Genomic DNA, 288358 nt, shown 5'->3' with positions numbered 1-288358 from the left:
CAGCTCAATAGCAATGAAATACTTGGCATACGTTGGTGGGAAAGAGTATCTAAGCAACACTGACTGAGGAACTCGAGGACCAAATACATTCATAGAGAAGTTTTGAGCATAGCACAGGAAGGAGCCTGGCCTCTGTCTGACTGGTGCTGGCACACCCAAGCCCCTGTGGTATTGATTCTCAGTCTAAAGGTGAGGTGGCATTTGGCCTTGCATCTATGGTAAACATGTTTCAGACCTAGTCAAGAGAGATAGAGGCCTTTTTATGAACATCTCCATCTGACGTAGTCCTAATAGCTACAATCATTTTTCTCTTAAACAACTGACTGCTTAGGTCAGCCATGAACCTGAGCAGAGCCCTGTTTATTTGATGCTTGAAAGCCCAGAATCCTCTCGCTATCCATGCTGCAAGGTTAGGATGGCAAACACTTTTGGTTAAAACTGTTCTACCTAGAACCAGTGTCACTGACTGTCCAAGATGGGCTTCCATCAAGTCACTAGGCTGCCTCAAGCAGGGGGCGGACAGCTTCCTGTTCATACATGTAGATTTCACAAGTATTTAGCACCAGATTATTATCACTGACCTCTTCTCTATTGGTAGAATTTAAGTGAGATCGATGCTATCTGACTAAGTCAACACCTCTTTCATGGAGACCAGGAAGTCATTTCTGTGGGGGAAGTGGTGGTGGTGGAGTGAGTGCCCCTGACCCAAGCCCTAAGGTGCATTTCCACCTTCCCTGCCAAGCCCATCTTGAGGTAGAAACTGTCAAACATGGCAGAAACCCCAAATGAAATAAACTCAAAAAGCAGGAACTAGAGAAATGGCTCAGCACTGCCTGCTCCTTCAGAGGACCTGCCTGGGTTAAGTTCCCAGCATACAGGTGGCTGATAACTGTCTATAACTCCAGTCCCAGGGAATATAACGCTCTCTTTTGGCCTCCTCGGGCACTGGGCTTATATGCAGGTAAAACATTTATGCACAAAAGAAAATGAAAAATAAAATAAAAAATAATAATTTTTAAGAATTAAAGAGATACATGCCAAATCAAACTGTAGGTAAAAACTGTTAGTGGCTGTCCAGCATGGTTGAGAATTAGGTAACAGCATTCCATATTACCTATAGGGTGCTATGATTGTTCAGTCATGTCTGCCACAGACCCACTGGTAGTCTGGAAGGAAAAAAGAGCTGGCAGACAGGGAATTCATACACTCACACACACACCACCTTGCCGTGGATTCTGAAACATTCCTGTGGAAGTCTAGAACCCAGAGTCTGTAAAGGGTGTAAATATTCATGAAAACAATTAGCTGGTTCGCAGTGAGCTGAGGAGCCTGGCCACACTTACTGCTTTTCAGGGTTGTCAGCGCTGCAGGCCTCCGCATGGCCGTTGCAAACACACCGCCCACCGACACTGATGTCCTTTATGCTGTAGTAATACTGCAGGCCAGAAAACAGAAGCGTCAGCTTCCAGGAGCCACACCACCATGTGCTCTTCCCAACCTCTGACCCGCAGAGGGTGACACGAGCAAGAAACAAACCTTGATTTTTCTTAAGCCTCAACATTTGGGGGCTGTCGATTACAGCAAGAATTACCCCATGTGCACCAATATCAGACTCACTATAACCATTTACCAGATATAACAACTTTTCTTTTATTTGGAGTTGAACCCAGGTTTCTACTATTGATCTAGATTAATAGCTAAATTGCCCAGGCTGGTCTTAGCCAGACTCATTTTGCAGGCTAATCAGACCTTGTGTGTGTGCAATTCTGCATCAGTTTCTCTAGCAGCTGGGATTATTTTTCTGCAAATAGCTGTACCTATTTTATACAGGAACCACACCTCTGCCTAAGTATCGCTGACTGGGAAAGGCTCTTGGAAGAATTTAACTTATTCAACAAGAAAACAAGCAACATTAGCCAGACGATTAGGCACTTTGGACTCACCCGACGCGTGACGGTGGGGTCTCGCTCTGCCTTGGATATAAGATGCCCGAGGAGGGTGTTGGTTCGCAGAAACCGCAAGCGGATGTTTGTTGCCTTCGTAAACTCCCTCAGGGTGTCAGAGAAAGCAAAATGTTTTGCACCTGGACGACCATTTATCAAGGATACAACAATCTATATAAAAAAAAAAAGAAAAAGAAAGAAGGAAGGAAGAAAAAAGAAAAAAAGGGCAAAGTCCTTTGCTCAAAATGTAGCAATGAAACACTAAAAGTAACATACACCCCAGAGTGCCTGATTCTCAAAAAAGCCCCAGATGTGCCAGGGTAGTCTAGCATCTAGTTTATAAGTCAGAACAGTGTTGTTAGTTCTTAGTTCTACATTTAAACCTAGTCTCTGTGAAGCTGTTACTTTCTTACACCTCTGTTCTGTCAGGTGGCTGTGGAGGTGAACTATGAAATGTTGGAGAGCATCGTTATGTCCATAAACACAGTGATAGGATTCTGTTGAGTTGCAGCAAGAAAACAAGACTGACGTAATCAACAGAGCAGTGGTCCTCAACCTTCTTAATGCTGCAGCCCTTTAATACAGTTCCTCATGTTGTGGTGACCCCACCCAAAGAATTATTTTCATTGCTACTTTGTAACTGTAATTTTGTACATACAAAAGGAAGCATAAGGAAAGTATCTGATGTACAGCCCCTATGAAAGGGTCATTCAACCCAGAGGGGGTCTCAGCCCACAGGTTGAGAACTACTTATCTAAATGATGTTGAAAACGTGGACAAGAACAATGGCTAAGGATTTCATGGCTCTGCTGATGAGAGCCCAGCCTTGATGCTTTGAAACATAAGCTGCTCACCAGCTGATGGTACTGAATAGAGCTACTTGAGTGAGATCTCACGCACCTTAAGAGAGTTGATTTGAAAGTCTGTTTATATTTCTGTATTCACAGTTTCCTTGGAGTTCTACCCTGACTGTCCCCACCTCTGTCCACTTCCACATGGACTTAGCACTGTTGCCTAACCCCACCCCCAACCCCTGCAACCCTCCCCAACAGCCTTGGAAATAGTGCACCAAGAGGTGGGAGGGATAGGTCTCACTTTCCAGTGACCCAACCACCTTCTAAGTCTGTCACGAGAATTCTGAGACCTCTGGACCTTGGATCCCAAACCCTAACTTCCTGGGGAGAACCCAGGGCCCTAAACACAACTTCCAACTCAACTTATTCTTGAGTCTTTGGTGTTACAGACTCCCAAAGCTGTTTACCTCGCCATTTTCCAGAGGTACGATTCTAGAATACTCTGTGACGCATAGCACCTGGTCATCCCGGGTGACAGCCATATTTGCTTCTTGCCCAAACTGTTGTAGACAATCTCCTCTAGAATCTAGAAAGGAAATAATGGGACATTATCAAATGACACATCGCTTTCTCCTAGGTCACTTCCAATGCCTTGTGTTTCCCTAAGAGAGATGAAGAGAAAGACCAAGAACTCTTCTGTGTCTGGGTGAAAGCTAAGGATGAAGTTATTTCGTGAAAGAGAAGTACCTGCTGTTTCAGTTCAAGCGCCCTCCAAGAACCACAGCTGAAGATACATTGTTAACTCTCCCTGTCTCAAGTGGACAATGTTACCATGTAAGGTAAAGTGCTGCCCACCTTGATTCATCATGTGGTCCAGAGTCACTTACAATACTTCAATAGCAAAGATTACAGGTTCAAAATCAGTAACATGGAGCCCAGCATTCACGAGGACAGGAGTTTTGTTCCTAACTCCTCATAAAAGGAGAAGAACATAAGTCACAACTCACTTATAAGGCACCTCCCACCAGTTGGAACAAAATTATTATGAATGGAGTTGCAACCCCCCATTCTGCATGTGGGAGCCTTAGAATTGGCACATACATGACTGACTGAGAAACTGGGCTGTTTTGATAACAGCTTAGGACCGAGCCCTACCTAGTCACACTGAGACACCTTTTTTTTTTTTGAGAAAACTCAATCCGTGGCCTTAGACAGTTTCAGATAATCAAAGCCCCTCGTAGCACGGAAGACAAGATTACTTACGAGCAAAATACTGCCAGGGCGAGTAGGTGTTTCCAAAGTCTACGGATCGTTCCAGGACCCAAAGATCAGGGCGGGGAGAGTTCGCAAACTTGATTAAGATATAAGCCACATGGAAGAGCTAAAAAAACAAGAGAGATACAATTTATCTGCACTGAGAGTATAGCTCAGTGGTAGAGCACTTGCCCAGCATGCAAAAGGCCCTGGGTTCAATCCCCAGGACCACCAAAATAGGAAAGATTAAAGTCACTTTGTCTGTGGCTTTGACTATTTCTATAAGACATTGGTTTCCAAGGCTACAAGATGCAGAGTCTACTTCTGCCTGCATGGTGGACATCTCTGCCCAGGAGTGGCTTTTCTAGCTCATTATTGTCAAAATCTCTAAGTACATGTGGTCATCACCATTGGTACGTCTTAACCATATCTAATTCCTGAATATCAACCAGTCCGCACGGCCTTATAGCATATATACATATATATATATATATATATATATATATATATACATACACACACACACACACACACACATACATATATATATATATATATGTGTGTGTGTGTGTGTGTGTGTGTGTGTGTGTGTGTGTGTGTGTGCGTCAGAAGCCTGGTAGCAAGTACTGAGAATGACGTGCTAAGTCCTCTGTGGACAAAGAACCAGTGGGACAGCTCAGAACTTCTCTTAGGAGTGCCAGAGCCTGTGGCTCCAGGTATGGGAAAGATCAGAGCTGCAGACTGAGACCTACGCAGCTGTTGTAGAATGGCGCCCCTCCTTCCCGGTGCCACCTTCACGGCCTCCTCATTTCCTGGCTGCTCTCCTGTGACCAATGTTCCTGATTATTCTCATCCTTTGCCTATGACCAGAATGACACAAACACAGAAGGAAATGAAGCTGGGCTCTGGCTCTCTTCACCTCTGATCCTTAAACTCCAACGTATAGCCCGAGAACAGCCAGTGTTTCTTGTAGTTTATTCCCCTCTCCCCGTCCTCAAAAAGTATCTGCTTTGCAACTTGAGTTCTACAGTCCTACAGTCAGGTCACCAAACTGGTGATTCTGGGTCCAAAATTTCAGCCAAGGATCAAGAAACGTTGGGGTGGAAGCTATCATATCATTCTTGTCTGTAGTCCCTGGCAATGCAGTATGACAAGTACCTACAGCAGGTTAGATAGTAGAAGCCATCTGTACATAATGTAGGAAGGTGTGCGTAAGTTACAGTCAAGTGCAGCATTCTCCTCAAGGGACTTGCATCCCTGAGGGATACAGAGGACAGAGGGAAACAAGTGCAACCACTCCAGGGATGCTGAGAGATAACAGCAGAACACAGGCTTACATAAATCCTCTGTCATGCTAAGGAACAAAGACGGCCCCTGTTCTCCAACCCCCTGGCCCCACTGCATCCCAAGGAACAGATCCCTAGTGGCTTTCTGAGCAGGCTACCCCTGCCATTAGCTTGGCCACTGGAACCAGCAGGATAATGGACTTATCTACTCAGAGAGAAGAGAAGACCGAGACCCTGTGGGGTCCTCGTTCCTGGAAAAAGTACTGAGAGAGAAGACCTTGGGCCATATCAAGACACATGCAAGGCCTTGGCTCAGTCTCTGGGACCAAAATGCAGGTAAGGACAACAACCGTAAGAGTTTGAAGCACTTTCCACATAGAATAGCAGAAAGCATATGTGTATATATGTCTGTGTATGTGTGTATGTGAGTTCAAGTCTGAGGAATAGTATCTAATATTAATATTTCAAACTCTAAATTAGAAGCCCAAACGTTCATACAAAATCTTTTCATATTTTTGATCTCCAAATTCCTTTATACTTTAAAAAAAATTATAGTAGACCCTCAAAATCTTTTACATGGATTCATATATCAACCTATACCATATTAACAATTAAAGTTGAGAAATTTAAGGCATATATGTGATCACTTATTTAAAGTAGGAATCCCACTCCATAGGAAGCTCTGAGTGAGGCCCCGGATGGAGATGTGCTGGTGACGTAGGCGAGGCCTAAACCTCAGACCCACGGGCAGAGAGCAACCCTACCCCGCCTCACGCCCCTCCCGGAGGCTCAGAGAGGAATGACAAATCCCTCATCTGGAATCGAAGTGGGGTTGTGGATCGTGCGTAGAAACGCCCACCATAGCTTTCTTCCCCAGTGTACTTAGGGCTTGAAGACTTCTTCCCCACAGAGACTGCTCCTACCTGGAGTAGCCACACCTGCCTCCTTAGTCCAGCCTTACCACCATTTATCTGTGTGCAACGACCCCACATCTCTGTCCTACTCCACACAATGAGCATGCCGACCTTCAGGGTGCTGCCGTTTCTCCACCTGAGGAGCAGCTCGATCCCAGCTTTTCTGTGTCTTCTTCACTCCCTCACCTGCTCCATCAGGTCCCCACAGAGGTGCCGAAGACAAATGCTGTATGGTTACAAGAAACTAACTTTTCTAGCAAGAACATTGGCGGTGCTCTGTTTCTGCAAATACCCTTTAACAGATTGGAAAACAAATGGATTTTCATATCTCCCTCTGCATTCAATCTCTACTGACATGTTTTGGTTTGGGTGAAATACTTGAAAAAGATCTTACCCCAGTTAGATCCTCAATGGTAAAAATGAGGTCCTCAGGGTATATGGACCTCCTGAAAGGACCAGTGCTCAGGGGTACCCCCATAGGCTCTCACCCGACTCTGAGAGACACCACTCCTTATAGAGTCTCCCTTTCATGGTAAGAGGCCCTTTTACTATTTCTCCAAGGGAAGGAAGATCGTCATAGCAGGAACTAAAAGCCCCAAGTCCCAACTTGATCTGTCTCCTCCACCTTGTGCTTTACAGTTTGGGAAATAATATTTACCTGGGCTGTGCATATAACCCAACTGTCTACCACTGCTTAGGGGAAAACCCTGCCTGATTCAGAACCCTGGAACTACAAGGTGGTCTGAAAACCATACAGCAACAGCTAAAGGTTTTCAAAAGAAACACCATTATCGTACAGTGAAGGGATTTAGGGAAATTCAATTACTCCTGACTGGAAAGCTGTAACAAATATAGGTCCTCCCAACTGCTCATACACCTGTCTCAGTAAAACAGAAAGTAAACCATGCTTGGGTATGAGAGAAAGATAGATATAAGTGAAGTGCTTTGAATACAAGAATCAAACATGCTTTCTCTCTCCCACCAAGCTCTCAGCGATAGTTCCTACAAATCGCCAATACATTAGAATTAGTGACCACTGCCTCCTAAGCTCAGCTTCATCTCCAAGGTAACGCCTTTCTTCTGTAACACTGCAGTTACAGAAAGTCCTCCGTCAGAGCTGGGGATGGCACTCGGGTGTAGGAAGCCATGGCTTCAAGCTCCAGTGCCACGTAACCAGGAGGCAGAAGCTCAAGGTCATCCTTGGCTACATGAAGTTTGAAGCCAGCCTGGGCTACACAAGACACACCGGGGTCGGGGGAGGAGATGGGCACGGGAAGGAGAGAGACATCTCCGTAAGCAGATAGGGTACCCACTGGCTTGTTCCGGGACCTTATTACCTGGATCTAACTTAACGAGCATACTAAGTCTATCCACCACCATTTAACACCAAGCAGACAGGAGATTCCACTTTAAAAATTGTCCCTTCTGTCTTTGTTTGGGGACCTGATTCTGAGGTTCCTTAATGCACATGTGCAAGCGTCCTGGTGACAGGTAGGCTCTCAGTCCACGGGCCTGGCTTGGTGGGTCTACCACCAACACTGTGAAAGCCTGCTGTCCACACGTGCACAGTGCTGCAGCTAACCTGCAGGTCCCCTCTGACATACACACCTGCAACTGCTGTCGCCCAGCAGTGAGTGGTCTCTGGGTGCTCACAAACTGCCTCGGGCATAGTAAGCCAGGAGAAAAGGTCTGCGTCCTCCAGATTGATCATACCATAAGCTTTCTGTTAAACAGCTACCTCTCTTATTCCCTGGCACTTGATCTCCCACCACTGAAACTACTTCAAAGCACACAGGTCAGCCTTGAGACTCATGGATAGAAGCAGACAGCACAGGCAGAGAGGCCGGGGAGCCGGGGGCAAAGGGCATTGTCCAGCAAGTATTTGATGGGCAAAGATAAGGGCTGGGAGGGAAATGGCAAAATTAGAGACTTGTAATCTCCTCTCAAATGCTTTTGCAACGAAGTAAAGCTGGCTGGGCTCTGTCTACTTATGGAGATCCACGATAGCCTTTTAAGCAATGCTCTGGTAAAGCAGACAAGAGAATGGAAAGGCCTGTAGACGTCAAAGGATTGCAAGGTGAGTGGATGAGGTAAGGCAGAAGCTGAACCTTGTCTTTCTCAAAGCCACTGAAATTACAGCTTGCCTCAGTCAGTCACTAACTCAACTCCTGGACTGAATATTTGCTGTGAATGAATAGAATCTGCCACGGACAGAATAATACATGGATATATGAATGAAGGCATGTATTAACCAATTAAAAGAAAAGCTATGTTACTGCTGCTGGGTTCAGGAGGCAGACACTGGCAAGCAAACAGCCACAAAGTGAGCCTCAAGAGCAGCGTACTTGGATACTTATTTAATGAGTGAATGCACTGATTTAATGAGTGAATTTAATGAGCATATTGTTCCATGAAGAAGCATGTTAATAACGACTTTCCCTGACGCTTTACTTTGAACAGTCTGCAAACCTACAGAAGATTTCAAAAAACGGTGCGAGGGCTGCTCATCCGTCCTTCACTTAGGTTTATGAGTCGTTCATATTTCACACATACATACACACACACACACATGTGCACGTAACATGTACACACACACGCACACGCACAGACATACACGCATAGGAGTCTGATTCCTTGAAAGTAACAGACTTCATGACGCTTGCTGCTAAATACTTCAGCGTGTATCTGCCCAAAACATGGACATTTTCATAAACTTATCATTTCCAGGATTATTCAAGCTTCTTTTTTGCTGCAGTGATAAAATGTCTACAGAACTTCGCCGTACCCCGACCTCCCGCTGCCATGGTTTTGTCTTTCTCAACAGTGACATTTCAGATATTCTGGAACATTCTCTGGTCTGGCCTCTCTCTCATGTTTGGTCGAGTTCTAAGGATGCAGATTCTCAGCTTCTTACTGGGTCCCAGGAGAAATTGCTTTCTTGGAAGGAGGTAAGGTAGATCATTCCAGAAACTGTCCAGACAGGATCCAGAAAGTGGTAAGTAACCTCTAACCCTAGCATCTCTTTTTGAGAGGACCCCACTGTACTGCTGATGACTGCAGGCCACCAGAGGCTTCCTAGGTGTTTTGGTAAAACCTCTTACAAGTCCTCTTCTACCTTTCATTCCACAATGCCAACCTGCCCAGCATAGAGAAACAGCTCTAAGGTTCCTGCACTAAGGTTCTAAGCAATGCAGATTTGAATTAGCAGGACGACAAAATTTGGGTAGAAGCTAGAAGAAGAGAAAAGTTAAGATTCTGTAACATCCTGGTTGGACAACATGGCAATGGGAACTAACTTGTACTTAGAATAAATAAGTCTAGTAGACTGGTCCACATTACAGTGACCACAGACAAGGAGGGCACGGTTTGAATGTTTCATAAAGACATGATGTTTGAGAAGATAGGTATGTATATCCCAACTTGAATATAGTATAGTGTATATGTATCCATGCACATATATATGACTATATATACATGTATTTGGAAATGTGTGTATTTTATGTGTCAGTTTGAATTTGAAAAATACCACAAAAACCTAAGAAATCAAAATCCTAAACCAAATTTAGTGTAAATATTGGGACTTGGTCTCCTGTACCGCACTCCCACGGTCTCCACTCCAGAGGAGACAAGCACACTCCAGCTGTTCTGATTAAAGAACAAATCTGTTCCAGTAAAAAGGAAAGCCATGGGGTTCAGAGCGGGCAGCAGCTCAGTGACAACATGCCTGTCTGTCACGCTCCGAGTTTAGTTCCCACTACTAGCACACGCACAAAACAAAGCTGAAGAAAGGGGTCCCTGGGCGCGGTGGCACACGCCTGCAGATCCAGCTCTGAAGGCAAAGGCAGGAGCAGCACTGAAGGCTGGAGACCAGCCAGTAATGGAGATGGACCATGACTCGGTAAAACAACTAGGAAGGCTTGGGTCGCCAAGAAGAAAATAATCAGCAAGAAGAAAAGGGAAGCCTTACATCTAAACTTTATACTGGGGAGCTGAGGAGACAGCTCAGAATGCCTACTGCACAAGGATGAGGACCTAAATTCAGAGCCCCAGTACCCATGTAAGAGTCGTACATGTGTGTGCAGATCAACAGCCCGAGAGCTGGGTGAAGGGAGGGCAGAGACAGAAGGATCCTAGAGCTCTCATCAGTCAGTCAGTGAGCTCAGGGTGCAGTGAGAGCTAACTTTCTATTTATCGCCAGTACCCATGTAAGAGTCAGGCATGGCCACAAGCATCATTAGCCAAGAGAGAAAAAGGAGGGTGCCCAGAGCACTCCAGCTGGCCAGACTAGCCAATCAGTGTGCTCAGAGTTCACGGAGAGATCTTGCCTCAAAAGATGAAGTAGAGAAAAACGGTAGCGAAAAACACGCAACATTGCCCAATGTACTCCATGAGTGTGTACACGTACATGTGTGCATACACACATGAGCATACACACATACAGACACTCTCACACACATACACACACATGAGCATACACATATACAGACACAAGCACACACACCATGAGCATACACATATACAAACACAAACACACACACCAGGAGCAGACACACACACATATACACACACATGAGCATACACACATACAGACACTCACACACACACATACACACACATGAACATACACACATACAGACACACACCATGAGCATACACATATACAAACACAAACACACACACCATGAGCAGACACACACACATATACACACACATGAGCGTACACACATACAGACACTCACACACACACACATACACACACATGAGCATACACACATACAGACACACACACATACACACACACGAGCATACACATATACGCACACCATGGGCATACACACATACACACACATGTAAGCATACAAACATACACTCTCACACACATACACACACAGATGAACATACACACATACAGACACTCTCACATACATACACACACATGAACATACACACGTACAGACACAAACACACATGAGCATATACACATACATACAGAAAGAAAAAAATATTTCATACTGACAAATTTTTAAAACATGGGGGTAACTGACAGCTTAAAACAGGATTTCCAGTCCTTATGAATTTAGTCATTATTCCCGTAAAGTGTAAACTTGAGCCCAAATTGCTATTGAGAACATTTTGCACCAACCAACATTTGCAGGTAGATTTGATAGTGATCCTGAGTTGGATGAAGACCCATAAAACCTAGTTCAGTGGTTTGAATGGGAAATGCCTCCACAGGCTCATGTAGTTAAACACTGTTTCCTGTTGGTGGCGCTGTTTTACAAGATTGTAGAACTTTTCTCAGGTGCAGCCTCACTGCAGAAGGTTCATCACAGGAACCTTTGAGAGTTTACACTGCTGCTGAACTTCTGGTTTGCTCTTGGTTTCTATTTGTGGTTAGAGATGTGCTGTTTCAGCTTTCTTCTCTGGAACTCAAAATAAACATTTCCCTAAGTCGCTTTTGGTCATGGTACACTACCACAGCAACCAAACATTACTAGCACACACAGGATCTCTGAGCCCCATCCTATAGTATGCCCTGGGCTTTATCCTACCCTCTAGCAACTTTCACCTGTCAGGTAGGATTGTGTCTGGAGCCTGACAGCACTTATGAAGCCCCATTTGTTCATGCTTGCCTTCTGTTTTGCTAATTTACAAAGATGTCAGTACAACATTTGACAAAGTCACTGAGCTAAGCTCCTGAGAACGCATCTAACAAACCATGACAAAGGGAAATGGCATTGGCTTGTTTACCAAGGCAAAGAGACCCACCTGCCTTTAATTGCTACAGTCAATTCTCCAAATCCTTCTCTAATTGTCTAATTTTATTCTTTATTGGGTAGTAACAAATTTAATTAGTAATAGGATACAAAATGGTACCATAATAAATGAATGCAGCTTTGACTCAGTAGGACTTGCAGCAGTAGCAATGCTAGCAACAGGGTTTTTTGTAGTGCTGAGGGTTAAAGACAGGACTTCATATAAGCACCCTCCCACTGGGCCACACCACCAGCCTACAATTCAGAACTATTGAATTAAGCTAATACACATCCATCACCCCAAATGCTAACCATTTATTCTTCCTATCCAACTGAGACAATCCATTCTCTAGCAATGTCTCCCTCTTCCCCACTCTGCACCTCTGGCTGCTGCCTTTCTCCTCCCATTATATAAGGGATGAATGGGTCACTTACTCAAGAGTGGTGTGGTCACTGTGAATAGGTGTGCCCTCAGGGAGCCTCAATAAGCAAAGGAGATGAACGGTCTGGAGATGGCTCCAGTGCTTCAGAGCTTTCTTGAGTGTATTTCTAGAGGGCATAATTGTGGCCCTGGGGGCTAGCTCAGCATTTTCAGTTTCATTGGCCAGCATGTTTATTTTGAGAACCAGCTGTCACCTGAAGTCTGACTTCAAACCAGCCAGCTAGAGATCAAATATTCTTAGAGCATCCTGTGACCTTTACTGTCTTTACTTCTTGAATATGAACCCCAAGAGAGTAGTGGTTTAGTCTCAAATGCGATAAAGGAGACTCATTTAGTTCATTTATTTTGGGGGCTCCATTCTTATTTAGTCCAGGATGGCCTTGAACTCCTAATCCTCTTGCCTCTACCTCCCAAGTGCTACGATTACAGGTGTATGCCGCAAGATGTCCTAATGCTCATCACAATGGCAAGCCATAATAGCATTCGCCATCTCTGAGAAAGACTGCAGCCAAGGTCTGGGATTAGGAGGCTGTCCTCCGGGAGTGTGGGCTCCACACAGGCTCTTTCAGCCACTGCCAGAGTCTAGCCAGGGAGGGGCCATTTTCCAGGCATTTGTCTTTCCTCTGTTTGACTTTGAGAAGTTGATTGTCCTTCCTGCCACCTGAATGTTTCTGTGAACAGATGGTGGCTCCTACTTTAAGTGCTTCATCTGCCACTTTTCCCAGCTCCCCTGCGGGGAAGGAAGGAAGGCAGCTGGACCTGGGCCTCAGGCTCACTGCACGAAGGTCTCCCTCTAAGACTTTGCATCTAGAGCAAGGAACACAAAAGGGTAGAGGCACTAAACGATCCAAAGATTCTTTACAGAAGGAGGGCAGAGAGCAGCACTGTCTGGCTTCTGGGGACAAGGCCTGATCCCAGCAGAAGCTTACAGAGCCCAGTATCCAGACCCAGACTAAGTAAGTGATCAGGACAAGTGGCAGCAAACAGCTTCCAGCCTCAGCAGTGATCTTGAAGATGGACTCTGGCCTTCCTGCCTCAGAGGTGCTGGCTGTGCAGCTTCCTGGGTCCTGACCCTTTTGGTTTTGCAGCATCCTGGGAATCTCTGCTTCTTCCACTCTTGAAAGCTATCTTTTCTCTCTCGCCAGTAACATCAAACACACACACACACACACACACACACACACACACACACCACACACGCACACACCACACACACACATGTGCACATACACACACACACGCACACGTGCACATACATACATGCATATGGCCCCCCTACATCTTCTCTTACACAAATCTGATTTCAGTACCATCTGCACAGCAGCCTTGCTTCCCTCTGGACCAGGGAGGGAGAACCTGCCTTTCCAAAGCTCCTCTCCTGCTATGCTTCAGTCTCAGTCTCTTGGCCTCCTCCTAGATCCATACATTAGCTTTCAAATGGGTCTACCATTTCAAAAGAGAAAACCTCTCCTTCCACCCATTCACACTCCTTTCCCCACCCGTCCGTCCTATCCCAGTCAGGAAGCTTCAGATGGCCACGGACCAGTTCAATCCCCTTCTCTCTCTGTCTCCCGCCATGTCACTTCCATAGTACAGCATGGCAACCACTCCTTCCTCCAGCCAACTTCTCATATAAACTTTATAGCTGTGTGCCCAGTGTCTACTGATAGCTCACTCTGCCTTGTTGAGAGTAGAGCAGGGAGGTCCTTGTGCCCACGGATGTCCAGAGAAACCAGGAATATTAAGCACATTAGTCTTCCGATGGGAAAGATGAAAACCCTGTCCTTCCATCCAGAGAGCTAAGAGTTGGAAGTGGTTAACAGCCCGGTCATCTGTGTGATCCATTGGACCAGGCCGTATCCAGCTCCCACAACCAGGACGGGAGGTAGGTAGTAATCTAAATGACTCAGAGCTGGAGGCTCCCCTAAGCTTCCACAAGCAGGACCAGAGATGAAAAATAGCCCAAATGGCCTTTATGTCATCTGAATGACCGAGACCAAGCCAGACCCTTAGGCCCTTACACTAGTACAGGCGGCATATCTGTAGAACCCCTCTTCTGGAGGAAATGAAGCCCTGAGTTGAGTTTCAGAGTGAGTGTGCCTCCTCGTACGAAGAGAAAAGCGTCACTCCAGAAAGCTTTTCTCCAAGTTATGCTGGACTTAAACACATCAGGGATAACCACTTGTTCTTAGACTCCCTGAAGTGTGACCCAGCCTGTCTGCACCTTGTGCTTCAAAACGTGCTGTGCGAAATTCAAAAAAAGTCACAAAACAATTAAATATTCACCTGGAGAATGTGGGGTGTGTTGGGTTATCCTGCCTCCCCACCCCCGAACTGCAGCAGAAGCATTAGGTACCTAGAGTCTTAAGCCAGGACGCAGGCTGCTTTTATTTGGGTGAGGGCAATGGTGGTAGGCAGCCAGGACTTAGGGATCGTTTTTTATGCCAAATAAACACGATCAAAATACAGTGGAAGCCACTTCCACTGTATTAAGGAGATCCCAGGGGACAGCTGAACAGTACCTGTGTCCTGGATGCTCCCACCTGGCTGTCCTGGAGTTTGTAAGGCCTTCTTCATGGCAGGACAATGTGTTGGAAAAGTGTAAGGAAGCTCTGGGGTAGGAAAGGTCATAGCAAAATGGGAGGCAGAAGAAGTGGGGCTATGCCCAGCTGAGCCTTGGTCAGAAATTGAGTTTTGTTGCCTGGAATCCAGCTGTGAGACTTTCTACTTAGGAAGGAGACCAGAGAGTAGAAAGGAGCCAAAGAGGTGGGCAGGGTAGCTAGGCAGACCCACCACATAGGATGTGGGAGAGATGGGGAACTGGAGCCAGCAGCCGGGGATAATTAGCTCCAGGCACCCCAGTGGGTGTAGGAGCAGCTTTTAATCTCCCTGCTCATTGGCTGAGAAAGGGGCTGAGGGGGAAGAAACCTTGTCTGTCCAGCAAGCAGCATAGAGCAAACCCAACTCAGCCCCATTACCCAGGGAGTGAGCTCTGCATCTGAGGAAGGGTAAACATTAACGAGTAGCTAGGCATTCTGCAAAAGAGTCTGGGGCTATTGTGAGCTATTGGACCCCAAAATTTCATCGCCCCAGACATCCACACTAGGGCCTACCTCCTCACTCTTCTTGGGTCAAACTCAGCCCTCTGACTATCTTCTCATGGGTGCCGTGTTTGTTGCTGTACCCCAAACACTCTAGGCAAGAAAGGATTTCTCCTAAAACTCAATGTTGGTGTATGCCACCCCCTTGCAAGCATAGCATATAAGGCTCTCAGAGTTACCGCAGGGCCCCTGTGCTTTTGAGGCTTAGAGGAAAGTCGTTATTCAGGAGATGCCTACTTAGAAAATGAAATACCAGTTCTAAAGACTTGGTATAACTTTTGGCGTAGGACATTTATACTTGAATATGTTTTATAGCCAGGCAACACTATACTTAATAGTAGAATATGGGAATGTGGAAATGTCATCTCGCTGATGGCCACACAAATGTCAACCCTGGAAACTTCAAACCCATGAATTAAGAGTCCTATGGATGAACATGGATGGGGTCTTAATAATGTTACCCAGGCAACACCAGACTAGACACAATAGCACATTTACACGCATCCAAAGCAATGCATTGGACAACATTCCATGGTTTAAAGAAAGTGTGTCATATGTGCAGAGACTGTTGAATTGGGAACCAGACTCTGTGACCTCTGAAGAAATTGATCTGTAAGGACCACTTTATCTCTCTTTGGTTATGAATAGATTCAAAAAAGAACTGGGAAGGTGGGACAAAAATGTTTCTTTTATTTCTGATGAGGCTAAAGGTAGAGAGGGTGGGAGTTGTGGCTGTTGGTAGAGTCCTCAGATAGCCCCTGGCTGTGAAGGGTGTGCTCGCCAGGGGCAGGTTATGGATACTTACCATCTCTTCAGACACAGACTTTCTCCTGCTGCTTCTAGAATAGAATTATTTTAGAGAAAAATACCTGGGAAGCAGTTCGAAAGCTACCAAAAAAAGAATCAACTTAAAGAGAAATGTGCTGGTGGGTTAGCTCAGTGGGCGAGGGTACCAGCCACCAAGGCTGCAGCCTTAGTTTGCTCCCTGGAACCTCCGTGGTGTAGAAAAAGAACTTACACAAGGCATCTCACGCATAGTCACACTTACATACCAAATACATACTAATACATACTAACCAGCACTTCTAAGCCTTCCTAACACTGGACCTGTCCATGAAATTATTTCGCTGCTACTTCATAACTGCAATCGTGCTACTGCTATGAATCATAATATAAATATCTGCTACACAGGAGATCTGATATGTGACCCCCCGCCAAAAGGGTTGTAACCCACAGGCTGCGAACCACTGCTAAGCACGCAACTAACTCCATTTTTAAAAAGAAAAAGAGAAAGCTGAATGGATGTGGCTTCTTTACCCCCTGAAGACTGTAAAAGGAAACGTTTGACCTGGCACATTCCTCACAAAGACATTCCACTCAGTGTTGGCTTCTCTGTGGCAACCCACTTGGACAGAAGCAAGCCAACGACAAGCTCCAGTCAGCCAACAGCTCAAGTGTTACCCTGCATTCACACCGTGTTTCCTAAGGTAACTCAGAAACGCTCCCTGCTGCTGCTCACGCAGTATTTCTACACGAAGACCTGACCAAGCAAAACAGCAAGTGCACTTTACAAATGCATCAACAGACCTGTTTGTTAAGGGGAGCCATCAGTGTGAAGACACCAGGATTCCCTACCCAGGGCTTGAAGGTGCTGATGATGTAGTGGCCAGAACAAAGCTGGGGTCAGGGCCTTTCTTGGGGAGCACTGAGAAGGTGAGCAGTGGGAGCGAGTGGGATGAACAGTCAGAATGCCTTGTCCTCATTACTTTGTGTAGATCCCTGGGGACCAGGACCCTAGAGGCTGGGCAGAGGGACCTGTGGATGCTGCAAAGAAGGGAACTGTGTCTACAACTAAGACTTGCTAACTTGGAAGTTGGAACTCTTATGCTGCAGTCATAGTAACCAATAAGGATAAACTGGGCAGCCCAGGCGAGAAGCCAGACCAACCTATTCCAAATGTGCTTGGCTCTCTGTGTCCATGGCTCCACGTCTGCAGATTCAATCAGCCATTATTAAAGCTATCAAATCTTGGGGGAACGGAGCCTCTGTACTGAGCATGTACAAACAATAGAGCTGTGTATTCAACTTTTATAAAGCCGTGCTGGGCGTTACAGAGCCAGTCCCCAGAACGAACATGCATAGGTTACATGCACCCACACACACACTCCTATGCTCGCCGTTCTACTCTGCCTCCCTCACACCCTTTGCAGAGCCGCAGTCTGGATTTCAGCTGGCCAAACCCTCCTGGGTCTGACCATTTACATACATCCCTAACCAGGACAAGCAGGGAGTCCCCCAGCTCTGGCTCCTCTTGCTCTCCCCATCCATGTCTCTGGGAGCTCCATACATAGTGGTAGCAGTTGATGAGAGGATGGTGTGAGCCTGCTTAGCATGGAGGACTGTGAGAGACAAGGGGACATGGTGGTGGTGGTGGGGGGGGGGATATGAATGCTCTAGCTGGCTGCATTGTACTGCTGCAGGTCAACCAGGAGCTGCACCATCTCTTTACAGTACCACATGTATACACTCAGCAGCTTGGCTCCCACTCTGTGGCATCATTTAAATGGCGTGTGAATGGCCCTTTATTGTACATTGAGATTGTCTCCAGTTTTTACTATCACAAACACTGCTAGAATAAATATGCTAGATCAAACACTTTAGTATTTATCTCAATTATTTCTTCAGCTAAATCCCTAAAAGTGGCCATTCTGTGCCAAGGATGATAAGCCTTTTAAAGACTTGTTTGGGAAGACGCTCCGTCTGCACCGAGTCCCCGAACTGTGGGGTGAGCTGTGTTTATAGCCATTCTGCTCATTTGAGGAGGTAAGCTCCTTACCTATATTGCCTAGTGCTTTACACTGCTCAGAGAGCACTCACATATACACACAGGACTCGAGCCATCGGCAGTGAGTCCTCCCTTCTCCAGGAGCATCACTAGCCCCCTAGACACCCTGACCCCAGCCAGCTCCAGCTTTATGCCTAAGGGCAACCTCCAGGCACTCCCACACACCCAACATTAGCACAGTAGACTACATCCTAAAACCAAGGTAACTTTCCTTCTCTAATCCCAGCCCTGGGGAGGCTGAGACAAAGAAGATTGGGAGTTCAAGGCCAGCCTGAGCTACACTGTGAGTTCTAGGTCAGCCTAGGTATGACCCCATCTCAAAAGGAGGTAAGGTAAGCTCGAAAGGTGACTCAGTGGCAACAGCAACTTGGCTCCAATCCTAATGAGCTGAATTTGGTCAACAGAATCATGTGGTAGTAGGACAGGACTGACCCACGATTGTTTTCTGACTGCCACACACACCTACACACACACACACACACACACACCTATACACACACACACACCTACACACACACACACCCCTACACACCTACACACATACCTATACACACACACCTACACACACACACCCCTACACACCTACACACATACCTATACACACACACCTACACACACACCCCTACACACCTACACACATACCTATACACACACACCTACACACACACACACCCCTACACACCTACACACATACCTATACACACACACCTACACACACACCTACACACACACACCTACACACACACATGCACGCGCTCATCAAAAAAGCAAAAATATAATTTAAAATATGTTTAAAGAGGAGAGGCAGTAAGGGGAGGGAAGGAGTGAAAGAAGGAAGGAGGTGGGGAGGGGAGAAGACAATAACTTCTTCATAGGAGAGGGCAGGACCACGCTGCAGAAACGGAAGGAAAGCAGGCCAAAGGTCATACGGGCCACAGAGGGATATAGAACTAATTCTTTTGCTAGTTTCAATTGCATTGTTGCTTTGGTTTTTCTGTTGCCATGATTTAAAAAAGAAACAATAAAAATGTAACTATTAGGGAAAGCATAAAATCTGTTAACCAGAGCTCTAGGCTTCAGTATGGCCATTCTGTGTGGAAATTCAGTGAGTTTTGCTACTGGGCAAGTGTTTAAGTGGCTTCCTTAAGCCTGCTGAATATTTTTACTTATGAGTTAGTTAGAATGAAGTGATTTTATTTGAAAAAGTAAATGTGAAAAGCCTGCATTTCCTTCCTTGCTGACCACCTCCCCCAACATACACAGTTGTATATACGTGTGTGCCTTCTCGATTACACAGAAGTAGGATTTGCTCTTTTAATGGCACAGGGAATGCAGTTTTCCTTGGGTTTTCTCTTCTCTGTGTGAACTGTAATCGTAGCATTTGCAGCCTTGTAAGATGTGGGCTGACTCCGTGGCCAAGGGGCCTTCCCTCCTGGTGCCACGCCCTGGACTGCAGGCTTCCCAGGTACTACTGCACCCTAGCTTTCACCTTTCCTCAGCAGAAAAGTCCTGACTTCACAATGGCCTTGTCCTCGAAGGGACCAAATGCAGACCCCTAACTGTGGGTAACCAGGACCTTCTGGGAAGTCACCAAGGAGATCACAGTGGCCTCCAGTGACCACTTTATCACTTCAGCTTCTCTGTGTAGGACTGAGAGAATTCCAGAAGGAAGTGCTTCATTCCGGAGTATTGCTGCTTCTTCTTCCTAGCCCAGCCTTTATCGGTGCTGCCTACTCACAGCCTCTGAGCGTTTGGACAGAAAACATATTTAGTCCATTTTCTGTTGTATCTTATTTTTGTAGTGCTAGTTATAGGAACCACTGTGGTGGTTTGAATGGGAATGGTCCTATAGACCGTTTAGTTGCTTGGCCGATGGTGAGTGGCACTGTTAAGAGGTTGGATGGCGGGAGTGTGTCACTGCGGGGGCGGGCTTTGGGGTCTCATGCTCAAATGATATCCAGTGTGGCTCACGGTCTCTTCAGTTGCCTTTAGATCAAGATGTAAAACGCTCAGCTCCTCTCCATGGCCTATATGCGGCCATGACGATAATGGGCTGAACCTCTGAAACTAAGCCAACCCCAGTTAAATGTTTTCTTTATAAGAGTTGCAGTGGTCATGGTGCCTATTCACAACAATAAAAACCCTAAGACAGAGACCTTTTCAATCAAGTAATCTGTGACTGTAGAAAGACACGTCATCAAGTAGAAAATAGATAAAGAAGTGTTGGAGTTTATAGTTGTGTGGAAAGCATCTAGACGCCGAAGGGCTCCTAAGTCTTGGCAGAAAATTGCCCTTTATTCTGAAAACAGTGGCTAGAAAATGCTACTCAAGGTGTGCCTGATGGTGAGCTCCGGTCTCTACTTCCCGCTGGAAGCCATGAGGATCTGGTAGGTGGACTCTAGAAAGATGGCCGAGTTCTCATCTCACCATTTGGGATTCTGACCTTTAGCCAACTGCAAAATCGGGTGAGCCGAGGGCAGAAGCAGTGGGCGATCAGTTAAGAGACTGGTGAACTCACTGTGGAAAGATATCAAGAGTCAATTCAAGATAGCACAGCAACGTCGGAAAGAAGCCAGACCCCAGGGACCATAAGCAGCGAGCCGTGACTGAGGATACAACTCTTTGCCTTCTGTGCACAGCGCTCGGGCTCCAACCCCCACCACACCTGTAAACCAGCACTCAGAAGGTGGAGGCAGCTGGATTCAAACTCATTCTCGGCTGCATAAACAGCTCCAGCCTCCTCAGCCTGGGAGGAAGGCACCGGGGTGTACTACATGGCAGTAAGTGGTGGGGTGTTTGCCTAGCACATCTGAGGTCCTACACTCCATTCTGAGGACCAAAGAACGGCAGTATTTACAAGTGTGGATGAGGAAAGAGAATAGAGAAAGCTGGGGCACTGACAGCCGTGCTGGGACACTGGACCTCAGAAGCTGCCATTGGTCGTATTTGCTCTTCTCTGTGGCAGAAATGCCCCCTCTGTGGGCAATTTCATAGCATATTTATCAACAGCAAGGTGTTCCAAATATGATCTATGCTTTCTAATTTTGTTTGAGCTACACAATTGTTAAAAGATGTCGCAAAGACCCAGCATCCTTAGTGGAACCAACCCTCCAATTGCAGAGCAAAATCGGGCCTCCCCTTCCCGTGTCCAGAGATTCAACTCGCAGCAACCTGCTTTTTCTACTGTTTCTGCACCGAGAAAGTGACACCTGATCCAGAGTCACCTTCATTCACTCTGTGCAAACTCAGTAAAGGTTTATTGAGCATCTGTTCTAGGCTAAACATTGGGCAAGATGCTAGGCCAGGAAAGAACACAGTGGAGCGATGGCATAGTCCCTGGCTTCCTGAAGCCATATTTTGGACAGTTTATAAGGAACCCAGAAAGATGAGGTGGAAACAGAGGCCATCCATCTTCAGGTGATGCAGGGTCCAGCTTGGCTTCTTCAGACTGACCTCATCTGTCAAAATATCTGAGGCAATCTCAATTCTCAAATCTTCAAGCTGAAGAGAGACTCATAAGTTAACCCAGGCTTCCCTCTCCCACAACAGACTCCAGACTGACAAAGAATGGTTTGGATTCATTCACCCAAGTCTCACAAAAGTTGAGAAGGACAAAAGAAAAGAATCCTAGATGCTATGTCTATGTTGATCCACTCTCCCTCTCTTGGGCCCTGTACCCACATTGAACCTTTGTGGTTTGTGCTGCTCAAAGAACAGGACCCGGGACTTGGCTTTCCTTAGAAGTTATAATACTATTTCTTTGTTCTTTTGGAAAATACTTTTAATTCTTTGAAAATTTTATACAGTGTATTTTGGCCATTTCATCTGCTCTCCACCAACTCCTCCAAAATCAACCCTCCCTTCACTGTCTGCATAACTTTGTGCCCTCTTTTAAAAAAAAAAATCAAGTCTAATTAATGCTGCCTGTATACTCTAGAGCCTGGGGCCATCTACTTGAAGCACAGTTGCTTTACTCTTAAAAAAAGAAAAATAGACTCTCCATCTCTAAGTATCAATCAACTGTCAATAGCTCTCCTCAGCTGGAGGTGGGACCCCTCTTAATCTTAGCTTCTTAGATAACTTCGGTAGGGACAGGGTGCACATGTGGAGACCAAAGACTGGCACTGGGTGTCTTCCTGTACCACTTTACTGCTTTGTGTGGTGGTTTGAATGTGCTTGACCCAGGGAGTAGCACTTTAGGAGGTGTGGCCTTGTTGGAGGAAATGTGTCACTGTGGGGGTGGGCTTTGAGTCCCTTCTCCTAGCCTTGTGGGTGTCATTCTGCTCCTGGCTTCCACTGGATAAAGATATAGAACTCTCAGCTCCTCCTGCACCATGCCTGCCTGGATGCTGCCATGCTCCTACCTTGATGATAGTGGACTGAACCTCTGAACCTGTAAGCCAGCCCCAATTAAATGTTGGCCTTACAAGAGTTGCCTTGCCCATGGTGTCTACTCACAGCAGTAAAAACCACACTAAGACAGCTTGAGACAAGATCCTTTATTGAAACAGAAGCCTGCTGTTTTCACTAGGCTGGCAAGCCAGTATAGCTGTGCCTGATTGCAGTTTCGTTGTTTGTTTTGTTTTGTTTTGTTTTAATTTGAGTTCTGAATATTAAAACGCAGGCTTCCACTTGCCCACTAAGCCACTTCCCAGACCCACATCCTTTGCCTGTTTTTAAATGTGATCACATTGTCTTGTGTGCACATTTGGAAAAGGTTCAGGGCCTTGGGCCCCCTTTATTCCGAATCAGTTTGTGTCCTCTCTAAAGTATGAGACGAAGACTTGGATAGACATTTTATTTATGAGTTGGTCTCAAGAATCACACTGAGAGGAAAGCTAATATCTCATGTGCTATGATGCTTTGTATATGCTCGGCCCAAGGAGTGGCACTACTGGGAGGTGTGGGCTTGTTGGAGTGGGTGTGTCACTGTGGGCGTGGGCTTAAGACCCTCATCCTATCTGCCTGGAAGTCAGTCTTCTACTAGCAGATAAAGATGTAGAACTCTCAGCTCTGCTTATGCCATGCCTCCCTGGACGGTGCCATATTCTGGTCTTGATGATAATGGACTGAACCTCTGAACCTGTACGCCAGCCCCAATTAAATGCTGCCCTCGTAGGAATTGCCTTCATCATAGTGTCTGTTCACAGCAATGGAAACCCTAAGACAAAGTTTTAGTACTAATGGGTAGAGAAATGCTTTAAATGCCTTCCTCAAGTGAATTTCCAGAAAACAAGGACATCTTGCTCCCTGTGGTTTCTAGACACTCTCTCCCCAGCGAAGAGTCAACTGTTGACGACGTCCAAGCTCCCTTTGTTTCAGGGGCATGGAGGACCAACGCCTCATGTCTTCTACATATTTCCTTTGACCTAACCTAGAGGAGGGTACAGGCAAGTGAGTGTCAGGAGTTCATGGAGAAAGCCCATGTGTAGAACCCCAAGACTCTACCTTCCTATTTCTCACAGACATGTCCACCAGGGTGTCCAGAAGAAGCAAGTGTCCCTGAGCCCCCAAGACTCTGCTTGTAATAGCCCAACACCACATTTCACTTTAAACTTTAAAACAAACTGACCGTAGTTGGCCAGACAACACAAAGCTTCCCGTAAGATACAGCCCAAAACCTATGATTAACACACAATGGGACAGACTTGTGGAACCCCAGGAAACACCACAATACAGAACTGCCCAGGAAGTGTCAGCTTGGGAGGACAAAGCTGCCCTTCACAATCAGACCTGCAAATACTGACTTAAAAAAACAAAACAAACAAACAAAAAACACAGTTAAAAAAAAAACAGCAACCAATGGGGAGAATGAGTTGGATATAATCCAGATATATTCTATGAACAGATGCCAATATAAAATTGTCAAGAGAATTTAAAATATTGTTTAAACAAAAACATACACACATGGTGGTGGGGGAAGAATGGATGACCAATTAGTCCAGAGGGAGACAAAGAAATCAGCGTTGACCTAAAACATAAGCTGTCAAACTGTGTTGGTTTGTATATGCTTGGCCCAGGAAGTGGCACTATTAGGAGGTGTAGCCTGTTGGAGGTGTGTCACTGTGGGTGTGGGCTTTAAGACCCTCACCCTAGCTGCCTGGAATTCAGTCTTTCACTAGCAGCCTCAGATGAAGATGTAGAACTCTGAGCTCCTCCTGCACCATGCCTGCCTGGATGCTGCCATGCTCCTGCCTTAATGATAATGGACTGCACCTCTGAACCTGTAAGCCAGCCTCAATTAAATGTTGTATTTTGTAAGACTTGCCTTGGTCATGGTGTCTGTTCACAGCAGCAAAATCCTAACTAAGACACAAACCAACCTTAGTTCATCTCCGTCAAACTTCACAAGTTAAGAGAAAGCCATTTGGCTGTGATAAGCCAGTGGTCGTTTTATTTTCCAATCACACATCAGAACTCACACTGCCCTAGTGCTAAGATATTAACATGACCTTTAAATTGTGGAATCCAGCCTCTTGATGGCACTTTGATGGCTAAGAAAACATCGTATCAATGGGGCATAAAATAGGACTCATACAGCACACACTTCCTGAAACACCATATTGCTCCAACATAAAGGAGAAAGGAAAAATGTTCAGCTTGATATAATTTGTTACTTTTCCATATCTTAGGCTTTTCCAAGAATTGCCTCCATTTACAAATGAGGAAACTGAGGCACAGAGCAGCTCAGTGTGCTGTAAAGTGCCACACAGCAGGAGAGCAGGACATGAAGCACAGGCCAGAGAAGGCTGACTATAGGCCACGCAGCTCCCACAGTACAGAGCTGCTCCTGGCCAACCAAAAGTTAGGTGGACGTGCAGCCTTCATGGAACATGCACTCCATGACTGGCATCGGCCTGACACCTGCAAACTTCTAACTTGTTGCTATGTTGTTTTCTTAACTGTCTTAATTAGGGTTTCTTTAGTACATCAAAGGGGAGCTTTAAAAGGCAGGTCTTTTTAAAAGGGCCTTTTAAAAAGCCGTAGGTACAACAGGTATGATTATGTCGGTGAGAATCATTTTGATAGGTTAAAATTCCTCCTTAGAGAAAGCCTCAGGTAAAAAGTGAAATAAATAAAGTGGGGCATGGAGCCCATGGAAGGACATTAGCACAGTGTGGATAAAGCCCCAAATTCAATTCCCAGGGCCACAAAAAACATGGCTGCACTGGCATCTGGATGGTTTGTACTTGCACTGACGTGTGGATGGTTTGCACTGGTGTGTGGATGGTTCTCACTAACGTGTGGATGGCTTACATTGATGTGTGGATGGTTTGCGTTTGCATGTGGATGATTTGCACTGACGTGTGGATGGTTTTCCACCAGTGTGTGGATGGTTTGCACTGATCTGTGGATGGCTTGCACTGAGGTGTGGATGGTTTGCACTAGGGTTTGGATGGTTTGTACTTGTACTGCTGTGTGGATGGCTTACACTGGCATTTGGAAGATTTGTACTTGCACTGGAGAGTGGATGGCTTGCACTGGTGTGTGGATGGTTTTGCACTGGCGTGTGGATGGCTTGCATTGGTATGTGGATGGCTTGAACTGGTGTGTGGATGCCTTGCACTGACATGTGGATGACTTGCACTAGTATGTGCTTGTACTGGTGTGTGGATGGTTTGCACTGATGTGTGGATGGCTTGCACTAACAGGTAGATGCTTGCACTGTCGTGTGGATGGCGTGCACTGGTGTGTGGATGGCTTGACTGGTGTGTGGATGGCTTGCACTGGTGTGTGGATGGCTTGCACTGGAGTGTGGATGGCGTGCACTGGTGTGTGGATGGCTTGACTGGTGTGTGGATGGCTTGCACTGGTGTGTGGATGGCTTGCACTGGAGTGTGGATGGCTTGCACTAACAGGTAGATGCTTGCACTGTCGTGTGGATGGCGTGCACTGGTGTGTGGATGGCTTGACTGGTGTGTGGATGGCTTGCACTGGTGCATGGATGCTTGCACTGGGGTGTGGATAGTTTGCACTGGCCTGTGGATGGCTTCCACTGGTGTGTGGATGGCTTGCCTGGCATGTGGATGTTTTCACTGGAGTGTGGATGTTTTGCACTGGTGTGTGGATGGCTTGCACTCGAGTGTCAATGACTCACACTGGTGTTTGCATGGCTTGCACTGCTGTGTGGCTGTAGCCCTAGCTTTGGGAGGCTAAGGCAGTTGGATTGGGGTCTAGGCTCTCTGGACCATATAATCAGATGTTTCCTAAATACACAGTGCACAAACTCTGGTCACTGCTGATGGAACCTGAGTAAATGCTTCAGGAAAGCTAATTCACAACTGAGTCAGGGTCACGGCTTTTGGACCCATGATGGATCTGTCCGTGACTAAATCACATGCAAACCAATGGTGAGATACTGTCAGGAGAGGCCCCACCCCGCTTACCACAACACAGAATGCGGAGGCCCTTCTACCATAAAACTAAGCCCAACCTGAATGAAGATAACATTTCAGAAACCTCAGGAAAATACCTTCCGATTTTCAGGGCGCAGTATACATCTTTAGTTACTTCTAGCAGTATTTCTTGGGTGAGCTGTGCACACAACAGGAACAAGAGCACGTTGACTAGCACATCGTCGCTGTTAGTTTTTTGCACGAGTGTTGATGAGACCTGACAGATTCGCACACCACAGCAGCTGTTCTCCTTACTCTCGCTGCTGGCTGCACAGGAGCCTGCTACTGAGAGCTGCTTTTCTTCGCACGCGGCGTAGCTGTTTTAGACCTATTAGTGGTCATGCTGCAGTTGTCTCCAGATGCCCCGGCCCCAGGTGGCAGCTAAGGTAATTCCTCTCTCTCTCTAGATCTGTCTATCTGGCCTTTTCACACAAGCTGGGGCACAGGACACATGGCCTCTTATTGGCTTCCTTCACACACTGGGTGTTTTCTGGAGTTGCCTATGTGGCTTTCATCGGGATCTCATAACTTTTAGAGTTGGATAACAGCCCACTTGGTGACGAGATGCATCTGGCTCCCTCATTCACCGGCTGGTAGAGCTTCTAGCTGCTTCCACCTTTGAGCTATTATGAGCAGTGGTGCAGTCACGACAGATGAGCAACGTTTCTGTGGACACACATACTCATTTCTCTTGGACACAAATTACAAGTGAGACATCTGAGCCCTATGGTAACTGTGTGCTGAATTTGTGAAGTTTCCAAAGCGGCAACACCATTTTGCATTTCTAAAAACAGTGTCTATGGGTTCGACTCGTTAACACTGCTACTATCAAAGTCTTTATTATAACCATCTAAGTCAGTATAAAGTGATGTCTTATTACAGTGATAGTTATGTTTTTAGATTTACTTTATTTTTAACTATGTGGGAGGAGGTATGTGCATGTGAGCACCAGTGCCCACGGAGGCTAGAAAAGAGCTGCAGATCCCCTAAGCTGAGAACTGCTCTGGAGGAGCAATTCATGTTCCTAACTGCCACCCCATCTCTGCTGCTGCCACCCATCTCTCCTATGGACACCCCATTTCTCCTGATGACCCTCCATTTCTCCTGCTAACACCCATCTCTCATGTGGACACCCCATCTCTTGCAGACACCTTGTCTCCCCTGCTGACACCTCATCTGTCCTGCTGACACCCATCTCTCCTGTGAACACTCCATCTCCTGCGGACACCCTGTGTCCCCTGCTAACACCCCATCTCTCCTGCTGACACCCCATCTCCCTTGCCAATACCCCACCTCCCCTGACCTTTATCATGTTTTGATTTGGATTTCCCTGATGACTGATGATGCTGAGAGGCTGTTTTTGCAGACTTTCTGACCATTTTATATCGTGTTTTATGGAGTGGCATCTACTATATTCAGTCCTTTTGCCTGTTAGTTACTGGACTCATGCTGCTGTCCTGAAATCATCCTAATGTCTCAGTCTTTCTTGGTCTTTAGGACACCACATCTCGCATTTGACTTCCTCCATCACCTGTGGCCCAGGCTAGGCTTCTTGATGGATTCCCCCCTTTGCTGTAGCTCCGCAGTGTTGGTGAGTGGCAGACTCAGTCCTTGGGTCTATTCTCTCCTGATTTTCATCCACTTTGGTAATTGAACACTGTCTAAATGCTCGTGATTCCTTACCATTTTCTCAGACAAAGGTTTGGGAGAAAGCACTCTGTGCCCCCAAATGCCCAATGCTTTGGACCCGTTACTAACTGGGCAACAAGAAACTCACTCTGCTCCCCACATCAGTGGCACCAAGCAGGAGGCATTGATACCCAGCGAACGAAGCCAACTGGTGCAGCACTGCACAACTCTGAAAACCGACTACGACTAGAACCATGGCTCACAAGGGCACATGGGGCCTACACCACAGTGAAGATGCTCAGCTAAATAAGGTTTAGGGGAGCCCAGTGTAGTCTCTTAACATAATTATCCAAAGACCTAGAATACGGCAGAAAGTCCCCACCGCACCAGGGAAGGATCGTAACCGGGAAAGACGACAATGAATGACATAGCAGAATGATCTCAGAAATTGCTTCAGGCGATAGTCATAGACCATTCCAATAAGTGAACATAAATACTCTGGACATAAAACCCCCAAGAATAAACAAAACATACAACAAAGAACAAGTACCAGGGAAGTGAAAACACAGGAGGCGAAACCTGAGAGATAACAGAGACAAACACAAAATAATCTGTGGGCTTGAAGACAGAACAGTGGAGATCGCCTCATCTGGAACAAATAGAGAAGAAGCCAACTGGAAAATAAGAATGAACATGTCGCCAGAGATTGGGGAATAGAGGTGAGGAGGTAGGAATAGAAAGGGGAAAGGTGAGCCTTTGGAGGCTTTAGAGGCAGCTCGGTGGTTAGAACTGCTCTCTGCTCTTCCAGGGGACCCAAGTTTAGTTCCTAGCACACATGTCCTGTGGCTCATAACAACCTGTAACTCCAGCTCCTGAGTGGGAGGGGGTCTGATCTCTGCAGACACAAGCATATATGTGGTAAACACACCAACACACACACACACACACACACACACACACACACACACACACACACACCTTTTTAAAGCTAACATTAGTTATCAGAATTCCAGAAGGAAACATGCTGAGAACTGCTCAATGAAACAATGGCTTGAACTATCCAGAGCTAAGAAAAATAATGTATAAAAAATAAAAAAATAAATAAAATATATCCAGAGCTGATGAAAAGCACAAACCAACAGCAGCTGCGGGGTAGGGGCCAAAACTAAATAAATCCATATTCAATGTCTACTCCTCGCCGAGACAGCATTCCAAACAGCATGCAGTCTTCCAGTTGACATCCGAGTCAACAGTGGTGCTCATAATCCTAAGACATCATCCCCGAATCCTCTAGCTAATTCTACTTGCAGCCCACAGTGAAATCATGGCGGCTCTGTCATCTAAGCATAGCTAGTGTCCAATCGCTCACCACCATGGCGACTAACAGCATCTTTCTCATGGGTTACGGTAACTCTCTCCCATCCAGCTCCTTTTACAAACTCTACAGAGCTCTCCAAAGTGACTTTAAGGTACGTATCTGATCCTGGTCTCGCTTTCCAGCCAAAGCCATTGCTAAGGCTTGGGCATGTTTGCTCTTCCCTGACCTCTGGCCCCACTGCCACCTCCTCCTGGTTCAGTCTCCCTCCATGCAGCTCCAGGTTCTCACACAAGTTTATCGGCTGTGTAGCGCTGTTCCTTTTGTCTGGGTGACAGACAACTACACACATGACAAAGTCCTTCGCATGCTTCAAGGCTCTGCTCCTGCCACGCATTCTCAATAAACTCTGTTCTGAACCAAAGAAAGGCTGCCAACTACAGTCCAGCTGTCTCTGAACCTCACAAAGCCCTTAATCTGCTCTGCTCTTTCAGGCCTCTGCTACTCATTTCAGCTCCAAGCACACTACCTGAACTTACTGTGTATTATTTAGTGATATATCCCCAGTGCCTACTGGAGTGCAATAAATACGTGTTAAAGGAATAGTATGAGCTCCCCCTCTTTAAAAGGTAGAATAAGTCAGGCATGGTGGCACTCCACAGGCAGAGGCAGGTGGATTTCTGTGAGTTTAAGGCCAGCCTGGTCTACAAAGCAAGTTTCAGGACAGCCAGGACTATTGCACAGAGAAACTCTGTCTTGAAAAACAACTAAACTAAACTGTAGAAAAGGCTGTATTCATTTTCTTCTTGGGCATAACAAAGTACCTTAAGTTTAATGCCTTGAAATAACACGTTTATTATCAAACTACCACTTAGGAGTCAGCATGGCTGGGCCAAGTTCTCTGCTCAAGATGGAAAGTGCAATCAAGCTGTTGGCTGGCTCAGCTCTTTGAGGGTTGTTGGCTGGAGGCTGCCCTCAGCTTCCAGAGCCTACTTTCAAATCCTTGCCCCTGGCTGTCTCCAGGCAAGTTCACAACCGGACAGCTTTCGCCTTCCTGGCTAGTAGGAAAGTCTCTCATAGTCAAATGTCTTCTCTCAGAAGGGGCAGTCCCATTGGAAACTCCTCTCATCAGAGAAAACCTCCCCATTTGAATCTAGCAGCTTTATAGGACCATAAATGCATTCATAGAAATCACTGTTTGTCATCCAATGGAGTCACATCTATAATAGTCATGATGTCGCCTTTCTCAGGGGCCAGGAGATTGACCATATGTATGTAGCAAAGGCAGCCATCTTAGGGCCTTCATAGCTTACACAGAAGAATAGACCTAAGCTTGCCTCCCTGTGACCAGTTGGCCAAATAAGGCCCCAAATTATGGTATTCAATATCCCATGAATCAGGATTTCCAGGAAAATGAATGCAACAAAAATATAATTACCACACCCATATGTTTGACAGCCCTATTCACAATAGCTCAAAGCTGGAAGTGAGCCAAGTGTCCATCAATAGAAACACACAAAGGTGGATAAAAATACACGGAATTCTATCCATTTGGCCTGGGAGAGGGGGAAATATTGACATATAGTACAAACTTAGGTTAATGGTCATAAGTTAGCCATAAAAAGGCAAATATTATATGATTCACTTACATGACATCTCTACAGACATTGGTCCCAGAAAATAGCACAGTGGACGCCCAGAGTGAGGGAGACAAGGGAATAGGTGTGGAGATGAAGACTCTGGAAGGTGGTGATGGTGTTTGCACAACAATCTATCAAATGCCACTGAACAACACACCTCAGATGGCGAGCACAATACATCTTATATTTGCATTATGCCACAATTAAAATAACAATAAAGAACATTCTTACAATGCCACTATTCACAATTATAGATTTGTGAGGGTTCATGTATGTGTTTGCATGTAGGTATATGGGTGAGGGTGTGTACACGCATATGTGCTCTTGTGTGTGGAGGTCAGAGGTCAACACTGGAGCTGTTCCTTAATCACTCTCTATCTTATATTTTGAGACCATATCTCTCGCTGGATCTGGAGCTGGCTGAGCAGGCAGGCTGGCCAGAAAACCCCAGGGATTCTCTGCTTTTACCTCCACAGCACTGGGATTACAGCCACCATTCCTGGCTTCTTAATGTAGATTCTAGGGGACTAAACTCAAGTCCTCACATTTGTGCAGCAAGTACTTAACCAACTGAGCCAAGACAAGGCTGAGGATCTGCCTGTGACTTATGCTGGCCTGGGCCTTACAGGGAGCAAATCTACGTCGTGGACTGAAAACAATGAATGGATTAAACTAAAGTTTGTGTTTGACTGTCAGAAGTCATGGAAACAGAGATCCAAACCAATACCGTCGGTCCAACCAAAAGCAGCACTCACCTGACCCAGATCCAAGGTGAGGTTGACTTTGTTGTACTGTGTGCCGGAGGAGAGAGGCGGGCTCTGCCACCACCGTTCAGACCCATCAATCGCGTGGATGGCCGGATGTGCCTTCCTGGAATCCTCAGAATTACAGTAGTCGCAGAACTGGCCCTGGTGAGAAGAAAAGGTCTTCTAAATCTTTTCAAGGAATGTTTTAGCAGAAGAAACAGCCCAAGCAGGCCACCCTGTGTTAGTTAGAGATGGCTGTTGCACTCCTGCCTGGCAATGCCGTCACAGAAGCCACTCTCCACTTAGTCTGAAGCCAGGTCCGCTGTTTGTAGTCAGGTTACTGTTTTCTTTTATGTCTGATTTCCTCAACCTACACAACTCTTTACAAAGAACCTTCCAAATCGGGGATGCAAGGATATTTTCTCCTTCACACACTCACTGAAGTCTTCGTAGTCCATTCTCTCCCATGATCCCAGTAGAGACACACATGCACAAATGAACACGGAGAAAGCCATAGCATACAACAGGTGCCTCTGCAGAATACAGAATGCTGTCGCAGCCTAAGGCTGAGCACACAGTCCACAGTGGAAAAGACGACACTTGCGCTGCTGTGAGAGTGGTCTCACGACACTTGCGCTGCTGTGAGAGTGGTCTCTTGTAAACAGTCTATAGCTTCAAACAAGAGAGTGTTCCAAATAGAACCACCAACCTGAGGCAAAAATGAGGGCCAGTCCGTCTACACTGACTGAAGTACTGAGATAAGACACCATAGATCAACGGGAGGGCAGGGCTGGCTGGAGGGCGGCAGCGAGAAGCAGTTACAGCAGTCGGCAATCTGTAGTCTGTTTCCCAGGGGGCGCCTGGTGTTCCAGTGGCCAACCCCTAACTTGACAGGCTGATTGTTTTGATTCTGGTTTTGTTCTCCTTCATTCTTTTCAACACAAAAGACCAACCCTGTTGGTCTTCCCTGTGTTTGGATAATATGTTAACTTGGTCAAAGGTCTATGGTTCCCCACCAGGGATGGACCGCATAGACTCACAAAGGAAGTTATCCTGGAGTCTAAGTAGCATGAAGGAGGAGAGGGGAAGGGAGCAAAACTGCACTCACCACCTCTTCAGAGGTACGCTGCAGCCAATGGGTGGTGATTCTGCCATTTTCAATGACTCTCAAGGTAAACTCAGCCCTGGTGTGTCACCAGATGTCCTTGTGTACAACAGGGGTCTTTGGTGGCTTACAGCTGCACCGTCCTGTGTGCTGAGTCATGTGTTTAGATGTTTATCTTCTAATATTAAATACATTTCTAGAACTCGCCTTGGGGATATGAGGCTAGAGATTGTGTGTGGCTTGCTCTGCAGCCTGTCACTTCAGACTACACATATACGGTGCGCGTGCATGCGCAGGCCACAGAACAACCCTAGGCAATTGGTTTTCTCTACCTTTATGTAGATTCCAGGAATCAAACTCAGGCTGCCAGACCTGAGCAGTAAAGTCCCTCCTCATGGGGAAGAATTTCTACTGTCGATTTAAGCCTCCACATTTTGGAGTATTATCATCATCACCATCACCACCGCCACCACCATCATCACCATCATCATATCATCATATCATCATATATCATCATCATCGTCATCATCATCACATCATCATCATCATCGTCATCATCATCATCATCATCATCATCATCACATCATCATCATCGTCGTCGTCATCAGGATTAGTAATTGAACAGGAAACAGAATATCCCTGAATTTCCAAACATATACCAAACCCTTCCACAGCATCAAAAGAAGTGCAAATAGTTCAACAGGAAAAGGGGCAGAAATGGGAACAGGACTCTCCCAGAAGAAATGCTTGGTAATAGGTCAACACCAGTAGCAGTTCTAGCAGGCTGCAAGCAACAGTACGTCACACACACTCAGCCTACCCAGCCTTAAAACGTGGTGACAATAAGCACTAAAGGGTATCCTGAGAGTGTGAGTTACTGAGCGTGTGAGGAGTGAGTAAGGGTGTGAACTGGATCAAGCCTTGGGCAGCTGCTTTGGTATCGCTACTACAGTAAGTTCACACTTAGAACAGAGCAGGCAGTGCAGCCCCTGAGCTCATAACTCGGGAGGAACAGCTCGCTCGTATCCCATGACATCGCATGCCAGGATCTGCACTGTAGCCTGTTCACACGAGCAAACTCCTGAGACTAACCTAACTGCTCGGATACAGGGAAGCAGGACATTCAAGAGTGGTGTGGTCACATCATGGGTGGCTGTATAAACCACGAAACGGACATGTCCAACGAGACGTCTGCATATCGAAATACAACATTCTTAGGGGGATATGTACGGATGTAACAAAACGCTTTTTCCAATAAGCCACTGGGAATGGGGACCCAGGCCTGTAATCCGGGGCTCCGGAGGCTGTGGCACAAGCATCGTGAGTTTGAGGCCACCCTGGGCTGCCCAATGAGACCCTGACTCAAGAAGGAGAACAAAACAGAAAGAAGGAAATGAGGGAAACGAGTAATAGTAAAGAACTCAGGATGGTGGTTTCCTGGAGATGGGAGATGTGGAAATGGGGGCCCATGCTGCCACATGGGTTACTGTTTAGGCTCTACCTTTGGTTTTGGTAGCAAGTTCATGCATGTTGACTGTGCTATTAAACTATCGTACACACAGTGTGGGGAGAGCCACACACATAAATACAATATAATTAATCCCTGTTTTAAAGGAAAGGAGAAGGACTGTTCAGATAAGTAGCCATGTAGTACAATGCTTCGGCCTAGGAGGCCCACGGGAGATAAACCCACAGTCACGAAATGCTGCTTCAGCAGTGGCGTCTCCCTCCTCAGGATGGCAATCCAGTTTCTGCTAGTGCCCAACACTCTCGGTGGTTGTCTGAGGCTAAATAGCCTCTAGTAGGTCATGCTCTACAATGAATTCATGAAACAACCACTAACGATCCTGATTCCAGCAGTACCCCCAACAGAACTTTGGGTGTTTTTTTGTTTTTGTTTTTTGTTTTTTGTTTGTTTGATTCCTTTGCTCAATTTATTTAAATTGCCCAAAAATCTAAACCATTGGAAGCTGGAGTAAGATCAGAGAGATAAGACTAATGGTTAGATCTGCCTTTGAAAGAAGTTGCTGAGAGACCGGAGAAGTCATTTGATCACCACACTTCCCTAGACAACACTAGAAGCAAGATGACACGAACATGTGTGAGACTTGAAGCACAGAGCCACAACATACTGGCTTGGTATCCACAGCACTCCAGGGTTTGTAACAAAGCACATGAACCCCGAATGTGGGAAAACGAAGGGAACAAGAGTTGCAGGGCCTTCCCTGAAGCCACACAGCCTGGACATGCTGGGAACAGGGTCTGCACAGAGCTCTGGAGATGTCGCACACAGTCCAAGACTGTGCACTCCTTCCCTGACTGAACCATCTGCAGCTCCATCAAAGAAGTCTGTCTCCGAGCTGGATGGAATGTGGGGCGGTGCTGAAGAGCAATTAAGCTGTTTTCCAAGTACCTGCCACCACCAGATGTGCACAGAGAGGAGACCTGCCTGGCAGCATTTACACGTTCACCCTCATATCAGGCACAGAAAGCCTGGCAAGAAGAACATGTAACCACACTCATCCATCAACAGCCCGTCACGTGCCGTGCACACACACTGCCAGGGCTCTACTCCAACCCATCATTCTCCAAGACTCTGGAAGCTCCAGTGTCTCTAGGGCCCAAACCTAAGATAAGTGGAGAATATTTTGCAGTGAGACGATTCCAAGTCTAGCACTGCCCCCTCTGCAAAGACCCTGTTCCCTTTGAGAGGCACCAGAGCACACAGGAGTGGTTACGATTGTTAAGGCAAGCACTTAGGCTCATTTTCCTGAATGTTTGCATAGTGTGGAGAGAGTACATGATACTGTGGCTCTGCACGATTCACACACAGCACCCGGGGCTGGGATATTACCTCCCAGCTATGCCAGGCTCCTGGATATAGAGATTTGAATAACAGTGAAAACAAGGGACTCACAGTTGGTTCTAAATACTTAAGGAAAACTTTAAAAAAAATAAACAAGTACATGCAAAAATATAATTCAAAAGCTTTGTGCATGTAGTCCCAATTCCAGGCAAGGTGGAGGCGTGGCTTCTTCTAGGTCATTTCAGAGGTCTTTATTTTGGAGTAAAACAGGTATGTCAGCGAGCTTTCTTATAGCTGTGACAAAATACCAGAGAAAAATCATCGTCGCTCGCCATTTTGGTGGTCTTAGTCCATGGTCACCTGGTCCCAACTCTTTGGGCCTGAGACGAGGAGGAGTGGAGCATGTGAATGCAAGAGTGCAAGCTGATCACCTCTTGGTAACCAGGAAGCCAAGAGGCATGGCAGGGAGAGAGAAATGGCTGGGAACGAGATGAATCCTTATGAATGTGATTGACAACTTGACTGGTTCTGTCTCCTAGGCAACAAGACTCTGGGTGTGTCTGCGATGGAGTTGCAGACTGTTATTGGGGTGGTGTTTGTAGTTCACATGGATTGTCACCTGTGCTAGAGTGGGCCTTCAGTGACACAGCTTCCCTGGTCATGTAAGTGACTCCTTCCTTACCCATACTCTTACAACTCCAGCAAACTCATTGGTTCATTACCATAAACTTTAGGAATATGACTGCTTGGTCTGTTATCAGTTCCTGTCTGAAGTGAACAGACAGTTGTGTCTCGTCTCCTCAGGAAATCATATTCTCTAACTGTTCCATGAGCCAGGCTCTTAGACTGGATTAAAAAGGAGAAAGCAAGCTGAGGGCCAGCACTCATCTCTCTGCACTTCATGTTTGCCACCATGCTTTCTCTCCTCACCATGATGTTGTACCCTCAAACTAAAGCAAAAGTAAACCCTCCTTCACCCTCTCCAGACTTTGTTTGTTCGTTTGTTTGTTTGTTTGTTTGGTATTTTGTAACTGCACCAAGAAAAGCAACTAGTACAATCTGTTCCTAAGAGCACAACCCTAAGAACCTGTCCGTCAGTGTCAGCAGAGTCCTAAACCAGGAACATTACCTCTGTATAGCGCACCATGACCTACTCATCTCCCTAGAATCCATCGGCTGGCAGCAAACCTCTATCTCATGCCTTCAGAGGGATTTTAGATCTAACCACAGCAGGTGGGGGTTCACATCCAGACCCTCGCAATACTGTGGCACGTTAACGGGCTTGCTTAGCCCCTATAAGTTTTGCTTCCCTTTTATTTAAGCGTGTTAGTCCTGCCAATCTTGTGCTGTGCTTATCAGAGTTAGATGTGGTTCTGTACACGAAGCACTTGCTAGGTATATGAGCACACCACCATGGGAACCAACTGAGTGCTCATTGAAAATGCAGACTCAAGCGTCCTGCATGGGCCTTACAGAACCAACATCTCAGGTGAGAGCAAAGACCAGAATTGTTCAAATGCACCGCCAATCATTTTTCTGCTAATGAGTCTGAAAAGCACAGCAGTAACATGACTGATGCACAGGTACACTAGGGACATCTGACAGCCGTGGTCACAGAGCCACTGCATTGGTAATGGTAAGGCAGTAGGAAGCATCTATAAGCCAGGTGGACTTGGGCTTTATGTGGACATAGTTTGCATTCCTAGATAAAAGTGGAAAGTAGAGACAGTCACTGAGTAGTCGAGATACAAAGAGAAGGAACCGTCTGTTCAAGTCGGGGAGCCAAACGAGGAAGGGTTGGCTCAGGCTGGGAGAAGGGGGGAAAAGAGAAGACAACAGGATACAGGATGTCTGGGGTTGATACCTCGCAGTCTGCCATGGGGGGGGGCATATATTTGGGATGAGGCACCAGCTAACTGGCATTAGATTTCCTGACTGAGCGTCCTTAGGGGTCTATGCCGAGATGCTCTGCCCGTCCTCCCTCTCAGCCTCCTTGGAGTTTTTGCAGCATACACCCTCCCTGCTTCCCCATGCTCTCTCTCTTCCCAGTGCATGAACCCATTTAACTTGCTCTGGTCCTAATCTATAACCTCCCTGCTGCTGTGCTGAGCCCACTATGCCTGTCTTCCCTCCTACAGCTATGGAGAAGCCATCTGTGTTCCACATGCCGCATCCCATCTCTATGGCCGGTTCACAACCTTTACATAAACACCTGTACCTCCCTCGCCCCTCTCTCCAGCGGTGACTCACTTGCTATTTCTTCATTGGCTTAGAAGCTACTGCTGCCCCAGGGCCTTTACACATGCTATTCTTTCTCCAAGAAACACACTGAATGCAACATCAGACTCCTTTCAGGGAGATTTCCCCTCGTAAGGAGTACATATGTTGCACTCTCTTACATATCTGTGACCTATTCAATCACTAACCACTTAGATTTCTAAGAATTATGATAATTCTTGGATTGTAAATGCCCTGAGGTCATTGGGTACCTGACACAAGGCAAGCATTCGTTCTCCATTGACATAATTAATAAGTTAAGTGACATGCACTGCCAGTACATGTTAATTTGTAGTTTAGTGATAGTTTCCATTTGGGATGGACTAGATCTTACAGATGTCCAGTTGCTAAGGTCACCTATTAGAGTGTATGGTCTAACTACTTTGGACCTGCTTTTTCTGCCACTGTGCAAACCTTCCTGTCCCACCTCTTGGGCCTCCCCAGAGGCCTCTCCTTTCCTCCCCTCCCCTCCCCTCCCCCTCCCCTCCTTTCCCTCCTCTCCTCTTTTCTCCTCTCCTCTCCTCTCCTCTCCTCTCTACTGGCTGCTCTGGCCAGGAAGTGCCTCTCACACTCACCCCAGATCTCCCTGGTCCCCATGACCTCTCAGGTGCTAACTTCCTGTTGTGGTTTAAATGGCTCCCACGGGCTCATAGAGCGTAACAAGGTGTGGCCTTGTTAGGGGAAGTATGTCACTGGAGGTGGGCTTTGAGGTTTCAGATACTCAAGTCAGGCCCAGCGTCTCATTCTCTTCCTTCTGCTTAAGGATCCAGATGTAGAACTCTCAGTTTCTCCATCACCACACCTGCCTGCATGCTGTCATGCTTCCCTCCATGATGCTAATGGACTGACCCTCTGAACTGTAAGCCAGCCCCAATTAAATGGTTTTCTTTATAAGAGTTGCCACGGTCTTGGTGATCTCTTCACGGTAATGGAAGCCCAAAACTAAGACATTTTCCTTACTTATTAAGGCCAAATCAGAATGGAAAGAGAAACAAACAAAAACACAGTTGGTTATTTCCTGGTTACAACACACCTTTTCTGTTTAGTTCTTTTTTTATTCAAAAAAGGTTTCCTGGGCCTGTGCACTTGCTGCCCCAAACCTGGGTCCTTCTTTGTTATCGCTCGGCTGGAAGCCTGGACTGGATCTGCCTGGTAGGCTACTTGCTGGGCTGGACCTCCAACCCTTGGCCTTGGGGACAGTCAGACTCCTCCCTGCTCCACCTCCAGTTTCTACTCCAATCTTATAAAATACTCCTTTTTGATTTACGTTCCCATTGTCTCCAGTCCCTCAATGCTCCCACTCATCCTGCTTCAGGTTCAACATTCATCAAATCCTTCCAAAGACCAGGAACAATACAAACGCACACAAAGCCAGATGAAGCGTTGGGAAGTCTTGGAGAACTTACACAAGTCTCACTCGGGATAATGTTCAAAATACATCCCATCCCGAGTTCCTGGGAAAAGTAGAATGCATTCCCACTGCAAGGCCTCTGCTGCCCCTTTACCTAGAACTTACTCCCTCACCTCACGCCTGACTCCCCTTTGTGCCCTGGGTTTCTGCCATCGGCCTTTAAGTGGATTCCTCTGCCCTCAGCTCAGCGATGACCTGCGGTAATTCTGTTCACTCACTGGTTACCATCTCCCCAGAGTATGTTAGTCCAGCGGCCATCTCTGCCTTCTTCTGCAATGTCTTACCTGACCTTTATGGTCATCCCACACGTCTGGTTCTCAGAAGTTGTCGATAAATATTTATTAAATATGGAAGCAAATGAATAGTGCATATAAATGCATCCATGAGCATTACCGCCAGATAGTACCGATCTTTGTAGTACAGGCGTCACCTCAAAAGACATCATCAGCTCTTGTCCACCTTCAGGTGTTAAGGTGCTCAGTCAGGACAATGAAGCTAACCATTGTGACTATCTAAATCCCATGACTATGTGGGCAAGAGGCTAAAACAGAAAGAGGGTTCTGGTGCCTGTAATTCCAATGCTCCTCCATGGAGTAGCACCAGGCCAAGGTCAGGAGGCAGGAGGAGTTGCCCACTGGCAAAGACACTCCCAAAAGGCTTCTTATGGCCCACGGGGGAAGCAGAAGAAAGTAGGAACAGAAACTAAGAAGTCGGTTTGGCAAAAAATCGGCAGCAACAACAAAACCTAAAGAGGGGGGCGACTCACCTCAGACATTTGTCGCCCACATTGGGTCCCAAACATCACAGCCAGAGAGCGAGGCCTGAGGAACTCACCCCAACAACACTCCCAGCCTCCAGAGCCATGGAAAACCAAATTGCATTGTTTCAGGTTCGGGTCTGTGGACTCCTTTTGGCAGCCTCAGCAAACTCGTTTAATCCTGCACAAAGGAAGTCTTCACAGAGGTGTGTGTGAGGGGTGTGTGAGGTGTGTGTGAGGTGTGTGTGAGGGGTGTGTGAGGGGTGTGTGTGAGGGGTGTGTGAGGGGTGTGTGTGAGGGGTGTGTGAGGTGTGTGTGAGGTGTGTGTGAGGTGTGTGTGAGGTGTGTGTGGGGTGTGTGGGGGGTGTGGGGGGTGTGGGGGGGTGTGGGGTGTGTGTGTGAGGTGTGTGAGGGGTGTGTGAGGTGTGTGGGGGTGTGTGTGAAGGGTGTGTGTGAGGTGTGTGTGAGGTGTGTGTGAGGTGTGTGTGAGGTATGTGTGAGGTGTGTGAGGGGTGTGTGAGGGGTGTGTGTGAGGTGTGTGTGGGGTGTGTGTGGGGTGGGTGTGAGGTGTGTGTGGGGTGTGTGTGGGGTGGGTGTGAGGTATGTGTGGGGTGTGTGTAGGGTGTGGGGGGGTGGGTGTGAGGTGTGTGTGGGTGTGTGGGGGTGTGTGTGGGGTGTGTGTGGGGTGGGGGGTGTATGAGGTGTGTGTGAGGTGTGTGTGAGGTGTGTGAGGTGTATGAGGTGTGTGTGAGGTGTGTGTGAGGTGTGTGTGAGGTATGTGAGGTGTATGAGGTGTGTGTGAGGTATGTGAGGTGTGTGTGAGGTGTGTGTGAGGTGTGTGTGAGGTGTGTGTGAGGTGCTTCAGCCAGACAATCTCCAGACAGAGGCCTAGGCTGGTGCACAGCTGCTTTTGTGAACTAGTCCAAACTAGTCCAAGTAGGCCAGTCTGGCGAGCACCTCATCTATGAGAAAGACTCCTAATATGGATGATACTTAGCATCTATTCAGCCACGATCCTTCCTCGCTCTGTGTAAGAAGCACATCTGTAGTAGTCTGATTACAAACATCTAAAAACAAACAAACAAAAATAGTGGCCTTCGTTCCACCCCCGGGGCCTCTTTAGCACCCTGTCCCCATCTTCCACTCTCCCCTAAAGGCAAAAGCCTTGCTTCCCAGTCAAAAAAATACCACAGGCGTGGTTTGAAGCTGCAGTAGCTATATAGAAAGCACTCACAGGCTGGCTTAGAACAGCAACGGAACACACTCAAGATGTTACAGAGCTGTGTTGCCCCTGAACCTGTAGGGAGAGATTCCTTCTGTGCCTCCTCCAGCTTCCAGAAACCCAGCCCTAGACATCCATCTCCACTGATGTATCAGGAGCCTCTCTCTGCTTTGAAGCCCAACACCAAGGCCACACCAGCAACATCACCATCTTCCAGAGAGGGGGTGTGAGAATCCAGAAGGCCTGGCGGTGTTCCCTCATCTCAGGTTCCTACTGCTCCCTTCTGCGTGCGGCCTCGGAGCCACACTGAGGTGGAAGGCTAACGGATGGAGGGGTCCATTTCTGCAGTGTGAGGAAGTCATCACCTCTGCTAGGATGAGACTGCAGTGGGGTGTTTGCTTAGGGGCCACACCCGTGCTCTACAAGCGGACCCAGCAAACCCACTCGCTCATCAAACTAGACTGGGGAGGAGTCATTTAGTCTGTCATTGGTGCCCTCCAGGGAAAGTTCACGAAACATCTGCCTTCCAAACACACACACACACACACACACACAGAGCTTGTTGAAACTTGGTGCTGTTCTGGCAGGAAACTTGTAGGCTGGCATTGCCTTTTGACCACTGCACCTAAGACAAGCTGCCACAAGAAAGACTGTTGGAAGCAGGAAGAAACAGTCCCACCCTCGGGGAACCTGGAGCTAGCATAGAAGGAGATTTGAATAGAAGCGGCTCCGAGGTGCTGTGGAATCAGCTGGAGGGTGCAAAGCTCAGCTGAGCACCAAGGAAAGCATGATCACCGGCACAGTGGTGCACAGCACAGTGGGCAACTCGCAGACTCTCCACCCTTAGTCACTGGGGTTTGAACCTTGGCTTTACCGCATACTTGTTGTGTGCTCTTAGACATGTGGCTTAACTTCTCTGTGCTCCAGAATCCTTTTGGGTAGGATGCACATGTCCAGCAAGGCTCCTTCATAGATTTCAATAAATGGCTATGGTGATTAAGGGGTCAACAGAAAGATAAGAGGGGCGGCTCAACAGATAGAGGTGCTACCTGTGCAAACATGGCAGCCTAAGTCCCACCACAGAACTCACGTAAAGGTGGAAGGAGAGAACTCTGTTCTATAGTGTCACATTAGGAGTGTGTGTGCGTGTGTGTGTGTGTGTTTTGCTGGCTTACACGCATAGCTAAATGCTTACCACACATTCTCAGTCACACACACACACACGCACACACACACGCACACACACATGAGGTGCATTCAGCCAGTGCCTGGCATCACTAAATACTGCACCAGAGTGTGTTACATTACAGTCTTGCATTACGTAGGCCCTGACTATCAGCCTACGCCTTCCCATCTGCCCTTTACCTGATGCCATCGTATGAACTTTGCACAGTGAGATGATGGCATCACAGAACCAGCTTCTTCCTCGCTTTGAATGGTGAACACAGTCGGTTGCTGAAAACCCTCGTCTCTAACTAGCACCCGTTCATTAATTGCATGTGTGTTTTCCGATCACATGACCCTCACCGAGAGATTATAATGTTACAGGCTGAAAACTAGGGCAGGCAGGACTCAATGAGCTGGCTTCCCCTAGGCAGTTCCCACCCTGTTGGCAAGAGAATTCTAGTTCTAACCCGTGCCCTGGATGCCCTTTCTTGCAAAGCAGGCAAAGGCTGTCTGCAGATGCAGCCCTGCCCTAGTAGATTCCGGCTTCTCCATCGTCGTCTTCAGCCAGGAGTTTGCACACACAGGCAGGCAGGCCCCTTTTAGTTAGACCTTGATTTAAACTACTCAGGGACCACCTACTAAATCCTTTCCTCAGTGGGCAAATGGACCCAGAAATACCTACATGACAACCAGAAACAACTCGTCAGCTGGAAAAAGATATTATTGCCACTTAAATTAGCTTTAAAAATTAATTCTTCAAATGTCATTTTATCATATGCAAAATATGTCCTTCAGATTTTAGATACAAGCTGTATCTGAACTAGTTGTTACCTTGTTCCAAGGCAACAAATGTTACACTGCTGTGTTGTAGAAGGGGCAGAAGCATTTGCTGTTGGGAATGAGTCAGTGAACCAAGTCTTTCCAGCACATAAAGTGGTGTACATTCTGACAGCAAAAGATGGCTCTGTGAGTAGAGGTGATTGTCACCAAATCTGACCATCTTGAGTTTAATTCCCAGGACTCACATGGTGGAAGACGGTAACTGACTCCCACAATTGGTCCTGTTACCTCCAGCATGAAAATACATACATGTACATGCATGCAAGCCCACAAAACACACACACCGACACACACACACACACACACAGAGACACACATAGACACACAGACACAGAGAGACACACACACAGACACACACACAGACACAAACACACACTCATACACAGACACACACACATATACACACAGAGACACAGACACACACATACACAGAGACACACACACAGAGACACACACAGACACACACACATGCACAGACACACACACAGACGCACACACACAGAGACACAGACACACACACATACACAGAGACACACACAGACACAGACACACACACACAGTAATATAAAAAGAATTTTAATAAACCTTTTATGTGACTTCTATGACAAACAAGCCTGCCGTCAGGAAGTCTTACCTAAGAACAGTCTCTGCACCTCATGAAACACTTCTACATCTTTGAACGTTATTGACAAAAGGTCAGACTAGAGCTGAGAAGCTGCCTTCTCAGCTCAGAGAGTTTACTACGTACTAGTGAAGACCCGACTGCAAATCCCCAGCACCCACTGGTGTGCTGGGCATGGCCATGTGCTGAGGGGAGACAGGAGGGTCAGTGATGCCTGCTGGTGCCAGCCTAGCATCAGACTCAGGGAGAGACCCTGACTCCAAGGAATATGGAGGAGAGTGACAAAGAAAGACAGCAGAGGTCACATCTGACCTCCTCAGGCTCCTGTAATATAAGTGTGCATACACCACAAACAACACATACACACACAGAAACACACACTTACAGACACACATACACACATATATACACCACACACACAGACTTATACATGCATACTTATACACACATACCACACACACACATATATACACCACACGGAGACATACATATATATATGCATACATAACACACATGCAGACACAAAAACACACATGCCACATACACACAGACACATACAACACATACACACATAGACACATACCACATACACACACAGACACATACTCATATAAGCACACATGCCACACAGACATACGCAATCACATACACACACAAACATACCACACACATGGACATACCACACAGACACAAACATGTACATACCGCACACACATTCACATACCCCATACATACTCACACACACCACACACATCACACACACATGCACACTCATATACACACAGCACAAAGAAAGATACAGATACACACTCACATACACACACTTATAAACAAACCACACAGACACATACACACCACACACACATACACACACACATCACACACTCTCACACCACACACACATAATACACATTCATATCCACACACTTGCAAACACACCACACAGAGACACATACCACACACACACATATGTGCACCACACACACACACACACACACACACACACACACAAATATGAGCTACTATTATGAATGCTGTTTTATATTAAGTGACACAGGTTTTCTGAGGTCAGGAGCTGGTGCAGTTAGAATAAACTCACATTTGAACTGCTCTGTCACCTGCTTCTAAATGACAGAGGAGATGACATCACACCCATCAAAGCAGTTCCCTGCAGTTTCAAGAAAACTGGATCTTACAAGGACGAACCATCTAAGGATAGCTTTGTGTCTGGAGTCTTTTTTCAGGCTCAGAATGCAGAATAATTAACCATTTAATAATTGTGGATGAATGGATGAGTTAGTTAAAGTCGAAATCCAGCCCTTGGTATCCAAATGTCACATTCGATACAACCTGCAAGACTCAGTTGATTCCAGGGCTACCCTCCCTGAAGCATGTGATACCAGAGGAGTCATCAGAAACAAGGAAGTGGGGGGCTCCCAGGATCTGCTCCTGCCCCCACTGAATTAATAAGCAATTGCTAACGTCAGCTTTTTCAGAACTCCTATCGGTTCAAAACCCCACAGCAACCTATGCATAACTGGAATTTGAAGCTAAGTTATTTATATGATACGACCTAAAGGATTGTAATAGATACATTTTATAGAATTTAAATTACACTTCGCTAAAACTGTGGGAAAGGACTCATGTTTCAAAAATTGAAAAAAGATAAGTAGTTTTCATGTGTGGAGTAGAGACATCAGACAGAGCGCCAACTGTAGACCTCACTTTTCCAAACCTACTTTTAATGCTGGTTCTTAGATGCTTTTCCCTCCCTTCTAGCCCCCCACCCAGCAGAGGTAGTGGGAAAGAAAGGTTATCAGGATACAAACAGTGGGCCTGTTTGGAAATGGTTCTTTGGAGCAAATTCCATCTACGTTGTCAGAAAGTCAGCAGTTCAGTTCACAGGTCAGCAGCAGCAGCTTGCTCCACTGGCAGACACTTCACAAATAAAGCAAAGAAGCATTGCGAAGCCAGCTACGCAAGCTAAGCCTGTCGCTGTCCATCAAGTCCAATTTATACTCCCTGCAAACATCGCCTGTCCTCCCAAAGCATCATGTGAGTCTGTCTTAGCAAAACTCCCCATGAGTGTGCACCGCTGACATCACCCTGCCAATCAGCCCAAGTCCACAGAAGAGGCAAGAAGACTCCAGTCCACCACCAGAAGGTCTTTGGTTCGTTTTTTTCTCTATGGTGTCAAATGTGACAAATGGAGTTCAGCTACCCTATGTAAGGCGAACCAATACATGCTTGCCATTAGCAAAGAGTCCTTTGTCACATGACCTCTCTCATGCTTGCTTTAGCAAAACATCCCTTCGCCTGTGTCTGCTTCAGGAAAGCACTCCTTCACATGTTTGCCTTAGCAAACACCACCAGACACAACTGACTTTCCAAAGAAACCATAAGCTTCCACTTCAATTGACATTTTGAAACAGTAGTAGACGCCATAGTACAAGTGAGGGGCTGCAATGAGTGGTATCTTCTCTGTGACCCAAAGATTCACTAATCCCATCTCTCAACAGTAATTCAGAGCATGAAGGCAAGCTTCTCATTCAAGGACTGGGCCCTTGTAGCTTAGGCAACTCCCAAGGTGCATTAGCTCCATGAGATTTGCTCAGGAACAAGGTGAAATGGCTATGGCCTGGTGTGGGAGCATGTGTCTCCACTGGTTGGGTCCGTCAGGTCAACTCACGGAGGGAAAACACTTCTGTGTCCCTTCCCTGTGTGCACTTGTACATGGGCTTTCACTGCTGAAACTCGACTAGTTCGACAAGCACGGGCAGATATTAGGGAAATTCTTTTTAAATAAAGATGGGCTGGGGAGCCGCTGCCCTTCCAGAGCACTGGGGCTCAATTCCTAGTGCCCCCCATGGTGGCTCATGATCATCTGGAAATCCAGATTCAGAGAATCTGATGCTCACTCTGGCCTCTGTGAGCACAGGCATATATGTGGTACACATACATATATGCAGGCAAAACACTCATATAAAAAATAAATTAATTAAAGCTATCAGTCACCTTTAAATGTATAGGTCATTTGTCCGAATTGTCAAAGTAATTTTATCATTGTTACAAGAAGGTCATAGTAAATGTCTTAAATTTTCCAGCCCTCACTTAAGGATTTTATATGAATGAAAGGAAAGGCCCTGTTAACAAATGATTCTCTTTCACAATAGTTCTATAAACAGAAGCTTGTGTGACTCAGTTTCCTGTTTATGGCCGTTGGCACCAAGTTACACACGCAGCTGAAACTCGGTTGTGGTTGTAGCAAAGAGCGAGCACCGCCACTCTTACCCATGCCCATGTGTGCAAGCGCGTGTCTCTGTCATCCACATCAACACAAGCGCTCTGTGGGAGGCACACTGGGATGCAGGGAAGGATAACAGGCAAGTAGACCTGTCACTGTGCAAATTCAGGATGTTTGACACATCTGTGCACACCATCCCTGACATTGTAGTGTTTATGCCAAGTTAGCCTAAAACTCTCAGGTCACATTTTCTTCAGAATCTTATAAAAGTTTTATTATTTTTTAATCATGTGTAGGATGTATGGCTGCATGTGGGTATATGGACAGGAGTATAGATGCCCACAGTGTCTATCGCCATTACCCACCTGGAGCTGGTTTGAACTTGGGTCCTCTGGAAAAATATCAAGTGTGCTTAACGGCTGAGCTATCTTGGCCCCTGCACTTGAGGCCATATTTTCAATTTCAATTCCCATGTTGTCATTGCTGTTGTCCAGTATGTAACATCCCCAGGTTTCACAGGTAAGGGACCATGCAAAGCCAATACACCTGTCAGGTTAACTGCTGACATCCTTTAACGCCGTCCCCATCAAATGGTCAATGGCTTCTAAGTTGTACTGCAGGTTTCATGGTAAAGCATGGACAGGACCCTTGGATCAAAGAAATCTCTCAAAACAAAAATTCAGACATCTGAGTAACAGCGAGAATCTGAACCCTTCTTTATGGGATCTTCAGGGCGAGGAAGAACAAAATGAATCTCTGACACAAACACTACTCAGAATCATAACTCACCCTGCCTTTTGACCGGGGCTACCGTTAAAATACCAGCCTTGTTGTTATAGATGCACTACCAAAAATTAGCCACTACCATGGGACCAGGTTCTATTTTTAGACATGGCCTTTGCTCACTTCTGCAACTTTAATTTTTACAGAGCCTTTTGGCATGAAATTCTAAATCTTGGCTGGCTTCACAAACTTATTTTTAGAAAGTTCAAGAAACAGAGCTGTTAGTTAACCCCTCTCCTTCCAATCTCCAGCTGTGCTTAAGAAGGGTCAGTGCAGCATCATTCAGATACAAACAACAGATTGGTCATAATTTCCCAGTCCTTCTCCACTTTCTCCACCTGTGTGCAGCCGCCTCTCATGATCTGAAAGACAAATCCATATGAATTTCTGCCCACACTGGGGAAACGTGACCAGTAGTCCAACCTCTAGAGCTCAGCTTTTTCTCCCTTCTCCAAATATGCTTCTCTCCTATCACAAGTAATCTACATTCCTGGGTCCCTCAACTGTTGGAGCAGAAGGCAACTTCAGTTCACTTTTTTCTTTGAGGAGGAAACTACCAAGTACAGCTTATCACTAAACTGAGGAGTCTTTATGAAGTCATGCCCTGGTCTAGAGCCACAGGCTGCTGAGTGAACTTGAGAAGCCACTTCCTACTTTCTGGGAGTCATAGCCCATGCACATTAGCCTGTCCTACAAACCCGGGAAAAGTATCTTTTCTGGGCAGCCACACAACAGGGCCAAGTGGCCCATCACTAACAGTGCCACTTGGAGAGCATGTGGTGGCTCTCTGTGGGCAAATCTGGGGAGAACCACAGTTAAGGATCTCTGTGGTGAATTTTTCACTTCATGCCTGCTCTACCCAAAACTAGAACAATTCTCTCCAATGCTGGCGTGGCAAGCAATCTAGTGTCCTTAAGAATTAAATATTCAAGCTACAGTAGACAGTTATTTTAAAGTGAAAAACTCAGTTTTGCTACTATTTAATATACAGATTGTCATAGGGGCCTTCACCCAGTCCCCAAGTCAGATGATCACTTGCTTTTAATAGTTTTGAGTGTCTGAGAGAGAAGGTGGGTTACCAGCCTAGTATGTGACCATGACACACAACCTGGCCAAATAAAATATGGATTCTCCTCCCTTAAATAGCAAAGAAAATGCAACCCCAGATTGGAATGAGAAGTGAACATGAGCGTATGTCTCCTAACGATGCAGAGCTCACAGTTATCTCATGCTGAAGCATTGAAAATGATTCAAGGGGACGAGTCAAGATGGCGGATCCAAAGAGGCAGACAGCACTTTCCCATTATCTCTCAACAGTTCTGAATCAAAACAGCCGGAAGTCAGCCTCTCACCAAAACTGGTGACTGAAGGACACACCGAAGGGTAAACAGAGGGACACTGAGAGACCCAGAGACTGCTTACGGGACAGAGGGCACAGCGATGCACAGCCCAGTGGCCTGACTGCCTGTGGGGGGACACAGGGACAGAAAGAGAGCAAGGGAAGGCATCCTGGAAAACCCATACAGAAAGAAACAGAAAAGGAAGTCTATAGCTTATTTAGAGATTGCATAATGGCCCTCAAGAACCCCTCTGCTTGTCTCGGTGTAAAAGCAGATGCAGTAACAAGAGCCATTTTCAAGCTGTGGCTTTAGGAAATATTAGTTCCTATGATGGTTAGCTCTCAAATGTCAACTCGATATAACCTAGAATCATATGGGAAGACAGTCTCAATGAGGCATCATCTAGACCTAGTTGGCCTCTAGGCATGTCTGTGGGGTTATCTTGATTGTGGTAACTGAGGTGGGAAGACCTAGCCCACTATGGGCAGCACCATTCCCTAGGACCCATCCTGACTAGTATAATAGTGAAGAAGATGAGCTGAGTAGAAAGCAGGCATGCACTTGTTCTTTCTCTGCTCTGGACTCTGGAATGTGGCTAGCTGCTTCAAATTCCTGCCTGACTTCCCCACAATGATGAACTGTACTCTAATAAGGATTAGGAAAAAAATCAAATAGCATAAAAGCAATAAAATGAAAGAATTTAGCACACACATTTTCATCCTAACTCTGATTATAAATAGTCTTAATTATCAAATTAAAAGACATAGACCTCTGAGTGGACTAACAAAAGTGATCCAATCATTTTCTAAAAAATTATTAAATTCATTTGTATATGTAGAGAGAGGTACACATGCTACAGTGCATACATGAAAGTCAGAAGTCAACTAGTGAAAGTTAGTTCTGTCTTATACCATGTAGTACCAGGGATCAAACTCAGGGTGCCAGTCTTGACAGCAAGTGCTTTTAGCACTGAGCCATTGCACTAATCCAAGGTCCAACTCTTTGCTGCCTGCAGAAAACATAGCAGCAAAGATACATACAGACAGAGTAAAAGGACAGGAAATGATATCCAAGCGACCAGTGTGCAGAAGCAAGTAGCTGCCACTATAGTTATATCCATCAAAGCAGATGTCAGACAATAATAGAAGAGGCAAAGTTACCCCATATACCAGAGAGTCATGGTCATTATAAACGTATAGGCACCCAATGTTGGTGTGTCCAATTCATAAAATAAACGTCACTAGGGCTGGAGAGATGGCTCAGCGGTTAAGAGCACCCGACTGCTCTTCCAGAGGTCATGAGTTCAATTCCCAGCAACCACATGGTGGCTCACAACCATCTGTAAAGAGATCCGATGCCCTCTTCTGGTGTATCTGAAGACAGCTACAGTGTACTTATATATAATAAATAAATAAATCTTAAAAAAAAATAAATAAATGTCACTAGACACAACAGGCACGGTCATAGTGATAATGGCTGGGAGCCACCATGTGGGTTCTGGGGACAAACCCAGGTCCTCTGGAAGACCAGTAAGTGCTTAACAGCTAGGCCATCTCTCTAACCCCCAAGAAGGATTTTTTAAAAACTTAAACATATAAATAATGAGACCAGTTCGATACCATGTCTCTCAACAGAGAGAAGGTGAGGATCAAGAATATGCACTGCTGGATCTTACAATAGCCTCAGCAAAGAACCAGCATCAACAATCTTCACTCTATCCCATCAAGCAGGGAAGGGAAGCACTCTTCTAGTGTCCACTATAAAACCACTTCCACTCTGATACCTAAGTCAAATAAGGACGACAGTTGACCAAAGAAAACTGTCAACCAATGCTCTTGGTGAACATGTATGCAAAAAAAAAAAAGAGTTCAACAAAATATTTGCAGAATAAATCCAGCAGTCACTTAATAAAACCACACACCATGACAAGGTCGGTTGCATTCTAGGGATGCAAGGATGGCGTGACAAACGCCAAGTGGCGACAAAGCACAGCCCCGGATAGAATTAATAACAACAATGCACACGATGATCTAGACAGAGGCATGAAATCGCCTGACAAAAATCAACTTCCGAAGGAAGTACACAGAAGCCTCGTGACGCAACATAATACATGCTATCTAACATTACCTTGAGGCAGCATCAGACTGCAGGGGAAAACTCAAATCATTTGTCTAAGGTCAGGACGAAGACAAGGATGTCCACTGTTAACGCTTTTACTCAATGAAGTACTTAATAAACAAACAAGTAAATAAATAAATGGTCTGCCGATGAAAGAGGAAGAGGTCGAATTATTTCTATTTTCAAATGACAAGATCCTACACTTAGAAGAGTCTATCAAAAACTTTCTGGACCTGACAAACAAATTTAGCAAAGGAACGGTATTAAGAAAATCAACATATAAAACTCAGTAGCTCTTTATATCTCAACAATGAACAGACTGAGAAATCAATCAGGAAAGTAACCTCATTCACAGATGCCTACAAAGTCCCTTGGGATAAACATAGCCAGAGAGGTGACAGAGCTTTGCAATGAAGCTATGCAACTCCAAGGAAAGAAACCAAAGGGGGCACCAGAAGACGGAGAGAACCCCGTGCTAGTGGGTGAGCAGAACAAATACTATTTTCTCTGCTGCCATAAACCATCTAGTGATTCAGCGTGATCCCTATCAAAATCCCACGGACATCTTTTCACAGAACTAGAAATAACTGTATATGAAAGCACTCATGCACACAGACATACACACACACACACACACACACACGAACACACACGAACACACACGAACACACACACACCCCTCTGAATAGCCATAGCAATACAATTTTTTAAAGAAAGCAATGCTGGAGATACCACAACACCTCACTTCAAATTATACGACAGAGCCATGGTAATCAAAACCTATTGAACCATCGCCAAAACAGAAACAGACTAATGGAATAAAATAAAGGATCCCCAAACAAACCCGGGCAACCACAGCCAGGTTTCAACATGGATGCCGAAGAGACCAATTAGCCACTGTGACACGCTGTGCTGGGAAGGCTGGATGCTGGCGCGTAGGCGCCCGTGAGTAGCTCCTAGCTCTCACCTGGATAAACGTCAAAACAGAGTGACTCAAAGACCCTCCTGGGAAGCCGGAGACCTTGGGACTGATGCAGGAAATCAGGGGGAAGCACATAAGACGCAGGGATAAACCACGACGTTCTAAATGAGCCTCAGTGGGCCAGACAGTAAGAGCTTGGCATGGTGATGGGATTGTGTACAATTAAAAAGCTTCTACACATCCCAGACAACAGTCAATTGAGCGAAGGGACATATACGGAATGGAAGAAAAATTCCACCAGCAATTCAACCAGTACAGGATTACTATCCAGGATATATAAATAATCAAACGCCCAAACTAATAGACAAACTGAGGAGATACTCTCCCCCCAAATGACAAGTAACCAATAAATAGATTTTTAAAAAGTGTTTGACAACCTTTGTCTGAAAATGCAAATCAAACTCACTGAGACTCCATCCCATCCCAGTCAACCTGGGTACTATGGGAACAGGATAGGCTGGTGAGGACTCCTAGAATGGGAAGTTCTTGTTGAGAATAGAAACCACTGTGACCACTGTGGCAACTGGAATGGAGGTAAATAAAAAATAAAAAAATAAAAATAAAATAAAAGTCAGGAGTAAATAAACCTACTACATAGTGCAACCGCACCATAAGCCCAGGGTGATACTCAAGGGAGAAACACTAGCGTACGACAGGAAGCCCTGCATGTCTATCTATGTTGGTGTTCACGTACTTACAATAGCCAGGGTGTGGAATGTCCTAGGTGTCCACCAACACCTAGGTGATGAATGGGTGAAGAAAGTGTGGCAAATATTCTCAGCGGAGAATCAGTTCTCAACCTCTGGGTCGTGACCCCTTTGGGGATTGAACAACTCTTTCATAGGGTCACCTAAGACCTCAGAAAACACAGATATTTACAAAACGAGTCCTAACAGTAGCAACATTACTTATGAGGCAGCAACAAAAATGATTTTATGATTAGAGGTCACCACAACATGAGGAACTGATTAAGGGGTCATGGCATTAGGAAGGTTGAGAACCACTGCAAGAGAGTGTTATTTGACCACAGTGGTGTGGGGCAGGAGAGCTGGTTCTGCCCCTCAGCAGCCACCACATGGCTCTGCTCAGCTGATGGCTTCTGGTGTGATGTTGGTGGAGAAAGACGCATCCTTCCTGGTAGGTTGGCCGCTAGGAATCTGACCGGACTCTAATGAGTATATGGACACCACAAAATGAACTTGTTGTTTCCTTTTGGGGGCAGGGTAACAAGGGAGGATGGACATAGGGAGACTGGAAGGTGAGTATGATTAGGGTGCATGATGGGAGATTCCATAATAATAATAATAATAATAATAATAATAATAATAATAATAATAATATGGTGATGGTGGTGGTGGTGGTAATACAAAGCTCATATTATCCAAAAGATAATGGATAGGACTGGAGACTATCCAAATAAACAAAACGGGCCAGACTAAGAAAGAAAATCTCCCACATTCTCCCTCGTGCATGATTCTAAATTTTAAGAAAAGTCAGGAAAGTAGAAGGTGAACTATTCAGAAAGGGGGTTGGGGGAGGGGAGGGAAAGGAAGGGAAGGGAGGGGAAGGGAAGGGAAGGGAAGGGAAGAAAGGTGCTCACATATGAATGTGATTTGCAGGAGTGAAAATTAAAGCCCATTGTCTTGATAATTAATACACAACAGTAAAATGCTTTTTGAAAGAATTACATGGATTTTCCCCAAACATCCCAAACTTGCTGACTCTCTGGGATGACATCTGGGTGCAGCAGGGATCTGGTGGACATGAACTGCTTTACAGACCAATAAAGGCAGGCCCTCTATTTTATCAACATAGGCGTCTTATGTCAATGGTGTGTGGGAAAGTCAACACTTTTCTAAGGAATTGCATGCCTCACGGAGGTAAAAGCATTCTGATAGACAATGTTTGGCAATGGATGCCTTTCTTGTGGCAAAGCCAGAAATTCATTAACTTTAGAAGTCTTATATTTTCATTTACTTAAATGTAAAACAAGTTTTTCTAATGTATTTTAATTTTTTTCCGAAAGAAAACTGCCAGTGCTTTTTGAACAGATTGTCTGAAACATTAAAATGTGGTTTTCCCTGGTAGAAAACCTTGGCAATAGCATGTAAGAGGAGCCATGACCAGCCAAGTTTTTACTGGGGTTGGGGTTGGGAAGCGCAGGCCTGAGTGAATTCTGAGTGTGTGATTTAGTGAGTGTAGACAGCAAGAAGCCTGTCACGCACCCACTTGCTAGGGCTCCTCTGTCTGCCACCATTGGAATTTTTTGTGTGAAAAACTTGCTTTAACCTGTAGGACAGTGCTATTCGGCGCACACACAAACACAATGGTAACTGGTCAGGACATTGCTCACATACAGAGAACTACAAAGAAGAGGAGAAAGGGAAGAAAGCAGCCAAAAGTGGGGATGAAAAAAAAGCAAGGAGTCAGCAGAGAGGATAGTGGAGCTACAAGGACAGCGTGGTCATGACCTTGAACTTGACATGGAGCCTAGGCCAACCTCGAATTCTCAATCCTCCTGCCCTAGGCTTGCCAGTGCTGAAACACCAGGGGAGGACCACCATGCCTTTGCAACCCAGACCGCTGATTTTCTGTTTGTGTTTAGTACCAGGAAGGCCTAGGGCCTCCTGCACACTAGGCAAGCACCTACCACTGGACTATAACCACTGAGCCCACTGGAAACCAACTGGAATCATTGAGCAACAATACCAAACTAAATGTGTCAGAACGAATTCCATAGTTATATTTCGTGTACACGCATAATAACAGATAATTAAAGCAAACCTATGTGCAACCCATTGGAGACAATTACAAGTATCCTCGTGGTGGCTGTCTTTTTAGTTCCCTTTTTGCATGTTTATACTATATGATAAAAATTGTTTTATCATTGATTTATCTTCTCAATTTTCTTTCCATGGAATGAAATGTGCACAGTATGTTAACATGTTCACATGCATATATAATTTGTAAATAAATTTGCATCTACCACATAGCAGTTCCTTTATGTCATTTATGGTGGTGCCAGTCAAGACTGTCTAACACACTAACCCAGACACTTTAAGCTCCAAAATTACTCCCACTTCCTGTAATACTTCCTCTCCTCAGCGGGACTTCCAGGAGAAAGGATAGCTTGGAGTAGAGAATTTGGACTTAGGACTGGACTTCAAACGCTCACATCCATCCTAGGATCAAGTGTTGTTTCTTGGCCTTCTCCTTTGAGGCCTCCCAGCCCACGCTGAGGCCCGGATGTGAGGGCTGGCACACCAGCAGGTACTGATTAAGTTGGAGCAACCGCGCACCCTCTTTCCTGCCAGGTGTTCACTGCCGGTGTTCCTGCCCACTGAAAGTCTCACTGGCCCCCAGAACTGCTTGTTGGCCCATCAGGTGAATCTTTTTGCTGACAGTGAAGAGGTACCAGGGATATAACCAGAAATACTACCGAAGTCTCCTAGGCATAAGGTTGCAAATATGAAAAGTCTGGCAGACAGCCGCCACTGAAGCCCACGGTCTGTCCTGGGATAGCCAGGTGCCGTCGGGGATGGAAATTTTGCTATGAAGCCTCGGACTTCCTCTTCTGCAAGCTGGAAACTGATCACAACTTTCACTCGCCCTCACCTTGCCTACCCCATCCACCTACAGTAGCATGTGGCCAGGTCAGTGCTGTCATAGGCTCATACACGGAGCACTGCGCCCAGGTCACAGGGTCTCTCTCCAGTCAGTCTGGCCTTGGGACAGCTCGGCCCCATTCACTTGAGGTCATTAGGTCTAGTTGGGAAAAGAAGATCCGTCCTTTGGCCTCAGTGACTGGCCCATGTAGAGAACTAGTCACCACTCTCAAACCAATCACCCTCTATCTGTGGGGGACTGACCGTACCTGGATGGTGTGGCCGCTGCCCGGTGCAGTGGGGCCGCCCACCAATTTGCAGAAAAGCTCAGGCCGGGGCCTTGAGACATCCAGGCCCCGCTCCCCGCAGGTGGCGGTGGCCCAGATCTTCGCTGCCTGGGCCAGGTTGAAGTAGGGTGGGTGCAGACTGAGCCGGGCGGCCGGAGGGTCCTGAGCCACCACGCTCCAGCAGGGCGACATCCTCAGCAGCAGCAGCAATAGCACGAGCAGCGGTGGTGAAGATCGCGGTGCCCAGCCCAGAGCCACCGCCATCCCGGGGCGCTGGCTCTCCTGCTTGTGCCCCGGATGGCACCACGGAGCAGGAGGCTGCCACTCTCTGCGCGCCCGAGCAGCCTCAGGAGTAGGCGGCGCCCTGGGCCGCGCCCCTCTGTCCACGCGCTGAGGCCGACGCGTGGGCGCGGCTCCGCGTTGCGGAACCTGCGGCTGCGCTGGCAACGGCCGGGTCAGGAAATGTCAGGCATAGATATTGCGAGCTGCAAACTTTCCAGGCTTCCCAAATCCAGGAGACCGGGTGTTCCTCCGACTGTCCTAAGAGCCAGATCAGAAATCAAACCGGTGTGTGCTCTCCAAATACTGAGGTCTCCAGTTTCTGAGAGGCTTGCAGGAAACTGCCACTGCCTGTAGAACTTTCGTCAAAGACATTTACAGTTCCCAGTCGAGCATTGATCTGTGGGCCCATTCTTCTATCTTGCCGGTACAGCTACTGGCTGAGTCTGGAATTAAAGGATCTCGCTGAGTTAGCAGTGGTGGAAAGTACATATCCAAACCACAACCCGGTGATGCTCGCTGTGGTTCGCAGGGAAGGTACCTCGCGTGAAATCCTTTAGATGTCCAGGTACTACTACTCCCTTAAGGCTGAGACTTGGACACTCCCCAACACTGGATTCACGACAGGCCCTCTAAGGTATTAGAGGAGGTGCTATTGATGGGGAAGCCAGCATGCTCGAGGGTGCCAAGTGTCCCAGGACTGAAGCTAGAGAAGGAGGGAAAGAGGCAAGATGTGAGAAACACCACTGCCTGGATACAGGGATGAGAACACTTGAGCTTGCACACTTGAGAGGTGCTGTGGTGTGAACATCCCTGAACCTCCCCACAACAGATTCATAGGCTGAAACCCTACAGTCAACCGTGAAGTTTTTAGTTAAAGAAGGATTTTTTTTTTTTTTTTAGTTTTTTGCAGTATGCTTTCGCTTTGAGTCATCCCACTTGCACAGATTTATATCCAGGGAATAATCAGATAAATATATCGAGGGGGTAGTGCTGGTGAATGTGACCAGTACCTTTGTAATCGAGCCCCAAAGGCATGGTGGCACACACCCGCAACCCAGCACTACGGAAGGCTGAGGCAGGTGGATCGGGTGTCAAAGGTCAGACTGGGCTGACAAAACCCCATCTCAAACCAAAATGAATAAAGAAACGAACGAAAAATAAGAGATCAGAGTGTGCTGGCTGGTTCTTGCCTCTATAAGGGTACAATGAAGACTGTCTAAACCAGGAAGCAGCCACACCGGAAACATGCCACCTTGTTCTGGTTTCACGCAATTTCGTGTTTACTCTGTTGTAAAAACTCAAATGAACCCCGCACGCCTTTAGTCCCAGCACTCCGCAGGCAGAGGCAGGAGGATCTCTGAGTTCCAGGCCAGCCTGGTCTACAGAGCGAGTTCCAGGACAGCCAGGGCTACACAGTGAAACCCTGTGTTGAAAAAATCAAAAACAAAACAAACAAAAAACCCACTACACCAACAACAAAAACACAAAAGCTCAAAAGGACTGAGCTGAAGGCGAGAGAGTTCACTGATATAAAGTATATATATTATATATAATGGTTAGCAGATCCCCACTGGAATAGTTATGTGACCTATTTAATCTTCTGTTTGTTCTGGAGGCAGGGAAAGGCATTCATGGACCTAATATAAAAGAGAGGCCATAAGAACTGATTGAAAATGTGCATGTCAGACAGCGTCTTAACCAGCAGAAAACACATGCGTGTGGGAGAAAATGGGTTCCGTAAGTGACAAGTGACTAATGCCTTTAATAAACAACTCTCACAAAAAAAAAAACACAGGAAAGGCTAACATCAGGGCTAAGAGAGCCAATTTAATAAAAAGAAAATGTAAAAGCAAATAGACATAGCTAGTTTAGAATTCTGCTCTTCCTGGGAACCAAGATGCAAACACCAACCAGTAAGGCCTATCTCTCGCTTGTCAACCGATTAAGATCATTGAGTGTAAAGCTGAGGGTTGGAGAGAATTCATGAAATCAACACACTCTTGGTAAAGTGAAAAAATCTTACATTACAGGGGAGGAATTTCTGCAGTGCTCAGCAAATGACTCCAATATATAATTTGCCTGTAGTTCCTCTACATTTTATAGTCCTGGGATTTACAGCCCTGCAATTCTCTGGGACATGGCAAACATTTGACCTAATGGTTCCTTGAAGCTATTTAGTTTGTTTTGTTTATGTTTATAAGCCTCTCAATGTTATTAGGCCATAAGAACAACCGTATAGAATATATTTTGACATATATTTGCAATATCTAACAAAAAGGAAATGATATGAAAATGCACAAAGTCAATCCTGTCTCCAGCACTAGTAAAATGAAATTATAAAAAGTTCTTTTATGATAGCATCAAAGAGAATAGAAGCCCTAGGGAAAAAGTAAATTAAAAAGTTCAACATTTGTCCTATAAAAACTGATATCTTCCAAGATATTTCAGGGGATCTTAATACAGATGGACCTTGACTAACAAGGAAGCAACATCCTATAAACTCATCACAAGGTGGCAATAAGTCACAAATGTACTTAGACCATGTGACCTACTGAGCAGCACAGCTTAGCAAATGGAGTGAAGAGCTGGGTCTCACCTACATGGGTGTGTGGGTAACTGGAGTCAGGGGCTGCTAGTGCTGTTAGTGCCCAACAGCAAACATCTTACTACAGATCAGTAGCTCAGGAAAGGGTTTGTAACTCAAAACATGGTTTGGGCTGAATTTGTATTGTTTTCGTATGGTCAGTAAATTGGAGGGAGGAGAAGTAAGACAAATGTTCTAGTCTGCTTTCTCTTCCTGGAATAAACACCATGACCAAAAGCAACGTGGAAAGGAAAGGGTTTTTTTCATCCTATAGGTAACAGCCCATCATTTGACTGAAGCCAGGAATATGGAGGGAGGAACAGGAAGACCAGACCTGGGGGAACATTTCTTATTGGCTTGCTAGCAAGCTCACATTCATAAGCTTTTAGTACAGTTCAGGCCCGCCTGCTGAGGGAAGGCACTGCCCACTGTGCGCTGAGCCTACCTACATCAGTTAGTGAGAAAATGCCCAATACACACATACACACAGGCCAATGATTGAAGCAATTCTTCAGTTAACATTTTCTCTTCCAACGTGTGTCCCGGTGATAACCAAAATTGGCATCACACCAAGACATCATCCATCAATTTGGGGAATATCTGTGAATGTGAAGTTCTATATTTATGGGTTGGCATATAAAATATTAAGATGTGATTGTTCACACAGCAGTCTACAGACTGAACCACAATCCCTATCAAAATTTCCGTTTTCCTTCTCTCTCTCTCTCTCTCTCTCTCTCTCTCTCTCTCTCTCTCCCTCTCCCTCTCCCTCTCCCTCCCCTCCCCTCCGCCTCCCTCCTCCCCCTCCCCCTCCTTCCTTCTCTCTCTCTCTCTCTCTCTCTCTCTCTCTCTCTCTCTCTCTCTCACCTTTTTTCAGAAACTGACATGAGAATCCTAAAATTCTTATGAAACTTCAGGGGACCTATTAGGTCATAGGAATCCTGAAAACAACGAAGTATGAGCTTCGCTTTTTTACTTCAGAATTTAAAACAAGGTGACTGTAACCAAGGCAACAGGTAGGGGAACATGGAGATCAACTGAACATAATTGAGTCCATAAACAAACCTTTAAGTCATGAGCACTTGGTTTTCAACAGGACACCAAGGCTGTCGCATGAGAAAAGAGTCCTGTGAATAATGGGTGCTTGTCCAGTTGGATATCCACCTGGGAGAGCCAAGATGAACTCCTACCTCATACTATACACAAAAATTAACTCAAAAGACATAAAAGCCACAACTCTGAAACTGAGAGGAAATATGAGGAAAACAACTTCTTAGATATGTCAGAGGTGATTCAGGCCCTTCTGAGTCCTTCAGAACTCAGATGCAAATGAAGCTGGGTACTATTGTTCTCAAGCATTTCCCTGGTCAAGAACCTAGACATGAAGGAGACTGACTCCCTGCGTCTAATCAAACTAGTTAACGCTCCTTGAATGTTAGCGTTTGGGCAACAGTGTAGCATAGCAGATGCTCTGTAAGTGAAGCCTGGGGTTTTCTCTTCTTTGCCTTCTTCTACACTTCCACACTATGGAACAGGAGCTTAAACTGCTACTTGCTAATGGTTTGATTCCTGAAGGAACGGGTTGTGAAAATTACCTCCTTCCTTCATCAAACACAATGGCAGCACTGCTAAGCAGCAGGGAGAAGAATATAAACAAAGCAGCAACACCGAGCACATACCTGTGGCCTCCAGAAGGCAAATGTAACAATGAAACCATAATGAACAGATGCTGCTATCCTAGCGCTAAGCTACATCACAAACCCGAAGGTGGAAAGCAGGTCTTCTTAAAATATAAAAGCAGTGTAGCTGAGCATAGTGGTCTAGGCTGGCAATCCCAGCACTTCTGAGGATCGTTGACATCAAGGGCAGGCTGGCTACATGTTGAAATTATGTCTCAAAACAACAAAGTACTACAGACACACGGACCAGTGAAACAGACACCATACCGGAAATAAGCCCACACAGCTGTAGCTAATCTTTGACAACAGGGTTAAAAGCATACTTCGGGTAAAAGGCAGTCTGTTCAAAAACTAGCGCATAGCGAACTGGATATCTATGTGTGAAAGAATGAAACTAGATCCATCGCCCTCACCCTGCTCTAAATCCGATTTGAAATGCATCAGACCAATGAAAGCCAAAGTTTTGGCCATACAGAAAGAAAACAGACAATGCATGGTGAGCACAGTCCCAGGGAGAGCTTTTCCAATGCCTTCTAATAGCAGAGGGGAAGGCCCAAGAACAGAAAAATGGGCTTGCATGAAATGACAGCTCCTGAGCCTGGAGACGTAGCTCAGTGGCAAAATGTTTGCCCCAATACTCAAGGCTTTAAGCTGGATCCCTACTGATGCAAACCATGCCGTCAAAGGAGAAAGATACTTCATGATCACCAAAAAAGCTTCTACCCAGTAACTGTATGAGAGAAAAATCTTGTTGGTTATACATCAATATGAGATTGATATCCCGAATCTATAAAGAACTCTAAAAGCAAAATAGCTGAAAGAATGCTATTGAGTTAATAAATGGACAAATAGTCAGGCCTCAAAGGAGGAAATACAAATGGCTAACACTTGACAAGATTCTCAACATCTTTAGCTGTCAGGGAATGCAAATTACAAAGTCTGAGACTCCATCTCAGCCCAGCCAGAATGGCTATGGTCCAGATAACAGGGCTTAGGAGAGGCTCAGCCGGTAAAGTCCATGCCTTTGCAAGTGTGAGGCCTGAGTTTGACCCTCCCGGAACCCATGTAAAACAAGGCAGGCATCATGGTGTGCACTTAGAATTCTAGCACTGGGAGGTGGAAACAGGCTGATCCTGAGGCTTTCGGGCTAGCAGATAGTGGAGCCTTGTGAATTCCCGGGGTTAAGGAGAGTGATTCCTGAGGAACAGCACTTGGGGTTGACCTCCGACCTGACACCCGCCTCCACCCCGACACATGCAGAATGGAACCACAAGGAATGTTGGTAAAGATGTAGAAAAAGATGAAACTGATGCTGCTCGTGGAAATGTAAGCTGATACAGTCACAATGAAAGTCAGTTGCCCTGTGATTGAACTCCAAAGGAGTCTGAGATGTATATCACAAGGATACCAGTGCGCCCTTAGTCACTGCTGCACCACTCGTTGTAACCAGCCTTGATAGCCATTACTGGATGGCAAAGAACTGTGTGCATTTACACAGCCCGATCTTATTTAGTTGTGGAAGTGAGTGTGTTGGGCCAGGAAACCCAAAAAGACCACCAACGTGCCAATACCGACTCAAGCTCATTAGGGTCTCTTTATTTAAGCTCGAGCTTGGACTCCCAGCAACAGGAAGGTGGAGCCCTGAGCCTAGTTTTAGACAAGCATTTATAGAGGCAAGAAGCAGGTATCTAGCCTGGGACACATCTGACTAGAGGGCCGTTATGACCTCTAACATAATTGGCTGGTGTTGGGAGCTAAACCACAAACCTAACTTTTACACTTTTCCTGATTGGTGGTTGTTAGGAAGTGAAGTATCGGGGGCAGGCTTGTGACCTGGAGGTGCAGATTTGTGGAGGAATAACCTGGAAACTGGTGCTGGACACAGGTGTTGCTGGGGGGTAACCTGGAAACTGGTGCTAGGTTAGTTACCTTGAGTTCAACCTTAGGTCAGGCTCTCTAAGATCAAGTCTGAACCGAAGAGAGTCTCTCCAATGAAGTTATGTCAGTCTCTATGTTAAAAACAACTAAGAATCAGAAGGATCACGTTCTCTCTCAGCTACAGGACTACCTTTCAGCTTATACGTATTAATGCATCTGAGGGTGTGAACGGCGACTATAGAAGCAGAGGAAGGGTCTAAACGGGGAACAGAGTCAAGGACAAGAGAGGGTAAAGGAATGTATGTGTCACAAAAACATACCGTGTGGAGTAAGGGGGTAGGGAGGATTTGGAAAGCAACAGAGGGATCGAGAATGAGATATAATGACACATCTGCATGAAAAGCCACATACATTTCTCTGTACACAAACCAAACAATGTTTTTTAAAGTAGAAAACTTTGCTCTTCTCCTATAACCTATTTCAAGAGAATTTCACCAAATGAAGTTCTCAGCAAACACTCCTCTAAGTTACTGCAGACCTACGTAACTGTAAATGCAGACTTTTCACTGGTGGGAAATGATTGCTTCTCTATGCCGAACCAAAACCCTTACAGATCAAACAAAGAAGGTGAGTGAAAAGCCCTTGGCGTTGTTACTGGCCATTTTGAAAGCCAAGGACTTCCCTCGGGTACTGGACATCAGAAAACACAGATCCAGCATTCCTCTTTTGTCTGTATATATAGAAGGTCAAAGTCAGGAGACTTATTTGAGTCCTCATAACCATAAAGCATCCCAGAATCCAGCCATGGGGTCTCCCTCTGCTCCCTTTCAAGTGTGGGCATCCCTGCTCCAGGGCACTGGACCTAAGGGTGCTTTATGGAGCAGAGATCCTCATTTGACCTGTGACCTGTGACAGACCAGAGCCTTCCGAGCCCATAATCCTCAGTGCTAAGCACACGAAGTAGAATTCTAGGCCTGGTTGCCCCAGTGTTTTCTCTCACTTCAGGCAGAACCCAGCTTCGGTTGGAACCTTGACAATGGTGCCTCTCGTTAGGGCACTCCCTGGTAGTTAGTTCTGCCAAAAGTCCTGTGAAGAATTCACATTCCTATCCCATGACTTTCCTTCCAGCCCATGCTTTGCACACTCCAGTTCAGCTTTTATTCAAAATATGTGCTTGGGCAGAAGAGGTAATTTTATACATTTGCTATTTGGAGGGTTCATTTTTTTTCCACTCTTGGTGTGTGTTACTGCGAGCTGCAGTTCTGAGATGAAAGAAAGCCTACACCTATGTAACAGTGCCATTTCTTTACAACGGCACCTTCTTCTTATCAGCCTAGAGCTACCCTGCTAGGCAAGTGGGTGGAAGCCATTACTTTCATTATGTAGATGGGTGAAAATCAGGACATCTTGCTAGGGCTTTCTGGGGCGTTTAAGGAATGGGGCACACCTCCTCTTGACAAGAAGTCGCTAATTAATCCGCCAAAGATTTTAAGTGAAATTAGTAAATAGCTTCTAAAATTATCTTGTTACAGCCCTTTCCTATTTCCCGTCACCCTAGGCTTTAGGGTTTGAATGCTCCTGAGGAGTTTATATGGCCGACAGAGTGAAAACATTCATATCTCACACTCAGCCATCCTGTACCAACTCATTTCTGGGTGCCAAATGCATCATTTCCAGGACAGGAGTTTTGATGAGAATCTTTCAAACAGGCCCAAATAAAGAGAGAGTTTGCACTTGAAGAGCCTCCAGATCTCCCGTGTTTAAAGGTTTGGTCCGTGGCTGGACATTTAACTAGTTCACTAAATCACGGGCCCCGTGAAGGGAAGTGAGGATCGCATTGTTGCCTCTCTGTGAGCCGGGCTCTCGGAATGTATGTTGTCCCTGTGTTGTTCCTTCTTCTGCCGAGCGTGACCTGGACCGTGGGGCTTCAGCCACTGAGACCCCATGGCTGGATTCTGGATCCTCTTGTCCTCCAGAGGACCTCCCCTTTGGAACTCTTACCAAGTCGTAAGTCCTCCTGTGACGGAGTGCAGTCTTCTTGGATGCCACAGATCCCCGCAAGCCCTCAGAGGGCAGCCCCTATGTGAGAGAGCATTTGGGGGGCTCTGGGATCCTCACTCTTTCAGAACTTTAACCACAGAACATCTTCCCGCCCCCCCCCAAAAGCCACCAGTGTGGATGGGGAGTTAGTGCATCGTGGATAACCCAGACACACGAAATCTTACCTTTTTCCTAACCCCCAACGCGAATTTACCAGAATCACCTACTATCACTGTAGGCTTTGTTCTTACAAGTTATAAAGAATCAGAAGTGACAGAACACTTTGGGGAATGTGGAATTTTACTCCCAGACTCTTCTGGGAAACTGGAAAAATCTCAGAATCCCATGTTTATGTTTTAATGTTTCACATATAGTGCATGTGGGAAAAGAAAATTGAGTTTTTCTTTTATTATTATCTTTTTTTTTTTTTTTTTACTTCTCTGGCCTTGCCTGGGTAAGTATCTAGGGAAAAGGAAAATTTGATCTCTTGAGTCTCATGCCCTGTATTTGCTCTTGTCTAACTGTTCTATTAATTCCATTCCAAGTTTAAAAAACACAAAAACTTATTGGTGCTTTCTGCCAAGGCATCAAGAAGAGCGCCAAAAAGGGCAATTCCCCAAACTTCTCTAACTGCTTCTTTGCAACTTCTCCAAGGCAAACCCAGCACTGGGGCAATCTTGGAGTCCTGCTTTGCCTCTGAAGAGGCTCCTTTGAAGCCTCACCTTGGCTGTATCACGTCTTACCATGGATCTAAGCTTCTATTTCGTATCTTTTGGGATTTTTTTTTTTTTTTGTTGTTGGTCTGCCAAGAAAGTACTGCTCTGTTGCATTTCCATTGGGCAAGGAGGTGAGTTTGAATCAAAATGTTTGTTTAAATCATTATCAGCTTTGAAACTCCACTAAGACAGTGAGCAAGATACTACACAACCATCAGAGAAGCTGGTTTTCGTAGTTCTGGTGACAGCCATGGCCTTCGAGAGCGAGCCAGGCTGTGCCTGTCTGTGGCCATCCATGCAACCGTTACAGTGAGAAACCTGCAAGACCTAACTGTGAACGTGTCAGCAACTTGGTATCCCTTTGCCACCCAGCTACGTGGCCACTTTTCTCATAGCCAGTTGTATATTGTAGGTTACAAAATATTGGCCGCCAGCAACTTGGACCTTATTTTTATTGGTCTTTCTCCCTGGGATGTTAAAAACACACTGGTCTAAGTGACCTCAGTAAACGGCCTTCCAGCCTCAGAAGGCAGCGTGGGAACAGCACAAGCACTGAAACCATTTGTCAATGGTTGGGTAGTACTTGTTAAATCATATCTAATTTAAATCGTTCCTATTCACCAGCCTGTATATATGACAAGTGTATGACCCCTTTAAAAGCATGAAGCCAAGTCCCCCTGAGCCCAAGTCCCTCGGCTCAGCATGAGTAATTAAACCCAAGTTTAAACAACTCAAACGAAATGACACGGTTGCTTAAGTGAACTCTGTTTCGCCTACCTCACCATAGCGCCTACTAATTTAGCTGTCTCTACACAGAGACACAGTGTAAGGAGGCTTTAAAAATACAAATTTGATAGAAGTAAACCCGTGACTCACTCATTATGAAGAACAAATGTGTCATTAGGTTATTTCGGGTGACACCCACACCCTCCATTTAGTACTACACGCCATAGTCCCTGAAGCTGCGTGTCTTCAAAATTACTAACGAAAGCAAGACCCTGAGCTCAGTCCCTGCCACTGAAATTAAAATGTCCTCTAGCTAGGACACTTTTGCAGCTCAATCTTATACTGAGGAGGCCTTGGCAAGGAGCGTGAACGATAGTTGTAGATGTTTCCCCCTTCCTTCCTCCCTGTGACTGGAAGGAACCTTCCCTTTAATACAGCCCCTCATGTTGTGGTGACCCCCAACTGTAAATGTATTTCATTGCTACTGTTATGAATCATAATGTAAATATGTGATCCAGGTGAAAGGGTTGTTCACCCCCACAGGGGTCGTAACCCACAGGTTGAGAACCACTGCCTTGGCACTTCAGTCTTGGGACAATCGTGCTTCTGACTTTCCTCTGCCGTGTGCCCTAGCCTGTGTCTGTTTGTATTCTAGTGCTAATTGGTTCCCCCAAATCAGTTGGCACAAGAGGGTCTGCAGGTAGCTTCCGGGACCCTGCCCCCAGTTAACTTTGATTGGTAAAGATACTGCAGCCAATAGCTTGGGAGGGGAGAGAGTTTTCCCAGGCTTGTGACCTCGGGAAAGGAGGAAGGAGATGTGGACAGGAGAGAGGAGCTGAGCTGCCGTGTAAGGGGGCCAAGGATGTTGCTCACTTGGGTCCAGAACAGCCAAGATGGAGTATAGAAATTAGTAATAACTTGGAGTTATCGACGGGAGGTAGATTCTAACAGCGTGGAGGTTAGGCAGCCACCCGACTATGGTGCTGTTCAGGGCATATTAAAATATAAAGACTGTGTGTGTGTGTGTGTGTGTGTGTGTGTGTGTGTGTGTGTGTGTCTTTCGTTCAGGAACACAAAGCGTTAAAGCAGGAAGCAACCCTGTGCTGGGATTTATTATCAAATATACAGTTGCCTCAGACCTGTGTGGTTTTAGGCAGCCATTCAGTCCCTGTGTGCTTCAGGTGTCGTTCCTGAAATAGACAGTGAGATCAGGGGCATTGTGCAGGTTAGGTGACCTGATGTCTGTGGTCACAGTCATGTCCCCCCACATGGCCTTTGGTCCATCCTGTCATGTATAATAAGGCCCACAGGCCATAGAGTTACAAGTGTACGTTATAGTGTGAGCCCTACCCTGCCTCCCAAGTATCCTAGCATCTTTTCCCATAACTTAGGGACGTTACATGTCCTCTTTATGTCATTTCTTCAAACCGTGTGCTTGCTGTGAGTGTGAGTGAAGACAGCGTGGTAAGTGCATAGTGACACGATGGAGTCTTATTCAGCCACCAAAAGAAGAATTGAACAACATGGATGGGGCTGGAAAACATTATTTAAGTGAAATAAATAAGACACCGCCTTCAGCTTTATAAATGCAATTATTAAAATGTCAAATACACAGAATTGTAAGACAGTGGTTGGTGGTTATCAGGGGTGGGGAGATGTTGGTCAAAGGTTGTAAACACGGGGTTATAAGTAGGTTCAAGTTCTTGAGTTCAAAAGTGCAATATGAGTAGTCATAAATGCATTCATTGGTTTCACTGCAGTGACCATTACACAGTGCATACAGATGACTGAGGACAGGCATCATGCCGTGTGTCTGTGATCCTAGTCCTCCAGAGGCTAACCATGAGTTCCAGGCCAACCTGAGCTACATAGCAAGATCCTCCCTCAAAATGCAAACAATCGAAGTTGTAGGAGAGAAACTCTGAAACAATACGCTTCTTGTGAAGGTGGTAAGGCAGGCAGGCAGGCAGACAGACAGACAGACGCATGCACGCACACACACACACACACACACACACACACACACACACACTCCTAACCAGGCATGGTGTTACACGTGCAGAGAGCCAGAATTTGGGAGGCAGAAGCTGCAGCATGGTTACAAGAAGTCCCCCTGATTATATGTGGTATGTTTGAGGCTAACCATTGCTATAGCTTGAGACTTAATCTCAAAACTAAAAGAAATGGAGTACCTCATTTTCCTCCAGTGAAAGCTAGCCTACCACATGCAGCTCTTGAGATCCATCTGACCCTTGTGTCTGAATGTCCATCCAGAAGCCGGCTTCAAACCCCAGTTTCTCAGAACCAGAGTTTTCCTTGCTCTTCCGTGTCTTTGGGTCTCCTTTATGAGACATCACCTCCGCTACCCATCGGTTTTCACCTTGCCAGAGTCTCAGAGCACCAGAGGCCCTAAGGAGAGCTCCTTATCCTCACCTTTTGTGGCCAGGTGGTCTGCTGTGACCACTCCATACTGACTGTCCCAGGCTCCTTCGGGACGCTGAAACAGCTTATCCACTTTCTACTCAGAGCTCCCAGTTTCATTGCTAATTCTGGAGGATCATGACTCGTCCCTGGTGTGGCCACATGTCTGACTTCTGAGTCACCCTCAGAGCCCCAGCACTGACAGGACTTGCCTATGGAGCATTAAGGCATGAGTTCATCCTGAGATTGACACACCATGGTCATGCGACCCAACCGAAGACCAATGTGATAAGCTGTTTTGACTAGAGCTGTCAATCAACCGATCATGGCTTTTCTATGAGCTTTGCTAATGTTGCTCATCCAATGAGATCTCTTGGATTTCTCACCCAGATACTCCCACTAGTTGTTTAAGGTCGCCTCCTCAGCCAGAGAATCCCACATTCTCACAAAAGACGTTAAAAATCACTTGCACCCCCTAAATGGCTGTGCCTGAGTTTAGCTCAGCCTGCATTTCTTTGAGAAGGAATAGTTGGTGTTGGGGATGGCTGTGCTGTCTTAAATGAGGCTAAACTCTGCTGTTCTGCTTAAGAATTCCAGAGCCATTTTGTCCTAACAACAGTGTCCTTTGCCTTACAGAAACTTTGCAATTTTATGAGGTTCCATTTGTTGATTCTTGATCTTAGAGCATAAGCCATTGGTGTTCTGTTCAGAAAATTTTCCCCAGTGCCCATGTGTGTGTGGGTCTTCCCCACTTACTCTTCTATTAGTTTGAGTGTATCTGGTTTTATGTGGAGGTTCTTGATCAACTTTGACTTGAGAGTTGCACAGGAGATAAGAATGAATCAATTTGCATTCTTCTACATGCTGACCTCCAGTTAAAGAGCATTGTTGGTGGAAAATGCTATCTTTTTTCCATTGGATGGTTTTAGCTCCTTTGTCAAAGATCAAGTGACCATAGGTGTGTGGTTTCATTTCTAGGTCATCAATTTTATTCCATTGATCTACCTGCCTGTTTCTGTACCAATACCATGCAGTTTTTATCACAATTGCTCTGTAATACTGCTTGAGGTCAGGGATGGTGATTCCCCAGAAGTTCTTTTATTGTCAAGAATAGTTTTTGCTATCCTGAGATTTTTGTTATTCCAAATGAATTTGCAAATTGCTCTTTCTAACTCTATAAAGAATTGAGTTGAAATTTTGATGGGGATTGCATTGAATGTATAGATTGCTTTCGGAAACATGATCATTTTACTATATTAATCCTGCCAATCCATGAGCATAGGAGATCTTTGCATCTTCTGAGATCTCCAATTCTTTCTTCAGAGGCTTGAAGTTCTTGTCGTAAAGATGTTTCACTTGCTTGGTTAGAATCACATCAAGGTATTTTATAGGACAAAATGGCAACCAACAGATTGGGAAAAGATCTTTATCAGTTCTACATCTGATAGAGGGCTAATATCTAATATCTACAAAGAATACAAGAAGTTAGACTCCAGAGAACCAAATAATCCTATTTTAAAAAATGGGGGACAGATAGGCTGGAGAGTTGGCTCAGTGGTTAAGAGTACTGACTGCTCTTCCAGAGGTCCTGAGTTCAATTCCCAGCAACCACATGGTGGCTCACAACCATTTGTACTGGGATCTGATGGCCTGATGGTATGTCTGAAGACAGATACAGTGTAATCATATATATATATGTACATATATATACATATGTATATATATATACATATAAAATCTTTTTTAAAATGGGGTACTGAGGAATGCCGAATGGCTGAGAAACACCTAAAGAAATGTTCAACATCCTTAGTCATCAGGGAAATGCAAATCAGAACTTCCCTGAGATTCCACCACACACCAGTCAGAACGGCTAAGATCAAAAACTCAGGTGACAGCAGATGGTGGCAAGGATGTGGAGAAATAGGGACACTCTTCCATTGTTGGTGGGATTGCAAGCTGGTACTGCCACTCTAGAAATTAGTCTGTGGTTCCTCAGAAAATTGGACATTGTACTACCTGAGGACCCTGCTATACCACTCCTGGGCATATACCCAAAAGATGCTCCAACATATAACAAGGACACATACTCCACTATGTTCATAGCAGCCTTATTTATAATAGCCAGAAGCTGGAAAGAACACAGGTGCCCTTCAACAGAGGAATGGATACAGAAAATGTGGTACATCTACACAATGGAGTACTACTCAGCTATTAAAAAAAATTACTTCATGAAATTCTCAGGCAAATGGATAGAATTAGAAAGTATCATCTTGAGTGAGGTAACCCAGTAACAAAAGAACACACATGATATGCACTCACTGGTAAGTGGATACTAGCCCAAAAGCTTGGAATACCCAATGCACAGACCACATGAAGGTCAAGAAGAAGGAAGACCAAAATGTGGATGTTTCAGTCCTTTTTAGAAGGGGGAACAAAATACTCACGGGAGGAAATACAGAGACAAAGAGTGGAGCAGGGACTGCAGGAAAATTCATCTGGAGACTGTCTCACTAGGGGATCTATCCCACATGCAGCCACCAAACCCAGACACTATTGTGAGGCAAAGAAGTGCTTGCTGACAGGAGCCTGAGATGGATGCCTTCTGAGAGGCTCTGCCAGAGCCTTACTGATACAGATGAGGATGCTTGCAGTTAACTATAGGACTGAGCACAGGGACCCCAATGGAGGAGTTAGAGAAAGGACTGAAGGAGCTAAAGGGGTTTGCAACCCCATAGGAAGAACAACAGTATCAACCAACCAGATCCCCTAGAGCTCCCAGGGACTAAACCACCAACCAATGAGTATACATGGAGAGACCCATGGCTTCAGCCACATATGTAGCAGAGGATGGCATCGTCTGGCATTAATAGGGGTAGAAGCCCTTGGTCCTGTGAAGGCTCATTTCCCCAGTGTAGGGGAATGCTAGGGTGTTGAGGTACAAGTGGGTGAATGGGAGGGGGAGCATCTTCATAGAAGCAGGGGCAGGGGGATGGGAGGGGGAGAACTGGGAAAGGGGATAACATTTGAAATGTAAATACATAAAATATCCTATAAAAAAGAATTCCAGAGCCCACCCTCACCCACCCCCCTACACACACACACACTCATACAAAGACGGAGTCCTGGCCCCTTAGCAATTCCAGCCCTCTCTTCCTGTTCCACGGTGGTTAGTACTCTTGAAATCTGAAGGTAAAGGGTTCTACCCTTGTGAGGCCCTGACAGCTGTTTCCCAAGCAGGAGCTGTCGAGTGGAAATAGCATGATATTCTTCCTTGCTTGCCCACCCAGTGACCTCACAAGTTAGTAGTCACATGATTTAGATTCCTAAAGGAGAGAAGGACCTGAGAACAAGGGGCTGCAAACCTCACTAGAGAAAAGTACACCAAGAGCTCTGGTTCTATAATTGAGACGTTTGTGGATTTGTGGGTAACCTGTGAACTCAGTTAATCCATTCAAAAAGTACTCGGTGAGCGCCTACCATGTACAGAGAGCCGGATTTAGCATTGGAGCAGCAAAGAGAGTGACTCACCGAAGTCCCCATAACCTTAAACTGCCATCTTGCCTCTGCCAAGTGTGTTCAACCTCTATCATGTTCATACTTGAGGGCTGTTGAGATGACTCAATGACCATGCCTGATGACTTGAGTTTGCTCCCTGGGACCCATAAGGTCGGTCCTGAGAGGACTGGAAATTGTTCTTTGATCTCTTCGTGTATGCCTTGGTACCTAAGTGATGCTCCAAATACACAATAAATAAACAATAATAATAAGAAAGTTTAAGTTCATAATTTTTTTTAAAAAAATCAGTGTTTTAAGCAAGTTTACAGTTTTGTTTATATTTGTAGAAATCCTCAGCCACATGCAGCTCCATGCAGCTCCGTGCAGCTCTGTGCAGCTCATGGGTTTCAGGTTAGGTGTGGTCTGGCTGTAGGAGGCCCCCCAAGGCCATCACTGACAGAATGAATCTCCTCGTCACGTGCGTCACACTCTCTCTACAGCATAGTTGGTGCATTATTGTATAATTATCAAGCAAAGGTCCCCGAAGGTAATACCAATGAGAATATTAAATCCTGCACTCCTATCATAAGATGAAATATATTTTCCCATAAAATTAAATTTAAATCCTCTTCTTGCTCCCATGTAAAGCTGTGAGAGAAATTCCGTAGCATGGGGTCTCCCAGTCCTGTGTCCCACAGACCAGACCTCGGCATCCCTTAAGTCATGTTTGTCGAACTCGAGATTAAGCAAAACAAATACTAACTTCTTAAATAACTTAAAACTAAGTTTGCTGTGCATGTCTGCTAGATTTTTGCCTCTTATGGGTTTGGCAACATGGTAAAATTCAGGGACTGAGATTTTCTGGAGAATACTCAGGGTCCTAGTGCATTACAAAGTAACGCCATTCTGTTCCGTGGAGACTTGGAGGCTTCAGTGGAATGCGGAAGGCAGCCTCACTTGAGAGGCACTGTAGGCACATCCATAGTAAATGCTTTCATTCCCAAGGGCCAGATTAGAGATAGGGTGCTTTCCAGCTTTTAACCTGGATTCTGATTAAACAAGAGTTAAAAGGCAAGCAAGCTAAGAGCTAGACAATAGTTCCAAATGTCTGGATGAAAATCAAACACTCCAGGCACAATCCAGCCGTCTCACAGGAACTCAAGGCTCCTCTGGCTGGCATCTACCCCGCTGCTCACTCTTCTGGGTCACAGCGTTCATAGAATCTGGCTGTGTGGGACCCATGAGTCAATACCTCACATTTTAAACTCCAAGGCATGTGACAAAGCAGGGAGTAGCATTAATTCTCGCCACTAAAGTGAATTAAATTGAGCATTGACTTACATCAAAGTTAATAGAATAATACAAATCACTAGACTATATCAAAATGCAAAGAGCTTAGGAGCTTCGGTAGTTAGGGAATGGCTGAGCCATCTATGAAGCCCTCCTATGAAAACGTAGTTTTCTTTTTCTGGGGCGGGGGGAATGCCAATCTGGTAGGATTCTCATAGATAGTCCTACCAGAACTAGCACTTCATAAAACTGAGAACCTTGTCTGATATCGACATTCTGACATCCTACTCAAAACAAGAGAAACTGCTTCAACAAGCAACCAAGGGTTTATAAAACTGTTATTAACTAACAAAAATAGTTATCCCAACAAAATTTTTAACAAAAGCACTCTCAGTAATATAGTAGAGGGTCGGGGGATGGTTCAGGAAGCATCAGCCATACAAGCATGGGGACCCAAATTTAGAGTCCCAGCCCCTACACGAAGCTGGATGTGACATCTGTACTCTCAGCACAGGTTCATGGGAATCAGGCAGATCTCTGAAGTTCACTGCTAGCCAGACAACAAGCTCCAAGATCAGTGAGAGACCCTGTCTCAAAAATAAGGTGGAGAGAAATTGCGGAAGGTACCAGACCTCAACCTCTAGTATCCACATTGTGTGCACACATCTACACAAACACTAAAACACACCCCTCCCCGTGCACACAAAACCCATCAATTATATGATAAAAGGAAAAGATTGTCAAAGAAGAAAATCTATTAAGAGACTGATTTAGTAATCAGAGGGGAAATAGCTAAATCAGAAGTGGTATTTCCACTAGACAAAAATTATGATTAAAAGGCCCTACAAAGTATCATTTTCATCAGACTAAGGATGGGTGGGGATAGTAAATCATTGTCCCTTCATGCATATATTAATTTATTGATTGACATTGTTGGCATAATAATTATAACATCAATAATAATTACATCAGGCAGAATGTAAGCTATGCACTTCATATGCAATTTATTAATCATTATAACAGGCCAAAACGCAATAGCATTCCCCCATTTTACAGAGAGGGAAACTAAATTTAAAGAGAGTGAATATTGGCTTTAATCCTGAAGTTACTGATTATTCACCCAATTTTCACCCCTGCCAGCAGCCTTGTCATGTAATGTTGACCTGGGAAAATGTCAGTTTCACACTGCCCTATCTCAAGGCTTGCTGAATATTGGGAAACCCACAAGGAGAGAGGATCGAAACTCAGCACCTCCACATAGCATGTGGTAGGGTGAGTTCTGGAAATCGACAACTTTTATTCTGATGAAAGCTGCCCATCTAAGTGCCATCCATACATTTGGGACATGCTCGAGGACACTTCACAACAAGTCCTGCTTCCTCCCCTGTCCTCAGCTCTGTGTGAGTTGAGCCAGTGGGTTCTGTAGTAGCTGCTGTTCAGTTAAGAAAAACAACATTCTTGAAATGCTCCAACGCTGTCTGTTCAGCTAGCCTATGGAGTTTGATGCTGCTGGTGTTTGGTGGGTCTGGTGTTTGGTGATAATGTCTGGGAATGGTGTTTGTTGGTGGGGTGTGATGGTGGTGTATTGTGGTGGTGTATTGTGGTGGTGGTGTTTGGGAGTAATGTTTATTGGTGTTGTGTCGTGGTAGTGTTTGGTGGTGGTGTTGGTGTTTGGAGGTGGTGTTTGGTGGTGGTGGTGTTTGGTGGTGGTGGTGGTGGTGGTGTTTGGTGGTGGTGGTGTTTGGTGGTGGTGGTGGTGGTGGTGGTGTTTGGTGGTGGTGTTTGGTGGTGGTGGTGGTGTTTGGTGGTGGTGGTGGTGGTGTTTGGTGGTGGTGTTTGGTGGTGGTGGTGGTGGTGGTGGTGTTTGGTGGTGGTGTTTGGCGGTGGTGGTGGTGGTGGTGGTGTTTGGTGGTGGTGGTGGTGGTGGTGGTGGTGTTTGGTGGTGGTGGTGGTGGTGTTTGGTGGTGGTGGTGTTTGGAGGTGGTGTTTGGTGGTGGTAGTGTTTGGTGGTGGTGGTGGTGGTGGTGGTGTTTGGTGGTGGTGTTTGGTGGTGGTGGTGGTGTTTGGTGGTGGTGGTGGTGGTGGTGGTGTTTGGTGGTGGTGGTGGTGGTGGTGGTGGTGTTTGGTGGTGGTGTTTGGTGGTGGTGTTTGGTGGTGGTGGTGGTGGTGGTGGTGGTGTTTGGTGGTGGTGTTTGGTGGTGGTGGTGTTTGGTGGTGGTGTTTGGTGGTGGTGGTGTATGGTGGTGGTGTTTGTTGGTGGTGGTGTTTGGTGGTGATGGTGTTTGGTGGTGGTGTATGGTGGTGGTGGTGGATGGTGGTAGTGGTGTTTGGTGGTAATGGTGTTTGGTGGTGGTGGTGTTTGGTGGTGGTGGTGTTTGGTGGTGGTGGTGTTTGGTGATAATGGTGTTTGTTGGTGGTGGTGTTTGGTGGTGATGGTGTTTGGTGGTGGTGGTGTTTGGTGGTGGTGGTGTATGGTGGTGGTGGTGGATGGTGGTAGTGGTGTTTGGTGGTAATGGTGTTTGGTGGTGGTGGTGTTTGGTGGTGGTGGTGTTTGGTGGTGGTGGTGTTTGGTGATAATGGTGTTTGTTGGTGGTGGTGTTTGGTGGTGATGGTGTTTGGTGGTGGTGGTGTTTGGTGGTGGTGGTGTTTGGTGGTGGTGTTTGGTGGTGGTGATGGTGTTTGGTGGTGGTGGTGGTGGTGTTTGGTGGTGGTGGTGTTTGGTGGTGGTGGTGTTTGGTGGTGGTGGTGGTGGTGTTTGGTGGTGGTGGTGTTTGGTGGTGGTGGTGGTGTTTGGTGGTGGTGGTGTTTGTTGGTAATGGTGTTTGTTGGTGGTGGTGTTTGGTGGTGATGGTGTTTGGTGGTGGTGGTGTTTGGTGGTGGTGGTGTATGGTGGTGGTGGACGGTGGTAGTGGTGTTTGGTGGTAATGGTGTTTGGTGGTGGTGGAGGTGGTGGTGGTGGTGGTGTTTGGTGGTGGTGGTGTTTGGTGGTGGTGGTGGTGATGGTGGTGTTTGGCGGTGGTGGTGTTTGGTGGTGGTAGAGTGTAGTGGTGGTGTATGGTATGTATTCTAGGATATAGGTATGCTTCCACATCCTCTGATTCTTCCCTCTCAGGATGTTCAGATGCTGCTTCTCACCAGTCTGGAGCAGGTGGGGTTCTATAGGATCCTGGTCCAGCCAGGAGTGAGTGCCAGAGTAGGAGGCAGAGTCGGCCTTCACTGAGGATCTTAGCATTACAGCTAATTATTACTATTACTAGTAGCAGTAGCAGTAGCAGCAGCAGCAGCAGCAGCAGCAGCAGCAGCAGCAGCAGCAGCAGCAGCAGCAGCAGTATTCATTTTACATCCCTCTCACTGCCCATCTCCTGGTCACCCCTTCTCCTCTGAGTGCGTGGGACCCTCTTGGGTATCCACCAACCCTGACACTTCAAGTCTCTGCAAAGCTAGGCACTTCCTCTCCCACTGAGGCCAGACAAGGCAGTCCAGCTAGAAGAACATATCCCATGCACAGGCAACAGATTTTGGGATAGCCCCTGTTCCAGTTGTTCAGGACTCACATACAGGCCAAGCTGCACATCTGCTACAGATGTGCATGGACGCCTAGGTCCAGCCCATGTATGCTCTTTGGTTGGTGGTACAGACTCTGAGAACCTCAAGGGTCCAGGTTGGTTGACTCTGCTGATCTTCCTGTGAAGTTTGTATTCTGTTGGGGCTCACAATCCTTCCTCCTATTCTTCCATAGAGTATGGATCTGTCTGAGTCAGCTGCTGGGTGGAACCTCTCAAAGGACAACATGCTCCTGTCTCTAAGCATAGCAGAGTTTCATTAATAGTGTTAGAGACTGGTGCTTGCCCATGGGATGGGTCTCAGGTTGGGCCTGTTACTGGCTGGCCATTCCCTCAGTCTCTGCTCCCTCCCTTGTGCCTGCATCTCTTGTAAACAGGATAAATTTTGGGTTGAAGTTTTGTGGGTAGATTGGTGTCTCTATTGCTCCACTAGGGTTCTGCCTGGCTATGGGAGGTGGCCTCCTCAGGTCCCATATCCTCAATAGCTGTGAGTCACAGCTAAGGTCACGCCCATTGATTCTTGAGTGCCTCCCTTATCCCAAGTCTCTGAGATTCCCCCTCACCTTCTCACCCCTGTCGGTTGCAGATTTCTATTCATTTTCATGGCCATCTATCCTGTCCTTCCCCACACCTGATCCTGAACCCCCCCATTCCCCCCCTCCATCTGCCTCTCCTGACTAGTTTATTCCTCCTTCTAAGTGAGACTCAAGCTTGCTCAATTGGGCCTTCCTTCTTGTTTGGCTTCTTTGGGTCTGTGGAGTTAGCATGGTACCTATATTTTATGGCTAATATCCACTTATAAGTGAGTATATGCCATAGATATCATTCTGGGACTGGGTTACCTCACTCAGGACGATATTCTCAAGTTCCATCCATTTGTCTGCAAAATTCATGATGTCTTTGTTTTTAATAGCTGAATAGCATTCCATTGTGTAGATGTACCACATTTTCTTCATCCACTCTTCAGTTGAGGGACATCTAGGTTGTTTCTGGTTTCTGACTATTATGAATACAGCTGCAGTGAGCATAGTTGAGCAAATGTCTTTGTGGGATGTTGGAGCATCTTTTCGGTATATGCCCAGGTGTGGTATAACTGGGTCTTGAGGTAGAACTATTGGGAAACTATCAAATTGATTTTCAAAGTGGTTGTATAAGTTTGCACTCCCACCAGCAATGGAGAAGTATTTTCCTTGCTACACATCCTCACCAGCATGTGTTATCTCTTGAGTTTTCATTTCTTAATCATTCTGATGTGTGGAAGAGTTGTTTTGACTTGCACCTCCCTGATGACTAAGGATTTTGAACATTTCTTTAAGTGCTTCTTGGCCATTTGAGATTCCTCTGTTGGAAATTCTGGTTAGCTTTTTACCCCATCTTTAATTGGGTTATTCGGTTTGTTGGTGTCTGACTTTTTGGGTTCTTCACATATTTTCTTGATTAGACCTCTGCTTGTGCGCTTTTCCCAATCTGTAGGCTGCTGTGTTGTCCTATTGACAGTGCCCTGTGCCTTACAGATGCTTTGCAGTTTCATGAGGTCTATTTATCAACCGTTGCTCAATTGTTGATGCTCATGGTAAGGAACAGGGCAGCGTGCAGTCAGACTTGGTCCTAGAGGAGCTGAGAGTTCTCCTTCTTAATCCGTAGGCAGCAGAAGGAGATTACACCACACTGGGTGTAACTTGAACATAAAAGACCTCAAAGCACTCCTCTACAGCGACGCACTCCCTCCAATACTCCAACAAGGCCACACCTCCTAATTGGGCCACTCCCTGTGGCCGAGCATTCACACATGAGTCTATGGTGTCTAGCAAACCACCAGACCTGGGGAGGCCAACCTCTTTCTGTTTGTTGATTGATGAAGCCCATCATTACAGGGAACCATCAGCATTGCTCAAAAGTCCACTTGTTTAAATGTTAGTCTTATCTAAGATAGACTTTTACAGAAACATCTAAAATTTTGTCTAACCAAATAGTCGGATTACCAAACCAAGCTGACATGTAAAATCCACCACCAAAGCCTACTAATCCAGATTTGCTCTTTCTTATGTCTGCATTTAGATCGAAAGGCATTCAGAGGTATAGCAGCCCTGCACCCAAGTCGCAGGAGCACAATGTTAGCTACCTTTGTTCTGTGACACCTCCCAAAGGACATAGGTTTTAGTTATTAAAGAAAATTAAAATTTCTAAATTATTTTAAGCATCTCATTAAGACTCAGGTTACACTCTGGAGTATAAAAGTTATTTTTACTTGAGCATTTAAAACCCTGTAGTCATTTCTGTTTGAAGTAAAACTTGAAGCAAGTGGATCTAGTACACAGGCCTACACTTGAGATATTTGTCAAGTTTCAGAAAGAAGCTATTATAGTCCGGGTTCCCTGGCAAGCAGACTCTGGGTCATACTTTAACATGCAAGTCATTTATTAGGGAGTACTTTTTCTCTTCATGCTATAGAAAGGGTGTGAAGATAGGAGAAGGCACAGAGGAAAGCTAAAGAAAAATGTAAGGCCAGTGACAGCCTCACATGGTCCCAGAGGGATAACTGTGACCAGAATGACCCTAAAAAGTTGGCTGAATAGAGACACTGTGGTGGCTAATCCTGGTTGTCAACTAGGAAGAGAGGGACCCTCAACTACAGAATTGCCTCTACCAGATTGGCTGGTGGCCACGTCTATGGGACATTGTCTTGGTTGCTATTTGATATGAAGGGCCCCACTGTGGGATGATGTCATCACTCAGGTGTAGGCAGGTGCAAGAAAGAACAAAACTTGTCATTGGACAAGAAGGAAGGATAGGCAGGAGAAAAGTTTGAGGGAAGAGGAGGAGACTGGAATGGAAAGGGCAGGAAACTGGAGGAGGCTGGAAGAGAAGTGGCAGAGAGAACATGGATGCTGACGTTAAGATTCCTCTCTGTGTATTTACAGATTGTCATGAATATTCTTAAGGGATGGATGTGTACATGGCTTTGCATGTTTAGGTGGGCAATTATATCTTATCAATTGGATCAGAGGTTATTGTGCTGTGTGTTCTTTCTTGCGGAGAATTTTGGCCCTGGCCTTTTCCTGTTAAATCTTCCTGTTCCCTGGAGATCATGAGGTGAACAACTTGGTTTCATCAAGTCTTACCTGCCATGTTCTTCCTCTCCATGGCCCAGGAAAAATGGAGCCAGCCAACCAGGGACTTCTAATTCTGAAACAATGAACCAAAACAACACTCTGGTGTGTAACTCCAGCCTCCGTTCTCCTGATCATCAGGGTCAACATGGAGACTCCCAATATTTTCTTTTCTGGTCCTAATTTACTTGATGTTCTGTAAACTTATACATTTATAGTCATCTCTCTCTTTGGGAAGTTTTCTTCTGTGATTCTGTTGAAGATATTTTCTAGTTCTTTTAACTGGGAATCCTCTCCCTCTTCTATTTCTGTTATTCTTGGGTTTGGTCTTTTCTGAATGTTTTCTATTAGAAACACTTTAGATTTTGCATTTTCTTTGACCAATGCACCAATTTCTTCTATTGTATCTTCTCTACATGAGATTCTTTCTTCCATCTCTTGTATTCTGTTCGTGATGCTTGCATCTGTAGTTCCTCTTCTCTTTCCCAGGTTTTCTATCTCCAGGATTGCCTCTGTTTGTGTTTTCTTTATTGTTTCTATTTCCATTTTCAAGTCTTGAACAATTTTATTTATTTCCTTCCCCTGTTTGATCGTATTTTCCTGTATTTCCTTTCTGGATTTATTTATTTTCTCTTTAAAGTTCTCTATCATCTTCATATGATGAGATTTAAGTCATAGTCTTGCTCTTCGAGTGTGTTAGGATTTTGAAGGCTTTCTGTAGTAGGAGAGCTGGGTTCTTGTGGTCCTATACTACACTGGACTTTGTTGATTGTGTGTTTTTGCACTTGCCTTTAGCCATCTGGTTGTCTCTGCTGTTGGCTGGCCTGGCAGTACCTGGGAGTAGCAGGCCTCTAGGGTTGGTTATTCTGGGTGGCAGCAGGCCTCATGGGAGGTAGGCAGAGCTGTGGGCTGGGGAATAGAGTGCAGATCCATAATTGCAGGTAGAGGTGTGAACTGGAAGACAGAGCTCAGAATGAATTTGCTGGGGGTGGGGCAACAGGTGGGGGATTGAAAGTGTCTCCCCTAGTTGTCCTGGGTGGCAGCAGGCTTCCCAAGAGGCAGGAAGAGCTGTGGGTTTAATATATCCAATTTTAGACATAACCCCTTAAAGGAAGATGTTGGAAGAGTGTTTAATGGCAGAGGAAAACATGCCCACTATCATGCTTATTAAATGGTGGGACCCATGTGACTCTTATGTTGCTACACTACTAGAAAAAACTCCGGGTCAATTTTTCAAATGGCAGCTCAGAATATTACAAGCCACCCTCTGCAATGTGGCAGTTTGAATCCAAGTTTATGTATCATATATAACCAACCTTGAGAATTTTCATTGAAGGGATGATCAAAAGTAATGGCAGAAATTCCTGTGTGGCCTCCGGTTCTAATGATCAGCACCCTGATATCAATTCTTTCTCCCTGAGGACACTGTTGGAAAGGCAGCCTCAGATTTCCAACCCCTGATGCAGCCACTTAAGCATGGGTGTGGACTCCATCACTTGACAATTGTGTTCCCCTCAACTCTCTTCTAGAACTACTGCCTGAAGGCTGCCAGCTGCTGCGAGACAACCGGGATCTCTCCTTTGTGTATCCATTCATGTCGTGCTACTTTGATGTGACTCTCAAAGACTTTGCCAAGTACCTTCTCTGTGAGGAGAGGGAAACACACTGAAAAACTGGTGAGGCTTCAGCACCAACTAGGTGTCCCAATCTCCCTCCGGGATATGAAGAATCCACGCTATGATGACCACATTGAAAAAGTGTCTAACCCACACTTGGGAAAATATGTAAATCAGTCACATGGAGCTGAACACGGGGGCAATTGACAGACCCCCACTTGCATGACTTCATCTAGACTCCTTACTAAGTGAAATCCATCAAAGAGCTCCGAGGTCATGTAACCAACTTGCCAAAGATTGGTGCCCCCAAATCTGTCATGGTGGAATGCACCCCCTGAGACACCCTGGGACACAGTGATAATGAGAGCAAAGCTGACATCCCCAGAGCCATGGAGTTTCTTCACTGGTTTTCTGTAAGCAGCACATTCTATATTTGTGCCATACCTTCAAGTAGACAGATTTGGGGCAGATTAAAAAAGAAGGAGAAAGGGTGTGGGGCCTGCGAAGTTATCCCACCTGACTGCCACCTCTCATGGGAATAGCTGCCTGTTTCAGACTCAGTGAGTTCCCTGTGCTATGCTTAAGTTTGTACAGTGTGTGGCACCTGTCAGAAGTTGAAGTGTGGTTGCAGCAATCCCAGGTGTGTCATATCCACTTAGGACCATCTCTTCCTGAACATATTTCCGAATCAAGGAAAGGACTCAGAAGTACATCCACATAGACACACACCAACACCACCCAGAACACCTTCCCTCGAGTCTCAGAAATCAGAATCTGTCCCATGTCCTCAAGTAAACCCTGCATGTGTACAAGGTTACAAGGCCAGAGAAAGCTTTGGACAGAAAAAGAGGCACGGACCCTGCCTTTGTTCATTTTCTGTTGCTATAACAAAATACCCAAGGCCGAGCAATTTATAAAGAGCTGAGGTTTATTTGCTTCACAGTTCCGGAAAGTCCAAGCGCATGGTGCTTCCAACTGCACAAAATCTTATGGTAAAGACCTTCAGCTCCGCCATACCATGTATAGGTGTCTGATGTGTAGCCTGCCCCTCCTGTCACACACCAGAGTCCCTCCACTTAAAAACAATTCCATCCCAGAGGTGGGTTCCTTAAGGTTCATTAAGTTTTAAAACTCTCCAAGAAGGAGGGGTGAGGTTCATGAGACTCTGAATGGTAAACAAACCCCTGACAAAACCAAAGCTAACAAGATTCGCAAGGCCTCTCTCCAAGGCTCTAAAAATAGCACAGGACTTCTGGGGGCCAGAAAGGAAGCGGACTTACATGGATAAGAAAGGTGGCCAAGCATGGACTCCCTCCCATGTCAGCCTCAGCATGGGTCCTCACTAAAGTCTGGGGTGGGGTTGCCCTATGGTGGCCTGGCAGTTCTCTCTGGGAACTGTTTTATGAGGATGAACACAGCCAGGTATGTGGGCTGGAACAGGAAGAATCCCATCGGCAAGGTGCATGGGTTGCCTGCGAGTCACATTCTTTCCAGGGACTGACAAAGGACCCATCAGCACCCTGGCCAGAGGCTGCCGGGAAGAATGTCAACAGGAGGCCTGTGGTGCTGGAAGGGAAAAGGTCCTTACAGCCAAACAGGAGTAATTAATCTCCCATCAGCAAAGGCGCTCCATTTCAGGCCCTGACGGTCCTCTCTAAGGGATGACCTAAGACCTTCACTACCCAGGACTTTTTTAAGGAGACCAGCTGGTGCTTAGGTTCCAGAACTAAATGCCTGTTCTGCATTTCTCCACGGGTCCGTCCAAACCGTGCCGGCGCGGCCTCTCCTGTTTTACACAATACTGCAACATAGCAACTTGAAAGTGTGTTTGTCTCTCCAGATATACAAGACAGAGGGGAAAGTTTGAGCCGTTCTTAATTTAGAAAAATAAAATAAAATGTCATCAATGCAAAATCGGTCAAAAATCTGAAACTTTGAATTGTTTGGAGAAAAATACCAGACAGAGGTAGAACTTTCTGAAAAAGACTCTATTAGTGCAAGAACTAACAGCAAGAATGGACAAATAGAAGTTTCCAAGAGAATAAATGTCTCCGTTTTCAGAATTCAATTTTCAAAATTTTATTTGTACTTGTATTTTTAACGAGTTTAAAATGGAATGTTCATCACAAATGCCATTGAGAAGAGGGAGAAATGCACAAGTCAAAAGAGAATGAATGAATGAATGAGTGAATGAGTGAACAAATGGATGGATGGATGAGTGAATAAGTGAATGGATGAGTGAGTGAATGGATGGATGAATGAGTGAATGGATGGATGAATGAATGAGTGAGTGAATGGATGGATGAGTGAATGGATGGATGAATGAGTGAATGAATGAGTGAATGGATGGATGAATGAGTGAATGGATAGATGGATGAATGAATGAGTGAGTGAACGAATGAATGAGTGAATGAGTGAGCCACAGTGTTATAGGGGAAGACAGACACCTTTACCTTTACATTGGAATCTTCTTTTTCTAACTTTTCTACATTAATTTTTTTTTTAATTTTAAAAGTGACCTTCCCACTGCTAATTACCCCAAGAGGCAATGGTCTGCGTGACAAAGTGGGCAGGTGTGCAGCATATGGACAGGAAAGGAATGTTATTAAAATAGAATAAAATAAAATAGTGTCTTTCTACTCCAGAAAGGACACTCACTACTCATGCAATCAAAAGGTTTCTTTCAAGAACATTGCCACCGGGCTGGGGATTTAGCTCAGTGGTAGAGCGCTTACCTAGGAAGCGCAAGGCCCTGGGTTCGGTCCCCAGCTCCGAAAAAAAAGAACCAAAAAAAAAAAAAAAAGAACATTGCCACCAACAGTACCAAAAGGGGGAGGGGGGACACCCACAGAGTCTTGTGGGGGGAGAGAAAAAGAAGGAGAAAATGAACATAAAAATAGCCATTTGGAAGAGTGGTGGAACGGGGCATCAATCCTTCCTAAAGTCCCATTTTAAAATACCACAGACGGGGTTGGGGATTTAGCTCAGTGGTAGAGCGTTTGCCTAGGAAGCGCAAGGCCCTGGGTTCGGTCCCCAGCTCCGAAAAAAAGAACCAAAAAAAAAAAAAATTACCACAGACATTTGTTCTGTAATGAAGGCTGAGTATCAGCAATACAGACAAGGTTCCTCTTGGTTGTGTCCGAGGACTAACGTGTGGCTACGACTGAGGAGATTGTGTGTGAGGGGCTAGCACAGCGTGAAGGAAATTTGGAAAGTGTGTGTGTAGGGCAGGTGTCTGAGTGTGGATATACGTGAGGAGACGGCATATGACCAGAGTGTGGAGAACGTCCTGTGTAGCAGCTGTGTTGGTGTGCATGGGAGGGCATCTTGGGTGCAGACTCTGCATGGAGAACCTGTGTGAATGGTGTGAGGCACGAGTGTGGAGGATGACATTATGCAACGTGGAGAACTTTTGTGCGTGAGAAGCTGTGTCTGTGAAGAACTCTCTGAAACCTATGTGAAGTGTGACGCTTGTGTGAAGGGGATCCCGTGTGAGCGTGGACACTGGTGTGGGAGACAGTGTGGACATTGTCCTGGGTGCTTATGCGCACAGTGTGTACACGTTTTGTGGGGAGGGGGGTTAAGGGGTTAGGATGTCCGAGTGGAGTGCACGCTGGGTGCAAAGTGTGGAGAATTCTGTGTGAAATGTGACATTGGTGTGGACGGTATCCTAGGCGTGGAGCGTGGAGAACTCTGCGTGGAAGCTGTCTGTAGAGCGTGGCATTGGTGTGTAGAGTCTTCTGGACGCTGAGTCTAGAGAACTCTGTACGTGGAAGCCGTCTGAGGAGCGTGACGTGAGTGTGGAGAGTGGAAGTGCACGCGGAGCTCCGGGCTGTTCTGTGTGCCCGCCGGCTGAGGCGAGTCAGAGAGGGCAGGCGGGGGGGGGGGGGGGGGGGGGTGCGAGCGCCAGCCTGGCCGCCCCTGCGCGTACCCGGGCGCCGCCCTGTCTGTCAGCGACCGCGGGAGCGCGCGGGGCCGCCCCTCTGCGGCGGGCGGGCGGGCAGGCCGAGATTGCGGGGACCGGCGGGCGGTGTCGCCGCGGACATGTGCAGGATGTCCTTCAAGGTGAGCGGCACAGCGCGGGCCGGGAGGGCAGGCTTGGGCGGCTCCACCCCGCGCTTCGCTGCGGCTTTCCGAGCTTTCCGCCAGGTCGTGTGAGCCCCGAGGGGCGGCCGGGACTGTCGCCTTAGTAACAGGCCGCGGCCGGGGAGAAGCGGGTGGAGGTCAGGGCTGCCCTGCAGCATCCCCAGGCAAGCAGGCAAGCCTTCAGGATCCTCCCTCACCTACTGCCTCCTCAGAGCTCTCCATCTACAGGGCGGAAGTACTTTTGATCATCAGGCTTCCGTGGCCAAGGGACTCCTGTCTTTTTAAAGAGTTCACTCATTAAAGTCGTTCCATTTAATCCCCACACTCAGGATGAAAGTTGGATTCATTGATTTGCCCTGGCTGGAAGGTTTTTAATAAAAACAATAGTCAAGTGGATTGAATATTTAAAATGTTTAGTGTTGAACCAGTCTTCAGGGAGGCCTTTGAAATGATACTCTAATGTGCCCTCCTCCTCCTCCCCCTTCTCCTCCTCCTCCCCCTCCTCCCCCCTCCTCCTCCTCCTTTACTTTCTTCTCTATATTTCTCTCTCTCTTAACAATCCTCTCATCATTTGTAGCTATAAAGCTATGGTGTTAAAATCCCTGTGCATCAAACTCCAAAGCCCAGCCTCTTCATTTGAGCAGAGGAATGACTGAATGAGATGTGCATGTCAGAGAGACACTGGCTCCCGCTGGAGAAGAGGCAGGGTAGGGAGACCATGACAGCAGAAGGATGTTATGGTTAGTTAGTGGGTCCGGAGGTCCAGATGGAGGAGTTGGGGTGTATGTAATATAGTCAATAGATTGTGTGAAATCCTTGGAGAATTAATAAGAACATAATTGAAATTTTAAAAAATTGAAAGAAATGGATTTGGGTCAGAGTATAGGCAAGGAGAATGGAAGGAATCAGACTACTAACTTAAGATTTGTCTCAGGTGGCAGAACTTAGTAACTGATGTTACTCGTGAGTAGGCAAGGCAAGAGAGACAGTGGTGAAATGTTTGGTCAGAATACAGCTTGAGCACAAATGGGAGTCTGTGCTGATGAGACAGATATCCGCAGTGGGAATTTAGCCAACGGAGATGAGATTTTGCAATGATCAGAATTATGTACAAGCTGAACTCAGGGCCGTTACCCTGTGAAGATCAAAATTTAAAATGAGGAACCGGGAATGCAGCTCAATGGTTCAATGGCTTGTTCAGGCTGTAACTTCAGTGCTCAGGGTGGGAGGCCAAAGGCAGTAGAGTCCAGCAGCTCACTGGCTAGAGCGTCTCTCCTTGAGAGACCCTGTCTATGAAGAAGTGGGAGAGCAGTAGAAGACATGTGGCATTGATCTATGACCTCTGAAACACACACACTAAGCACGCTGTGTGAACACACGTCTTTTGGGGACCAAACTTAGCTTGTGAGCAGACATGCACCACACATACACACATACCACACATTAGATGACAATGACAATGGCGATGACGGTGGTGATGATTTAGAATGAGCAGAATAAGAGAATCCCGATTCTCAGAAAACTGAGAACGAACAACCAGAGATGGGTGAGAAACAGCAGAAACATGTGTCATTAATCAAGCCAAGGCTCTTGTCTTTCAGTAAAAATGAGGAAGACCTTAGAGTTAAATGCCACCAGGAATGTGAAGTAAGAGTGGGAAGGACCACTAGATCTCATAACAAAGCAGCCACTGGTGGCTTGCCGAGCAAGATCGCATAGCTCGCAAAGGGAAAAGTAGATGGAGCCCACAAGTACAGGAAACTCTCTATTTGCTTTACGATGGTAGAAACATGAGCATCCTTAAATGATAACAGGCAAATCCAGATGTCAGCAGGGCTTGAGGATGTCACTAACCATCAGGGACATGAAAATCAAAACCACATTGCAACCCTGTTTACCACCACTAGGATGACTAATTAGCAAATGTGTTAGTGAGGATGTGCAGAAGTTGGGACCTTTGTACATTGCTGAGAGGGATGTAATATGATGTGTCATGTTTACTTCATTTTCCCATTTTTTTGTATGTGTGCCCGTATCGTGTTTGCTTGTTTGCCTTGGAGGGGTGGGGGGCATGTGTCTGGGTGTGAGTGCAGATGTGTACTGGTGTACGTGGAAGCCCAAGGTCAATGTCAAAAGTCATACCTGATTGCATTGTCCTCTTATCCAATAAGCAAAACCTCTCACGTAGACACGACTCTCATTAGTCTTACTAGCCAGCTTGCTGGGGGACCCCCCTTTCCGAGGCCATAACTGTGTGTGGACAGTCATTCCTCACACCTGCAGAGCAAGCACTTTGACTTCTGAGTCATCTTCCCTGCTCAAATGTGATTTCAAAAAAAGTCTGGTCTGTCTTCTAAAACTTTAAAACGTGGAATCACCACATGATCCAGTGATTTCACTCCTAGATACGTACCCGGTGGGAGTAAAAATCTGTCCACTCAAAGACCAGGTATACCCAGTCATAGCAATGGTGCTTGTAATAGCCAAAACTGGAACCACTGCAGATGTCCATCGACTGATGGTACAGTTTGTGTTGTAAATGACAGACTGGGAGGTTTAAACAACAGACATGTTTTTGCTTAAGTTCTAAGAGACGGGGAAGTCTGGGATCAAGGTGCTGGAGTGCTGGCTGAGATGTGTTCAGTGAGATCTTGTCCTTGCTTGCAGCTTGTCACTCACTCCCTGATGCCTCACGGGACAGCTCTGGTGTCTCTCCTCTTGATTTTCATGCTGTGTAGGGAAGGGTGCACGCATGCTCATGTAGAGTTCAGAGGACAGCCTGCAGTTGGAGCTCTCTCCTTCCACCTTGTGGGTCCTGGGGCCAAGCTCAGGTTATTAGACTTGGCAGGCACCTTTATCTGCTGGCCATCTGGCTGGCCTTCTTCCTTGTCTTAAAAGGTCAGTATAAATCCTCCCTTGAGTTATTTCTATCAGGTGACACCAAATGTAACTGCACAACGCAGATGTTCAATCAAAAGAAGTGAGCTGTTAACGCATGCTGCAATGTAGGAAACTTGGACGCAGGGTAAGCGGAAGAAGCCAGACATACTGTGTGCTTGTGCGTAAATGAAATGTCTAGAATAGGTGAGCCCATAGAGACCCAAGTAGATTAGTGGTTGTAAGGGATAGGAGCAGGGAGGAATACTGCTGTGTAAATGGGTATGATGTTTCCTTGTGGAGAGCGATCAAAGGTTCTGGAATGGATAGTAGTGATGGCTGTGTAACCAACCCCCCCAAAAAAATACTAATGCATTCTTGAGAGGATCATATAGTATGCGAATTGTGTTTTAATCAGAATGGAAGTAAAAGATCACTGCAACGCGGTGATCTCTGCAAGAGACAGAGATGGAGCTGCCAACAGTTCTCAACCTGTGGGTTGTGACCCCTTGGACAAACCTCTGTCTCCGAAACTATTTGCATTATGATTCATGAGAATAGTAAAATTACAGTTATGAAGTAGCAACGAAATAATGTTATGGTTGGTTGTCTGCCCAGCATGAGGAGCTGTAGTAAAGGGTTGCAGCATTAGGAAGGTTGAGAGCTCTCGAGGGATGAAAAATGGGGCCTCTTCCAGGGGGACTAAAGGAAGGGGGAAGTTAAAGCCCAGTTGGAAGGAATCTGAGCATGGCATGACGTTTTCTAAAATAAGTTGTTCTGGACTTGGGGTAAGTGAGAAGGAAACTTCTGGGCTGGGGCGGTGGCTTGTCTTACAAGCATGGGGACCTGAGTTCTATCCCTGAGGGTGGCTGGCCAGTCAGCCAGGTGTCCTGGAGAGCTGCTGGCCAATGAAAGGCTCTGCCTCAAAGAAAAGGATGGATGGCACCTAAGAAATAACAGCCAGGACACACACGCACGAGCACACACACACACATGCATGCAAACACACGCATGCATACACATGTACAGGCATGCACATATGCATGCATGCACACACACACACACATACACACACATGCACACACACATACACACACATACACACACACATACACACACACACACACACACACACACACACACACACTCACACACACGCAGAAGCTGCCTGGCAGATTAGGTGGCAGCTACTGGGTGAGGTGAGGTAGAGGATTATACGTGGGCTGGAGATCCTGTATATCCTCTCCAGCATCCAGCCTGACCTAGACCATTACAGAAAACCAGGCTGTATTATGTATTATGTATTGTACGATTAATGAAAACAGAGGTCATGAATTTGAAAGAGAACAAAGAGCAAGGAGGGGGTGGTGTGGGAGGAAAGGAAACGAGGAAATTACGTGGGAATATTATAATCTCAAAAAAAAGAAATAAATTTTTAAAAGCAGATGCTAGAGTCTTTTTTTTTTTTTTGATGTAAAAGCACGGGGTAGCTTTATTAATGAGATCCCGGGTCTTAGCGGGATCCCGGGTCGACACGTATCTCACACAGGAGACAGAGGAATCGACCCCGAAACTCAAAAGTCGGGGGTTTATATAGGGAAAGCTAGGGGGTTTGGCACGGTTACACACGATTGGCTAATTTCTGGCGCGGCTATAAGTGATTGGCTCATTTAAACATGGCAGTGAGATTACAGCACAGCAGGAGAGTACGTATTGACTGGAGCATACAGGATTTTAGGAGCTAGGGGCGTATCAGGGTTTGAAGGACATCTGGTTAAGGTGTGACTCTGAGTAAGCTGGGGGAGGTGCCCTTCTGCCAGATGGTTTGAGTCAGTCCTGATAACTCGGGCTGGTTCCTGCATTCCTTTTCTTTATCTTTATGGTCTGTTAGTCCTAGCGGCAGGGCAGGGCTGCCTGGACTTGCTTTTCACAGTGTTTAGTCCTGAGTCTGAATTTTCTTTTAACTTCATATTTTTAAACCTTAAATCTGTATAATTTTCCTTTCATTCCCCTCTTCTTCTACTAAGTAATTCTAATCTTAGAATTTTGATATCAAGTCTCGTATTTGGTCTCACCAGTTGTCCTAACTGACTGGTACTGTTGTCTCAGAACCATCAACCGCACAGCACCCACTTGATTTTTAACAAAAGCAATTAACCTGTTTGTCACGCAGGGTCCAAAAACTAAAACCAAGAAAATTACTAGTAATGGCCCAGCTATATAGCAGAAAGTAGGGTAGTCATCCAGGAAGACCGAGTGAACCAAGACTCAAACCAACATTGTTGAGCGTCTCTATCTTTTTGTAGGAGTCAAACCTATTAACTAGTTTCTTTAACACACATGGACCTATAATCAGAAGCAGAAGCAAAACTAAGAAGGGTCCCATAAGGGAAGATATCAGAGTAGTCATCCAAGGAGATCTACTAAACCAGCTCTTGATCCATCCCTGATGTGCTTCTCTGTCTCTCTGTCTTTTGTCTAACCTTTCTCTAAGTTTATTCATGGAGTCTTTAATTACTCCTGAATGGTCTACATAGAAGCAACATTCTTCTTTCAGTGTAGCACACAGACTCCTTTAAGGAATATCAGGTCTAATCTTCTCCTATTCTGAAGGACTAGCTCTGAGAGGGAGGTTAGGTATTCTTGGAGGTCAGCTAAAAAGTCTTTCACTCTTTTTATATCTGAGTCAATGGCAGTTCTGAATTCTCTATAAGCCTTGCATTGCAGGGCAAGGGCAGATGTCTTTGTGCTGCCCTTGTAGCACCTAGATAGCCTTAAGTAATTCTCAACTCTTTTTTTTTTCTTTACTAAGTCTTTAGCATCAGGATTCCAATCTGGACACTATCTAAGCCTACACACCAAGGTCATGACTAGCTTTTAGAACTTCTAAACTCATACAGACTGTGATCCCTGAGGCACAGTCCCAAGAAGTGTTAGGAGTACTAACATATGCAATGTTACATCATTTGTAATGGAAATCAAACCTATCCCACACCTATCTTGATAGAACCCAGGACAAACATGACTGAATTTCCCTCTAGGTCCCAGCTCTCAGCCCCAACAGCTAGTACACGGCTGGTGAGGGCTGAGAATTGACAGCTGTCAGGGTGGTCAGCAGCACCAGGTACAGTCCTTTCCAGCGAGGCTCGAATGTCTGGGCTCAGTGTAGCTGCAGTCTCCGACCTGGAACTCAGGGGTCTCCGGGGCATAGGCTGCTGTCAGCTGTGAGCAGATTTCTTTCTGTATCACCTGTAGGTCTTTTAGCCTAGCACACAAATCATTATTACTATGGCACTATGACATGTTGGTTCAGTAACATCATCTAATACAGTCAGGGGGGCTGAGGCCCCATATAAGATCTCAAAGGGGGTAAGGCTGAATCTGGAAGGGGTATTTCTTGCTCTGAAGAGAGCAAGAGGGAAGGAGTGTCACCCAGTCTGCGCCAGTCTCCATGGTCAATTTAATTTGGTCAGGGTCTCTTTTAAAATTTTATTTATTTACTCTACCTGTCCTGAACTTTGAGGTCTATAAATACAATGTAATTTCCAATCGACCTCTAAATACTTGGCCCTGTATTGTCATCTCTGCCCCCGTTTTACCGGGATCAGGAGACTCTATGACGTCACTTAAGATACAGAGTTGGGAAGTGGCTCAGACGCCAAACTAGCTCCTCCCTGTCCCAGATCACCTGCTCTATCTATCCAACCATCCTCTGCCTCTCAGACAATCAAGCCCTGCAGGGAGTGAAACGTTTATAGCTTTTTACTAATCTCATTGTCTAGCATCTTGGAAACTAGTCTAAACAGCCTAACCAGAGAGGAAAACCACCCTAAAGAGAGAAAGAGGCCCTGGCCCCAAAGCTCGCTCTGACCATAGACATTTGCTGTTTACAGGTGGTTTCTCCAGGTATTCATGGTTCAAGTGAAGCAGCAAAGTCACTCAATAAAATGTTATTCCTGTGTGTGTGTATGTGTGTGTGTGTGTGCCTGTGTGTATGCCTGTGCCTGTGTGTGTGCCTGTATGTGTGTGTGCCTGTGTGTGTGCCTGTGCCTGTGTATGTGCCTTTATGTGTGTGTGTGCCTGTGTATATGTGTGTGTACCTGTATGTGTGTGCATGCCTGTATATGTGTGTGTACCTGTTTGTGTGTATGTGTGTGTGTGTCTGTGTGTGCAGTGTGTGTGCCTGTGTGTGTGTGCCTGTGTGTGTGTGCCTGTGTGTGTGTGTGTGGGTGTGTGGTGTGTGTGTGCCTGTGTGCGTGCCTGTGTGTTCTCATTTTAGGAAAAGCCTGCAGGTACTCCATGATGGCTCTGAAGCATCCACTCAGTTCTCCCGCCCCTGCTTCACCTTGGCCTTGTGCAATCTCTATTAGAAGGGCATTATCTCATGATCTGTTATTCATACCAAACCTGCCTGCTATGGCTTCCCTAGGGTAGCAGCAACTGCAACAACTTAGTCACAACATGGGGCAGATGTAGGAGGCTCTGGTGTGAGCACTGTGGCACAGGTTAGCTTGAACTCTCAGGAGAGTCAAATATATGCCTTCAGGGAAGGCAAATGATTAGCCTGGGATCTGAGCCCCCCCCCAAACCCCGGAGGGAGCCAGGAAACTATTCAAAGCATGTTCGTAATCTGCCTATCACTCTCCACCTCGCCTCTCCATCAGGTTGGCACCGCACTCTGGCTTGTCTGCACTGAAAGGCCTCAAATGAAACCCTTGCACCAGTGGACGTTGTCATCGTCTGTCATCACTGCATGCTCACTGCGTGTGGCTCTCTTGAGGAGCTAGGATAACAGTGCTGTCCTTTTACCTTAGGGAAGCACTGTGTTTAATACAATTTGGTGCCCAGGCCTTTATTCAAGACCTACTACTCCCTCAAGAAATAACCACGGGAAATTATAAACCCTTTATATTCTGTTTTCCTATACATGTTTACGATAAGTTTTAAAACTAGACATAGTGGGGTTGGGGATTTAGCTCAGTGGTAGAGTGCTTGCCTAGGAAGCGCAAGGCCCTGGGTTCGGTCCCCAGCTCCGAAAAAAAAGAAGCAAAAAAACTAGACATAGTAAAGATTAGTGACAAAAATTAATACCGTAGAACAATTACAATGGAATACTGTAATAAAATTCACTACTTTGCTTTTTGGGTGCTGTGGCCAAGTAAAGTAAGAGCCGCCCAGACACAGCACAGTCAGAATCACCAGTGAGGTGGCTAAGTAAACCGAGAGAGGGTGGGAGTGTCTGGCACATGCACTGGACAAAGGAATGAGTGCATCCCAGGCAGGAAAGAGAGTGCGGACTTCGGCTCACTACTGAAAACACTTAACACTTAGGGGTTGCTTGTATCTGGAACTTTCCATGGAATATCTTCATACCAGAGTTGACTGTGGGGTAACTATAACCGCAGACGATCAAATCACAGCTAAGAGGGACAACCACATGGCTGCTAGCCTTCACTTAGTAATAGATTGTAGGGTTATGTGGGGGTCCCGTGTCTGCTCCACCACAGGGCTCAGTTCCTTTCTGTAGAGAAGCCACGGGTGGGGAAGCATGAGATACGGTCAGAGCTGGCTGGGAGGGGTGTGGGGGTGTGGGTAGCGGTGTGGGTGGGAGTGTGGGAGGTGAGATGGTGGGGGTGGTGGGTGGGAGAGTGGGGTTTCCCCGGCTGAAAGGAGGTCGCAGCTGTGGGGTTCCCAGGCTCTTGGGCATCCAGGTGCCCACTGGATGCTGCAAGAATTGCTGAGAACGGAGTGGGGACCTGTGGGGCTGGATCTAGCCCAGGGCCAAGGGGAAAGAAGGGGAACTCTGGCTGGTCCCATGGGGAGAGTCCTTGGCTTCTGTGGTGGGCTTTAGCTTGGTGATGGCCGTGGCTGGGAGTACAGGGAAGTCTTCTACGGGAGATTAGATGGTAGCTCTGTGAGTGAAGAGCGTCCCTGTGGCTCCCCATGGCAGATTCCGATGAAAAGAGGCAGTCCATGGCTTTAAGACATGTATTGTCATGGCGGAAAGTGGATGAGTAAAACCATCCCCACTTCTCAGAGTGGGCCTGAGATTAAATACCTTTTGAGGGGTGCCTGGGAAGGAAAGTTCATTGGCTAAGCCTCCAGGCCTTTGGGTACCTCGTTATAATGGAGATCTGTCTTGTGCCTACGTCATGTCCTCTACCTGTGGAGGGGCTTAGGGCATTGCCCTTACGTGACTGATGGTCACAAATCTGTGGAAGGCTGTGGGCCAGTGACCAGCCTGGTTTCCTGGGAGTCAGGCGAAACACCTATCATCCCTTGAGGGTCACGGGGTTTCAAGCCTTAGCTCAACCGGGAACCAGAATGCCTTTTACAGTCCCAGAATAGATGATTTGAGAAATGGTCTTAGATGGTTCTAAGATGGACACTAAGACAGCTAGTGTCATTCATCAATATAATCCTAGGAGACTGTCATGGTATAAACAGCTTGTCATTGATCAAAATGTTATTCGGCATGTGCCTGTATTTAAAAGATATTTTTAAATGGGCTTTTGCAGTCAGAGTGATGTCTTTACACATTCCCCAAATCATTTTATTAGATAATGTGAATACCATAAAATGTCCTGAGAGCAGCAGCATTCTGTCATAGTACTAAAACTTGGAATATAATTTGTTTTATTACTTTAACTTCATAAAGAAAATGAGCACTATTAGCATTTATGGTATAGTAGTGTTGCATACCTTTCCTGCATATGTTCATCCCACATTGGAGACTGAGGACAAACCAAAGAAAGAGTTCTACCCAGGTCTAGTGTAGTGAACCAATGAATTACGGGGATTACTTATAAGAGCATGAGTGACTGAATAGCAGCTTCATCCTTGAAAAGCCCACCCCAGTATGGGCAACAGTCCTAGAAAGCTGCCTCCCTGGAGCTCCCTGAACAGCAGGACTGGCAGGGGCTCAGCTGGCGAGAGAGCTTCTTCTCCTCAGCAATTAGTATACCTTGAAACCTTGGGGAAGAAGTCATGTGAATCTTGTAAGTTTTAGGAACTTCCTGAGATCTTTAAGTTTGTTTACTTCTTGAGCCTTCTGAGTTTTCTTCCAAGAGTGTTTCAGTTCAGAAGAAAAAAAACAGTAGTACCTATTTATTAGTCTACTTCAATATCTCTTTCCCTCCCCCCCCAACTTGAAGGCATGTATTTTGATCTCTATCTAAAGCAAAAGGAGACAATGACTCCCATGAGCCCAAGTACTTTGGACTCAGATACAAAATAGCATTCTCTGCCCAAAGACCCTAGTTCTCACCCAGCACTTCTGGCAAGTTCCAGTTGAAGGGGGAAAAAATTAGGTGGAAAGAAAGTAAATTGCCTACCCCAATAGCTGGAATTGGCTAGAAAATGTTGTGAACACAAAGAAGGTACCACTAATCTCCTTCTGGGGGTAAGGAAAGGAAGCGATTTTGCTTCACATACAAGGAAAGAGTTATTCTGAATGTTCTGGAAAGGAAATGGCATCTGGGCAGAACTTTGTCCTTCTAGGATGGGAAAAATTCATTTCAAGTTTAAAGGAAACTGTGAACAAAGAACCAACAGAGGCAGGAAGGCAAGACTTTAGGGGAGGTAAGGCGTCGGTTGTGCTGTGTCAGAGCATTGCTCTGCAGACAACTTTGGGCTCAGAGGTCTACAGTAACTAAAATCCCTCTCACAGCCTGGAATTCCACAGCCTCATATATGCAGAGGAGGGCAGCCTTACAGATGATCGTCCTGGAAACCCCTTCCTCAGAACACTGTTATGTGTGTACATGGAAGCAGCCATGATCTCTGACTTCTATTTTAAGATCCTGTTTCTTTCCGATCTTGCAGAAGGAAACTCCGCTTGCCAACGCTGCATTCTGGGCAGCAAAGAGGGGAAACCTGGCCCTGCTGAGACTGCTGTTAAACAGTGGCCGTGTGGACGTGGATTGCAGAGACAGTGTATGGAGGGTGTGGTACCTGCATGCCCAGAGCACGCCTTTGCACTCCTCAGGCATGAGCTCCTTCACTCGCTTGTGCACTTGTTCTTGTGTTTGCTTGTGTTCACCTTTTCCAAGAATCCTAAGGTACAGGATTCTAAAAACCTAAAAACATAATGAGGAAGAGAACAGAAGGCCTCTGACGTTGTGAATGAGACTTCCATTAAGATGCAGTTTGGCGAGTTCCAAGAATAAAAGGGCTGTTTACTACACAACTGTCAAAAAGAAAAGGCTGAGGATAATTCAGAGCACATGTGGGCTCCCATGACTGTAGGAGTTGTGGTTTTAATACATGATACAAAAACTGAGAAATTGAAGCCTCTACCAGCCTTCTGTCCTTTCATTTTGGAAAAAGGGAAGACACCCTTTTTCCAAAAAGTGGTGAGCTAGAAGGGGAAATAAAACAGGGGCCACTACCAAGGTCACATCCCACCAAAAGTCCCTTCCCTTCCCCAGCTACCAGCCAGCAAGTCTCTGTGTTTAGCAAGACTTCACCACATCCCTGGGGACAAGGAGGTCCTCAAATAAGGAGATGGTTTTGTAGTTTGAAACAAAATGTTCTCAAGGAGACTTACCGTTCTCCTTGAGGCAGGGTATGTCATCTTCAGCTCTGACAACAAATTTGCAAGTGAAACCCACAAACAGTCCAAGAAAGAAATGGAAGGATTTGCCCCAGTTTGCTCACTGGGTTATCAGGGACATCCAGATCCATTCCTGTCTCTTCCTCTGTCTGCTCCTGGGTCCAGAATCTGAATCACAAGCAATGCCCCAGAAGCCTCCCTCCCTCTGTCCTTCGGTTTGACTAATAAAGCATCCACTGGAAGCCAAAGGTGGAGGAGAGTGGAGCGGTGGAGGCAAGTGGAAAGGTGGAGAGGCCAACGGGCTCCCCGGTCAGCCTGGCACTGGCTCTCACACTTGTAGGACCTATTTATTACATTACTTTTGTACTTTGTGCCTGGCCAGTCACAGAGCCCCAGAACTACACTGCCAGACCACTTCTTGTTGAATAGTTCCTTTATTAAATTCCCTCAGATTATCCCAATGTGAATATACTTACTATCTGTTCTATATCAGAACCCAGACTTACAGAGGACTCCGGGCATCTGTGAACCGTCATTCTGGTCTCAATGGACCAATTCCTGCCCCACACTGACCAGAATAATGGGGTAGAGGACTAGTTGCTGCCTGTGGTCTTTGCCTCTGACCATGCTGGTGACTGCTTTTCCTCTTTTTCTTTTCTTTCTTTTTTTTTTTTAAGTCATTCCTGTTCAGACACTCCTGTGACACCCTCTGAGTTCCAGCTGAAAGTCACCCTGCTGTGCTCACAGACCCACCTTTCCCGGTACCTGCAGTCAGATTCAGAATAGACGTTTGACTACTAAATGAATATGTTTGTAAATTATCCCTCTTAGATTAATTAGATAAATTAGCCCCTCTAGTGAGATGGCTCAGCAGGTAAGAGTGCTTGCCACCCAAGCCTGATTGTAAGGCTGAGTTTGATTCCGGGTGCCCATAGAAGGCAGAAGGGAAGGACTGACTCCAGGAAGTTGTCATCTGACCTCCACATGTGTGCTCCACGATGTTCTCCCCACAGTACATGCACACCATACACATAGAGCAACAACAATAAATGAGATAAATTGTAAAATGAATGTAGTAGTTACTTAATCAGAAGGTTTCTGGGAAAACATTAAGATAACATTTGGAGCACGTGTGAAGGATGCTGCTTCAGACCGCTTGCTGCTTTGAGAGGCCAGTCAGTGCTTCGGGGGACAAAGACACGTGTCTCCCCGAAGACACTGCAAGCCTTTGTTCCTCTTGGGATGTCCTGGCTAGGCGTCTGCTCTCTTGGGACACCTGGGCCTGGAATCTGCATCCCAGGATTGCTCTGGTGGTGACTGACCGGGGGCTGTCACTACTATTTAACCAAGATTTTAACCTAGCTTACAAGATTCTTGCAATCTTTCTTTAAACTTATTAATGTGTTTATTTTGCTGTCTTTTGGTTTGAGCTTTACTTCTTTTACATGCATTTATACATACTTTGTCCAAAGCAAATCAGTCTTGAAATATACTTTTTAACTTCAGTCAATAAAATAAAATACTCTCAACATTTCAGGATCCAAAAATCAGTTAAGCGTCTATGTTTTAAATATAAGGGAAATGTACATTGTATTATGATACCTTTTAATGCTCCTCTATGGAACCAATCTTTGTTTCAATTGATCATGGTATGGAATTAAACATTATCTATAAAGGCATATTTTTATTATTTATTTTATTCATCTTTTCTTTAAAACAGATCAGACTAAAGCTTTTTTCTTCTCTTTTAAAGATCAATTTTATTTTTAAGGTTATTTTCCTGTTTTGGGTTGTTGTTTTGTTTTGTTTAGTTTTTTGAGATGTCTTTTCTGCACAGCCCTGGTTGTTCTAAACTCCTCCTGTTGATCAGGTTGACCTTGAACTCACAGATATCTACCTGCCTCTGTCTCCACCACGGCTATTTTTCCTTCCATGTACATGACAGCAAATACCCTTGAAGGCCAGAAAAATGGTGGGGTCACGTCCCCTGAAGCTATAGAAACATGGGTCTTCTGTAATAGCAATATACTTTCTTTAAACACTGGGTCATCTCACCAGCCTCTTTTTCCTCTTTTAAATATCCAAAGTACATACTTGGTACTTTCTTCGGCTCATGGTTGACTTTTTTTTTTTTTTTGAGAGCTGTGTGACCTGTGAGATATTTTTTCTTACATCTCATGTAAAAGGGTGCATTTATAGCCTGTTTACACAAATTGGCTCTAACCTGAGAGTCTACTTGACGTGTTATAATAAAGTACTTTGGACTGGGTATTTTATTATACCCAGCAGGAATGTGTTGGTCATAACATGTAGACTGGGAAATCAAGACCAAGGTGCTTGCGGGTTTGGTGTCCACTCTTCATAACTCCTGAGCTCCTCACAGGTACACTAATCCCACTTGGAAGGCAAGTCCCTCATGTCTTAACCACTTTCTATAAGGCCTCTCTCTTAACACCACTTATGATTTCCCTTCCTCAGCCTCCCTACCTGGCTTCAACAAAAAGCAAGAAAACAATTTAAGATGCTTTTAGATTCAAATGCATCTTCTGGACACTGCATTCCTGTGCTCACTGTATCAGTGGTGACCTGCACAGACCTGCACAAAATCAAGCCCACAGAGCCATTCAGCAGGCTGCAGTGCTTGGGTTCAGTGAGTGACAGCACAAGGGATGGCAGAGGGCAGGGGCCCGCAGAGGATGTGTGTGGGGAAGGGAAATGGGACTCTGAAGGGAGAGAGGGAAAGGTCTGGGTGGAAATGATCAACTTACGTTGCAAATGTATAAGACAAAAATAAAACAATTTTCAAAACCATAGAGTAACATAGAGTACTCTAACATCCTGCAGTGGTCTGGATCAGGGATCATTCAGTATGAGTCATAAAATGAGAATGTCGTACCTCTGCTGGCTGAAATGCAACAGTGATGTTTTCCTTGGACAGGTTCTGAAGCTGATGCATGGAAGTGAATTTGTATCCTTCAAATTCCAACCTTGGCCACCTACCCATTTGCTTGCTCCCATCCAATCCCCATCATCACTCACTAGTGATGATGCCATTTGTCACCTGGGCATCTTTTGCGTGAAGCTAAGCATCTCTGCGGTCCCTCTTGGACTCCCTTTCTGCCACGAGGGCATAACTGTTCATCTCTCTCCTCCATGTAGCATGGCACCACACTTCTCATGGTTGCCTCCTATGCTGGCCACATAGACTGTGTGAGGGAGCTGGTTCTGCAGGGAGCAGACATCAACCTCCAGAGAGAGGTAAGTCAGGCTATGCCTGTGGATTAAACATATCTGGGATAAGAGATCTTTGAACTTTACGGTAATAAATTGCTTCTGAGGACAGAAGTCGCAGTTGCTTTGTTCCTATACCAGAGCCCATTGCAGAGTTTGTTTTTTTATTTGTTTGTTTTTATTTGTTTGTTTATAGCCTAAAATAAGCTCTGGGAATGTACCACTGTCAGCTGTATTCATCTGTTTGTGCTGCTATAACAGAATAACTGATGCTGGATATTTTTTTTTTTAAGTAGAGGTTCATTTAACCTATAATTTTGAGGACTGAATATCTAGATTCAGGAGATGCATATGCACCATGTACAGTAGAGACAAGGCACAACGCACTCTTACTTTTTTACAACCCATGCTTGTGAGAACTAACACACTCTAAGAGTTCAGCATGAACACATTCACAGACGTACCCAATGACCTTTGCTCTGTCGCCTATGTCTTAAAGGACCCAAGCCTCAGTATCCCCACACTAGACACTCAGCTCCTAGCACTGACTCTTTGGAAGACACATTCAGACCATATCTGATCCATACCAGGCACCACCCTTATTACCTCCCTTAAACAGTCATACATTTTTGTCTCCGGCATGAATGAGTACTTTTTTTATTCAGTGAATAAATGAATGAAACTTAGAAAAGTTTTTGAGACACAGACTCATTATGTAGCCTATGAGAGCCTTGAACTCATGATTCCCCTTCCTCAGCCTCCCCACCTGGCTTTAACAAAAAGCACTTGCGGTGAGATGCCATGGAATTTATAGGAATTTCCCAGATGTCTTGTATTTTTTTTTTTTGTCTGCCACCTATTCATGAAGATTAAATGAACAGTTTGTAAATGAAACCACATTTACAAAGCTGTTTTCCACCTGGCCACGTATTAAGTAAGTTCTCCAAAAAAGTCCTGAAGGGTGACATTGAAGTAAAATGTGAGCCTCACACAATGTGAGCTCTCATCACAAGCGCGAACCTGGGGGCATGGTCACACCAGAGTCCAGTCGGGGTACTTGAAGCAACAAGATGGCTGGGGCATTTTAACACAGTCATATCTGAGGAGACCATCTATGTTCCCAAGCTGACACAGGACCTGGTCTTACAAAGCTTTGCAGACAAGTGTCCCTGGACACTTGAACCTGGGTATCCTAGGGACAGCTCCTAACCATAGTGGGCTCTTGATCTTGCTTCGTCTGCCCTGATCCAGCAATCTGCCTTACCTCCAATAATCCCTCATCTACCTCTAAGCCTTATGGGCCCTGTCTGTAGACCAGGAAAGAACACCCCACAGGCTGCGGTCCTCAGCCTCGGTGGGGCTGGACTATTGAGACAGCAGTGTGAAGACCTCACAACCGGTCTTCTCACAGTGTTTGGGGCAGTCTGCATAACTAGGTCATTGTTTCAGACCATCTTTTCGCATCAGCAGCTGAAATAAAATTCCCATTTAGAAGAATATTTTAAAATTACCCTCACCTTTTCCTCTCTCTACAGTCCTTGTCTACTGTAACTTTAAAATGAAAAGCAGATTTTCTCTAAGAAAAAAAAAAAAAAACAATTCGGCCCAGATCTGCTTATTGAAAAATCTGATCCCAAAGCATGGGTCCACGGTGTACCGAAACCTTCCTGAGAAAAGCAGAGGAAGAGAAACTGTGGGTTTCTAGCTAGTGTGTGGCTTTGTGGTTTTATATTTATTCATTCATTTAGTGGCTCAACCAAGCCAGCAGATGGAAACCTTTGTGACCTGAGAACAATAGCCCTTGGGGACTTCACATGCAGTCCAGACACAAACTGTGTCTCACATGAGGATGTTACAGAAGCTTCAGCAGTCCCTCCGGTTTTCCCAGCCTGTGCCAGCCTCGGGCAGTGCAAAGACCAAACCAAAGGGAGGCCCCAAAGTATTGCCTGCATCAGGAATCTTTGAAACACTGTGTCCCACTGTTAATCCATTTGAAACATTGTGTCCCACTGTTAATCCATTTGCAGCATCAGAACAGTTCCTTAGAACATGCCTAACCTTGTTTTCTTAAATACATAGAGCTTGCTAGAGAGACCAGCTGGAGGCCAACGGTTCTGAACAGCAAACACCGTAGACACCCAGGAACCGTGCCTGATGGAGACCACCAGGAAGTTAGCCTGAAGCACTGGGCTTCAGGAGAGAAAGAGTGTTCACTGAAGACTGATTTCACATTTCAGAGTAAAGTTTAAATCCTACTAGGTAGGGATTACTATATTCATGTTCATGACTGATCTATATAAAAATTAGCTCAAATCACAGTGATAGTCATTTTTTAGTTAATGTATCAAAAACGACCGAAAAATAAGTATTTTTTCTTAATAAAGAAAACACCAGAAAGAATCCTGGGTGTTTTCTAGATTTCTTTTTTGGAAGCAAGTCTTGGACTCTGCCCAGGTTTCTTCATCAAAACCTCTTTACACATGTTCTAGAAGTTAGCAGCCTTCAGAGAGCAGTGCACGGGGCACTGCAGATTCACATCTGTGAGAATTACGGGAGGGAACCACCCATGGCTCCAGGCAGGCTCTGGCAGTGGCCAGGTGGTGTTACACAGCTGGAGATAGAGGATTAACTCTGCAAAGGTGTTAGCTCTCTGTGGGCATTGTTTCCCCATCCCACATGCTCCTGCCTTAGAATGATCTGTACGGTCCACAGGACCTGCTGTCTACCCTTAGCCCCTCATGCCGGAGTCAGAATCTATTACCATAGGTTCCAGGTGAGCTGTGGAAACAGGGGGTTCTCACAGTGCCTGGAGAAGTGTCTTGATTTCACCCAAAGCTCAGACTGTGGAAGTCATGGGCTGTGTCCTCCTTCCTCCTCCTCCTCCTTTCTGTAATCCCTCAGTGTATCATTATGACATTCACTCCCTGTCTCGTCCCCTCCCATCCCTGCTGCTGACTCCCTTTTCCCAGCTAGCTCCCATAATGACCATCTTCATATAAATGACAGACATTGCCCACTGCTGAGCAAGGATAATTTAATTCACGTGACCCTATGATTCGGCACCAGTCTTTGAGTGGGCTTATAAAAGTCACTTTGAAGTGCTGCCTTCATTGGGGTTTTACTGCTGTGAAGAGACACCATGACCAAGGCAACTCTTATAAAGGACAATATTTAATTAGAGCTGGCTTACAGGTTCAGAGGTTCAGTCCATTATCATCAAGATGGGAGCATGGCGGTGTCCAGGTGGACATGATGCAGGAAGAACTGAGAGTTCTACATCTTCTTCTGAAGGCTAGCAGGAGAAGGCTGGCTTCCATGGAGCTAGGATGAGGGTCTTAAAACACACACTCACGGTGATACACTTCCAACAAGGTCATACCTCCAAATAGTGCTGCTCCGTGGGCCAAGCATATACAAACCATCACACAGGGTAAAAATACTATGTTTGGGATGGCTGAAAATGTGAATTTAGACAGTTACTGATTAATATTTCCACTTTTGAGAAATATTTTATACCCACTTCTGCTCTGACCTCCAGTTAGATAATTTATAGGAGAATTATTTCCATTCCTTTCCTTTCTTTTCTTTTCTTTTTTTTTTCTCCTCATTAATTGCTTTCTACTCTGGAGACTAAGTTCTGGAACCACAGTTCTCCAGAATTCTTCCATGTTTTGATTTATAATTTTCCCAAACACCGTTCCGAGTGTATTTGTTGCCTATGCCCATTATAGATCATCATGAACTGAACAGCTTAAAAACAACAGGAATGGGGGTTGGGGATTTAGCTCAGTGGTAGAGCGCTTGCCTAGCAAGCGCAAGGCCCTGGGTTCGGTCCCCAGCTCCAAAAAAAAAAAGAAAAAAGAAAAGAAAAAAAAAGCAGGAATTCATTACCTTGAAGATATGGAGGCCGGAAATCTATTTTCAGACTGTAGGCAGGCCTTATTCCCCTGCAGGCACATCTGAGCCACACGTACCCCAGGATAACCTCTCCCATGCATGGATTCTGTAGATGATGGTGTTGAGGTATCAAGGGTGGACATGCCTGCTAGAGCCCACAGGGTGGCTGTCTTTCTCTGCCGCCTTGAGAGATGGTGCTACCACATTCCATGGCTGTGGCTACAGCTCTCCATCACTGCGTCCGAGGTCTCTTTGCCTCTCCTGTCAAATATTCTCGGTCATCAGTCTTCTTTTAACTATTTTACTGGAATAAATATACATGAAGTTTACTGTCTAAACCATTTTCATCTTAACCACTTTTAAATGCATAGATAGGGTGGTGTGCACTCAATTTCAGGGCTGCGTGCGCAACCACTGGGCGGCCATCTTGCTCAGTAACTCTTGCTGAGAGTCTGTGCTCACTACACAATGACTCTCTCTTCCTCCCTCCCCAGCTGCTAGCAACTGGCTCCCTACTGTCGGTAGCCATGAGTCTGAGTTCTTCAGACACCATCGTAGAAGCTAGCAGTGTTTGTCCTTGTGGAACAGGCTGATGTCAAGCAACTAATCTTTTATGTTCCATCCATTTACATTTCACACCCCTGTGGTATGTCTTTCTTTCCTTCCTTTTAAAGCTAAATAATCAAAACAATCTTCCATTGTAGACAATGCCACTTACTCCTCCATTTATCTGCAGGAAGACATTTCCACTGTGGTGTTTCGTTGTTTTGTTTTGGCTTGGTTTGAATTTCTGAGATAGGGCATGCTATTGTAGCCAAGGCTGGCCTCCAACTTTCACTCCTGCTGCTTCAGCCTCCTGCCTCCTGGGGCTAGAGATGTACCTCAGTGGAAAGGGTACTGGCTGCTCTTCCACAGGACCCCGGTTCAATTCCCAGCACCCACATGGCAGCTCACAATGGTCCGTAACTCCAATTTCAGAATATGTACTATTCTGCCTTCCATAAACACTGTACACATGTGGTGCACGGACAGATGCGCAGACAAAACACCACACATACAAATAAAAAGTTTTTAAAAAGAAAGAAAATTACAGCAAATCAAATGTGGCCCTCTTGGAGCTAGGAAGCATCTGTTTTATTTGAAAATTAATTTTGCTAGATGTCTTTTTAAAGCAATCCTCTCCCCGCCTCTCTCTCTCTCTCTCTCTCTCTCTCTCTCTCTCTCTCTGTCTCTCAGTCAGGTACAACTGCCCTGTTCTTCGCTGCCCAACAAGGCCACAATGACGTTGTGAGATTTCTCTTTGGCTTCGGAGCATCCACGGAATGTCGGACTAAAGTAAGAGAATCTGGGTCTTGAGTTGAATCACAAACATTGGGGACCTCGGAGGTCTTGAGTCCACACCCCGTTGGGGACCTCCGACAATCATGCCATTCATTTTCACCTTATCTGTCACACAGACGTGTGCTTCTCCTGCTGGAAGATTCAGAAGCCTACGGGAGTGGCTTTCCTGGGGTTTTTGTAGTGGTTCAGGGTTAGTCAGTCTTTGAGTCCTTCTGAGCTTTGCGCTGGGAGAGTTTCAAGGGCAATGCCTGAAGTTCTCCCCTGCACCATCCAATTTCTCTTCAGGGATGCCAAGCTTGGTGTCTCCAACCAGGTGTTTAACCAGGACACTAACCAGGATGTTCACTGGGTGTCTCTCTAGCAGTCCCTATTTCTGTGTTCTACTCTGTCTGCGTTCCTTCCAATGCAGTGATGGGAGTTACCAGAGGGATGGCCTGGTCCTAGCCAGCCTGGGTACTCTGAGATGGCATCTGGCAGGCAGCCTGCACTCATGGGCTATCCTCGGAAAGACATGAAGTCAGACTGTAGGGCTCAGAGTCAGGCAGCTCTGGGCAGGGACTATGGTTCTTCCTTTAAAGCGGTTTTCATCCTCACTTTTCATGTTCAGATAAGAAAGCATGGTTCAAAACAGGATGAGTGCTGTGTTTACATGATTTTTTTCATGGTTTATGACAGGAAATTTTGAGCTGATATAAGATTCTTGTCACTTTCAGCTCATTTTAGGTCTATTTGTTATATTAATTCCTGGACTTTATTCCATGAACTTTAGCCCATGTTAAAAAATCTTAGATTTTCTTAATTGATTTTATATAATAATTAGATGCCAAGGGAGTTCCCACTGGGTCTTTCCCTAATGAAACACTATCAAATGGTCCAGATGTTACATAGAGTTCCACCTTTTCAAAAACCCATTAGTACATTTGTGTGCATTCCTTAAAACATACTGGATATGATATAATATAGTACAGTATAGAATAGCATAATATAACATAATACAAAGCACACATAAGTTTACTAATTATCTTTTTCATTGTAAAACTGAAATAGCAGGGCCCGGGCTGCTCAGTGGAGTAGAATGCTTGCTGCATAAGCACGAAGACCAAAGTTCACATCCACTCATGGAAGCCAGGGGCCATGGCATGCTTTGTTCATAACTTTTTCTGAGGGTGAGGGGCAGGAGAGATATGAGGATCCTGAAGGCAGCCATTGTAGTTAAAATGATAGGCTCCTTTAAAGGGGGAACAAGAATACCCTTGGGAGGGAATAGGGAGGCAAAGTTTAGAACAGAAGCAGAAGGAACACCCATTCAGAGCCTGCCCCACATGTGGCCCATACATATACAGCCACCAAACTAGATAAGATGGATGAAGCAAAGAAGTGCAGACCGACAGGAGCCGGATGTAGATCTCTCCTGAGAGACACAGCCAGAATACAGCAAATACATAGGCGAATGCCAGCAGCAAACCACTGAACTGAGAACGGGATCCCCATTGAAGGGATCAGAGAAAGGACTGAAAGAATTTGAAGCGGCTTGAGACCCCATATGAACAACAATGCCAAGCAACCAGAGTTTCCAGGGACTAAGCCACTACCTAAAGACTATACATGGACTGACCCTGGACGCTGACCTCATAGGTAGCAATGAATAGCCTAGTAAGAGCACCAGTGGAAGGGGAAGCCCTGGGTCCTGCCAAGACTGAACCCCCCCAGTGAACGTGATTGTTGGAGGGAGGGCGGTAAAGGGGGAGGATGGGGAGGGGAACAGCCGTATAGAAGGGGAGGGGAGGGATTAGGGGGATGTTGGCCTGGAAACAAATACCCAAGTTAATAAAGATGGAGGGAAAAAATTATAAGCTCCAGGTTCAGTAACAGACTGTCTCAAAGACTACAGTGAGGCAACAATAGAGGGTGATGTCCTGGTATTGACCTCTGGCCTCCACATGGGTGAGTCGGTGTACAAGCTGTGCTATCCAAACAAGCACATGCACATGTGTGTGTACACACACACACACACACACACACACACACATCGTGTACATCACAACTAAGGTAGCAAGTGCACTGAACTTCAACCTCAACACCGTAGAACTAAATCAGCCTCCTTCTTGCTTAATTTATGACTGAATCAAAGCCTTTATGCAAGCAGCTGCTTGTGTTCCCACAGCTCCATAGAGCACAGAGCCCGGGATGAGTAAGTCTGTGACTCCAGGAGGTCAACTGCAGGGGTCTTAAGAGCTTTCCATGGGAAGAAAGGACTATCAGGAGGTTGTGAGTTTTAATGTGAATCTGCCACCAAAACTGACTAGGTTTTAATAATCACCTTCTTGTTATTAAGTTATGGAATTTGTAGCCTGAGGATGTTTTTAATAAAAGAGACTGGTCCTTCTGTCATGGCCAGTATATTTATTATTCTCTTACCTCATCGGGCAGAGAGAGCAGAAAGTTGACAGGACAGAGCCTCAAAAGGGCAATAGTGATTACCGCAGTTGAGCAAGGTCTTGCAACTACCAGCCTCAGCCTCTCCTCTCCATTCCCCACTCTTCAAAGCTGGCTCAGCCTTTTTCCTTACCACAAAGTCCCCTTCCCCCACCCCTTCCTCCCTCCCTCCCTCCCTCCCCCCTCCCTCAGCGTGCATTCTCGAGCTCCTGCCATACATGTGATGTCACTTTGACTATGAACACAGAGCTTTGTGGCAGAGATTTTACAGGTAAGGCTACCTGTCACTTGCCTGTCACACCCACTCAACTAGTTCAAGGCTTGTTTTCCAGGCCTCATCAGTATCTTCTGAACCAGACCCTCTAAAGGTAGAATTTGCTTTGAATTAAAAAAAAAATCACTCCAACAAACAACAAAAAGAAACCTAAGCCCAAATTAGAAGCTACACTATCGCTGGGGATTTAGCTCAGTGGTAGAGCACTTACCTAGGAAGCGCAAGGCCCTGGGTTCGGTCCCCAGCTCCGAAAAAAAGAACCCAAAAAAAAAAAAAAAGAAGCTACACTATCATATTCATAATTAATATTTTCAGTTGTTACGTGTCATTGAATTACTCATAATTAGCTTAAATCTCCCCATCCCAGTTCACAGCACCGAACACCAAACATAAATCCAAGGTGGGAAGAGATGCTTACTAGTAGGCAGTCTTGCCTAGTGCTCGAGGAAGCCATCGATGGCTCGGTGAGTGAGGGGCGCAGTGTGCTTGGCATCAGTGCTTGGTCTGATTTCAACCGCAAGGATAAAAGTGGGGTTGGCGGAACAAAGGGGTGCCCCATTCCACATTAGAGCACGATTACTTTACGGTGCTCTGCTTAGTCTTAGGGCCCGTGCTTTAAAAGAGACCCAGACAAACTGGCACATGTTCAAAGGGAAACCCTGAGCCAGACAGTGAGACGTCATCATCTGCTCTTTTAATGGGGGCATAACCTGTCCCATGAAAACTATGGCTGTAGATGGGTAAGCACCCTTAACTCAGTGGCTTATAGCCAAAGAGCTCCAAAGCAGAAGCCGATGTTTGCCAAAGGGGCCTCTGGGCAGAAGCCGTGCTTCTGAGACAGAGCCGCCATACTTGGACGTGCACTGCACTTCCCCTATTGAGAGGCGAATGGATGATGTCTCCTTTGGTACAGGCAGGTTTGTGGTGATAATAACTGGTGAGATGGCTTCATTATGTCCCTGGCAGGTTATCCAAGTGTACAGCATGCTCATGTCCTCAAGATGGTCATAAGGAAAAGGTGAGAGCTGGATGGATGCCTCCATCGCTAAGAGCACTTGCTGCTCTTCAGAGGGCCAGAGGTTAGTGTCCAGCACCCATGCTCGGTGCCTCACAGCCTCCTGGAACTGTGGGAATCCAACACTCTCTTCTGACCTCTGTGGGCACCCCCACGTACACATGGCATATACACTCGCAGAGAGACAAAGACATACATGTACAAACAAGGAATAAAATAAGTCTTTTAAAAAAATAAAGACAAGGAAAAGGACGGAAGGAAAATGAGTTTATTATCTCTGGGACTATTCTCTTCCAATTCTATGTGGAAAATGTTCTTGATAAAATACACATTGTGCCATATCTAATGTATATGTCCTTTCCTTCCATAGGATGGGGGCACTGCCCTGTTGGCTGCTAGTCAATATGGGCACATGCCAGTGGTGGAGACCTTGCTGAAACACGGAGCCAACATCCATGACCAACTTTATGTGAGTGTTTCGAGAGGGCCCAAGCTTATCCCTTGAACACAGCTAACATTTGATCTAAATTCCAGTGTCAGAAACCACAGCTTAAAGTATGTCTTAAAGCGCTAAAAGAAAGTGCACATCTTTTTTGAATATGTATTTTTATTATTTTAATTATACCTATGGGGGTGTGTACATGAATCCAAATGCCACAGAGGTCAGAGGTGTCAGATCCCCTGGATCTGGGGTTACAGGCACTTACTTGTAAGCCGCTTGATCTGGGTGCTGGGAATCAAACTCAGGTCCTCAGGAAGAGCAGTATGTGCTCTTAATCACTGAGCTGTCTCCCCAGCCCTACATAGTGGGGTTTTCACTGGAGAAATCAGCTGACGGATGAGCTCTCCTTGTCATAGAAACCATGTATTTCCTACCTCTGTTCTCCCTTTTAAATCTGTTGTACATCTACAAACATTCCATGCATGCTGTCAAACTGCCCCAGAGTCCTCTGGTGCGTGCTCACTCACACATGACAAGCCATGTGGTCCAGCCTATGCCATGTGGTCCAGCCTATGCATTTTCCCCTCCTGTTGTAAAAATAGTGGTGTGGCTCGGTACCAAGAAAGCAAGTCAGTCAAGAGAACTGATAGGTAAAAAACATGGAGCTGTGATCATGAGGTAGGACTGGGAAGGGCTCCGTCGCCACTGTGAATCCATTCGCAGCTAATTGGCAATTAGTACATAGCCCAAGGGCCCTTTTAATTGTCACTGAAATTCCATAGGCTTTGCAACAAGTGTTATTATCCTGGTCTTGTAAGAAAAGTCAAATATGGGAGATAAGGTGACTTGGCAGTCCCACCTTGGAAGGGAGGGAGGGAGGGAGGGAGGGAGTCCTGCTTCCAATTATCCAGGAACTAGATTTTAGGCCATTCCTCAAGTAGCTGTGAGCCCTTAGGCCAAAGGCACTAGGTTTGCATAGCCACCTATTGGGTTGTGTAGGTGTGCGGGTTTCCATTTGAATGTCCTTTCCAGAGCTTACCACACTAACTCTGACAGATCACAGGCCTCTTTGAAGTCCATAGCAACTAACCCTACCCTCTGGCACTTCAAAGTCTGTAAGGCTCTGAGCCTGCAGTAAGACTCTAAGATCCTTGAAGTACCTCTCCCCTGGCTGCCTAGACACCCCCTCAGAGTAGCAGAGTCAGTCTCTGTGTTCACAGCTGCAGTGTGAGGAGGTCCTGTGTGTGTTCTGAGAAACACGGGCAGGGCTGAGTGGTGGCTCTGTAGGTAGGACGGTTGCTGTGAAACTTGAGTACCTGAGCTTGGATCCCCAGCACACACATACAAAGCTGGGATCTGCGGTGTGCACTTGTAATCCCAGTACTGGGAAAGTGGAGGGGACAGGAGGATTCTGGGGCTTGCTGGCCAGACCATCTACCCAAATTAATGGTGAGTTGTGGGTCCAGTGAGACCCTATGTGCCAGGGGTAAGCACACTTGAGGACAGCACCTACTGACCTCAAGCATATACACTTGAGTGCCCATGCATGCACACTTGTATCCACACGTGTGCACTCACGTGAACACATACTTATACCACACACACACAAAGAAAAGAAAGAAAAACAAATGCATCTCTAAAGCTTTGGCTGTCTCTTGGTTGATCTACACAAGTAAAGAATAGCTGAGAGTCTAGATTATGTGTGGGTGTGAGGGCCCAGAGATTTTGGAGAAGAAAGCTAATTTTTGTTTTCACAGCATGACCCACAGTTAGCAGTATGAATCAAGGGTGGATATAAAGTTTGCACTCGGGGTTGGGGATTTAGCTCAGTGGTAGAGCGCTTGCCTAGGAAGCGCAAGGCCCTGGGTTCGGTCCCAGCTCCGAAAAAAAAAAAAAAAGTTTGCACTCACTAGACAATTATCCTTCTAGAATGCTCTCAGAAATAAAGACTTCAGCAGAGTCCCCAGTCACAGTAGATCCTCCTCAATTAATCCGTGAATTAAGAAAGTGGCATGTGCTGTAAATTCCTGATTACTTTCAGTAAAGTGGAATATTTCTATAAAATATTCCATAAATAATATAAATATTTCTATAAAAACAATTGACCTGGTATATACTTTTGATCCCTGTACTAAGGGAAGCAGAGACAGGTGGATCTCTGTGAGTCTACCTAGTGAGTTCCAGGCCAGCCAGGGCTGCAGAGTGGAAACCCTGTATCAAAAAATAAAATAAAACAAAACAGGATAGGATAGGGTAGGGTAGAGGAACTAAACTTTGAGACAGTGAGAGACTCAACCTGAATTCTATCTCAGAAAAGTCTACAGGGTTAGTGGCAGCTAAGAGTGTGGGGAATGTTCTGTGCTGATACATTAAGAAGCAGCTAAAATTTGTAACCACAATCAAACATCTGCCTAAAGGTGTGTTCCGGCTACTTTGTTTCAAGGATTGTTTCCAGCATAGTCTGGTAGCTTAGCAGACACCCTGCGCAAATCCAGTGTCCTCCAGTAGGGTATCCAATGCCTACTTCTGGTCTCTGAGGGTGTGACATACCTGCTGGACTTGCACAGAAAATGTTTGGGGTTTCAGCTTACCATTAGCATTCTCAGAACAAGGTGTTACCACTAGCTAAGCGTTAACTCCATGGGGGCACATCCAGCTTGTCTGCGATGGAGTAGAAACAACAGAGCTTGCTATGCATGCACATATTCTGAAGTGAGCAACTAGACAAATACAACCTGAATTTGCTGAATAATCTTGCTGAAATAAGAAAAACCTATTTCGGAGAAAGAAGACAAAAGAAGCCCCCAGCCTCAACATAGAAAGGACAGCAAGACTGGAATCCTTGCGTTGAGCTCTGTGCAGATTGCCCTTTGTGTTTATAGGTGTCATGGCATCTGCTGGGCTGGCAAGGAGCAGCAAGGAAAGAGCCTTTTGAAGACAGTTTTTCTCAAATCTTTTTTTTGTCATGCTAGGCTAGGTTACCACTGAACTACCAAACCCCTTAATACACAGAGACACTGCATGTTGAGGGGACATAGATAAAGGAGCAAGAAAATCGACAAGGAAACAATATTAACTCCCAGTTCGTAAAGTCACAGAAAGTGGAGTCTGGGGAGATGGCTCAGAAGTACTCGCTTCCAGACATGAAGACCTGAAGTTGATGCCCAGAACTCATGCTAAAAAATAATTAGTTTAAAAAAACAAGCAAACAAACAAAAACTTGGCTCCTGCCAGAAAGATGAAGAGATAGCTCGGCAGTGGAAATCATGTGTTGCTTTTTAAACCTTTCAATCGAAGGACCCAAGTACTGTTCTGAGCACGCACATGGTGGCTCACAACCACCTGTAACTTGAATTTTAGGGTATCCGATGTCTACTTCTGGTCTCTGGGGGTGTAAGACTCAAAGGGAGCCTTAGCTACCGGGAGACCCCTAAATGAGACTCGAGAATGGAGTTCGATGCAAAAGCAAGAGGTTTATTTTGCAGCACACTGGGGTCATCCTGCACCCAGAGGAGAGGCAACCCTTTCTCTCTCTTTCATAAGCTTTTTATACAATTTTTGAGGGCAGATTATAGCCACAGCAACTAGACACATAATGATTGGTGGTTCTGGTGACCTTTACATTAATTGACTGGGAAGGGAGGGGGACTCAGGGACCCTCCCTAAGGCCCGGTGGGAAGTTCCTAGTTGGGGCTCTCTCAAAGGTACCAGGCATGCATGTCATGCACACATGTAGGTATAGACAAAACATTCATACACATATAATAAAATAAACCTTTAAAAAATGTTTTGAAAATCTGGATGTGATGGCTCATGCATGCAATCTCAGCCCTGGGATACAAAAACAGGCAGATCCCTCAGGATCCATGGCCAGGCAGGCTAATCCACTTGGTGGCTCAGGCCAGTGAGAGGCCCTATAGCAATAAAGTGGACAGAACCTTCCTGAGGAAAGACACTGGAAGTTGTTCTCTGCCTCTGGTTCTCTGGGGTGTGTGTGTGCAAGTGAGCACACATATCTCTCTCTCTCTCTCCCTGTCTCTCTTCCTCTCTCTTCCTCTCTCTTCCCCCCCCACTCTCTCTCTCTCACACACACACACACACACACACTTCTGTATAATTTGTTTACCTAATAGCTATTACTTGGCAAAAGAATAGAAACAGAAAAAAAGAATGCAAATGAGGAACGTTTGTCATGAACTTTTACTTTTCTTCTGAAATAAACATGAAAGCTGAATCTAAACCCCTGTTATCTCAGGATGGAGCCACTGCCCTCTTCCTGGCTGCCCAAGGTGGTTACTTGGATGTCATCCGACTTCTGCTGTCTTCAGGAGCAAAAGTCAACCAGCCAAGGCAGGTAATGTCCTTTGGAGCGAAAGGCTGGGAATGGCAGGGATTCTAAGCAGCACAGGCCTGGAACAGCCGTCACCATGGGCAGTCTTCAATCCTGCCTCAGTAATGAGACATTAACTTTGATTAAGACGTCTCCTAGTCTGTGCTTTGAGGTCATCTGGGTGTCTCTGAACTCAAACTGACATCACGGGTCAGTACTTTGAAAAACATAAGTATTCGGTGTCTGAGGTCAAGTGCATACTCTGCCACCTTTTCTTCAAATAATTTATGACTGTGCTGAAATAAAGAGAGTTGGCTGACCTGCGACATAGGTAAACAGAGGCAAGTCCTACCTGGTCTCTCTCCTGATGTGCTGCCATAGCTCCCGTCTAACACTTTCCCAGAAACCCAAGAGGAACCTTGAAATCAGGAAAATATAAGTGGGTTCTATACCTTCATCGCTCACAATCACACTGCCATCGGGGTTTCATTTGCCAGTATCTGATATCTGGCAATCAATCAGCTGATACTTAAGTTCAGGAATTCAACACTGGGGCATTTTATATATGATAAATGTGAGGTAGCATAACTCACTTTTCTGCAGGAGCCATCTGTGCTCTGATTAATTCATTGCATTTGAGGTTAGGAAGGCTTTGCTCTGAGGGTTGCTGTTGTTGTCTTTTAGAAAAGTCAAAGTTTCCTAAGCAGGGTTCTGTTTTAACTGACCTGGTGTGGACCCTCAGGCTGGTCTGTGTTCCTGGCCAAAAGCTTCTTGGGTCTTCATTAACCTAAGTGTATAAGGAATGAGAATGGAGTCTGGGTATAGTAGGCTTGCTGTCAGCAATCTAGACTTCTACACCAGCACTGCCAGTGGCTGCGGTTCAGTTGTTGGGGATTGGTTTTGTCTTTGAGACAAGGTCTCACTCAGTTGCCTAGGCTTGCCTCACACTCATATGCGGGGGTTGCAAGCATGCACCACCACACCTGCTTCGCTCTGTGAAGTTTTAAGTTTAATTAAGTGTGTTATTTGTGAGCGTGTGTGCTACAGAATACATTGGAAACCTTTGATGGTCTGCTCTTCTCCACCTTGGATTCTAGGGGTTGACTTCAGGTCATCAGGCTTGTGCCGTAAGTGCCTTTGCCCACCCAGCCATCTTGTGGGCCCAGCTGTGTAATTCTGACAAGCAAACCAAGGTCCCTGGGCCTTCACCTGTACATCAGGAGGCTGGGAAGGATGTGCCTGACAATCCCCTCGCACTCGCAGAGCATCAGTATCTCTAGAGCAGTCATCATTACACCAGGGTTAGCTACAAGTGGAAACTTGCATTTTAGACTTTTAAAGATTCCCTTAGCTTTAGATGGCTCTAGAAATACAGGTTAGAAAAGGTTGGGGCTGGGGATTTAGCTCAGTGGTAGAGCGCTTACCTAGGAAGCGCAAGGCCCTGGGTTCGGTCCCCAGCTCCGAAAAAAAGAACCAAAAAAAAAAAAAAAAAGAAAAAAAAGAAAAGGTCGCACATCAAGGATGAAGAGCTGGCTTCAGTAAAGCAAGCATGACCTGTACTGAGGAACTACACCCGTAGGGAACTCTTGGCACACACACTCACACACACACACACACACACACACACACACACACCCTCAGCCACACACACACTCACCCACACACTCACACACACACTCACACACACTCACACACACACCCTCACACACATACTCACACACACACACTCACACACATACACACACACTCACACACACATACCCTCAGACACACACACACTCACACTCTCACACACACACACACACCCTCAGCCACACACACACATACTCACCCACACACCCTCACACACACACTCACACACACTCACACACTCACACACACACACTCACACACACTCACACACACCATCACACACACTCTCACCCCACACTCACACACACCCTCAGCCACACACACACATACTCACCCACACACCCTCACACACACACTCACACACACTCACACACACACTCACACACACTCACACACTCACACACACACTCACACACACACCCTCACCCACACACACAATCACAAACCCACACCCACACACCCACACACACCTCTATACAAGAACACATACACACACAAAGAAAAAGAAAAACATTGCACATCAGGCCTGCTGAGGCTGTCGTTTGGAAGTCGGAGTTTAGTATTTCATTAGCCCTTCTTATTTTGATTCAGAAGCTTCCTTCTGTCATATTGAATGACAGGAGTTGGTGGGCTTGGAGTGGCATGGATTCGATGTGGAGGTCCTATGACCAAAAGTTCCCTGTGACCTTGGAAGCCAGAGATTATTAAGATTGCCAGGTTTCTTTCATTATACTTTTGCAAAATAATTTGTCACTTTAACCGGTCTGTTTGTAAAATATATTTTATTATTCCATTCCTACTGTCTTCTTTGCTTAAAAACAACCCCCAAGTTGATATGAATTGATATTTCAAAGGCTGCATGGGTGCATGTGCACTTGGGCGTGAACTGAGTCACCTGCTGTCATTGAAACCAGGAAGTTATTAAGTAGGGCAGCAAGGCAGCAGTAACCACAACACACCAGCTGTTTGCATTCCTCAAGAGTGAGGCTCACCTGGATGGCCGGTGGGTAACCTGGCCCAGGAGGTCAAGGACCCTCCCTGTGGTGAAAAAACCAGGGACACACCCTTCCAAAGACCGTTTCTAACAACGCTTTGGAACGGCGAGAGCCCAGGTCTGAAAAGATTGTTATTCAGGAAACCTGTTTTATAAAAACAGGAATTACTTAAGGTGAGGGAGCAATGAAAAGTTTCCTCTTTGTTGTAAGCAAGCTGTGGTGTTCTCGGCTCAGCAGTACGTGCCAGGAGCCTACGGCTCTCTAGTTAGAGACTCACTTATTTAGGTCAGTCATTCCACGTCTGCCATCTCTGAAGATAGGGCCTCTGCTGACTTCAGTCTAGGAAAACAAATATCACAAACAGGACAAAAGGCAGCAAGCATGGCTGGCTGGGTTATGAGTTATTCAGAGGTTTAAAGTTCTCGTTAAAATGGCTTACACAGGGTACAACGTTACAAGCTAGGTGTCTGGAGCTGGTGTCTTGTTCTGAAATCCCCAATAGCTCGTTAAGTCTTTATCAGAAAATTCCTGAATTTGTGGAGTATGGAGTAAGGACAAGGATGTGTGCCTGTTCTTAATGTTTCCATAAATTTGATGTGTGTGTGTGTGTGTGTGTGTGTGTGTGTGTGTGTGTGTGTACAGCTGTAATGAGTACAGAAGCCAGAGGTCAATCTCAGGTGTCCTTCCTCAGGAGCCACCCACCTTCTCTTTTGAGACAGAGTCTCTCCCTGGAGCCTGGAACTTTCTATTAGAGGATCTGGTCAGTGAGTCACAGGGATTCCCTCCTTTCCCTCCCCAGCTCTGGGGTTAGAAGCACATGACACCACACCCAGCTTTTATGCAATGCTGAAGTTCAAACTCAGGCTATCATACTAGTCCACATACGTGCACACTTGCACACATACCCATTCTGACCTCTATGACACCCATCTTCGCACACACACACACACACACACAGAGCACATAACACACACCACACAAAACACACACATACACAATACACACCTCACACAAGACACAACACACATACTACACAACACACAACCATACGCTATACAACACACAATATACATAACACACATGTACAATACACACACAACACACATATACAGCACACACATGCACACACAAATCACATACACCACACATATACAATATATAACACACACAACACACATACACCATTCTGCGGAGTCCTTCCATTAACATCTTTGACAAGACGCTAATGGAGTAGCTGAGAATCCCTCCTATGACATTTGATGTGATGTCATGGAGTCAGCACTATAGAAAGAATGGCTTCTCCTAATAACTTTCCCTCCTGAGAACTAAACAGACCTTTTTAGTGCTTTGTGCTGAGGAACTGTGATCACAGAGCAAGCCACAGTCAGAACAGTGTCAGCTTGAGATGTTCCTTCCTGCTCCATAGGTCAAGAGTTGCAGGGATCATGGAAGTCCATGGTCACCTGGGAAACTCGTTTGTGTTTCTTCCTCCACACGTCCTTCTCAAGGAGAACATTTTTAATCAGTGGTGAATATGTCCACTTAGCCATTGTTCTCTTAACCACATACTTGACATACTTCTCCCAGCTCAACTCACCCACATCACCAAAGCAGTATTTTCTTGAGCAGCCAAGCCTGGCCTTGTTTTCCCAGCATTAGGCTGACTCTGATTCACTTGTCTACCTAGGCCTCCTCCTTTGCTTGTCGGTATTTCTACAGCATTTGATAGAAAGACCAGCTAGTGAGTGTATGCCTTAATGCAGTGGTTCTCAACCTGTGTCTCACAGCCCCTCTGGGGAGAGATCAAACAACCTTTTCACAGAGGATACCTAAGACCATTGGCAAACACAGATGTTTATATTACAATTCCTAACAGTAGGGCTGGAGAGTTGGCTCAGCGGTTAAGAGCACTGAATGCTCTTCCAGAGGTCCTGAGTTCAAATCCCAGCAACCACACGGTGACTCACAGCCATCTGTAATGAGATCTGATGCCCTTTTCTGGTGTGTCTGAAGACAGCTACGGTGTACTTAATAAATAAATAAATCTTTAAAACAAAGACACAAACCCTTTATATTTAAAAAAAAAACACGGGGCTGGGGATTTAGCTCAGTGGTAGAGTGCTTGCCTAGGAAGCACAAGGCCCTGGGTTCGGTCCCCAGCTCCGAAAAAAAGACCAAAAAAAAAAAAAAAACACAATTTATAACAGTAGCAAAATTTCAGTTATGAAGTAGCAATGAAAATAATTTCTGCTTGGGGGCGGGGAGTCACCAGAACCTAAGAAACTGTATTAAGGGGTCTCAGCATTAGGAAGGTTGAGAACCACTGTCCCAACAGAAGCCTTCATCTGGACACAGAATTGCTGGAACCCAGAAAGTAGCTATTCTCTCGGGTTCCAAGCTTGGGGGCATGTGTGAAGAGGGGGAGACAAGAGCTTCCAGACTGGTATAGGATTCCAAGCACGTGGATACTGGAGCAGAGCCCAGAAGAACACTGGTGGAGGGCACTGGCCATCTTAGTCCCTCTGAACACGGTGGGCACTTGGAAAAGCCTGTTGACTACCAGAAAATACATTGTGACTTGGGCAAAGCACCAGGGAGGTCTGGAGGTCTGTGGCCCCCAATGGCCCATGACTGGAAACTAGAAGGGAGATGGAGAGTGGCTGTGGAGCCAGCTCAAGTCTTCAGGCAGAGGTGCTGAAGTCAAAAGGCTACACAGGGAGTGAGAGTCTAGTTTTACATGATAGCGATTCCCTTTCCCTGGGCCTCAGCTGCTTTTCATCTGTAAACTCAAGATAGCAATGGTGACATCCCTCCAGAATTGCTATGAAAATGATATAAAATATTCCCAGTAAGTGTTTTATCACAGTGCCTGTGGGTTGGACTAACACTGGTAGCAAAGTTGTCTTGTTACCGTAGTTACTTCTGTCTGAAACTGGCCACCCCTCTAATAACAGAATTGGTCCCCGAGACTATGAGGGTGAAAACCTACAGAGGAAAATGGTCATGCCTACGGACTGGAATGCCATAGAAGCAGGGAGAACAGAGCATTTCGTGTATGTGTTCAGATCCTTGGGAACCGAGTGGGTTGCTGTCTTTTTCTAAGCAGGTTTTAGAAACCTCTTTAAGATTATAGATTGGTCTCTAACATGAATGGTGTATATAACCCTCCACCTGTAAAATGTATTAGATGTAGCCCAAACAGCAATAGATTTGGTAGGAAATGCAAAAGCTACCCTATTAGCTATCTGGTTGGCCCTTGAGTTTGTTCTGTAATTATCAGCCAGTGTTAAAACCTTCAGGTACAGGCAACACATCATGATTTATTGGGTTGATGTCTTATGCAGCCCTCGTACTTCCTGCTCTTTCCTTGGCCTCCAGTCCCCACGTGCCTATCATCTGTTTGTCCTCTTCCCTGTGATTACGGCCTAAGTCTAAATCTTCTTTCACTGGGCGTGGACACAATGCTAAACGTCAGCCACTGCCTCTGACTTTTCTTTCATTTTTCTTCTTTAAACCTCCATATGCACATGTACATGAGCCCTCATGTGTATTATAAGCATACACCTGCCCATTCTCACACACACACACACACACACAGAGAGAGAGAGAGAGAGAGAGAGAGAGAGAGAGAGAGAGAGTGGAGTGCATAACTTCCACTTCACACTGATTTGTTCCACTTAAAACATTTTTAAACACTTTTTTTTTGTCTAGAAGTAGTCACAAGTATTTAAATATCTTTTTGCCCATTCCAATTCACTCCAAAAAAGAGAAACAAATTGACTTGTATTCCACCATTTTTATCATGAAAAGGAAGGCACTGGGAGTGGTGATACCTTTAATCCCAGCACTCAAGAGGCAGGAGCAAGTGGACCTCTGTGAGCTCATAGCAAGGTCCAGGACAGACAAAGAGAGGACTTTCTTAGTCACCTAGACAGCAAATGGTTGGACTTGACAGTATGATCGGACACATACTCTCTGGGTTTCCATGTCAAATCTGGAGAAGTGGTCATTAGTACTGAGATACACGAGAGACCCCACATGTCCTTAGCCAGTCGGTAGGGCCTGGCTACTCCCTATCCAGTTTTGGTACGGGGTCTCCAGGAGACTTGGTAAATGAAATCCAGAGGAAGAGCTCCAGAAACCGGAAGTCTAAGTCAAGGGTTTGCGCTGTTCATGGTAAACAGTGCTCAGCTCCAGCAGCCTTTTCTAAGCATCTGGGATCGTCGTGTTCACCGCCTTTGCATGTGCTTGGTCCCCAGTAGTGTCTGCAAGGTCACTCGTTTCCAGAAGATACTGAGGCTGAGGGGCACAGTCTCACAAGCTAGAAATGCTGACTGGGTGTTTGCTGCTGTTCTTTCCAGTCAAGGCAATAGATCCGAGCATTGCCGTGACTGTTATAAATTGACAGTGGTGATAATTGTTCTCAATGGGAATGTCTCAGCGCTTTTCTATGGGCAATTTTACTAAAAAAACAACCTTTGACAAGCACACTCACAAGGCAGCCCATCTCCCTTCCCTGGCTGCCCTCTGGTGGAGACATCCACAAAGGACAAAACAGACCCAGAGCAGGCAGGAACTCAGACCTCATCTGTTGTCTCTGGGGATCCTGTCTAGAACCATATGCCAAGCCACCCTCACTCTGCGTGATACACCACACCTGTCCATGACACTGAAATGCATGTGTGTCCTGCTACCTGGCAAAATCCTGGTCTTCCTTCAAGACCCAACTGAGCTATGACCCCATCTATGAGCTTGACCAAAGTTGGTCCCTTCTCCTAGGCCATGGGCACACTTCTCATTCACTCTCACGTGCAATTGTACAGAAATCTCAACCTTATCTCTTCCTCTAGACTTTCCTTTGAAAACAGAGACAAAATGAATTTGAGAAATCAAAGGAAAATTGTGGAAGTTCTTTTATAAATAATAAGCAACATTTTAGTTTGTACTTTTAATGTGTGTTTTTAATACAAATTGCGCCTTGTTAATGATAACATCCACCCTCAAGAGTGGATCCAGGGGCTGGAGAGATGGCTCAGCAGTTAAGAACACTGACTACTCTTTCAGAGGTCCTGAGTTCAAATCCCAGCAACCACATGGTGGCTCACAACCATTCGATCAATGCCCTCTTCTGGTGTGTCTGAAGATAGCGACAGTGTACCTACATACATGAAATAAGTAAATATATATATATATATATATATATATATATATATATATTTAAAGAGTATATCCAGGAGACCAAGAGCAGTGTAAAGGAAGCATGAAGCAGGCTCAGTGTCTTTAGCTCTCTGTTCTTTGTTTGAGGTCCTCCTTCCCCACCTCTACCAAGACATAGACATCAACATTCTCTTTACCTCAGATCCTCCTGGCCTTTCAGTTTGCTGTTTTCAACTACCCAGCTCGAAAGTCCACCCTCTGATCTTTGCCAGAATGGCAATCTACGGAGACTGTGTTCCAACATCCGCTGGTATGCTTGGATTGAAACTCCTCCTCCCTACGACAGAAGATGTGACTTAGTTTATCGTTGTATCATCTCACTCTTTTGTCCTCATTACCATCGGTAGATGGTAATCCAGAGTCTCGGGATATATTACCATGATGGCTTCAGTTTTTCCAGTTCTGGATCCTCCACCCTCTTCCTGCTCTTCTTTCCAAAAGGGAACTCATTCTCAGAGACCAGGCTACCAGTCAGGTGTGGGGGAGGGGGCGCCTTTCTGAATCCGTGTGGCCTTTCTGGTCCTCGAGATTCCCCGTGGACCCGGCGTATAGGGATGTAAGTAACAGAGTGCTTGCTTACACGCAGGAAGCCTTGGGTTCAATATAGTGCTGCATAACATAGTATGGTGGTGTAATTCCAGCACTCCCTAGGTAGAGGCAGGGGATGCGAGGATTCTAGTCATCCTCTGGTCATCGGCTATATATTGGGTTTGCATCCAATCTAAAGTACTTGAGATTCTGTCTCTAAAGAGAAGTGGGGAAAGACTGCTTGTATAAGACAAGTTAGGCATGAACGGTGTGAGGTCGCCCAGGCACGAACGCCATCCCGTGGTCCCAGGTTCACCGCTCAGCCTCGTCTCTACCCCTATTGGGTACGCAGATCAGCTGGAGAGTGGATCTTTCGGACTCAGAGATCTGGTGTTCCGAGTGCGTAGATGGTAGATGTGTGACTGGACCCCTGTTACATCGGCCACCTTCTTTTCCCCACAGGATGGCACCGCGCCGCTGTGGATCGCATCCCAGATGGGTCACAGCGAGGTGGTGCGCGTGATGCTGCTGCGGGGAGCTGACCGTGATGCCGCTCGCAACGTGAGTAGACAGCGCCCCCCACCTCCCACCTGCAGACTGGTCTTCCAACTCTGCTCTTGAGCAGGAAAACAAAGTTCAACTGAGCAGAAAGTTTGCAGGTGTGGTCAGCTTCTCCCTCCTCCATCTGATACGATTTCTGGAGGAGCTGGGAAGGGGTACGGATTACTTAACCTAGGGCATGAAAGGAACATGCAGGACCTATGAAGTGGATTCAGGCAGAGCCCCTGGTGCACCTCGCTGCTCTCGCTGCTGCAAATCCCTGGGCATCATCCCTCAGGCATCTGCCCTTAACCCTGCCGGCTTGTACCAGGCTGCCCTGAGGAGGGAGATTCGACGGATACTAGGTTATGAGCCAGGTGGCTCCTTGTGTCTGACATCTGTCCTTGGCACCTTTACAAAGGTGCCTATGAAGCCTAAGCTCAGGAAGGGGAAATATGAAGGCGCTGTTCCTGTTCCTGTCACCTCTGAGATCAGAAAACTCCCCTATCACACCCTTCTCCTTCCCATTCCAGCGGCTCCTCTCCTGGCTGACTGAAGACAGCTCAGAAGCCGGCCTCCCAGCACCGCCATTGATATGTTAAAGCAAACAGGAAACTGATGATTTAGAAAGTCTCTTTTGAGCCAAATAATTAATAATCACTAAAGATGGATTTTTTTTTAAAGTTATCTATGCATTTTCTAAAAGAGTAATCAAATTGGTAGCCTATTCTTCCCGGGTTACCACCACCATACACAGGCAAATAAATACGCTAGGCAGGTGAAGTCAAGACAGAATACGGTTCCAAGGCTGTAACAATAGCACACATAAATTATTAAAGACAGGTAAACAATCTCTGCTGAGTCATGAAGAGCAGAGGAGGCCTTTTGGGTCAATCAATAGCTTACATATGGTCCTGAAGTCACCCTGTCCCTGACAGTGTTCTCCAGGCCTAGAGGTATGTCTGACTTAGCAGATAGCAGTCCCCCACTGTGGATGGTGCCCTCATGCAGAATCACTGCCCCTGTGCTTTAATCTGCCCTAGACTGAGACATGCTGATTTGTCAACTGACCTTAGTCCTCAGCCAGCACAAACATGTTAACAATAGTCCCTGTGTCCCCTCTGCTTCAGGATGGCACGACAGCATTGCTGAAGGCGGCCAACAAAGGGTATAACGATGTCATCAAGGAGCTCCTCAAATTCTCCCCTACTCTCGGTATTTTGAAGGTACGACCTAAAAAGAAGTTATGCCATTCTGTCAAAATAAGATAGAGACTAGACAAGACATACTGGAACTGAGAGAGAACTGGGTTGTCATCAGATGGGGGTCCATGGGTCCAGGTGGAATGGGGAGATGGTAAATAGAACAGTCTCCTCATACCTAGTCTTCCTGGAACAAATAGTATAGTTGACGATAAAGACAGGAAAGTGCACTATTGATATCGCTTGGAAGATTTGGGACATCAAAGGATACCCCGTGTCTCCATCATCCTCAGGAGAGACCCGCTCTGCTTGGTTAATTTAAGTATTAAATTAGCCACAAACATCTGGGAACCTCAGTAAACGTGTATCCGGAGACTAGAACTGCTTCGTTAGGTTTGAGTCATTTTGGATGGAAGTATTTCTGTGCTGCTGTGTACCCAGCACAGAGTCAGCAACTGCCCCCGTGAGTCACCAGGCGCACTGGCTCTGTGAACCTGCAGTTCCTGTTGCAGCAGGCCAGTTCTGCCATCCCCAGGTATCCAGAGAAGCTGACAGCAAACAAATGTGGCTGCCATCCATAGTGGTAATTCATGGGTAATATTGATAACATTTTATATCTGGGTGTGTGCAATATAAAATGTGCAAAATAGTCTTCGCCTTCGGGACATAAGAGAAAAGTGGCAGTGGGTTAAGCTAACCCACGGACAGCCAGCCGATTGTTGATTTGAAGCATTTACCCTGCTTTGTTAAATAGAGGGCACTGATTCTCTTCTAAGTTGACACTGTGGCATGGCTGTGCCCTTGGGATACATCAGGACATACAAACCTTTTCCCTGGGATGACAGTGTATTATATCCACGCTGGAAACATTCCTTCGTTTCCACTTTTAGACCCCCTTCTTGCTAACATCTAATAAAGATCTGCTGGGCTCAGTATCGGTCCCCACCCCTAATTGTGCTGATGAGACTTTAGGAAGTACGGGGAAGACACCGGGAGTAAGACTGTGCTGCTCTTGTCACTCACACAGTGTGATGAAAGCCAGGCAAAGCCACTGAGGGCTGGGCTCAGCTCCTGACACATGCTCTCATTCTCTCTTAGAACGGGACCTCGGCTCTCCACGCAGCAGTGCTCAGTGGGAATGTTAAAACAGTTGCCCTGCTCCTGGAAGCAGGGGCAGATCCAGCCTTGAGAAACAAGGTACTCACTCAACCTGTCCTGTAATCGCATGGGCATCTGTGTAAAGACCCCACCTCCTCACAAGGCGAGACAAGCATCTCGCAGACGCCTGCCTCGATTTTCATAGTTAACACACAATAAGGGCACGCCGGGTTACAGTTACGAGTCATTCCTAGCCAGCACATTTAGACCCAGAGAATTGTGCTAAAACCCTTATTACCCATTTACTCATATGAAATGTGCAGACGTTGGGGGTGGAGACGTAGCTCAATTGGCAGAGTGCGTGCATAACATGTAGGATCCCCCTGTCAGACATAAACCAGTAGTGGTAGTTCATAGTTTTAAGGCCAGTACTCAGGAGCCGGGGGCAAGGGATCAGAAGCTTACAATGGTGTGGCCTCCTGCTAGAGAGAAGGCGGTGGTCATTGGTGTTAGTAAGTATATACTCTAGGAATGTCAGTGTCCTGGAAGCCTACAGCCTTCCTGTCAGTCCCACCACACACACACACACACACACACACACACACACACACACACACACACACACACACCGCACTGAGGGAGGTGGGGTAGGGGAATTACATCTTATGATTTACTAATGTATGCTTAGCGACTTGATCAGGGGAACGTGCTATCAGTAGGATCGCATATCACCTCTTACATCACCAATCCATGTTTTTAATTATCCTAAATCCTTAGAATTGAACCAAATTTGGAAGTCAGAGAATTTTTAATCACAGTAGAAAGGTTTGTCCTTGTATGTCCTCTTACTTGATGTCTGTCTTGTGTGCAGACTGGAAAGTTAAAGAGAAGCCCATTGTTGTATTCGGACTGCCGTCACTGTGATAAAAATTAGTCATATAGGGAAGGAAGGGTTTATTTCAGCTCACAGCTCACAATTCCAGGTTACAGTTCACCATAGCTCAGAAGTCAAGACAGCAGGACTTTAAAGCATCCAGTGGCATCACACCCACAGTTGAGAACACATAACAATGAGTGCATTCGTATGTCACGTTCAGATCCTCTTCTTACTCAGTCCAGGTCCCAAGCCCAGAGAATGCCACTGCCCACTGTGGCATGGGTCTTTCCACCACAGTTAATCCAATTAAAGAGAAGTCTGTGACAGGCATGCCCACGGTCCAGCAGGATTTAGCAATCTTTCACTGAAACTCTCTTCATAGGTGATTCTAGGTTTGTAAGGTTGGCAATTGGAACTAGCCATGGAGGGCAGAGAGCATGTCATGTGCTCCCTTTGCCTGTACGCCAGTGCTGAGGGGGGTGGGGCAGGTGTCTTAGTCAGGGTTTCTATTCCTGCACAAACATCAGGACCAAGGAGCAACTGGGGAGGAAAGGGTTTATTCAGCTTACTTCCATGTGCTGTTCATCACCAAAGGAAGTCAGGACTGGAACTCAAACAGGTCAGGAAGCAGGAGCTGATGCAGAGGCCATGGAGGGATGTTACTTACTGGCTTGCTCAGCTTGCTCTCTTATAGAACCCAGGACCACCAGCCCAGGGATGGCATCACCCACAATAGGTCCTCCCGCCTTGAACACTAATTGAGAAAATGCCTTATAGCTGCATCTCATGAAGGCATTTCTGAAATTGAGGCTCCTTTCTCTGTGAAAGCTCCAGCTTGTGTCAAGTTGACACACAAAACCAGCCAGTACAGCAGGATTGCTGGGGTTTGCTGTACCCCCAGCACTGAGGGGGGTGGGGCAGGATTGCTGGGGTTTGCTGTACCGCCCCCAGCACTGAGTGGGGTGGGGCAGGATTGCTGGGGTTTGCTGTACCCTCAGCACTGAGTGGGGTGGGGCAGGATTGCTGGGGTTTGCTGTACCCCCAGCACTGAGTGGGGTGGGGCAGGATTGCTGGGGTTTGCTGTCTGCCAGCTTAGCTCCCATCTCAGGGAGAGGCTCTGCCTTAAATCAGTAAGACAAAAAGGGATAAAGGAGGGCTCCTTTCTCTGACCTCCATGTACATACCAGTGCATGTATCAGTGCATACAGCACACACACACACACACACACACACACACACACACACACACACACACACACACAGTACGCACACACATGAAGCCCGTTAAGAAGGGCCAAAGGAATAATATGCAAGGCCAAGGCCCCCGTCTTCATTGTACCCAGCACACAGAAGGACCATTTCCCCATTCCTGGGGAAATGAACTGCTTGCAGAAAGCTTTTCTGTTATCATTTCTGCCTATCTTTCCCCTGATAGCTAAGTTTATTTTCCTGAGATGGCCTGGCTGGGTGATAAGCCAGCTGAAGTCACAATTGCCTTTCTTTGGAATCTTATCTCCAGACTCAGACCCGGAACTCTTGGAGAAATCAAACCTTGCTGGTGAGCTATCCATGACTAAGACTAGGAACACCGTTAATGCCTTGGTACAGAAACAGAAAACGTGCACGTCCTGCCTTGTCCCTTAGTGGACTAGCTTCTGAGGGATGGTCATGGGTAGTTTCCGGGGCACAGAATGCTGAGCTTTCATCCTCCCTAGAGGAACTGAACTTAGGTATGGAGGCTCATACTGCAGAAAGCCTTAGAGTCCTGGGACCTCATCTGCCCACCAGACCCAAGAGAAGTTGGTGGTGGTGGTAATAATGTTGTTGTTGATGATGGTGGTGATGTCTCTAATCACAGCTTCAGAAGCAAGGTAACTAGAGCAGCAACCTAGAATTCTTGAAAGAGATTTTTTTTCTGGTTTTTCTTTAGTTTAGTTTTTTTATTTTTGTTGTTGTTGTTGTTGTTGTTGGTGGTGGTGGTGGTAGTAGTATTGTTGTTGGTGGTGGTAGTGGTGTTGGTGGTGGTGGTGCTGGTGGTTGTGGTGGTGGTGGTAGTGGTGTTGGTGGTGGTGGTGGTAGTGGTGTTGGTGTTGGTGGTGGTGGTGGTAGTGGTGTTGGTGTTGGTGGTGGTGGTGGTGGTTTCCTACATCCAGGGATGCCCTTGAATACCTGATCCTCCTGTCTTTACCCCCTAAGTCCTAGGATCACAGACATACAACAGCTCTCAATTATTCATGCAACAAATCTCTATTGACTACCTACTGGATACTGTGTACTGTGCTCTACCTTGGGGACATAATTTACAGTTTCTGCTTTCGTTGGGCTGAGGATTCCGAGCAGGAATAGGGCAAGGAAGGAGACACAGTACAGAATGGTATGAGCTAAGCGCAGGGACACGGGAGACCTGCCCAAGCTTCCCAGGGCGAGCGATGGTTAAACTGGTTGCTTTATACCCTTTGCTATTTTTTTTTTTTGCTAGATGGCAGTGAAAAGAGTAAATTTATTAAAATTTGACTCTTAATACATGCTTTGTATATTTCTGTGAAACGGTGAAAAGTAAGTCCAGTCACCATGCACAGGAGCTCAGCTGTCTCAAGAAAGACTCTTGTGCAGATGCTGGAATTGCAGGGGGAAGTGGCCACTTTTTAAATCAATCATCATTTTTATTTGAGTTATTTATTTTGTGCATATGTGTGACACCCATGTGTCACAGTGTGTGTGGAGATCAGAGGCCACTCTTGGCTACTGTGTGGGGCCCAGCGATTGGGCAGGGGATTGAATTCAATGGGTAAGGCCTGAACCCAAGTTCTACCTGCTGAGCCACTCCCTGGCCCCAGTTTTATTTGGAAGAACAACACTTGGGCTTAATAGCTTGTCAGTCCAGAGAGTCTTTTCTGATGAATTAATAGTAATTTTACTAAACGTGACTTTTTGATACAACAACAACAACAAAAAAAAAAAAAACCAAAAAAACAACTTGCCAATATTTGTGCAGCCTACATGGCTTAGTAAGCTAATGTGTTCCTAATGTTGTATCTAATGCTAAAACCTGTAGATTTCCATGCAACGAAGTACAAAGTGGTTCATGATATGCTTCCAGATCCCATGTTAATTCGAAACTATGTCTTAATTTGACATGGTGGCACAGGCCTGTAATCTCAGCACTCAGAAAACTAAGGAATTCTGTCCCATCCTGGACTATGTAGCAAAAAAAAAAAAAAAAAAAAAACCAACCCACATATACAGGAAGAGAGAGAGGAAGAGAGGAGAAAAGGGGAAAGGAAAGGAGGAGAGGGGAAGAGGGGAGTTTGACCCTAGTCCTGGAGAGCCTGAAAAATGTGTACTCATCCTCAGATAAGGAACTGACAACAGTTCAGAGGATGAAGCCACCGAAGTCCAACCTGGGAAGCAAAGAGTGTGAGCTCAGGTTAGCTAGGAGCACAGCAAAGGGTTGCTTACAGGTTAGTTAGGAGCACAGGGGAGCTCAGGTTAGCTAGGAGCATGGCGAAGGGTTGCTTACAGTTTAGTTAGGAGCATGGCGAAGGGTTGCTTACAGGTTAGTTAGGAACACGGGTGAAGGGCTGCTTACAGGTTAGTTAGGAGCACGGAGGAGCTCAGGTTAGTTAGGAGCATGGGTGAAGGGCTGCTTACAGGTTAGTTAGGAGCACGGGAGAGCTCAGGTTAGCTAGGAGCATGGGTGAAGGGCTGCTTACAGGTTAGTTAGGAGCACGGGGGAGCTCAGGTTAGCTTGGAGCACGGGTGAAGGGCTGCTTACAGGTTAGTTAGGAGCACGGGAGAGCTCAGGTTAGCTAGGAGCATGGGTGAAGGGCTGCTTACAGGTTAGTTAAGAGCACGGGGGAGCTCAGGTTAGTTAGGAGCACAGGTCAAGGGCTGCTTACAGGTTAGTTAGGAGCACGGGGGAGCTCACATTAGTTAGGAGCACGGGTGAAGGGTTGCCTATAGGAGCAGAGAAGGCTCCAAGGCAGCTGTATTATTACCACCCCACGCCAGCATGGGGTGAAGGCTCATGAAAGCCAGCGTCCTGGAGCTCTCTGCTTGACTTGCAGGCAGCTCTGCAGATTGGAGAGTCCCTCCTGTCAGTAGTCCTGGTGTTTAAACAGCCTTGGTGGGGGTGGTGAGTTTGTCCTGTAAGCTTCAGGACCAAGACTGTGCTTACTTCCCCAGTTTAAGGAGCTTCCTTTTAGAAAGAAGTTCATAGTCTCAGGATGGCAACTGCTACACAATAGGGAGCTGGGGAGAAAGGGAAGGGCAGGGAGGGAGAGATGGAGAGCTGAGGGGAGGGGAGGAGAAGAAAAGGAAGCAGCTCTTGAAAGCCTTGGTGCCTCATCAAAGAAGGCTGCCTGCAGGCAGGGACCTGTGTAGACACTAGGTCCTCCTCTCCCAGGTACCAATCTGTGGCCACCAAAGACATCGCCACAGCTTTCGCGAGGAGCTATATATTAATATATTTAATAAATTATATATTTAATAAATATTATTTAAATATATTTAATATATCAAATATTAAATATATTTAATATAATAAATATTAAATAAATATATTTAATATATTTAATAAATTATATATTTAAAAGAAGCATTTATTTATTTTATGTATGTGAGCGCACTGTAGCTGTCTTGAGACACACCAGAAGAGGGCATCGGATCTCATCACAGATGGCTGTGAGCCACCATGTGGTTCCTGGGAATTGAACTCAGGACCCCTGTGAAGAGCAGTCAGTGCTCTTAACAGCTGAGCCATCTCTCCAGCCCCCAGAGTATATTTTGTATGGCCAAACTTAGTGGATTTATTATTTTTCATTGACAAAGAAATACATTTTTTCAGATTTCATCTCTAAGTTAAAAACATATTTGAGTGCTCCATAATATTTAAGAGTGCACAGCGGTCCTGAAATCGTGGAAGTTCAAGAATTACTCCCCTTATAACACACCTGTGGGAGGAGCTAGCTCCCTCGGTGGCTTGCTGTGGGAGGAGCTAGCTCCCTCGGTGCCTCAAGCCGTGCCTCCGTGGGCAGCACAGTGATCAGTTCGGTGGTGATTTGCGGGGCCCTGTGGGAAGCTGCAGCCACAGACACTATTCCTTCCTGGGTACTCTGCATGCTGCCTGACTCTGCTCTCCCGTCAGACCACGCCTGCCTTACTGCAACATGCCCCTCCTTACATCTGGAAACTAGAACAGTTGCTTTTATTGAGTCGGAGAATAAAGAGCAAAGCTCAGAGCAGGGAGGAGGGTGAACAAAGTACAGAGAGTACTTCCGGAATAAACTCTAGTCACACGACAGGTGATGTGGTTTTCAACAATGTGTTCTGTGTTTCATAAAGAACTAAAAGATGTTTGAAGCATCCCCAACAGAGTAACAGTGAATATTTAGGGAAGTGGAGATGCCAAGCCTCCGGATTCATCCATTACACTTTATATCTCTAAATCAGTTACCACACTGTACCCTATAATCTGAACAAATGAAAATAATAAATGTGGGGCCAGCGAGACGGCTCAGCAGGCAAAGGTGCTTGCCAACGAGCCTGATGACCTAGTTCAAGGTCTGGACCCAATGTGGTAGGTCAGAACTGACTCCTTCCCGTAAATTAGAAAATGTGTCTCAAAAATAATAAAAAGTTGGAATGTGGGCAGAACAAAATCCTGTCCTGAGTGCTCCCTGCTGTACAAATCACCTAATATAATAAACTACATATTGTTTACAATTCACTGAACAGCTATTAGATGTAACCTGCTGGACGTGGTGCTGAGAAGCAGTGATTTACAAGACAAAGGCCCTGCCCTCTCTGAGCCTCCAGGACAGTAAAGATCTGGCTAAATATAAAGCCATCTCAAGCTGAGAGAACAGCAAGTGCTACTCTCATTAGGAGACCCAACGCCTGGAGTGGCCCACCCCCTTTGAGTCCCCAGAATTACACCAGTGGGGGACTTCCCTAATGGCCATCTCATCTTTTTTCAGGCCAATGAGCTGCCAGCAGAACTAACCAAGAATGAACATATACTGCACCTCCTGAGGCAGAAAGAAGGACCTGGGAAGAATGAACTCGGATCCGTCTTAGATAGATAGGAGCTTGGGCCACAGTGTCCAGAAAGAAATGGTTCCTAACCACGTTGGAAATGAAGAACAAATGTGTGCCCTGTGGGATTGCACATTGTGCGCTAACCCAGGAAGGGCTCAGGGTCCACCTCCCTTTATTTACAGTGGGTTTCTCGCACTGCCCTGTAACTTGGCCCTCAGGGACGTGGATAGTCACAGATTCCACAGAAACTTTACAAGTATGCTATGGTGAGTCCCTAAGTTCAGTTCCAGGTTGGACATGGTTTTAGTGCTAAAAAAGGAAACAAAAGCTTCATTCTTTAAGAGTCAGAGGCCATCCTTTCAATGAATCAGTGCATATTTACTTTGTGCTTAGTGTGGCTCTGCTAAAATACAATGCCTCCCTAATAGTTGCATTTGTCCATTCACTCACTGTATTTTCTACCACTCAAGGATCAGTTGTGATTGTTGTGAACCAGTGGCTACATAAGCATCCGCTATTTAAGATCCACTTCTGACATTCCACTATGTGCTATGCAAAGATGGGCCGTTAACATACAAAAAAGATAAACCGCTTGATGGTAGAACCTCCTCTTTTTCCTAACGTGTAAAGTCACTGTCACACATTGTCAGTGTGTGAAGACGCCAGTGGGAAATTGAAAACCCCAACAGCTGCAAACCACAAGTCTCTTTGAGTGTTGACTCCGGTTGCATGATCTGGAGTCCAATTCCCAAGGCACAAGTGAGGGCACAGTACATTGGGGAATATGGAGTTTCCCACAGCCCAGTCTCTGACACTGACTGTGTGCTCACTGGGTGAACTGGGTATGCGTGAGTACTGCTGCTGTCACTGTTACTTCTGGGGACTATCCGTAGCAAAGGCAGTTGTTATTATTCACCGGTGCTCATTTATGCATGCTCATGGGTGAACTGGTTCCAACAAAGAACCACAAGTTCACCAAACTGTTTGAGGAGGGTCTAAAGTCGATGCTCAATGCACTTTCAATGGTGTCTAACTGCCTCTGTCGGTGCCTAACTGCATATACAGAAATCAAGCACTCTTCTATAACGCACCATATGAAACACTAACAGCCCTTCTCACGCTTAAACACGTAGCCACTGTTCTTGCTCATACTGTGCTCCAGGTTCCAACCCATGGTCCCTATGTAAAGTCATAAAGTCATTAAGATGGAGAGAAAAGTATTCCTAAGAAGGTTTTACTTAACTAACATGCAGTGGGATGAGAAACACTACCTATAAGTGTGTAGATGCCAAAATGGAACTTTTGAAATCAGAAGACGGCCTCTTAAAAATTGTTTATGATAACTGCAATCAGACTGATAAGCACTGCTAACAAGGCCAGTGTCAAACTGCACACAGCCCTCAGAGAAGGATGAAGTCTGATGGGCTCTGCAGAAATCCCCAGTCTAATTTCAATAACTGTTTGAAAGCTGTGCGTTGCCACAACACCAGACACAAATATTTTAGTAACTGAAGATCAGTGCCAGTATCCCCATTGGCAGCCTTTTACTCAGCAAAGTTATGCAAATACACATTTCCTCCATGGGAATTTTGAAATGCTACATTCCCCTTGAAGGAGAAATTAAAGTGGACTTAAATGTTTTGCAATTTCCCCCTTTATTTAGCCCTACACCAGAACCAGTTGTTTATCACAGGTCTGAAAGAAAACAGTATTGCAAATACCACCACCACCAACAACAACAGCAGCAACAACAACAACCAAAAAAAGCCAAAAGATAGTATCAGAAATGTCATGTTTTTCACTAAAACCTCTTGATATTGACTTGTTCCTCCTATGAACCATTTTAGGGCCATGAAATCAGTTCAGTATCTTTAGCAATACCTAATAAAGACCTTTGTACTGTGTGAAACAGAAGTCTGGATTAGCTCGTGATCTAGAGGCAATGATGATGCTATCCACGACAGGCAAGTTGGTTTAGAAGCTACCAAAGACTGAACAAGATGTCTGTTGTTTCAGAAACCGTGTTTCCATTTGCACACATGTAAAGGACTCTTTACCTTAGACTCGTTGGCAATCCAGTCAGCCTTTATCCAAAGGCTTAACATGAGCAGTTCCTCAAACAATCTGTTTAGCTGAACTACAAAAGTTTGCCACTAAATCTGTCTGTTTGACAACTCATTCCATGTTATACTTAAAATAAAGTTAATACAACCCCCAGGTTGCCTTTGTTGCCTTTTTATTAGCAGGTGTCATTTCTGTGGCTTTTAAAGCCTCTTTTCATATTTATTGTTTGTGGGCACTGCGGTACTCTTGAAAGTCAGAAAACAATACAGGGGCTTCTCTCTTCCACCGCAGTTTCTGGGAATGGAACTTGGGTCCTCAAGCTTGGCAGAAGGTGTCTTTACCGCTGAGCTATTTCACTGGCCCCTGTGTGATTTGGAATAGAATAAAATTTCAGAGTGAGTAATTCAACTCTATTGATAAACAGGCTGGAGTTTAGGATCCCAAACTTAGAGCTTCACGTCACTAAAGAATTAATCAACTATTGTTTCATTTGCTACAAGTACCTGAGCAATTCCCAAGGTTTTCCACCGAGACAAAACTTCCTGGGGTAGCCTGGGGTAGCCACTAAAGACATTCAAGAGAAGCTCCCAGCTTTTGCTGTTATTGCTGGGGCCACTCCTGGCCCCTCAGCGCTTTGCAAACTTTCCCTTGTGAAATAGCTGACCAGTTTGCAGAACCTGGGGACCAGTTTTATAGCAGAGACATTAGGAATCCACAGAAGACCACCGTGGTGGCTCTGGATTCCCTCTGTCCCACCCTCCATGACAAGAAGCTGCATGCCATCTTACCCTGATGTGGGAGGAATGGCGAGGAGGGAGGGAAGAATAACCCAAATACAGGCTGCTCGGAGGGATGGGGATGCTGCAAACTTGACACGGGCCTGCATTTGACGGAAGACACTGAGTTCCTCACTGCTTAGCAAGGTGGTCATGGTGCAGGAACTGGCCGAATGCCCTAAGTGGTTCCTGGGAGAGGGCCTGGGTCACAGGTTAATAAAAAGCAGATGTTTGTTACAGGATACTTGGGTGGTAAGGACTTGGTGTAGACAATCTCACTTGCCTACTGACATATGCAGTCAGCGCTGTAGAAACTGATGGGAGTTTGGAAGACAGAACCTGGGCTCTGGCAGCCCAGACTCAGCCATCCATCTTCAAGGAGCCAACTAAAGAAGCAAGGGATAGTGAAAAAGTAAGAGAGGAAGAGTCCCTGTGATCCCCTCCGCTGCCCCAGCACATTTGGGGAGTACTGGCATGAGGCTGAGGTTTAAATAGAGACCAAGAGACTAAGGTCAGTCAGCTCCTGCCCACCACTGCCTGAGCTCCAGTCTGTACTGATAAGTGCTTGGGCAATTAGAGTTGTGTGAATCACTTCCTGGACAGGAGTTTCTCCTCTGTCTGGCATCAGAGCTGCTCCCAGTATGAGGTTCTGAGGAAATTCCAGTTTGTCTGGGACCATTGTGTTAATAGTTTGTTCACCAAAGTGGGAGATACAAGCTTCTCTCTTAAGAACGTCTTCCAATCCTGCCCTGATAGTGGCGGATGTCATACAGGAAGAGCTGCAATGGGCAGCTGAGCTTCTGGAGATGACCCACTGTTTCGTTTTGTTTGTGTTTGTGTTCGTGGTCTTTGTTTGTTTGTTTGTTTGTTTTGCTCAGCTGTGATGGGTGCGCCCTGGAGAGGCACGGCCCCAGGGCTTCGTCCCAGGGATGCTTCTGGCTACTACCTCTGCCTTCCCATGTTTGTCATTGCTGTATTCATCATATATCTGGCCTGGTGTGATTAGCCACAGGGAGACACTCGCTGCCTGTAGCCTGGTGTGATTACCTCCTGGGTGATAGCCCACTTTGCTGGACAAGTTTCCTGTGGATCAATATGAAGATGGATTTTCATAAAATAATATTGTTTAGATGGTTTGATAATTTTATGAAACTCCTGATTTGATTTAAATAGTTTAGGTAGTTGATAGAAAGTTTAAGATGGTTTAGGTTGTTTTCCCAGAAAGATATAATAAAGTTAGAATCAAGACCAGAATGAGCTCCCTCCTTGTAGAATAGGAAACAAAGGCTGCATAGGTGAGGAAGGAGCAGAGATCCTCATGTTTTACAAGCATAGAACTGTGCCAGTGAGAAACACAGGCTTGGAGCAGTTAATGATCAAAGAAAGCATTTCATTCTAGGTTGGGTCTGAGTTCCTAGATCTTGTGATCTAGGGATGTAGCCACAAGTTTCAGTGTTCGCCATGAGAAGACGGGATTATGAATAAAGAGTAAATAACTCTATTACAAATATAAGAATGGAGAATGGATGATTGATCAATTTAGCTGAAGAAGATTTCAGAAATAAGACATAAGATAGATGATGTTCTATTTCTTGGTAAATACAAATCATTGTCAGCGAAGCATCAGAAAAAAATTTGCTACTTTAGACTGGCTTCATAAACTTCGTTAATCAATAACAAAAGAATTATTGCTTTGGGCATACGCTGAACTTGTGGAGAGAAAGATAGATGGGAAATGTTTAGTTTCGAAAGAAGAATACATAATCAATAATCCTGTTGTAATTTCCTTTTGTGTAATGACTTTAATCTGTTTTTGAAGAATATGTTTCAAAGAGTATGTAACTTATGGCTATGAGGTAATCTTTTTCTTACATAGAGAACCTTGTCTTAGATGGTATAAAACAGCTAAGAGAAAAAATAAAGTTGTTGGAGTCAACTCTTTGGAGTCTGCTCCATCAATCAAACCTGTATCTGTGTATATGTGAGTATGTGTGAAGTTTGTTGGAGCCTGCTCATTGGTGATTTGTTCTGTCTATCCATAAAGTGCATGTAAAGTTGGTTGGAGCTTTTCTTCACCCACCCAAAGTGTGAAAATGTGTGTGTGTGTGTGTGTGTGTGTGTGTGTGTGTGTGTGTGTGTGTGTGTTTGATTTTCCCCCCTTTTTGCTGGCCTCAGAGAATTAAGTTTTATTCCCTCAGAAGTCTACTGAGTGACCACTCACTGACTCCACACTCTGCCCTCCTCCGTTTACCTGTGGTATGGAAGCTGGCTTTCGCAGGATAGTTACATCATCAGCGTATTACGACTGAGAGCATTTACATAATGGGAGAATTTTCTTACCATGATTTTCCATGTCGGTTTCACACACCGGCTCATGTCCTTCTGTCTGCTTACACCTCAACATATTGTCAAACACAGCAAAAGTAAAGAGGTACATGGTTCTGAGTTTAGAGTGTGGTCTGCTGCGGTACAACTCATGTTGGGGTTAATTCCTCAACAGAACAGTATTGAATTGCTGGGACCCTTTAGGAGATAGGGACTACTATGAGGTGACTGGTCCGTGACAACCCTCATGAAGGGTTTAGTGTTGGTCTCACGTGTGGGTTGGATCTCCATGGACTAGATTAATTTTCAAGAAAAAAAGTTGTTGGAGAGAAGGTGCCTCCTTCCCAGGAAGAAAGCTTCCCCTCTTGTAAGCTCTTCATCACATATTGAGAAACACTTACATGCGTTCCCTCTATGTGATGCCGCCTGCCATGTTTGGTAGAACTGGAAAGCTCGCACCATGACTTACACAGGCAAGAATGCCAATCTTGGATTTTGAGCTTCCAAACAGTGACCTCCTTTCTTTATAAAATCCAGCATAGGCTGGTCTCAAACTTGGATGACCCTGAGTTCCTAATCTTCCTGAGATTAGTGCTGGTGTTACAAACATAAACCATGATGCCCACATACCATGAACATGCTTGACCATATCTATGCTCAACATACATCCTCAATTCTTTGAAGTTCTGCAATAAGACTTCTTCTATTTTTAGATTTTAAAATATTGTTATATATGTTTTAGTATTTCGCCAACAGAAAGGTATCTGCATCACATGCATGACTGGTGTACGCAGAGACCAGAAGAAGTTGTTGGATCCCCTGAGACTGGAATTAGCCATGCTGATGCTGGTAGCTGAACCAATGTACTCTGCAAGAACAAGTGCTCTTAACTGCCAGGCCATCTCTGTAGCCACTGCTTCTTCAATATGACTTTTAAAACATTCCACTTAAAACGGCTTATAGCTACAACACGTGACTTCGGTGTCAGAAGCTATGACTGACTTAGAAATGGGGCATTGCAGCTCAGACAGTTTTTACTCACCCCATTATGGGTACTGAAGTCTGTTTAAACCGGTCATGGGCTATGGTGTACTCCACTCAGATAGGACACTCTCAGTGTTGGGAAAGCTCACAATTTAGCGGTTGGACTTGCAAACGGATGCAACGAAGTTCCACCACTCACACAACACATTTTCCTTTGATTAGGGTGGAAGCAAGCACAAGGAGAGGTTTAGTCGCCTGGAACTGGACTTAGTTTGTGTTATGGGCATGTGCACACACACACACACACACACACACACACACACACACACACACACCTCTTAATAAAAGCATTTGGCGGGGCTGGGGATTTAGCTCAGTGGTAGAGCGCTTGCCTAGCAACCGCAAGGCCCTGGGTTCGGTCCCCAGCTCCGAAAAAAAGAAAAATGAAAAAAAAAAAAAAGAAAGAAAAAGCATTTGGCATGATTCTAGTATCATTCATCTGATGATTGATCAAGTTAGTGGCATGTTAGAGGGTGCAGGAGCCTAATTATGGTAACCACTAGAAATAATATTGGAAAGCCAAGAAGGGTAGAGCCATCTTAGTCATAGACACCAGTCAAAGTTTGTTGGAGAAATTTTGTCTATTTCTCTATGTGCATCATCAGTATGATCGTCAATAGTATGAGAGAAAACAGATATTAGAACAATACACTTCGGTAAATTGCTAACAGCTTCTAAGATTGTGCTTATATAATAGGTAGTCAATAGTTGCTCTGCTTTGTAGAAGCTTTGTTCTCAGTTCTCCCATTTCGTGGTTAATTTCTGCTCATTTTTTTTTTTTGCTGTAATATTAGTAGTTTTTAAATTACACTGACTATTTTTAGAAACATCTGTTTGTAGTTCAACAACAACTCCTGCAGCAGGTAACAGAGAGGCCATGGTGGCAAAGGAATCATGGCAATTCTCAGAAAAAGTTCTTGTAACTCTGTTCACCGATTGTAGAGATTTGTTGAGTAAAAGGGGTGTAATGTGTCCTAGCCCAGATAAACTCTTATACACAGCAGGGTGTTTAGAATAAGTATCATGCTCACAGAAAAAGTCTATCCTAAGGACAACTGTTTACTGATGGGGAGGGTGGGGTGACAAGTGGAATTACACTAAGAAAGAACCTTAGTGCAATCAAAACATAGATGGTAGAGAAAAAAAGACATTGTTAATGAGAACATTAGTCACAGCTTTGAAAACATCAGTGGGGGCATGGTCCATTTTGTCCCTTGTTATCCTTGTGTAACTTGCATATGAAACCTCGATTTCATACAAATTTCTTTTTAAGAGCCCAGGAATAGAAGGATCTCCTCTGACATAGAAGAAGTTCTCTTCTTGGGTTTTTAGTGCTAGATGGGGCCAGAGTTCAACTCCATGTTATGAGTTATAGACAGGGTTCCTCTAGGAATGTTAAGCTTAATCACTTTTCCTTCTTATTTTAACACATCTATAATTTCTGCTCTCAGAACCTTTTAAAGAATATTTTATTATGTTGAAGTCTGCATTATTATGTCTGGATTGGTCAGTTAGATCAGTCCATCCCAATGCTGTTCAGTCCCCTTCTTTTGTCTAAACTATGACCCTATTACATAAAAACAATCTTTTGCATGGCAAGACAATATCAGAGTGTTGCCTATGAGAGTGGTGACTTTTATTTCCCCTGTCAGGATACATTTAGGTTCTGTTTGCCTGGGTTGAAAATAAGACAGTAAAACTGTTAGCCACAGGACAATCACGGTCCTATGATTGACAGCAAGAGCATAATATTTAGTGTTATGTTAGACAGTTAAAACTTAGAAAGTTTTTATGGACAGGAAACCGGGAAGGGGAATAACATTTGAAATGTAAGTAAAGAAATATATCTAATAAAAAATAAAAAAAAAGAACTCTGTGAAAACACTAACTGTGGAAGGAAATGAATAAAGAAAACCTAAACAGAGGGAAAAAACTTAGAAGGTTTGATTTTTGGTGGTCTTTTTCAGTTACTTTCCTCTTCTGTGGCTTTCTCGGGTGCCTGCCTTCTTGAGATGTAAGTGATGAGTCCAGGCAGGAACACCAGCAATCTGGATAATCAAGATGTAAGGTCCTGGGGTTGGGGATTTAGCTCAGTGGTAGAGCGCTTGCCTAGGAAGCGCAAGGCCCTGGGTTCGGTCCCCAGCTCCGAAAAAAAAAGAACCAAAAAAAAAAAAAAAAAAAAGATGTAAGGTCCTTTCCATCTAGGTCCAAGATGGTCAGTCTTGAAGTTGCTGACCAATACAGCTGTGGCTGAAATGGGTGGTCAGGAGGGTGAAACCCAACAGGTTGAGAATCCTGGACATGAGGGAAACCTTATCCAAGGTTAATTGCAATCCTTTTAAGGATTAAGAGATTGGAGCAATCCGATAACAGCCGAGCTTGTACCCGAGGGGTCATGGGAGGTGGTTGCCCATGTAGTATTTTGTTATAGAGTGAACTTTTCTTGGTAAGGGGTACAGTAAACCCCGAGAAGGGCTTGATGAATGGGGTCAACACAGTTACCACCAGTCTCAAGAGTACATTTAGCTAAAATCACCTTTAAAGTTCTAGTCATCCTCTCTACTGTCCCTGAGCTGAGGATGATTCAACAAAGTGTAGTCATAGATGGGTTACTCAGGGTCATCGTCCAGCAGCAGGACTGATGGGAAAGCATTTATCAAAGGTCAGTCTGCTCTTAGCTAACAGGAGGGCTGAACACCGAGAGTCATTTGACACCCATCAGTTGTTGACTTCTCTTAGCAGGGTTTCCACAGAGAGAGTGTGGACCTGTTCCTGTTAAAGTTGGGTCCCCTGTGAGCTTGTCAGCTTCTTCTACAAGGATTTTGGTAGCTGCAATGGCTCTTGAGATGGGGGCATCTCAGGGCTGCAGGGTCTGGTCTCTTTGAAACATAAGCTATTGGCCTTTTCTGGGGACACAGAGTCTGAGTAAGGACTCCCTTTCTTTTTGGACATAAAAATGAAAGGGCTTGGAGACATCGGGGAGAGCTTGAGCTGGGGCCTCTGTAAGGTTCTCTTTTAAGTTCAAAAAGGAATGTTCATGTTCCTCAGTCCATTCCCTTAGAGTGTTACCCCAGCCATAGCAGAGTACAAGGGTTGGCAATTTCAGCAAACTCAGGTATCCAAAGATGATGATACCCAACAGCTCCCAGAAACTCTCCCACTCATCTCCTAGTGGTTGGAGCTAGAATGTGCATTACAGCCACCATGTGGGCCTGGAACAGCAGTCTTTCCCCTTCCTCAGTTCATATCCCAAAGCAAGTAACTTGGAATGGGAAAACTTGAGCTTTTTTTTTTTTTTAACTCTGTAGCCTAACTGGGCTAGAGTTTCCAAAAGGCCTCTGGTGGCTCTCAATCAGTTCTCATTGTTAGTGACCAATAGTAAATCATCCATGTACTGAAGCAAGCTCACCTCACAGTACTTAGTGAAGAAGAGACCTAAATACTGGTTGAATGCTTCATCAAAGAAGCACTTTAGAAACCTTGTGACAGTCTGGCCCCGGTGAGTTGTCCTGATGTCCCAGTTCAGGGTTGACCAATTCAAATGACCAAGCATCCTGGTTCCCTACTCTCCTAATGCCTCTGAGACAGATGTTTACAGCAAGTCAGCAGGCTGAAGCCCTCAAGCCAGTATTCTACCCAAAAGTGCTGCACTCTGGAGTCTGTTCTCTACACCCTTCTTCACGGCCTAACCCAGGTACAGCTGAAACTACCAACTCCAAACTACTACACAGTACTCATTTCTCTCTGTTCTGTTGGTTTAAGTAAATACAACTTACCTCTAACATATTTGGAAAAACACTTAAGCCTCAAGGTCCCCAATAATTTGGAGTACTGACCTAGCTCCACCCTGACACTTCCAACAGAAGTAACGCTTTATTAATGAGAGGTCTCCGTGAGCTGCTGTGAGAACCTTCGCACACACAACACTGATAGCCAGTCACTGTCCACGTGGTTTACTCTTCAGGCCGTCCTTTGCCATCAGTCAGCTTTAACTAGGCAGAGTCCAGCAGGAAAGTGCATGGTGCCCCAGACCCACCATCTCTTAGGCTGCTATTGTTTCCTTTCCTTTACTGAAAGGTTGCACTGAGCCAGGCTTTACCCATGACAGGCCAGCAACATGAACACCTTTATTGTGCTGTTTGGCAGGCTTCTTCTGAGCCAGCATCTTCCTCATCAGGTACAGAAGGGTTCCATGGAGAAAAGCTAATGGCATACAGGTCTTCCATCGTCAGCTGGTCAAACAGACGAGCAGTGCACACTTTAACACTGTCAACCACTTTACATAGTGTCTTTTTCATACAGTACTGCAGCCTCTGGGTTTAGGGGGCTTGTTGTGTAGATTGTGTAGAAGACTCTCCTCGCATACATTAACACCTGCCATATATGAGTATGGTTCCGCCTCCACTTTGCAGGTGGGGATGTCAAACAGCAAGAGTGGATGGTTGCCATCTGGATAGTCACCAGGAATATACACCGTAAACTTGAATACGCCCTCCTGATACGGTCCGGGCCCTATGATTATTACTCCAAACCACACTAATGCCGAGCGATAAGATGGCTATACGTAGATTCCTAGCAGCTTCTGCTTCACTACCAATGTAAATTCTGCAAGAAGCGAACATTCCAGGTAGAAGGGTCTGTAAGGGTGTGGGTGCCATTTGCTGACTGCACTGCTGGGGCAGGTGATGTAAGCTTCGCTATGGGCAGAACATTTTTGGGAATAAAAGGAGCTGGTTTTGGGGTGCACTTCGTGGAGGACTGGTTTTCACATCTCCTGCTAATGTCTTCACCTTCAGTTCTTTTGCACCCAGAGTCCGCAGACATGCTCCACAAAGGATTCGTAACATGTACTACAAGCAAAGAACTTCAGTGCTGTGCCATCAAACTCTTCTGTCTTCAGCATTCACGCTGCTATGTGGTCCAGGTTAGTCAGGAATTCAGGATACAGCCCAGATTGGCCTCAAACTCCTAATCTTCCTACCTCTGCCTTAAACTGTGGAGGAATACAGGTAACAGGCATTTCTATCCTGAGGAGGTGCAAGGCTGGCACCTGGCCCAGAAGGTAGTTGGAGGCCGGTGGGCCCGTGAGTCTGAAGCTGAGGTCGAGAGCCTGGGGCTTCATGGCAGCCCCTCACACAGTGACGGGACCCAGCATGGACAGACCCCCATTGTACATTTCAGAAGGACTTACCTAACAGTCAGAAGGACATTAGCCAAACACAGAGGTGGGTGATACAGTTAGGGAGCCTGAAACAATTTGACTATGGACCTGCAACTTTCAAGTGCTCCATAAACACAGAAGTTTGTTTTTTAAACTATTTATTGATTCTTTGTGAGTTTCACATCGTGTACCCCAGTCCTGCTCATCTCCCCGTCCCCTCATATCTGCCCTTCGTCCTTGCAACCTCCCTCCACACTGAATAAAACACACACAAACACACAACAACAACAGCAAAGCCTAGAAAACATCTCACCGTGGAAGCTGTGGTGTCAGAGTGGGTCCACAGTGTAACCCCTCGGTCCACACAGCTTCACTTGCACATGTTCCTTGCAACAAGTCATTGGTCTAGTTCTGAGAGCGCTGGCTTCTGTGACTCCATCAACATTGGATCCTCATGGGGCCTCCTCCCTGTTTTCCTGTTGTTGTCCTGTGTCATGGAGATCCTGCAGTATTGGATCAGCAGGACTGGCCCCTTCACACGTCCCAACCATTCAAGGATGATATAGATTTTGCGAGGGCCGACTCAGAGCACTGGATCTGGGCCTGGCTGGTAGCTGAGCTGGTCAGTGCACTGGCTTTCCTTACCTGCACCACCAGGATGAACTCCCCAGCGACGCCACCCAATGCCACCATCAAAAGGAGGCAGGGTCAGCCCTCATGCCCTTGGGCCCAGCTCACCCACACCTACAGAGCCAACTTCACTGTGCTGCCCAGGGACAGCTCTCCCAAGAGCTACAGCCATGGAGGACGAAGGGGTAGCTCTCCTACTCTCCTGCCCTCTGGACCAGCTCTCCAGAAAACACAAAAGTTTTTTATCTGTCAATCAGCCTTGCAGAGTGTTTTACATGGGTGAAGTTTCTTTCTGGGAACTTCTTTTGTTCATGCCTTTCTCCTTCTTCATAAGGAAAATGATCAATAGCTTTTAGACATTTGTAATGCAGTACCAAGAGGAGACAGAGCGTACCAGAAGAGTCAAGGATTTGCAAATCTAGGCAAGTTCGGGAATATAAGGACATCTAGGAAAGAAAAAGTGGTGGTGGTATTGTGAGAGCAAAAAGCTTCTGTTTTGGGACTCAACCATATTAAAATAATTTCCACCAAGAGAAAAAAGTCTTAAGAAAAGAAAATACAGAATAGTGATTTCCGTCATGGTGGAATTATAAGTAATTTTTAAAAATTTAAGTGATTTTTAAAAAATTCTTACTAAATCTGTGCATTTTCTATTTCTACCATAAGCATAGGTTCACTGCTATACGCGTCGCGGCCGGTAGGTGGTGTAGTTTTGCGCTTTCTCAAACCTGATTTGTTAGCAGTAAACAGATCCTGTATCTGAAGCGCCCCCACAGTGCGCTATCAGATCACAACAAGGTCAGGCCACCGCTGGTCACTGCCTGGGGCCTTGGCTAGAAAACACTCCAACACCGATCCCTTTTAGGTAACTGGGTTTGGGAGCAGTTGATCAGAGTACTTATTGGAGCCTAAACAAACAGAGATTAAAATGTCCGAGTGATCCGAGGAACGGGTTCTTAATTATGAAAATTGCCTCAAAATACTTCGTGCTAAAACCTTCTCGCCTAACCTCTCCAACCCAGCAGGAAAAAAAAAGGAGGGGAACAGTAAGTTAAAACACGAAAGTCGAACGTTGTTGGAATGAGTCCAGAATATTCATCCCAGGTGGATTTTAAAAGTGCAGCTTCCCAGGTGTGAAAGATGCCAGCACCGCACCAAGGGGTGCGCAGGAACAGCGCGGCACAAAAGAGCGGAAGGAACTACTTCCCGGGGAGGTCGCCTGCCTGCTTGGCTTTGGCTGGGGGTCCTAATACCTGCATCTAAGACACGCCCACACGGGGCGGGGCTACGCAGACCACCGAGAAGGGGCGGGTGAGCAGGTCGGTAGAGGGCGCTGGCAGACGTGGCTCGCCAAAGGGATCGGCCCAGCTATGCGCTCTAATCCCCGCCCCTGAGCATTCAGTCCCGCCCCCGGGAGAGTCTGAGAGGCAGCAGCCCTGACAGCGCCTCCGTTCTTCCTGCCTTGCGCGCGCAGCCCGCCTGCTCCTACCCTCTCCTTGGTCAGGCGCCGGTCCCGAAACCACTCGGCCAGTGCTGTGGCGCTCGGGTCGCGGTGCACTGCGAGCCGTACCGAGAGCTGTAGCCCCGCGCGGCGACAGCATGGGCGCGCACCACCCGGCCCTCGGCCTCCTGCTGCTGCTGCTGCTGTGCCCTGCGCAGGTGAGCGGCTTCCAAAGACCCCGGCGGGCTGGGCGGGACGCGGCGGGGCAGTGCGGCGGCTCCGGAGACCCCCGGCGCGGGAGCTGCGGGCGTGGGGAAGTTGGTCTTCCGGTGAAGCTCTGGAGGTCGCCTTCTCTGCTCCTATGTCTGTCCACGCTCACGCTGTGCTGTGTTCTGGGAGAGGGTGACAGCTGGGGCCTCTGTTTGGCTAGCTTTGAGCTATTCCAGCGGTGGTCACCTGATTGAGGATGTGGAATTGGAGGGACAATGAGCTTAGATAGGGACTTTGCTGGTTGTTAGCCATTTTAACAAAACAGATTCTACATGCACACGAACTCTTAAGTTTTCTTAGCTCCGACTGTATTATTGCTCCATGTCTCCAGATGATGGAGGTGGGGGAGAACAAAACTCGGGTACCAAATTGAAGCAGTCTTCAGTACTTTAAAGAATGCGGGTTGCCTCTTACCACGTTCATTTTAATGTTTCAGGAAACTGAGGCTCACAAATCCAGTTGTTTAATTTCCCGTTCCCACAATTAGCCAGGGGCAGGATGACACTTGGCACAGCTACTCACTTCCTTCCTCTGGCTTTTCCTTGCTGTGGCCAACTTGGGTATGGGTGTGTCACTACTGTTTGTGTGTCTACAGTTTTCTCATTGGAAAGTGGGTGTGTGTTTGGGGGATGCCTACGGAGGGGTGCTAATTAACCCCCTTAGTCATGAGAATGACTCAGTCAGTGGAAACCCTGCCCTTGTGGCCACTAACGCCCCTCTAATGGACTCGGGTTATGACAGTGTCATGAATTAGAAGTCAGAGCAGATGAAGGGGTTCCCTGGTCTAGGAAGCTTACCCTTTGCTCTTTAAATCTGGCTTAAACTTATCTCTGCTTCTCTTTTACCTCAAGGCAACCTTCAGAATAGATATGCAATGATCTCCCCTTCTAAAGCGTTTGAAGGGGGTTGGGGATTTAGCTCAGTGGTAGAGCGCTTGCCTAGCAAGCGCAAGGCCCTGGGTTCGGTCCCCAGCTCCGGAAAAAAAAAAGAAAGAAAAAGAAAAGTATACTAAAGCGTTTGAAGTAGACCAGAGCTGATTCTCTTGCAAAATGCCTGAATGTCTTCCCACGTCGTAATTAAAGCACGCCCATTGTTTTACTGTGCTATCTAGAGGCTCGGGGCAGCTGAACAGGTGGGGGTGGGGCATGTGGTTTTGGAACCAGCAGTCATGGCTGCAGCTGGTCAGGTTTCAATCTGCGCACCAACCAGTAAAGCTAAGTTTGGAGATTAGAGGCAGCTGTCCTTTGGAAGATCAAAAATGCCTTAGGAGAGATTTTTGGTTTTCTTAAAATTTTCTACTTACAGGTGACGGACTAGTATTGCCAAGTTGAATGTTCTGTTTCTCTGTTTCGTTTTGGCTCTTTTGTGTGTCTTGCAGTAGGACACAGGTTCTGGCTGTCACTATGTTGCCCAGGTGTCCCTGAGTCCTGCTTCAGCCCCCAAAGTGCTGGAATTACGGGTATGAGCCAGTGCACCCAGCTCAGACAGCTTGTTTTTAATAGCCGTGTTTGCAGTCATCATGGTGTGCATGCCTCTAATCGGAGCCCTGGGGAGGCAGAGTCAGGGGGATCACTTAAGTTTGAGGCCAACTTGTTCTGCCTAGCAAGTCCTAAGCCAGTCAGGTCATAGACCCTGTGTACACTAAACCGCCCACCTGTGTCCATCCAAGTAATGCGTGGCAGTTTGGGGAAATAGTCCTGTCTTTCCTGGGTGTCTTTGTCCCCCCCCCCCCCCCCCCCCCTTGAGGAGGAACTTGGAATTTGTTGAGGTCAGAACTCATTAAACACTTTTTCAGAGGTAATCTGGCATGGGTTAATCTTTTGGCCTCAGGGGAGTGGAGTGGGTACCTGTAATCTTTTCCAGCCTTGGTCCACCAGTCGGAATGATAGCGGAAGATTTGATAACAGATTATTAACTGAAAAGGGAAGGGGATCTTTTTTTCTTTTTCTTTTTCTTTTTCACAAGTGGGTAAAGAGTAAAGGGACTTGCTGAATAGAACTTTGTATTTCTCCCATTTATATTACCCAGAACAAAGAGTCCCTCTGTGGAGAGAGGCATAGGCACCCTGTCCTGGGCAGTCCAGCTCACCCCACTGTTAGTGTAAGACTCAAAGTGAGCCTTAGTTACCACCCCCAAATGAGACTTGAGAACGTGAGTTTGATGCAAAAGCCAGCATGCTGGGGTCATCCTGCACCCAGAGGAGAGGCGACCCCTTCTCTTTCTTTCATAAACTTTTTATACAATTTTTGACGGCAGATTATAGCAGCAGCAACGAGGCATGTAATGATTGGTGGTCCTGGTGAGCTTTACATTAATTGGCTGGGCCGGGACTGGGACTCAGGGACCTTCTCTATCTCCAGGTAGGAATTTCCAAATCAGGACTCTCTCATTAGAGATGCAATGCTTCAAACATGGCTCTTCACCTACTGGGAAGTCTGGACTACCCCATCAGGGGTCCTTTCACCCTGTCACCTGTGACTCTGCAAGCAAATCAGACCATTTGATATCAAAACCACACCAGGTCTTGGCCAGACAGCTGGAGATTTATTGGTGTCACCGTGCTGGTCCCCAGCCAGGATACCTTCCCACTCAAGTTCTTGGTTGTTGCTTAAACTTCTGCAATGGCATTTTCTGTTAACAAGAGTCTTTGAACTCAGACGCCGGGGTGTGGGCTGTGTTGGGGTGTATTTAGAGGAACTCTCTGCATCTCTCTGCACTGCAACTCCAGTTTCCCCTGTATAGAGTCAGAGTAACTGTGCCTGCTTTGCAAGGTGTTTGTAAACGTCGTTTGCTTGCCTTGTAACTGAGTCTCCTTGAGAGCAAGAACTATATATCTCCCAATGGGGCCAGGACTCTTGATGTGTGGCTCTTTTTAAACACTAAGTCTTCTGGCCCCAAGGTGGATCTTGAAGGGGGGACTTAAAAGTTAGTTGGGATCACAATGTATTTGCGGTTGATTCTGGCAATGACAGTGATTGACTGACCAGCCAGGCTTTCTTCTGGCTTACGTCTGTGCGTGTAGTTGGGGAGGTGGTGGTGGTGGTGGTGGTGGTGGTGGTGGTGGTGGTGGTGGTAGTGGGGTGTGTGTGTGTGTGTGTGTGTGTGTGTGTGTGTGTGTGTGTATGTATGCCTCAGTCATTCTTCTGTTCTTTTGAGTCAGGTCTCTCACTAGTCAGCAAGCCCTAGAGCTCCATCCTCCTGTGTCTGCCTCCTTGACTCTGGGATTCTAAGTGTATACCACCGTGCCTGATTTTCGATGTCGGTGCTGTGGTTCAGACTCTGATCCTCGTGCTTATTTGGTAAGCACTCATTCACCAGCTGAGCTGCCTCCCGCAACGTCCAGCCTGTGTCTCTCTATTTTAGTCTTTAAAGGTAATCTGGTTTTAAGAAATAAGCACCTTCTGAGGTCTGTTGCTGCTGCCTGAAGCCACATTGGTGTCCCAGAGGCCACGTTGATGTGGCCTGTTCTGCCCCTGGAGACTGCTGATGCCAGAGCATTATAGCCGACCACGGTCCATGCTCCCGCTGACTGTAAAGTGTAAGGAAGCTGCTTCTGCAGTGATGTCAGTGACTGTAAACACAGTTGTGAAAGACGCCCAGTAGAAGACTCCTGTGACAACCTCTACCCCACCTCCCAAAATAACAATCTAGACAGGCAGCCATTGGAGAGAACTCTAAAATCTGTGTTAAGGATGCTAGGATGCAAGTATAACTCTCCCCAGGCCATGGCTTCTGCCAGGGGTGCTTTTAAGGAATGGCTTATCTTTCTTTAAGGGCAGCAGATGGGCAGCACACACTGGGATTGTGACCGTGGTCCTTCTTTTCTTTTTTGGGGGAGTGGGGAAATGGAATCATAAAGACAGGTTTGGAAGGACAGGGAAGTAAGAGTGATCAGAGTACATGATAAGAAATTCCCAAATAATCAATAAAGATAATTATGTTAGTAAAAAATAAGTACTTGTTTTTAAAATCTCTCGATGCAGTGAATGAGCTTCTGGAAGGATTTGGGATACACCTGGACACTTCCTTTCTCCTTGATCTCTTTTAGTCTCCTGAGGTTGTGAGATACAGTGACCTAAGGCACTGTGTAGGATGCAGAGATCGGAAGACCTAAAACCTTGGGATAAAGAGCTGTGCAGTGTTAGCTGCTGCCCGTGTCTCGTGCACACATGATGGTAGCAGAGTGGGTGAGAATGACAATATGGTGAGACATAATAAATATAAGGACAGATTGTCACATTTTTGAGCTAAGCTCTGAGGGTGAATTGTGTGACCGGTGAGGTGACCAAGGGGAATCTGGGAAGATGGAGACCAGCCATAGAAATGCTCAATCGTTGAGACGAAAACACTCCTTCCCCCAATTTAGTCATATCCTTATATTGAATTATACTGTATCCTATAAACACATAGAAATATTTATCAATAAAAATTATTTGTAGCAAGGCAGCAAATACGTTTTCAGTACAAGCCTGACGACCCGCTGTGAAAGGGGAGAAGCAACTCTTAGAAATTGTCTCCTGACTCCCACATGTGCTAGGCTGCACGCTTGCACACAGTATAATAAGAAATTAAATGCTAGAAAGTAATCTGTTTGCTAACAAACTGTTCCTTGCATTTACTGTAATAACAGTGAACTTCAGTATGAAACTGTCTTTGTAATATCCTTAGGATGGCAGGGATTGGTTTCCTTCTTGAGTCACACTTGCTGTGTAAACAAAGCTAGCCTCTAACTGGGAGGTTCTCCCCTCAGCCTAGGGAGAGCTGGCATTGTAGGTATTGTGTAGCCATACCTACTAGCAGGATCACAGATGATTAAAGACAAAAAGGTAGCTACATTGTTTTTGCAGAGTGTGTCATTGTGATCATGCAGCTAACCAAATTTAATGGATCTTTGTCTGCACACTAGAAGAGAGCATTGGATCCCATAGGACTATAGACATGGACAGTTCTGAGCCTCAGTGTGGGTTCTGAGAATTGAACTCCCGAATGGGCAGCCAGGGCTCTTAGCCACTGAGCCATCTCCCCAGCCCCATATTGTCTTTATCTCAAGGTCACATAGTTAGTAAATGGTAGACCAGAAGCCTGAACTGCTCTCTTCTGATTTCTGCCCTCTATTCAAGTTCAAATGTTGCTACCTGGTCCCTAAAATGGCTGCCCAGCAATTATTCCATTTGGCTAGTAAGGCTTCTCATTTGACACCTGGTCCTATCTCCACTGTGGCTTGGTAATCCAGGGGATTGATTAGTCTGCTGACCATGGCCCTCTGCAGGTACACGCCAACACTCACCTCAAGGTTTTGTTGTAGAGCTATGGCTTTGGGGAGGTTCTTCTGACGCTGTGCATGCTGAAGCTCATAAATGTCTAACAGTAACTAGTAGTGTGGCCTTGAGTGAGTTACTTATACTACAAGGTAAAGGGTTTTCTCACTGCAAGGTAAAGAGTTATCCGCGAAATGAATAGCTGGAGTGGTTGAGCCCATCTCACTCAGAAATATTTGACTTAAACACCTATATAAAGGAAGTCTGTTGTGCACACAAATTTGTCGTTGGGGGGTGTGTATCTGTGTGCGTGCGCTTGTCAAACTGGCTTTTTTTTTTTTTCCTATTTTTTCGGAGCTGGGGACCGAACCCAGGGCCTTGTGCTTGCTAGGCAAGCGCTCTACCACTGAGCTAAATCCCCAACCCCCAAACTGGCTTCAAAATAGAACCAGAGGCTTCTACCCTAGAAGTCAGATCAAACTAAGCCTCTACCTTCATGTATGTTTAATCTGTCTCCCAAAATCCAAAGGAGCAGCAGGCAGTGTAATCTCTGGGCAGGATTCCTTCCAGCCCATCCTGCCTTGTTCTGACTGGACAGGCCTGTATTCATGCTCCCTAGAGAGGCAGCAGGTAGTAGCATTAACCAGGGTTCCACAGGCCTCTCCTGTTGGAGCTGTAGCTGTGTCTCCAGGTCCCTCTATTTCCGTTACCCACAATGCAGAAGAAGTGGCAATGCCAACTATAGCATGTTTGGGCTCAGTCACGGAGCTGCTGGACTGCCAGTCACACCTGACAGCCACCTAGAGCTGTGAGTGACATCTGTAGTTTGTGGAACATTGCAGTTGGTGGGGGCAGCCTGCCTTCTGTGGCCTCCTCTGCTGAGGCTGTCAGTACCCAAACTGGGCTGGAGTTTGAACTGTGCAGGCACTCCGGGCTTGTGGGAAGAGACAGAAGATGGGCTGGTGGACATTCATCTTGTTTTTCAGAACTGTGTCACCTAGGAGCTCTGCCATGGACTGTCGTTTCTGAGCCTTTCTTCCCGTACCTGTAAATTCTCACGTTCTGTGATGATGGAATGTTAGAAACTAATGAGGTGAATGAGAAATGACACAGCGTGTGCCTGGCACACCATTGGCTTCCTTCTGGATTTATGGGTTTAGACCTTGGTAGGATTCACTAGAGGTTACCAGGAGGATATGTTGCTGTTTGGAATGTCTTCTGTGTAGTGTGGGAACCCTCACTTCATCTGTTTTTATGGACAGTAGAGAGGAGCTCAGATTATAGGTTCTGGTAGATGGCTGAGGGGTTAATTTTTCTTAAATCTTCCTGTACTGACCCTGTAACTGTTGAAAGCACCTTTCTGACTCAGTGAGATTTCTAGTAATTAAATCCCACCTGACCTGTCTTTTCGAAAGTAGAGCCTCCCTAGCCTTGTAACTACTAGGCCTGGGCTGAAGCCAGGTCCTGAGTTCTCATCTCTGAGCTCATGAAACCAGTGAGATTCCCTCAACTCACTGTGAGTCTTGCTGGTTTCTGAACCGATGAAGGTCGGATGCCTTGCTCAGGGTATTTCGAAGGAAGACTTAACACCTGGGCCCAGCTGTTGAGGTCTTAATGAGGGCATCGAGACAAACACAAGAAAATATTCTTTCAGACCTCATAAATTTTTTACTTGATCCTAGAGCGACAACCAGCAAACTGTGGCCTAGCCCACACGTTTGGGACATGCACACCTGCTTACTTCTTGTTATGGCTGCATTTGAACTTTTACAGGTATAGGGTTGAGTATCTGCCACAGAGACCTGAAGTCTTAAAAGCTTTCATTATTTAATGTTTGGCCCTCAGAGGCAGAATTTATCAGTTCCTAGCCCTAGTGGATCCACCGGGGAGCTCTCAGGGTGTGACTAAAACAGGTCACCATGGCAAGCAAGAGACGTGGCCTCCGTGACTGTGAGGAAGGGTTGGTCTCCTGTGCCGAGCCCGCTGCTGCTGCTCTGTGAATGCAGCTCACCTACTTGGGAAACCTCACACCAGACCAGTGTGGAAGGAGCCAGTCAGGGTGCAGCTTATGAGGAAATGAGTCTTGGGAGGGGCACTTAAGCAAAGATCATTAGAGATGTGGATGATACTAGAGTCTGGAAGAAACAATGCGGCTTGGTTTTCTGTGACTGGAGTTTGGCCTTAAGGTCTTAGATAAAAATAGTAGAGGGTAGTTAAGAGCCAAGGAACGCTCTGTGGAAGGGAGTTGACACCATACAAGTGTATGGTTCTGCATATGTGACCGTTGGTTTTTTACTCGTGGGGGAAGTTAGAGAGCTAGGAAGATCTGGGTGTGATAAATTATACTGGTTCAATCTGAAAAACGGGTAGGGTAAAGATCTAAGAGAGGCCTTTTGGTTTAAAGTCAGTATGGTGTGCAAACTCTGGATATCTGTGATTAGGCATGTGTTGATTTGCAATTAAAGAAAACTCTACAGTCTAAAATATTTTAGAAATGGACAAAAATGTAATAATTAATGTTGTCTTTTCCTTAAGAGTGTCACTGTAAGAATAGAACCTGTAAAGAGTAACTAGTGTGTCTGTCGGCTTGACTGTGCCAACAGAGTTCATTGCTGGAGCTCCCTCCTAACATTGCTGGAGCTCCCTCTGAACACTCACACCCCCGCAACAGCGTCGACGATTAAGCCATGAGTGTTCTGTCTGGGCAGATTGATCGGTGCACCTTGTGGAAGTGAGGAGATCTTAATAAATGGTGAGGCGGTCCTTTCCTGTCTGAGTTCTGCCCCTCTGCTTTCTTTCCACCACAAAGTGTGGGGGCAAGAACATCAGATGAAGTCCCTCCAGCCCCACACCTGTGAGCCAGAGAACTTTCTGCTTATTATTAATCACTAGTCTCAGGTGTCCTGACATAGCAACATCTCACTGCCTAAGTCAGCAGGATGTACGGTGAGGGATTTGGCTGTGTGGCGTGGCACTAGGATTTGTGGTCCTTGGTCCTGTTTGACCCCACAGTGGCGACAGGGATCTGAAGCTCTTGACAACTGAGCTTTCATTTTGTCTGGTGAGGGACATACGACACAGTGTGCGGTGGCCTCGGTATCTCACTTGTGCAGCCCTCGCTCCTATCCCTCTCTAGAACACAGCTTGCTGTGGTTAGGCTCACTTTGTGGTGACGACCCCAAACACGGGTGAGTTTCATTTTAATACTGCACATAATGCTTCCTTTCCTAAGAGAATGTTTCTGAGTTTAAAACCGGGGAATGTTTGCCGTCTGGTTTCCTTTCGGCTGGATTGGGTTGGGTTGGTGACAGTCTGTAGCCTGGGTTGACCTTGTGGTTTGAATGTGCTTGACCCATGAGAAGTGGCACTCGTGGGTGGTGTGGCCTTGTTGGAGGAAGTAAAGGGCTTTGAGGTGTCTCGTCTCCTCCTGCCTGCCTGCCTTTGGATCCAGATGTAGAACCCTCAGCTCCTCAAGCACCTTCATGCTGTCACACTTCCCACCATGATGATAATGCACTGAACATCTGAACTGTAAGCCACCCCAGTGAGGTGATGTCCTGTATAGGAGTTGCCTTGGTCATGGTGTCTCTTCATGTGATGAAACCCCAGCTAAGACAGCCTCCAGTCACAATCCAGGCGCAGGGCTTAGGGGTGTGTGTTACCACGCTTATCTTATACTCAGGGTTCTCGTATCACAGTGCAGGCAGCTTTAAGTTCGGATGTCGGGTTCTTTGTCTAAAAGGGAAGTATATGGCTCACGTGAGTTCCACTTGCCCCCAGAGCATGGTTGCGCCAGTGTGGCAATGACTTCATGACACATCCATCCTCTTTGTCAGAGAAGCCCTGACCGCCCACTGCCCGTGCTGATTTTGAGATTGTGGATCCTGACTCTGAGGCGCCAGTGAGACCCTCCATAGGTTGCAGAGCTGAGCATGGCCCAGCCCTGTCTCTCTTAAGTCTGTGGTCCCTTGGCTATATGTAGGTGCGGTCTAGCTCTGCCGTGACTCAGTCCTCCAGATGAGGCACTTTACCTGCTCATCTGGATCACACGAGTCACAGGTCTTTTCTGGGTGGCGATTGTGACAGTAGGGACACTCTTAGCAAGAGCCCATAAACTAAGAGTGGGAGATGTGCTATGTCCTTATGGGACTAGAACATCTGGCAGGAGCTCTGGAGGGACACATCAGCAGGTACCTCAAGGGAGGTGGAGACCGGGGAATGGCTTTAGCCATAGGTAGTAAAGAAGGCAGGGACAAGTGGACGCAGATGGGTCTCTTAGGGGACAGAAGAGAAGAGCCAGGCCGCAGTGTGTCAGGCCGCACCTGGAAACTGCAGACTGCAGAGATGGCTGAGTGAGGGAGCCCTACCAGGGGAAGCTGTGGAGGCACTGAGAAAGCTTAGTGTCCCCTTGAGCACTAGCCCTGGCAGGCAGAGAGCAGACATGTGCAGAGATTGTCTGAAGCAGGGGCATCTGGGAAATTAGTGTCCATGGGCAAGTGCAGATACCAAGAACAGGGAAGTTAGCATGCTGATAAGAAAGAGACCAGATGGTAAGGCTCCCTGAACAGGCTCGGGGAGGAATCTAGCTCTCCCTGCTGTAGATATGAAGAGGGGCTGGGGACATTTAAGGTGGAAAATAAAGCCTCTCACCTCAGCTCTCCTAGGTGAGGTGCATGGGCAGGCCCGAGGTGGGAGTGAGCAGATACAGCACCTGAGATGGCTCTAATTGTAGCCTAATTATCTTTTATGGAGAGTCAGTGCCTGGAGCCAAAAGCTTCAGTTTCCACCCTGGCTTAGCCAGTGCCCTCGTGACCTTGGATGCATTAGTGGGGTACCTGAGAGATACCTGTCTGGCTGAGTTGACACATGAGGCCTGTGAACCATTGAGTACTCTTAGGAGCACTTGGGCCACTCTGGCTAGGACCACTGAAGACTTGTGAACTGACTGCCTTTGAACGGCCAGGAAACCCCAAATATTTTCTGTTCTACTTAAAAAGGTTAAGCAACTTCTCAGAGTGTAGTGGGCTCAAGTTACTGACTTCAGTATTGACTTCTTGGGATCAAAGAGCTCTGACCTTTCCTTCCTTTCAAAGGGGCAGAAACACTTGGCTTTACCATCGGTGACAGCAGCTTAGAAGGAGGTCTTTGTGGAACCACATGAGGTCATGTTCTCTGGCCTTTTGGCTGGGTTTCTGTTGTTTGTTTGGGTTCTGTTGTTGGGGCCTTGGGTTTGGAGCTGATGCTTGCCCTGGACCAGTATAGATTTAATCAAAGTCAAAGAACTGCTGTTGATCTGGGACCACTTAACTGGCACCATCAGAGGCTCAACGATGTGTTTATAAGAAGATAAAGGCGGGGAGGATATGTTCTATGGAGGTGTGGGGAAGGGGTGCCTTGGGCCCTTGCTGAAGCACCCCTCCCCCCTGAGGGACCAGCCGCAAGATGCCATAGTATAGGATAGTTTATTCAGGGCATGGGGAGGGGAGTAAGAGGTTAATAAAGCTCAGCTATCAAAAACAATGACTTTATGAAATTCATAGGCAAATGGATGGAACTGGAAAATATCATCCTGAGTGAGGTAACCCAATCACAGAAAAACACACATGGTATGCACTCACTGATAAGTGGATATTAGCTCAAATGCTCGAATTACCCTAGATGCACAGAACACATGAAACTCAGAAAGGATGACCAAAATGCGGATGCTTCACTCCTTCTTTAAAAGGGGAACAAGAATAACCTTGGGAGGGAATAGGGAGGCAAAGTTTAGAACAGAGGCAGAAGGAACACCCATTCAGAGCCTGCCCCACATGTGGCCCATACATATACAGCCACCCAATTAGACAAGATGGATGAAGCAAAGAAGTGCAGGCCGACAGGAGCCGGATGTAGATCTCTCCTGAGAGACACAGCCAGAATACAGCAAATACAGAGGCGAATACCAGCAGCAAACCACTGAACTGAGAATAGGACCCCCGTTGAAGGAATCAGAGAAAGGACTGAAAGAGTTTGAAGGGGCTCGAGACCCCATATGAACAACAATGCCAACCAACCAGAGCTTCCAGGGACTAAGCCACTACCTAAAGACTATACATGGACTGACCATGGACTATGACCTCATAGGTAGCAATGAATATCCTAGTAAGAGCACCAGTGGAAGGCGAAGCCCTTGGTCCTGCCAAGACTAAACCCCCAGTGAATGGGATTGTTGGGGGGAGGGCGATAATGGGGGGAGGATGGGGAGGGGAACACCCATAGAGAAGGGGAGAGGGAGGGGTAAGGGGGATGTTGGCCTGGAAACCGGGAAAGGGAATAACAATCGAAATGTAAATAAGAAATACTCAAGTTAATAAAGATGGAGAGAAAGAAAAAGAGGTTAATAAAGGTAGAGAAAGGCACGGGGTAGAGGGTGGGGGGAGGTAGAGGCCAGCCATGAGCATGTGGAGCGAGGTGGATAAAGAAATGGGGAGAGAGCAAGAGCAGGAGGGAAAGAGCAGGAATGAGAGAGGAGCAGGAGAGGGTGAGGAGGGGGCAAGCAGCCCTTTCATAGTGAGTCAGGCACCTGGCTGTTGCCAGGTAACTGTGGGGTGGAGCTTAAGACAGTCAGTCACCTCATTTTATCTATCTCACCCTTTGTTGTGGTCAGCGCCATCTGGTCACACTATTGGAATGCCCAGCTCAGAACCTGCTGGCCATGGCCTATGGAACTCCCTCAGTTTGACCTTGTTCAAATAAACTAACTGGCCTCTGGAATTTTCCTTTGAATTCTGTTGTGAGACTGGCCTGGCAGCTGGTAGAGTTCTGAAGGAGGAGTGAAGGCTCCCTATGTTTAAATTGTACTTAACTGTCTGTTAGCATTCTGAGTGCTGCCCCACAGTTACCTGGCAACAGCCAGGTATGCCTGACGCTATAAAGGGGGCTGCTTGCCCCCTCCTCGCTCTTGCTCTCTTACCTTCTTGCCCCTTTGTCCCTTCCCTCCCCATTCCCCTCACCCTTCTCTCCACATGCTCATGGCCCACCTCTATTTCTCTGTCCCTCTCTCTCTCCCTTCTCTCTCCTTCCCTCTCCCTCTCCTTCTCTTTCTCTGCCCCTGTTATCCTCTTAACTCCCCTCCCCATGCCCTGAATAAACTGTATCCTCTACTATACTGTCCTGTGGCTGGTCCCTCAAGGGGAAGGGACGTCTCAGCATGGGCCCGCTGAGGCACCCCTTTTACCCATACTTCACCACACCTCCATAGGACATATCCCCTCCTTTTATAAACACATCAGTCAGCTCCACCCGCGCCTCTAATCAGCTTTGACCTTTTAAAACTTGAGTTACATCAGTGTGCACTGGCCTGCTGAAAGGCCAGAGTGCAGTTCTCTGCTAGAGTTGCTGGGTTTAGTTTAAAATATCAATACTTCCCCATTTGGATAATTCCTCTCCTAAACATAGAGCTTGCAGTGAGTCCAGAAGGGGGTGGGGCTGTAGGCCTGTAGCCAGCATAGAAGCAGCTTGTTGCTCTTGACCTGCACAGTTAGACCCTGTCCCCTGCCTCAAAATAACACACGCACACGCACAGGCACATGCACACACACACACAGAGGCATAGATGCAGGCAGACACTTGTGTCTCATGCAGTTTGGGAGCGTCTGTTTTTGTTTCTGCTGTTTTGAACCCAGGGCTTTTCGAATGTTGAACAACTGGTCTACCACTAGCTCCGCCCCCTGTCTGTTAAGGCGGGGCTCCAAGTTGCCCCGGACGGTCTCACAGTCTGCTTTTCTCTCCTCCTTCCAGTTTCACCCCTCCTGTGTGGTAGAGGAGGTTTGCGGCATGCACCACTAAATCCAGCAACCTGTAATGTTTATTTTACTACCCAAAGGATGGATTTGAAACAAGTCACATTGATTCTGGATCCCTCAACAGTCGCGCGCCCTGGTCTAGTTTATGATTGTCCCACGGTCTCCCCTCCCACCATGTTTTATATTCTGGACCTGCATCTTGGTGAGAACTAAAGAACACTGACTTAGGTCTGGAGAGATGGCTCAGAGGTTAAGAGCACTGACTGTTCTTCCAGAGGTCCTGAGTTCAAATCCCAGCAACCACATGGTGGCTCACAACCATCTGCAGTGAGATCCGATGCCTTCTTCTGGTGTCATGAAGACAGCTGCAGTGTACTCACATATATAAAATAAATCAATCAATTAATAATTCTTTAAAAAAAAAAAAAGAACACTGACTTAGCTGCCTGCCGGTGTGGACTGGCCCTCTTGTCCCTGTTCAGTGTGTTTAAGGCTTGGCACAGGTATCTTAGGATCCAGCTTGCTCCTTGGTTTATGTTTGTGTTTCCTAAGCCAGTGTCCCTGGGCTGCTGGGTCATCTGTGCCGAGTCAGTTGTGAAGCATAGTATGGCTACCTCTGGGCAGCACCCTTGACAGGGTGGTGACTCACAGGAACCCTTCCTTCTCTAGTTCCAGGCAGCCTTGTGACTGTCACGTGGGGAATATGAGCAGCTCTTGAGACATTTTCATAAGAAATGCTAGGTTGACGTTGCCTTGCTGACGGTCCTTAAATTTAGCACGTGCATTCCTTGACGGTCACATTGTCTATTCTTGTGCCTCCTTTTAGGTAAGGTTAGTAATATTTATGGGTTTTGTTCTCTGATTACTTATGAAGTACCAATAGTATTAACCTAAACATATGGAGAAATTTCCTTTTGGTTGTTTAATATTTTTTTGTGCAGTTCCCCCAAAAACAGCGTCTTAATGATCACTGACTTGCCAAGTACAATATTGCTTTTACCTAACTTGCTGGAACCGGACCCTCTCTTAAGTGGGAAATCTGGTTCCGGTAAATAGTTTCCATTCCTGGACCACTGACCCATCTGGGGTTTTAGGCCTGGGTGCTTTTTAAAAGATGTGTGTGTGTGTGTGTGTGAGAGAGAGAGAGAAAGAGAGAGAGAGAGAGGGGGGGGGGGGGGAAGAGAGGGAAGAGAGGGAGAGAGAGAGTGTGTGTGTTATGTAGGTGTCAGACACCAGTAGCTGGGTTACAGGCGAGTGCATTTTGTTTTTGAGACAGTTTTTTGTTTTTTGTTTTTTTTACTGGCTAGTGCAAATCTGTTGTAACTGTGCAGCCCAGGCTGGCCTTGAACTCATGCTTTTTCTGTCTCAGCCTCACGAGTGCTGGGATTGCTGACATAAGACACACACACACACACACACACACACACACCAGGCTTGCTCCATCTTTATTAACCTTTCTTGACAGGTTTAGCAAGAACCTTTGTTACTTTATTCGCTAGGTAGCGTGAAAGGTTGGTTGCCTGAGCACCTTCTCTTGCTAAGATCTGTTTTCCGTGTTCCCGTAGGTGTTCTCACAGTCCTGTGTCTGGTACGGAGAGTGTGGAGTCGCCTTTGGAGATAAGAGGTACAACTGTGAATATTCGGGCCCACCAAAACCCCTCCCAAAGGACGGCTATGACTTAGTGCAGGTAAGTGTGCCGCTCTGAGAGTGCCAAGCATATGCCGTGCCTTACATGACGGTACCAGGATGCCGGAGGTGAGAGTAAAGGCTTACAACTTTAGAGGTGTGTGTGTGTGTGTGTGTGTGTGTGTGTGTGTGTGTGTGTGTGCGCACACCTTTATAAACAGGAGGTCAGTTGGGTCTCCTGGGTTGTGAACCACCGTGTGGGTGGCGGGAACTGAACATGATTTCTCCACAGATCAGTCCTCACTGCTGAACCATTGCCTCAGCTCTTCGGGCTTAAATCTTAACCTAGACTCCAACCTGAACCCCATAACAGAGCTGATAAAAGGCTCCTGGCCTAATCCTCCAGGTGCTGACTCTGTGTCTCCCGGAATTTCCCAGTATGGAGTCTCTGTTTAGAGGTGACCTTGGTCCCCAGATGTTGTCACTTCTGCAGAATGCATTAGCAGTTAGCTTTGTTGTTGTTCCTAGATTTCAAGACTTTGCTTCCTCTTAGACTCTGCCACTGAAAAGCTGGCGGTCTCTTCCTCTTTTAGTGATTTCTCTGATCCCCGCGAGCCTGCGATTCCTGGCTGCCTCCCAGGATGCTGCTTTCCGTTAGTGTGATTCTTGGGGCTGTTAGAAAAAGAAATACTGGGAAAAATCAAGCTGAAAAGGCTGGCTTTGGGGCTTCAGTAGCCCAGTGAGGGTGTCAGTAACCCAGTGTGGCGCGCCAGGTTGCTTCAACATCCTGTGCCTTTCTTCAGAGTCACGTACAGGTCTTGACTGTCCCAGGAGTGATGAGTGGGTATAGTGTTGTGGCTGAGCTCGAATAGGCTGACTTAGGAAGCCAGGCAGTAAAGGAAAAATATAGAGTTCTCTCTGCTACTTCTTGTGAGTCCCCACTTCCTTTCCGGGGGTAGGGGAGTGTTCTGAGGCAGGGCTTCTCTCCATAGCCTTGGCTATCCTGGAAGTCTGTGTAGACTACAGTGGTCCTAAACTCAGAGATCGGGCCTGCCTCAGCCTCCGGAGTGCTGGGATTAAGGACGTGCCCCACCACCGCCTGGCTGAGTCCCCACTTTCCGAATGGCAGACTTCATGCGACTCAGATATAACCTCCGTGCCTGAGAATAATGGGTGAAGCACTCACGTCCCGGAAGCGACTGAGCTTGTCTCGTAACCGCTCTCTCCTCACAGGAACTCTGTCCAGGATTCTTCTTCGGCAATGTCAGTCTTTGCTGTGACGTTCAGCAGCTTCAGACACTGAAGAACAACCTGCAGCTGCCCCTGCAGTTTCTGTCCAGGTAGGCTGACCACCAGCAAACAGTGGGTCACTCTGGTGTATTCTTGTAGACCAGGTTTGGCTCTGTTGTACTCTGAGAAGGTACTCGTGTGTTAGAAGGCAAGAGGAAGTCACATGACCAACTCCTAGTTGCTTCCAGAGTGAAGACTTGGTTTCCTTTGAGGTCTCCTGGGCGGCAAAGAGAATTGCACAGTGGCCTAGGGCCTCTCAGACCAGAGCCTCTGTGCACTTGGTGAGGAGTGGCCCCTGCTGTGCTGCTCAGAGCCCAGGTCCTCCATCTGTGTGGTTCCCTCAGTCCTTCTCACTCCTTCATTCTTTTCTAAGTATTTATTATAGTTGCTTATATGCGTACGCAGTGTGCACGTAACAAATGGGAATCAGTTATTTGCTTCCTGTGAGTGTATGCACCATTGTGTACACACCGTGTGCGTATGCACATGGAAATCAGAGGACAAGTTGGGGGTCGGTTCTCTCCTTCCACCATGTAGGTCCAAGGATCAAACTCAGGTCGTCGGCTCTTAGATCTGTCTGTGCTGAATTGCTGTGATAGCATTAGTTCCTAGATGCTACACTTATTCTGGCATAGTTGCCAGTGCAAAACGATTGTATAACGGATGTTCTTTAAGCCTATCTAGCAGTTTTCAAATGTGCAAAGAACAAGTCAGTGGTTTTCTTCAGAGCAGCAGATTTTGGTGTCTGTAAATTATCCAGACTTTAGCACACTCGTAAAGGTGGATGAGGAAGGAGGTGAAGAGGGAAGACGCCCTCTCTAGCTATCAATCACTGTAGGCAGCAGGCCCCTTCCCTGCCTCTGAGAAGTGGGCAGTGCCGAGTGGGAAGCCATTGCTAAGTCGTGCTTTCAGCTGTCACAGGGTGTAGTAATGGGCCAAGAGCTAAGGATCTACTCAGGCCGCCCTAGGCTCCTGGCACTGGTCAGATCACATTTATTTACAACTCACTCTAAATGACGGATTATGGATATAAACATTTACCATAGCTAGCCCCCTTCCCATGTTAGCAGTGGGTAAAGCTCGAGTTATAATAGCAAGAGAAGCTCCTGTTTCTAGAACTCCACGGAGCAGTGAGGTAATGTGGACCAAAGAGAGCGAGAACCCTTTTGCCACATGCACAAGTCAACATTAGGAGCTTAAACTTTGAACCCAAAGGACAGCTGTCAGCTATGGTCTTCATGGACACCTGTGTGTTGCTGCAATGCACAGAGAAAGCACTGCTGTGGCCGCTCTGCTTTTTACCTTTTCCTGTGATCCAAGGCTTCACGGGTGACGGCTCTTCAATCTTCAGGACTCTCAGGGGAGTCGAGTCCTCCTGTGTTCCAGGAGCGGCTAGCCTTATCTGGCTCTCAGGTGGAAGCTGATGTATAAATCCTGTAATAGTCCTTATCACATGAACACACACACACACACCTACCCCTTATTCTCTTAATCAGAACTGTGACGGTTTTGGGAATAAAGTTAGAAATCTCTAGTTACAAAGCCCAGAATTCAGAAAAGCTTTCGTGTTTTTTTTTTAATTATTTCTGAATAAATTAAATGTAATATTAGCACAGTTTTAAAAGCTATTTCTTTATGTTACAATAAGGTTTTAAGAATTTATGAGTCTAAGGATTAGAAAGGTGGCTCAATGGTTAAGAATGCTGATCTTCCAGAGGACCTGGGTTCAATTCCATATTCACTGTGGTCTATAACTGCAGTTCTGTAGCTGTATATGTCTGACGCCCTCACACAGACATACACGCAAGTAAAACATCGATGCACATAAAATAAAAAGAAAATCAAAAGAATGTGTGGATCTGGGAGAGGTAGGATTAAACATCTTCTGAGTCTGCTATGTTTTCATGGTAACTCATCTCTTTTCAGTGAATTTTGAATACTATTGAAGGTGAATTTGTAGCTATTTCACCTTTTATGTTTACTGATATACATAAAATCATAAAATATAATTTACTTTTTCTTTAGGTGTCCGTCATGTTTTTATAACCTGATGACCCTGTTTTGTGAGCTAACATGTAGCCCGCACCAGAGTCAGTTTCTGAATGTGACAGCAACTGAAGATTATTTCGACCCTGAGACTCGGGAAAATAAAACAAATGTAAAGGAATTAGAGTACTACGTCGGACGGAGCTTTGCGAATGGTGAGTGGGCAGAGCTACTCTTCCTTGTGATGAGCTGGGTCAGGGCTCTGGGTTGGTGTGCACCTCTGTTATCCTAGCCGCTGTGTACAGAGTCACAGTCTCAGGACATTCGGTGGTCATTGTTTGCCTGTATCTGGGATTTGTGCTACAACAATTAAAATTGTCTCTTTAAAGTATCTGTTTTAAATTCTTCTAACGTGGGGGCTGGAGTGGTCGCTCAGTAGTTACGTGTATTCACTGCTCTATCAGAGGACTCTAGTTCAGGTCTCAGCACCCACGCCTGGTGGTTTATAACACAGTTGTAACCTTGTTAACTTAAAGGGGGTCTGTTACCTCTGCTCTCTGGAGGCACCTGCCCTCCATACAGAGACCCACATACAGACCCACACTCAAATGAAACTACCTGCAATCCTCAGCCCAGGAACCAAAGCCCCGCCCACCTCTGTTCTCCCCGGTAATTGGCTGTCAGCCACTTTTATCTAACCAATCAGAGAACACAGGCGAGCATAGTTTACACAACATCATTTGGTGTGGGCGAGATCGTCCTCAAGACTGCAACCAGATCTTAGGGGCCAGGATTTAATACACGGCAGCACCAGGCCAACCCCTAACAAACAGCCAACTTAAAAAGTAACTCAGCCAGCTACGGTCACACACACCTTTACTGTTAGCATTTGAAGGTCAGTCTGAAGTTCATTCATTGTATCTCCAAACAACTAAAAACAAACAGAATCTTTAAATCACTTCATTGGAAATAAGTTCCATTCGCAAAAGGAACACACATGGCAGAATCTTCCAGAAGATATGATGCAGCAGCCCAAGGAGGGAGAGTGTCCCGGCCAGCGCTGGCCCTGCGTGGAACCAATATCAAGCTATGTATTCATCTGTGTTTCAGTATGTTTACTAAAAGTTGTACAGAGTAAAAATACTTGGAAATTTGTACAAATAAACAGAGTTTTTTTTTTTAAATGACTTTAAGGTAAAATATTTCTTGACAAGAAAATAAAGGCAGAAACCAAAAGCGGTTAGAGTCCAGAACAATCCACAGAATACAGACACACCGGTGTATCTTTCCCTGTGCCGCATCAGATTGGCACAGAGTAAGTTTGCCGGCTCCGGCTCTTTGTAAGGGCATGAAGCAATAGTGAGTCAATAGACTGACTGCCCCTTATGACTGCTGTAAATGTTTGAAACCGTCCGAAAAACGATTTCGCAATGCCTGGTGCAGCTGAAGATGAGTACGCCACTATCTCAAATATTCAGTGTCTCCTTTCACCGAACATACTCGGGCGGAGAGACCCAGAGACCATGAGCACTTGTGGGCAGGGAGCCTGTACAGGAGCCATGAATGTGGGTATGTGTGTGGGGGTGTATCTCTACAACCCCCGGCACACAAACTGTGAACACATACCAGCAGGGAGACCTATGGAGACCATGTACATGTGCATGGCAAAGAAGACTCCACACACAGAAACCATGAGGGTGTGTGAGCAGGGAGACCCAGCTGAGGTCACTGTAGAAGAGTGCTAACGGCTAGAGGAGGAGAGCAGGACCAGGACTGGGGGTGTTTACGCCGCTGATCAGCTGTGAACAGTTACCTGAGCGTACAGGGAACTGACCAAACTTTACAAAAGTAAAGTGTCAGTTCAAAAATGGCCAGGAAGTCTGAACACACACTTCACCAAAGAATGTATGAAAATGTATGGAAAAGTACACAAGGACGGAGGAGTTAAATCAAAGTAACTGCAGGAGATGCTGGGGATAGGGGACCCGGGAGCTCCATCCATCAGAGAGAATCTTTTTTAAAGATTTATTTATATTTATATATTATATTTTATATATTGTATTTATATGTATACACTGCATCTGTCTTTGGACATAACAGATGGTTGTGAGCCACCATGTGGTTGCTAGGATTTGAACTCAGGACCTCTGGAAGAGCAGTCAGTGCTCTTAACCACTGAGCCATCTCTCCAGACCCCTGAGAGAATCTTCCTTCAGCAGCAGATTGACAGTACTTTGGTGGTCTTGTGAGACTGTCACGTGGTCCAGCATGCCTCAGGTGGATATATTGTGGGATGCGTAGTTACATCCCCAGCATTCAGTAAAGATTTTATTTGGGAGTTTTTTTGTGTGTGGGTTGTGGGTTTTGTTGTTTTTTGAGACAGCCTCAGAATTGGCTCCAAACTCAGTATATCACAAAGGTTGAACTCCTTGAACTCCTGATACTATCTCCACCTTCCACATGCTAGAATCAAAGGTATGCACTCACAAGCCCGACTCACAGTCGTTTTGTGATTTTGTGTTTTTAAAGGTAGAACTTCAGTATGGCTTTTTGGCTCGGGCGTTTTAAAACAGCACGCAGAATATGAGCTACATTGTAGTACTTTCTTGTTCTTACGTACATACAATATACTTTGTTCATGTTTGTGTCCTTACTTCAAAACCCTATTAAGCTCCATGGCACATCTGGAAACAAAGGAAAGCATGGAGCCTCACGTAATCCTCATACACTAGGAACTGAGGCAGGAGCATTGAGGGCTCCAAACAGCACCTCAGTGCTCACACAGTCAAGAGTGTCCTTTCCAGACAGGCTAGAGGCCAAGTGGAATCGATCCCAACCCCTGTCACACTGGCCGATCTGCCTGTCTAGGGTGGGTAAAACAGCGACTGCAGCTGTCTCCTTGGAGTTCAGGGGAAGATGACCCCAGGAAGTCTGTCCCAAGTAGGGACCCACAAGTCATAACTAAGTTGACTCATGTGTGATCCCTTTAAGTCCTCAGTCTTCCCACTTCCTGGTCTCCACTGCAGAGTGGCTGAAATGAGGTTCTTTCTCCTGACCCTAACTGAGGGCCTCTTTATAATGTGGGTAGGATTTCTGGAAGTTGTTGGGAGAACAGTTGGTCCTGGTTCCCTTTCCTGTTCTGCGTCTCCTTCCCTCCCTGCCTTGCAGCGCCCCAGGTTCTAACCTGCTGACTCCTGTGTGCCAGCACAGAGGCCTTCAGTAGGATCCGAGTGGTGAATTCGAGCAAGCATAACATCTCCGTCTTTCCCTTGGGATTGCTCTTCTAGCAATGTACAATGCCTGCCGAGATGTGGAGGCGCCTTCCAGTAATGAGAAGGCCTTAGGACTCCTGTGCGGAAGGGATGCCCGTGCCTGCAATGCCACCAACTGGATTGAGTACATGTTCAACAAAGACAACGGGCAAGCACCGTTTACCATCATCCCCGTATTTTCAGGTGTGGACGGCAGCTGAAGCTGAGTTTATTATTTTGCTTTAAAACTCAAGAATGGGGATTGGGGATTTAGTTCAGTGGTAGAGCACTTGCCTAGCAAGTGCAAGGCCCTGGGTTCGGTCCTCAGCTCTGGAAAAAACAAAAAAAAAACCAAAAACTCAAGAATCAGGGCTGGAGAGATGGCTCAGTGGTTAAGAACACTGACTGCTCTTCCAGAGGTGCTGAGTTCAATTCCCAGCAACCACATGGTGGCTCACAACCATCTGAGATCTCATGCCCTCTTCTGGTGTGTCTGAAAACAGCTATAGTGTACTTATATATAATAAATAAATTAAAAAAAAACTCAAGAATCATAATCAGCTATAGAAACATAAATTCAGAGAGAGAAGTTGGACATTTGTCCTACCTGGTTTAACTTGGGAGGAGGGCTGGGTGAGAAAGGAATCGCTCTTAGGAATCGATAACGTTACTAAAACACTGAACTGTGTGCGTGCATGTGTGTGTTCTAAAAGCTGAGTCGTGTCTACCCTGGTGTTAGGCCAGCCGTTCAGAATGGAAGCCAGACACGTTGAGGATCCACCTTACATGGTTGGTGGAAGATCAGGGCCCACGCTGTACACAGAATTGTTGGCATCAGAACAGATCAGGGATGGGGAACTTAGCTGAGAGTGCTTGCCTGCGAGCCTTCAGGCTTGCACTGCGCAAAACCAGGTACACACACCTGCACTCAAGAGGTACAGGGGGACGAGTCAGAAGCCCAGTTACACGCAGCTATGAATATTCTAGGCCAGCTTGGCCTGTGTAAGACACTCTCAGTACCTCCCCACCCCCAAACCCTAAGAGACAGCACCAAAGCCTAATGCGTGCTTACCCAGCAGTGCTCTGTCCTTGGTGTTCAGCTGCACCCCACTGTACCCTGTGTGCTCTCCATGGGGTTTAAATGTAAGCAGGTGCAAAACTTGGAACGGATTCTCGTGAGGTCCTGATTCAGCATGATTTCTTCTTGTAGATCTTTCGGTTCTTGGAATGGAACCCATGAGGAATGCCACCAAAGGCTGCAACGAGTCTGTAGATGAGGTCACAGGGCCATGTAGCTGCCAGGACTGCTCTGCCGTCTGCGGTCCCAAACCCCAGCCCCCACCGCCCCCTGTGCCCTGGAGGATCTTAGGCTTGGACGCCATGTATGTCATCATGTGGGTCGCCTACATGGCGTTCCTGGTCCTGTTCTTTGGAGGACTGCTGGCAGTGTGGTGCCACAGGTAAGCTAGCTGGCTGCCTGGTTCGTTTCCTTCAAGACGAGAAGAGCAAAGTTGCCTCCCTCACCAGTAGCTTTAAACCAGACAGGAAGTAAGTTTCTTAGGGACACCATTCCCTGGATGGCTTTTGCCCTGCAGCTGGTAAGTCAGGTTTTGTTTATATATTTAACCACTTTAAATTATACTGATTTATTCAAAATGGTGTGTGATTTAAAGCACCTGTCTGTGACACAGGCAGTCTGTGTAAACCATGTCTGATCAAAATCTAGTTACATGTGGTACTGCAGTCCTGTATTCATGTCTTGTTTTAAGGCAGTATGTATTTGTATGTGTTCGTATGTGTACATGCATGTGCACACAAAGGCCAGTTTAGATCAGTTGTCCTCCATTTTGACTGCTAACACTGTTCCTCATCAGGCTCACCCCTGCTGTCCACTAATGGGTCCTTTAAATTGTGCCGTTTGCCCCAGGGTGGTTGTGAGCTGGGGGTGCTCCTCCCCCCGCTCTGTCCCTTGTCATTTGCTAAGAGGACCCTTCCTCTGCTCAGTCAGCAGTGTGCTTTTACATTTACTCGTTCTGTGGGCTGTATACTGGGGCATTGGAGTTCCTTCCCATTGGCTCCTGTGTTCTTTGTGCTCCCTCTCAGCTCACTGGATACTTCCCTACCCTAGGCCTGGCATCATCCTGCTCAAGCAGTTTCTGGTCCCTTTCGTTAGACAATGGCATCGAGGGGCCATGGTCTGGGCACTGGGGTGCTCATTGCCATTGGAAATATGTTTTCAAAGGATCTAAAGGTGACTTGTGTGGATTCCAATATGAAGTTACCTATCGGTGCTTTGTCGTTTTAATACCTTCCTCAACCTTTCCAAGGCTGGTGGCCCAGACAGGGACGGACAGCAAGGAACAGGGGACAGGGCGAGGAAGCGAGCTGCTCTCTAGCACTGCACAAAGTCTGCTGACATGACACCACGTCTGTGCTTCTGTTTCAGAAGGCGGTACTTTGTGTCCGAGTACACCCCCATTGACAGCAACATTGCCTTTTCCTCGAATAGCAGTGACAAAGGTAGGCTTGCTTGTGTAGGTCGGGGGATCAACTGTGTGGCCTGAGAGCCTGTGTGAGGCAGTACGTTGCTGAGGGAACCCCATAGTGAAGGAAGACAGCCAGACGAAGCCCTGGCCTTCTGGCAGTGACTAGGCATCGGTGTGGAACCTTGGAACTAAGTAATTAATAGCAGTGATGTAATTATGAGCTGAGGGAGGAGCCATAGGAGCCCTGAGGGCAGAGTTGAGTGAAATGAAGTCACCATGGGGTCTATCCTGAGCTGCCAAGGAGAGGAAGGTGGGCAGAGGCTGTGAGGCCTTGAAGGATAGCAGGCATAAGGACTAGATTCCCCGCACCCAGTGTTTCGGGTAATACTTTCCCTGTCCGAGGCTCTGGGAATGGCTAGTAACCGCCTCTCCTTTCCTCTACCCCAGGGGAAGCCTCGTGCTGCGACCCACTTGGTGTAGCGTTTGATGACTGTCTGAGGCGCATGTTCACAAAGTGGGGGGCTTTCTGTGTCCGGAATCCCACCTGCATCATTTTCTTCTCGTTGGTCTTCATTGCTGCGTGCTCTTCTGGCCTGGTGTTTGTCCAGGTCACCACCAATCCCGTGGAGCTCTGGTCAGCCCCTCACAGTCAGGCCCGCTTGGAAAAGGAGTACTTTGACAAGCACTTTGGGCCTTTCTTTCGTACGGAGCAGCTTATTATCCAGGCCCCCAACTCCAGCGTCCATATCTACGAGCCGTACCCTTCCGGAGCCGATGTGCCCTTCGGGCCTCCATTGAACAAAGAGATTCTGCACCAGGTAAGCTGCCGTTTCCCGACATTGTTCAAGGAAACGGGAGTATTTGTCCTGTTTATTTCCGTTGATAACCAACCTGACCCAAAGCCACACAGGGGAAGAACGCCCTATATGGCTTAAAGTTTCAGAACACACAGTATGTCACTAAGGAACCTTTCAGTGGGAATGAAAGGTGGGCACTTCTTGCTTCTCCACACAGCATTAGCCCCAGTGAGTTCCAAGGGACTCGCATCATGGCCGAGCAAGTCCAGCAGGGACTGTGGAGGGTGGTACTTGTTGTCAGGCAGGCTTATGCTCAGATAGCTTCTTTACTATAAAGTTTAGGATGACCTGCCTAGGGAGTGGTGCTGCCCTGAGCCATTCTCTGCCAATTAATGATTAAAGATTGTCCCCAGCCCATATGCCCATAGGCCAGTCTGACCGAGGCAATTTTTCAATTGAAATTTTCTTCCCAGGTCATATTCTCTATCAGAAAATAGGCATGCATGCTGTCAAGAAGACCAGAAATTTGCTCCAAAACTGGAGACTTGTGGGTGGACACCGGAATAGGGTGAAGGATGGTTTTGTGTCTCTTACTGAGATCTGTTATGGTAATATGTCCTTCCCTGACCCTGCGAACCAGTTCTTCATCCCGGTTTTCTGTAAGGGGCCTTCGGCTCTCACCATACTGTTGAGTAATCTTCCCCAGTCCTGGGAAGTATATCCTCAGAACGTCTTTATCATCTGAGCTCTTAGGGCAGTGCTGGTTAGCGAGGAGCTGAGGAATCATGACACCTTTCTGGGGTCTGCTTACTTTCCAAATCTTTCAGGTTCTGGACTTACAGATCGCCATTGAAAGTATCACTGCGTCCTATAACAATGAAACCGTGACACTTCAGGACATCTGTGTGGCCCCCCTCTCTCCATACAACAAGAACTGCACCATTATGAGTGTGTTAAATTACTTCCAGAACAGCCATGCGGTGCTGGACAACCAAGTAGGCGATGACTTCTTTGTCTATGCCGATTACCACACGCACTTTCTGTACTGTGTGAGGTGAGTGGTGCAGCCGTTCATATGCCCTTCAGTGTTTGAGAACATCTGTGGCTCACTTTCTTCATACAACTGGAGACCCAGTAGGTGGAGTCAGATGTGTATTGAGAAGCTCACGTCCTAATGAAGGGTGACCAACAATTAGTAAATACATCGTATGAGTTGCTTCATAGTAGGAGCACCTGGGGAAACACTGATAATTTAGTACAAAGATCACAATGTGTATTTACCCTATGATCGCATTAAGCAATATTACCCTGTGTGGCCTTCTCCTGTATCTCATCTGCCATCGAGAGAAGGGGTTGCATGGTGTGTGACTGCATGTCATGCTGTATGACATGAAGTGGTTGGACGTTGTATGTTATGTGACTGCATGTCATGCTGTATGATGTGAAGGGGTTGCATGGTATGTGACTGCATGTCATGCTGTATGACATGATGGAGTTGGGGTGTTGCATGTTATGTGACTGCATGTCATGCTGTATGATGTGAAGGGGTTGCATGGTATGTGACTGCATGTCATGCTGTATGACATGATGGGGTTGGGGTGTTGCATGTTATGTGACTGCATGTCATGCTGTATGTCGTGAAGGGGTTGCATGGTACGTGACTGCCTGTCATGTTGTATGTCGTGAAGGGGTTGCATGGTACGTGACTGCATGTCATGCTGTATGACGTGAAGGGGTTGCATGGTATGTGACTGCATGTCATGCTGTATGACATGAAGTGGTTGGAAGTTGCATGTTATGTGACTGCATGTCATGCTGTATGACGTGAAGGGGTTGCATGGTATGTGACTGCATGTCATGCTGTATGACATGAAGTGGTTGGACGTTGCATGTTATGTGACTGCATGTCATGCTGTATGACATGATGGGGTTGGGGTGTTGCATGGTATGTAACTGCATGTCATGCTGTATGACATGATGGGGTTGGGGTGTTGCATGTTATGTGACTGCATGTCATGCTGTATGTCGTGAAGGGGTTGCATGGTACGTGACTGCATGTCATGTTGTATGTCGTGAAGGGGTTGCATGGTACGTGACTGCATGTCATGCTGTATGACGTGAAGGGGTTGCATGGTATGTGACTGCATGTCATGCTGTATGACATGAAGTGGTTGGACGTTGCATGTTATGTGACTGCATGTCATGCTGTATGATGTGAAGGGGTTGCATGGTATGTGACTGCATGTCATGTTGTATGTCGTGAAGGGGTTGCATGGTATGTGGCTGTATGACGTGATGGGGTTGAGGGTTGTATGGTATGTGACTGCATGTCATGTTGTATGTCGTGAAGGGGTTGGGGGTTGCATGGTACGTGACTGCATGTCATGTTGTATGTCGTGAAGGGGTTGCATGGTATGTGGCTGTATGACATGATGGGGTTGGGGGTTGTATGGTATGTGACTGCATGTCATGTTGTATGACATGGTGTCACATCAGGTGGAGATTGGCCCGCGAGGAGGACACTAAGGCTAAGCAGAAAAGGCTTGGGTTGTTGATGCTTTAGCTTGGAGAACTGTACCAGGGAAGGAAAGGAGGAAGCCTATGGCTGTGAGAGGACTGGGTCCATCCAGGCAGCATGAGCAGCAAATGCAGAGGCCCTAGGCGAGGAGCTGTCTCCATTGTTCACATGTACCAGGTGCCTCTCAGCCTTAACGGGTGGTCCATCCTTCTTTCTGAGTCAGGAGCCCATGGTGCTGCTTACTCTTCAAACAGAACTTTCTGTCTCTGTGGCTAATTAATTAGTTCACTCTGCGCCTCCCTTTTTGATATGCTTAGACGCATCACTAACGATGAACGTGAATGTGCTGCCAGTGAGGTGGGGGTGCTTGTGTACTTCACATCAAGAATGAAATCTTGATGGACATTGGCAGAATGCAGACCACCAAAGCCTTTCAGAGTTGGTCAGTATTTCGATATTACAATAATCAATAGAGCATTTATTCTCATAAATACATGGTATAATAGGACAGAGGTCTGTTTGGGGCAATTGGAAATTGTTGGAAATTCTGACTTAATCCCAAGCCATGGCTCCTTTAACAAATCTTATGAAACTTTTCAAGCATTAGTTTTGAAAACCAAGCCACTCTAACACAATATAGTCCAAATACATACTATTATAATTTGATACATGCTGAGGAATGATCTGGGTGGAAATACTGAAGAAGAGCAAAAAACTGTGCTCAGTAAAACACCACAGTCTGTAACACTCAGCAGTCTTGGATCAGGCTGCGTCTGTTGGTCTGTTTGCTGTGCTAAGTACACACGTGTCCAGAACCCGGGCTGCATTGAAGTCACGCAGTGAGACGTGAGGCGAGGTGTGAGGAAACACTACCACAAACACCTTGGATTCTTTATGCATTTGGGGGTTTTTTTTTAAATAACTTTGATTGTTGAAATTTTACAAGCTTTTATTGTTGACAGTTGGGGTTTCATCTAATTCTTCCTTAGGGAGCCAGGCAGGTCTCATGGTGGCCGGCTGCCCCTGTACCCTTTATCCCTGTGTCACTGGCCTCACGGGGGTGGTAGTCACTCCTGGCTGGTGCCCAGTGACTTGATTTCCTAGAGGTGCATGACATCTGCGTTACTAAGGAACCAGAGTGTACTCAGATTGCAGATACGCCATCCAAGTGATGAGATTTTCTGAACTTCCGGCAGGGCTCCCGCCTCCTTGAATGATACGAGTTTGCTCCACGGCCCTTGCCTGGGCACATTTGGAGGACCTGTGTTCCCGTGGCTTGTGTTGGGCGGCTATGATGGTAAGAAGTTCCTGGACCACAGTGCTATGCTGGCTCTGTCCTTAGCCAAGCAAGGGTGTTTACTAAATTCAGAAAATGGGTAGTCTTGTTTTCCTGTCCATCGAGTCCCCACAATAATATCTCCTTTAGCTTTGGATTTGAATTTTACCCTGGATTTAAAAGTGAGCCAGATGTGGAGGTCCATAGCTGATAAACTCTTGGCATTCAGGAGGGATGAGCAGGAGGATCATGAGTTTGCTACTTGTTTAGGCTGCATAGCGTCTCGAAAAAGCAAGCAAACAAGCCAGTCAGGACAGTGACCACTCATCACAGACAGGTCACGTGCTGCATCCTGTGGCACTTCGTTGAGCACAGGTCTTTCTGGGTGAAGGTTGTAACACCTCCAGCATCTGCAATCGTTGCCAGCCAAACAGGTTTTTCTCCTGGTCTAAAGAGGCCGGCCAGCTTTGGTTCCCTCACTCCCTGGCAGGGAAGAAGTTGTGATCTGTATCTGAGAGCTGTTCTGCCTGCCGTATAAAAAAACTCTTTCTTGCTGGGTAGTGGCAGCCTGCACCTTGGGAGGCAGAGGCAGGTGGATCTCTGAGTTCTAGGCCAGCCTGGTCCGCAGAGCAGGTTTTAAGTTAGCCAGGGCTATAGAGAGAGAGACCATGTTTGCGTGTAGGGAGTCCTTTCTTATGAGGGGAAAGGGATGATGTCAGTACCTGGCCTTCCCACAGGGAAAATGGATCTGGGTTTTTATTCCTTCTACCAGAATAAACTCCGGGAGATCAAAGATGAGTGTGTGAAAAGCAAAACTGTTAAAGAATTGGAAGAAAGCATAGGGATTTTTAAAAATGATTTTTTTAAACGGAGTATGCAGTCATAGGCAACAAAGTGCAAAAACTACAGAAGCAAAGATTGAATTTCACTAAGAATTTTAAAGTCATGTGTGAGAGAGATTATATAGTTTGTTTGAAGGCAAGAGGAAAATTCACTTCTTGTATTCTTCTGGCTACAGGGAGCTATTTTTTCTTGATAAAATTTGTTTGCTTACCTTTCAAAAAAGTTAAAAGTAAACGGCAAGCACGCGTGCGCACGCACACACACAAACACACACAAACACACACACACACACACACACACACACACACACAACCTATCGCTACTCATAACAGACAACACTCCACTATTAATAAAAAGATCTGTATGGTAAGGAAGGGGATCAAGTTTAAAGTACTTGAAAGTTAAAAGCAGCAACATAGTGGCGTGGGCGTGGGTGTGGGTGTCAGGCTTACATGGCAGGTGGGAGCAGGGTGCCTGTTTGTATGTACAGAGGCCAGAGGAGGACCTCGGGTGTCCTGCTCCACCACTGCATACTTTATTCCTTTGAGGCAGGGTCTCTCACTGACACTGGAGCTAAGCTGGTGGCCAGCACGCCCCAGAGATCCTCCTACCCCCTTCCCCACTATATTGGGGTAATAGGTGGGATGAGTGACCCATTCCCACTTTCTTAGGGGGTCTGAGGTCCAAACGCAGGTCTTCGTGTTCGCACAGCAAGTGTGTCTTATCTGCTAAGCCACCTCTGCAGCCCCACAAATGCCTTTAATTATATAAGGAAATACTCACTCCCACTCCTTTTCGTGAAGTGCATCTCACTTCTGTCTTTGTACCTAACAAACTGGCATAGGCCAGATATGAAAAAGCCTGGTTTTGGTGAAAACATGGCAAATGTTAGCTAGTGCCTAGACTGGAAGCCCCAGGCAGGAATGGATGCTTCTGTCTTTTGCTTCCTGGTGTATCTGCAGTTCGTGAAATAAAACCTGGCCCCAGGACTCAGTTACTGTTTTGTTAAATACAGGACCAGAACTTTGGAGGGAATTTTGACAGGACTTATCAAGTTAGGTATGTCCATAGTTTTGACTCAAAGATGATAGGTAAAAATTGATTCTACAGATATGAACTCTATATTTAAATTTTGTATATCCTTTGTAGTGATTTTGTTATTTTTAGAACTTGCAGATACCCAGCAGCAGGGACCTGGTTAGGTTACACTGGAATATATTGTACTACAGAAAAGAGTCAGCTTGCATTCTGTGTCTACAGAAATGGAGCAGCAGTCTCTAAAGAAACAGTTTTCTGTCTTGAGATTTGTTTTGTGTTTGGGGATAGGACCTTGCTCTGTAGCTCAGGGTGGCCTAGAACTTGGCCAGGTGGCCCTGGCTAGCTACAACTTTACCTTCCTTAGTCTCCAAAGTTCCGAGATGTGTGACGCAGTAGGTTCCAGGGTTGAGCACATGTTCCTCTTTGTGAAGGGGGCACAGGGAGAATACACACGTGTGTTTGCCTGGTGTGCTGCAAACGCATCCACAGCTGGCTAAGAATGGCACTCTTGAAACGGAGTTGGAAACTGTGAAAGTTTACACTGCTCATTGGCCAGGCGTGGTGGCGGCACACGCCTTCTTGATCCCAGCACTGGGAGGCAGAGGCAGGCGGATCTTTGTGAGTTTGAAGCCAGCCAGGGCAGCCAGGGCAGCAGAGAGACCCTGTCTCTGAGATACAAGAGGGACTAGAAGAGGATTAGATCCACATGGAGGTGTGGTGGGGGGCAGAGGAGATCAATAGGGATACATGTTATCAAATGCATTACACACGTGGATGAAAATATGTTTAACCCATCAGGTATAATTGATAAATATATATAAAAAGAAACTAAACAAGAATTGATGCTTATGCTTTTTAAAGTGGGAAGGTTACTCTTCCGGAATAACAGCTGTCAGAATCCTTTCATTCATTTGCCGACATTACACAGACCAGTTCCGCACCAGCCACTCACTGAGTCAGGAAGCCGAGTCAGCAACGGAGTGTGGCTGGACACTCATTTATCTGACTTTGCATTCTAATGCTTGGTTTTCTGATGTCATATTTTTGCTTTCTAGATCAGAACTACAATAATGCCACCGCGCTTGTGATTACCTTCCCTGTCAATAATTACTATAATGACACAGAGAAGCTCCAGAGGGCCTGGGCCTGGGAGAAAGAGTGAGTGACTCATGGGGCTGGACCTGGGCAGCATGCAAGCTTGGACCTCACTTTGTATTGCAGCAGACCTAGGTTACAGCATCCTTTACCCTTGGTAGTAGCTTTGCTAAGAAGTTCTTGACAGCTTGCCTAGGAGCAGGTGGCTTAAACAGATCCTTTACCCAGGAGTACAGAAGTGTTCGTACACTTTTGTAAAGTGTACGGTCCACTCAATTTGAGTATCCCTCTTAAGACCTCAGCCATTAGAACCTTTTGATTATGTTAGGATAAATACTGTTCCCTTTAGCCGCTCTGCGCACCCCGTCCTAGCCTCTCACCCACAGCATTAGGCAACCGCAAATCTTTATGTCCTCAGATTTTTATGCTGTGAATGTTATATGAATACGGTCATATGTATGGACTTCCGTGTCTGGCTTCCTGTGCTTACTGTAAGGTGTCCAGGTTGTGGCATGTCAGTGCTGTGTTCCTCATTTTGACCAAACACCCTAACGTATAAATCCACCTCGTTTTATCCGTGCATTTGTCCTCCACATACAGTTGGATTGCATCTGTCTTTCGGCTGTTATAAAGAGTGGCTCTGTGCATGTTTGTAATACATGTTTTTACCAGATGTGTTTTCACTTCCTTTGGAGACATATGTATCTGTAGGAGTAGATTCCTTGGATCTTAGAATAACTCTGCTTTAACCATTTGAAGACCTGATGGACGATTTCCCACCTTGTGGTGAGGCCAGTCTGTGGTGCATGCTACATCCCAGCAGCTCCGATGGGTGGCACGAGGTTATGTTTTCTGTTGTCCTTTTTGTGTTGTAGTCAGTCCTCCGTGGCAGAGGCTGGCCTTGAACTTCTGATCCTCCAGGATTACAGATGTGCACCACCATGCCCTGTTTCATGCAGTGCTGGGGATTGAACCTAGGGCTGTGTGCGTGCTCAATGAGTCTTCCACCATTGGGATGGCGTCTTAGCCCTGTGATTTGCGTTTTCTTGATGATTAAAAATTTTAAGCATCTTTTTGTGAACTTAATTCTCTGTATTCTTTGCCCATTTTAATTGGAGACTTTGTGCTTCCTATTTAGAGATATAAAAATTTGTTACCTATTCTAAATAGAAGTCCCTTATCAGATATATGATTTGTTTCTTATTTTGGGTGTCTCCCTAGCCTTTGACAGCTGAACCATCTCTCCAGCCCAACTTCTCTCTTTCTATGGTCCTTCCTTCCCCTTTGAGCTTTTGGAGCACAAAAGTTTTTCATCCAAAAGTTCAGTTTTCCACCCTTCCGTTGCCTGCGCTTTTGCGGGGGATTGTGGCCTGACACAATGACAGGAGGTTTAGTCTTGTGTTTTATTTTGAGAATTTTATAATTTTAAGTCTTCTATTTTGGCCATTGATCCTTTCAAACCCAGGCCTCTAGCATGCTAGGCCAATGCTCTGCCATGGGGCTATCTGTCCAGCCCCTGGATTTTCAGACCAGGTCTTGCTAGCCTCTAACAGCCCTGTGTTACCACCCTGGCGTTCATTCTTGTCTGTGGTGTGAGGTGAGGGTCAGCTTCATTCTTTGCTTACAGTTCTCCGTCTTCTGTCTAACCATTTGCTGAAAAGATTTCTCCTGTACTGTTGAGTGGTCAAGATGTACCAGAAGTCAGTCCCTCAGACACATGTGTCTGTAGTTCTTACCTCTGAGCATTTCTGTTTGCCCTGTGTCTGTGCTGGTGTCACACTCTCTGGATTACTATGATAAGTTTGGAATTAGAAAATATAATTGTACTGTGTTTGTCTCAGGACTGTTAGGCCACTTGGGGCCCTAATTGTATGTGAGTTTGAGAAGCAGCTATCATTTCCTATAAAGATATCAGACCAGGTCTGATAGATTGTGGTCAACTTACAGGTCCACTTTTAAAATTTTGTTCCATGTACATGTATTCATTCCCATGTTAAGCCATTCCATTTAAGCCTAACGCAGCAGTGCGTGCCAGTGACCCTAGCACTCGGAGGCTGAGGCAGAAGGATCACTTTAGCTCAGAAAGTCTAGACCAGCTTGGGCACATAGTGAGACATGTCTCTGAAAAAAAAAGAAAGAAAGAAAAACAGACTATGAACCAATCTTAACCATGTTCTCAACTGTAGACAGTTTCAGGACTGCAGTTACAGCTTAGAGGTTGAGAGCTTGCCTTAGCGTGCCCAGCGTCCTGTGTTTGATCTCCAGCACCAGCACAGAGGGTGGGGCGGTCAGCCTGGCTGGATTTCCTGTGATCTGAGAGCCTCTCGCCTGGGCTCCTGGGCTGAGGTCAGGCAGGATGGCCTCTGTGTTCTAAGTGTTGAGACACTCCTCTAGCCTGTTGTTTTTAATTAAAATATGCAAATTTGCCTACTCTTTATAGATTTATTAACTTTGTGAAGAACTACAAGAATCCAAATCTGACTATTTCTTTCACTGCTGAGCGAAGCATTGAAGATGAACTCAATCGGGAAAGCAACAGTGACGTATTCACCGTCCTCATCAGCTACGCCGTGATGTTTCTGTACATTTCCCTCGCCCTGGGGCACATCCAGAGCTGGAACAGGGTCCTGGTGAGTGTGAGGTGCACATGGGGGGTGTTAGACATGACAGTACAAGCTGTGACATGTTATCTCCTCTCCTTGGTCAGACGTTCCTCAGCAAGTTACCTCACATGTGCTCTTTCCATGAACATCAGGCTAACTATCCATAATTTCTGTTTCTGTGTCTACTTTCTTCACTCCTAAGGCTTACTTCACATAAGTCACATATGTTTTGTCCATAGCCTTACCTGCAAGTGCATGAACTTTGTTCCTAGGGAGAAACCTGCACGTTTTTTCTGTGTTCTTTCACACCGTGAGTTGTAACAGGGAGGACAGAAAGCTCTCTGATGACCTGTGCTTTCGTCCAACATCAGGTGGATTCTAAAATCTCGCTGGGCATTGCGGGGATCCTGATAGTGCTGAGCTCGGTGACCTGCTCCCTGGGCATCTTCAGCTACATCGGAATGCCACTGACCCTCATCGTCATTGAGGTCATCCCGTTCCTGGTGCTGGCTGTCGGGGTGGACAACATCTTCATTCTAGTGCAGACCTACCAGGTAACTCTCCCTCTTCTCGGAGCTCAGTATCTGCCTAAGCACTCAGGCTTGTAAGTGGCTGCTCACACAGATAGCTCCACAGCCTTCTCTCCCACGGCTCTGTGGTCTCTTTGATTTGTTCTGCACACTTGGAACCAAGAATCTCAGCCCTCTCTTACTTGGTGAAGTGGATACAGAAGTGAGAAGTTGGTATTAGAAACCATTGTCACATATGTGCAGTAGGAACTTAACACGCTTAGGGGAATTATTTCAGGTATTAATGCTACTAAAATGGCTTCTAGCGCACAGCAGACACATAACAGATTTGTCATGCTCTGAGACACTGCTCAAGGCACAGTCTACCATTGTAGGATTTGGTCTCAGTTGCCTGAAGTCCTTGTCTGAGTGGAGACTCAGTGACATACAAGTGTCCTGTATTGGTCCGTCTTCCTGAAACCCGTGTATACCAGGCAGTTGTCTGATAACATGACTCCATTTTGCTGAGCTTCTCATCTGGTGCCCATCAGTGATCCAGCTCAACTAGCAGGATTAACTGCTGCTGCAGCTAACGAAGACCGGAACCAGACGGCTCTGTTACTGAGAAATTTCAATAGTGCATTTTTTTTTCTTTAAGAGAGATGAGCGTCTTCAGGAGGAGACGTTGGATCAGCAGCTGGGCAGGATCCTGGGGGAAGTGGCCCCAACCATGTTCCTTTCGTCCTTCTCTGAGACCTCGGCATTTTTCTTTGGTAAATTTACTATAGATTGTACCAGGCCTGTGGTGTATGACTGTGCTGTGTGGGATATGATATGCTGGGTATATGATTATGCCCCATGTCTCTCCCTTTTGAGGGCTTGCTTCACACTTGGAGTGTTGCTTGTCTTGGCTAACTGGCTGTGTCTCTGGAGTCAGCTTTGGAGTCCTCTTTGTCCCAACACAGTACTCATGCTGGGATAGAGGACAACAGAGACTCAGGCTTCTCTGCCATCTCCCCTTCTTGTGCCTATTGTAAGTGTTGATAAATGGCGCCCCTGCATGGCCACAGAATTCTTGGCTCTCCCCTCGGCAGTGTGGCAGGTTGACTTACTTACAGGATGCCCTGCCTTTGTTTTCACACAGGCTTCCTTCTCTGAGCACACACCCCCAGGGGAAACAGGTTCATTAGTGATTGTCTTGTAGTGCTTCAGTACAAGGAGCCTTAAAGAGCAAGAACAAAAGCCTCGGGATTCTTTTGTGCAGAGCCATCACTGAATCTTGGCGTTGGCTGCCCAGTCTATCTCCAAAGTGCAGAAAGAGAAAAGTGGCTTGATCCTTGTAGAGACTGAACAAGGCCAGACATCTGTGCGGAGAAGACAGTCTCCATTGTCTGAGGTCACAGCTGCAGTGCCCATGTGACTGCCGGTTCTTCCCTGGGCCGTGTGGGCTGGGTTTAGGTGGCGAGCTTCAGTGGAGGCCTCCTGGCCCCGTATCACTTCCTGTCCTGTAGTGCTGTCATGGAACCTGTGGTCTTTATTGTGCCTGTGACAGTCACAGGTGCAGGGGAGATGATACCCTTTTACTCTTCTAAGAAAACCAGCACAAGTGTGCAGTGTGCCAGGGTCAGGGCGACTCTACCAGACTGCAGTTGCATCCTGAAGGCTGCACATGTTCCATCGAAAGAGGCAGATGTCCTCGTTTGTTTCTGGATCATGTGGCTGGCCCAACATCAAAAAGGTTTTCCTCCAAAATAATATGGTGAATCTGGATTTCTGTTTAAATACTTATTAAGAATATTTTTGATCCTAAAATGGATTGGTATAATGTGGGTCAAGAGGAAATGGCATATGTGCATGGGAACATACCTGACACCTCAGGGTAGCGTGACACCTCAGGGTGGCATGACAGTGTTTTCCTCTCCCTGTAGGGGCGCTGTCCTCGATGCCAGCTGTCCACACCTTCTCTCTGTTTGCGGGGATGGCCGTCCTCATTGACTTCCTCCTTCAGATTACCTGCTTTGTGAGCCTCTTGGGGTTAGATATTAAGAGACAAGAGGTAAGGACAAGGGTCTGTTTGAATCTAGAGTCTGGGCGAAGCTGGAGAGTTTTCCATGCTTTTCTCTATCTCTGTGCTCTCAGAAAAACCGTCTGGACATCCTGTGCTGTGTCAGAGGCCCTGACGACGGACAAGAACCCCAAGCCTCCGAAAGCTACCTGTTCCGCTTCTTCAAAAACGCCTTTGCCCCATTTCTGCTGACGGACTGGCTGCGGCCAGTTGTGGTACGGACTCTTCTGAGGTTTCTGTCTTCCCTCTCTCTACATAGATGTGTCACATGCCTTCTGAGAGGCCTGGGAGGGCAATCCCAGCCACTGTTAATATAGTACAGAAAACACAGGCAAATGCATACAATAGCAGGGTCCTTTGCTTGTGCAGTTTTTAAAACACTTTTTTAGTTTTATTTACTTTTATGTGCACTGGTGTTTTGCCTGCACGAATGTGTGCAGTCAGTCCTCTCAGCTGCTCAGCCATCTCTCCTGCACCTCTAGTGCATTAATCAGTCACCATTGTCAAGAATTTTGGTAACATTGGGATGGGGTTTTTTGTGTTGTTTTTGTGCCCAAACCCTAAGTTTTTGTTTTGAAAGAGTTGTAGTTTTACAGAATGTTGCAAAGAAATTGGAACCTTGTTTCTCACGCCTGTTATCTTCTAGTGTATGTTGTCTCACATACCCAGTTGTAATATATACGCAGAATTATAGTGCAGTATTAGAGTCAGGCTTGTGTGCATGTGTTTGGACTGGGGATGTAGTTCAGTGGTAGAGTCCTTGCCTAGCCTTACGCAAGGCATGGGGTTCACTCTCCAATACCACCCCAAAATAAATCAATAGTCGTGTCTTTGGTGTGCAGGATTTTATTTCTTCTTCAGCTTATGATTACATCAGCAGTCGTCTCTCGGTTTGCTTTTTTTCCAGATGGCCGTGTTTGTGGGCATTCTGTCATTCAGTATTGCAGTAGTGAACAAAGTAGAAATCGGATTGGATCAGTCTCTCTCGATGCCAAATGTAAGCCACTTTCTTTTAACTTCTTTAGCCGCTATTGAATACAGTTTTCAGAGCATGTGTTATAGGTGTTAATGCTTGCTTCTGAATGCAAATCATGCAAGGGGCAACAGTGATCTGCTGCAGGGCTCTGCTGGAGCAGGCTGCTGGCCTATGAGCTCGTAACTTTTCCTGACATAGCCTTAGAGGTGGAGCAGCCAGTCTCCTGAGATCACTGAGATCCCTTCTGTCTGCAGCTTAACAACAGACGCACTCTGGGACCCAGAGGAAGAGAACCATGCGTCGTCCTGCTTGGCGACACAGGCTCTATTCCCAGCAGTCTCCCATGGAGTTGTATTCTCTCTTTGGTCTTCCTTTCAGGATTCGTATGTGATTGACTATTTCAAGTCACTCGGTCAGTACCTGCACTCGGGCCCACCCGTGTACTTCGTCCTGGAAGAGGGCTACAACTACAGTTCCCGCAGAGGGCAGAACATGGTGTGCGGTGGCATGGGCTGTGACAATGACTCCCTGGTGCAGCAGATATTTAACGCAGCAGAGCTGGACACCTAGTCAGTGTCGGGAACGTCTGGTCCTTTGTACTTCTCTGTCTCTTGAGTTAATGTTTAGTCTGAGAGATGCTCTCCCGTATGGTCTCCAAGTTGGCCCTGTCCCAGCCTCCCAAGCGTTAGGGTTCCAGCTATCACCTGCCTGGGTTTGGTCCTTTTCAGTCTTGAACAGAAGGAGGCAGAAGGAAGAACTCGTGGGCAGGGTCAACTCAGGCCTGAAATTTCTCTGCAAAAGCAGCTTTTGGGAAGGTTTTTTTGTTGTCATTTCAAAAAATCTGTTAGAGCAAGTTTCGTGTGAGCAAAGTAGGCTCATTGGCCATCAGAGTGGGCTCATGGGCCATTGATTATCTTGAAGGGTTGGTCAGTCACATGGCAATGTCAAATGGGGGGAAGGAGCTGGAGTTCGCAGGAGTCCCAACTGGCCCATCACTGTCTCTCCTTTCTCCAGCACCCGTGTAGGCTTTGCTCCCTCATCCTGGATTGATGATTACTTTGACTGGGTCTCACCGCAATCCTCCTGCTGTAGACTCTACAATGTCACTCACCAGTTCTGCAATGCTTCTGGTACTTTCATCTCCTTTTCTAGACTTTTTTTTTTTTAATTTTGGAAAAATGGTAGCATCGCTTAGCCATTTCACTTTTCCTTCATTTGTGTGTTTGTCAGTGTTGGGGCTGTCTCCTTCCCTCTGTCCCTGTCCTGTGCTCAGTCACACAGGTGACTCAGAGCTGCATCAAGGACACATGAGACTTCTCATGTGTGCAGAGCACACCGACTGCTCTCGCAGGCGTGCCAGCTAGTGTGTTCAAAGGCTGCCTCCTGCTGCTCTGTAGGTGCTGAGGACGTCCGTGAACACACAGTCCTGGGCTCTTAGGTCTTCCTCAAAACAGGGCACCTAGGTCCACGAGGGGTCCTTGAAACCCCTGGAGCTGGAGCTTTGGAAGGTGGAAAGATGCAAGGAAACCTTGTGTTTGGTCTTAAGCACTTAGCCCTTAAGTGTTACGGCTTCAGTGTTTGTATAAGTCTTAATGCCCATTTTGCTAATGATTGGCTCTCTTCTTTTGCCAGTGATTGACCCAACCTGTGTCCGCTGCAGACCTCTGACTCCAGAGGGCAAACAGAGGCCTCAGGGGAAAGAATTCATGAAATTCCTGCCCATGTTCCTGTCTGATAACCCCAACCCCAAGTGTGGCAAAGGGTAAGGGCCAGGGAGCTCTGAGCTCAGCATTCACTACAGCTTGACTCGACTGAGAAGCAGGGTCTGGGTCAGCAAGCTTGTGGGAAGGGGGGGCCTAGTCCTGTAAACGGCAGAGACACCATTTAAAGACATCTCCTCAGGTTTCAGAAGGTTTAATCCTCAGTGGGCACTCATTTTCCAAGCTTGGTCCCTGCCCTTACCCTGCGCTGTGGATGGAGGCAGATCCCGTGCATATCATGAAGGCGTCGAGGTAAAGGGGACACTGGAGAGTAAGAGGCCCAGACAGACCCATGGTGCCGGTGGCCTTAGGGACAGCATCTTTGCTTTGATGAGGCTACCACAGTGTGAGGTTTAGGTTCTAATCCCTGCCTCGCCAGCCTTGTGAGGGGATGAGCTATAAATCACCAGCCAGCCAGGACACCCATTGCCCACATGGACAGGAGCAGGATAAGAGGATTGATGTAGAAGCTTTGATAGGTGAAAGTTGAATATCACATTTGTGTGATGTAACGTGGATATACTTGGTTTTTTTTTTTTTAAGAATCCACATTTGAGCCAGATGGTGGTGCCAAATGCCTTTAGTCCCAGCACTTAGGAGGCAGAGGCAGGCGGATCTCTGAGTTTGAGGCCAGCCTGGTCAGTTCCAGAACTGCCAGGGCTCCGCAGAGAGACCGTTGGGAAGAACAGACCAAGCTTCCATACGGGCAGTCTTTCCACTTGTGTGTGCCTATTCTGTTCTGAGATTCTGCTAGTTCTAACGAAGACTGCCTCTAAAAATTGAGGATAGATATTAGAACTCTCTTTGCTTGTTAGTATTGAGGTTATTCTGGAATTTTCTTCATGAAAACATGGGAGTTCTTTGGAATTCAGTTGTTAGGAAGCCATAGCCACTTACACATACACACTGTGCAGTGTCCTGCCAAACCCCTCACTGTCCTTGACTGGTTAGCACTCCCAGGCTGTGAGAACGTGCTGGTATGCCCATTCACAGAGCTAAGATGAGGGACCTTTTCGTGGGAGGCTTGGGCTTGAGTCTGGGTTCTTGCCCTTTCTCACCTCCTGTTCCACAGCAGTAACAAGTCAGCTCTGCGTCATGTTTGGTTTTGAATGGAACCAGATAGAGAATAGCAGGGTGCAGCAGACAAGCACAGAAGTAAAATATGGCGGTGCCTTCTGAAGCCTCTGAGCCAGGCCCTGTGACTCCACTCAGTGCTCATAGTCTGCCCATAGCCTTTCTGACACCCGCTACCTCTTCTTCAGGGGACATGCTGCTTACAGTTCTGCTGTTAACATCATGGGAGATGACACTTACATTGGGGCCACTTACTTCATGACCTACCACACCATTCTTAAGACCTCTGCTGATTATATTGATGCCCTGAAGAAAGCTCGGCTTATAGCCAGTAACATCACGGAAACCATGCGTTCTAAGGGGAGTGATTATCGTGTGTTTCCTTACAGGTAAAGTAGGGTGGGGCTGCAGATCCTTAGCTCAAATTCTGACATCTGCTTTATCCTTAACCAAGAGTAGTGTGTGAGGGGCATTTGAGGTGAGCGGGGCAGTCTTTAGCCTCCATTGTGCTCTGAGGACTGAACACAGAACTTGGTATGGTGTCCCAGCGCAGAGGCACAGGAGAGTGGGCCCTGCACAAGGAACATGTCGGCAGGGATCTCTGCTCGTTGCTTGGGCCATTGCTCTGATACAGACTTTTCTGTCTGTGCTGGGGTTAGTGTTTTGTTGTTTTTGTTGTTGTTGCTGCTGCTTTCTCTGTGGAAAATCAGGAAGGCAGAGCAAGCAAATGATTGCTTTTCTACAACTGTTAAGTGTGGTTAAAGAATGCCAGCCTTTTTTGTGCAAACTTCTGGAGTAGGTATCCTAATTCTCAGGCAGAAGTGGGTTAACGCTGTGGGGAAACAGCCCAGGGCAATTCCTAAGCAGACCTGAATAGTTTCTTTCTTTTCCAAATACCCTATGGGATTTTTTTTAGGAAGTGTTTATAAGGTAGCAAAAACTGAGCTGACAAGTAAAAGGTCTATGTAAGCACACATTTGGGGTTACTATCAGACTGTCCTTTGGATGTCAGTGGCTTTGCTCTAGGTGCCAATCTCGGGTGGTTTTCTGGAGTGTCTGTCAGGGCGGGTAAAGAGGGAGGCCCTAGGAGGACAAGCTCTAACCAAAGCCTCTTCTCCCCAGTGTGTTCTATGTCTTCTATGAACAATACCTGACCATTATTGATGACGCCATCTTTAACCTAAGTGTGTCTCTGGGCTCCATATTTCTCGTGACCTTGGTGGCTCTGGGCTGTGAACTGTGGTCTGCGGTCATCATGTGTCTCACCATAGCTATGATCCTGGTCAACATGTTTGGTGTTATGTGGCTGTGGGGCATCAGTCTGAACGCTGTTTCCTTGGTCAACTTGGTGATGGTTAGTCCTGGTCTACTCTCACTTTGTCCCTAGCTCCCGTGAGTCGTGCATGAATTGTCCCTTGGATTTCACATAAATCCTAAAGTGGCCTGAGACACAGGTGCCACTTAGCTACATGACAAATGTGAGGTCAGCCAGAACTAAATGAAATTGTCTGAAAACAAAAACCATGTAGTCTAGTGATATTAAGACACCTGAGTTTTACTTACCAGGTTATTCTGCAGGGCTTCCCAGCAGGCCAGGCCTGGTGGTGCAGACCTCCCAGTACTCAGGAGGCAGAGACAGGCAGATCTCTGGAGTTATCAGTCTACACAGTGAGTTCCAGGACAGTCGAGGCTATAAAGAAAAATGAGGGGGGGGGCGGCTTGAAACAATATTAATGCAAGGTAAACACTCAGAACACTCAGCATGGAGGGTTGGCAGTGCTTGCTGTGCTGGCTCAGTGGGGAAGGGTAGATAATCTTGGGAAGTTTCCAGAAATTAATTCCCCTAATCAAAACCAAGACACTGGGGGTTGGGGATTTAGCTCAGTGGTAGAGCGCTTAAGGCCCTGGGTTCGGTCCCCAGCTCTGAAAAAAAGAAAAAAGAGAAAAAGAAAGAAAAAAAAAAACCAAGACACTGTAGAAAAGTAGAGACCTGGGTAGAGCCTTCCTCCTTAGGGGAATTTTCATCTGAAAAAGATGTGTTCCCATGGGGACTCTTTATTCCAGACCTGTGGCATTTCTGTGGAGTTCTGCAGCCATATAACAAGAGCTTTCACCATGAGCACCAAAGGAAGCAGAGTGAGCAGGGCGGAAGAGGCACTGGCCCACATGGGTAGTTCTGTAAGTACTGTGGGCCCCAGGACGGGTGGGGCTCCCATGGGAATGCTTCTTCGGTGACGGGCTACTTCTCAGAAGAAACACAAATTCAGAGGATAAAACAATTTGGATCTAGTCTGTAAATGGCAGCTCCTAGCAATGACAAATTCTCATACGATTCACTAAATAGCTATGTCTAGAGAGATCTGAAACTCCTCAGACATGTCCATGTCTCTCAGAAAATGAAATGGCTTAGGTAGGAAACTTAGGAAACATTAGACTTGAGAGGGCTGGAAGCCAATTCTACGGTGACACAGGGGACTTGTGTGTTCCAGATCCCAGTGGGTTGTCTGTAGTTGATGCCCGGAGGTCCCTGACCCAGCCCTTTATCCTGCTGTTCCCTGTCAATCACTTTGCCACTGTAGAAAGCACCGGTAGAGTGAAAATGTAAGCATTTGCTTTGTAACAACTTCAGATACTCAATAAGATTTCCAGGCCAGCAAGGTAGCCAGCAGATCCAAGGAGCTTGCTCAGCAAGCCAGGTTTCGGTCCCCAAACCCACAGATGAGAAATGATTGTATAGAGTTGTCCTCTGACCTCACATGCCAGCTGCAGACCACCCACACACAATAATCTGCCTTGTTCAGACTGCTTGATTTTAACCAAAAAGGCCAAAACTGTTTTCTGAGAAAATGTATTGCTCTGAAATTCTCCTTCCCGGGCTGGGAGGTGGCTACTTGAGGTGGGCACTGCTATAACGTGAACAGGATGGATCCCTACAGCTCAGTCCAGCCAGTCCAGCCAGCCATCTGCCCTCCAATTTCAGAGACTGTCTCAAAGCATAAAAGTGGGGAGCCATTGAGGAAGACACCCAAAGTCGACCTCTGACCTCCATACATTTGCACTCATACATCCTTGAATTCACGAGTCCTTTCATCCAGGCTCATAAAGCAGTAGGCCAGACAGTTCTAGGTACAAGGTAGTGTGTCTGGGTAGTTGTGCAGCTGACTCATAGCCCTTTGGACACTGCTGAGGAAGGTTTGTGTGACAATGGATGCTTGCTTATAACAGGCTAACAGTCGCTTCTACCTCTCCAGGTATTCAGTGGAATCACACTTACAAAATTTGGAGGGATCGTGGTGTTGGCCTTTGCCAAGTCTCAAATTTTTGAGATCTTTTACTTCAGGATGTACTTAGCCATGGTCTTACTCGGAGCCACTCACGGACTAATATTTCTTCCCGTCTTACTCAGTTACATAGGTAAGAGCACTTACTTCTTCTCACAGGCTTGGGAAGAAGGGCTTTGCATTAACTAGGCATGCTGTCACAAGCCTGTAATCCCAGCACATAGGGGTGGAAGCAGGAAGGATCCAAAGTCCAAGGTCATTGACAGTGTGTGAGGCCAGCTTAGGCTGGAAGACTCTTGAGTTTGTACTGATAACTCGTGCTACATATAAAGCTATAGAAGGAAAAAGTCAAACCTCCTTGGACATCAGTTAGCCAGGTCATTTCCTTAGGCGTTCTGGAGCGCCTGGGCTCACTGCTGCTCAGTGAGATGAAGCTGCCACCCTTGCTTTGCCCTCTCTTGTGTGGCTGTGACGACTCCACCTACCTCATTCAGTGAGCCTGGTTGAAAAGGTAACGGATGAGTTTGCCTTACAGCTTTGTTACTAAGTCACTGGAGGCTGGAGAGATGGCTCAGTGGTTAAGGCACTGGCTGCTCTTCTAGAGGACCCAAGTTCAGTCCCCAGCACCCCTGTGGTAGCTCAGAACTATCTTAACTCCAGTCTGAGGGAATTTGACACCCTCTTCTGGCCTCTGAAGCACTGCACAGATGTTGTACATAGGTACATACAGACAAAATATACACACAAAAAAAATAGAAAAAAATGGACAAAACCCTGGGCTGTTTTCCACGCCCAGGAGATTGTGTTTACACTTCTTTTCTTTTGTCTCACCAGGGCCATCAGTGAATAAAGCTAAAAGACACACCACTCAAGAGCGGTACAAAGGGACAGAGAGAGAACGGCTCCTCAATTTTTAGCCATGTAGCAGACTTTGGTGACTTTGCGTCTATGGATAGGTCAAGTTTACTGCGGGACAGCTGCACTGTCAAGGCTGAGCTGGCTGCTGGTTGTTCCCAGGAGTTAGGCTGTGTCACAGCTGTGGCAAATGCAACTCCACTCACTCTTTTAGACTCAGGAATGCACACTAACTTGTGAAGCAGTATTATGGATCTGAAGGCAACAGTCGCCAGCCCCTACAGGCTAAGAAACCTCATCTTGGGCACAAGGAAGGGCAGTTCTACAACTTTCATTCTTTCAATGCCTACTTTTAATGATGGCTATCAAACCATTATTAAAACTTTAACCCCTTCTAGTCCAACACCCACCAGAGAGAGTGGGAAGTGGATGTGTTAAGAAAGGTTCTTTGCAGCATATCCTATCTGTGTTGTCAGGAAATCAGCAGTTCAGTTCATAGGTCAGCAACTCGATCACTCAAACACCTCACGGATACATCAGCTGTCCAGTTCAATAGTATCGGGATGGCAGCAGCAGTGGCCAGGCCTCGGCTGAATGGCCATCAGCAGGAGGGGCGTGGCCAACAGGAACTCTCGATGCTCTCTGCTGAGCCTCTCACAGCGAAGACTCAAGACCCAACAAATGTTCCACAGCTTAGCTCTCTATTTCCTTCTCTGTGGAGCCCCAACAAACAGAGCTCAGCTACGCAATGTAAGGCAGACCAAGCAATACATGCCAGTTATTCATGTCCTTTCACGTGCTTGCTTTAGGGAAACAGTCCTTCACAAGTCTGCCTTAGCCTTTCACCTGTGTCTGCCCCAGCAAAACACCAACACAACTGACTGTCCACTTCACAGGTGGTGGCTACAACTGTGACCTGATCCCCAATTCTGAAAAGCCAGCCCACATGCTCTCTCCTGTTTTGGGAGTCAGCAACATTTGAGGATGCTGTAGGTACTTTATTACAACACTTTTGTAGTTTAAAGAGCTTTATTAATGCAATAAATTAACTTTGTACATTTTTATATTAAAACCGTTGAGGGACTTCAGAATGTTGTAGGCCTCATTAGAGCTTGTTCTCCAAAAGCCTGCTTGAAAAAGGCTACGTGTTCCTCACAGTGTTCTCCTGCAGGAAAAATGTAGCTTAGGTGCCAGCTGGTTGTGGCACAGGAAGACGGAGTGCAGACAATGCTCATGGGTTGTATGCTGGGTTTTAACTTATTTTTCTTTAATAAAATACCTCCTACATTTTGAGGTCTGTTGCAGAACTCGTACCTTCAGCAGTCACGGCTTACATCCTTGTCAGACCAGGGCATCCCTGACCTGTCACTCAGGCCACCTGTACTGTGTACACACAGCATAAGCTCCTCTCCTGCATCCTGTTTTATCACCATTTAAAACTGAGGCACTCCTGTCCCTGATTCGTCCATATAGAGATTCCAAGGCCAGATATAGAATATGCCCCAGAAGCCTAAATTCCACCCTGAACTTCTTGAAAGCCCCCCCCCCCCCCCCCCCCCGTTGCCTGAGGTCACCCTGGGCCTTCCCTTACCTGGTGTGAAGTTAGGGTTCCCTCGCAAACGCTGGTTTCGCTGTTCAAAGAAGCGGAATATGGTATAGAAGAGCATGACATCATCAGTCTGCTTAGCAGCATCTAAGAATTTTCGTGCGGAAATGTTGTCATGGCCGCCAATACCCCGGATGAACCTTAGGGCAGCCAGCACCTGGTGCTTAGACAGAAGCACTTCTACGATCTCATCATTTGCTGTTGAAAGTCTCTGAAAGTGAGGAAGACAGCAGTCAGGGCAAGCACAGGAGAGAACGCTGGCGACCTGAAGCTGGGCAGGGCGGGTACCTTCAACATGTCCAGAGACAGCTGGTGGGCGGGAGGATAAAAGCTTTCTAGGGACAGCAACAAGCAAGCCTGAAAGACAGGGTTTCAGCCGGCCTCAGTTGGAAGGTTCCCACGGGGAGGTTTAGAGACTACAGAATGGACATCCAATGATACAGACCAGAGGCTTGGAGTCGCTGAGCACATGGTACTGCAGAAACTGGTGGAGCATGTAAAATAGGTTGTGCTGGACAAGTGTCTTGATGACAAGTTCGTGTAAGTAATGCTGGGGACACAGGAAGAAGGTAAATAACATCGCTGAGTGGCCGGACTATGTGACTGGCCACATTCCCATAATTTAGCTGTAACAAAGCATTCTCAACCAGATTCCCCATCCCCACTGATGACTGACATGTTAACATCACCCCGGGGTCTGCGGATTTTTCAGCCATCTCTTCTGACCTCCTTCCTCTAACTCAGGATGGCAAGCAGCCCTCTGAAGGTACCTGCACTGGGATCTGAAACTGGTTCAGAGAACGGATGTATTCCATCAGCACAGCTATCACAAACTTGGGTGGCGTCTCCTGTGGAGGAAGAAGGGGGTCTTGTAATGTGAGTTGCAAAAGGAGTTACAGGCAGCCTACTGATCCTGTCTGCTGGTGTAGACAAATCCTTATGGACCGTACGTCCTAGTGACCAAGTATAAGTCTACTAGAAGCCAGCCTCATGGCCCAAGACCCTCTCCCAGGGCAATACCACTTAATTTAACCATAGTGTGGATTCTGTTGCTGCCCTCTCAGTAACCCACTTGGGAGACCAGAAACCATTACATACCTTGTTTTCCACAAATGGTGACAGCACGTGTGTGTACACATCAGACTGGTCTACCACGGCTTGGGTCCTCACTGGCCTTTTGAGAGGTGGGTTGCTCCGGCTTTGCCCTGCTTCTACTGCCTAAAGAGGGACAACTTGTGACCTTAGTCATCTTCCACAGAAATGGTACCCACTATAGTTAGCTCAAGACTTAAGTTTCTAGACACAAGCCAGACACTCCAGTGTTTGTGGGAGACTGCAATCAAATAAAGCCAGTCATGCTTTTCCCAACTTCTGAAGATTGAACTGACCTGACTCTCCTGGCCAGCTGCGCCCTCATTCATGAAGTTCTGCCAGACAGTAAAGGCTCTATGCTGTCATTTTAGAATTCATTCTGTAGTCCTTGAAATGGATCCAGAGCTTCACCAATCTACATTTCTACCACCAAGTTACAGCCACAGGCCAGTGTAATGGGAATTATTCAGACGACAGAGCTGTGAGCTGTGCCAGCTGTTTGATCTCTAGTGAGCAGCAGCTCAGTGCAGACCTCTGCTTCCTGACAGCTGATAAGCAGTCTGGCATAGCCCAGAGTCTGCCACTGGGCTCAAGCCCTCAGCCCAGGACACCACCAGAAGGACCAAGAGGAGGAAGGAGGCACAGCCAGACGGCTGACACAGAACAAGGAGAGGTAATGTAGGCAGCCTGCCCTTCAGTGGCCCAGGACTCACTAACCTCAAATAGCCATGCAAAGTGGGGGTCTCAGTTTGTTGCTTAAAACAGTGTCCACTGTTGCTAAGCATGTCCTTGAAATAATTTCTCCCACTTGTCCCAAGTTTCTTTCACGCTTTAGAAAAGTGGAAGAACTAAGTTTCGTACCTAGTAATAAGCCACAGTAACTTTTTCCCTACCTTTCACTGAACACGTGCTGTCTATTAACTGAAATGCATGGTGCTGGTACTTAACCAGTGGCTCACAGGGTACTTGTCCTAGGATATCTGTGTGTCTGCCCAGATGCTGAGGATAAATGTTGGATATTCAGCCCCTTCTGAGATTCAGAGAACATCACAAAGAATGTAAACGCCAGAAGACCAAGAAAGGGCTACAAAATACCACCCATAAGCTTGACACAGACATCTCACACAACTGCACTGCACTGGCCGTCAGCCGTGGATCTGGAGGGGCTCATGGGACCCTAAATTTCCCTGCTGAACTGTCTGGGAAGAGACAGCCATGGCCTTCCGGTTGAGTACCCAATAGTGATCCCAACCAGGCTCCAAGGGACTTTTGCAAATCTGTGCTTATTAGACAGTCCTCATTAAAATCAGTGGGTCATAAAACAAAGCCATCGTAACAGGAAAGAGGAGTAAGGGGCAGGAGGGGAGACACAGGTAGGAGGGATGACCGGGAAGTGAGGAAACAACGCTGCAGACGTACAGGAAATTGTCAAAGGACACATTTCACCAATAAAATTTTGGCCAGGTGTCGTGTCACATGCCTAATACTTAGGAGGACTCTCTATAACCAAGTTCCAGGCCAGCCAGAGGTAGAGGTACACAGTGAGACTCTAAAAAAAACAAGGCTTTAATCCCAGCACTCAGGAGACAGGTGGACCTCTGAGTTCAAGACCAACCTGGACAGCAACATAGAGAAACCCTGTCTTTAAAACAAAAACAAAACAACAACAACAAAAAAACCCACAAGGGGTTGGGGATTTAGCTCAGTGGTAGAGTGCTTGCCTAGCAAGCACAAGGCCCTGGGTTTGGTTCTCAGCTGGGGGTGGGGGGGGGATACACACACACACACACACACACACACTCGTCTATTCTTACTTGAAATAACCATCTTTTAGAATTTACTTTTAGGTTTCATACAAGTACGTGTTGCATGTTGGACACGCCCTGCCCAAATGTCCCTCTAGATAACCTGATATTTCTAAATATTTGCAAAGGAGAAAGGCAAGCACCAGTGGAAAGAAATCACATCTCTAATTTGCTCTGTTAAAAGCCACGGCTGATTGTCTTTCTACAACATAACCAAACAAAAGCACAAACAGATTTTAAAAAGCAGAACAGTGAAGCCTTGAGCCAGATGCACTCTGGCTTGCCACTGTCACGGTGCCCTCAGCTGTTACGCTGTATGACCACATCACACTGCAGGACTCTCCAATACAGTCTGTCTTACCATTGTGTAGCTCTGTTCAGCATCCAAGTACTTCTTGTACTCATGGTTGAGTTTATCGAAAACAGTGGCTATCACAGGCAGCGTGGCTCTGTCTGACTCACTCAGCACTGGAAAGTACAATGCACACGGTCAGACCCACTGTAATCAGGATCCCCACGTGCTGGTGACATGGCAGTCTCAGAGGGTGACCCATGCAAACCCTGCCTTGAGGACCTTCAAGGAAATGTTAAAATCAGTCAGGACCAGTGGCACCAGAGGATGTAATCAGCTTTCTGCCTACTGGTGGGTTTCTGTCAGTCTACAAGTCCTGTGTTTATCTCCCAGTCTTTCCTATGAGGTTAAGAATCCATCCTTCAAGTGTGCCGGCCTGAGTGTGAAAGGCATGTTCAATTCCCAGTTGTAAGGTGGGGTTGGGCACCCTGGAAGGAGGCTCAGCAGGTACTAAGCACAGGCCGCAAGGCATAATTAAATAAAGAGATGGTGCTTTTCCACAGACAGTGGGAAAGGGTCAGTGCACTTACTCTGTGAACAGACAGACAGAACGACGGCTTTACACTCCTTCCTCTGGAGGAGAAAGTCCATCAGTCTTCCTTTATCTGGCAAGAGATTCACTATGGGCTGAAGTTTCACCTGCAGGTTCCAGAGGTAACCTGGATGTTAAGAGGTAGCATGTTCATCAGTGTGCGCTAGCCAGAACCAAACCCAACAAAGAATGTCCCAACTGCCCCAGGTTAAGGACTGCAAATACAGTTAACAGCCCTTCCTTCCCGACCAACAAGGAGCTAGGATGTCCAGGAAGGAGGCTGACTGTGGAAGACCTGACAGTCACACTATCAGAAAACTTAGCTGATTTCTAATGCGTGAAGAATTGCACTAAGAGTCACTCTCACGGTTGTCTCCAAGGACAGCAGCTCAATCCAGAGGACTCCTTCCCCTCTAACGTGCTAGCCCCCTCATTGGCTGTGTACCAGGTACTTGTGTTTTTGCTGTACTAGCTCATGGGTGCAGGAGGTAACCCCATAGGCTATCAGTGAAATACCCACCCACTCATCGGCCTATTTGAGTGCTAACAGGCAAGCTGGTGCCACCAGAGGTCACATCAAAAAAAAAAAAGTGACGCCTTTCTCAGTTTCCAAGAGCTGGCCCTACTGTCAGTATACAGAAGAGAAGCACTCACTATATACAGTGGGTGTCTACCTAAGAATCCCAGAGGGTGAGGCTGGACACTCAAAACCATGGAAACTGGTGGGAAGTTCTCAAGTGCAATGCCGCAGGCCGTTACCCAGGGAGAGACAGCAGGCTGAGGAGCTGTCTGCTGGAAAGGTGAAGGGCAGGGGTCTTGGGCAGGAACACAGGGAGTGGGGCTAGAGAATGAGAATGCAGACCACTCACCATAGGCAGCTTTCTGAAATGGCCGTGGGAATCAAACTGGGATTGGCCATTCTTAGTCACTTTAGCTATAAGAATCATACATGCTCATGGAAAAACCCTTGCAGAGGAGGGTATAGGATGAAACGCAGTCCCACTTTCAAGGCTGAGGGGAGGGTCAGTCACCTCAAAGACTCATACTGAAGTCACTCTGGCAGGACTAAAGTAGGCAATGGCCCCCAGACCTACCTTGGCTTGCACTGATGATGATGTCTGGTTGGAAGACGATCCACGAGGAGGAATCTGTACGTTAAAGGAAAGTCCACACTGGGAACATTGGGTGATAAAAGGGAAGCCCCATTCACCTAGCACTTGCCCAACCCCCACGTTTGAGGTCACAGAAGGCCTGCCTCCCCAGAGCAGCTCCAGCAGTGGGGCAGGGAGACTGCCCTGTGTGCACAGCGCCACCACCTTCGTGAGGATACAGAGTTTACAGGGGACGGGAGACTGGTTGGTTACAGCAGCAGGACCTGCAAACAGAAAACCAAAGTGTGAGGAGGCAGTCAGGGAGCCTGCTAGAAGGAGAACCGAGCCGAGCAAAGACAGATTTTGTTTTGTTTTTAGGTATTTTTTTTATTATTATTTTTCTTTTTTTTAAATTTTTATTATATATTTCTTTACTTACATTTCAAAAGTTATTCCCCTTTCTGGTTTCCTGTCCAAGCCCCCATTCCCTCCCTTCCCCCATACAGGTGTTCCCCCTATAAATCCCCCTTATTGCCCTCCCCCATATTCCCCTACACTGGGGGTCCAATCTTGGCAAGACCAAGGGCTTCCCCTTCCACTGGTGCCCCAACAAGGCTATTCTCTGCTACATATGCAGTTGGAGCCCTGGGTCAGTCCATGTATAGTCTTTCAGCAGTGGTTTAGTCCCTGGAAGCTCTGGTTGGTTGGCATTGTTGTTCTTATGGGGTTGCAAGCTCCTTCAACTCTTCCTCTAATTACCCCAAGGGGGTCCTATTCTCAGTTCAGTAGTTTGCTGCTAGCATTGACCTCTGTATTGGACATAATCTGGATGTGTTTCTCAGAAGAGTCCCTTTCTGCATGCATTTTTTTAGCTTCATCAATCTTATCTAGTTTTGGTGGCTGTATATATATGGGCCACATGTGTGTCAGGCTCTGAATGGCCATTCCTTGAGTCACTGCTCTAAACTTTGCTTCCATATCCCCTTCTATGATATTTTCCCCCTTTTAAGAAGGAGTGGGAGCATCTGCATTTTGGTCATCCTTCTTCTTGAGCTTCCTGTGGTCTGTGGATTGCATCTTGGGTAATTTGAGCTTTTTGGCTAATATCCACTTATCAAGGAGTGCATACCAAGTGTGTTTTTCTGTGATTGGGTAACCTCACTCAGGATGATATTTTCTAGTTCATTCCATTTGCCTATGAATTTCATAGTTTGATATGAATATCAAAAACGAAGTCATTGTTTTTGATAGCTGAGTAGTATTCCACTGTGTAGATGTACCACATTTTTTTAATCCATTCCTCTGTTGAAGGGCATCTGGGTTCTTTCCAGCTTCTGGCTATTATAAATAAGGCTGCTATGAACATAGTGGAGCACGTGTCTTTGTTGTATGTTGGAGCATCTTTTGGGTATATGCCCAAGAGAGGTATAGCTGGATCCTCAGGTAATGTAATGTCCAATTTTCTGAGGAACCTCCAGACTGATTTTCAGAGTGGTTGTACCAGTCTGCAATCCCACCAACAATGGAGGAGTGTTCCTCTTTCTCCACATCCTCGCCAGCATCTGCTGTCACCTGAGTTTTTGATCTTAGCCATTCTGACTGGTGTGAGGTGAAATCTCAGGGTTGTTTTGATTTGCATTTCCCTGATGACTAAGGATGTTGAACATTTCTTTAGGTGCTTTTTGGCCATTCGATAATCCTCAGCTGAGAATGTTTTGTTTATCTTTGTACCCCATTTTTTAATAGGGTGATTTGGCTCTCTGGAGTCTCACTTCTTGAGTTCTTGGTATATTTTGGATATTAGCCCTCTATCTGTTGTAGGATTGGTAAAGATCTTTTCCCAATCTGTTGGTTGCCGTTTTGTCTTGATGACAGTAAAGACAGACTTTATAATGGCTCCAGCAGCAGGACTTGACTGTAGTTAGGGGCGAGGTGGGGGGGGAGGGGAAGGGGCGGGGAGGGGGAGGAGGGCGAGGGGGAGGGGGAGGACCCTGCCTCATTAATGACACCTCTGAGCAACAAGAGGGAGGGTGTCAGCACTGGCATGAAAATGTGTCTCCAGGAAGAGGAAATTTGTCAAAGCTTCCCACACAGAAGTTGGTTTTAAGGTTTAATTTTAAATGTTTTATGGGTGTGTGTGTGTGTGTGTGTGTGTTTGTGTGTGTGTGTGTGTGTGTGTGTGTGTGTGTGTGTGTGTGCGCGCGCGCGCGCACGAGTGTGTGCACTCGTTCCACATCCAAGTCCGGTGCCTGAAGAGGCCAAGAGAGGAGTTACAGATAGTTGTCCACCACCACACGGGTACCAGAGACCAAACCCAGGTCCTCTGCAGGCTCGGCAAGTGCTCTTCACCATAAGCCACGTCTCCGCCCTGAGCTTGTTTTTAACCAGAAATGAAGAATCACCGTTTAAATGTGCACATTAAACCCCTGAGAAATTGACCCAGATATCTCAAAAATACTACCCAGATTCACTGATGGGTCGAATGAAGCCGGCTTGTGGGCAATTGCTGAACAGTGAGCTTCCCTACCCTCTGTGCTGCACTGAACAGATCTAGGCCTAAGAGGGCCAACCTAAGCAGCACACCCTCTCATGGCAGAGCCTCATTCAACCAGTTCTGCTGGCTGTCCTGCAGCCTGGGGAATGAGAGCACTCCTCAAGCTAAGCAGGGTTCCCATTCTGTGCCACCTGGCCAACTACAATCAGAAGGCCGTGTTGCCTAGCTGCATAGGTAAGACAGCCATCTAACACAGTCCACATCCAAATGATGGCCGTGCAGTCACTCAAGCTTCAGCGAAGCACTGGCTCACTGAAGAGGAAAATTCCATTGCCTATCGTGGGCCTCAAGAGAGCATGGGCATTTCAATCTCCAGAGACCCCTGGTGTTCCTAACACAGTCAAACACAAGCCACCTACCTGTTCAGCAAGACAAAACCAATGCGTTCACAATCAGCTTATGGGTACATGCCCACCCAACCGGTGCCAGGTGGGCACATTAGTCTCAGATATCCCAGGGGCCCATGTGCAGCAGGAAACACAAAGGGAAGGCATGCTCTACCTGCCCAGACTGCCTAAAACCCCAGCAACCCATGTATTCCTGCCCTCTCGGCAATAGTTTATTTTCATTATTTTCGTAAGTCAGGAGTGACCTTTCTAGACAACTAGGCTTGCTACGTAATTACTGCCAGAATAAAAGAATGTTGGACAGTCCTTCCTAGACTAATCTGATCCACTTCAATTTGCACCTTGCTCAAGCAAACAGCCTGTTTATTGCTCCTTTATTACTGGATCAAAATTGAGGGTTTTACATGTTTACAGTGGTTTTACCCATGTCAAAAATTTGCTCTCATCCGTTGCTTACTGCTAATGTTATCCAGGAAAAGCCAGATGCCACTGGACATTTTCTGAGCCTGTAAGATGAGCCAGCTACTCGAGGCTGAGCGCCTGCTGACCAATCTACCACCTAGAGCGTGGCTCTCAACTGTCTCCACAAAAGCACAAGGAAATCAGAGGCTGAGAACTGCCACAGGCCAGCTGACATGTATGTCTCCTAACAAAACAGAGACAGCCAGCTAACTGGACTGTAGTCTCCTATAAAATTACAGTAACAGTATTATTAGAGGCCTGTTATGAATGGGACTATTTCTTTTCTGAACTACTGACCTACTACTCTCCTGACCTCCTCCCCGACTGTGGGGTTACTGTGACTAACCATTGGCCACATCTGCTATAACCAAACAAGGGTTTGGCGAGCTGGCTCAGTGGTTAAAAGTCCTTGTTGCTCTAACACAGGACCTGAATTCAGTCTCCAGCATCCTCATCCTCAAAGATACAACCACATGTAACTCCAGCTCCAGGGACTCCAGCACCCTCTTCTGCCTTCTGACAGCACCCAAACACACACGCTCATACATACATGCAGACACATACAAACACATACGTAAAAAGCAAATCTAAAAAAAAAAACAAAACCAAACACAGAGTATGAAAATGCAGGGGCATGTAAGCCCAATAAAACTATTTAGCCATAGTCAGCTGAATTTAATCCCAGGGTTACAGAAACAGGAAAACAGAAAATGTTAACTAATCCCCCAGCATCCCAAAACAAGAAAACAAATGTTCCTCTGCAAAATAAAGCAGATTGGGGATTCTCCTCGTTCCCTGTCCCATTCTGAGCCTGACCCCAGAAGATTCTAACAAGAATATGGCCCTGTGGGGAAAAGACAGCACTGCCATTTCGCAGAACTTCTCTTACCTGCCAAGGGGATCTGGTAAGGCTGAATTGATCTCGCTGGAAGCACAGGATGATGGAAGGTGACTGTGCCGTCGAACTCTCCCCGTAACCTGATGTCAAATATCACTGACGTCTACGGTAGGAGCAAACACATCACCTGTTGCCGGTCTGGAAGCCTGTGCCCAGCCACCCCAGCCCAGCTCTCCCTCAGAGGACGGCTATGCACATCACACTCTCCTTCCCACTGCTGTTGCTTTCACAAATGCTTCCTGCTTCCTTGTAAGATCTCAAAGAGAAACAGGCATATAAACTTCACTTGAACTTGAAACAACATCTCCATTAGTTAGAGACGTAGCAGCAGGACCCTTCAGCAAAGTAGAGGAAAGGTGTGGCTGGCCTACCACCAGGCGCTCAGCTAACCACTTGGAAAAGCAAGACCTATTGCAGACTGATGGGCAGGACAGTGTCCAACACCCTGGTCAGATACTGCTATCCACACCCACACCCAGGTCTGCAGCAGGCCCCAGCTCAGCTGGATCAATCCAAGATTGAGCAAGAGTACAAAGATCACATCAAATGATGTCTTCTTAAAGTTTTTAATTTCCTTAGTTTTTTGTTTTGTTTGGTTTGTTTTTTTTTTATTTTGTTTGTTTTGTTTTTTGAGACAGCAGCTCATGTAGCCCAAGCTGCCCTCCAACCCACTGTAGAGCTAACGACTGTTTGAACTTCTCATCCTCCTGCCTCTTCCTCCCGCGTGCTGGGATAACAGGTGTGTACCATCACAGCTGATCTTTAAGCAAAGCTGGGATGGGACAAATGAAGCAAGCCCTCTGCCTAGCAAACTGCATCCCCAAACTGGAATCATTTTTATTTAATAAACTGTTAGAGAATCAGTTAAACTTAACTCCTTTGAGCTTACGCTCTTTCCCACCCTTGTCAGGTTTGCCGGTTCTCACAAAGCCTATCAAAGGGCCCCACACAGACAACCGCAGCTTCCCCAGGAGACTTTACCTCTGTGTCCTGATGGTGGACAACTACCAGGTTGTCCACTACATTTAGAGCAAACTTTCCCGTCCTATTCAACTTCAGTATGTGCATCTTCTTACACGCACCCTCTCTGTAAGAGAGCACAGAAGTCAGAGGAAGAGGTCAGCACACCTCAGTTCAACTTAAAAGCAAAGAGAGAAGAGGGCATGAGGCAGACGTACCGTGGGAGATGGTACAGCACCACCTCCGCTCCTGTGCTATTGGAGGTCCGGGAATGATGCCGCAGGAAGAGGACGTAGAGCTGCCCGTATCTAGTCGGAGAGAGAGAAGTCATCGTGGCCATTCCAGAGTCCTTTCTCTCCGCTGGGTACGTAACTGAGCTGCTAGAGTAAGGCTTACCTAGCTGGACAAAGGCCTGGCTTGAGCCCCTTCATGCCATAAACTGAGTATGGTGGCTTATGTTCAGAATTTCAGCACTCAGGAGGATCAGAAGTTCAAGTCATCTTGACTACAGAACAAGTTCCAACCCAGCCTTACAGGGATAGTAAGAGTCCTCTACATACAGTTTGACTACAGCCAAGCACACAATTCAAGGCAGGGAAGAAATACAGGTCAACAGTCACAACACCCACTGGTTATTTCCCTTCTAGCTGCTTCCTTTCACAGAACGAGGACATGTGCCGTAACAGAAGGATGGGCCAGGCACTCTCCACAGCAGATGTCACCTACTGGGTGCCAGCAATGAGCTTGGCCCCGCCTACCAGTCCCCACCCAGAATTGAGCCAAAAAAGCAGTCACTTTTCAACTCCCTAAACTGGGTGGCCAAGCAGAGAACAGAGAAGAAGGAAAGTGCATTCTACTGTGATAAGTCACACCTCAGCTCCCGGGTTCAGTTCCCAGCACCCACATGGCAGCTGTAATTCCATTTCCAGGGGACTTGACACCCTCTATGGCCTCTGAGGTGCACACACATACAGATAAAGCATACCCAGAAAAATAAAACTTTTTAAAAAAGTGTCATGTTACACACAGCACCCTCTGAAGACAGACATACATGGTCGCCATCGCAATGTCTCGTTCTGAGAGGCTAAGTTTAGTTGACTTCGGTGCAGCTGGTAACTCAATCTCAAACTTGGGAAGCTTCGACATGGTGCCAGCCTGTTTAGGGGGAAGTTTAGGAACATTTAGGGCACTCCTTCCATGTTTTAGCCTGCCCGGCATGAAAGCAATGGAGACAGGTCTTCAATGCTCCCCCTCAGGACATTCTTGGACTGCTGGGATGGTGAAGGGCACCCTCTAGTGGTCTGAGAGGCGGCGTTCATAGGACCGACCAGCTTTAGAGCTGGGTAGAGAGGTTATTTTAAGGGGCTGAGGCTCACTCTCACCTTAAAGTAAAAAGGCTGCAGGACATTCTCAAGGACTGTCGTGGACAGCAGGATCACCGAGCTCTCGGGACAGTACATGTGCCAGTTCACATTGATGTTGTGGCTCTTCAGGAGTTTGAGGCTTCGCTTCTCAGGCAACACCTGGGACGAAGGTCAAGAAGAGGGATCTTCACGTTAAAAGACTGCTACAACAAGTGAGGTAAATAAAGAGCACAGAAAGCCCACCAAGGTCGGGATAAACCCAGTGGACAAGAGCTTGCATAAGAAACAGGAGGCCCGGGCTGGAGAGATGGCTCAGTGGTTAAGAGCACCCGACTGCTCTTCCAGAGGTCATGAGTTCAATCCCAGCAACCACATGGTGGCTCACAACCATCTGTAAAGAGATCCGATGCCCTCTTCTGGTGTATCTGAAGACAGCTACAGTGTACTTATATATAATAAATAAATAAATCTTTAAAAAAAAAAAAAAAAGAAACAGGAGGCCCAGCCAGTTCAGTCACCACCACCACCACAAAACCCAAACAATGCAGCCCAGGGTCGTACAGCTAACTGCTACTTGTATTTATTATGGCGCTGTGTGCCTGGCGCTTTCCACCCCTCATTAATTTACTCTTTCCTACACTCTGAGAGACAGCACAACATGAGAGCCACCAGCTCTCTCTACATTCCACCTGGCTGATCAGGCCAGGCTTCTTCTTCCTAACCCCACTATTCGTAAGACCGCTTGCAAGTGCAGCCCTTCAGAATCTAGGCACATCTATTCTCCATATTCTGGCACACTAAGAACACTGCAGACTCAAGATACCAACACTCACCCCACGAGGGAAATCAAGGCCAAGCATGAACATCCTCACCCAAGCCTCACAAAATGAGAACGTACACGGCCAGAAAGATGGCTCAGCAAGTAAAGACTGCCTGCCCTAACCTGATCCCAGGACCCACAAAAAGACGGAGGGAAATAAGGGACTCCACAGAGTTCTCCTCTGACCTCCACATGTGCACTGTGGCACAGACACACACACTGAGAGCCATAAAGAAGCATGCTGGAGTTCTCTTTCTTTTTAATCTATTTCTTTGTTGTTATTATGTATATGGAGACACGAGTATGTCATAATGTGCACATGGAAATCAGAAGACGTCTTCGGGGTGACAGTTCTCTCATGACAGAAGGAACTCAGATCACAAGGACTGGGTGACAAGTGCTGACCCATCTCACCAGCCCTAACATGTCTTGGGGATCTGACATACTTACTCACTAGAGAGAACCGAGTGTTTTTCCAGTGTTATTTTGTTTTATGTATATAAATGTTTTGTGTGTGTGTGTGTTGGAAAATATGATATGAACTATGCGCAGGTCTTACACCTGTGAAAGTCAGAAGAGGTTTTGAATACCTTGGCACTGAAGTTCGGATGTCTGTGACCCACTATGATCCTGAAAGTGCTCTTAAGCACCAGCACAGATATTTTTAAAATGACTGTAGGGAGGCCTCTATCCTCCGGGGTCCAAGGTTCCCCTTCTCCGTGTATGGATTTAAACTTACAGTGCTCTTCATGCTCATTATTTGATTTTACACTGCTGTCAAGGCTCCTCCATGATGCTGAGTCAGGAAATAGGATATGGGAGTTCCCGTCAGAAAAGGAGACTCTGGGATAAAGTCAGGCTCAGGAAGAGATTTGCCCTGAACTCTGAGGAGACAGACATGAATCTGAGGAGAGATAACCAGCCTTGTGGCACTCACAGAATAGAATAAATGGGTTAATTAAGTTAAAGGCTGGTCAGGGAATAAGACCAAGTCTAAGACCTAGGCATTTACTCATAAATAATTCAGTCTCAGAGTCATTATTTAGGAACTGAGGTGCAGGTAAAAAAAAAAAAGCCCATGGTTACAAATATTTGTGTTTTCTGATGGTCTTAGGTTACCCTTGTGATAGGGATTGTGACCCACTGTCCTAAGAGGACAGTGAGAATCTTTCCCCGTCTGAGAAGGCAACTGTCTACAGATCAATGAGATTCAGGCCCAGCAGCAATGTGGACAAGAGAGTCCCACACTATTTCTCAAAGCATGGACATCTGTGAAAAATGTAATGGTGTCTGTCTGTATCTATGCAATTACAAGAACTGCTTGCCCATGAACATGAAGAAACATGTAAGACGGCTCGTGAACTTCTGGAGTAACCAACCATAAAGAGTGAAATCAAGCCAGACATCTTGTAACAGGAAGTGACACGGCAAACAGCAGATTGTCCACAGAGCAGAACTATTCTCAGGACGAAATCTGGGGACAACCCCCAAAGCATACTGCTATGCAAGAAAAACCTACACCACACAAGTTTATGTGCAGGAGCCCCACTGCAAAAAAAATAAAAATAAAAATAACAATGATAAATGCACGTGTCCAGAGGAAAACTGAACTATGTACAAACTGGGGCTGACAGTCAATTTTAGGAACTTTTACTTTTGTATAATGTTTCCTCAACTAAGAGGTTGGTTTCAGGACCTTTTTGATACAACACAGGCTGCTGAACTGCCTTTGCTTTCTCTAGCAAATCTATAACTGATATAATACCTGGTAAAATTCGATGCCTTGATCCGTTATGAAGACAATTTCGGTAGAACTGGTCCAGCAGAATCCTAGTATGTTGGCATTCTTGGTCTGGAAGAATTACAAAAAAAGGTGGTTTTTAGCTGGCTGTGATTGTGATGTCTATAATCCCAGCACCCAGGAGGCTAGGGCAGGGCATTTGGGAATTCAAGGCCATCCATGGGTACATTTCAAGATGCAGGCCAGTCTGGACATGAAACACTATCTCCAAAAAAATAAATAAGTGAAAATTAACAAAAAGCAAGGGGCTAGAGAGATGCCCCTGTGGGTAAGAGCCCCTGCTCACAGCAGGAGGACTTGAGTTCAAATCCCCAGTACCCACATAAATGGCCACAAGTGGCCATAATCACAGTGCTGGTGTGGGACATGAGGAGCAGAGAGGAGGGACTTGGGCTTGCTGGCCACTAGCCTATCTCCAGGTTCAGTAAGAGACCTGCCTCAAGGGGATAAAATGGCACAGTGCAGGACACTCCACATCCTCCACTGACCTGTGAGGACAGGCGTACCTACACCACACACAAATCAAGGACACACTGTAGCTCTAACAAGTGTGAATGCTCTGGTTTGAAGGCTGTGCAGCTCCCTTCAAAACCTCAATGCTCGGCTGTTACGGTCACTCACTCATTAGGCTCCATCCCACACTCTGACAAAGGCTGCCTGGAGCCCTACAGCCCAGGCAGCCTGGACTCAGGACTCTCCTGATTCACCCGCCCAGATGCTGGGCTACAGGGGAGCATTTCCATGCCAGATTCAAACGCTCTTAAACACAGCTCTCCCGATTTTTGTCCTAACATTTCTACCAAAGATTCTGAATCCTTGTACCCTGCTGAACAGAGAAAGAAGCCTAAATTTTATAGAAAGATAATACCCAGAGGCCAGAAATTCCAACTTCTGCCTCTCAAACTGCAACATTCTCACAGTCATTACAATAATACAAGGGCTAAAGTTCTTCAGTTAACACAAACCAAGATGGGTTCCAGGGCCTGAGACCACAGAATGGGTGGCTCAAAGACAGAAGGGGCAAAGCAGGGCTCAGACAAGGAGCGGTTCCTTTAGAGCACCTGTAGGGCTGGAAGGAGTTTGGTTAAGTCCTGAGTCTCCTCTCACAGATAAGGACCCCATCTTGAGTGCCACTTACCAAGAACAATGAGGTACACCAAAGTTACTCCTGCGACTGACAACTGTGGTTACTCTCCCAGCTGCCCCTGGGCTGACCATGGCAGAGCTCCCTCCCACCAGCTTCATTTTCTACACCCAGCTATTCTAATTAAGAGAGACTAGGGCTATACCTACATAGGGTGCAGGGATACAGGAGGGAGACTCATTGAGGAAACAACACTTCAGAGAACCTTACAAGATGGGGCAGGTGGGATCCAAGCCTGAGACACAGAGGCCTGCAAGCACGGTGAGGAAGCCCCAGGGAGCCTTGACGGTGACCCTTTACCATCAGTCCTCCACTTTATAGCTAAGAGACAAAACTGGGTGAAACTGTCTGGCATAGCTGAACCCCCAACCAACCTCTACAGCTCACCGTCAACACAGACACCTCCCCAGACAGAGATTCCAATGTGTGTCTACTACCCAACCTGTTCTCCACACACAAACAACAGTGGACACTGCAGTGAGGAATGAAGCCCCCTCCCCCACACCAGCCGTGTACCTTGCACTCTTGTGTGTACTCCAGTTGAGAGTTATCTGGAATAAAATTACAAAAGTCCTGAAAGACAGAAAAAATACACAGAGGGAAATTATCAGATTAAATAGCCTACTACGAAATAAAATGGACAACTTTTTTGTTTTTGTTCTGAGGCAGGGTCTCAGTAGGAAGTGCTGGCAGAGAGAGCTGCCTACTTCTGCCTTCTGAGTGCTAGGGGGTATTAAGAGTGTGTCCCCTTATGCCTGACAAGCAGATTTTTAAAGTGATTAAAAAACAGCTGGACAAACACCCACAGAGAAAAGATATAAAGACAATTAGGATCAAATGAAACCAGATTTACCAGTCAACTAAAAGGAGTCCACCTAAACACTCAGTTGGAACTCATGAACAGACTTCTAAAACTCATTCCTCAAGCCAAGTGGGCAGCTCATACCTAGGATCTCAGCACCCAAGAAGCTGAGACTGGAGGATTGCTCTAAGTTCAACACCAACTTGTTCTATGTAGTAAATTCCAGGTCAACCTTGACCATAAAAGGAGCGGGAAATAGAGAGAAAGGAGAGAGAAGGAGCAGAAAGAAAGGAGGAGGGAGGAAAGGAGAAATATATTCCTCAAATGGGTGACATCACTTCCCCCAGGCTTCCTGGAAATCCAGAGAAATAAAGCAGCAGCAAACACAGCTGTCTGCCTGTCTTCCCACCACCTCCTTCTCTACTTTACTGATGACAGCAGTGAACGGGATGAATAATGACTGACATGAGACACTAGGAGCAAACCTGTGATCTCCTCATGCTAGGCTAATCACACTGCATCCCAACCCAAGGCAAGCGATAGTGAGGATGTCCAAGAGATGAAGCACCAGCAAACTCCCCAACTGTGTTCATCTGCCTGTTCCTACCCAATCCAGCATTGGATATCCCAATCCAATATTCTCCAGCATATCTGGTGGAGAAAGAACCAGATGCTGAAGTGACTTGAAATACGATTCATTTACCAAGTAATCAAAATATACCTCCCATAATCCATGTTGCCAGTTAACAAGCAATATAAAGATGCATGATAATCCAAATTACTTAAACAAAATAGAGGATAGAGAGCTGGCTCAACAGCCGGCTTCGATTGTCAGCACCCAACCGCCTGTAGTTCCTGTTGCAGGGGATCCTGTGCCCTCTTCTGGCCTCCTCAGGTACTGCACACACATGGTACACACATCCACACACATACAAATGATCAGAGTAGAAAAGGGCCACTTAGAGGAGGGGGGAGGCCAGAAGGGGTCCAGGAGGGGGGCCAGGAGAAGGCAATGGGGCAGAACATTATCACAGGACACGATAAACACGTATGACAATGGCATGATGAGGCTCAGCATTTCGATCATGAATACACACTGCCTTTAAGGACAGACAAATGATAAGTAAGCTCGTTCGTCCTCTTATCTGCAAACGCTCTCAGGAGCCCCCACTTCACTGACTCTGAGGACGAGCAAACAGCCAGAACTCAGACTCTGTCTCTTCCAAGCACCCGCTCTCTTTCCGATGCTGTTCTAAGCTATGTCTTACCACGGCCTTCGAAGTCCTCTGGACAGCCAGTATCTTATTTTCTAGAGAAAACTTAATGCACTTCACTTCTCCTCTGTCGTCCATTCTGAAGAAGAAAGCACGGTTAGGGGAGAAGCCGCTCTCAACTCTAGTCCTTACTCCCACTGACAAAAAGCCAGAACTCTGGGAAGCAGCAGACCTGAGCCAAATGTTAGGAATTGCATTTCTGAAGCTGTGACCAGAATCTACAGGCAACGACTTGCTAGTGAGGTGGACAGATGACACAGCCAAGTGGTTGGAGACTTGGGGTCACACACGTCACCTGAAGACTACTGGAGATCTTGTGGGATAAAGCTGCATTCATTACCTTAGTTGTAGTGACAGTTTCCTGGGTGTATAGATATATCAATGCACAGTAAATGTGCAATTTATGAGCCAATTTTAACTCAATAAAGCTGTTTTTAAAAAAAAATCTCAACACTGTGCCATCCCTTATAATTCCAGGGCTGTGGAGACAGAGGCAAGCAAGCCCTTAAGGAGCCCTTGCCATGGTAATGTGCCAGTGAGACAGTGTCCCAAACACAAGGAGGAGACTCCCCAGAACATCACACCTTTGCTCCTGGTGTTATCTAGGTCTCGACTCCAACCAGAAATCACTCCCTTCCCACCTTGTGGCCTTACTCAACCCCATTACTGATGTCAAAGCTGCACCCCTAAGTGTTCCCACACGATGAACAGAGCTTTAGCATAGAGCTTAGCATGGCAAACAGTATTTGCTAAATCTCTTCTCTCCAGTTAAAGCTGCTTTCAGGATGTGCTGAGCAAGGGCCATTAAAAGAAAGCAAGACAAGCTGTCAAATACACCTTGAATTCCAGCACTCAGGAGGCAGGAGCAGAAGGATCTCTGAGTTCAAGGTCAGCCTGTCTACAGAATTAAGTTACAGGACAGCCAGGGCTACATTGAGAAACCCTGTCTCAAAAAAAAAAATGAAAAAATAAAGGAAGAAAGTAACAAAGGAAAACAAAGTTGGCTGTTTTTTTTTTTTTTACTTCAAACAGCTGACACATATTAAATGCAATTTATTTTTCTGAGATTTTTGTTGTCGTCGTTGTTGTTGAAAACGGGGTTTTGCTACACTGCCACTAACCTGCAAGCTATTTGCTACTTAGCTTCCCAGAGGGCTGGGATTATAGGCCTGTTGCCAAGGTGCTGAGGGACTTGTAAAAATGAAAAGAACTGCTATGTCAATCACATTGTCAACCTACATACTTTGGAAAGCCGGTCTGTCACTTCAACCTCAGTGGAAGCCCTGATTGTTCTCCATTACACCAGAACACTGGATTTTCCACCACCCAGCAAAAACTCTAGAAGTGCTGGGATAAACGTCAATGAGTCCCCAGGTCCAGCACTGCGCACTGCAGAAATGAGTGCAAAACACACGGACTCGATAACTTCAAGTACCAGGAAGTGGGTGCTCTAGGAGATTTTGGTTCCCACTTGAACTAGCAATCCCTATTTCACTCTGACAGTTGTGCTGTAACCAAACTGTACTAGCAAATGTCCACTGCTTTTTCTTACTGACACGACAGGCCGCTTAGAGACAAAATGATTCAACTTTCTGAGTTAGAAAGCCGCCGGTGTTTACATGTGGGTATTATTCTGAAAGTGCAAATTACCTAAAAGAGATGGGATTCCTATCATCTGGACCTTTAACGACCACTCCTGTAGCTCCACCTGACCGAACAGCAAAAACCTGAGGAAAAGAGGCAACATGAATGGTCAGACTTTATAAGGACCTAGACTCAGCCTTTCAAGAATCATGTCTACCGTACCACATCCTCGATTCATCCGAACAAACAGGACATGCTTAGACGAATTTTAAGACCGCAGGCCAGACTCTGGGACTGACCGTCTGAAAGCAAGCTCGCACACTGACACCGCCCATGCACTTTCACTCGCGTCTCAGCTCTGGTACAATACACCCCGCACTCTCGGCGCCGGTGCAGAGACACTCCGGCGTCTGGGCGCCCGGCCCCCGCCGTGGCCGCCGCTCACCTGCTTGTTGGCCTCGTCGAAGAACACGCAGTTAACCGGGTTCGCCTTCTCGAACTGCACCGGCCGCTCGCACAGCTCCAGGTAGTAGTCCTCGCTGCCCATGGCTGGGACCGGCGGAGCTCGTCCGTAGAAGATGCAGTCCAAGAACCGGGTCGCCGCTGGGCCGCAGCCCTAGGCCCCGCCCCGCCCTCCACGTGACCGGGCCAGCGGCGCCTCAGTGAGCGGGGGAGGGTCCCAACACCGAAGACACGCCCCCTTGCAGGAGGGAGGAGGTCGGGTCACGTGACCCGGAAGCCTGCGGGCTGCTGGGAGGACAGCCTGGTTTCTAATTTGCTTACGGGTGGTGACATTCTGCGTCGCCTACGCCCAGGGTTCTGCTTTTGTCTGTTTAGTCGAGAGATGAGGCAGGAGGCTAACTGTAAGCGTGCAGCAAAGATCTACGAGCCAGGATTGATTTCTGTGTTCACCTCAGGACCTCCCTCACACCAGGCAACTACATTACTCAACGGAATTCCGTGTTTAGCCCCAGAAACTGATTTTTTGAGCAGTCTGCCTTAGCCATACTGGCAAGTACTGTGATCTGCTAGGATGTTAGGGACTAGATTTCGCCCCTCCCCTAGAATTTACGTGTTGAAGTTTTAATCCCCAGTATCTCAGAATGTGCTTGAAGCTTCAAAGGAAATTAAGGAAAACTGAAGGCATCAGGTAGGTCCCTAAGCCAATGGGACTGGCGCCTTTATTTAAAGAGGAAATAAAGGGAGATTAGGGCATTAAATTTCCAGCCAGCCAGGTGACCATCCACAAGCCGCTAAGGCCTGGAAGAAACAGCCTTAGTCCAGGGAGATGGCTCTCAGTATGATGACCTGAGTTTGAGGAGCCTTGCCTTTCTTGTGGCGCCCCCTTCTGGCCTGACATTTATTTCTGTTTTCTGGAGGTTTGCCTGTGGAATTCATTTGCTACATGGCAAATACCTTTTTTTCACTTTCTTTTATAGATTTAAGTTTGGTAGTGCGCGTGCGTGTGTGTGTGTGTGTGTGTGTGTGTGTGTGTGTGTGTGCGCCCGTGTGCGCGCACGCACATGCTGGCGGGTATGTCCACACAAGTGCAGGTGAGCTTAGAAGCCAGAAGAGGGTATGCATGTTAGGCAAGCACGGTAGCACTCACCTCCAAGAACTGGAATTACGAGACTGCTCAATGACTTTTGTACCTTCTGAAAGCTTAAGTATTGGAACATGGAACAAGAGTTATCAAACTAAAACTCTAGCTTGCATTTTTTGTGAAGTCCTTTTAACTCTCAGGAAGGGGCTGGAAGAGTACCGAAGGCAGCCAAAACCTAAGGCCTCTGAAGCGAGGGCTGGACACTACCACTTTGCTCTACCAGGGCTATGCTGCTTTAAAAGTGATAAGGGAGGGGAGGGGCGGAAGGTGTTTTAAAAACAAAAACAAACAGTAGGGCTCAGAGCCAACTGAGCTCCCTAGCACCAGGCTTTCTATGGCATCTAAGGGAGATTCCTACCAGGGAAGAGGTGAGCTCAGATTACTTGGGAGTGCAGCCCTCAGGCAGCAGAGCCAACTATTGGGGGCACTTGCCTACCCTGACACCCCAAGGGAGGAGGGAGCAGTTCTGTGGTTGGGTGGTTCCTTCTCTTCATTGTTTTACTCTTGGACTGTTTTCCAGGGCTCAGAAACTTTGGCCTGTGAAAAAGACAGCTGTGCATACTTGTCCAAGAAGCCTAGAAGGTGCTTCTGACACTTTCTAGACCCCAAAAGTAGCACAGACTTTCCTGTTGCTGCTTTTGTTTCAATTTTTGTTGCCTATTCTTTGTCAGACCATGTGAGATGACTAAAGGACCATTCACCATAGTTCCTTAGAGTTTCCGGCAGCTTCTCACTGTAGCTGTTTTCATGACTTCTGTTTTCGTCTTTGAACTTTCTAAACCTTTTGGTTAGAAAACGAGCACTGATAATATAAGAGGAGCTGGCTTCAGAAATATGTGTGTTGCAGGGTGGTGGTGGCCGCATGCTTTTAATCCCAGCACTGAGGAAGCAGAGGCAGGCAGATCTCTGAGTTCAAGGTCAGTCTGATCTACAGAGTTAGTTCCAGGACAGCCAGGGCTACACAAAAACCCTGTCTCAAAAGGCAAAGCAAAATGAAACAGCCTCTGTGGAGATAGAGCCCAGCATTGCCCAGAAGAGCTCTCTTCCTGGTGGCTTTAGGCAGAAACTGGATCCTTGACCATGCAGCAGAAAAAGATGTTCAGGGACGGATGAGGGGGAAGTGCTGAGAGTCAAGAAATTCTGGCCCTAAGCAAGTCTAGCTCACTTGCTGTGTTTAACACCCTTACTTGGAATGAGCACTGGGAAGAGTGTGCCAAGCCGGGGGCATGAGGGTAAAACAGAACAGACACAGGAAATACAAAGAAAAACTGCAGGACTGGACAGGAGGTTCCCCTGCAAGCATGAGGACTGGAGTCCACACCTCCAGAAACCATGTAAATCCAGGTGGACATGGTGACCCACTGTAATTCCAGGAAAGTGTGCTGGCTAGTTTTGTGTCTATTTGACATACTTTGGAAAAGGGAACCTCAATTGGGAAAACATCCCCACAAGATTGGCCTGAAAACAAACATGTAGTGCACATTCTTGATTGATAATTTATCTGGGATGACTTAGTCCACTGTGGGTGGAGCCATTCCTGGGCTTGTGGTTTTGGGTGCTATAAGAAAGCAGGCTGAGCTAGCCTTTAGAGGCAAGCCAGGAAGCAGCATTCCCCCAAGGCCTTTGCTCTTGTTCCTGCCTTCATTTTCCTCAGTGAAATAAACCCCTTTCTTCCATTGCTTTTGGCTATGCTGTGGTGTTTTATCACGACAATAGAAATCCTAATTAAGACAGAGACCAAAAGACAGGGGATTCCCCAGAGCAAGCTGGCTAGCAAGACCAGACAGTCTGTGAGCTCTGGATTTAGTTTACAGACCTCGCCTCAATGAGTAAGGTGGAAGAGTGATAAAGAATCATTGGCAGCATCAACCTCAGGCCTCCACATGCGTGTGTAAACACACACACACACACACACACACACACACCACAAAAATTGAAAAATAAAACAAGGCAGTGCAGCACAGGCCTTAATCCCAACACTCAGGAGTAAGAGGCAAGTAGATATGAGTTGAAGGTGGCCAGCCTGGTCTACAGAGAAGCCCTGTCTCAAAAAAATAAAAACTGAAAAGAAAAAGAAAAACGAAATTTAAATAAAAAAGAAACAGAGACACAGTGGGTGGATCCTGAGAGAGAATTGCCTCTTACAAGGGAATGTAATGTTATGGTTGGTGTTATTATACTTGACAGACTCTAGCATCACCTGCTATTTAGGCTCCCTGGCACATCTGTTGGGGATTGTCTTCATTATGTTAGTGAGACCCAACCATTATGGCTGGTACCACTCCTTGTGTGGGGCTGTATACTGTTGTAAGCTGTGGACTGTCCCCTAAGCACTGCTCTCTGCTCTCTTCTATAGTGTAGCATGCCCAGCTGCTTCAAGCTCTGGCTGCTATGACTTCCTCGAAATGGCGGATCATACTACAAATTACTGAGATAAACCCTTCTTAAAGTTACTTTTATCAGATTGTTTTATTACATTAACAGGAAAAGGCACTAAGGCTGTAGTCTGTTACACAGTTATCTTCTGTGTCATTTGTGCAGGGTCTCAACTCACATCCTGCTGTTGTTTTCTCTTCTGGGACAGTTAGCGAGAATAAAAATTGTCATATCTACCCTGGCACATCGATTTTCTTTAAGCCTTCGAGCCACACAGTAATAATAAAGCTTTCATACATTTCCCAAACATGTCAAGTACTATCATGATGCTTGAAACAGCAATGAATATTAGCTAACAACTGTCTCATGCCGGTTAATGTGCAGTTTGTATTATCACATGAGGACAATGGGTTTGAAAGGAACAAGTTTGAAAGACAGATCAGGATGAGGAGAATGAGGGAGTGGTAGCTGCATTATTGCAGTTACCATGGTAGCCAGCATCTGAGACAGTGCACTTTCTGCTGAGACTCATGGTCTTGGCAGTCCTGGGGAATAGGGACTTCCTAAGTTGCATAAGGCTGACCCATGAACCAACAGTATATAATACATGATAAAATGCAATTTCAGAGTGTAGGTGACATTCATGAAAAACAACTCTAACTTCAAAGGAATGAGGTAGTAAGTGGGTAGGAGTAAGCACGGCCCAGGAAAACAGTTGTAGCTCACCCCAAATTCATATACTAATGTGGAATCAGTTTCGTTGCATTTTTGTATCAACAACAAAGAAAACCATGAATTAAGACACTTAAAAAGTACACTGATGGAAACATGAAGCAGGTGGATTAAAGGGAAAGAGAAGAAACCCCTGCTACGAGTCCCAGATGCTGGCTGATGACATCCTTAGGTTTTGTTGAAGCAGTACATTCCAAAAGGTTTTGTGTTAGTCACAGGATGTCAGGTCTGACACAGAAGTGGTGAGGAAAGATGGCTGAGTATGCTCTGGGTCTGCAGTATTCCGATACTCCCCACAATCACAGACATTGCATTCAGTCCATCAGCTCTGTGGTTGGCTGGACCAGGACAGAAGAAGGTGCAGCCTCTTTCTGAGAACTTTATCCCAGCGATAAAGCATTCACTCTGCCCATGCCATCGCATCTACTGATGTGTTTATGCAGCCTGCATTGTTGCCGAGACTATGGGTGTAGCTTCCGACATCCCTAGGAGACACTAATGACAAAGAGGCCATGGATTTGAACGAAATTAAGGAGGCATGGGAGGTTTTGGAAAGACGAAAGGGAAGGGAGAAAAGGATCTACAATTTTTTTTAAATAAGCCTTTGTGACTCTTTATCTATTGTTCTATATCCCCCACTCTAGGGAAAACCAGCTGCCATGTTATAAGGAGACTCAGCCAGGACCCTGGAGAGACTGCTGCCTTCCAAAGACTGAGCAGACAATAGCCTGCAAGTAGCTATTGTCCCAGCAGTCAAATGAAAGGGTGCAAAACATGCCACTCCCAACATGCCACTCTGCCTTTGTGTTCTGAGAAAGCTATTTAGCAACCTCTCCAAGAAACACTTGTAACCTTCCCAAGAGGGAGATGAACTCCAGCATGGGGGAGGGCACCCTTCCTGAACCACGGCTGGAAGAAATCTGTAAAAATCTGCCTTGTTGAACTTTCTCTTCCTAGTCATATGGCCATGACTAGGCCCTTGCCTAGTCTCCTTTTCCTCAGACTCAATGGCTGTCTTGGTTACTGGTCTATTACTGTGAAGAGACCATGACCTAGGCAACTCAGAACAGGAAACGTTTAATTGGAAGCTTGCTTACAGTCTTAGAAGATTAGCCCATGATGGTCATGGCAGGAAGCAGAGGCATGATGCTGGGGCAGTAGCTGAGAGCTTTACACCCAGACCCCAGGGCAGCAGACACCTGGGCCTGGTGTAGGCTTTTAAGACCTCAAAGCCAACCCACAGTGACATACCTCCTCCAAGGCCACGCCACCTCATCCTCCCCAAACTGTGAGCCAAATATTCAAACGTGAACCTATGGGGGCCATTCTCCTCTAAATCACCACAGTGGCCTTTGTCCAATGACTCAGGATAGCTTTTGTTTTTGGAGAAAAAAAATCTGCCTGCTTCTGCCAGTGCAAGTTCAAATCCAGAGTTTAACTTTTTTTTTTTTTTGAGTGCTCTGTGCTGTGTAAAGTGTGTACTCAATAAATAGGTGTGATTTCCTCTTCAAGTCCTATCACCCTGAGACAGCATGGATGAAACTTCCCTCCCATAGAGAAGTGAGACCACTTTGAAAGTAGACTCTCCAGTCCCAGTCAGCCTTTGCCCAACTTCAGTTTGCTTTGTCCATCCATTTTGTTCTTAGGCAGACTCTAAGGCTGGTCTTAAACTTGTAGCAATTCTCCTGCCTCAGCCCATCCTGTTGCCAGGGTTAAAGGTGTGTGCAAGCACAATCCAGAGTTTAACTTCATTATACATATGAGGTTGGCCTCAAACTCAGAGATCTGCCTACCTCTACCTTCTAAGTACTGGAATCTGACTCTTCATATAAAGGAAACTAGTAATGAATTATCTTATTGAGACAAATTCTCTCCAATCACCTTGTGTTGGTAACTTATTTTTATAGATATATATGTAGCTCTATATACAGATATAGATCTCCACAATCAATAAAATAAGGCAAAATATTCCTATTACAAACATATATACACTTTACTAAATTACTTATCAAATTAGTATCTCCTACAACATCCAGCTATATGAAAAATGTCCTGAACTCACAAAAGGGAAAAAAAGTATGTATAGAGCATTGTTAGTAAAACTCAAAACAGAAATCATGTGTGTGTGTGTGTGTGTGTGTGTGTGTGTGTGTGTGTGTGTGCGCGTGCGCGCGCGCACTTACACTTCACTATAGAAAGGGGGGCCTTGGTGCCAGGACATTAAAATAAGGACTAAGAATTAACCACACAGTGAACCAATTCTAAAATGATCTCTTCATTTTTAATTTCTTGAAAGGCAAGTTCATAGCACACTCCAGGCAATGGTTTGAGAAAGAATATGTCAAGAAAGCAAACAAAGTTTTAAATGATTGTTCCAAATGAGTTTTCTGGGATTTCCGTCCAGCCAATACTTAGTCATCATTTAACTCTGTGTGGAGTGGCAAACATCGCGTAAGTGGAGGAGTCACCTAAATTCCCACTCCTCTGGAATGCAATTGAAAGCAGTATAACAGAAACAAAGATAAATAGTCTAGAAAGAACATAGCTGGCCATTTAAATAATGTTAAAACCTTTCAAATATAAATTACATTTACTCTTTATAACCGGACAGAAAGTTAGGTGTTTAGTGGATCCACTGTGACTCCTGGAATGGGGTAATGAGGTGAGAGCAAGCAGCCACTGGTCTTCAGAACAAGGCTCCCTCCCCTTCTCAAGCTGAGTCCAGCCAGGGTGAAGACGGGCAAAGAGGCCAACAGCTGAGTTGCTGGTTAATTCATTACTTTGTCTTCCACTTATTTAAGTTCTCTAGTTACTTTGTTCTATTTCTCTCCAAATGATTAGCAATCAATATGTGAACAATTTTAGGGAAATGTAAACTGAAATGTTTCATTGCCTTCTTAAACTGTATCAGATACAATTCTTACATTCTGCCCTTCCAGATACTTTATATTTCATTATAAATGTAGATGAATTACATCCCAACCATTTAACCTAAATGAAGAAAACCTGAAAGTTTTAAAATTTAGTTAAGAAATCCTTCTCTATTTATCTTTCAGAAACCCACGTTGTCTTTCCTGGGTGAGATGGAAATGTAGACTCCCACACATCCGAGGTCTACCACCAGGCACACTGCTTCTGTCTACTTCCGCCATCCAGTCTGAAGCCAAATGCCCACTTCTAGACCCACCGGGGTCTCCAGGCTCACAGTCCAGCCGTTGAGAAGGCTGATTTAAAATGGTAGCATTCACCCATAGATGCCAGGGAAAGCAAGAGGCAAGTGGCGTGGAGCAGTGCAGCCATCGAGCCTCCCCTGCAAAAACCTCAGTCCCCACCTCCCACGTTTGGAAACACTGCCTATGTGAAAATCCTCATCAAGACATTTCAGATCATGAGTTGTGCAAAATCCAGACTCCTTTGGCTACACATCTGTATGTGTTAAAGAATTCTATTATCCTTTTTGTAAGATGAGAGGTAGTGACATTTTATTCTTTCAATGCCGAGTTAAAAATTGCACACATCTGGCACGTGGGTCAGAGTGAGGAGCACAGAAGCAGCGCTGTCCACTCCTGCTTTGGTCTGTCAGGTCACCCACTCGCTGGCTGTGGCAGCTGGCCATCTCTGCTGGACTACTCTGCATACAGCATGGGTGGACTTCCTTCATCTTTCAGAAACGAGGCTGCTTTCCTTCCATTCTTCTGAACATGATCTTCGTTCATTTTCTCCAAAGCTTCTATCTACAGAACCAATCATGGAATCCACTCGTCAAGTTTTGACTTTTTATGATCATACCTGACCAAGGTGGCATTTTTCCTCTCTAACCCCTGGCCATTAGTAATGATGCTGGCCTTGAATTAGAGTCAGTCTGTCTCTGTCAGTCAGTCTGTCTGTCTCTCACCTCCCTCTCCCTACCCCCTCTGTATGTGACACATGTGTACATATAACTGTTTGCTTCTGACTCAATTATATTACCAAGGTCAGTACTGAGTATCTATATGAAGTCAGGAACTAGAATCTGATCAGTTTTGCGATGTTCTCCATACAGCTCCCACTCGACAGTGTTAACCCCATTTGTGAGCTCTCTGTACTTCCTGTTCTTAGGTTCCCCCAGAGCTTGGCCAAGCTCAAGTTTCACATGAGAATTTCAGAAATAGACTCTACTCTCTGCCTTGTGGGTAAAATGCTGGGGAAATGCACTTTTTAAAAGACATCCTTTCTCTATGTAGACTAGATAGCCTGCAACTCTCTGTGTACATCAGGGTGGCCTCAAGCTCACAAAGATCCACCAGCCTCTGGGATTAAAGGGTGTGACATTCACAGCTAGCTGTCACTCTTATATTTTAACTTTTGTCCAATCCTAAGGTATCAAGAGATCTCTGAAGGAATCTGGCTTTCTGCCTCTTTGTTCCCATAGCTCTGGCACTACAATGGAGGAATCTCTGTGGCTACCTTCTGCAAAGGGCAGGCGGGCTCCATGAGCTCCTGTTTTCATATCACCCAGAGCACTCCTAAGTCAGCATCCTCGTTCTTTAGACTGGAGAAAGAAAACTAAGCTGGGATGTGTCGTTACCCAGCCCTTCTTTTTAGACCCCTGCCACGGAACACACTCTGTAGACCAGACTGCCCTAGAGCTCAGAGATCGTACTGTCTCTGCCTCCTGAGTGCTGGGATTAAAGACAGGTGCCGTGCCCAGTAGTCTATTCCTCACTGTAAGCACACTGCCAACTCTGTAGAGGAGGAGGATGAGACGGGTTTGGAGGGCGGTCAGGTAGAGTCTGAGCCCGGGACAGCTCCTCAGCAGCAATAAGAGGACAGAGAGCTACACCACTCACCTCAGCTAAGAAGTCAGCTTCATTGTCTGCTGAGATGCTCAGGCCAGAAACAGCATTGAACAGCTCCCGCTCGTTAAGGGCTTCCTTTACTCCTCCCTTCTGGAAGAACTAGCAATGGCATACAAACGGTCACCAGCAAAGTTCTCACAGACCAGCATGAACAAGACACCAGTAAACGCCGTCACCATTTTGCAGGCATTAGGTTAAGAGGACCAAGTTCTACTTGACGTCTGTCCATCTTTAGCACCTGCTCTGCTTGCTGATATCTCCTCTTCACTTATAAATGTGGTGCCCTGTGTACAATTACTTTGGCCTGGCGTCGTACAGACAGATGCTATATTCACTAAACCCCATGAGTTATAATTTTTAAGCAGCCCACAGCTTACCTCTAGTACAGTTATTCTCTCACTTGGTTCTCCTGCTAGCAAAATGCGAAGTGAGAGTGACCAGGCACTGCTCCTCCTCATCTATCACAGAGCAACGTGGCAGGAAGCAGCAGGCTTACCACGTCCCACCATTGGTTTATGCACTAAGACCTTAGAAGCAGGTTATGAGAGTCACAGGCTCAAGAGTCCATGAATGAATTCAGAAAATGTCTCCTTTATCTCCTTATCAGCAAGGGAGCTGGTATCCCTTCCTTAAATTTCTACAAACATGGTTCTCTTAGGAGTGAGAAAATATTTGAACCTGTTGGTCCTTTGAAAGACACTGCTTTGCACGCCTACCTGTGAAACGTTCCTACAGTCACGGAATAAGAACTCCAGGCCATGAGGATGGGTCGGTTCTACCGACTGACTGACATCAATCAACCAGACCTAGTAAACACAGAGCACAAATCAATGTGTTTACACTCACTGACTCACATCAGGAAATGTAACCTGGATATAAACTAACTGTGCCACTTACCTTCCCAGCATGCCACAGCATGTTGTACTCGCTGAGGTCGGCGTGCACAAGGGTGCATTCCTTGTACAACTGCTGCATCAACTGTGAGAAAGGAGAGGATATTGAGGGAATGAAGGCACAGCTCTAATTGAGCTCTACTAAATGAATTAAGTTACTGATTAAAGTACACCTCAATCAATACTTCCCAGAAAAACAAGTTAAAAACTTATTTCCTTTCTTATTAGTCACAGTAATGAATTGGACCTGAGGACGCACAAGTTCGACAACTGAGTCACAGCCTCACCAGAGCCCTCCTTCCTCCTGTTGCCTCAGTGCTGCTTAGGAGGATGAGGGATAGCAGGGCACTGCCAGAGAACTAGGGTGCGACATTCTGCTTTCTTGCTGGGACAACAAAATCAGCCCATGGTCAGATTCCAAATGGATCTGTTGCCTAAGCAGGGGGCCAAGGTAGGTCCCTCCCTCTGTAAAGGTGTCTCACTGAGTCCTCTGTGGAGCACACACAATTCCACATGAAAAGTATTTCTCACCAGGGTTGGTGGGGTAGGAATAGAGATGTCCTTGTTTGTGGGCCAATGTCTTGGTATGTAGTGTGGGCTGGTCTTGAACTCATAAACTTTCTGCCTTAGACTCCTAAGTGCTGGGATTCTCAGTGTGTGGCACGTGTGACTAACAGCCTTTTTAAATTAAGGAGCATCACACACTGAACCTTATAATTGAAACCACTGTTTGCCTCCCTAACAGAACCAAACAACAAAAGTCGACCATTTTGTCTCTTCCCAGTCACCCAGAAAAGAATTTCTTTTTTTCATGGCTCTTTTCTAGCAGTGGAAGGTGGTTTACCTGCCTGACTGTATCCTTTTTTGTATGTATGCGTGTTCATGAATGTGTAAGTGTGCACGCATGTAGAAGCCAGAAGTCCATGTCTGGTGTCTTCCTCTATTGCTCTCCACCTTGAGACAAGGTCTTGAGACAAGGTCTCTCTCTCCCTATAAACCTGGAGCTCACAGATTCAGCTAGAGTAGCCTGCCAGCAAGGCCTGGGATCCTCCTGTTTCCTCCCAGGGCTGGGATTGCAGACACACACCAGGCTTTTTAGAGGGATACTAGGAGTGCAAACTCAGCCCTAGGCTTGCACAGAAATATACTGGCTTAAGTCCACTCCCTGCCCTCACACTTCCTGTTTGCATCAGAGCCCAGGAGCCCTGTGATGACCCCAAGGCTGAGGATATCTGCACCACTGAAGCCCAGGCCCCTCGTGTCTTAGATCGTGACTTAGGCAATGTTTTTATATTCCCGTCTGCTGCTGTACGACACAAAGGCTCCATGCACGCTGTAAGCCTCTCCAGTGTTCACTGAGAACACTCCAGAGGAGCAATGCAGGACAAGGAACACTGCCTTAAGCAGGAGGCCTCGAACCTAATTCAGCTATCACCCCAACACTCCAGTTGGAGCATCTGACTCAGCAACTGTCACTCCAGTCTTCAGTTTTCACCATCATCCTGCCAGAAGGATGCCATCTGCCTCCTCTGACTCCAGAGAGTGGCTGTAGGCCCTTTCTTTACTGTTAAGGAACTTCTAAGGACTCAGACACACAGGATTCCATCTGCTAAACTTGACTGAAGTTCAGTGAAAAGTGGCTTAATATTTTAAGTTGGCAGTGCTAAGAGTGAAGCCCGCCCTTGCTCCATGAATGTCTTAAGTTACCTAACATTCAACATACAAAGCACAAAAGCAACTCTTTCTGTTGGATAGGGTGGACTAAGGAGTTCAAGCTGGCCTTGAACTTGAGGTCCTTCAGCTTTAGCCGCCCAGGGTGGAGGGTTACAGATAGGCAGCTGTAAAGTCGCCAGGGTGGCCGTGAAGAGCTGGGCTGAGTGTACCTGGGACTACAGCACACTATTCACACGTCAGTGCACACAGCTACAAAGGCACTTACGTGGAGAGTCTGGTGGTAGGTACTACTTACGTGGAGAGTCTGGTGGTAGGCATCTTTCATTTCTTCTTCACTAAGCTTTACTTCCTTTAATTTAGGGGCTGGAACTTGATCGTGGCCAATGAAAGACATAACTAAAATGTGCTTCTTAAGCAGTACAACTGTTGGACAAGGAATTCCAGCCTTCTGCATTCTATATAGAAAGAAATAATTAAGAATATAAAGATCAGGAGGCAACATCCATTAATTTAACAAACACCTAACTAGGGCCTGCATTGAGCTGCTATTATGTTCTACACAAGAGATGTGGAAACAAAAAAAAAAGTTAAGACAGAGCCCCTGGTAGGGACACTCAACAGTGGGAAGGTTGGCATAGGTGCAGTAGGCGCCCTGCATGCACTGTGATTCTCCGGAAAGAATATTCAACAGAGAACTTTCATACGTAGAATAATAGCATGTCTAGGCAGATGGTGCCTTAGTTTCTCTTAAAATATCAATAACGCAGGAAAATGGCTTTTCATTTACAAAGTAGGAATTCTGGTTCAAAACATGGAAGTGTTTTCTGACAAAAAGTCTCATGAAGCACTAAAAAGCCAAAGCCGTTTGCTCTTCTGTAAATCAGCTTAAAAGACAGCATGGATCCTGGCCTGCTAGCGGTCCGGGCACACAGGGTAATTCCCAAGGTCGCCTGCGGCAAGACCGTTTTCTTTACCTTGTGAGATTGTGCATCTCCTTCTCTGCCCACATGCGGATGATCTTACGTGGATTTAGTTTACTGAAGCGATCTTTAAACCTGAAATCATCTTTAATGTATTTGTCACGATTCTTGAACTCATTAAGAGTTGTTTTAAATACCTTGATGGCACATTCTGTTGGTATAACTTTACCATCCTCCTTTTCATCCTCCAGGCTAAGGGGAAAGGGAAGAAGAAGAACTAAGTCGACATAGTTGCAATGCACGGAGAGACTATCCCGCCCAAGTACACCAACTTTGTTTCAAGGTGCCAGCAACTGTATTGTCTTTTCTATTTAATACCTTCAAGTATTGTATCTGAATAAAATGTTAGGTTCTGGGGGGGGGGGGTCTGATATGTTTCCTAGAATGGCCTGGAATTCCTAGACCCAAAGGATTCTTCTGCCTCAGCTCCCCAAGATATAGACCCATAGACATACACTACTGGTCCTAGTTGGTTTTGTTTCTTTTAATATAAGTTTAGTTTCATGACTATAGACTCAAGCTTGACAAATAATGGGAAAACGTATTCCTTAAAACAAACCATTATGACCTTGGATGATTTGGGAGTAAAACTCAACAAAATCAATATAGAGAAAACCCTTTTAAAAAATAATTCCTTTCTTGGCAGCTGTGTGAGGGTGACTAAAAGGTGTGAGTGCGCCCTGTGAGCACATGAAGAGGCAGGAGGAGGAAGGGAGCAGAAGCAAGAGTATGAATGGACACTGGAGAGAGACAACAAGGATGCACAAGGTGACCAGCATTGGAGAGTGCCAGAGCCAGGCCAAAGGGGAGGATTTGAACCATATTCACAAGAGACTCGGGCCCTTTCTGAGGAAACAGTACCGTAAAGTCCTGGCTAGAGAGAGGAAATCAAAGGTGGAGAAGAGTGACAGGGTGGGGAGGAGACAGGCTGCAAAGAGCTCGGGCATTTCTCCAGAGGGAGCAGCAATCATGAAGGCATATCACATGATCAGCATGTTAGGGTAGGAAGAGCAAGGAAGGCAGAGGCAGGGCTGACTCAAGAGGTTTGAATCACAGCGATAACTAGGAAGAAAAGAAGGTGTGTGAACTATAGCAACACTTCTAAATACCTGCAGGCATGCTAAGCTGCAAGAGAAATGCTTCCAGAAGACAGAATCTGAACTAAGCCAGCAACCTGTGTGTATTACACTCTTCTGGCTACTTCTCCACTCAGCCCCTTTAGGAACCCCTTTCCTTATGTGAGATCTAAGGCCTTCATGTCCTCTACCTGTGGAGAGCACTTACCCTTCCGTACCTGCTCCGCATTTTCTCTACAATGTCAGGCCCTTTATTCAACCCATATTCAGTTTCCCTGGATGTGTAGCAGGTGTCTTCAATTCTCCATGCCAAGAACAATGGCTTCCTAGATTGATTTTCCCTTAGGCTCTCATCTCAGGAAATAACACCAACATTGGCTAGGCTGGCTGTAGAGTAGCCCATGTCCAATCCAACAGCACAGATTGCTGATTATACTTTCTAACCATAGCTTCCTATTCCTCACTTCACTGCCAGGAAGGGTTTCCACTGTCATAGGGACTGAACCCAGGACTCTCCATGCTATTAAGTACTGAGCCACATCCAAAGCCAAGCCCTTTTTCTTTTTTATCATCCATTTTCCTTCTAGCAACTCAAGTCATCTTTTGAAAATAAAAACCCCGTCTTTGTTTCCCACTGTGCTTAAACAGAAGACTCCTTCCAGATTCACACTCCTTCCTGCCACAGCTCCCTGCTTCGTAGGCTGCTCTCTCTAGCCTGCAGTGCAGCGCAGGCTGATCTTCCACACCAGGTAGGTCCTTTGTCACTTCCCCAGACTTCCCTGCTCTCTCGTCAAAGCCAGGATACTGCCCCAGTGAAACCTTGGACAGCAGCACACATCTGTGCTGTCTATGTAGCAATAACCTTGAAGGCAGCGGTGCGGTGGTGGGGACTGTGCTGTGTCACAACAGGGACTAACAGGAGCTTGAGCACTAAGGACACCCAGCAGATGGAAGGCACTCACACACTGGAAGGTGGATGACAAATTTTCAGGAAGAGATTACAAAGAAATGAACCCAATACCCTAAATATGTTATAGACAGACTAGGCTACTTGAGGGGAGCTTCCTATCATTGGATCGTTTACCCACAGAGTAAATAAAACCTGACATTTAAAACAATCAGTAATAGAGTCCAAATTTAAATAATTCACCTCAGTATTCTCCTAACAAAACACGTCCATGAACCTTATCTCACGCAAGTTACCTATCCCTCTGCTAATTTTCTGGCCTTTATTTTTTGAGACAGGGACTCAGATAGCCTAGGCTGAGTGCTGAGATTACAGGCACCACACCAGCTCCTTCTCTCCTTAGTACAGGGTCTTACTGTTGCTCAAGGAAACTCTTACCTCACAGGAAGCTGCAACACCTGTGTGCATCCTTCTAACTTCCTGTGTCAATATAAGGCCCTTACCACATCCAGTGCATTTGCATCGTGTTATTCCCTGTATCTCTAACATTTACTGTCAGGGAAAAGTGGAAATCTGCTGACTAGCACAGAATTGGAGTTGTTAATAACATCATCGACAGAGCTGAAGCTTTGACTATAAGGCTGAGGAAGCTCCCCTTCCTTCCTCCCTCTCCCCGGGCAACTGCGGTCACAGGGCTACATTTCTAGAGTGGTGGCTGGTCTTGGGTGTTAACTCTGCTGTACTTGTAATCAACTGACACCAAGCATGCTATGAGGAGGAGTTCTCCTCCTCCTCCTCTCCTCCTTTTTCCTCTACTCCTCCTCTTCTTTGTTTTTTGGCTAGGACAGGGTCTCACAATGTAGCCCTGGCTCAAACTCAGAGATCATCCTGCCTCTGCCTCCCAAGTGCTATGATTAAAGGCATGTGCCACCACCACCTGGCTAGGGATTATTCTTGATCAGATCATCTTAGGTAGGAAGATCCACCCTATATCTGGCCCAGACTTTCTGTAACAGCCCACATAAAAGGGAGAGGAAGGTCTAATTGCCCTCAGTCTTGCTGGCAAGATCTACCCTGCTGCTAAGGTATCCATCCCTCACACTACTTCTTCATGATTCCAGTGCAGACTGAGGACCAGCAGCTCCCTAGGAACTCCTAGACATGCAGTCTCCTGGACTCAACAACTCTCCGATTCCTGGCCTTTCTATCTATCAGGAGGCATCTACTGCTGAACTATCAGACTGCAGTTTGTGAGACACTCTAATCAATCATCCCCTTTAGAATATATACATATGTCTGTGATTTAATCCTATCATTTATGTTCTTTTAAAGACCTCGGACTAAGTCAAGGGTGATGCCGCATGCCTTTAATCCTGATCCTCGAAGGCAGGCAGATCTCTGTGAGCTCGAGGCCAGCCTGGTCTACAAAGCAAGTCCAGGACAACCAAGGCTGGTTACACTCAGAAACCCTGTCTCGAAAACCAAAATCCAAGGATCTCCCTCCATGTTGCCATGTCATTTCAAGTAGCATGGCTGTGGATGGAGAGATGGCTCGGAGGATAAGAGCACTTGCCGTGCTTTCTATTCCAAGGACTGGAATTTGGTTCCCAGCACCCACGCAAAACACTCACTAACACCTGTAACTCCAGCTCCAGGGCCAGTGCCATCCGGCCTCTTACTGTCACTGGCTGCACACACATTCAAAAGAAGGAACGGTTCCATCTAGAAAGGTCTACTGATACCTAAAGTCCTTAAAGTATGTCAACCGGGGAAAGATCACTGCACCAGATAAGTAATAAACATACACGAACTTCTGAAAGATTGGGCTCAAAATTGTTACTTATGGGAAAACCTTAAGTTCAGATGAAGACCACTTCTAACACTTCCTTGTAAAGTTTCAACACTTGCTTGTAAAGTTTTAGTCATGGGCAATCGTTTGCTTTTCAATAATTAGCACATTAAGTCATATGTCTTATTTCAAGGAAGCCTGTGTTGAAATATTAAGAAATGTTTATTAAGATTAATACTAGCAATTACAAAATATGACCTCATTGTGCTCTACAAAATACCCATAGTGAGTATAGCCTGTTCCAGATCTGAGGTTGAAAGAGGCAAGCCCCTCCCACACACACCTCCTTCCTTTTTGGCTGTTTTGTTTTGTGCTGGGATTGGACCCAGCGCCTTTTGCGCATGAAGCTTGTGCTCTAACTCGGAGTCGCCTGCGCTGCCTTCTCTCCTCTTCCTTAGACCTTAACAATCCACTTCATTGTGATGTTTGTGCATTATGGATGTGTGTAAAGAGGAATAATTAAGAAAACTAAAGGCAAAGACTTGATTAATAGGAATTTGAATGCTTATAAGTGCAAATAAATAAAAAGTACTGCCTAACCTTTCCATAGTAATGATTTCTAAATGATTCTACTCATTATGCAGCATTAAGTTTGATTATATGTAAATCCATCAGTCCTGAGGGGAAAGGTGTTTTCACCACGGTGCTGGTTTTTTGTTTTTGCTTTTTTTTTTGTTGTTGTTGTTTTGTTTTTTCATTTACCTCCCTCCATATGCATGAAAGACAACAGATTCCTTTCCTGTACTAATACAGCCAGTGATTGTCTCCAACATTCCAGAGTTGACCATTTTATACATAAGTAAGCGTGTCTTAGGATCAACTGCTTTTTCCTGTAAGAGATAAAGTTCTATAAGTGAAAATGGTCAACATGAAAGACTCTCTTTAAGGCAAATGCAAAGCTGGCTCTTGTTAGAGCATGATCACAATGATACACTTTCCTCGGGGGCCCCTGGATTTCTGCTCCAGTGTCATGAGGCTAAAGGGATGGGTTTGGTGACAGCCCCAAGTCTGGACCATAGTCACTGTTTCTGTGGCAGAAAACTTTCAAGGTCAGAGTTTCTTGAGGAATAGCCCCAAAGGGACTTAAGTGCTGACAGCAGAGCCATAGTAACCCATGTCCAAAGGTAAGCAGAGCCAATGAAGGACCATCCTAAGACGGTAAGGCACAGAGTAGGTGAGATAAGTGTCTGAGTGTGGAGACGGGCACAGATTGTGTGTAAGGGACTCAGGCCCAAGCTGATTCCTGGCTAGGCCCCCCCAAGGCCTGCTGTGGAAATGTCTGAAGATGACCACTCATCTTCTGTGCTTCCTCCACACTGACCTCAGGGAGAAACAGCCCATTCTCCTTCAGCTCACCATAAGCCCCGATATGCGTAGTGGGAGCTCTGATGTATTGGGAACCCTAGCCTCCTGAAGAGTATGTGCTCTGACCAAGGCTTCCCCTTCGTTCTCAACAGCATTGCTGCCTTCCTAGCCCTGGCTCCCCACTTTGCGGAAGATGATGATGTGGTTGGCAAAGACTCTCTTCAAGGAAAGCAAAACCTTGAGTCCTGCACTCTACACTTTACTCATCCACTCTTCCCTGTCCTCCCAGGTGGGACACTAAAGTAGACAAGGTTCAGAGACAATGACGGCTCCTGGGTGGCACCATGCACAGTCTTGGAGGCCACAAATACAGTGTTCAGGACTCCTGTCCATTGAAATATTCCCCTTGGCCTCCAGTAACCCCCAATTTTGTCCCAAGATAAACAAATAGGAGAAAACTGAATGGGAGCATCACCACAGCTCCCCTGCAGAGACAGAACTGGAAAAGGGACTAGAGGAGTAGGGTCACATTACCTGCTGTCTCCTTCTATAGCAGCAATGTGTTCCTCCCTAGCCCCCACACTACTGCCAGGACATAAGCCAAGATTAAATATAGCCATAGGGACTGGGGCAGTGAATGCAGGTGGTAAGTGGTACAAGTGGGATGCCCAGGCAGGATGGTAAATCTCTAGGTTCAATGTCTACAAAGTCCCTCCCCTTCCCTAACTCTGACTTTTCTTGATTGGCCTCAGCATCTTTTCCACCTAGCTAGCCACCCTCCACTGGGAACTCTTCTACCCTTTGAAGACAGAAGTCATACACCAGGCTATAAGACAACAGCTTCTCCCTTCCTGTTCTGAGACAGTACCAACCTTGTGACATCTTTCCCTGTGTACCCAATGTGGGTCCCCTACTACTGAACCTTGAAATGAGGCTCTCTGTCCTTAAAGAAGAAACTGGAAATTAAAACAAATCAAAACCCAAATATTAACTTAATCAAAATCTTTTTTTACCAACTTTAACCAAGTTTAAATAACTCTCTCGTAGTCTTACAGGGTTTTTAAATTCTTTTTATTTATGTGTACATGTGCATGTGCTAAGGCAGTTTTGAACGGCCTGATGTGGGTGCTGGTAATGGAGCTCTGAGCCTCTGCAAGAACAACACGTGTTCTTTACATTATACTGAACCACCTATCTGGCCCCCTTTTTAAGTGTTCAGTAAGTACACTTATTGCCAGAATAGTACATATTATCCTCATTAATATAAAAAGATTAGTGTTCTAAAGAGTAGTAATTTTGTTATTTTCAAAATAGATATTATATTCATTAATGTAAAACACTAGACTATTAAGTTACAAGTGTCAGTGTACTAGGCAAAAACATTTTTTTTTTTTTTTTGGTTCTTTTTTTCGGAGCTGGGGACGGAACCCAGGGCCTTGCGCTTCCTAGGTAAGCGATTTTTTTTTTTTTTAATGTAGCACATCTGGGCTGGAGAAATGTGTAGGCCATTAAGAGAACTGGCTGCTCTTCCAATGGACCTGAATTCAATTCCCAGCACCCACACATCAGTTCATAACTGTCTGTAACTCCAGTCCCAGGGAATCCAAGGGTACCAGGTCCCCACATGGTACACAGACAGATGAAATGCCCATAAATATGTAATAAAATAGAACTTTAATCATCTGAAACACTCAACTAAATGCACAGTGTATGCTCTAAATTACTGTCATTAAAAGAAAACTTTTTTGGGGGAAAAAACTTTATTCTAATTAAGTCACAAATACTATCATTCAGATGGCTTAAGGAGGCCATATAACCACTCGCTCTGCTGCAAATCCTGTCATCTCAGTGAACTCTGTATGGACATAGCATTCTGAAGCAGTAAGATTATTACTAAGTAAATCATGGGTGTAGTAACACATGGCATTAGTCCCAGCACTTGGGAGCTTAGAGGCATTTGTATTTCTGAGTTCAAGGCAGCCTGGTCTACAAAGCAAGTTCCAGTTCAGCCAGGGTTTAATTCAGTTTACACATTGTACTTTTATGTCCAGTTTCCAAACATTTCTTCAACTCCATTAGCCCAGAGAGCAGCTAATGTAACTTTTTTTTTCTCTTTTTTTCTTTCTTCCTTTTTTTTTTTTTTTTTTTTGATATCACTAGTCCAGGCTGGCCAGGAAATCCCTGCGAAGCCCAGGCTACCCTGAAACTCATGGCAATACTGCTGTGTTAGCCTCAAACTCCAACGTGCTGGGATGATATGCATGAGCCACTGAGCTCAATCTGAACTCCTTGACACGGCTAGTCCCTGTAGGCAGACGGGGCACTTCAACACTACCAGGAGTTAGCCTCATACAGGTTCTGAACACGTTAAAACTTGAAATCAAGGGTCTTCTCATAAAATCAAGGGTCACCAACTGTTTCTGCTAAGCCAGTTAGGGTCCTTGAAGGTCCTGGTAGGTGATGTCAGGGTTTGAAGGCTCAAAATTACTACCTCCACTAAAGCCTCTAATGACACCTGGCTTCGTATATTTAACAGCCACACCACCAACTACTGTGGTTGCCACCTAGGCCACTGCTGTGGCTCCTGGGGTGCAGCAGCAGGTGAGCCAGCTGTAGATGCTGGCCACTGCTGAAGGCTGTGCTGTCCTGGGGACCTGTACTGTCCTGGAGACCATGTTCATGTGAGAAGCCACCCAGCCACACCAGATCCTGAGAGCCTCAAAGCACTGCTTCTAGAAATTGAAAACTCTGTAATATGTGTTTTAAATCACTGATTAAATAACTAGAAAATGCTACAAAGTGACATCACTTGAGTAGCATTGGTTTGGAAAGCCAGTTTCAGAAAAAGGGATGGGAGAAATGATGAAATTTTGTTTTGTTCTTTTTTCCTCAGATACTGTTTGTAATATGAATTTTTCAACCAAAATGGGGGAGGTGCTAAGAATGCTTACAGCGGTGGAATGTTCCTTCTTCTCATGGAGACGGGCACTTCGACGTTCTTCCGAGTAGGCATGTTGTTTTAAAGCATTAAAAACGTGGTTGGATAGTTTTAAATCCATTCCAATTCCATCTCCAACCTGAAAGCCAGGTGCAAACTGACAAAGAAAAGTCAGGAGTTAAATGTTTTCACATGGTGACAATGATGTTGGAAACAACGGTGACAAGTTAGCCTCGTAGATTTCATACTCAACAGATGACCTCATGCAGAAACAACCCACAGGCCCGGGGCAGGGGTCCCAGACACAGAAGAGCAATGACAAAGAAAGTGCAGCCCAAAGGACAGCACAGCCTGTGCAGAGTCACCTCGCCATTTCTGAGGTGAAGGCCTCTCAGCGTTTGCTCTGTACCTTACTTTTATGCCAAAGAAGACAATGTCAGAAAGCTAAACAAACTCTAAACCTTAACAAAAAATCCAACTTCATAAATTATTTTTGAGGACTAAGTTGCTACAGTACAATCACCTCCATGGTACAGTCTAACCAGGCAGCTGCCAGGCATCCTGTGGATATTTAAGTTTGTGCTGATTACCATGTCACAAGTCCCCCTGTCACTAAGTTCTGCTGAACAGCACTGTTCCAGAGCTATTCCAGTCAAGAGTATAAAACAACCACTCAGTGACATATTTACTAGACAAGCCTTCGTGTGCTAAGGTCTGCATTCTTACTGATCACAATATTTATGAAAAAAAACTTTAAAAGATGTATTTATTTGGGACTAGAGAAGTGGTTTCCCAGTTAGGAACGCTTGTTCTTCCAGAGAGCCTGAGTCAGTTCCAGCACCCATGTAAACAAGTTCACAGTAACCTTTACTCAGTGCCAGGGGATCCAATACCTGTCTGTCTATGTCTCTCTCACACACAGCTAAAATTCCTTTTTTAAATTTGTATGTGTGAGTGTTTTGCCTATATGAATTTACCATAGGCGTGCCTGTGCCCATGGAAACCAAGAGCATCCCATCCTTTGGAACTAGAGATAAGGATGGTTGCAAGCCACCGTGTGGGTGCTGGTAAACAAATCCAAGTCCTCTGCAGGAGCAGCAAGTACTATAAACTGCTGAGCTATCTCTCCAGTACCCAAGAGCTTTTGGATTTAAGATTTACTCTTAACTGTATGTGGGTGCACAAGCACATGCAATGTGAATGCCCATGGCGGCCAGACGCATCAAATCTCCTGGAGCTGGGGTATACTGATGGTTGTGAACCACCTGATGTGGGCGCTGGGAGCGGGTCCTCTGGAAGAGCAAGTGCAAGTACTTCTTCCTCTAGTTCTTTTCTTGTCCCCACTGCTGTATCCTATAAAAATGCTGGCTCTGTGATTAAGGGCACTGGCTGCTCTTTCAGAGGTCCTGAGTTCAATTCCCAACAACTACATGGTGGCTCACAACTATCTGTAATGGGATCTGATGTCCCCTTCTGGTGTGTCTGAAGACAGCAGCAGTGTACTCAGATACATAGAATGAATAAATAAGTCTTTAAAAAAAAAATGTAGGAGAACTAAGCACTCAATTCATTCTTTCTAAAGACATAGTCTAATGTACCCAAGCTAGCCTTGAAATCACTATGAAGCCAAGGATGGTGATTAATTCCTGATCCTCCTTCCTCTCCCTGCCAAGCGCTGGATTCCATGCCTAGCTTTCTTAATTTTAGAATCTTGTAAATCACCACCATCATGTGTTTTACTCCACAGCACTGAACTCTCTTTCGCAGACTGGGTTTGGGACTTGTGCTGTCATCTAGATCATCTCTGCAGGCTGAGGTGGTGGCCACAGTACAGAGGAGGCACAAAAAAGGAGCATGAGCTTGAGGCCAGCCTGAACTATGTGGTGTGAGGCCATATGAAATAAATAAAAGCAAATAAAGCTTTAGAAATGTACGGCGCTGTATCAGAATGCCGCTGGCTTCCTTCTGTGTTTTGTGTTTCTGTTTCACTCAGTCTCCTGGGCTGGCCCGTACCTCACTATGTACACCACATGTCTCTGTCTCCTGACACTGGGGTTAAAGGCATGGCACCACATCTGGACGAAATTCGGTTTTAAATGTATCTGAACTCTTGATGGAGAGATTATACTGTCTGTCACTTACGTTTTCCATTCTTGCTGTGTTCTTTCTTCCACATACTACTTCATCATGCTTAGTTGTGATGTCTTTTCCTTTTCCAATAAAACCCTTTTTGGGAGTAGGAACTGGCTTTGCTGAAAGCAATTAAGAAAAGCCAAGACTATAAGAACAGCAAGTAGTAAAGTCTCGAGTTCGGCAAGAGCACTTGACTCTAAGCGAGTGAATTATCAAATGAGATCCCAAGATAAACACGGATCTAAACAAGTTCACTGGAGACATTGCTCTTCCGTACTCTACCCTTCCCAACTATGCCCTGAAAACAAGCAGCACCTGGTCTGTAGGGATCGTCGAGAGTGTCCTGCCAGTCAACCTCGTCCTCAGAGCTGTCACTGTCTTCAAAGGGATGAACTTTCCGATAGTTTTCAAATGAAATGGAAACTTAAAGGTAAAAACGGGTGCTGTTTATTCAGGAATGTATACAGGCATTTCCTACCACCCAGTGGCAATGTCAGAGTGACAGAGGTCTGGTACCTTTGCTGTCACCGTTGAACTTCTTTTCTTCACGCCTAAGCTGTGCATCGTATTCTCTGTCAAATTCCATCTGTAGCATCTGAGCCAGCATCAGGTCACTGGAAGTGTCCATGTTTTCTCCAGAAATAAACGGTCCTTCAGCAACGCTATTCAAAATAAGGTGACAGAAGCTCACCTGATGTGCTGTGCAAACAGCTGCTGCCTGTGAGAGAAAGCATCTCTGCAATACTAACATCCCACTGAGAAGGGGGAAGAATCTACCAGCGCTACCGTCTTCTGTCCAGTCAGCTCCCACCCACCACCATCTCAGAGCCGTAGCTAGGACTGAGAGCCGGGAGACAGCACTACAGGGTCTGTCAGGAAATCCACACGGACCCCAGAATGCTTGTTGTCTATAATCTGGCCAGAGTATAAGGAAAACTAATGAAGAAACAGACAACGAACACTAGAAAACAATACCCTAATAGTTCAACTGTTGCAGTAACAGGAACAAAACCCAGAGAAACAGTGGTTTGCCTAAGATAACAAACTCAGAATCTCTTCTCTGAATTGCTTGGGACTAAAAGTATTTATGATTTTGAAGTTTTCAGACCCAAAGCCTGAAATGACAAATGTCTAATTATTCTTGATCTGAAAAATTATGATCTGAAAAACTCTAAAATCTGAACATTTCTGAGTGCTTTTCTGAGGGTTCTAAATTTTCGGAGGTATTTGTTCTGTACTGACAATCAGGATGAACTCGGTACAGTGCACTTGCTTTTGCATTACTGAGTGTGCACTCTTGCTCATCTGTCATGACAGCCCCAGTCAGACTCTAACGCTGTGCTATGGCAAGTGCTGTGTGTGTCACATACACAGCTTCAGGGAAAGCAGCTGCTTCTTCTTCCAACTGCAGCTCTTTGGCCAGTTCTTCACTCATCACCTCCGCCAGTGAACAGGATACTGTGTTTTGAGGGGTAGCCCATGGGCACTGTTCAAACAAAAGAGAAGAACTTTATAATAGTAGCTAAATAGTTGAAAACAAGGTTATCTTTTTCAGAATTAAACTAGTTAAAACCATCAAAATGGGTGATTTGCTATTTACAAAATTCACTTTAAAAGAAAGCATCTTATTTTGTTAATTTCATTGTAACTTGCTTACTCAGTGTGCAAGCACCACAAGGCAAAAGTTAGGTCAAAGGACACCTGGCGGGAGGTGAATCCCAGGAATTGGGCTAAAGTCAGACTACCAGGTCTGGCAGCAAGTCTTTACCCACTGAGCCACGTGACCACCTCCCAATACCAATCTTATTGAGGGTGAGCATGAACTGAAACCTGCTCCTTGCCTTCTGGTAAGTGTGTTCTCAAGGCTGAAAAAGGACCAGGCTATTACACAGGAGGCAAGAGGCTCAAGCACAACTAACTCCTTCCTTCCAACCCACTTCTCATCAAACCTTTCTGCTTATGACCGAGCTTCCCTAGTAGATTTCTTGTGGGAATAGTCTGTGCGACCGACCATCCAGATGGTGCACTCCTGTAATTCCAGTGTTCTGGAGGCTGAAGGAAGAGGTTGCTGTGACTTTGAGGCCAGTCTGCCCTACAAAGCAAGGATGTCTCAAAGGAAAAAAAATTAACCTTACCAACTATTACAATTCTAGTCCTACTCAAGAGCTTGCCTAATTCCAATCTAAGCATAAGGTCATGGCTCATTATAAACGTGTCAGTCCTCCTTAAGATGTCTGAGTACATGCTACAATAGAACCAAGAAGAAGCCTCAAAATATGTATTGCCCACCTCCAGAGTCTGTGAATCAGACTTGACAAATTATGATTGCAAAAGAGTAATAATGTCCCTGAGATTCTTCTTCAGCACTGGCCTCCCTTAGTGATGTCACTGTCTCAGCTTTCCTGAAACACAGACTCTAGATTATTTCACACTTTCCTAAAACATCCAATTCATCATTTACTCCTTGTCTTAGCTCCATTCCCACAGTACAGAGCTTTTACCAAGATGTAGATGTTACTAGGAACATCCCCCTTAGTCACACTTTGTGCTACTCTCACTGTCTGAGCTCACTCCTTAATGAGTGTCTACTACAGAATTAGCCACAAAACTATTCAACCAAGGAGAGACCGCAGAGGTACGTGAGACCCGGAGATAAGTGGATAGGAAAACCACGCACGCTCAGGTTCCAGAGCACTGTGGACAGGGTCAGAACGGACTTGGATGCGCTGCCTGGATGGAACCTGAGGGTGGTCAACAAGGACTTCCTGCCTAAGGGAACCAGAGGAGTTTTGTCTGAACTCAGCCATAGGCAGAGAGGCACACATGGCCCCTTGCACACACCTACAATAGCCACTGTAGAGCTGGTCCATCCTCATAGAAGGCACCCCCTAGAGAGGACAGAGACTTCCTGGAAGTTGACTGAAGCTCTCTGTAATGAGCAGAACATGGCTTTCTTTGGCCTTCTGCTCTTTAACCTAGAAATGCTTGGTCTGGGGTTTTAGCGAGATGGCCGAGCGGTTAACAGTAACTGGATGTTCTTCCAGAGGAAGAACATGGGAGATCACAGTTGTCTGTAATTCCATTTCTAGGGGATTCAATACCCTCATATAAACAAACACGCATGTAAAGTAAAAATAATTAAAAGGGTTCTTGGTCTGATCAGTCCAAACACAAAGCTCTAAAAGCAGATGACTGTATTCTCACCACAAACATCAATAAGGGACGTAGCAGCCCCCCATCCATGCCCCCCGACCCCCACTCCTTTTTGCAGTGGTAGAGACTGAAGCCAAGGTCCACTCCACTCCAGGTGACTGCCATTCCGGGCAACAGCATGAGCTATACTCCCAGCTCTGCAGATAACATTTCAGCATGTTCTATACTTAAGTCCCATTTAAATCGTGGCACAACTGAGTAGCTACATTACCTCTTTATTGGTTGGTTGGTCTTGCCAGATCTCAAAGAAACCCAGGTAAGTCTCAGTACCTGTGCCTCCTCCTCCTGGCACTTCCCAGCACTGCCCCCTATCTTACCTCTTCAGGCCACTGGCTGGGCTCCCCTTCTCCCAGTTTAGGACTCCTGTATAACCTAGCCATTCTAGCAGTGCACTTTCCACAGTCTCTCAGGCTGTGGCTCTTCCCTGGGCCCGCTTGCCTCTCCCTTCCTCTTGCTTCTCTCTTCTTCCTCACTCATGGACAAATCCAGTGTGAACGAACCCTTCCAGATGCCTCGAGCATCTTTCCCTCAGATCTGTAATAAAACCCTTCTCTTGGATGAGGAGCCATCTCTTGGATCCTCATTTGAATTAGGTCTCTGTTTTGTAGTTCTGGTTGTCCTGAAACTTTGTAGACCAGGCTCTGCCTCTCTCCTGCTGGGATTAAGCCACTGCATCTGACCATAGCATCTACATTTTAAAGGCTTAGAGACTGAGACAAAGGAAAGCTCCATTAGTGCAGAATCAACACTAAAATTTGTCATCAGCTAGGACAGCATGTGAACTCTCTTCCTTAGGACTCAGCTCAGAGCTTAAGCATAGAAACAGTCAAGTAATTATTGCATGATACACGCCAAAGGAAACAATGCAAACCTAACCAAAAGTAGTCTGAAGCTGCAGGGGTCTGGTGCCTTTCAGCATCTCAAACTGCTCAGGGCCCTTCCTCCACCTTGCCTATTTTTGAGGCTCAGGGTCTACTGTCATCACCAGATTCTAAACACATTAACTATAAACTATTAGACACACTCCTCAGAAGAGTTAACAATGTCAGGCAGGAATTTTGTTATTTTGAAGTAATGGTTTCTCTATTCCCCAAAGATTAAGTCCAAAAACACAGACCATAGATATAAACAGCACCCAGAATTGCCCACTCATGGTGATCGCGTCCTATGGAACCTCACACTCACAGCTGTACTTCCCCTATCTCTGCCAACCAGCCCAAATGGAACACCTCCCACTGAGGCAACTTCCTTCAGTTAAGTCAGTCACAATTTCAGACTTCCACAGTTTAAAATCAAATTGAAACATTTAAAAGTATCTAGTAAAAGCCTCCCACAAAATTCTCCTGGGCTCTGTGAGGATAGCTTTGGGAAAGGGAACACTCCACAAATGGCTAGTCCTGCTGAGAGGGGCTTGGAAATTTTACTGGAGGCTTTTCCTATGAACTAGCACTAGGGATATGTAGTGTCCACCTCTTGAGACTTTTTACCGAGTACTTAAGAGGCAGTGGGCCGGTGAGATGGCTCAGCTGAGAGAAACCTGTGGAGTAAGCATGACAGCCCAAGTCCAACTCCCAGTTCTGGTCATCAGTATATTCATGCACAACATTAAGCTCATCTGAGAAGCAGCACCCAATCCTTTCAGAGTGCACCTGAGGTCAACTGTGGCTGTCAATATAATCAAACTTGAATCACTCTTCTGGGTGTGCCTGTGAGGGTTTTCCAAAAACAACTAGACCGTAAGGATTCTGGTCTGCTTCCTTCCAGATCCTCAGCTCTGACTTCCAGGACATATCTCACTACGGGCCCAAAAACACAGCCAAGTGACCATGATCTGAAAGCTCTGAAACCATGAACCAAAAACTTTCACCTTTTAAATGGTTCTCTCAAGTATTCTGGGTCCAAGTACATAAACCTAATAGTGTATGTGGCAGACCCACAGTCAGCTCCCTAAATCTTTAACCCTGATATGGTCCCATCATCTAATCTGGGGAAGTTCCACCACTGAACTCTGCTCCTCAAGGTTCTTGACCATGGCCACATTCATCAGTCTCTGGCTAGTGCAGATTGAAGGGGAATCAGCCTTCTTTCCTTTGATTCCAAATGATGTGTCTGTTCCTAGCTGCTCATCTCAATTATAGAAAGGTTTTTACTGAAGATATCTGAGGACTGGCTCAAGTAAAATGAAAAATGACAGGCACAAAAGAGACGCACAGTAACAAAAGCTCAGTCTTCTACTTATAGCAAGTCTTAGAAGATCACAACTCACAGGAAGACCTTTTTCTAACCAATAATCCAGACACATTGTCAACAAGCCAATGAGTCAAACGTTTCTGGAAAAAACCATCTGGTTTTTCCCTAATGGTCAACATCTTGTACTAGAATTGTACATTCATCATAATTGATATAACCTTTCTTGGAGACAGAGTATAGAGCCAACAGTGGCCATGAAACTTCACCTCCCACCTTCAGTCCTCCTATCTCCTACCTGGGATTACAGCTATGCACATGACATACTGACAGTTTTTGAGACATGGCCCTCACTAGGTAGCCCAGGCTGGCTTTGATCTCCTGACTTTCTTGCATTTAGCCTTGGAACTACAGGCACACACTACCATGCCTGGCAATATGTTAAAACTACAGTCCATACTTTATTAATATTTCCTTAACTTTCCCCTAATGCCTTTTTCTGATATAGAACTACATCCAGGACACCACATTAGATTTGTCATGTCTCCTTAAGCTCCTCTTGGTTTTGAGTTTCTCAGACTCTTTGGTGTCTGTAGCAGTTCCATGGATTCATTTCTACAACTCCCTGTTGGAGCTAGACACTTCCTAACTTCTGCCTCTGGTTGGCAGTCCCCCCTGTCTTGGGGGACTATCACTTTTTGTCTGTAATAGCAGTGTGGCATTCTGTCACTTGTACCCTGGGAGAGCAGGTCACTGGGACCCTATCAGAACTGTGAGGTCAAAGGTTTTACTAAGTCATGCTTTGTCTTTGTAACTTTTATTCTCTCAAGTATAATAGAGTTTTCCAGAGTTTACATCAGATCTGATGACATCATCATCCTGTGGGCTGACTGAATGTGTAATTGCACACTCACGCTAACTCTGTTGAATTTCTCTTGACTGTGCCCATCTTCAATTATATTTGATGTATATCTAAATCTGTATCAAAGGATATATCTCATGATGGATTTTCCTAATATACTTCAATCAAAAAAATACAACAAATAAATGAAGTGTAAGCTCTCTCCTATTAAACTATGCATTAGTGATTCTTTAAAGTGTTAAACAGTGCATTCTCAGGGCCTCTGCGTCTCCTCCTCCCCAGGCACTCACTGGCTTTCCATGCTTAGAGAAGAAAATGGTTATGCGAAGCCGGTTTTGGTAGTCTGTCTACCAAAAACCTCCAGGAACACACATTTTGTTAAGTGATGAGGATGGATTTTACAGTTGTGATGATATACACTTACAGGAGAGGGTGATGGGCAGTTTAATCTGGTATTATTTATTTAGGAAGTGAAACATGTTCTCAGAATACCTGTTTTCACTGAGAATTTCCCCCACCTTCTGTGGGTGTCTTGCTGGAGAAACTCAGAGAACCTGGCTTACCTTTGTCCTTTTATGTATCAAAGTCAGAACCTCACAAACAAATGGATAAAATGACATGAAGGTGTAACTACAGCACAGCCTCTGACTCTTCCTACAGGGTTATAAACTTATAAAACCAGCTTTTAGAAAACTGAGCAGTTGAGCCTGGCAGTGGTGGTGCACGTCTTTAGTCCCAGAAGCAGGTGGATCTCTGAGGTAGAGGACAGATTCATGGACAGAGCAAGTTCCAGGGCTACACAAAGAAACCCTGCCTCAAAAAACCGACCCTTCCACATCAACACCCGAAATCCAACTCAACGGCAATTATCTCTTTTTCTGGGTTAAAAAAAAATGGTCCATTAAGATTAATAATTGATTAAAAAATATTAATGAGTAAGTGTGCATTTTGTGGATTTAAAGTATAAAAGACTCATTGATTTTTATGGTAAAGTTAGATTTGTGATTCTTTTAAGATTTTATAAGAGCACTTTTTAAGATAAATAGTAATATGATTGATCATTTTTTTGTAACCACAAATTGTAGCCTGTTAGTAAGAGAACTGGCTGAGAAAAATATTTTGCTTCCTTATACTATGTTAATCTTTTAGATTATGAATGTATGTGGGTTCTTGGAAATATTTTGTTTTTTTCACAGGCACTATGGAAAACATTCATTCATGTATCAATATTGGGAAACTCATTGTAATCAATCACTTAACACAAAAAGGGAATGTAACCACATTTTAATTTTTATCTTGCTTGAAAAAATTTGATGGGATATATTGTGGTGGGAGAAGAAATAAAATTTCCCTTAAAAATAAAAAACATTAAAAAAAGATTAATAATTGAATTCTGTGGTAGCATGCAAGAAACTATCACGAAGTTTTAGAAGAGTGGATTCCCTTCACAACCTTAAACCTGAGGAATACAAACCCCAAAGGAAGCACTATTTCTTTCAGCAAGTGTTACAGGTCTTTTCATCCTAACCAGTTTAACACGAAAAGGAGGGGGCTCAAAATCAGACGTGAACAGAAAAGAATCGTAGTCTGCCATTCGAGAAGTACGGAAAAAACCAAGCCTACGGCGGAACATGAAAATCCATAACCATTTTACAGTATTACTGCCCCTGGAAAGGGGACGGCACTGCTAGACTTTTTATCTTTTAACATGTCGAAAACAAGACATTACGGAATTGGGATACCCGCACTCGTCTGAAAGCGACAGTTTCCTAAAGCAATTTTCTGTCTAAGCTTTCTCAGGGTTGGGCTGACCCACTTGGCTAGTGAAAAACAAGAGCCAGCTGTTTTCCCTCAAACCTCGGCGTCCATGTGGGGCTTTCCGCTCCTGTCCAGGAACAAATGGAGAAGACAAGACGCAGATCCAGTCCGACCCCGACTACCCGGGGCGGCCTGAGCGAAGCCGCCAGGGTCCCGCCCCAAGGTTCTCCCGACTCACGCCTCCTGGCTTCGGAGACAAGCATTTGGCGTGAGCCGGCTCACTTGCCGTGGCCACTGCTTACCTTACTGGGTCCCCAAGCTGCTGCGGGCCCGGGTTCAGGTGAAGACACTCCGACCAGATCCATTCGGGGAAGAAGGCAGAGACGACAACGGAGCCGAGAGGTGACAGGAGGAGGGCGGGCTCCGACGAAGACACGGGCGGGACACGGGCGGGACACGGGCAACCGGCTGCCGGTGCCGGAGATGAGGTGACAGATGGCGGCCGCGGCGGCCGCGTCCGGAACTGGGCTGCTTCTCTTCCGTCCTATATGCTAGTGTTCTCACTTCTGATTGGCTGCTCCTAACCCGGGAGGGCTGTTCTTCCGGCCTCTGCCCCTCCGGCTCAAAGTACATCTGGCTAGGGTTGGTGTTGACCCAGTCCTGGCACGGCAGACGTGGGTTTGACTTCCTCTCAGCTGGTACTCCCTGTGCGGCCACCGCCTTCCGGTTCCTTCCTCCCAGTCACCGAATCTCATGAACCCAACCAGTGTGGCCTCCGAATGCTCGAGCCAGGCTGACTCTGATCATTATTTCCCGGGGTAATTCGAAACTGGACCGAATTCGAGGAGAAGCGGGGCGGAACCGGCAGGTTCCCAGAGGGGAAAGTGATACGGATTGCGGTGGTTACTAGTGTCATTTGAGGGCAAGTGTAGAATGAGAAAGTGTGGCATAATGCTGAGCAAAAAATAAGACGGCACAATAAAATTTGTGATTCTCTGTTTTGTTGAGAAATTCACAAAGTGACTGGAAAAGCAGAAGCATTATACATCACTATATCCAAGCACTAGTCAGGGTTTTAATCTCAAAAACGATGTTGAGAAGATTCTATCCGTACCTGAAAATGAAACAGGCACATAGAATAAAGTAACTCAATTTGGAAATTAAATGACCCCTCCAGCTGGTCGCCTAGCATTTTAACACATGAGCTTTGCTGGGAGTTGTTGAGATTCAAATCACAAGAGCTAAGATTAAAAAGACCTTGAGGCTGGTTGTTTTGACAAGAAAGAAATAGCAAGATCCGCGGCGCCTTTTCTGACAGCTGTCTGATGGGTGATCGCAGTGGCTAAGGCTAACCTGACAGTCGGATAGGGAGGGTTTCAGAGACTTGCCTTGACACAGCTTTTGAAGGTGCTGTCATTCATTTGCCGAATTTCACGTCTCGGGTACTTTCACACGATTCTGTCAGGTGACTGCATATTCCAACTCTGATCTTTCTCTTATTTCCAAGATTTTAGTTTTGGGTTGGGGGTTCAGGTTTGGTAGTGTATTGCTTACGAGTTTTAGAGCTAAGCAAATGCAGTATATTCTTGAGTAAAAGGGAACCACGGTGAGGTGGAAGTAAGGTTGATGAGGCTGGGATGCTTACAAGACCAGGACAAAGGGGACGTCAGGCATTGAAAACGGATCCAGGCGGATCCTGAAATCACTCAGCACAATGGCAGTACTTGGAGTACGGTGGGAAAATGTGCAGTCACCAGCTGCCACAGTCTTCAGAAAACATTTAGGTTGTCTCCTTGAGGCTGTGGGTGGTAATCTCATGGAGCCCAAGATTCTCAGTGACATGGTCAGGAACTGACATTAAGGATGGCTTGAGAGCTATGCTGAAGAGGGTGAAGAACATCTCCATTCTCTGCTGCAGATGTTAGTGGCATGTGAATCATCTCACAGAACACTCAGAACGACTTGAACCTGGAAATAGAGAGGGAGAGTTGATTCACCACAGATGAGTTCCCATTTAGCACAGTTTTGTAGGCTAACTGAATGCCTCTATATCAGCAGTTAAGGCATTTGCCTGATGTTGCCCACTACATAATCCTAAAATGTCAGGCAGACACCTAAAATATGGACAACCTTTGGCCAAATGAGCTGCCGCACACCTTTGGTCCCAGCACTCCAGAGGCAGAGGCAGATGAATCTCTGAGTTGGAGGCCAGCCCGGTCTACATATCAAGTTTCAAGCCAGTGCAGGCTACACAGTGAGACGCTGTCTTAAATAAATAACCACATGTTTTCAAATCTGAATAGAGTGGGGGTGTGTTACTGACTGCGCCAGTCCATCTTGAACACTTGACTGGTGCCCAGGGAATAAGGAAAGGACAGACATGCAGACACAATGTCCAGAAAAACTGGCTTCAAGTAGGTTGTACCAGCTCTGACGGAGCGTATCTACTATGCAGTAGCTCAAAATCTCAGCGTATCGATTGTGCACAGCAGTCTACGTAGGAGGCCTTTGTACTGGAGCTGTCTTCAGTCATCTGGAAGGAAGAAGCTTCCATTGCTGGGTTTTGCATGTACTTATGGTTTGTTTGAAAACACTCTTACTTGGACCCCAGGAAGGGTTTACCATTTACCAGTTCCAAGCCTGACCCATACAGGGAAGGCCCTGCGGTTCCCATGGGTCCTAGACCTTCAGTCCTTGATGTGGATGTGCCCATGTCAATCATACACATTCACTTAGAACTTCATTCATTCTTTATACATTCATTCAATGTTTCCTCTGTTCCCCACAGGGATGGTGTAGCAGTGGCAGCATTTAGACCTGTAAGATTTAACAGGGCGTCTTTGAATGGGGCCGTGCCTGTTTGGCTGTGGAGCGAAGGCCATTTAAGGGCTTTACTGTAGCTTTTGCCCCCTCTACTGAAGAGCCCAAGAGCGCTCAGCTGAGACAAGACACTTGACAGATCTGCAGTGTCAAAATTTGGGGACAGCACATTCCTTGGTCTCCAAAAAAGGTTAAATAAGGCTCCTTGGTTTTTAATGCTGAAATAAATTTAAACCTGTTTTGCAAATAGCTTTTGGAAGACAGTTGCTGCTAGGTACCTTTACAATGGGTGATGTATCGATCCTGTAACTTTTTAATTGTGCTGCTCTAGAGCCTGTAATCTCCTGCAAGGTTCATAAATTAGGCAAGGTTTGACATTTTTAGTGTGTTTAAAAACTAGCAAACATATCCGACTGGTTTACTTATTTCTCTCATCTTACAGACTTTTTTTTTTTTTTGCAAATGAAGTTATGAATGGTGGTTTTGTGAGGTACCTGAGTGAGAGAGATTCAAGGAGAAGAAATCCTGCCCTAAGCAAGCCTAGCTCACTTGCTGTGTTTAACGTCTTGTTTGGGAAAGCACAGTTATCTCTGGGGCTTTTGTGGCCTTGTCAGTTGTATTGAAGTTCCCTTTACTCCAGGGGGTCCTTTGTCTCTTACCTTCCACAGCTGGAATTTTATACATTTATTTGTTTGTTTGTTTATTGTGGTGGGGAACTCAGCATGCCGTGATATTCATGCAAATGTAGGCCAGGCTTGGTGGCCTTTACCTGCTGTGCTATCTCAAAGGACCCTTGATTGTTTACTCAACCGAGTGCGTGTACGTATCCCTTTCACTTAGACTCAAAATTACACACAAGTCCTTTTGAAATTGCAAACAATACTAAAAGTGGGGAAAGTGTGTATAATGACAATTTTGGAATTCTGGTTTCTTCAAACAACACAGAAATATTATGAGTGTGTTTTTGTTTTAATCCCAGGTGTGGGATATTGGGCTGCTTCAGATTGCCCACAGCAGCTCACTATGATTTACCTCGTGCTCTACCTGGAGCCGGATTTCCCCAGCATCGTATAGTTTCTGGGATTGTGTGAAGTTTGGAATTCTGTGGCCTTTTCGGAGGGTACATAAATGTTATGGCCCCAGCAGAGATGGGTTAGTGGTTGGTTGCCATTGCTCATGGCTTGTTAAGTAGTCATGGGCAAAGAAGAAACAACAGAAGAAATTAGATATGCTAGTTGTGAAGCACAAACTTGCCCAAGTGTTGGGAGCGATGCCCTTGAAGCCCTCCATTGTTGATGTTGTTATTATGGTTAGAATTAAGTATGACTGGGTTCTTGAAAAATCCCCAGCCAGCTGCAGAAGACTAATACAAATCTGGTGGTCAAAATGAATAATAATATGATAACATCTGACACGTTAAGATACCCAATGTGATGACCTGTAACCTTTCTGAAAAACCAACATCCTGATGACTAATAGATATGACAAACCTGTAACCTTTCTGACAACCTGTCAACATCAGCCTACTCCCTGACTACACGGATATCGTGTCCTTGGCCTGCATAAATGTTTCTTACTTCCCCCCTCCCTCTGTTACCCATGTTATGGTATAAATTCAGCCTTGGAAAAAAAATAAAATTGTGGAACTGTTTGTTTTGTTTGTCAAAGAGTTTTACTTGGTCCTCTTGGTGCTTAACTTAGAAATAATTTGCTTGAGAGAAATGGTTTTCTGCCAGGGAGTTTTGTCTTTCTCTCTTGAGCCTCCTCCCCAAGGAGAGATGCCCCTCCCTTTGTTCCCTTTGTCCAGTTAACAGTTTATCACACATATGTATGAAGGACTCCAGGTTAGCGAGTGATCATGTCTGAAGTAGCCATAAATAAGAACCCGAAAGCTTTGCCTTGGATCCTGAAGGAAGATCTCCCTGTTGCTTAGACATTCACAGTTTCTAAGAAAGGGACAGCATAGAGTGAGGAAGTGTGTGGGGCTAAGGGTGCCAGGTGAGCAGGCCTGCTAACAAGCAAGCTGCAGGCTGTCTGCAGCAAAATAGCTCAGGCCAAATCGGAGTTTCAAGATGATGAGGCTGGCCAGGGCTGATGCTTTGACAACAAAAAGATAGTGGAGAGTTAGTGAAAATTCCAGTTGCTGCCTTCAGTGGCCAGACCTTCAACACTTGCTCACAGAAAGAGAGCGTTCATTAAGAGAAGTTCTTTGAGGGAGTCTGCCTTATCTGCTGGCCCTATTCCAAGAGAGGAGTCCGTCTCCAACATTAAGTCACCTTCCCCGTTAGTCATCATTGACATAGAGAGTGCCTCTGATCCTATCCCTGCAGCAGTCAGTTCCTGCCCCTGTGGTCAAATGCCCCAGGTTGGGGGACAGGGAAGCCCCTAAAGTAGTTTCAGGAAGAGTCTGCAGCAGACTGCCAGGAACTTTGTTTTGCCAGACAGAACAGGCTTTACTCTAGGATGACAAGAGGAGAAAGTCTTGGCACCGGCTCTTCAGCTTACCCCAACTGGAGGCTGTGACCAAGGTCAGGATCAATGTTTTCTTCTCCATGGCCCTCTAACCCAGTGAGGCAGCTTGGCGAAGGACTACTACTGCAGTCCTGGGAGGCTGTAGTTCTATTAAAGATCAGTATTCCAGTGTTACCAATCTCTTTATTGGATGTAAGAGACAGGAAGCCCAGCTCAACTGTGACTCCTGCCTCGGGAATGGCGGCAGAAAGAGTCCTTATGGCCAGTTATCTCTCACTATAGCTTACTCTCTGATTCCCGAGGCTTCAATTGGATCACCCCCCTGGGCAAGCCCCCCTTTGATACTCTGATCTTTTGGTTCAAAGTCGCCAGGCATGTCTGACAGCCTAGAAGAAACTCACCCCAAAAGCAGATGAACCATACAATTCTTTTATCAACCACTTGGCACCTAGCACCCAGGTCTTAACCATCTCTCCATCCTTTTGTTATTAGTTCTTACAATGGCCTTTTCGTCCCAAGAAAGCTTCCTCGTTTAGCTGTGTGACTGAATGCTATTTGTCACCTGATCTGGCTGTTCCAGCAGCTCTCCCCAGGCCACCCCCTAGCTTTCTTGCCTGGCCCCTTCCCCCTGTTCTTAAGAATTTTATCACCTAATACACTGTGTTGTTTTGACTTATAATACCTCCCATCCTGCTAATACGCATGTCCCAGATCCCCATTGTGAAGGTTCTAATTCTAAAACAAGGGGATGGTGCATCCCCCTAAATATTAAATTTACCTCTGCGGGTCGAAACCAGGATTGGACACATGGATATACTTGGGGTCTTAGAATGTTACAATCAGGTGCTGATATAGGGATTATATTTACCATAAAATTGTTAAAAGAGCCTGTACATTCCTACTCCCCGGCTTCTGGGCACTCATCCAAAGAAGGAGCCCATAGAGGCACTGAACACGGTGCAGGGCACACTCAACTTCATCTACAGCCTGCACTCCACCAAGAGGAGTTGCTTGCTCAAAGACCTGCACCGCTTCGAGTCCATTGCCGTCGCACAAGAACTGGAAGCTCTACCACCCACTCCAGGACAGCTTAGATATGTATTCTTCTACAGTGCGATACCTTTCATAGGACTTGACTTTTTGGATAACACAATTATGATTGTTACATGAAATCAAGTTGAATTGTCTATTAGAATAATTTTGTGAACGTAAACAATGTCAATCAACATGTTATTTTTTCCTTCTATGTATCAACATTGTTTAATTTTCAGTTATTGATACTGTACAGCACTGAGTTGGGGTTTGCTTATTTTTGACATAACATGCAAGGGATACCTATCAATGTCTTTTTTTTCCTAATGGTTATAATTTAATGCTGAGGTCTCTCCAAATTATTTAAGGTGTTTAATATCAGTGAAAATTGTAATTCCCTGCCTGGTGGCATCCCTTCTGTGATATTTCATGGTAAACATTTACAATCATATAAATCCATTCAATTTTTAAACTTCCACATCTATCCAAAATGGAGCAGAGTTTTAAGTATATCTGAATATTTTAATTTTGAACCACACTGTCTTTAAGAGTCAGAGGTTAATCAAAAAAGAACAGTTGTCTGGCCCCCCTTTTATGTAAGCTGTATATGCTAACAAGTGTACTTATTTCTGATTGGCTTTTTAACTTTAATTTCCCAACTTTGAGCAATCACAGTGAATTCTGGTTTGTAAGAGAAAGGCAGTGCTTGGACACTTCCTGTGTCTTAGAATATGGTTAAAGAGAGCATGAAACAAGTCAGAGAAGGCTTGGAAAAGAGAAAATAAGGAAGAGAAAAAGCTGAGAACTGGTATCAAAACTGGTTCTCCACCTCCCCTTGGTTGTCCACCCTGCTTCCTTCTCTGTTGGGCCCCCTAGTAGGCCTTCTTTTGCTTATATCTTTTGGCCCTTGGACATTTAATCGTTCAACCAGCTTTGTTAAACAACAGGTAGATAACATGGCAGCAAAACCTATTCAGGTATATTATCATAGGCTAGCTATGGAGGATGCTTTGATGAGGGCCAAGCTCACCTACATATCTCCTCCCAGCCCAGGCAAGGACATTTTTGTCCTTCAGCCAAATGAGGCCAACATTCTTTTCTGCCTGCTGTCCTGATGTCTTTGCTGAAACATCAACAAATTGTCACCCCTGCGTTCTGAGCTGGACAGTCAATGACGGGTAAGAGAGTGATATATTCACAAATAAAGGGCCTAAGACAGGAGGGCCGCCATTAGCTGCTGCCTTATCCCATGACAGACTCTGGCCATAAGATTCTCTTGGCCATGTGACAAATATCACTCCAACCTAAGACAGACACAGTTCCCGAGGGGTTCATTCCAGGACAGCACAGCCATTTGGCCACCTTTTCATTTGACTATAAGGAAGAGGGAGATGTTGGGAGCGGTGCCCTTGAAGTCCTCCATTATTGATATTAATATTATGGTTAGAGTTAAGTATGACTGGGTTCTTGAAAAATCCCTAGCCAGCTGCAGAAGACTAATACAAATCTGGTGGTCAGGATGAATAATGATATGATAAAGCTCTGACCTTGCTGGGAAATACATCTGATGTCAAGATGCCCAATGTGATGACCTGTAACCTTTCTGAAAAACCAACATCCTGCTGACTAATAGATATGACAAACATGTGACCTTTCTGAGAACCTGTCAACATCAGCTGATTCCCTGACCACCCGAATATTGTGTCCTTGGCCTGCGTAAATGTTTCTTACTTCCCCCCTCCCTCTGTTACCCATGTTATGGTATAAATTCAGCCTTGGAGAAAAATAAAATTGTCGCCTTGATCAGACTCTTGTCTTGGCGTCCTTCGCGTCTCTTGTCCCCCATTCTCTTCCAGGTACCCCCAGACCCTTCGCTTACACCCAAGAACCTGGATGCCCCTAATTGGCAGGAAGTAGTCTAACAAACATCGCCCCTTTCCTTTCTTTCCTTTCTCTGTCCTATCCAGTGTTAGGCTGAAGGGGTGGAAAGGGGATGGAGAAGGGTGGAAGGAGAAAGGACCACAAAGTAGCCAATGACTGTAACAAGTGCGTTTCTAGAGAAGATTAGCTAACAGGCAGGGAGAACAGGCAACATTACTCACTAGACTGGGGCTGGGAAGGAACTGGGAGGTAAGGAGAGGCTCCCCAGCCTAGGCCTTGTTTCCCCTCTGCTTCCAGACGCAGCCAGGAAGGACTGAGCCCAAATCAATCCTTAGGTTGCTTTTTCCCAGAGGTGTGTTACACAGATGAACAAGGTAACTAAAGTGACTGTATACGTAAATATCATCCACACCAATAAATGCAAAACCAGATCACAAGTGTTTAAATGAAGCATGAACCTGCCAGGTATCACTCTAGTCCTCAAGGATACCTCGTCCTCAGAGGCATTATTACCAAGTGACTGGATCAGTGTACTTGAAGCTTGATTGATTCTAGGCTTTCCTTTTATTATTTATTCTCCTTTTTTTTTCCAGTGCCAGTAGATTTTTAAATTGTGTGTCAATAAACTATTCTTGCTTAACTGAGATCGGTGTTTGTATGGTTTGAATGGTGATTCCCAGACCAAAACAATTAAAAGGAAAAATGTTGTTTCTGGCTCACAATTCAAGGGTCCAGCCCATCCTGGTGGAGAAGCCAAGACAACCGGAGCATGGAGTAGCTGGCCACATCGTGTCCACAGTCAGAAACAGCAATGAATGCTCAGTCCTGCTATCTCCTACACAGTCGGGGACCCCAGCCAGAGCGTGGTACCTTCACATGGGGTGGTTCTTCCCACTTCTGTAAAAGTGACTTACTGGCTTCCTGCTTTCTGCTAACCTGCACCTCATCCTGGAAACTTCCAGCCTCCATCAATTTTATCTCTGCCAGAGTGTTTCAGCCTCTGGGACTTACAGCTGAATAAGCTCACCCTTTCCAGCTCTTTCTGATCTCTGGCTGGCTGATCAACTCAGCTGTTCTAGCTCAAACCCCTCTCTACTCGGATTGATTCAAAGTGGCTTTTTTCAGTCTCTGACTGACTTTACTCTGCCTCATACTAACTTTAGCAATCTGTCGTAATCTTCTGTCTTCACCTGTGTCTAGCTTGTTCTCTCTCTGCAACCTGTCTGTCTATAACTGCCCTAGTAAAACTGCCCTCTCTCTGCACTGCCTCCTCAAGTACCTTGCCTTTCCTCCCTGTTCTTGTGAGGGTTGGGCATATCCTATTCTGTCAAGTCTTTCTCTGATTCTGTCAGGTTGACAGTACTACATTTTTACACACCTTTAATATCGTCACAGATATTAAACCTCATAGAACAAAACTTTAAAGGCGTTTTATTTATTCCTTGAAGTTTCATATGTATACAAGTATATTTGATTCTGCCTACCACTGTTCTCCCATTCCTCCTGGTCTGTCCCTGCTCAGACTTTCAGATCCTTTCTGCCTTCTTTCTTTCTTTTGTAATCCCGATTCCAGTTGGTGCTGCCTGCTGCCATGTTGTCTGATCCCCGTGTTGGCCCGATCTTGTACAGGTTGTTCACCACAGCTGCGGTGAGTTCAGGAGTGCGAACCCCGTGTCTGGAAGCCAGCATTTTACCACACCTCTCCCTTCTCACTCATCCTCACACCCTTCCCACCCTATCGCCTTCAGTGTTCCTTCGGCCTGGACAATTTTAAGTAGGAGCTAACCTGACAAACCCATTGCTTTAGTGTACAAAGTTTAGGAAAAGACAAAACAAAGAGGGAATATAAGAACTTTACCAAGGCCGGTGTTTTCTGGCAGTGAATTTAAATATTTTGTTTGCATAGATTTTCAGTTTTTCTTTCCTTTTTGAGACAGCATCTCACTATGTAGCCCTGGCTTGTTTGGAACATACAGTGTGAACCAGGCAGGCCTTGAACTCACAGAATCTGCCTGCCTCTATCTCCCAGGTGCTGGGACTAAAAACCATGCCTCTAAAAAGGAAATATTTTGTTAAGTCTTTTGAAATGGTGAGGGCATTTTAAAATTCCATCCATATGTCATTGGGTTTACGTCTTCACGTTTCATCCTGTTTGAAGATTTCGATCTAGACTGGGATCAATTTGGAAAGCACCTCTTTCCAAGGAGGTGCATGAGGACCTGAGTTATGGTCTCCAACACTACAGTAAAAACTGGGTGTGTGGTGGCTTCGGTAAAGCCTACAGCATTTTCATCCAGTTATTCAGTAATAGCTATGGCTATTTTTCTTCAAACTATAAAGGAAGGCTCTCTTCCACCATTTCCTACCGCTGGCAGCCAGAGAGGACCTGGGGACTGACACCCAGAAGACTTCCCAGCAGCAGCAACGACGTGGAGCTCTTGCGGACGTAGCCCCTTTAAAGAGGCGGGCGCCGGGGCGAGCGGCCCGCTGATTGGTGGAGCGGAGCCTCGTGGCAGGGCGGCGGAGACTGAGGCGGCTGGCTGGGCTCTGCAGCCAGGTCCCGGGAAGCCGGGAGAGCTGACTGATGAACTTGAGGCGGTCCCTGCTCGGCTTCACCTTTTGCACCTGTTACCTGGCTTCTCACCTCACCAACAAGGTGAGCGGACGGGCGGGCGTGACTGCGCGTGGGCTGCGAGCCGTGCGGTCGGCGTCCCAGAAGCTGCCCTGGGCAGGCTGGTCTGGATGGGAATGTCGAGGAAACAGCCTTTGAGAGGAAGCACTCTGAGTCCACTTCCCGGAACTTTGACTTGGACTAGGAGGATCCTCTTCTAGAGGAGGCGGGAGATGTGGCCTGGAGGCGTGCACATAGCCCGGGGCTCCATCTGCGGCACTCACCTAAACTCTCAAACCTTGGGAGGCGGAAGTAGGAGAATCCGGGTTCAAGGTCATTTTCAGCTACTTCAAGAGTTTGAGGCCAGCTTGAGATACTTGAAACTGTGTCTCGAGTAAACGAATACAAATATACCCAAATAAACAGAAAACAAGAAGTTGCCCCTTTGTTTCTTCCCCAAGACCCAAAGTTCCAGAGCAGTGGAAAGATGAATTCCTCAGCCCTTACCTCACTGATGGATTCATTAAGTCTCTTTCTTCATTCTAAGCATTTCCGATATACCCGAGGGTTTTGTTTGTTTGCTTGCTTGCTTGCTTGCTTGTTTGTTTTTGTGGTTTGAAATCTTGGTGAGGCAGAAACTGTCATATTTTGATAGGAGTGGGAGGCTGCTTTGAGTTTAAGATTTATTTTTATTTTATGTGTACGGTTGTTTTGCTAGCATGTCTGTGCAGCATGTGTGTGCAGTGTCTGCAAAGACCAGAAGGCATTAGTGTCTCTGTAGCTGGAGTTACAGATGGTTGCGAGCCACCATGTGTTAAAATCCTCTGGAAGAGCAGCCAGCGCTCTTAACTGCTGATCAATCTCTCCAGCCTGCCTGCCTCTCCCCTCCCTCCCTCCCTCCCTCTCACTGGTGGGTGGTGTGGTTGTGGGTCTACCTTACGTGGGGCACATGTGGAGGTCAGAGGACATCTTGCAGGAGTCAGTTCAGATCTCAGATCGTTAGGTTTTACTGGGGACATTTCACCAGCCCTGTTTACCCTCCTAAAACAGGGCCTTGCTATGCAATCCAGGCTGGCCTGAAATCTTCCTTCTGCCCCATGATGGGGATGCTGGGATTCTGCCGTCTTTGGATCCCTGGATTTGCCTCCCTGGCCGCCCCCCTCTACCCTCTGACTAAGGAAGGGTCTCCCTTTTGTTGGGGAGAACAACAACTGGCATTTGATGAAATAAAAAAGGCCCTACTGTCTGCCCTGCCCTAGCACTACCAGATGTGACCAAACCACTCACATTTATGTAGATGAAAGAAAAGGAGTGGGGGGGGGTGTGACACAGTCCCTGGGTCCCTGGAAGTGACCGGTGGCAGTGGCTTATTTCTCAAAGAAGCTGGACCTGGTAGCTAGGGGGTGGCCTGCATGCCTCAGGGCTGTGGCTGCAGTAGCTCTGTTAGTAAAAGATGCTGACAGGGGCTGGGGATTTAGCTCAGTGGTAGAGCGCTTACCTAGGAAGCGCAAGGCCCTGGGTTCAGTCCCCAGCTCCGGAAAAAAAGAACCAAAAAAAAAAAAAAAAAGATGCTGACAGATTGACTATGGGGCAGAGACTGACCGTCATGGCTGTACATGCTCTGGAGAGCATAGTCAGGCGCCCCCCCCCCCCCCCCCCCCCCGGATTGATGGCTGTCTAATACCCGAATGACACACTATCAGTTTGCTACTGAATGGAGACCAAATCCAGTTCGGCCCCTGGCGACCCTGAACCCCGCCACTTTGCTGCCCGATACAGCGACCGAGGTGGTCCATTCCTGTCAGGACATCCTGACAGGAGAGACCGGAGTCAGAAAGGACCTTTGAGATCAACCCCTTCCAGATGCCCAGGTGACCTAGTTCACAGATGGGAGCAGCTATGTTGCAGAAGGTAGAAGGGTGACAGGGGCGGCAGTGGTAGATGACCACCAAACTGTTTGGTCTAGCAGCCTACCGGAAGGGTCTCTGGCCCAGAAAGCTGAATTGATAGCCTTACTACAGGCTTTGAGATTGGCGGAAGGGAAAAGAGTAAACACCTATACTGACAGTAGGTAAGCCACTGCCTGCGTTCATGAGGCCATCTACAGACAGCGGGGACTATTGACCTCAGCTGGAAAAGAAATTAAAAACAAAGAAGAGATCCTAAGCTTGTTAGAAGCCATACATCTCCCAGAAAAGATAGCTATCATCCACTGTCCAGGTCACCAGAAGGGGGACTCAAGAGAGGCAATGGGAAACCGGAGGGCTGACTTAGAAGCAAAAAGGGTCACCCAAGGCTTAAATGTGTTGCCCATGACCCGGACTGTGCAGTTAATCACTGTATCAAAAATTTTAAATACTCAGAGTAAGATTTACAGAAGATGGACAAGCTAGGGTTCCAGTTAGAATCCCTTTATGGGTTCCGAGAGACTGCCAACGGTAAAAATATCCTCCCTGAGCGACAGGCTATCACTTTCCTCAATTAACTCCATCAGCTGACCCATCTAGGTCCCAAACACCTGAAGACAGCTGTTCATCATCACCTTATTACAGCATAGGGTATTTCATAGGGGAATTGGCAGAAGCTGTAGTAAAAGGATGTGTCCCTTGCCAGATAGTAAATGCCCGGCCTAGTAAGCTCCTGGCGGCCAAGCGATTACGAGATCACCCAGGGAGCTACTGGGAAGCGGACTTTACTGAAATTAAACCTACAAAGTACGGCCACAGTTACCTACTGGATGGCCACAGGCACCTACTGGATGGCCACAGGCACCTACTGGATGGCCACAGGTACCTACTGGTATTTGTAGACACCTTCTCTGGATGGGTGGAAGCATTCCCCACCAAGACAGAAATGGCTCACGTAGTAACCAAGAAGATACTAGAAGACATCTTCCCAAGGTTTGGAGTGCCTAAGGCAATTGGGTCAGGTAACGGCCCAGCCTTCATTGCCCAGATAAGTCAGGGATTGGCCAAGATCCTTGGGTTTGATTGGAAATTACATTGTACCTATAGACCCCAAAGCTCAGGACAGGTAGAAAGGATGAATAGAACCTTAAAAGAGGTCATGACTAAATTGTCCTTAGAGACTGGCAATAATGACTGGACAGCTCTCCTTCCTTATGCTTTGTTTCGGGCACACAACACCCCAGGCCCCTTCAAGCTGACACCTTTTGAAATATTGTTTGGGGCCCACCCTCCACTTGTTGACATGCACCACCTATCCCCTCCCGAGACTCATTCCTCATAATCTCTATATGTCAGATTAAAGACTCTCGAGATCATTCAGTGGAAGGTGTGGAAACAGCTGGCTGAAGCCTATAAGCCTGGTGACCTCCAGGTACCACACCAGTTCTAGGTCGGAGACACTGTTTACGTGAGGCGCCACCGAGCTGCAAATCTCGAGCTGCGGTGGAAAGAACTCTACCTGGTGCTGCTCACGACCCCAACGGCTGTAAAAGTAGATGGCATCCCCACTTGGATCCATGCTTCTCACATGAAACCAGCACCTCCTCCTGAGCTAGAATGGAGAGTGGAAAAGACAGAAAACCCCCTCAGGCTTCGCGTGTATCACCCTTCTGCCTCTGCTTCTACTGATGGACCTGAGACTGATAAGTAGCTCAAACTCCATGCCCCTCAAAGGTTGACTTGGCAGGTACTGTCACAGACAGGGGACACAGTTTTGTCCACCTCCACAGATGGTCCTCCTGGTACCTGGTGGCCTGATTTGGTGCTAGATCTCTGCCCCCTTATAGCAGGGCTTGATACCTGGGATATCCCTGAACACAGTTCTGAGTCCCTGGAGGAATCCACCCTTACCCAACGTACAATAGCCCTAGGATGTGCTCGACTGTGGTCTAGGTGTCAGATGAGATTGACCCCCTTTTATGTCTGCCCTCAGGATGGGCAGGCGAGGCCAGAGGCTAGACAATGTGGGGGACTTGAGAGTTTCTATTGCAAAGCTAGGGGATGTGAAACGACCGGAACCACCTATTGGAAGCCTTCTTCCTCTTAGGATTTAATAACAGTTTCCAAATCACTCTGGAACCACCACCTGCTCCCAAAGGGGGAAGATATGTCCCCTCATCACTAGCTACTTGTAATATGGGGCAGTGCAATCCAGTAGCCTTTCACTTTACGCCTACAGGAACACAGTTTAAATCATGGCATAAAGGGTGTACTTGGGGGCTTCAATTTTGTCAAACAGGCTATGACCAGGGTTTAACCTTCACCATAAAACTCAAGGTAGAGTCTCTTCCAGGTACCCCTGTGGGCCCGAACATGGTCCTGATGGACTAGCAGCCTGCTTTTCCCTTACCCCCCGGGCAGGTTCTACTCTAGGGCCCTGACCTTCCCCAAGCCTAACTGTCACCCCAGCCTCTAATTTCACCCTGACCACTCCCAAGTTCCCAGGGACAGGGCAACAGCTCCCCAAGTTGGTGCAGGGAACCTTTAGTGTCTTAAACGCCTCCAACCCCAAATCCTGTTGGTTATCCCTGACATCAGGGCCCCCTTACTATGAAGGAATTGCCTTCTCAGGGGCCTTCAGTAATACAACCTCCCATTCCTCCTGTCCCAATGGGGGACAAAAGGAAAGCTAACCTTGACGCAGGTTTCAGGAAAAGGGACCTGTCTTGATGCTGTCCCTAAGAGTCACCAACATCTGTGTAATCAGACTTTGCCTAGCCCATGAGCTAGTGTCAACTGTTATCTGATCCCCCCTACTGATGGGTGGTGGGCATGTAGTACTGGTCTAACCCCTTTGTTTCCACTTCAGTCTTTAATACCTCCAAAGACTACTGCGTCCTAGTGCAGTTGCTACCCTGTGTTATCTACCATGATGCACCTTCCTTTGAGGATAAGTTTGACCCAGGGCTTAAGAGATATAAGAGAGAACCTGTCTCAACTACATTGGCCATCCTTCTGGGCCTAGGGGTAGCAGCAGGGGTAGGGACCAGAACAGTTGCCCTAGTCCAAACCCCTCAATACTTTGAGGGGCTGCGGGCTGCTATGGACGAAGATCTCAGAGCAATAGAACAGTCCATCACAAAGTTAGAGGAATCGTTAACCTCATGCTGCAGAACCTCAGGGGGTTAGATTTACTGTTCCTCAAGGATGGGGGTAACTGTGCAGCCTTAAAAGAAGAATGTTGCTTCTATGTAGACCATTCTGGAGTAGTTAGAGATTCAATGGCCAAACTAAGAAAGAGACTAGAAGACAGACAAAGAGACCGAGAAGCCAGACAGGGCTGGTTTGAAAGCTGGTACGGCCATTGGTTTACCACTCTAATTAGCTCTCTCATGGGACCCCTTGCTATACTACTGTTAATCCTCACTTCCGGGCCCTGTATACTCAATAGGTTAGTGACTTTTGTCCGAGAACGAGTCAGTGCAGGCCAGCTGTTGATGCTCAGACAACAGTACCTCAAAAATCGTGAAGAGCCCGAGATAAACTTAAAAGCTGGTGCAGAAGTTCTGTGATTGGAACTTAACAAAAAGAAAGTAGGGGAATGAAAAAATAAAAGAAAAAGCCCCTAAGGTTTTGCAAAGCTATGGGAACATAAACCTCTGAAACTTTCCAGGAAGAGGGCCGTTGGCCAAGGACATCTGGTACTTGATAAACAATTCTCAGAAATTTAGAGATAGGGCCTGAAACTGCCAGATGGGCAGTGACTGTTCTTTGAACCACAGTTGTGATATTTGCTTAAGTTTAAACGAGCCAATCAGGCATATTCCCTCGCTCCCCTCCCCATCTGCAATTTTTATGCTTTAAAAATGGGAGTGCAGTGCAGCTCGGGGCTCCTCTCCTCTGCTCCTTCGTGAGTTACGAGTTGAGCCTCAGCCTGCTGATTCCTGAATAAAGCCTCTTGCTGATTGCATCAAGAATCGCCTCCAGCTGGTGATTGGGGGTTGCCAATATCCCGAGTGACTGAGTGAGTGGCTCCCTTCGGGGAGGTCTTTCAATGTCTCCAAAGACAACAATTCCTCCATTGTAAAGCTCTGTAAGTTTGATTAAAAGACTCACCAGGAAGGCTGGGAGACACTTGGGTAAGTGCTTCCTCTTCAGTGTGAGGGCCTGCATTCAGATCTCTGGGACCCACATAAAAGCCTGATGTAATAGTGTGTGTCTATGCTCCTGCAGCAAGACAGGGAGCAGAGGAGAAGGCTACTGGAGCTCCTGGCTCAGTCAGCCTGGCATAGCAATGGTGGATAACCAGAGCATATCACAAGCGAGGCGGAAGGCAAGCTAACACCTCCACACGTGGTTGTGTCTGCACCCACACTTGCACAGATGAACACACTCATTCATTATATCAATGGGTCATACACAACAAAAAAAAAAAAGAAAGAATATAAATACAGATTGAATTAGGGCATGGAGGCACATACCTGAAATTCTGGCACTTAGGAGGCCAAGGCCAGAGGATTACCAGGAGCCTGGGTTGCATAACAAGTTTTAGGCCAGCTTGGGCTACAGACAAAGATCCTGTCTTAAGAACAAACAAGCAAACGATAACAAAACAAAAATACAAATTTACTTCAGCCGAGTTGCTCTTCAGTATGACTTGGAAGGTCGTTCTTTCCAGTCATGATTTCTTCAATAGTAATATTATATACTTTATCAATTCTGTGTCATTCAGAATGTCCATTAATCTGGTATTTGTTTTTCAGTATGTCCTGTCTGTCCTGAAATTTACCTACCCTACATTATTCCAAGGGTGAGTATCTTTTTTTTCTTCAGATTTTGTTCTTTAAAATTTGTATGTTTCTGTATATATGTGCGTGACACATAAATGAAGGGCTCATAGAGGCCAGAGGAGGGCATTGTAGCTGGAGTTACAGGCAGTTGTGAGCTCTCACATGGCTGCAGGGAACTGAACCCTGGTTCTCTGCAGGAGCAGACTGTGCTCTTAATCACTGAGCCAGCTCTCTAGTTTCCAGGGCAAATACCTTTAGCAGACTTCGTGTGCGTTTATAGGAAATGTTCGGACAGTGCCTTAAAATGTTCTTTGAAAGTTTTAGTAACTGCACAGCCTCATCATCAATGGCAGATACTATAGTCCTTCCATTTGTCAGTTTGTGTTGAATCATGTCCCAAAGGCTCCAGACATTTTTTCTTTTTGAACTGAATGTCTTCTTGGATATTCCCACTTAGCTCATGCGTGTTCTCTCTCTCTCTCTCTCTCTCTCTCTCTCTCTCTCTCTCTCTCTCCATCTGGAGATAAGGAGATAAGGTCTCTCTACATAGTTCTGGCTGTCTTAGAACAGACTGGCCTAAAACTCACAGAGATCTGCCTGCCACTGCCTCTTGAGTGCTGGGATTAAAGGAGTGTGCCACCATTGCCTGGCAGTAAATCAATTTTAAAAAATACTTTACCAGTTTTTAAAAAAAAGATTTGATTTGTTTTATGAGTATGACTGCTTTTCCTCTGTGTGTGTGTGTGTGTGTGTGTGTGTGTGTGTGTGCGTGTGCACATGTGTGTGTGTATGTATGTATACTATGTTCTTGGTGCCCCCAGAGTTCAGAAGAGGGTATTAGGTCTCTTGGAGCTAGAGTTATATCCCATTGTGAGTTGCCATGTGGGTACTAGGAACGGAACCCCAGGAGCCTGGTGAGTGTCCCTGGTTGCTGAGCCATTTCTCCAGCCTCAGTTTACCTTTTAGCCCCGCATTCATATCCAAACTATGACTCCTATTATTTTCCTTTCTGCAAATTTCATGATCAAATAACAATACATTTTTTTGTTTGTTTCACAATGTAGCTAATTCCTAAAGGCAGATGATTTTCTGTGCTTCTCTGTTCTGACCTCTTTTCAGTGAATTTTTTATTTGTGCCTTTTTTTCCACTTATTTTCACTGTGGGTTTAGCAGTTTTCTAATTTATTTGGTGCATTTTAGTCTTGGTACTGGAGACTGAGCCTAGGATCCAAACCTGCTAGGGCTTTGTTGTATTGCTTAGCTATATCATCTGCCCTTAAAAATTTGCTTTTAAAACAAAGGCTGGATTTCAACTCACTCTGTAGCCCAGACATGCTTTGAATCTGCGTCTTGCCTCAGCCTTCCCAGTAGCTGGGATCACAGGCCTCAGCCCCCAGGCCTGATTTCAGTTTGTTTTTTACATTTTAAGAATATAACCATTAGGGGCTGGAGAAGATGGCTTAATGGTTAAGGGTGTTTGTGAGGACCAGAACTTGGCTCCCAGCATCAGGTAGCTTGAGACCATTTGTAACTTCAGGTCCAGGGATTCTCATGCTCTCTTCTGGCCCCTCTTTTGTACCATTCCTGACCCCAAATAAAAGAAAAAAAAGAAAAAGAAGAGTACTAACACATGATCACTACGTCTAGTGGAACATTTTTTAAATTTGTTTTTAATTGTTTAAAATTATCTTTTAATTTCTTAGCTTGTAGAAGGAAGCACCATGCTTGAAAGTGATGCCTAATTGAGTGGCAGACAAAATGACAAATCAGAAAGATTTAAGAGAATAGGATATGCAGTGCAGAGGGAGGGAAGGAGGGAATGAGAGAGGGAGGGAGGGGGAGAGAGAGAAGAGGAAGAGGAGGAGAGGGAGGCAGAGGAAGAGGAGGAGAGGGAGGCAGAGGAGGAAGAAGAGGAGAAGGAGGAGGAAGAGGAGGAAGAGGAGGAGGAGGAGGAGGAAGAGGAGGAGAAGGAGGAGGAAGAGGAGGAGAAGGAGGAGGAAGAGGAGGAAGAGAAGGAGGAGGAAGAAGAGGAGGAGGGAAAAGGAAAAGGTGGAGGAGGAGGAGGGAAAAGGAAAAGGTGGAGGAGGAGGAGGGAAAAGGAAAAGGTGGAGGAGGAGGAGGGAAAAGGTGGAGGAGGAGGGAAAAGGAAAAGGTGGAGGAGGAGGAAGCAGAGGAGGAGGGGGAAGAAGAGGAGGAAGAAGAGGAGGGGGAGGAGGAGGAGGAGGAGGAATCGGCGGGAGCAGTTTTACCATGACAGTTATAGACGGGTTGCAGAGAGACAACAAGCTAGACACGAATGAAGATAGAAGGAGCCAGAGAATGAAAAGGACCCAAAGTTACTGTGAGGTGGAGCAGAGCAATTCAGTCAGAGGCCAAGAGAGAAGCCAGATTAAATCAGTCGTCTTGGAGAGGAGTTTGAGCCAGAGCAGCTGAGTTGAACCAACCAGCCAGAGTTCACAAAGGACAAGAAAGGGTGGGCTTATTCAGCAGTAAGTCTCAGAGGCTGAAAATATTCTAGGCCTGGATAAGATTGTATGGAGGCTAGAAGCTTCCAAGACTGGGCCTAGGTTAACAGATGGGGGCAGTAAGCCTCTGAGATGACAATTACTACAGGAAAATAAAAGTTACATTTACAGTTATCCAACTTACAAGACACTCATTGATTGTGCAATCCTTCCCTTTGCCTTTGGATCCTTGTTTTTAAAAATGTATTTATTTTATGTATATGAATACACTGTAGCTACCAGAAGAGGGCCATCGGATCCTATTACAGATGGTTGTGAGCCACCATGTGGTTGCTGGGAATTGAACTCAGGACCTCTGGACGAGCAGTCAGTGCTCTTAACTGCTGAGCCATCTCTCCAGCCCCTGCCTTTGGATCCTTAAAACAATATATAGTTAGTCTTTTATGATCTTTTTCTGGAGTATTCTTTTGTTAATTCTTTAGGGAGAAGAGCTGTTGACTTTTTTAGGCATTATGCTGTTTGGTCATGTATAGAACACATCCATCACACTTCTCTGTAGAAATGTGTTAGGGGGGATGGAGAAATGGCTCCACAGTGAAGAGCACTAGCTGCTCCTTATGAAAGACCCTAGCATGGTTCGGTTTCTAGCATCTACGTGGTACCTCATAACTGTCTGTAATTCCAATTCCAGAGGATCCGACACCCACTCCTTGCCTCCATAGGCACTGCACATATGTGGTGTACAGACATGAAGACAAAAACACCCATGCACATAAAATTATATATATATATATATATTTTTTTTTTTTTTAAAGAGTCTCCAAGCACTACTACATGTCTCTTTGGGGGGAAACTGACCAGGTTTAGACCACTGCTCTAGACCAGGCTGATTCGGAAGGCCTGTTCTAGTTGGCCTGTTCTTAGCTAGACCACTGAAACACTAGGTCTTGCTACTGACCAGTTGTCTTCTACTGCATTAGGAGATGGGTCATATCATGGAGAACGTGGGCAGTGCTAACAGCTTCCAAGAAGGGAAATTGGCCTGGCACATTTGAGGTTGCATGATGTGTGCTTTGGGAATCCCCAAGGCAGGGAGAGAGAGTTTATCCTGGGGAGGGACTGGCCTAAGTCAGAAGGTTTTGAGTCACACATAAGAGACTTTGTCCTGGAGGCCAGGGGTTCTTGGGGTAATACCACAGCACATGGGTGTGTTATAGTCACTTCTGAGGTGAGGTTCCTCATGTCATCTGTGACTAAACTTAAGGCTCTAAAACGTATGGATGAATCATAAAATGTAAAGGTGTCTAAACTGAGAGTCCTGAGAGATTGCTGTCAGATGTGACCCCTGGACATGGATGTGAACTAGCCATGATGATATGATAGTAATTAGAACTTCCATATGCAGGCATTGGGACATAGAAAGGTCACCATTAGAAACCATCAGGGAGAGATTAGCTGCATGAGGGCTGAGGGATCCTTGGACCCACCATGAATCTCTGAGATACATGGATGGCTTCGAAAACTGTGACTCCTTCATGGATGCTTCTGGTAAAGGGATCGGTGGGGATTTACTGCATTTGTGGTAGCTCCAGGAGCTGAATATTGCTTGGAGCCCCAGAATATGGACAAGAAACTTCACTGAAGAGTACTTGGAACTGTCACTTCTCTGTCACCTCTAAGAGATGACCTTGAGTTCCCAATTCCCCGGCCCCTTTTAAGGTTTGTTTTTATAAGTGTGTGTGAGTGTTTCTGCCAAGTGTGCTAAGCCATATTTCCGTTCCCTCACAACCCTCCTATTCAGCCTCCGAAGAGTTGGGATTACAGGTCTCTCCCACCACGCCCGGGCTCGTTTTGATGCATTTTACATAATAGGAGAGGAAGGAGTGTTGCTAACCTATACTGTCCCTGACTGTCTAGCTAAGAGCACAGTGTCTCTACTGAGCTTCATGGCCCTAGGGTGTATGTGGCTGTGAAGGGGCTGAGGAGGAATCAACAATTTTCAAAATAAGTGAAAGGCATGATTTAATTAGCAGCTTAGAAAAAAATGCCACAAGATAGAAAATGAATGGCAGGGACAAACATGGGGGCTCATTGTAGGACTAAGCTAAGGACCAGATGCAAAGAAGGACAACAACAGCTAGGGAGGTGGCCTTGGATGTGGATGCTATGGGCTAAATACAATCACCAGGACTTTGCCAAGTAGCCAAGGAAGGGTTAGGAAGGATGGTTGAGACCACATCTCAGCTGGCTGTAAGGATGGTAGGCTCATGGTTGGCCATGTCTATGGTGGCATTTTGCATATGACATAATTGGGAGCTTACGGGATTTCAGGGTAGAGCTGGGTAAGAATGGGGCCCTGGAAGTCACCCATATCTATGGGCTATGAATGAGGTTGTTCAGGAAATGTCTAGAAGTGGAGCAGGTGAGTAAGAATGCCAGCTTACTGGAGCGCTGGAGTCGTTTGAGGGAGAATGGGAGAGAAGAGGGGAAGGGTTGGAAGTATGTATTAGTGGCATCAGCAGGCCCATCATGACTGGATAGAGCTGGACTCTGTAGGCCTGGAGTTACTCATCTCGACATTCATCCTTTCTAGGTGGCAGACACTCATTGGCGGACTTTTGCTTCACATGTCATGGAAACTGGGCTGGGTGGAGATCAACAGCAGTCTAAGGTACAACAGTGTGTGTGTGACTGACCTGTGGTTCATGCACACTTGCTTTAAATGTGTAATGTATTGCACCAGGAAACCAACCTGAGGTTCAGTGACTTCATAATGAGACAAATCTCGAATAGTGTGACGAATGTGGTATTAAAGTTACTAGAGACCTACAAGTTGCGATGCCTTATTAATTTACCTTTATTTTAGATCTAAGGATCGCTACAGATAACTTACTGGAGCAGGTTTAAATATTCTTGGAAATTTTATTAAGTTTTCTATTTATAGAATAGTTAATAATAGTTCCAGTGTATCCGTTACTTTCCTTTTGCTGTGATAAAACTCAAGGACCAAAACAACTTACAGAAGGAAGAGTTTGGGAGGGCAGTTTAACAGTCCACAGGGTCAGGGCCCATGATGGCTGAGCCGAGGCCTGACAGCAGGAACAGCCGAGAGCTCACATCTTGGTCTTCGAGCAGGAAGCAGAGAGAGTGCACAGAAAGCAATACACGGCTTTTTCAATTCTTAAATTATTTTTTATTTAAAATATTTCTTTTTTTTTGAGATTATAATTTAGTTACACCATTTGCTTCCTTGCTTTCTTCCCTCCAAACTCTCCCATACACCCAGAAGGAGCTGGCAGACAATTGAGTCGTTAGAGTTATTGCTTGCCTGTAAGCCTTGCAGAGTGTGCGTGTGTGTGTGTGTGTGTGTGTGTGTGTGTGTGTGTGAGATAAGGTGGCTCACTGGTCAGCTAGTTTAGCAGAATCCGTGAAATCCAGTTTTGGTGAGAGACCCTGTCTCAAAAAAAATAAGGTGCTGAACAACTGATGAAGACATCTGAGGTTGACCTCTGGCCTCCATATGCACATGCACACCGTATGCACACACACAAACATGTACACATGTATACATACACAAGATAGAAAGGGCTATGCTGAGGTCCTTTCACCCGTACAGCAAGTACTGACTTACAGTGGTGGGGCATTAATGTTTTAGGCAGTGACAGCCAACTGTCTTCTGCTCTTTCCTTTCATGTTTGGAAGTGACTTTATGCCCACTAGATGCCAACAGAATGCAGAATTCTTGAGAATTCCATTTGAGGAGCCCTCTAGGCACCCATAACAAAACACTGCAGAGTGTTTGCAGAAAGCAGATGTTCTCTCAATAAGGCACGCTCTATTTAAAAAAACAAGTGATTTAATTTAATTAAGCTTCATCTCAATAACGACAGTCTTATTATGAATACATGCACGTGCAGATGGAGAACAGGCTTGTGATTCAAGTGCGATGCACTGTCTGGGCTTTCAATCCCTTCAGGGGCATGACAGAGTGGCAATTTCCAAACCAGAGTCCTTGGCAAGAGATACTTCAAAGTGATGGTACCTGCAGTCCCTCCAGTCAGGAGTTGGTCCTCTGTCTTCATGCAAACACATACGTGTGCAGTCAACCGTGCACATGAGCTCGAACTGGCTCAGCAGTTCCCCAGAGGCCCAGATGCTGGGACCCTGTCAGGACCACCACAGACTTTAATTCTATTTTGTTTCCTTTGTGGGCAAATGAGGTAAGGAAATAATTGACCGACGTAAAAGGCTCAGATGCCACAACCTGACGAATTAGAAGTTGCCTCCTCTACTAATGTTCATGCCCTTGGTTCCTAGACTCAGGGTTAGGCCTTCAAAGATGGCCGGATCAGTGTGATTCCTCTACAAAGTGATTTTGTAACCAGTGTGAACTTTCAGGGTCTATGCCTTTGAACAGCACTTCTGGGCACTTACCTCAAGTATCATGAAACCATCACCCACATGAGAAAATAATGTATTCAGCTATTCAGCCTTGGCATAGTAAACAATGCAAGATTGACACAAGTCTCCAACCATACGACATTGTTTAATTATTATTAAGGCAAGTCAGTCGTCAGTAGGTTGGGTGTGGCTTTCTGCCACGGGAAATGTGACGTTGAGGAGATTGTGAGACATGCTGTTTTCATGTTCTCACATCCTCAGCCAGTGCAGACACTTATTCATGGAGTCTGAAACTCAGCAGGGGTTTCCCTTGTTTATTTTCAGAGGGACTCCAGTGTGGAGGTCTGGGACTTCAACCTTACATTCCACCGCCCTGGGCCTGCTGCAGTCAAGCCAGCTGCTGGCTCGCACTAAGCATTGCACTTCCAGAGCATGGGCTGCTGTGGGTTGTGTCCTGTTGCCTTTGATCCTTGTGACCTTAGTCACAAGAGAAGGGACACCATCTGTACTCTCTCCTGGCCCATGAGGATGCGGGTGGCATGCTCTTCTCTCTGCTCACCGTTAGGTTGGGGATACAGATGCCTGTTACTTCAGGCAGGGCTGGTGGTAATGGACAGTACAGTCCTGATAGTTTTTTACCGGATACAAAACTCCCACTGTGCTTGCAGCTTACCTGTCTGAAGCCTTATCTTCCATTAGAGCATGAGGGTTGTGTGGGTCAAGAGCTAAGGCATGGCTGAAAACTTAGAGCTGGGTAGACCTGACTTCAGAGCCGTGTTTACCAGCTGTTCAGTAGGAAAGTGACCTGAGGTCGTGTGCATCTGTCGGAGTTGACAACCTTTGATGAGAACGGAACTGAGGAGCTGGTCAAGTAGGCCAGGGATCCCAAAGCAATGGGTCTGAGGAAAGGGTTTACTTGGCTTGTACTTCCACACTGCAGTCCATCACTGAAACAAGTCAAGCAGGCAGGGCCTGGAAGGCAGAGGCTGGTGCCAAGCCCACCGAGGGATGCTGCTTACTGCCTTGCTCCTCGGGGATTGCTCAGCCTGCTTTCTCATAGAACCATCAATCCAGGGATGATCCCACACACGATGGACTGGGCCCTCTCACATCAATCAGTAGTTAAGAAAATGCCCTACAGGCTGGCCTTCAACCCAGTCTTATGGAGGCATTTTTCTCAGTTGTGTTCTGAGTAGCCTTAGTGGCCCTGTGACACTGAGAGGAGGCCCCTGGACACCCACCCGGATGGGCCACCTGGGCTAACAGTGCATCCTCACTGTACTTCACGCAGGTTTCCGCCAGAAGTTCTTTTTAAGCCCCCAGACTAGCACCTTGAAAGGAACCTTATTTTTGGGACCTCTCCTGTCCTATGGGAGCGTTCTCTTTTCCTCTTCCTCTTCCCCAACTGCTTAAGCTCTTACCTATGAATCTTTAATACATTTCTCTCCACAGCTGATCCTTTGTGGTTCATGAATTTCACTATTTTATTTTAATTTTTACTTATGTGAGTGTATGTTACATGTGTGTAGGTAACCTTGGGGGCCAGACAGCGAATGGGAACCTTTGGAGCTAGAGTCATAGGCGGTCGTGAGCTACCTGATCTAGATGCTGGGAAGTGAACTTTGACCTCATTTCTCTCTGGCCTCTTGAATTTTATTCTTTGAATTTTAGAGACAAGAATCAGAAAGTTATTGTACGCTGTTTTAGCTGTGAAGAGACACCATTACCATAGCAACTCTTATAAAAGAATGCACTTAATCGGGGCTGGCTTACAGTTTCAGAGGTTTAGTCCATTATCATCATGATAGAAAGCATGCTGGCATGTAGGCAGACACGGTGCTGGAGAAGCAGCTGAGGGTTAAACTCAAATAACGTGAGTTTATGGGGGCCATTCTTATTAAACCACTCCAGTGGCTGTTGAGTTTTCCAGAGCCCTCGCTCCCTGAGAAAGGCTCTGTTCTCAAGGACACCCCATATTTGTAGATTGTTTTATAAGTAGAAAATTCAAACAAGGCATGGTAGGGCATACCTGTGGTACTGAGGTCTGGGAGGTGAATGTAGGAGGATCAGGAATTCAGAGTCAGCCTTGGCTAAATAGTAAGTTCAAGGCCATTGTGGACTGAGAGCCCATCTCAAAACAAGCAAGCGTTCAATATACATAAACTAAACATAGAACATACTTTAGGTTGGTCTAGCCTATCTTGAATACTCACACACTCAGAGATTTTAGTACAAAATCCAGTTTTTTTAAAAGATTTATTTATTTATTTATTTGTTTGTTTGTTTGTTTGTTTATTTCATGTGAGTACACTGTCGCTGTCTTCAGACACACCAGAAGAGGGCATCAGATCCCATTACAGATGGTTGTAAGCCACCATGTGATTGCTGGGAGTTGAACTCAGAACCTCTGGAAGAGCAATCAGTGCTCTTAACCACTGGGCCATCTCTCCAGCCTCCTACAAAATCCATTTTATACTAATGTGTTGGATATTGAATAGGACAGGTAATCCAAGAAGGCACTGAGACAGTACTGGGACTAAGGTGTCTTAGTATAGGTTTTATTGTTGTGAAGAGACACCGTGACCGTGTCAGCTCTTAAAGGAAAACATTTAATTGTGGCTGGCTTCCATGTTCAGAGGATTATTCATCATGACAGGAAGCATGATGGCACACGGGCAGACACGGTTCTAGAGAAGTAGCTGAGAGTTCTACATCCAGATTGGAAGTCAGCAGGAAGAGAGAGTGACTCTGGGCTTGGCTTTAGCATCAAAAACCTCAGAGCCCCACTCCTCGTGCCACTTTTTCCAACCAGGACAAACCCACCCAACAAGGCTACACCTCCTAGTAGCACCACTCCTGGAGAGCCTCTGGGGGCCATTTTCATTCATTCCACTCCCTGGCCCCATAGGCTGCTAACCGTATCATAATGCAGAAATGCATTCAGTCCAACTTCAAAAGTCTCCGTGGTCTAGCACAGTCTCAACAATGTTAAATGTCCAAAGGTCAAAAACTCTCGTAAGACGTGTACAGTCTCCTAACTGTGGTCCCCGTAAAGTCAGAAAGAAAAGCGATCACATACTTCGTGCAAGGGCACAGGTGAGAGAGCCTTTCTGCAGTATCCCACTAGGATGCTCCTTAGTATCTGAGAGGGGAGCACTTTCTTATGGATATGTGTGTAATTGACTGGAAGAGTCAAATAGAATGGACAGATGGGGGTGGCTTTCCCATGTCATAAAATTGAAGTGTTCAGTTGACAGCGTTAACCATGGTTAAGTCAGACAGCTTCATATTTCTTTGAGATAGGGCTCTCACTGGACCTGAAGCTCTCAGAGTCAGCCCCAAGGGTCCTCCTGTGTGGGAGTACAGGTGTGCACTACCACACCCAGATTCCCCACGGGTCCTGGGGATCTTACTCAGATCCTCAGGTTTGCTAACTGAGCCTTCCCCATAGCCCTTATTGTGTGGATTTTAAGCAATGTAGCATGGGGCTGGAAAGGCTCAGGGGTTAGGCACACTGGCTACAGGTCCAGACACTTGGATTGGACTCCCAACACCCACCTGTCCATTCAACCTTTTGTAACTCCAGTCTTGGGGGATCTACTGCCCTCTTCTGGCCTCTGCAGGTATTACATAAACAGCATTTTAACATATTAAAGACCATACATTTAAAAAAAAAAAAAAGAATTAGCATGGAGAACATGTAACGTGGTTCCTGATTGGCTGTACATGCTAACTGAGCTGTGAGGCCTCTGTTCACAGTGAGTACTAGAACTTTATAAGTTGCTATAAGCATTTGCAGAAGGAAGATTTGGAGGCCGTCCCAGAGCCTGGGAACATTGCTGAGCTAGGTCTGAGTGTGACTGTGGGTAGACTGCTGTCCTGGACAGTAAAAGGGAGGACTCTGTGCATATGCCACTGCCCCAGTGGTGTTCACTGAATGTGGTGGGATGGCTATGCTGTCTACTGCTCAAACAGCTTCACTCATTTTTACTAGTTTTGAGGCTGACTGGGAACGTCAAGTAGTAGAGAGGCATCACTTACAACCTCAGTGAAAGGCAGCGGGTGGCAGCCCCACGAAGGGCGCCCTCTGTCCAGCTCAGCTCTTTATGGGTTTTCTCTTTGTTTTTTTGAACTAAGATTTCAGTGTGCAGCTCTGGCTGACTTGGAGCTCATGATGCAGCCCAGGCTGGCCTCCAGCTCATAAAAACCTGCTTGACTGTCTCCCAAGTGCTTGGCATTAAAGGCGTGTGCCACCACATGTAGCTTACTTACTATTTTTGAGGAGAACACGATTCTAGACTATCATGAAAACTCAGTTCCTGGTATGGTCAAGCCGAGCCAAAGAAATGTGCCTTTCAAAGCCCTCGAGGATCTCTAAAATTCTAGGTTAGAGTCTGAAGAAGCCAGAATATGACCACTGTGTTGAAGTTCTAAGATTTATTATTTAAAAGCCCTTTTTCTATTTTTTTTGTTCAAAATTGTAATTCCATGGAAGTGTTCGAAACATCTTAGGTAAACATTCTTTAAGAAAACCCAAAACTATTGGCATACTTGAAATCAGTGGCCTACCACACTGAAGGAGATCAGCTGCGTCCTCTCCCTGAGCAACAGCAAGGCTGATCCATGTTCAGTTTTGGGGTGTTCCTGAACGCAGAGTAGATGTCACATGACAGCTGTGCATGGAATGGCTTCATTTGTTCATGTTCTCTCTGTGAGTAAGGAGAACCTGTCACTTAACATCCCCACCCCCCAGGATATTTAGACAACCTTGGTGGAAGGAGTCGTTGCCTCGGGGGTCCGGATGGGGTCTTCTCCAGCATGAAGTAGTAAAAGCGTTTTTGATTTTTCCTCCATTTAGATCTGATGTTTTGACGTGGCTTCCTGCTTCAGTGCTATTTGTGGGCATAATCTATGCGGGGTCCAAAGCTTTATCTAGACTGGTAAGTATTGAGAATTTCTATGTGTGGCCAGGGGCATGCAGCCCCTCTGTCCCCACCCCCTTTGTGTTTGAATTTACTGCATCTGTTGGTGTTAGGCATCAGCTTAAATGTCTGACTAGACCAGAGAACTGAGGTGCTGGTTAGTGGACTGTGGCTGTCGTCAAAAACCCAAGGAGCAACTTCAGGAAATAACATTTTGGCTCATGGTTTCAGAAGGTTCCAGACTGAGTCCTTGCCACTTAGGTCCTGGGCCGGTGGTGAGGCCGACCATCCTGACAGTGGAGGATGCGGAAAAGCTGTTCACCCCACTGCAGATGGGAGACGGCAGGATAGAAGATGGAGAACTAGGAGTAGCTTTCAAGGGCCTGTGCCCCAGGAACCTACTCCTTCCACCTGGAGGACTTGCTGCCTAAAGTTCCCAGATGTTTCCAAATTAGTGCCACTACCTAGTGACCAATCCTGCAATACGTGAGCCCTTCTGAGGGGCCACTTGATACTCAAACCAGGACAGAGAGGTCCTGGGCCTGAGTTAACATAGAGCTTTTTTCTGCTTTTGCTGAATTAAAGATAAATAGAAAATAGCGGACTGCCAGCTTGTCTCACAAGGTGGGCAGAGAGAGACACAATAGCAGTTGTGAAGTCTTGCCAGTCAGACCTCCATTGAGCAGATTTCACAAGGAGGCTAGCTTTGGCATTCTGCCTCAGTGCAGGATATCCTCGGAAGCAGAGAGTCAGGGATAGACCTTCACCTGCTGCTGAAGAGGAACTGGTGAATTGAGAAAAACGGTCCAGGGGATGGTGGATGCAGTTGTGAATACAGGTATGGCCCAGAGTAGACCAGTACCTGGTGTACTGACTGGTTTATGTGTCAGCTTGACACATGGTACAGTCATTAGAGGGGAGGAGCCTCAGGTGAGGAACCGCCTCCAGGGAAGGCATTTTCTCAGCTAGCATCAGTGAGGGCGGGCCCAGCCCGTTGTGGGTGGAGTCATCCTTGGGCTGGTGGTCCTGGGATCTAAGAGTACTCATATAAATAAAATAAATAAATCTTTAGAAAAAAAAGAAAAAAGGAATTCAGATCCACATGGGTGAGGAGTGTAAATGTTCATGGAATGGAGATTGCCCTGGGGTGGGGGTGGGGGTCCTGTAACCGCCCAGCCCAGGCCTGCACATGCCCACCCGGCCTTCCCTTCCTCCCTCCTTCTCTCCCTTCTGTGGTGCTGGTGATTGAACCCAAGGCTTTACACAGGCTAGGTAAGCATTCTTATCACTCAGCTACAACCTAGTAGCGTTTTTATTAAACCCTGAAGATTTTCAGACGTGTGTACTTATCATATTTACTTCACTCCTCTAAGTCCTAGAACCAACCCCACAGCCCCTCCCAGCTTCATGTCTTTTTTTTTAATTCCACATCCACTGAGCAGAAAAAGCTCGTCTGAGGAGGCCAGAGGGCGGCTGTGCTCTGTGGGCAGAGAGGTTTAGAGGATACTTTGCTGTTTTCTTATCAAGGTGGATGGACACCTAAGTAATGTTTTGTCTTTTAAATTTGGACTCTGAGGCAGTGTAGTAACTCCCCAGGATTGTTGTTCTCTTCCCGTTCTATCTATACATGGCTCCAAAATCTGAAATTTGTTTAATAAGCCTTTTTTAAGACTATGGAAACATGCTTGTCTTTTGCTTTTCTGTTTTGCTTTTCATTTTTTTTTAAAAGATTTTTATTTATTTTACGTATGTGAGTACACTGTAGAGTGAGTACACTGTAGCTGTCTTCAGACACACCAGAAGGTTTCGGATCCCATTACAGATGGTTGTGAGCCACCATGTGGTTGCTGGGAATTGAACTCAGGACCTCGGGAAGAACAGTCAGTGTTCCTAACCGCTGAGCCATCTCTCCAGCCTTTGCTTTTCATTTTTCTGGAGTGTGTGTGTGTGTGTGTGTGTGTGTGTGTGTTGTTTATTTTTCTTGGTTTCATTGATTTTTGATAAAGAGCAAGCAAAGTTGGAGGTTAGGGAGGTGGAGGAGGAGTTGGGATGGGAATATCAAAATACATGAAAAATTTTCAGTTATAAAAAGGCTTATATCACTTCTCAGCCTTTTGGCTAAGATCAAGTGTAAAAAAAGGCGTATTAAAATTAGTCTAGGGAAAGAGCTTCCTTGACATTGGATTTGACAACAACTTCTTAGTAATGACACCAAAGGCACAGGGCACAAAAGAAGAAAACAAATACTAATTGCGTTAATTTTAATTTTCATTAAAATGAGAAACTTAGTTGTGCCGGGTGTGGTGGTGCACCTCTTTAATCCCAGCACTTGGGAGGCAGAGCTCTGTGAGTTCAAGGCCAGCCTGGTCTATAGAGGGAGTTCCAGGACAGTCGAGGCTACACTGAGAAACCCTATCTCAGTGAAAAACCACGATAGATAGATAGATAGATAGATAGGTAGATAGATAGATAGATAGATAGATAGATAGATAGATAGATAGTTGCATCAAAGGATATGATCAACAAAGTAAGAAGACATTTGTAGAATGAGAGAAAAGATTTGCAAATTATGTATTTAAAACCAGAGTCCTATACAGACCAATGGGAGAACTCCTAACAATTGTTATTGGGAACCTGAGCCACTTGACGTACAAATGGACGAAGGAGCCCTCCTTTGATCTAGCACTCAGGAGACAGAGCAGGTAGATCTCGGAGTCTCACGACAGCCTGGCCAACATCCCCAGTGAGCTCTAGGCTAGTTAAGGCTATTTACATAGACGCTTCTCTCTAAAGAGAACGCATAAAGAGACCGAAAAAAGCTTCCCGACCTAATTAATCATAAGAACATGTAAATGGGGTTGGAGCAATGGCTCAGTGGTTAAGAACACTGGCTGCTTTTAAAGAGGATCCAGAGCTAGTTCCCAGAATCTATGTGGTACTTCACAGACGTCTGTAATTCCAGTTCCAGGGACTCCACTGCCCTCTTCTGGCCCCTGTAGGCTTCAGGTATGCACGTGGTACATGGATATATATGCAAGGAAAACATCCATAGATATTAGGTAAATTCTTTAAAAAGGAAGATGCAAATATGAACTTCAGGTGACACTATTTAGTATTTCATTCCCATGAGATGACTTTTATCAGACCCAAGTATGGTAAGGACATGGTGAAACCTGGATGCTTGTGTAGTTCTGTCAGAAACCTAAAATAGTATGGCTGCTGTGGAAAATAGTGTGGCGGTCCATAGAAGAATACTAAAAATTTCCAGATATGGTGCCTTATCCCTGTAATTCTGACATCCATGAGACTGGAGCAGGAGGAGTGCCAGAACTTAAGAGCCATCCTGGGCTGTATAGTCAATCACAAGCCCAGGATACAGGGAAGACACAGTCTTAAAAACAAGTGTCTTTCCCGCTGCTCCCCTCAGAGAGGGCCTTAGTGCAGTCATTCCATATAGTACATGAAGGGCACAGCCACATACTTAAAAACTCATCCAAAGAGAAGCAGGATTGCCGTTCTTGTACAGAAATGAAGAAGCTAGCCCCGGGAGCCAACGAGATGTCATGGCAGGCCAAGCTGCCTGCCGACAAGCCTGAGAGCCTCAGTCCAGTCTCAGGGACCCCCTTGGAGAGAACCGACTCCTGTGGATTGTGCGTTGCCCTCTGTCCGTACCCACCGACTAAAATTTAATAATACAAATAAGAAAGCTAATCCAGGAGTCGTGCGAGGGTCACCGAGATCTCTGTAGATTAGACGATGTCTGTGGTCAAGACCACGATTTTCTTTCTTCTTTTTTTTTTTTTTAACTTTTTTACTGATTCTTTGTGAATTTCACAGCATGCACCCCAATTTCACATCATGCACCCCAATCCCACTCATTTCCCCATCCCTTCAAATCCACCCTTCACTCTTGCAAACTCCCCTCCAAGGAAAACAAAAGGTAAAAATAAAATAATATGAATATATATATATGAAATATATACAGAAATTAAAAAAATAAAACCACAAAACAAAAATCCCATCTTGCCATGGAAGCTCCAGTGTGTCACAGATTATATACCCTTTTGCCCAAGTAGTTTTTTTTTTTTAAGATTTATTTATTTATTTCATGTATGTGGGAACACTGTCGCTGTCTTCAGACACACCAGAAGAGAGCATTGGGTCTCATTACAGATGGTTGTGAACCACCATGTGGTTGCTGGGAATTGAACTCAGGATTGCTGGTCTAGTTGGTGCTCTAACCGCTGAGACATCTCTCCAGCTCCCAATAGTTTTTCTTGCAGATGTTTACTGCAATGCAATGGGTTGTTGGTCTGGTCCAAGGCCTTTGGCCTCTGCTACACTATCAATACTGGATCCTCACTGGGACTCCTCTAAGATACCCTGTGCTGCCTCGTGTCATGGAGATCTATAGCTTTGCATCTGTAGACTGGCCCTTGTCAGGTGCTACAGCAGTTCACAGATGGGGTAGATGTTGGGGTGGGCCAACTCAGAGCCCTGGATCTGGGTCTGGGTGGAAGCTTAGGTGGTCAGCTCAGCATCTCTCCTGCACCCACACTACCAGGGCCAGCTCTCACACTTTGTCCAGGAGAGAGGTTGGAGCTGCTCTCCTGACCTCTGTGTAGCTAGTGAGGGACAGGGCCACCTCTAGTTTTCTGAGCCAGCTCACCCACCTACCACAGGTGGTCGGGGAGTGGCAGGGTGAGGAACATCTCTCCCATTCCTGTCCACTGCACAGAGTCAGCAGAAGGGCCAGTGCCTGCCACCAGGGCTAGCTCTATTGTGCTGCCCAGGTAAGGGCTGGGGCCAGCTCTCCTGCACCCACACCACCAGAGCCTGCTCTCCCATGCTGTTCAGACCAGGGCTGGAATCAGCTCAGTACAGTGCTAGGACTTCAACATGGCTTAGGTGGTAGCCCAGACCAGAGACATTCGAATACCTCTCCAACCTTCCCCACCCCCTGCCACAGATATTTGCACAGACCCCAGCTGCAGTAAGGCCATGGACTCAGACGTGACTTTTGGAGGTAGCCCAAGTGCACATGTCACATGGTCTCAGGTTCAGATATGCGGGCTTCTCATATCTGCCTGTTCCAAACTGCCACCAAGTCTCCAGTTCTATATCTCAGCACGATGTACAAACCCCTCAACTACACTTTCTGTCCCATCGTAGTGGGAAATACTAAAAAAGCAATCCACGCTAGCGCCGACAAAGCACCGGCCTATTCTCATCTCAGGAGACTCTCTGACCCGGAGTTCCAAAATCTCTGCACCCAACTGGCTAAGTTCCCACAGCAGGCTGCTGCCACACCAGCCACACACAGCTAGCTGGGGTGCACTTCTTGCAAACCCACGCTTTGCCGCCACCATATTTTTCTCTCTGGAACCCAGCTGAGTCACCACGTGAAGGAAAACACCGCACACTCTTAGTTTAGAATCAACAGGTAACACCCATTGCTGGGCGCAACAGCTACCATCCTAGTTTGTAAGCCATTCTACGTTAAGTCCTCTGGTGGCATATGGGGGTGGGGTGGAGGTGCGCGGGACAAGACAACTCTTGTTAGCTACATCTCCTTCTCCAAACTCTCCTGTTCAAAACCAAGTCACCTCTTCCGGCCTCCTCGCTTCCCCTCCCCAACCCAGTGATTGGTCCCCTAAAATCTTTATTCATTAGGGGGCGGTCCTGCCACATCCTCTATCTCGGCTGTCTGTGTACTCTATCTTTCTTGTCTCTCCTTCACATATTCACTCACTGCAGTGGCGTCCTTGGTGGGTGCTTGGGTGTCTTTCTTCTGGCCACTCCAGGCTCAGGACCGGGATTTTGTTGCGGGAAATAATAAAAAAGGGCGGACCAGTTCCGGCGCCTAGCCTGCGGTTGAATTCCCGGTAGCTCAAGCAAGATGCCGCGCGTGCGCTGGAACAGCTCTCCGACTGCCTGGGTCAGAGAGTATGTGGGGGCAGCATGGAGCCGCTAATTAGCGCACTGTCTTCACCTTGGTAGATCCCTCCCAGGTGGGTAGTGTAACTGGTCAGTTGTAAACTAGCTCTCTAACATTTGTTAGCTTTTCAGTAGGAAAAATGGCTTTAGAAATTCAGACTTAAAAATTAAGAAAGAATGAATGATACCCCTTTTAAAAATAGAATAAATTTTATTAGACTTCACCCGTTTTAAACCTTAGTACTTTTATTGCTGCCGGGATTTGCTCTTCTTTTTAAATCACAGATCTCACTCTATAACCCAGGCTTGCCTGGAACTCACTGTAGCCCAGACTGGCCTTGAACTAGTGGTGATTCTCCAGCATTAGCTTCCTGCATGCTAGAACCACAAGGATAAGCCACACCAACTGACTGTAGAACTTAAGACAGCTGCAGGCTCACTGGGGACCTGTGTGGCCTGAATGTCACTGTGAGCAGCTTGCCTGGAAGCCCGGTGTCCACCTTATCTGTGAGAATCACAGCTGTAGCCGTGTATCATGTATGTATGTAGGAGATGTATCTGCTCATAGACTTAGGAGGAGGTCCAAGAAACCATGCACAGTAGACAGCCGATAGTGCCAAGCACAATGGGTGTCAAGGTGCATGCTCCTATTCCCAGCACTTAGAAGGCCCAGGCAAGATGATCTAGAGTTCAAAGCCAGCCTGGGCTACATACACAGCAAGATCCTGCCTCAGAAAAGAAAAATCCTTGGACAACTTGGATATGTTCATCACATGGTATTAATCGTGTGCTTTGAAATCAGTTTTGTGCGTACAGACATCCTTTTCCAGATTCTGATCAGTTAGGCTAAGGGAGATGGAGAGAACTGGCCAGTTTGTGACTAGTTGTGACAGTTAAGCCCCTCGGGGCCTGTAGTTCAGGTCTAAAGTTCTGAATTCTCAATCCCAAACCTAATCTTGTTTCTGGATTCATAGTCAAGAAAGCAGAAGCTGGGCTGGAGAGATGGCTCAGTGGTTAAGAGCACTGGCTGCTCTTCCAGAGGTCATGAGTTCAGTTCTCAGCAACCACATGGTGGCTCACTACTGTCTATAGGGTATAGGGGGATCTGACGCCCTCTTCGGGCAGGAGGATGCGTATGCAGCAGAGCACTCATGTAAAAGAAGCCAAGAGCCATTGCTTTTCATTATCTAATCCTAAAAGGCCATTTAAATTTTCTTAGCTTCCTGCCCCTAGAGGCGTTTCAAGTATGGCTTCCATGTCATGTGTGCATCAGCAGGTGGCAGGGAGGAGAGAGGCTATGTGTACACTCAGTGTTCTCACCTGTGAATAAGCCTGACGTCACCACCAGTCTGGAGCCAGGGAAGCCTGGATGGATTTCCAGGATGGGGAGCAAGTTAGAGACTAGAAGAACCCCACATGCGATGGTGGCCCCAGGCGGGGTGAGCCTGAGGCAGTCAACTCTTGCAAGGGGCCACTGGACTGGGCCATCTGATGTGGCCACCACCAGACTGGCATTGTGCAGGCCCAGGGACCACAGGAGGCAGACCATGCCTGAGATGACCCGTGCCTGGTGTCACAGTGCACAAGCAGGGCATAACACTCCTGAGATGACCCCAGACACGCAGAGACCCTGGGTGCCTCTGAGAGAAGCAAGTAAGTGATAGATGGAAAAAAAAAAAAGAGAGAAACCAAGAATGTGGGCACAATAAAGAGAGGCAGAACTGGAGACCCGAGGGTAGTGAGGACAGCCTGATGTGAGTAGCCGGTGAGACCATGGTGGGGTACTGGCCTGTGCTCCAGCCAGGGCTGTGACTAGGTCCACGGTCCTGTAGCAGCAGGGGTCTGTTACCACCAAAGCCCAGGCGGAGATTCCTGGTCTGGGCTGCTGCCCAGGCACAGTTGATGTCTGAAGTCTGTGCAGAACTGGCCCCACCCCTCACCTGGGCATCATGGGAGAGTGGATCCTCAGGGTATGAGGACTGGAAAGCCCTTCCACTCCAGCCGGCTTCAGGACTCAGGAGAGCCAGCGCCAATATATGACCCTGGGAGACCTGGCCCTTCCACTCATCTCCCATGCTGTGGGGTGGACAAAGAAGAGATACCCTCCTCCCCTCTTGCCCCTCACCACCTGTGGCAGGCAAGAGACCCGGCCTTGTGGTCATGAGAGCAAAGAGCTGGCCCGGACCCTCACCTGCTGCAGCACTTGGGAAAGCAGGCCCTGCACCTCACCTGGGAAACACAGTAGAGCTGACCCTAGATGTGGGAATTGCAAGCAGGCTGGCCTCAAGGGCATGGTGAGTGTGGGAGACCCAACCCTGCCTCTTTTCTATGCAATATGGCATAGGCAAGGGAGAGATTCCCTCCCCTCCTGTGGGCCCTGAGGCAGGAGAACTGCCCTTGCCTCTTGTCTGCTAGGTGGTGGCATGGATGAGGGAAATATGCCCTCCTCCCCTCCCTCATTCCTTGCCAGTACTGCAGGCAGGAGAGCTGGCCCCAGGTCATGAGAATAGAACTGTCCCTAACCTGCTCCAACATTCTGGAGAACCCTGCACCTTACCTGAGCAGGATGGAGCTGGCCCTGGATGGTTGGTTGCAAGTGAGCCAGCCCAGACAGCTGGAAAGCCACTGGGCTGACCTCTCAGACACCTCTCAGGCCCAGGTCCAGGGATTAGAATTGGCTCTACATCTTCTCCAACAGTGAGCTGCTGGACTGCATGAAGGGACCAGTCCAAGAACTGCAAGATCTTCATGACACAGGGCAACCACAGGGTCTCTGAGAGGTGTCCCAGTGAGGATCCAGCATTGCTGGAGTAGCAGAAGCCAGAGGCCTCAAACCAGAGCAGTGACTCATTGCAGTGAACATTTGTAAGCAAAGAAGCGTGGAGAAAAGGTCGTATACACTGTGACACACTGCAGCTTCCACAACGAGTTTTTTCTATCTGAGGGAGGTGGCAGGGGTAGAGAACAGGTACGAGGGGAGGGGAGATGAGCGGATTGGGGCGCATGATGCAAAAATCCACAAAGAATCAGTAAAAGGTTTCAAAGTTGTTGTAAGCGTGATCAGCTGCATAACAGCCTGGCACACTTCCTTTCACTTGCCGCTTGGTTAGAGTCGCCTGTATCCCCCGTGTTTTCATTCATTAAGCATCAAGCTCTCAGCCGTTGTTTCAACCGTAAGGCTAGCTCTTCCCTGGCTGTGTCGCGTCCTGTGCTCCATCTGAGCTCCTGCCTGCTGCGTTTCCACCGTGCTCATGGGACTTGTTCCCTGGACCCGGCACGGTGCATGATACACACGAGGTGCTTATGACTGGATGAAAAAACCCTGTAGGAGAGGGACCTAGACAAATACTCTACCAAAGTCAATACTTCAAGGCTAGAGGGACGACTCAGTGGTTAAGAACACTTGTCGCTCTTGCAGAGGACCCAGGCTCAATCCTGACTGAGCACCCACATAGTAGCGTCTGCCATCTGTCACTCCAGTTCCAGTGAAGCTGATGCTTTTTCTGTCCTCTGTGGACATTGCGTGCACACGGGACAAACTTGCATGCAGAGAAAGTAAATGTCGGAGGGAGAATGAACACTTGAGCAAAGTGCTGGCCTAGATGAGTCTTTGGAGAGATCATGAATGTTCCCATATATCTTATTTTTAAACAAAAGGCGAGAGTCATAGCTGCAAGATGGGAGGAAGTATTTTCATGCTCGTTATTCTGTTTGTCTTCAGGCAGTTCCTGTGTTTCTCATTTTGCATAATGCAGCTGAAGTTCTCACCTGTGGGTTCCAGAAGTGCGTCTGGAAAGAGGTAAGGAAGGGATCAAGCAAAATCCTAGTTTCACAGCCCCTGCTTTAAATGCCACAGACCTGCTTTTTACTCAATGACCTGGCTTAGTTAGCGCTACTGTTGTGATGAAACCCCATGACCAAGAACAACCGGACAAGGGAAGGGCTCATTTCACTCATGTTCCGTACAAGAGTTCACTTCAAAAGCAGTGAAGGCAGCAACTCAGATTCAACCTGCAGGCAGGAGCTGATGCAGAGGTCTTGGAGGGGAGCTGCTCACTGACTCCTCATGGCTTGCTCAGTTTGCTTTCTTATAGAAAGATCAAGAGTCATCAGCCCAGGGGAGGCCCCACCCACAATGGGCTGAGCTCTCTCCGGCTTAGCTCAGGGGTAAATGTCTTCTGCAGGAGACTTAGGGGGCGGCTCTGTAGGGAAAGGCTTTCCCCACTGCGGTTGAGACAGTCCTTGCTTGCCCACACTGTTTATTCATTGTCCATCGTGGAAAATGGGTGCACGCCACTTCCTCAGGGTGGACCAGAGATTAAATACCCTTTGCAGGAAGGAATACCTGGGATTGGAAGCTTATTGGCTAAACCTCAGGTCCTCTAGATACCTTATTAGCATGGAGAACTCTATGTTCTGTGCTATGTGACTATAGGTCATGTTCTTTATGTGGGGAGTGTGGTCACCAGTTCCAGGTCAGGAATCTGGTCAGGTTTGTAATACCTGCTGTCCTCAGGTATGAGGTGCTGGGGTTTCTGAGCCCACCTCAACCCTACCACATTCCCTGGCATGGTCCATTGCCCCACAAGACACGACTCAAATGTATGTCCTTCTTTCCAGCAGTTTTCCAGTCAAGACTATCTGATAGTGGTCACTGACTCAGGGAGCCCAGCTTGCCTGAGGATGGGAGATGCAGCAGGACCCCAGGCCAGGGAAGAGCTAGACCCGTAGGAGACAAGGAGGGATTTGCTGTGGGAAAGCATTCCCATGTGTAGCTACTTACACAGAGCTCGACCCTTTGCCCACTCGACAGAGATTGGCTTTAGGGTTTAGATACTGTTTCTAAAGAACTGGAAGGTCACCTGGGTAGCTCCAGTGAGGGACGGCTTTGTTGGAGCGTTTTCCCAGACAAAGAGACCAGAAGAGAAGCAGGCTATAATGAAAGAGGTCAGCACAGGAGAATGGAGGCAGGAGAATGGGGAAAAGAACAAAGGAGCAGTCTCACTGAGCCTTTGTCTACCCAGGCCTTCATTGGAGAGGGCATGAAAGTTGCATTCCGCTCCCATTCACCCTGGGCACAGAAATCCCATTTTACATCCTCAGGCCAATCAGCCTTTACTGTTGGTTTAACTTTGCAGTCTGAAGGTTGCCCCTGCAGCCCAGGATAGGTATTTAGATGGGAGATCCTTGACTACTTTGTTACAGAGAGCTTAGTGTGTAGCTAAGTGTTGCAAGTGTGTCCCACTGTGTCCCGTTCCTGTGGTAATGGAGATCAGAACCAGGGCTTATGCATGCACTACCCAAGCACTCTGAGCCCCAAATCCACCCTCCCCCTTCCTATCTCCCTCTCCTCTCTGCGTGTGTCTGTGTGACTGTGTGTGTCTCTGTGTGTAACCAGGGGGCGAGAATGACTATGCACATGCGAAGATCAGAGGAAAACTTTGTAGACTGAGTTCTCCTTCCACATTTCCATAGGTTCCGGGGATTGAACTCAGCTTGTTAAGACCCGTGTAGTTAAGTGCCGTTATCTGCTGAGCCATATCACCTGCCTCCTAGTTCATTTTGTAACCAAACAGTGGCAGTTTGAGGGTTGTTTTCTGAAATGTTAGCTTTTAAAAATTTTAAGCTTCTTCTTTGAGGATCTGCTTTTTCTCTCAGCTTTCCCATATTTTGCCTTTTCTAACAATAATCCCTGAAATTTCCCTTTTGGGGTTCCTATCTATGAAAGACCATACTAATGACACTCGACCCACTCACGGCGGGGGGAGGGGAACACAGTAGCAAGGGTGAAGTATCCCCAGCAAATGGGTCACAGGGGACACAGTAGCAAGGGCTACCTCACGTACCTTAGGCAGGAGGCTTTACTAGCTCCTTTGTCCCAGTCCAGCTCTGCCCATGTTATCCACACGTCCTGGACAGAGAGAGGCCTTAGTGACAGAGAGACCTAGCATCCTAGGATTGCTTGTCCCTCTCAGCTTCAGCTGCTCCTGCTTCCACTCTTGCCCCTACCTCATGAAGAACACACTTGCTCCCTCCCTCACACACTGTCAGAGCCAGTGAGGTGGCTCACTGGGTAAGGTTCTGTCTCCACACTGCACATCCAAGCTTGACTCTCAGATCCCACATGGTAGAAGAGAACTGACTGCCGTAAGTTGTCCTTGGAGCTGCACGTGCACCCCCAACACTAATAATACATGTAAAACCAGGTTATGGTAAGGTTTGGCTTTGCCATTTTGAATACATTTTAATGGGGTAAATTCTAAAGAGTGAAACTGACCCGTCATGGAAACATTCCTAGATTATGAGAATTTACTTGATATACAGTCTGTAGTTCATTTTTCACCACACATAGTTAATCCTATGTGTTCTTTCTCTGTATACCCCTCTCCCTTACACATCAGAGTTTGACTGTAAACTAATTGTTGACTTTGCTCTAGGAAGTGACCTGGCTACCAGCTTCTCCCAGCTTCCCTTGAATCCTCAAATCACACACACACACACACACACACACACACACACACACACACACACACACAGAGTCGTTCATTTTCAACTTGCCTTCTTGGCACAATTGCTGGGCACTACTGTCTCCCATCTGGAAAAGTATGCCTTTGATAATATTTTTAGCTCTGCTCTTGCCACCTGCCCCAAACTTCAGTGGTTAGCCCCATCTAGCCCCTGCCAGACACCCCTGACCACCCACAGGCCCCAGCTCCTCCTGAGACCTCACACAGCTGCCGGCTTCTTCTCCCTCCAAAGCATGGCAAAACTTCATTCTCCTTCCTCACATCTCCTCACCTGCCTCCAGGGACCTGGAAGTCTCGCTTGTACCTTCTGCCCAGCAATTGGTCCGTGGCTTTCGTTACTGACAAATCAAGAACCAATCGGAAAACAGGACCTTAGCATCAGACCCACTCCCTACAGCTATTGGTGGCTTGTGGGATGATCACTGTTATTTTTTTTTAATGTATATTGTTTATACTAGATAGAAAACATTTCGTCAGGCCTGCAGTTGAGATGTAGAGCTGCATTTGTGGCCCTCCTGGAGCTCAGAATTGAGTGGAGAGGAACTGATGCTAATGTGTGGGCTTTGATGCCATAGGGTCATGTGGAACTGGATGTGGGAGGACTGGTGACCTCAGCAAAGGCCTTCCGGGGGTGGGGGGATAGGTTTGAGTTGAGCTATGTGGGGTGCATGGAGTTTTCCAGCTGGACAAGGGGAAAATGGAAATATAAGGGAGGGAGGGAATTAAGCAGTTGAAGGCTGGTGACTTAAGGTCAGAGGCTGTCCCTGGAGGACTGGCAGGCCTGCAGGCAGGCTGTGTCATTCATGGTTGTTGACCCGTAAGCACACTGGCCATGTAGGTAACGCCCTGAGGAGGGCACCCTGCCACACTGAGCGTACTTCAGTAAATTAGGTAACCCACAGGGGATTTTGCCCTCATTATAATTTTTGTTACTGTGACCTTTTCTTCCTCACTGAGTAGCCCAGGCTAGCCTTGAACTTGTAGTCTTCTGGTCTCTGTCTCCCCAGGGCTGGGATTACAGGTGTCTCCCCCAGACCCTGAGCTGTTATGGGGACTGATTACTTTGGGATGAAGGCCCTGAAATGGGGATGGCTTCCAGTCACGCCTCAGTTGCTGTCAGAGTCCTGGGCAGCTGAGCGGTATGATAAGCTTCGCTCACATTCTTGCTCTCCATCTCAGCCTCTCTAGTCAGAAAGGGCTGGACTTGGGAAAATATATCCGGGCATGGTAGTTCATACTATCGTCCCACTTCTCAGGAGGATGAGGCAGGGGGATTATTTTAAATCCAAAGCCAGCCTGAGCGACATGAGACAGTTTTGTCTCATGGGGAAAAAAAAATCTGAATCCTGAATCCCGGGAGTGGAAGGTGGAGTGAGTTCAAGGCCAGCCTGGGCTACATGAGACCCCACATCAAACGAAACAAAATGCATTATAGCTAAAATGAAGTAAAACCAATTTAATATAAAGAGAACCTGTCCTCTGAGAGGCTGAACTCCAGTGGACTGGTGACATCGTCGTTCTGTCACAAGCCAACAGTCGTTACTGAGTAGATGTGCTCTTCATGGCAAAGGTAGGCCAGCCCTGCAACCTCTGCCCTCTGAACTTGCTCTTGACATTATGTTTAGATCCTAATACAGCTTAAAAAACAACACATTTTACCATAACAGGGTCAAAGCTACAGGTCTTATGAGCTGAGGCATTCTTCCCACCAGGGGGCAGCACAGCCATGCTCGCCCTGCTTCCCTTAGTCTGAAGATCCCAAAGAGACAAGCCCTAGCTTTGTATTCAAATAGCATGTACTTATTAATAGAATAAAAACTCAGCTATTTTGCAACATGTGAAAACTTAAGGTATCCCGGAGAGCAGACCATCGGTTTCATTTCTTTGGACAAGGTCTCAGACTGCCCTGGAACTGTCAAGTTGTCCAGCCTGGAACTCACTCTGTAGCCAACAGTGGCCTTGAACTCACGATCCTCCTGCCTTAGGGTCTGGAGTGCTGGATGACAGGTGTGTGTCACTGTGCCTGGCTTCAGCCCTTTGCTTCTTCAAAACACACTTATACTTAACGCTGTCTGAATAGGCATCCAAAACTGTAGTTTGTACCAGATAGTGAAATGAATCTGAAATATCTAGAATTAATATGTCATTCTTCCTGACTGATTCAGCTAAACCTTCATTTCTCTGTGCCAAGGGTTAATTTACTTGATCTGATTAAAAAGACATTGTCAGGGATGAATCCTGGTTACACTTTCTTCATTCCAATGCCAGGTTTTCTGTTCCCCCAATCTGCTATTTTTTTTCTGGCTGAGGCAGGAGGATTACTTGAGTTAGGTGTTCAAGAATAATCTAGAAAACATAGCAAGACCAACACCCTCTCAAAAATCATTAGAGGGAGGCAGGAGGTATGGCTTAGAGGTTAAGACCACTTAACTGCATTCGCAGGGGTCCTGGGTTCGGTTCCCAGAATTCACATCAAGTGTCTTATGACCTTGTAACTCTATTTCTAGGAGATTCAGTGCCCCCTTCTGGTCTCTGAGCATCTGTACGCATGTAAAGTCATACAGACACACATATATGTAAATAATAAATATTGAAATAAATCACTAAATAAATTAATATATACACAGAGGTTAGAAGTTGGCGTAGAGGTTAGTTTCTTTTCCTGTGGAAATCACATTGACTTCTCTCTGTCCTTAGATTTGTGTGTAGGATTTGAGGATTGGCCCTGACATGCTGTTGTTCACCTGCTCACACTGTACCATGGTCAGAGCACTCTGGTGGGGACTCAGCTCTGGCTAAGTCATTCTTGTTTGGTCCAAGCAGCAGAAGCTGCAGGAAGCACTAAGTGTCAGCAAGCTCTCTTTAAAATAAATAAATTAACAAGAGATTTATTTATGTATGTATTTTGCATATGTAGATGTTTTATCTGCCTGTATACACATCAGAAGAGGGCATCAGATCCCTTGGGGCTACAGATAATTATGAGCCACCATATGGGTGTTGGGAATTGAATTCAGGACCTTAGGAAGAACAGCCAGAACTCCTAAACTCAAGCGATTCTCTTTGCTGAGCCATCTCTCTATCCTCTGGCAGTGAGCCCTTAAGCCCCCTAAAACATTTATAATTTATTTGCTTTTTAATCTAAATGTTTCTGTTCAAGGGAATTAAAGAGTTTTGAAAGACTAATTATTATGTCTCTTCACTTTCATACAGAAAACATCACTCTCAAAGATTTGTAGGTAAGTTGAAACAGCCTGAGGATTTAACCTGATTTTTAACTCCGCTTATAAATTGCTGAAGGGGGGGATTTATTATCATTTACTATCATCAGGCACACATTTGTGCTTTGTTTCCCGTTTTTAAAATTGTTCTCTTCTTTCTGGGATATTTTCTTCTGAGGGGAAAACTAACCCAATGTTATATTTCCACGATGAGTACACAGAGCTTCACTAATTGTGCAGTGGTGGTGGTGGAGAACCAAATGAAAACCACGCAACAACTTAAGGTCTAAAAAATAAAAACAGGGCCCGGCTGGGGTAGAAGGGGTGAGGGATGCAGGGGGTCGGGGGAGATAGCTAGTTAATAGTGCTTGTCACAGGAGCATGGTGCCCTTATTCAACCCCTAGCTCACACTTCAAAAGCCCAGTGTGGTGACAGATATTTGTAATTCCAGTGTGGGATATAACGGGGAGGCATGATTTTGAGACCCTGTCTCAGAACGCAAAATGGATCATTCCTGTGTCATGATTTTAAGCCTCCACATTTCACACATACACACACATACACACACACACACATTCTTTAAAATGATATTTGCATTATTAGGTGTCTTAGCTAGGGTTTCCGTTGCAGTGGAAAAAACAAGTTGAGGAGGAAAGGGATTGTTCAGTTTAGACTTCCACATCACAGGTCATTGTCAAAGGAAGTCAAAACAGCGACCTCAAGCCAGGGTGGAACCTGGAGGCAGGAACTGGTGCAGTTGCCATGGAGAGGCGCTGCCTACTGTCTTGCACATCATGGCTTGCTTAGCCTGCTTTCTTATAGAACCTAAGACCACCAG

General features: G+C 46.2%; 6 protein-coding genes, 1 long non-coding RNA gene, 1 other non-coding gene and 1 pseudogene across 27 annotated transcripts in view; 5 read left to right on the top strand and 4 right to left on the bottom strand.

Moving 5' to 3' along the window:
- Positions 1-56981, bottom strand: part of Lama3 (laminin subunit alpha 3) — a 231870-nt gene extending 174889 nt beyond the window's left edge. For 2 of the 3 annotated variants that reach the window (XR_015642374.1, XM_087593013.1), the window contains exons 1-6: positions 56610-56981; positions 32071-32223; positions 4001-4118; positions 3205-3323; positions 1944-2114; positions 1344-1435 (exon numbers count right to left, since the gene is read on the bottom strand). Coding sequence is in view for 2 of the 3 variants with exons in the window: in XM_087593013.1 (XP_087449139.1) it covers positions 1344-1435; positions 1944-2114; positions 3205-3323; positions 4001-4118; positions 32071-32223; positions 56610-56891 (935 nt within the window). In the remaining variant the exon portion in view is untranslated. 3 annotated transcript variants of the gene reach the window in all.
- Positions 56982-85996: 29015 nt separating this feature from the next.
- Positions 85997-134855, top strand: Ankrd29 (ankyrin repeat domain 29). Of its 4 annotated transcripts, none has more exons than XM_087593270.1 (10): positions 85997-86092; positions 96815-96934; positions 100704-100802; positions 105909-106007; positions 110109-110207; positions 114436-114534; positions 123345-123443; positions 124553-124648; positions 125723-125821; positions 132578-134855. In XM_087593270.1, the coding sequence occupies exons 1-10, from the start codon at positions 86072-86074 to the stop codon at positions 132683-132685; spliced, it is 939 nt and encodes a 312-aa protein (XP_087449396.1). In that variant the 5' UTR covers positions 85997-86071; the 3' UTR covers positions 132686-134855.
- An 8034-nt stretch (positions 134856-142889) lies between these two features.
- Aktip-ps1 (AKT interacting protein, pseudogene 1) lies at positions 142890-143680 on the bottom strand (annotated as a pseudogene).
- A 2408-nt stretch (positions 143681-146088) lies between these two features.
- On the top strand, positions 146089-192014 carry Npc1 (NPC intracellular cholesterol transporter 1). 2 transcript variants are annotated; one of them, XM_087592243.1, is made up of 25 exons: positions 146089-146297; positions 160957-161079; positions 162252-162358; positions 164334-164509; positions 167582-167749; positions 168756-169005; positions 169995-170065; positions 170479-170849; positions 171656-171882; positions 174543-174643; positions 177559-177661; positions 180039-180228; positions 180573-180755; positions 181369-181483; positions 182639-182766; positions 182850-182990; positions 183683-183772; positions 184130-184320; positions 184766-184881; positions 185384-185513; positions 186774-186974; positions 187708-187939; positions 188650-188763; positions 189837-189999; positions 190701-192014. In XM_087592243.1, exons 1-25 carry the CDS (start codon positions 146238-146240, stop codon positions 190781-190783), a joined length of 3834 nt encoding a protein of 1277 aa, XP_087448369.1. In that variant the 5' UTR covers positions 146089-146237; the 3' UTR covers positions 190784-192014.
- Rmc1 (regulator of MON1-CCZ1) lies at positions 191732-211832 on the bottom strand. 6 transcript variants are annotated; one of them, NM_001009638.1, is given in 20 exon segments: positions 191732-191886; positions 192313-192538; positions 192616-192684; positions 192773-192877; positions 193098-193175; positions 193426-193545; positions 195586-195692; positions 196107-196235; positions 197203-197256; positions 197439-197483; positions 201452-201563; positions 202442-202547; positions 202639-202728; positions 203472-203575; positions 203803-203943; positions 206370-206456; positions 208066-208122; positions 209620-209704; positions 211276-211352; positions 211655-211832. In NM_001009638.1, coding segments are annotated over 20 exon segments (1974 nt in total). In that variant the 5' UTR covers positions 211757-211832; the 3' UTR covers positions 191732-191806.
- Positions 211833-218177: 6345 nt separating this feature from the next.
- Positions 218178-243812, bottom strand: Riok3 (RIO kinase 3). Of its 3 annotated transcripts, none has more exon segments than NM_001108423.1 (13): positions 218178-219654; positions 220750-220857; positions 221475-221564; positions 221656-221736; positions 223621-223780; positions 224300-224497; positions 228840-228967; positions 232394-232537; positions 234523-234632; positions 234829-234936; positions 235030-235175; positions 235884-235999; positions 242836-243812. In NM_001108423.1, coding segments are annotated over 13 exon segments (1560 nt in total). In that variant the 5' UTR covers positions 242899-243812; the 3' UTR covers positions 218178-219546.
- On the top strand, positions 228795-232274 carry LOC147999654 (uncharacterized). Its single transcript, XR_015642766.1, has 2 exons — positions 228795-230841; positions 230921-232274. It is a non-coding gene; the product is annotated as an uncharacterized LOC147999654 (long non-coding RNA).
- A 9435-nt stretch (positions 243813-253247) lies between the features above and the next one.
- Slc35d4 (solute carrier family 35 member D4) overlaps positions 253248-288358 on the top strand; it is a 144082-nt gene continuing 108971 nt past the window's right edge. For 5 of the 7 annotated variants that reach the window (XR_015642457.1, XM_087593497.1, XM_087593500.1 and 2 more), the window contains exons 1-6: positions 253248-253394; positions 260020-260066; positions 265105-265182; positions 271771-271852; positions 281493-281570; positions 287512-287537. Coding sequence is in view for 6 of the 7 variants with exons in the window: in XM_087593497.1 (XP_087449623.1) it covers positions 253323-253394; positions 260020-260066; positions 265105-265182; positions 271771-271852; positions 281493-281570; positions 287512-287537 (383 nt within the window). In the remaining variant the exon portion in view is untranslated. 7 annotated transcript variants of the gene reach the window in all.
- LOC120098391 (small nucleolar RNA SNORA17) lies at positions 278994-279128 on the top strand. Its single transcript, XR_015643201.1, has one exon. It is a non-coding gene; the product is annotated as a small nucleolar RNA SNORA17 (small nucleolar RNA).

This window comes from Rattus norvegicus, chromosome 18, assembly GCF_021556685.1.
Source record: "Rattus norvegicus strain SHRSP/BbbUtx chromosome 18, alternate assembly SHRSP_T2T, whole genome shotgun sequence".
NCBI classification, from domain to species: Eukaryota; Metazoa; Chordata; class Mammalia; order Rodentia; family Muridae; genus Rattus; species Rattus norvegicus.
The sequence above is the reverse complement of the archived record's forward strand: the minus strand, read 5'-3'. Positions and strand labels throughout refer to the sequence as shown.

Coding starts and splice junctions, on each gene's coding strand:
- Riok3 (XM_087593029.1), bottom strand. CDS start 242,898: ATGGATCTGGTCGGAGTGTCTTCACCTGAACCCGGGCCCGCAGCAGCT. Junction 235,176..235,883: donor GCTGCTTTCCCTGAAGCTGT/GTATGTGACACA, acceptor TATTTTGAATAG/CGTTGCTGAAGGACCGTTTA. Junction 221,737..223,590: donor CCTACCACCAGACTCTCCAC/GTAAGTGCCTTT, acceptor CCTTTCTCACAG/TTGATGCAGCAGTTGTACAA.
- Ankrd29 (XM_087593270.1), top strand. CDS start 86,072: ATGTGCAGGATGTCCTTCAAG. Junction 100,803..105,908: donor ACATCAACCTCCAGAGAGAG/GTAAGTCAGGCT, acceptor TCTGTCTCTCAG/TCAGGTACAACTGCCCTGTT. Junction 110,208..114,435: donor ACATCCATGACCAACTTTAT/GTGAGTGTTTCG, acceptor CTGTTATCTCAG/GATGGAGCCACTGCCCTCTT.
- Npc1 (XM_087592243.1), top strand. CDS start 146,238: ATGGGCGCGCACCACCCGGCCCTCGGCCTCCTGCTGCTGCTGCTGCTG. Junction 146,298..160,956: donor TGCTGCTGTGCCCTGCGCAG/GTGAGCGGCTTC, acceptor GTGTTCCCGTAG/GTGTTCTCACAGTCCTGTGT. Junction 186,975..187,707: donor TATCGTGTGTTTCCTTACAG/GTAAAGTAGGGT, acceptor TCTTCTCCCCAG/TGTGTTCTATGTCTTCTATG.
- Rmc1 (XM_087592590.1), bottom strand. CDS start 203,880: ATGTACTGTCCCGAGAGCTCGGTGATCCTGCTGTCCACGACAGTCCTT. Junction 195,693..196,106: donor TCTGTCTGTCTGTTCACAGA/GTAAGTGCACTG, acceptor TGTACTTTCCAG/TGCTGAGTGAGTCAGACAGA. Junction 191,887..192,312: donor GAACCCTAACTTCACACCAG/GTAAGGGAAGGC, acceptor TTTTTCCTGCAG/GAGAACACTGTGAGGAACAC.